Here is a 241,904-nt window from a genome sequence, read left to right on the forward strand (position 1 = left end):
CAGAAATCACTAGATGTTTTTTGGGGTTTGCTTGAAAGTACATACTAAATTAATTCTGAAAGCTTTTTCTCTTGTCTCTAATTCCCTCTAAACCTTCTATTCTCTTTGGTTCATTTTTTTTAAATGATTGATTGAACCTCCTTTCTTTAGCTCTTATTTTTGCATCACTGTTGATGACCCTCCTTCTTACCTCAATAAAAAAATGCCTACTCATAAATTTTGTCACATGTTATTTGTGATAGTCAGTCTAAAAAGGTGTGTCTCATTCCAAATACCCTTCTGTCAAGAGGTGAAAAACATGCTTCATCTTCATTCCTTTGGGGTTATGGTTGAACAGTACAGTGATCAGAGTGTTTACATCTCTGGAGTTGTTTTTCTTTGCTATGTTGTGGTCTTTGTGTCAGTGTTTTTCTGCTCCCTTTAGTCCAAATTAGTTCAGTCAAATTTCCACAGGGGTTTTTCCAAACTGATCTCTTTCATCATTTCTTATGGTACAATAATATAGCATTATGTTAATATAATATAGTAGGTTCAGGTGTTCCCCAACTTATGGGAGTCCACTTCATTTCTAGGTTTTTGCTGCAACAAAATGTGTTCCTTTGAAAATGTTTGTACATATCATCCACTTTCTTTGATCTTTCTGGGGTACAGCCTAGTAGGAATATTTCTGACTAAAGGCTATGCAAAATCTTGTATATTGGTATATAGTTCTAATTGCTTTCCATTATGGCTGGACCACTTCTCAGGTTCAAGAAAAGTACACAGGTGTGCCTGTTTCCTCATAGCCCCTTTGACAATGATCATTTTTTCTTCTTTATCATCTGTTCTGATGGACATGAGAAAAAATCTCAGAAGTGTTTTAATTTGCACTTTTCTTATTATTTGTGATTTGATAGATTTTTCCATATAGTTGTTATTTGCCTTTTCTTCTTTTAGAATTCATATTCATATTCTTTGAGAATTACCAGTTCATAACTATTGAGGAATAGCTCCTATTCCTGTAGAATTTTACATTGATTCTGTATATGTCTTGGATAGCAGACCTTTATTAGACAAATGGAAAAATCTATTCAGTTAGGATTTTTAAAAAAATTTAGCTGTATTGATTTTTGTTTGTGAAAACTTTATCAGTCTTATGTATTCAAAATTACTTATGCTATCTCTAATGAACCTTTCTGTCCCTTGTTTGATCAAGTATTTTTCCTCTATCCATAGTTGTGAAATGTATTTCTTTCCATTTCCCTCCAATTTTCTTATGATATGACCTCATATATCTAGGAAAGAAGAAAGTAAGGAAGAAAACAAGGAGGAAAGGAAGGGAAGGGAAAGAGGGAAGGAATACTGGGAGAACGATCATTTATCAGGCACCTACTATATGCCAGGCACTCTGTTAAGCATTTTGTCTTCACAACATAGGGATTTGCCCTGGATCACATAGCTAGTGAGTGTTTGAGGAAGGATTTGGACTCAGGTCTTCCTGACTCTAGGCTTCCATCTATTGTCCCACTTGGCTGCCTCTAGGTCATGTATCCACTTGGAACTTCTTGTAGCATAATGTCTGAGATAATGATTTTTTTTTTAAATTAAACCCTTACCTTCCGTCTTGGAGTCAATACTGTGTATTGGCTCCAAGGCAGAAGAGTGGTAAGGGCTAGGCAATGGGGTCAAGTGACTTGCCCAGGGTCACACAGCTAGGAAGTGGCTGAGGCCAGATTTTAACCTAGGACCTCCCGTCTCTAGGCCTGGTTCACCATCCACTGAGCTACCCAGCTGCCCCCTGGAAGAGACATTAAGGCAGCCTGCTACCTAAGGGCAGCTAGATATCTCTAGAAATTCCTGGAGGTTGTTCTAGTACACATGGAATTCCTCCAGTTCATTATTCCTTTGAGCACAATAGTATTCCATCACCAGCATATACCACAATTTGTTCAGTCATTCCCCAATTGGAGGGCATCCCCCCTTTTCCAATTTTTTGACACCACAAAGAGTGCGGCTATAAATATTTTTTACAAGTCTTTTTCCTTATGATCTTTGTCTCTTCCCCTTTTTAGAAAGAAGAAAAATGGTAATGAAGCTATAGAAGTATGATCATCATTAATAATCCACAACTGAAACAATATTTCCACTCAGCTACCTTTCCTCCCTTCTTGTGTGCAGATCCAGACTCAGATCTGTGGTTCATAAAATTCTTTTTTTTTCTGATGCCCTCATTACAACCTGAAGTTAAAGTTTGTTTTACCTTTAGGCTATTCTTATCTTTTAAACCTCCTCATTCCTGCCTGTTAACTGTTGAATTAAATGTATAAATGTACTAATTTCTTTGTGTGCATGTGTTCCACCCTACTTAGTACAGTTTAGGTAAGAGTTAGCTTCATGTGATACCATTTTCTCCACTCCTTTCTCCATGTTCTTGTAGACATTATATCTTATAGACATAATTATGAGACACAGTAAGTTCTACCTTCTTCCTCATGTCTTCCCTTACCTTCTGTCTTAGAATCAATACTGTATGCTGATTACAAGGCAGAAAAGTCATAAGGCAATGGGGGTTAAGTGACTTGCTCAGGGTCACACAGCTAGGAAGTATCTGAGTCTAGATTTGAACCCAGAACCTTCCATCTCCATGCCTGGTTTTCAATCCACCATGCCCCCCCCCCTCCCCAGATGCCCCTAGGATAAATTATTTTTGATTGAACACCTTAATCTTCTGCTTTTGGGAATATTGTATTACAGTATAGTGGTATAGCCGAGTCTTAGGTGATCCTGGACATATTTCCTTGTTACTTAAATTCAATCTTTCTGGCTGCTTGCAGTATCTTTCTTTGACCTTGAAATTCTAGATTTTGGCTGTGACATTCTTAAGATTTTTCACTCTGGCTTTTCTTACAAGAAGTGACAGATGAATTTTTTCTATTTTTACTTTGCCCTCTAATGCCCTCCAATAAACTGGGGCATTTTCATTTATTACTTATTAGAATAGAATATCAAAACTCATTTTTTAAAAATCATAGGTTTCAAGGAGTCTGATAATTCTGAAACTGTCTTGAATTTTTTTTCAGGTCAGTTGTTTTGGATAGTAGATATCTTCTGTTTTCTTCTTCTTTTTTTAATTTTTGACTTTGTTCTAAAATTTCTTGTTGGCTGGCATGCCAGCATGCCTCAAAGAGGCATTGACTGCTGTTTGGTCTATTCTAATTTATGGTATGTTCATGACTTGAGAAAAGTTTTTCATCTTCTAAGGTATTTATTCTTCCTCCAGAAATCTTATTTCACTTTTCCCCTCTAGTTTAATTTCATCTAGGTATTCTTATGGTCCTTTTAAGTAAGGTTTTTTGTTGTTTTTTTTTCTGCTTCTATTTGTTGTGGATTTACTTTCTTCTTCATAAAGTTTTCTTTTGGAATGTTTTTGATTACTATTTTTTCAAAGTTTTTATTATTTTATTCTCTTTACCCTCTCTTTGATTCTTGATTTTCAATCTTATTCGATCAATCTGCCCTGTCCCATACTCTTTGATGTGGTAGTCAGCTCCAGTTTCCTTCTGATCTCAATTTCCTGGTCTCCTGCTGTTTTGCCTACCATTTATCTGGATTCAGAATACAAGTAGGCCAGAGCTCTGAGGCTGGTTATCTCCAATCAGGGTACTGCCATTCCACTTGGACCTCCCTTCTTGGGATTTTTGCTGCAGTCTTTCTGCCTATTCACCTGAACTTGTGTTGAATTTCCTGGTGGAATCCCTTCCAGTGCTGTGGATTTGAATTACATTTTTGTGCAGCCTTGGTCTAAGAAAAGGAGCTTACTAATCTTTCTCTTTGGATTTCTTCCCATTGTTCAAATTGGTGCTATTTTTAGATTATTGATGGAGTATATGGTAGACATTTTGACTCTTTCTGAGTCTTTCATGCCACTATCTTAAATGGAATTCCCTTCTTTGTATTTTTATAAATAAAACATTATGTCACTTGAAAAAGGGTCCATGTTGGTATTCTATTTACCAATGCTTATACAATACTTTTCTTTCCCTCTTCTGAACATAGCTAGCATTTCTAGAACTATTGAAATAGTGGGGAGAGAGCTTCATCACTATATTTACTGAGAAAGGTTCCAGTGTTTCTCTACTACAAATAATACTAGTTCTTTTAAAAATAATGGTTGACATTGGTAGAGAACAGGGGTCATATTATAACAGTTTAAATGAATGGTTGGGAGTTTTTATGATTTATGATTATTATACATAAAGTGCAAGATCATGAGCTTTTGTCTTAAAGCCATTCCCAATAGGGAACAGTGAGCAGAGAATGACTTAGTATTAAAAATTTTCATTCCCTGGTGCCTTAATCCCTGAGCTCAAAGTACTTTATAAATCAGTTTCTATAAAATGGAGATAACAGTATTCATTTTTTAGGGGATAGTGAGATAGTTTAGTGTATTGAGAGCCAGGCCTACAGATGGGAGGTTCTAGGTTTAAATATGACCTAAGAAACTCTCTCAATATAGGATTCTGGGCAAGTCACTTAACTTTCATTGCCTAGCTCTTACTACTCTTCTGCCTTGGAACCAAAACACTATTTATTCTAAGATGGAAGGTCAAAGTTGTTGTTTTTGTTTTTTAATAATAAATCATGGTTCCAGTGACTTCCTATTGCCTATGAATAAAGTCAAAATTATTTTACCTAATATTTAAGGACTTCTACAACATGGCACCCCAACTTTTCAATCTGATTTCATACTAATTTGTGTCTTCCAAAGTGGAGAGCCATTATGTCCTACATATTTCCTGTGCTTTTTCTGTCTTTTTCTGTTTGACCATAGCATTCCTTATTCCCACAATGCCATCCTTCTCCAGTCTGCTCTCCATGTGAAATCTTACCCATGCTTCAAGGCTCAATTCAGAGGCTGACTTTTCTATGAAACATCCCTTGATATCCCAGTAGGAAATTACTTTTTCTTCTTCCAATCTCTCATTACCATTATTGCTAGAATTTATATGGTTCTTTAAGGTTTGCAAAGTACTTTACAAATATTATCTCATTTTTATCTTCATAGCAAGCTTGGAACATACATTTTTATTATTAGCCTTAGTTAAGAGACAAAGAAACTATGGTAGATAGAGGTTAAGTGATCTACCCAGGGTCACAAAACCAGTGTCTGAAGTCAAATTTGAATTCAAGTCTTCCTGACTCCAGAACCACAGTACTATTCACTATACTACCTGTCTATTGTATCAATTTTTATATTATTTGTACCTCTCAGTTTTTTATTCCATCCAATTCTGCACTACAAATTACCTTATATTATTATAAACATAATATATCAGTATATACTTATTACATATTCTCTTTTAGTAGTATGTTCATATAACATATCCCCCTTGGTAGACTTTAAGTTCCATGATAACAGGGGAAGTTTTGTAATACTTTGTATTTCTTCAAGCTTCTGTCACATACACCCACATAAGTCTTTCTTTGTGTGTTTTATGATTTTCCCCTATATTTTACCTTGCTTTTAAAAATGATTGCTTGACAGTTATTTGCAAGTAAAAGCAAAAGCAAAACATTCTCTTCTAATCCTGAATTAATCTTCCCATAGATTTGTTACAGCTGTCCTAAAAGTCCTCTGGGATAAAAAGTGCTACATAACAGTAATAATGCCCTGTGTTTTTCCTAAGTATATCAAAAACATTAAATAATTAATATGAATAGCCCTTGAGATATGTGATTTGCAAAGCACTTTGGGGTCCTATGGTAAAGGTACTACAGAATGAGAAGTGTTAATACTAAGGAATCTTCTGCTCCCCGATTCCCCACCAGGAACCACTAAAACAACCCATGGGAAGATCAGGACTGTTGGGACAGTATATGCTTGTCTCACACTCCCATCTTTCCTTCTCTCTACTGAAGTTACTGATTTAATGGCTGCTGTGGTTTGGCACTCTGGTTGTCCCCAATGGTTTACTTATGAAAATTCTGAGAATTCGTTGAGCGTGGGGAAAGCCATTAGAACGTCTGGAAACTGCGAGGAAAAGAATACTTTGAATCCCAGTTAGGAAATTATAGGTCAAGGAAAATGCTGCACTTTTCATGGAAAGTATCATTCTGAGCTGTCCTGGAATTTAAACAATTGGCCAGGTAGAGAAATATGTAGAGAAGATTCCAAAGCTTCTTCTCAGGGAGGGAAAATACAGTAAAAAGGGAAAGGTCTTCCCACCTTCTTCACTGCAAAAAATTCTGCCTGACACATATTCCTACCAGTTTCCTGAAGTTACTGGAACCACTTCTCTTGCCATGGAAACCCTGTCACAACATAAGGTCTACTGGTCCAGGCCCCCTTCTCCATTTATCGACTCTTCTTTCCCACATTCATCCTCTTCAGTCTCTCCATCTTTGCCCCCTCTTCCCGCATCTGCCCCCTTCGTTCACTCCCACTCTTGTCTCTTGGTCGCCCTTTTTCTATCCCCGCCCTTCTTAAATTAGACACCCTCCTGGCTCAGGACTTGAGCATCTCTGTCCCTCCGCCCACCTGCTCAATCCTCCTGCCTGCTCTTGCTCCCCGTCCCCTTTCCTTAACTTCCTTCCCTCCCTCCCTCCTTCCCTCTCTCCCTTCCTCCGCACGTGTCCCCGAGGACCTCCCAGGCCTTCCCCTTCCTCCCCCACCAGTCTTAGGGTGGGGGTGGGGGTGGGGGGACCAGGGACCAAGACTCCCTGCCTGGTGGCACGCGCCGCCGGCTGCCCTGCTGCATCCACTTTCCCATTGGCTGTCGGGGTCGGGGCGCTCCCTCCCCAGCTCTCCATTGGCTGGAGCCGCCGCGGTCCTCTCCGCGCAAGCAGCCGCTGACATCACGCCGAACCTGGCCGTGGCGGCGGCGGCAGCGGCGCCCCCTTCCTTCCCGCAGCCCCTTGGGCTCGGCCGAGGCCCCTCCGCGGTGCCGGGCGGAGGATGGTGCGAGGCGCCCTGAGGGCCCCCAGCCTCCAGCGCCGCAGCTCCCCGGTACAGCCCGCGACGGGCAGCCACTCCTGCAGCACCGGGCTCCGTCTGAGGGGCCGAGGCTGAGGTTGGGCGGGCAGCGCGGGCGCCGGGGGTAAAGGGGGACCGGGGCCCGGACCCGAGTGGAGGCGCCCGCGGCCATGGGGGCCCTGACCAGCAGGCAGCACGCGGGCGTGGAGGAGGTGGACATCCCGTCCAATTCCGTGTACCGCTACCCGCCCAAGTCCGGTGAGAGCATAGGGGACCCGGGGGCCGGGCAAGGGCCGGGACCGAGCTGGGTGTGACCTCTGCAGGCAGCCGGGGGGCAAGGAGGGGGCGCGGGATGGAGGCGGGAATTCTAGGAGGGTAGGAGAAAACGAGGGACTGGACTTTAGGAGTGCTGAACACCCCCACGCCAGGCTTTTCCCAAGATGGGGTGATCAAGATGCGGGGAGTGGGGGTGAGATCTTCCAGCGGGGTTCAGGATGGTGGGTCCCCCAGGGTCGAGGTGGAGGACAGGTCAGGGTTGTCTTCTACTTGTCAGTGCCATTAAACGGTGATGATTTGCAGAAACTGGAGCCGGGTTCGTGCAGTTGATTTTAGTGAATGAAGAATCAGTTGCGTCGAGGTTATCACCCTGCATTGAATGGGACGCTAAGCCAATGCCTTCCAATCCCCTATTTCCCCCCTACTTCAGGCCCCTCATCATCCCCTCCTTTCCTTCTCTCTTATGATGGGTTTAAGGTGATGCATTCCTCAGTAGAGACGGCGGCTACCTAGTGCAGTGCAAGTCAGTATCTCTACATGTAGGCTCTCTAGAGATTATTGAAGTGGCACAGGTTTGGGCTAGTTTTATTCTGAAAAATCTCCTTACCGGCTGAAGGAGAGAGCTAAGACAATTCGCAAGCCAAAGCATTTTCAAGAGACTGTTTGTTAGGAGAAGCAAGCAAAAAAAACAAAACAAAAACAACTTAGTTTCCTAAAAATATTTGTGTTATCCATGAACATCAAAACCACTCTGAGTTGGCTTTACACAGTGTGGTCACCTTAGTAATAATGAAGAGGGAGTGGCCAAAAGGCATGCAAATTGTACAAATTCAAGTACAGTATTATATTTGTTCCAAAAGGCAATTGATCAATTAACATTATTTTAAGTTAGAGACCTGAAGATCATAGAAATATCCTTGATTCTTTGAAGAATAGGTGGGGAAGAGCCATACTTTATGAGCTCAGGGTCCCCATAATCTTGCCTTAAAAGGACCAGAATTGCTACCACTTTTCTTTTGGCTGAGGACTAGCTGGGACTCTTGGTGCTAGTCATGGTCCAAGATGTTCTCTTTTTCGGTTGAATAGAGACATATTGAATTAAAGATATGGAAGAGCCAGTTTCTCAGCAATATGTCCAGTTTCTGCTTGGTGAAGGCAGGGACCAGACAATGAACCTGCATCCCTGTGGAGTGTTTTGGCAAAGCTCTAATCCCCTCTGCCTTTGTGCCAGAGAATCCTTGCAGAGATGAATATTGTTAGCAGAGAGCTGTTTTAGTCAAGGTGCAATTGTAGGTCAATGATATGCTAACAAACTTCTGGCTAATTACCTCTTTTCATAAAAAAGTATACCTCTTACATTTAAAGGCATGTATTTTTTTTCTTTAGATAGAACATCTGGATTTTGTGTGTTGAAACACCTGTGATTTTTTTTTTTCAATTCACTTCTATTGCTAGAAATGATTTGCTGAACTTTGAGTTGATGCCTCAGGGGAATCACTAAGTTGTACATGGGAGACTTAAATGATATTTATATATATATATATATATGCACATATATATATATATATGTAAGACCTTGAAAGCAGAACATACATTCTCTTATTATTTGAGAGCTAAAATAGTTTCTGAGTAAATATTCCATGAATAATATACATATTAATTTTGGGGTGGTAACATGAAAAAAGGGTACTTTAACTGTTATGAGCCTTGATTTAGGACAGTCCAGGGTTCAGGTTCAGGAATGGAATAAAGGGTGGCACTCAGAGACATGCTAACATTTAACAGCAGGAAATTACTTAGCTATAGTATGGAAAAGATACTTAGCAATTATACAGCATCAGTTTATTTGGGTGCAATGTCCCTGACTTTTTGTTGGCCATGCAAATACACTGGTTAGAAATGTGTGGCAAGCCTGAGGGAAGAGCTTATGACTTCTTTGGCTTTTGTACTTAATCCACTAGGAAGCTATGTCAGTGAGTAGAACCTTAGGCCAATTAAGCACAGGAAGACAGTTTTATTACTTTTAAGGGGAAACTAACTTAGCTTATGTGATGGAGATCTTAGATTTTTACTCCTACCACATCTCACCCCTTGGTGGCAAGATCCTAAAAGTATTCCAGGAGATTTTCCACTACTCAAATGACCTAACATCAGGATTGCAAAGCCTAGGAGAGACAGCACTTAATGAGGAAAAAAAAAACAACAACAACAAAAGATAGAAAGATAACCAGCAATGAATATAATGGCCTCTTGAAAGTGTGAAATAGTATGGAAGATAATGAAAATCAGAATCCCAATTTCACCTCCCCTTTTCAGAAAGACAGAGCCCTGGATCTGGTCCATGTGTGGTAGGTGATATTAAATCTTTATAGCTCACAGTAGGGCTTTTTTTTTTTAAGCCTTACCTTTTGCCTTGAAACCAATACTGCAGAAAAGTGTTAAGGGCGAGGCAATGGGGGTTAAGTGACTTGCCCAGGGTCACACATCCAGGCAGTGTCTGAGGTCATATTTGAACCTAGGACCTCCCATTTCTAGACCTGGCTCTCAATCCATTGAACTACCCAGCTGTCTCCACAGTAGAGCTTTTGATGTGATAATGGCAAGAGAAGCACCAAGAAGATCAAGGCCATAACACATACTTTTGGCATAGTCACCAATCCATATTATGGGTCAGGATAATTTGTAATAAGGTAACCACAAGGCCACACTATACCCTTGCAGGTAGCCTATATTACAGTGCCCGAGACAATACCAAAACTTGCTTTTATTCTGCCTCAGGCTTAAAGGAGGCTAACTACAATGATTCAGGCTCAGGATCGAAATATAGTGTTAGATTTGTGGACCATAAAATTCAATAAGAGTGATTTTACAAATAACAAAAGATATTTCCTAAGGTTAAAAAGATGGTAATTCAGATAAAATGGCTGTTTCTTCTCTTCTCACCCCCACTAAACACACCATGCATTTTTATTCTCCATAATAATGGCCACTGTGGGTCTGAAAGGTATTCTTGCAGTACAGAGGATATTCAGTTAAAACCCTTGACACCAACTACCCATTGGCTGAGCCTTACCTCAGGGTGGGGTGGGGGGGGGGGGGCAAGTAAGCCAAATGACCTCCTGCCCTCTTAAAAGAGCATTGCAATCTACCTAACCAAGTGCCATTCCAACAAACCTTATCCTCCACCCAAAATCTCCCAGCCCACTACACAGAACCTCTACCTCCCTGGTAATTTAGAGGGGAAAGATACCAAATCTTTGTTCTTTTAGAGCAGGAATCAATAAATTAGGGCCCACAGACCAAATGTGACCTAAAGGCTCTAGTTTGCTGACCTCTACTTTAGAGGACTCTGCTATACAGTTTCATCTTTTTCCCCACTATTGTCAGGAAGAAATGCACCATGATGCCCTAGCAGTGTGACCCTGGATAGGTCATTCAAGTCCCAGTGCATAGCTCTTACTGTTCTTCTGTCTTGGATCCAATATATGGTATTAATTCTAAGTCTGAAGGTAAGGGTTTTAGAAAGAAGTGCACCTTGCAACAACTTTACCCCTTGGTCTTCAAAGCCCTTCCTTGAGAAGAAGTTGTTCATTCACCACTGGGTCCTATATTATCAGCAATATGGAAGAGTCTTATTAATTTCAGATTAGAGTAAACAAAGGGGTTCAGTGGACCTGCCTATTCTGGGGACCTCTCCATTGCCCACCCTGCTTTTACTAACACTGCTTATCTATTCTGGGACCTAAGAACGCTGTGGCAACTGCCTCTCTGTGTTAGGTTGTGAGAACTATGCCATTGTGCCGAGACCTGAATGCTACTGTGGTAACTGCCACAATTCTCCGGGGCAGGGGCCTGGAAATATCTTGTGCCAGGCTTTGCATGCTGCAGTAGTCTTTATTTCCCTTCCCTAAGTGTCTTGTCCTCATACTGAGACTTTACTATTTGCTCCCAGTGCCATGATCTGAATGTTACTGCTTCTGGGCTATCTACCACATTGGTAAGATTAGGAATAGTTACTCCACCAGATGGTTCAGGCCATTACCAATAATTCTAGCCAGCCAGACCAGAGCTCCTTTTTCTGTCAGTGGTCATTCTTTCTGGCCACAGAAGGAATAAATGAAGGAAGGAAGGACCAAATAAATCTTTTTTTCATTAGCCAGGTCTTATTACAGACCATAGGAGCTATTGATGTCTTAATTAACAATGCTTCTACCAAGACTAGGAATTTCCATCTCAGGATTGTTCACCTGTGCTCAGAGAAAGAGAAAAAAAAATCAAAGAAGACGGTCAGGAACTCCTCAAGGGCAGCACAGGTGCTCCAGGCGCTAGCAGTTGCCATGTTTATAAGAGTGGGAAAAAGGTATCCAGGGCTTGCATTGGGGCTCACTGAGCCAAGGGGTCCCTTACTCATTCTTCACTTGGCTTCCCAAGGAGAAAGGGAGTTACATTTCACAATAACTAGAGCAAAGCTGTGTCTCTTTTTATTTATTATTAAAAAAAAAACAACAACAAAAAACCCTTACCTTCCATCTTGGAATCAATACTGTGTGCTGGTTCCAAGGCAGAAGATTGGTAAGGGCTAGGGATTGGGGGATAAGTGACTTGCCCAGGGTCACACAGCTAGGAAGTATCTGAATCCAGATTTGAACCCAGGATCTTCCATCTCTGGGTCTGGCTTTCAATCCAAGCAGCCACCCAGCTGCCCCGTCTCTCTTTTTAAACTGATAAAGCCACCCCCAGTCTTCAGTTAACCAGGATTAAGCACTATTCTTTTAAGTGTCTCTTCCAGTGCCTAGCACCATATAATTCCAACAGGGAGTGCACGTGGCACAATTCCTAGTGGCTTCCCAATTACTATACAAAAATTCCCCAAAGCCACTCATTCAGCACAGTTCTTAGACAATTCCCAAACTCCAGTCTTTAGGGAGAACCAAACAGCATTTGGGCCTGGATATCACTTGCCATTCCCAAATACAAAAAATGTGCAAATTCAACTAACAGCACTTAACAAAATTTATCATTTTTTAGGACATAGTTCTTAAAGATGTAGATCTCATTTCTATTTGTCTTTAGGATGCTTATAGACAGTTTGCTTTCTCATTCCCACAGGTCATTATGGGGGTGCCTCATGGAATGTGGCTGGTACAACTAGAAGCAGTACTTGAACCATGGAAGCCACAGGGTACAGGGGTTTTGAATCACCTTTAATCACCCATGGCTCCCCATTCCTCTGAGTCATTCTTTTTCCACTATTGGCAAATGGGGTGGTGTCTGACTCAGGCCAGTCTGATGGTTCAGGGTCAGATACAGAATGAAATGAGACACTCAAGGACTATCTAGCAGTTTACAAAAGGAAATTTATTCAGCCACACAGCATGAAAGAATAGTTAAAAGACATCTGGGGCAGCTAGGTAGCACAGTGGATAGAGAGAGCCAGACCTGGAATCGGGAGGACATGGATTCAAATCTGGCCTCAGATACTTCCAAGCTGTGTGACCCTGGGCAGGTCACTTAACCCTGTTTGTCTAGCCCTCGTCCTTATGTCTTAGAATTGTTACTAATATAGAAGTCAAGGGTTAAAGAAAATACAGCATCAACTTATTTGGGCACAGCATCCCTGCCTCTGTGTTGGCCATGCTGGACATACTGACCCAAACTGTGTCAGGCATTGAGAAACACTTGATTTTTCCTTTGGCATTTTGTACTTGGATCACTAGTCATCTGTGTCAAGGCCCAGGAGCTTACTTAGTTCTCTGTGTCAATGAAGCCTCAAGAATAGTTTCAGTATTTTCTAGGGGACAAGTAGTTTAGCTTATATACCAGGGACCTTATTGTATGTTACTTCTACCATACTTGTTTGGTTCTGCCTCTAACTGTCAGCTCTTTGGGGTTTATTTAATTGCAGGAGTCATTTGAGGGAAAGGCTATATAATTAGACAAGTGGGTATAATTATGTACAGAAGTAGACTATAAAGCTGAATTTCTTATGGCAAGTAGGCAAAAGTCCTGTGTACTTAGAAGAAAAAAAATGTGTGTATACATTCATATCTATTTTAGGCCTGGCAATTAAACTCACTACTTATTAGTATGACTTCACCTTTTTGCCTTCAGCATGACTTTTGACCTGTCTTTACAAAAGTTTCTTCAGTTGAACTTCTTCATCACAGTCCATTGCTTATAGTTGGATGAGGCAGATGTTTGTTGAATGAAGGAAATGAAATGAATGAATCATGTAGGACTTGGGAAAGGGTACAGACTGTGGCTGAACTCAGCCAAATTCCCTTGTTGAAGAGTCCGACCTGTAGTACTAATGATATCTTCACATTTTGGACCTGATAATAGAATGGGTGAATTTTTCTTAAGTTCAATGGCATTTCAGGATTCCCAAAGACAAAAGGTGGCATAACATTGCAGGTCTGGGGGATAGTTAGTGCAAAGGCACCAGGGAGATGGGAAATGGAATATCCTGTGTGAGATGATAACAAGACGACCAGTATGACTAGGTTGTAAAAGGATGTAATGTATAAGAATATTGCCAAAGTAGGAAGTATCCAAGTTGTGAAGAGTTTTAAATTCCAGAGAGAAGAATTTATATTTGATCATACAAGTAATAAGGAGCCACTGGAATTTACTTTGGAGACAGATGACATGATTAGATATTCACTTCAGGAAAATAACTTTGGAAGCTATGTAGAGAATAGGTTGGAGAAGGGAGAAGCCTAGTCAAGGAGGCAATTGCAGGGGCCTAGGTAACAGGTGATGAGGATCTGAACTGGCTGGTGGCTTGTATGAATGAAGAAGAGACAGATGCAGGAGAGGCAGAGAGAAACAAGATTGACAATTAATTGGACCTCTGGAGTGAGTGAGAGTGAGGTATCAAAATCAACCCGGAGGTTACAAACTTGGGTGACTGGAAGAGTGTTGTTATCTTCAACAGTAAAAGGAGAAGGGCAGTTAAGTCTCACTGGATAGAAAGCCAGACCTGTAGATGGGAGATCCTGGGTTCAAATGTGACCTGAGATACTTCATAGCGTTGGGACCTGGGCAAGGCACTCCACTCCAGTTGCCTAGCCCCTACCTCTCTTCTGCCTTGGAACCAATACTTAAGTTTTGATTCTAAGACAGAAGGTAAAAGTTTAAAAAGAAACACAATAAAAGGAGAGAGGTGGGCTTTGTGGGAGGGGATTTGGTTTTGAGGTGGCTACAGAACTTCCAGTTGGAAAAGTATAATACATAGTTGGTGAGGCAGAATTTGATCTCAAGAAAAAGACGAAGTCTGGATGCATAGATCTGGGAATTTTAATCATAAAAATGTAAAAGGAAGCTTGTAGTAGGGAGAATTTGGCTGTGAAGTCATTTAAATTAAATATATTTAAATAGATATATTAACTTACATACATTTTATATCTTTGTTGAGAATTCCATGAAAATATGCCTAAAATAATTATTGAAGAAGCAAATGGGATGGTGAGAGTTAGTTTCTTCAGCATTTCTAAGATAATTCAGAAAGCAGATTTTAGCATTATTCTATTTGACTGTGGCTCTCTTTATTTTTGACCACAAAGCCTATTGATATCATTATAGCTAGCTAACTTTGCTTTGTTTTATTGTTTGAGTACATTTTACAGGCACTCTGTTGCTAAGAGCTTATATATACTTTAACAAAGTCATAGCTTTGCTGACTTATTCAGGCATGTCCAACTTTGATAAGAGAATCTAGATGATGACATGTTATCAGGTCATGTTATGTCTACCTAAGAAGAATTGAAGAATAGACTACAAGGATAATTAAAATAAATTTTAATTTTCAATTTAGAAAAAGGTAGTGTTTTTCTCTACATATCCTTGAGACTCCTCACCTTTTGTTTTTGTTTTTTGGAAAAGATAAGGTACTAATATTATATAAGATTTAAGTGTGTAAGACTACAACCTAGTTTGCTGAAGTACAAACATGGGATAGGAACTTGTGCTTGCCTAGGGGAATGATATTAAAATAACAAGGGTGATTGTCCTAGTGTCCTAGATAATCATTCCTTGGTACATGGGAACAAATGCTCATCTGGCATCTTTGACTTCTAAATGAGATCATTGTCTTCTTCTTCTTTCCTGAGCAAAAGTCAGCCTGAATTACAGGTATGTATCTCCTGTCTTGTTAAAAGGATCAAAACTTCTTCACAGATCTCTGTTCTACCTACCACTGTCATTATTCACATCAGACAAAGCTTTGGTGGCTGGCTGACTTTCCTTGTTTTTAATCAAATGCAAGAACATGTATAAAAGAGTGTGTGTGTCTGTGTTTGTATCAGTCTCTGTCTGTCTTTCTGTTTCTGTGGGAAACCATAAACAGCACAAAGGAACAGGAGATACTTTGGTTGTAGCTAAAGTTAGACCACTGTCAGTACTTCTGTTTCCTTACCTTTTTTTCCTCCAACTGAGCCAGTTTAGTGCCAAGTAGCAAGCATGGAATTCCATCAGTTTTGAGGACCACCATCTTGCTTTTACATCCTGCTAGAACACTCTTGGAGGAGTGGGGCTGGGGAAAGAACATATAGAAATCAGACATGACTGCCTCACTCAGTGGTACTTCCTTTTGCAAGGGACAAGATGAAGAATGAATTTCTCTTACTTTTTCTTTCTTTCCTGAAGTCTCTAAAGCCAAGTTCATAGAAATGTCACCAAACTGATGAATTTTGGAAAAGCATCTGCTTGAACCTCCTGTCTCCATAGCAACTCTAACTGGGCAGGGATCCCCAAAAGCTAGAATTACATTCCTCCCTCTGGTTAGGAATTTTGAAGTCCTTTGTTAAAAAAGTGAGTATGGGTATATTTGAAATTTATAATTATACAACATAAGCAAAAAAGTAAATATCAGCACTTTAAAATAACAAGGATAATTGTCCCAATGTCCCAGATAATTATTCCATGGTTAATGGAACAAATGCAGTAGATGTACATTAACAATACATGCAACAAACCCTTTGACCCAGCAATACTGTTACTAAGTCAGTACCCCAAAAGAATTAAAAGAAAAAGGACCCATATGTACAAAAATATTTATAGTACTTTTTATGATGGCAAAGAATTGGAGGATGGTTCCGGAAAAAAACTGGGAAAACTTATATGAGCAGCTACAAAAAGAAGTGAGCAAAACTGGATGAACAATGTACACAGCAATATTGTAATGATAATTAACTATGAAAGACAGCTACTGTGATTAGTACAAATGATCCTTAACAATTCCAAAGGACACACAACTCATAAATGTTTGAGATTAGATTTGAATTCAGAAGATGAGTCTTTCTGATTCTAAGCCTGGCACTCTATCTGTGCCACCCAGTTACCCATGATTTATATACCCCATATATATGTATGATGGATATTGTATTTCTTGCTTTCTCAGTGGGTCAGGGAGGGCTGGAAGGAGGGAGATTTGGAATTTAAAATAAAAATTAAAAACCCCACACTATACAGGCATTAAACATAGCACAACAAAAAAGTATTGCATGACAGGCTTCTTCAGTGACCAAATATCTAAGTTACATGCAGGACATATCTCATTTGTATCCTAAAAGTACATGAGTAGCTATAAGATTTAAGCAAATAATTTGTTTAAAATGGGAGCTGAACAAAAACATGGTGGGTCCTAGCATTGGACCCAAGGGCTGAAATTTGTCTATCCATCTTCTACATACCTAAAGTTTTAAGCAAAAAAGGAATTGCCTTTGGGTTCAGTCATCTTATTCTTTCTGAACTGGGAGTCTCTTCAGTACCAGATGAGGTTTTTGAGTAAGTGTACAAGATGTCTCTTTTGTTGTAAGCATCACATTCAGAGCCAGTACACATTTCAGGTGGTCTCCTTTCCCTAGTCTGCTGAGCTAAGAGTGTGTTTTCTCTTAACTGCTCATTAGAAAATACTAACTTTCCTTTGCAGTAAGTATTTGTAAGGAGTTGTCTTTTATAGAGCCTCCTACACTTTCTGAGACTATTCTGTAAACAGGTCATGCAGTTTCACAACAACTTTGTATGGGCTGGTTGTCACTGATTTTATAATCTCCATATCCCTTAAATACCATATTTTCTTAATATAACTCTTTGTTGGAGGTCTTGACAGACCAACAGACTTGAGCATGAAACTGGTATTTGTTTTCTGTTAGAGCTATTTTGATCTGAAGTTGTGGCTAGTTGATAAGCTTCTTTCACCTTCTCTCTAAGCTGAGAGATGTACTTTTTTGGTATATTTGTAACATCTTCATTCTTAGAAACTCTAGAAAGTATAAATCATTAGGTAAGTGTGACTTTCACCCAAGCATCAGCATGTATGGTGAAAAGTCTGTGGAATGATTCCTGGTGGATTTGAATGCATGTAGTAGAAATGCCATGTATTGACTCCACTGAGATTTTCATTCTGATTTTAGAACTCTTTATGTGTTTGTCAATGTGTGGTTGAAATACTCAGACTGCGTGTCTTCCTGTGGTTGGTAAGGTATAGTTCTAGACTTATTGATATCTGCCAAAGGTAACATTTGCTTGGGTAGCTTGCTTTTAAAATCTTTTATGTTGGTCAGAATGGATCCTAGCAAGAAATTTGTATGCTGAGAAATGCTTCTCCCACAATATTTTAGCAACTTTGGAAGCTTTCTGGTTCTTGGTTGGGCATATTTTTACATACCTGGTGAAATGGTCATTCAAGACTAAGATAGCACTGATGTTAACTATATCCTCTAAAGATAAAAAGCCAGTGCAGACAGATTCCCAGGATTTGCCAGTGCTTTTCATTTGCTAAATATGGAGCACAACTTGGCAGTGCTTTTCTATGTACACACTGGGCACAAGTTTCATACTTCTCAGTGACATCTGTTGCCATCTTGAGCAAGTAAAATCTGTTTCTTATTTGCTACAGAATCCTTGACCCACATGTATGAAGTCATCATGCAGTGCTTTTATGGCTATAGAGGGTTATACTTTGTGTGGCAGCAACTGCTTTCCTATACCATGCATTAGATCAGTCACAGTTCAATATAACATGCCATTGCAGAGCTCCAGTTTCTACTATTGTCTCAAAATTAAGTTGCTCTCCAGTGACCAGAACTAGCGGGCTCTGGCCTCACTTCTTTGATCCTTGCCTTGTACAATTTTTGTTAGTCTTATCATCATCCATCCGTATTTACTTCCAGTCATTCATAGACAACTGGGGTGAAAAAAGTTGCTTCATGGAAACAAGGTTCACCTATGCTGCTGCCATGCTATCATGTGGAAGATCCAACCTCTTCATTACACATCCTCTTCTTTTTAGCCCTGCTTCCCAAATATTACAGAAAGATTTTATATCTGCTTTTAATGTTACTATAATTTTGTTGTCATATGACCTTTGGAACAGAACATCTACATCCCCATTAGTCTTCCCTGGCCTATGGTATATGCTGGATTCGTGGCTGGATAGTACTGCTACCTATATCTGACATGTAGCATTCAATTGATCACTGGGCTGAATATTAATGAGTAGGTTGTTGTCAAACACTTGGGGTTTTGTTCTGTACACAGTTCTTGACCTTTTCAAATACAGTCTACTCTAAAGAGCTAGCATGGTCAAACTAAATTAATTTCATTTCCTTTTTTTGATAGAATTACTAAACTAGTAGATAAGAGAATACTATGTGTGTAGCATTTTTTTTTTTTGCTAAAGCATCACATGCTATTTTTGTGGAAAAGATGGGAGAGATATGGACTAGACAATAATACAGTCAGATGGATTTAGAACTGGTTGGATGGCTGAATTCAAAGAGTAGTTGTTAATGGTTCAGTGTCAACATGGCAATGTCTTCCATTGTTCAGTACAGCTCCTTATTCCTGGAGGTTAGCCCATAGATTGACTACCTCATATCTTCTATTATCATTACTTCATGAGTATTTTAATGTTTCAGATAATTCACAGAGCAATTTCCCCTCATCTAGCTTTATACCACTATAAATTTAGTTGATCTGCAATCCTCCAAGTCTTTTACATATCAATATTTTAATAGTATCTTTAGTCTTATGATCTGCAGTTTCTAATGCTAGAAGGCCTCTATGACTTTCAATACCCACAAATGTAATCACACATTTTAACCCTTTCAGTACCCATCTCTTTAAGAGATCACTCCATGTTTAAGATGATCCACAAAGTCAGCAAACATGCAGAGGTGTGTTATAGTAGCACAAGAAAGGCTATATGCAGTGAAAGCAAATTAATATCACTACAGCAAAAATAAACTCAAGATCATGAAAAACATGATGAATAAAGAGCAAATAGCCAAATAGCATGCAGGAAATCAAAACACTTTCATGATCATAGCTATATAGATATAATGCCTCATCAAAATAGTATAATGATTAATTGTATCAGTAGAATATTTCGCATTACATTATTTTCATGTTTGCACTGAATAAGTTATAGGAGTTAAGAAATGTTCCCCAAATGAGGACAAATACCCAACAAAATTGAATTAAATTGGGGGGCAGCTGGGTAGCTCAGTGGATTGAGAGCCAGGCCTAGAGATGGGAGGTCCTAGGTTCAAATCTGGCCTCAGACACTTCCCAGCTGTGTGACCCTGGGCAAGACACTTGATCCCCATTGCCTAGCCCTTACCACTCTTCTGCCTTGGAACCAGTACACAGTATTGATTCCAAGATGGAAGGTAAGGGTTTAAAAAAATTGAATTAAATTGGAAAGAAAAGTGGGACTTTTCTGGCATAAAACTATAAAAATTATAGTATCAGAAAGTGTAGAAAATGTACACTTCAAAAAAAAGGTAAACAAAACTGAAAAATACATTTAAAAGAAGTTGGATTAGCGATCGCCTGCTCACAGTAGTAAAAATAAGACAAAATAAAATAAATTCCCAGAGTTGAGAAGTGAAAATCTCAATAGAGGTAAAACAAAAGGAATAAAACAAAAATTAAAAGAGTATTTAGCATGTCACACTAGAAAAAGGTTAATGAAATAAGCACAAAGATGTTAAAAATTAAACAGCTGAGACATAAAATGACAATAAAAGTGAATGAAACTGTTTCTTCTGACCAGTGTTAAGAATAATGCTTGGAACTCAAAATCATCACTATAGATCTCAATATCAGGAGAAAAAGAATAAGAAAGAAGAAAAATAATCTTTCAAAAATTGATTCCCAGTAGTGAAATCTCTATTTCTGAACTTAAAGGAGTGAGATGGGCCAGGTGTAGTGAAACCTGCTTATAAACCTTGCACCTGAAGGAGACTGGAGCTAGTAGAAATCTTGAGTTTAGAAGTTCTGAGCTGCAGGAGGGATAAAGTTGATTGAGTGTCCCCACTACCAGCAAACAGTGATGGCAAACCTTTTAGAGATGGAGTGCCAGACCTTGTCCCCACCCAACCCCCTAGACCATGTGCTGTGCCCCTTCCCCCATCAAGTGCCAGGCACTCCCTGCCCCCCTCTGTCCTACAATATAGGGAGACCTCATCTCAAAAAGAAAAAAGTTAAGAGAGTATAGCCACATGCAGTGAAGGGCAGGGTGCTGAACTTATAAAAGGCTTGTAGAGTACAATCGAAAATCTCCTGTAGAAATCATTTCTGTCCAGCATCAGTTCATGTTTTCTTTAAGGAAATATTTCTGTGGGAGAGTGGAGGGCTGTAGAGCTTTAGGTTGCTCATTTATTTCCAGCTCCAAGGAGGTGCTGATATTTAGGGTGTTTGGAGTGTTCCTAGAAGCCTGGCACGCCACTCTGGGTAAGAGCTTCAGGGTTGTTCACCCACCTTTGCTGTCTGCTTCTCAACTAACTCTCACCTGTGGATCCAAGAAGCTGTAGCATGTACCTTGGTCCCATCCCAGTAAAAACTGCCTGGACAAACAGGCTAGACCAGGTTACAGGTAACTGATAGGTCTTGAACCCCTCCATGAGTAAGGGGAATGTCTGTCCTTAGCATGGGGAAACTTCCCCTTGTGGAATAGTTGGATGTGAGCATTTTGTTCCAGGGACCAGGAAGGTGACTGAAGTAGGCACTGTGGAGTGCTTAGAATTTGGTCAGACAAGACACGCAAGCCATCTACTGCATCCCAGGCCAGCACCAGCTATCCTGACTTTGGTCTAGTCACAGGAAGAAAGAATGAGGCTGACAACTTTGTGCAATTCTGCCTTACTCACATCCAATTTACTTTCAAGTCTATACATCATTTGTCCTTTTTGAAAATGAAGGACAAACAATAACATCTGTGTTAGTCCTAGGAGATCTATGTATATGTCTAGATCATCTATATCAATATAAATGCATATATTAATATATTTACATACATATGCATATTACATACATACATATATAGACTTTATATGTATATTTGTACACACACACATCAGTTGTTTCAGCTATGTTTGACTCATTGTCACCCCAAGGATTTCCTTGGTACAGAGGTACTGAAAGTGGTTTGGTATTCCCTTCTCTAGCTCATTTTTACAGTTGAGGACACTGAGGCCAACAGATTAAGTGACTTGCCCAGGGTTACACAACTAGTGTCTGAGGCTGTATTTGAACTAAGGTCTTCCTGACTGACACTCTCCATTGAACTACATAGTGCATGCGTGTGTGTGTGTGTGTGTGTGTGTGTGTGTGTGTGTGTGTGTGTGTGTGTGTGTGTAAAAGACAGAGAAAGCTCACAGATTTACAAAGACAAACTTTGCAAATGGAATAAACATAGGTTACATAGGTTCAGAGTTGACCATCCCTTGGAGGTCACCCCTTTGCTTGCTTCTTTATTCATACCAATTTTTCATTTAATAAACTGGAGGAAACTCCATTTCTCTATACATCAAAACCACTAATCTGGTATTAAATATTAAAGTTCATGAGTATGCAGTTTATTAACAATGAAATCAATAATAACATAATCAACAATAATTATTTACAGTTTTAGTTCTGAGAAAGATCAGAGCCAGTCACTTCAAACCATTATTTTGTAAGACAGAAGAGACAGAGGTCAAACCCCCTTATTAATTTTGTTTACTTTCTAATCAGATCTCCTCCCACATGCATACATTGTCACATCCCATTCAGTTAATTCAAGATCACAAAATCTCTTCATAAGTTAGGTTACAACAGTTTCATAAAAACAGTTCTCTCTTCTTTTTCTTTTCCAGCTTATCTGCAGCCATGACAGGACAACAATTTCTTTAGCTTCTCTTAAGCCATAGCTCTTAATAGTCTCCAGTTTTACTCTTCATAAATTTCTTAGTGTTTCTTCATAAAATAACAGGTAATACACTTCTTCCAAGAAAGAAATTTTTTCTCATTCTTTCTCTTTTTTTGATACTTTGTTTCAAACAATCTCTATTAACTCTCTTCTCTCTTTTCCTTAAAAGCTGCCAAAACTAAATATTCTATTTGGTTATCAAAGCTCTATAAACTGTAACTATTTGCAGGAGATGATTTTTGAACAGGTGCTATATATGCAATTTTATATTTGTAATAGGCCCTACTCTTTGGGAGGGAGGAGAACTTATCCTTGCCTTGAATGGTATTATTAATGCATCTCTCTTGCATATAGAATTTCCAAATGGAATCAGAGTATACTACTCATCCTGAGCGTCTCAGCCCCAAATGATGCAGGGATGTTTTTCCAGTTTCTCTAAAAGGATCAAAACCACTTCCTAAATCTCTTCTTGCTGCCGTCATTAATCACACAAGCCCAGGATTTGGCAGCTGCCAGCTTTTCTCTACTTATAAATGAATACAGGACATGGATGAGAGAGAGAGAGAGAGAGAGAGAGAGAGAGAGAGAGAGAGAGAGAGAGAGAGAGAGAGAGAGAGAGAGAGAGAGAGAGAGAGACAGAGGCAGAGAGAGAGACAGAGACAGAGAGAGACAGAGAGAGACAGAGAGACAGAGACAGAGAGAGACAGAGAGAGTATCCTTCCATTTCTTCTTTCTCTAGCTGAACAGGGATCAGGGTAGGGCCAAAAGCAAGTATCCCATAAGTTCCATGTGCCACCATTCTGCCAGAATCCTGAAAGAGGAGAAGGAAAAGGCAAGGAGACCCAGCAGCTAGAAATGAGATACAGCTCTACCCTGCAAGTGACCTTTTCTCTCCCATTACTCTTCTGGCTTCCTCTTCCCAGAAATGTTCAAATCTAGATTCAAAGAGACATCACTGAACTAATTAAATCTGCTTTTGTTTCCCACACATAGCAAAACTGTCCAGGTCAGTAGCCTGGCAAGCTAGTGTTACACTTTTAAAAAATTAAATTTCTTGGGATCTCTTTATCTTTATGTGATAGGCTTAGCAGTAATACTTGTTTATATAAAAAAGTAAAGCTTGGATATGGTCTGTTATTTAGACAATTATAAAAATCTGACTTTATCTTTCCAATAGAATAAAATAAATGTTTATATTGGAGTAGGCATTTGATTATTTTTCTAGCTATTAGAATGTCATCACATTATAGAACTTCATAAGACTGGTCCAATTAGTCATAAAAAGTAAAGACAGTAGGGGTTGTGTAGTAGTAGTAGTAGAGTAGTGGTATTGTGGCTAAAATGGATTCTGGAATTCATAATAAATATATACTTGCTATTTTAAAAATTGGCATCAAATGGAGCAATGTCTATTTTTGACAATGGTTCTTTAAAAGAGTATCAACGTAAGAAAAAATATTAATACTAAAACCTCTGCACTTACAAAAGCTTCAGAGAATTTCCTTCATTTGTTTTTATTTGTATTATATTGCTTGGTGGATGAAACCAGACTAATAAATTTTGTTTCTTTTATATGATGTTTTATTTTCCCAATTTCTTTCATTTTTTATATTTATATCATATTTATTGTCATAGGTGGCAACTGGATGGCTCTGTGGATAGTGTTAGATATGGACTATATATATATGTATATATATATATATATATATATATATGTAAATATTCATCCATATCACCTAGATTGCCAGATTTATTGCCATATAATTGGACAAAATAGTTTTTAATGATTGCCTTAATTTCCTCTTCATTAGAGGCGAGGTCTCCCTTTTCATCCTTGATACTGTTAATTTGGTTTTCTTTCCTTTTTTATTAGATTAAACAGTATTTTGTCTATTTTATTTGTTTTTTCAAAGTACCAACTTCTTGTCTTATTTATTAATTCAATAGTTCTTTCACTTTCAACTTTATTAATTTCTACTTTAATTTTTAGAATCTCTAATTTAGTTTTCATCTGGGGATTTTTAATTAGTTCACTTTTTAGTTTTTTAATTTGCATGACCAATTCATAGCTCTCTGCCCTCCATAATTTATTAATATATACACTCAAGGATATAAATTTCTCCCAGAGCACTGCTTTGGCTGCATCCCACAGATTTTGATAGGATATCTGCCTCTCCATGTACCCTTACTAATTATTATTTTTATTGCATTATAATCTGAAAAGGTTGCATTTATTATTTCTGCTCTTTTGCACTTGTTTGCCATGTTTTTATGACCTAGTACATGGCCAGCCTTTGTGAATGTACCATGTGCTGCTGAAAAGAAAGTGTATTCCTTTTTGTCCCTATTTATTTTTCTCCACATATCTATTAACTCTAATTTTCCCAAGATTTCATTCATATTTCTTAGCTCCTTCTTATTTATATTTTGGTTTGATTTATCCAGATCTGATAGAGTAAGGCTCAGGTCTCCTACAAGTATAGTTTTACTATCTATTTCCTCCTTAAGCTCCAATAGTTTCTTCTTTAGAAATTTGGATGCTATACCATTTGGTGCATACATGTTGAACACTGATATTTCCTCATTGTCTATACTGCCTTTTTTGAGAGTTATAAATAACATCTTTCCATATAGGAATATAAACAATTTGACCTTATTGAAGCCCTTAAAGAAAAAGCTTTAAAATTTTTTTCTTTCCCCTTTCTTATTTACCTTTTAATGTTTCTCTTGATTTTTGTGTTTGGATATCAAACTTTCTATTTAGTTCTGGTCTTTTCTTTACAAATACCTGGAAATCTTCTATTTTGTTGAATGTCCACATTTTCCCCTGAAAGTATATTGTCAATTTTGATGGGTAGGTGATCCTTGGTTGTAGACCCAATTCTCTTACCTTTCTGAATATCATATTCCAAGCTTTGTATTGTAAAGGGTGAATATTATGGTTGAGACTGAAAAAAATCTAAATTTAAATGGTCGCCAAGGGAAATCCCAAATAATAAAATATCCAAGTCAGCTGCCAAATTTTTATGATGATTTAATTACAATAGGAGGAAGAAAATATTAGAGGGAGAGAGAAAGAGAAAGAGAGAGGGAGAGAAGGAAAGGAATTTAACTCAGAACCACTCTGGCTCAGGCTGAGCCAAAGCGAGCGTTAAGGCCTTGGAAAGCCAAGGCAAAGAAAGAGGTCAGTCCTTATCACTCACGTGACCGGTCTGAAGGAAAGCTGTCTGCGGGGCTCCTCCAAGCTCAAGCTCCAGGATCGAACTGAACTCTAGCCCTCTCCACAGGAAGTCATGAGAACTCCAGAGGCTGTTCTCTACTTCACTTCCTGCATCTCACATGTGCCAATGGTGGCTCAAACTTGACTTAGGACTGCCCAGAGGTCTGTCCTTTTTTTGCACATGTCTGTTGAAGGCCATCTCCTCAGCTAATTAAATTTTGCATTTAATGCAGACCTTCCTAATCTTGTTAAACTAAGAAGGAAGGAGAAATGTCGTTTCTAAGACCTGATTCTGTTATTCCAAGTATCTCTATTGTTATTGATCAGGAAATAGCTAAATCAGATCTTCTAAAGAATGGTCTGATTAGGGTGGAATAGTTTTGAAATTCACAGTAGTCCTTTAGTATGGAGGCTGCCAGATCCTGTGTAATCCTGATTGGTGATCCTTGATATCTGAATTGTCTCTTTCTGGTTTCTTGTAATATTTTCTCCTTAGCCTGGAAGCTCTTGAAGTTGGCAATTATATTCCTGGGGGTTTTCTTTTGGGGATTTAATGTAGAGGGTGATCTATGGATTCTTTCAGTGTCTTTTTTGCCCTCCTATTGAAGAACATCAGGGCAGTTTTCTTGGATAATTTCTTGTAGTATGATGTCAGGGTTTCTATTTATTTCTGGGTTTTTCAGGTAGGCCAATGATGCTCAAACTCTTCTAGTTCCTGGTCTGTCATTTTTTTCAGTGAGATATTTCATATATCCTTCTATTTTGCCATTCTTTTGACTTTGCTTTAATAATTCTTGCTGTCTTGTGAGATTCTACTTGCCCAATTCTGGTCTTTAAAGACTGGTTTTCAGCTATGATCTTTTGATTTTCCTTTTCAGTTTGGTCTATCCTACTTTTCATGGCTTCCAGCTGTTTAATTCTGGTCTCTAATTTGCTTATCATTTCATTTGATTTCTGGGCTTCTTTCTCCAAGTGAGAGTTTCTGTCTTTTAAACTGCTATTTTCTTTTTGAACTATTTCCCACTTTTCTTGTCAAGTTTCTTCTATCTTCCTCATTTGATTCATCATCTCAAATTTAAGTTTCTCAAGAGATTATGACAAATTTCCATTTTTGGGGAACATTTGGATGTGTTTACTTGTTTGTTATCCTCTGCTGTCTCCTCTGTTGCCTGGATTTTTTTATCCATAAAAATGATCCAGGGCCAATTCCTTTTTCTTGTTCTTTTTGGTAATTGAAGATTGCACTGCTAACCATTCTTATGTTGGTTTTTCCTTCCCTTCCCAGCCAGAAGTCTAAGTGAGGAGGGCAAGCTCTCTATGTATGTATTGAGCTATGGAATGGTTTTTGCCTGAGGCTATTTTTGAGTCTCTGAGGCTTCTGCTGTGTGCTGCCCCTCTCTGCTCTATGTGTTGGATATGGAGTCAGGAAGACCTGAGTTTGGATATAGACTCAGACACTTACCATTTCTGTGACCCTGGGCAAGTCACTTAACCTCTGTCATCCTCAGTTAACTTATCCACAAAATGGGGACAACCTCAGTGGTTGTTGTGAGACCCAAATGAAATAATATATAAAGCATTTTACAAACTCTGAAGTGTAATATAAATGATAGATATCATTGTCATCATTTGTTACTTTTAATAAAATTGATAATCAATCAGGATGTCTTAGAAGACAACCAAAACACTGTTGCCAAGTTGAGGGATCAAACGGTAACAGAAACAATACAGTTTTAAATATAATTTTTCTAATTTACATTGGGGGTTTCCAAGACAGATTTTAGTTGGTAAAAAAAGTCATTGAGGAATGGCGTACTGAAGGGTAATTAATAAACTTACTCAGGAGAACTTGTTCCAGGCCTGTACATTGGGGGAATTTTGAGTGCAGATTTGTTAGAAGTTATGTGCATAAGCAGAAGTTAACCCATCATAGTCTTTAGGTTTGATTTTGTAAGTATGATCTTTTGGGGATATTCTGTGGGGATTAAAGTGGGACATATGTATTAATCCTGCAAGTATTTTGCTCTCATGTTATTTTTCCTGAAGCTAGGGAGAGAACAATAATCATAGCAATTCTAATAGTAAGGGATGTTAGTGAGAGAAGTCACACAGAGGGAGGCTGAGTGGATGTCTCCATCCTTCCTGGGAGTTGCTTCCCAACCTCCAGTTTCTGTGAGTGACTGTGTCAAAACATGGTGGCTTGACGGCCCCCAGAAATTTTCAATTAATCAATTCAGTAAACATTTATTAATTGCCTATTATATGCCAGAATTTATGCTAAGTATTAGGGAATACAAATAAGAAAAAGAGAATCTGTGCCCTCTAGGACCTTTTCTTTTTCTTTTTTTGTTTGTTTTAAATTTTATTTAATTAGATGATTTAGAATAATTTCCCATGGTTACAAGACTCATGTTCCTTCCCTCTACTCCCTCCACCCCTCACATATATGATGCACAATTCCACTGGGTTTAACATGTGCCATTGATCAAGACCCATTTCCTTATTATTAGTCTTTGCAGTAGGATGATCTTTTAGATTCCACTTTCCCAGTCATAGCCCCACTGACCCATGTGATCAAGTGGTTGTTTTTCTTCTGTGTTTCTTTTCCCATAGTTCTTCCTCTGTATGTGGATAGCGTTCTTTCTCATATGCCCCTCCAAATAGTTCTGGATCATTGCATTGCTACTAGTAGAGAAGTCCATTACATTTGAATTTACCACAGTGCATCAGTCTCTGTGTACAATGTTCTCCTGGTTCTGCAAAGGAGCTTTTCTTTTTAGTGGGAGAAGACAGCACACAAAAAGAAGGGAAGAGGTGCTGTGGAGTCTAGCTAAGCAGAATAGCCAATGGGAAAAAAGGATTTCCCCAGAAGTGGCTACTAGGTGCCAGGAACTGTGTTCCACTATGGTAATACAGATACAATCAAGCCAAAAGACAGTCCCAGCCCTCAAGGAGCTTATATTCCAATGAGGGAAGAGCCACACAAAAAGGAGCTGATAGAGGTATCTGGGGCTCAAGTCTAAAAGCCAGGATCAAGGCAGGTGGTAAAGCAATAAACACTAATAGGAGATAAAAAGAGGGACTGAATATTAAGGACTGCCATGGTCAGAAAAGGTTTCTTTTCTTTCTTTCTTTTTTCTTTTTTTAAAACTCTTACTTTCTGTCTTTGTATCAGTTCTAAGACAGAAGGGCTAGTCAGGGAGATAAATGACTCACCCAGGGTCACACAGCTGAGATGTGTCTGCGGGGAAGGTTTCTTGAAGGAGTTGGGTTTTGTGGGGTTTGGACTAAAGAGATAGCTGAGGTTCCTTCCAGTCTTAAAAATTTTCATGAATCTTTGTCTTTATCATGTGGATGGTAGGGACCCTTTGGAAGCTTTTCAGAATGTGTATGGTCTGGGAGAGGGTGAGGGAAGAGAGGATCATAGTGAGTTTAGAAATATTAGTGTGGTAGAACTGGGTAGAAGAAATTAAATGAGACAGGGAGAACAATAAGTACCCTTGGAGGAAGGAAATAAATTTCATTTTGAACAGGCATAAATATGAGGTTGAGAGCAGGACATCCAAAATGGAGATGTCTGCCTAGTAGGCCATTGGACAGGTGGAACTAAGGTCAGAAAAGAAGTCAGTGCTGCAGATGTGAATTCTGGAGAAGACTTAGTCCTTAAAGAAGATGAATAAGATCCAAGGTAGCAAGAAAAGCAGAGAAATAAGGATTTTTGAGTTCAGGGGTTCTCATAGTGGCAAGAGCAGGAAGAGAATAGAGGGAAGAAATGATTGGAGTGGTTCTTAGTAGTTTGGAGGAATTTTGTTGTTTGGTCATTTTCTTGCATGTTTGACTCTTTGTGATCTCATTTGGAGTTTTCTTGCAAAGATGCTGGAATGCTTTGCCATTTCCTTTTCCAGTTCAGTTTCTAGGCAAACAGGGTTAAGTAATTTGCCCATTGTCATATGGGGAGTTTTCTGAGGTCACATTTGAACTCTGATCTTCTCGACTCTAGGCCCAGTGCTCTATCCACTTCTCCACCTAGTGATGTAAAAGACAAGAGAAGAGAAAATTTCAAAGGTGGGGGAGAGGAGAGGGATAGGGGGATAAACTATGTTCAGTGATGCACAGATACCAAGGAAAATTAGAATTGAGAAAAGGACATTGTAATTTCATGGTTAGGAGGTCATTTGTGACCTTAGAAAAGATCATTTAAATATTGGCAAGAGCAGAAACTATATTATAGAAGGTTACAGGGTGAATACAAATAAGGAAATAGGAATAAGGAAAGGGAGTTTGGAGGTTTTTAAAGAGAATAGGGGAGGCCCAGTATACAAAGGCCAGGGAGCATCAATAGAGATAAGGAAATTGAAATATTGAGGGAGAACAGGTAGATTGATAGGGCAAGATTCCAGATATACTGAGAAAGGGGATGGGATCCAGAGAGAGTTTTCCTTGAGGTGAAGGAAGTGCTGCTTTGAAAGAAGGGAGAAATTCTGAGGAGTGGAGGAGTATAGAGGTATATATTTTTTAAAAATATGGATAATAGAGAAAATTGCTTTATTCCTAACAAAGATCCTACTTCTGTTTTTTTTTTTTAAAGAAGTACTTTCCCCATTAATTGCTCATGGATAGGCTGAGTCAATATAATAAAAATGACAATTCTACCAAAATTAATCTACCTATTCAGTGCCATACTAATCGAACTATCCCAAGATTATTTCATAGAGCTAAAAAAAAAATATCAAATTCATCTAGAACAACAAAAGGCCAAGACTATCTAGAGAATTAATTTAAAAAATGGACAGTGGCTTAGCTGTGCTAGACCTCAAACTGTATTATAAAGCAGCAACCATCAAAATAGTCTGGTACTAAAATTTTAGGCACTCAGTATTGAGTAGTAAATGAGTATATCACTACCGATTAGAGAAATGCAAATTAAAACAACTCTGAGATACCACCTCATACCTACCTGATTGGCTAACATGACCAAAAAGGAAAGTGATAAATATTAGTGAGGATGTGGGAAAATTGGGACACTAATATACTATTGGTGGAACCGTGGAGTGATACAACCATTCTGGAGAGTAATATGGAACTGGGCTCAATGGGCTATAAAACTGTATACCCTTTGGCTCAGCATTACTGCTCCTGGGTCTGTATCCCAAAGAGATCAGAGATAAAGGAAAAGGACCTATCTATGCAAAAACATTTTTAGCAACTCTTTTTGTAGTGGCCAAGAATTAGAAACTGAATTGTCTATCACTTGGGGAATGGGTGAACAAGTTGTGATATATGGAATGATGAACAGGATGAGTTCAGAAAAACCTGAAAAGACTCATATGCAAGGTGAAATGAGCAGAACCAGGAGAACAATGTATACAGGAACAGAAATATTATATGATGATCAATTGTGAAACACTAAATCATTAATTATCAGCAAAGCAAGTCTCCAAGATAACCACAAGGGACTTATTATGAAAATGCTCACCACAGGCAAAGAAGGAATTTTTGGAGTCTGATTATAGATCAAAGCATGCCATCTTCCACTATATTTATACTTTCATGAGATTTTTATTGTATGTGTCTTCCATCATGACATGAGCAATATGGAAATAATATTACATAAAAGTATGGTTATAATCTATTTAAACTATTTATTACCTCAGATGAGAGTAAAGGTTTTCTACATGTAATCAAAAAAATTTTTTTAATTGGGGAAAAAATCTGGTACTGGCTAAGAAATACACTTAGTAGTTAGTGGCCATAATAACCTAGTATTCGATAAATCCCCAAATCCAAGCTATTGGGGGAAGAACTCAGTATTTGACAAAAAGTGCTGGGAAAACTAGAAAATAATATGGCAGAAACTAGGAATTTCACACAATCAACATTTCACACTAATGCACCAAAATAAAGTCAAATGGATATTTGATATAGAAATAAAAGGTGATACAACAAATAAGTTGGGGAAACATGTAAAAGTATACCTTTCAGGTTTGTGGATAAGGAAAGAGTTTATGACCAATGATACGTAGAGACTGTTATGAAAAATGAAATGAATAATTTTGATTACATCAAATATAAGAATGTAAAGCATTCCTCAATTGACAAATAGTCCAAAGATATGGCAGGTAGTTCTCAGATGACGGAATTAAAACTATCTATAGTCATATGAAAAAATGCTTTAAATCACCATTGATTATAGAAATGCAAAATAAAGTGATTCACACCTATCAGACTGGCTAATATGACCAAAAAGGAAAATGACAAATGTTGGAAGGGATGTGGGAAAATTGGGGCATGACACATCTTGGATGGACCTGTGAACTGATAACAATCACTCTGGAGAACAATATGGAACAATGCCTAAAGGGCCATAAAACTATGCATACCCTTGACCCAGGAATGTGTGTGCTTTCATGTGTTGAATATGAAAATATATATCATATTATAACACATATACAATCTATATCATATTACCTGCTGTCTTAGGGAAGGGGCAGGGGTGAAAGGAAGAGAACATGGATTGCAAAATGTCAGAAAATTATTTTTTTTAATTGTATTGCTAATGGGGATAATTTAGAAGCCTTTCCAGTAATATCAGGAGTGAAACAAGGATGCCCATTATCACCAAAAATTGTTTAAATTGTATTAGAAATGTCATCAACTAGCAATAAGGGAAGAAAAAGAAATTGAAGGAATCAGAATGGGCAAAGAGATAAAAACTAATTCTTTTTGTAGGCAATATGATGCATTGTGGAAAATCCTAGAGATTCAACTAAGAAGTTAGTTGACACTATCAGTAATTTTAGTAAAGAAGGAGGATATGAAATTGACCCAAATAAATCAGCATTTTTATATATTATTAACAAAGACCTGTAAGAAGAGAAAGAAAGAGATACTTCCTTTAAAATATTCACAGACAGAATAAAACACCTGGGAATATATGTACCAAAAAGAATCCCAGGAACTATAATTTTAAAACACTTTTTCTACAAATAAATTTAGATCTAAAAAATTGGAGAAATATTAATTGTTAATGGATGGGCAGAGCCAATATAATTAAAATTACCAGTCTCACCTAAAATGATCCACTTATTCAATGTTATCCCAATCAAACTACCAAAAAATTATCTTATTGAGCAAAAAAACAAACAAACAAAAAAACCCAAAACAACAGAATTCATTTAAAAGAAGAAAAGTTCAAGAATATCAAAAGAATTAATGAAAAATGTAATGGAAGGAGATCTAGCAGTACCAGATTTTAAACTGTTATTATAAATAAATAATTATTAAAACCCTCTGGTACTAGCTAAAAAATAGAAAGGCAGATCAGTGGAACAGAACAGATATACAATAAAAAGTAAAAGTATAGTAACCTTGTATTTGAATAAAAATACCACATACTATGTGGTAAAAACTGCTGGGACAACTGGAAAGTAGTTTTGTGGAAAAATCTTACACCATTCACTATAAGATCAAAATGGATATGTTATTTAGACATATAAAAAGCATATTACCTATCACATTTATGAATAGGAGAGGAATTTATGAGTCAACAAGAGATGGGAGAGCATTGTGAGAAATAAAATGGATAATTTTGAGTGCATTAAGTTGAAAACTCTTTGTACAAATAAAACAAATATAGCCCACATTAGAAGAAAAGCAAAATGGTAGTAGAAACACAGAAGAAAAACATTTCTTTGATCACATAGTTCAATGGGGATATGATCAGGGATGTAAACTCTAAATGATCACTCTATTGCTAATATTAATAATATGGAAATAGATCTTGATCAATGATACATGTAAAATCCAGTTGAATTGCTCATTGGCTACAGGAGGGGAAAGGGAGGAAGGGAAGGAAAGAATATGAATCCTGGAACCGTGGAAAAATATTCTAAAATAATTCATTAAATAAATAAATTTAAGAAAAAACAAAACAAAAAAAGAACAAAGTTGCAACTTAGGTATGAAAAGAAACAAAGGATGACTTTTTAGGGAGTTAGGATTAGAGAGATTTTTTTATCCCAAATCACTCATTTTATATCAACACAAGTAGCTTTCTTTGCTTATGCTAATTTCAGTCCCAATATTTCTCAGTTTTGACTATATACTCTGTGATCCCATGTGTATAGATTTAAAAAATTGAATTTATTCTCTAATCTTTTTTTATATTTTTATGTAATAATTATAAACATAAAATTTGCAAAAAATTATATTAAAAAGACAACATGAATTAATTTCCATCCATGAAATTTTATTTTAAAAATAAAAATCAATTACTTCTGCTAAAAAAAAGGAAAGCAAAATATGGGAGAAACATTTTCATAGACATTCTCTTGGATAGCTGTAGGTCTTACTTATGTCTAAAATAGAGAATTTTGTCCAATTCATAAGTACCATCACCCAAATGATAAGTGGGCTAAAGATATGAACAGATAGTTTTCAAATGAAGAAATCGAAGCCATTTATAGATATATGAAAAGTGCTCTAAATCATTATCAATAAGAGAAAGGCAAGCCAAAACAGTTCTGAGATATCATCTTCTACCCATCAGATTGATTAAAATGACAAAAGGGCAAAATGAAAAATTTTGGAGGGGCGATGGAAAAATGGAGACACTAATACACTGTTGGTAGAATTGTGAACCAATACAGCCATTTTGGAGAGCAATTTGGAATTATGCCCAGAGAGTTATAAAAATGTATATACTCTGAGCCCTAGCAATAGCACTGCTAGATCTATTTCCCAAGAGGGTCAGGAAAAAAGGAAAGGAAACTCCATGTTCCAAAATATTTATAGCAGCTCTCTTTTTGGTGGCAACAAATTGGAAGTTGAAGAATGCCCATCAGTTAGGGAATGAGTATAGAAATATATTCATGTTATAATTATGATGGACTACTTCTGTGCCCATAAAAAAATGATGAGCAGGTTAGTTTTTTAAAACTTGGAAAGAACTATATGAGATAGAGGTAGAGTCAAAATGGTGGCTTAGAAGCAGTTCAGACCTCTGAAAACCCTTCCTTACCGATCACAAACTGAATGCTCCTAGGGGACTGAAAATCAAACCTAACAACAGGACAGAGCCAAGGAACCCTCCTGCTGGACTCAATGTAAAAGGTACACCTCCCCCAAAAGCCAGAATCTGAGAATACTCGGGTTTAAGGGGAAGGCAGAAGGAAGGTCCCAGGACACCCCCCCCCCCACAGAGTGCTAAGCCTCCAGCGGCAGTGGGAACCTCTAGGTGGGCAAAGACACTGGTCTAGAGCTTGCAGGCAGAGCTGTGCCAGGCTCAGAGTGTTGAACCCAGGCAGTGGGGAAGGAGCTGGAGAGGGAGCGAAGAGCAGGCAGCCTGGTCACAGCAGCTGAGACCTTCCATTTTGCTCCAGCCTTCCAGGAGGTTTTGGCTTCAGGGCACATCCAGCCCAACCCAGCCGAACTTAATCCCATCAAAATTCTTCAGAGGTCAGGGAAGCCCAAACTCCAACACCCCTCCCTCACAGATTGCTGGACTTTAATCCAATCAAAAGCCTCCAGAAGACAGGGAAGCTCAAACTCCAACACTAATCCCCCAAAGACTGCAGGGGACTGTCAAAGCTCCAAGAGGGGACACTGACAGAAGCCCCCAAAACCAAAAAAAATGAGAAAAGCAAGAGCACAGACAAACATGGGGAACAAAGAAGGGGTAAATATGAGCAAACAACAGAAAAAGAAGAAAGAAATTACAATGGATAGCTTCTGTACAGGCAACAAGCAAAGAGCAAATGGAGCAGAGGAGGAGGGATCAGCAAATGATAAATCAGAAATCCCAGCAAATTGGATACAGGCTTTTGAAGAATTCAAAATGCAATTCAAAACACAATTAAGAGAGGCTGAAGACAATTGGGAAAAGAACCTAAAAGCTAAGATAAGTCATCTGGAAATAGAAAATAGTGCCTTGAAAGCCAAAATCAACCAGCTTGAAAATGAGGCAAAGGAGATGAAAGATGAGGCAAAGGAGATGAGAGATGAAGCAAAGAGGATGAAAGATGACCTCCAAAGAAAATCAGACCAGAAGGATAAGGATGACCAAAAAGCCAGGGATGAAATCCAGTCTTTAAGAACCAGAATACAACAACTAGAATTAAGTGATCTCACAAGGCAGCAGGACACTATAAAACAAAAACAAAAGAATGAAAAAATTGAGGAAAATATGAAGCATCTCATTCATAAAACAGAAGATTTAGAAAATCATTTGAGGAGAGACAATTTAAGAATCATTGGTCTACCAGAAGACCATGACAAAAGAAAAAGCCTGGACATAATACTACAGGAAAATTATTCAAGAAAACTGCCCCGATATTCTAGAACAAGAGGGAAAAGTGGAGATTGAAAGAATCCACAGATCACCTCCTGTTCTTAATCCCCAACTGACAACATCCAGGAATGTTATATAACCAAATTCAAGAACTATCAGACCAAAGCAAAAATATTACAAGCTGCCAAGAAAAAATTATTCAGATACCATGGAACCACAGTGAGGATAACACAGGATCTGGCTGCATCTACACTGAAGTACCAAAAGGCATGAAATATGATATTCCAGAAAACAAGGGAACTAGATCTACAACCAAGAATCAACTACCCAGCAAAACTTACTATATTCTTACAGGGGAAAGTATGGTCATTCAACAAAATAGAAGAATTCCAAGAATTTGTAAAGAAAAAACCAGACCTGAACAGAAAATTCGATGTCCAAGCACAGAACTCAAGGGAACCATCAAAAGGTAATTAAAAAAGAGGGGGAAAAGAAAAACAAAACAAAACAAAACAAAAAGCTTTTTTTAAAAAAGAGATTCAATAAGTTAAAATGATATATATCCCTATAAGAAAAGAGGTCATTGGTAACTCTTAAAAACTGTTGTTATCATCTGGGCAGCTAGAAGAATTACACTTAGAGGGAACAGTGACAAACTGTATAGGATGAAATAACAAGACATAAATAGGTATATAGATATATGTATGCATAAATACATATACGTGTGTGTGTGTGTATATATATATACACACACACACACAAATAGAGCTAAAAAAGAGGTTAATACTAGAAGAAATGGGAAAAGAAACAAAAGGGGGTAAATTTATATGTCACAAAGAAGCTCATGGCAGGAGGGGGGAGAACATCAATACACTGGAAGGGTAAAGAGGTTGGAGACAGGAAATACTCAACTCTTACATGCATTGAAATTGACCCAAAGAGGGAAGAACAATCCAATCCATTGGGGCAGAAAATAGATTCACACCCTATAGGGGAGTAGAAGGGTAACAAATGTACTGGTGGGGAGAGCAGCAGTATAAGGCAGGGAGAGGGTGGAGGAGTAGTTTTTTAAAGTCTGCAAAGAAAATAAGGGGGGAATTAAAAGGGAGGGGGGTAGAAAGGGAAGTAAAATAAGGGTAGGAACTAAGGGGACTGATTAAAAACAAATATTGGTGTAGAAGGAAATAGTGAAAGAAGAAAAGGCAGGACTAGGAGTAGAAATCAAAATGCTGGTAAATAGACACCTGGTAATCATAACTCTGAATGTAAATGGAATGAACTTACCCATAAAATGCAAGTGAATAGCAGAGATTATTAGAATCCAAAACCCTACCATATGCTGTCCACAAGAAACACACATGAGGAAGGTAGATACGCATAGGGTGAAAGTAAGAGCCAAATCTATTGGGCATCAACTGATAAAAAAAAAAAAGGCAGGAGTCGCAATCATGATATCTGACAAAGCCAAAGTAAAAATAAATCTAGTTAAAAGAGATAGGGAAGGTAATTACATCCTGATAAAAGGCAGTATAGACAATGAGGAAATATCAGTACTCAACATGCACCAAATGGCATAGCATCCAGATTTCTAAAGGAGAAACTAGTGGAGCTCAAGGATGAAGTAGAAAGAAAAACTATACTAGTGGGAGACCTGAACCTTCCTCTATCTGAACTAGATAAATCAAACCAAAAAATAAATAAGAAAGAGGCAAGAGAAGTGAATGAAATCTTGGAAAAATTAGAGTAAGTAGATATGTGGAGAAAAATAAATAGGGACAAAAAGGAATATACCTTCTTTTCTGCAGCACATGGTACATTCACAAAAATTGACCATGTATCAGGGCATAAAAACATTGCAAACAAGTGCAAAAGAGCAGAAATAATAAATGCAACCTTCTCAGATCACAATGCAATGAAAATAATAATTAGTAAGGGTACATGGAGAGGTAAATAAAAAATTAATTGGAAATTAAACAATACAATTCTCCAAAACTGGTTAGTCAAAGAACAAATCATAGAAACAATTAATAATTTCATTGAAGAAAATTACGAGACATCCTTTCAAAACCTATAGGATGCAGCCAAAGCAGTAATCAGGGAAATTTATATCCTTGAGTTCATATATTAACAAATCAGGGAGAGCAGAGGTCAAGAATTGGGCATGCAAATTAAAAAACTAGAAAGTGAACAAATTAAAAATTCTCAGATGAAGACTAAATTAGAGATCCTAAAAATGAAAGGAGAAATTAATAAAATTGAAAGTCAAAGAACTATTGATTTAATAAATAAGGCTAGAAGCTGGTACTTTGAAAAAACAAATAAAATAGACAAAGTACTGGTCAGTCTAATTAAAAAAAGGAAAGGAGAAACCAAATTGAGAGTATCCAAGATGAAAAGGGAAGCCTTATCTCTAATGAAGAGGAAATTAAGGCAATCATTAAAAACTATTATGCCCAATTATATGGCAAAAAATATGGCAATCTAGGTGATATGGATGATTACTTACAAAAATATAAATTGCCTAGACTAACAGAGGAAGAAATAGATTACCTAAACAACCCCATATCAGAAAAAGAAATTGAACAAGCCATCAAAGAACTCCCTAAGAAAAAATTCCCAGGTCCAGATGGATTCACAAATGAATTCTATCAAACATTCAAAGAACAACTAATCCCAATATTATACAAACTATTTGACAGAATAAGCAAAGAAGGAGTTCTACCAAATTCATTCTATGACACAAATATGGTACTGATCCCAAAACCAGGCAGGTCAAAAATAAAGAAAAAAAACTATAGACCAATCTCCTTAATGAATATAGATGCAAAAATCTTAAATAGGATACTAGCAAAAAGACTCCAGCAAGTCATCACAAGGGTCATCCACTATGACCAGACAGGATTCATAACAGGAATGCAAGGATGGTTCAATATTAGGAGAACCATCCACATAATTGACCATATTAACAAGCAAACTGACAAAAATCACATGATTATCTCAATAGATGCAGAAAAAGCCTTTGATAAAATACAACACCTATTCCTATTGAAAACACTAGAAAGTATAGGAATAGAAGGGCCTTTCCTACAAATAATAAACAGTATATATCTAAAACCATCAGCAAACATCATCTGTAATGGGGATAAACTAGAAGCCTTCCCAATAATATCAGGAGTGAAACAAGGATGCCCATTATCACCTCTATTATTTAACATTATAGTAGAAACACTAGCAGTAGAAATTAGAGAAGAAAAAGAAATTGAAGGTATTAAAATTAGCAATGAGGAGACCAAGCTACCACTCTTTGCAGATGATATGATGGTCTACTTAAAGAATCCTAGAGAATCAACCAAAAAGCTAGTTGAAATAATCAACAAACAAATTCGCATTATACAAAATAAACTAGCATAAGTCATCAGCATTTCTATATATCTCCAACTCATTTCAGCAGCAAGAATTAGAAAGAGAAATTCCATTTAAAATCACCTTAGACAATATAAAATGCTTAGGAATCTATCTGCCGAGACAAACACAGGAACTATATGAACACAACTACAAAACACATTCCACACAATTAAAACTAGATCTAAACGATTGGAAAAACATCTACTGCACATGGATAGGATGAGCTAACATAATAAAACTGACAATCCTACCCAAATTAATTTACTTATTTAGTGCCATACCCATTGAACTACCGAAAAACTTTTTTACTAAATTAGAAAAAAACCATAACAAAGTTCATTTGGAAGAACAAAAGATCAAGGATATCTAGAGAAATCATGAAAAAAAAAATGCAAAGGAAGGAGGATTTGCAATCCCAGATCTCATACTATATTATCAAGCAGTGGTCATCAAAGCAATTTGGTACTGGCTAAGAGACAAAGAAGAGGATCAGTGGAATAGACTAGGGGTAAATGACCTCAGTAAGACAGTCTATGATAAGCCCAAAGATCCCAGTTTTGGGGACCAAAACCTACTATTTGATAAAAACTGCTGGGAAAATTGGAAGACAGTATGGAAGAAATTAGGTTTGGATTAACATCTCACACTCTACACCAAGATAAACTCCAAATGGGTGAATGACCTGAATATAAAGAAGGAAACTATAAGCACATTAGGCAAACACAGAATAGTATATTTGTCAGATCTTTCTGAAAGGAAAGACTTTAAAACCAAGCAAGAGCTAGAAAAAAAATCACAAAATATAAAATCAATAATTTTGATTACATCAAATTAAAAAGTTTTTGTACAAACAAAGCCAATGCATCCAAAATTAGAAGGGAAGCAACAAATTGGGAAACAATCTTTACAAAAACCTCTGAGAAAGGTCTAATTACTCAAATTTATAAAGAACTAAATCAATTGTACAAAAAAAATCAAACCATTGTCCAATTGATAAATGGGCAATGGACATGAATAGGCAATTTTCAGATAAAGAAATCAAAACTATTAATAAGCACATGAAAAAGTGTTCTAAATCTCTTATAATCAGAGAGATGCAAATCAAATAAACTCTGAGGTATCACCTTACACCTAGCAGATTGGCTAACCTGACAGCAATGGAAAGTAATGAATGCTGGAGGGGATGAGGCAAAGTTGGGACATTATGACATTGCTGGTGGAGTTGTGAATTGATCCAACCATTCTGGAGGGCAATTTGGAACTATGCCCAAAGGGTGCTAAAAGACTGTCTGCGCTTTGATCCAGCCATAGCACTGCTGGGTTTGTATCCCAAAGAGATAATAAGGAAAAAGACTTGTACAAAAATATTCATAGCTGCGCTCTTTGTGGTGGCAAAAAATTGGAAAATGAGGGGATGCCCTTCAATTGGGGAATGGCTGAACAAATTGTGGTATATGTTGGTGATGAAATACTATTGTGCTAAAAGGAATAATAAAGTGGAGGAATTCCATGGGGCCTGGAACAACCTTCAGGAAGTAATGCAGAGTAAGAGGATCTGAACCAGGAAAACATTGTACACAATGCCTGATACACTGTGGTACAATCAAATGTAATGAACTTCTCCTTTGCAGTGAACCATCCATGACCTCATGGCAATAGAGTTCCTCTTCCCAGGTGTTTGTGACATACTATTCCTGCGGAGTACGCCAAAACATAGAAATCTCAGTTCAAGGCTGCATAAACAGTTCCAAGAAATCCTATGAACGGGTTAACTCCCCTGTTCACATTCCGGGCAGGATTGGGGAGGATAGATTGTTTCTCTTGAGAAGAGCTTTAAATCTTGTGTGCTGCTTACAATAAACGTTCATTATCCCTGCTTTGATAATGTTCCAGTCTTTCTTTCTTGTGACTCCTTAGAAGTCCTCTATTTCAACTCCGTAGATGTCCCCGATACTCCATTAGTGGCAATGAAGAGATCCTGAACAACTTGGAGGAATCTATGAGAAAAACCACTATCCACATTCAGAGGAAACACTGTGGGAGTAAAAACACAGAAGAAAAACAACTGCTTGAATACATGGGTCGAAAGGATATGGTTCGGGATGCAGACTCTAAATGAACATCCTAGTGCAAACAACATCATTGAAATAGTTTCTGATCAAGGACACAATACCCAATGAAATTGCGCGTCGGCTGCAGGAAGGGTGGATGGAGGGGAGGGAGGGGAATAAAGTGAGTATTGTAACTAAAAAAATTAAATTTAATTTAAATTTTAAAAAAGCACTACATGAGATAAAGAAGAAACAAGTAGAACCAAGAGAACATTATATATAGCTATAGACTTAAAATGTTTTCTATTATATACTTAGTAACCACTATAACCACTAAAAATGTATAAATAAACAAATGCACAAAAAATTAGGTGCAAAACCACAAAGTCCACATTGTTTACAATTTGTTTAAAAATATGTAAATTATACGTGTACTAATATAAACCTCTGCTTCTTTTGAGTTCTCTTTGGTTTTGTTTTACTTTGATACTTTTTTCTCTTGATTTTGTGGTCTTTAATTTTTTTTAATATAACTATAGTATGTATTCTATTTATTCTCTTTTCATCTCCATTTATTTCTCTCTTTCTTCATATTTCTAATATTTGACATTACTAATAGCATAATAAAATGCATTGCATTAAAATGTCACAATCTATTCAGCCATTTCTGCTAGTTATTACATGTGTGTTATTTCCGGTTATTTTGTCATTACAAAGCTTCCATCAATGTTTTTATATATACATAGCTTTTTACCCTCTCAATAATGCTCTTATGGCCCAATTCTAGTAATGGGCTCCCTAGATCAATGAGCATGAACAGTTTTATAGCTCTTACTTTATATTTCCATCTTGTTTTTTAAGAAAAACAATTCACAACTGCTCTAGCAATGTAATATTAGGCCTGTTTTTCCATGTTCCTATCAGCATTTAATGTGATCGACTTAACCCATCTGGTTCTCAGTATATCACCAGGGAACTAGATTTGTCCTTAGTTAGGCAACAATCTGTTGCCAGGGCCATACTCTTTCCAAAATCAAGACTTTCCAGCTTGGCCATACCTACAGGATTACTTCCATAGTATGATGAATGTTAAAGTTAGATTTTTGCAAAATATTTATGCTTAGTCTTAGATCTACTACAGTCCTCATACAGTTAGTTGCATGGGGGCTCTCCAGATATCTATCACATTTAGCTATAGACTTAATATTTGAAGAATAACTTCTAGAGGATGAACTGAAAAATGAAAGCACAAAAGACATAATGTATAGGTACACATCTGTTTGCCAAGTGATGTTTTCTAAGGTGTAGTGAGGGGAGGGATGGGTTGAGATACCTTGGAAATAAATTCTATTAATAAAAAAAGAAAATTGGGGAAAAAAAAATTTTAAACTTCAGAAAAAAAGTCCTTTGTTGTACTAAATAACCTTGTACATATAACTGGTACATTAAGAGACATCTTCCCTTCCTTCCTTTCCTCTTCATTTCCTGGAGGGAAAACACTATATATGGAACACAGAAAGTAGACATATGATTGTAGCAAAAATATAAGCATCACATTGAATTTAAGCATAAGAAATTTGTGAGATATTAAGGAAAATTTGTGACTTAAGTCTCTACAAAATTAATTCTAGAGATGATTGAGATTTTTCAGTCTTGTTTTTTTTTGAGTTGTTTGTTATGTGTTCATGTTCTACTTCAGTGTTACTTTTTGGGCCAGTAAACTGTGTCCTCTTAATAACTTGACAACCCCATCTGCAGGTTTCAAAAATTTCATAATGCCTACTTTCTCCATCCTTTTATGTCTCCTTAATGTTTTAACTAGTTTTCCCCATGCACCAACTAAATTTACCCTTCAACCTGTCAAGTTTATCTTTTCTTATCTTGTTTTGCCAACTGCCTTTTCCATCTCCTTTTCCTTCAGTCCTTCCTGAGTCATTCTTTGCAAGTCTTTCATCTTTAGGCATTTGTGATCCTGTTTCTACAGCTTATTTCCCACAGAAGCTAGAAGCAGGACCTGGACTTGAAGATCTTGTTCTTCACATTTATTTAATTGGTTCCTGCCCAAATTCAAACTTCCACCTCCTTCACAAGATCCAGATGTCTTCAGATCACCTGCATCATTTCCTTCCCTACTTTATTCAGATCGCCTTTTTTTTTGCTTCTCCTTTACCTTTTTTATAGCTTTTATCTTGCAAGTTGGAAGAATAATTTTTGAGAGAATTTCCACATTCTGCATATGATTATGATTGTACATTTTATGTGATATCTGAATACAGCATATTACTTGTAGTGTCTTAGTGTTTTCTAAAACATAATCCATCCTGACACCCTTTGACATAGTTCTCTTTAGAACAGATGATGCTTGTGGCAATGATTTCCTTTTGCATGGAAATGTAATAGGTTGAGAGAAGTAGGAATACTTATTAGGAGAACCAAGATGGACATTGTGGGAGACTAGGAGTGTTGCTATAGTCTAAATTTTTTCTTCTTGGAAAATGAAGAAATTAGTGCACAAAAATTTTGAAAGGTGACTAATAGAATTGAGTCAGAAGTTTATGGAGGACTTCAATCAGTCAAACAGCATTTATTAAGCTCTTATTGCATACCAAGTGGCATGTCAAGAGCTGAGAATAAAAATGCAAGTAGAAAGAAAGATAGTCCCTGCCCTCATGGAGTTCACATTCTAAAAGGAAAGATACTACATAAAAAGAGGAGGGAGGTACCTGATGTGGGGCATAGTAGAGAAGGTCTGAAGTGTAATCTATAAAGGAATGACTGGCCTGTGTGTACTCCTTAAATAGAGGTTCTAGAAGTTCATTGCTTGTTTTATACATTTAAGACTGTGTAGTATCAGTTGAAAAGTAATGAAGAGGGGGCAGCTGGGTAGCTCAGTGGATTGAGAGCCAGGCCTAGAGATGGGAGGTCCTAGGTTCAAATCTGGCCTCAGACACTTCCCAGCTGTGTGACCCCCATTGCCTAGGCCTTACCACTCTGCTGCCTTGGAACCAATACATAGTATTGATTCTAAGACAGAAGGGAAGGGTTTAAAAAAAAGAAAAGAAAAGTAATGAAGAGTAGTGTTGGCTATTGTCTCATGAATGTACATGGTCCAGACATCCAGTCTGGATGATGGGGAACACAGCAGTTTTTTCACTTTCACTGTATTTTTAACACAGTGTTTCTCTTACACCTATATCCAATCAGTTTCCAAGTCCTATTGTTTCTACCTTCTAATATAGACCCCTTTCTGTGATCTGACACTGCCACCGTCCTCCTGCATGATCTCATCACCTCTTCCTTGTACTGTTGCAGCAGCCTGCTAGTCTTCCTTCCACAAGTTTCTCTACACTGTAGTCTGCCCTCCATTCACCTGCCAAATTGATCTTCTGAAGCACTGATCTGACCATGTTTCCCCATCTTCCCCCCTTTTTAACCCCTACTTTCAGACCCAGTAATAACTCTGAGCTAGAAGGGAAAAGGCTAGGCAAATGGAGTTAATTGTCTGGGGTCAGATTTGAATCCAGGACCTCCCATCTCCAGACTTGGATCTCTCTCCACTGAACCACTTAACTGCCCATATCCTCTTCTTTCAGTTGATTCCAGTGACACTGGCATCCCTGATTTTCTTTGCACATCACACCATTTCCCAACTATAAATTGTTCCACTGAATGTCTCCCATGCTTGGAACTCTCTCCTTCCTTATTTCTGACTCCTGGATTCCCATGTATTTGTTTTCGCATGTAATATTTATAGGGAAAAATGGGGGATTGAAAAAACAGGTGATATTGAAAGTTTGTAGCAGGGAATGGAGGGGTTGAAGGGTGAAAGGGAATATGGCTGCTGGTGAGGCAAAGGAGAGAGATGACCCCTGCTGAGAGGCTATATTTTGAACAAAATGTGGTGTCCAAGAAATGAGCCGCTTATAATAGCCTGCGAGGATGTCTTCTCGCTGGATTGCTTCCGAAGTTTCCCCAGAGCAGGTAAACACGGACCCTCCTGAGGGACAAGCCTTTCCCCAGAATTTGGTCAGAATCTGGAATCAAGGATGCTGGATTCAATGGTTGGCAACGTTTTAAAGTGATGTTTTTGAGTAACACTATTTCATATTGAGAAAGTCTTTGCTGTGTGACAAGCTTGTAAATGACATTTCTTCAATATGGATTCTAGTTGGTGTGAAGAGTAGACATTAAGTTTTGATCCTGTAATAAAATGGATGATCTGTGTGGAACTATTTCTGGTTGTAATAACTGGAATATTCTCTGGTTGCCAGAAAGCTCTACTACTAGGGGACACCTGAGGCTGCCTAGTTATAATGGAGATAGATGAGAGATAATGCTAGAGAGACAGATAATGCTAGAGGGGATTACTCTGGAGCTGCCTAAAGATCACTAATTGCTAATAAGTAAAGATATTTCCTACCCTTCTCCTCCCTTCACCTCCCAATTTCCACCCACACTTCCCTTTCCCCTCCCCCAGTCTTAGTCAGCCACCTTCTAAGTAACTCAGGGGAACTATGAGATTTCAAAGAAATATTCTTCACTCTTCCTTTCTCAAGTAAAGGGGTTTATTGGGAACAAACAGGATGGGGATTGAGGTGAAAGGGATAGGGGTGTCCCTAGTCTACAAGAAGAATTATGAAGGTTTTAGGAAATGTCAGTCTAGTCACAATTGTGACACAGAGACAGCCAGAGAGATGGAGGACAACTGTTAAATCTTCTTCCTTCCTTCTTCAGTCAGATAATCTCTGCTTGAGTAATTCAAGTCCAGACTCTGTCAAAAACCCACAAAAGTCTCTCTCTCTGCCTAGATCAGAAAAAGCCAGTCTCTTTTGATCAGGAACCCAGAGAAGAGGTTTCTCTCTTGGTCAGTCACCCCGAGACAGAGAGAATCAGTTCCTCCCCCTGGCCAGCTTCAACTGCCTCTTCTGGGAACATTCCGTTTGGAATCTTCACCTTGATTGACAGACAGATCAGTCACCTTGGTCTGCATGCCTGACTTGTCCTGCAAATCCTCCCTTTCTTCTTGCCTCTTCCACAATCCTAATACCAAATCAGATGACTTTTGAATCATGGTTGCTGTGGCTGCGATTGCTCTTAAGGAATCATTCCTTTCTCACTTATGTCCAGCTGTGTACTATAATATGCCATTGGCCTAAAATTGGGTCCTAAAGTTTGTACTAACACTCCAGAAGCTATGCCTCTTGCTTCATGTACAAAGAGATGGAATTCTTTGTTGTAGTCTGGAATACCTAAGGTTGGAACTGTTATGATTGCTTCTTTGAGCTGTGCCAAGGCTTGGAGATGCTCTTTTGTTATTTTCAAAGGTTCTGTGACTGTGTTTTTGGTTAAGTCCATAAAGCATTTTGTTATTTGGCTATAGACTGGGATCCATTGTCTACAGAAATCTGTCACTCCTAAAAAAGCTCTCAGTTGTTTCATAGTTTTTGGAATGGTGAGCTTCTGTATGTCCTCTACTCTTTTCTTGGAAATCTTTCTTGTCCCCTTTTCCAAGATAAATCCTAGGTATTCCACTTTAGGCATGACCCATTGTAGCTTTGATTTGGAAACTTTGTGGACTTTCTTATATAGCTCTAGGAGTTTTTTACTGTCCTGGTAACAAACTTTAGCAGATGGGGATGCAAGAAGAATGTCATCCACATAGTGCACGATTTTGCTTTCTTTGAATTGGATGTTCTTTAAATCTTGTTGCAAGATTTGGCAAAATGCTATTGGGCATTACCCATTGGTAATCTTCCCCATGTCATCTGAGTCCCATTCCAAGTGAAAGCAAAGACCTTTTTGGCTTTCCTTTGCAATTGGAATGCTAAAATAAGCACTACACAGATCAACAACAGTATAATAGCTCGAATTACTTGGAATTTCTGAAATTGTTTTAGATGGGCTTGGAAGGACTGCATGGGACTTTTTTACAAAGTTATTTACTGCTCTTAAATCTTGGACCAGTCTCCATTGAACTTTTCCTTCAGAGTCACATTTCATTTTCTTTATGGGTATTATTGGTGTATTATATTCTGAAATTGTTGGGATTAAAATTTACTGATCCAACAAGCTTTGGATAATTGGGTTGATTCCATCTATGGCTTCTTAATGTGTATTGTGATATCTTTGGTGGTGTCCCTTCTTTAACGTCTACATTTACTGGTGTTACTGACTTTAGAATCCCTATATCTGTAGAATGTGTAGCCCAAAGTCCTTCTGATATATCACTTGGTATGTCAAATATTGTACCTTCATTCTGAACTTGTTCATCATCCACTTGCCCCATGAATAGCAATGGATAATGTTTTAAAGAGTCTTTGCGTAGATGTAGAAAAATTTTCCCCGATTTATCACATTGAATGGTTGCTCCAATTTTACACAAAAAATATCTTCCAAGAAGGTTGATTGGGCATTCTGGGATTAACGAGAATGTGTGTTCTGTTCTTAGGGGTCCTAGAGTTACCATTTTTTATTTTAGTTTTGGTACTCTCTGTTTTTTCCCTGTAGCCCCCATTATTTGTACTTATATTTGTTTCCTTTCCACACTCATCTTTATGAAAACTTAAATTAAAAAAAATTATTGCTCTATTTTGTTTTGACACAATAAGTACAAACCCCCTCCACAAACTCCACAACAGTTTGTTATTTATTAACAAAAGGAAGGCTACGTCTTCTAACTTTAATAGTGTAATATAGTAGTAATCAGTCTGTAAGGAAGCATTTATTAATTACCTACTTACTGTGCCCTAGACTTTAAGTGCTGGGGTTACTCACCTTGACCATTGTATTTAGCCAGGATCTTAATGTCTTTCATTTACTTTTTTTTTACATTAAGTGTTATAAGTTATTGTGTATATATTTTAATTTTTTTCTAGATTTCATGTCAATTCAGTTTCTAATAATTGTTTTCTGACATTTTGTGATTCATGTTCTCTCCTTTCTCACCTTTCCACCTTCCCCAAGATGGTAGGTAATATGATCTAGGTTTTACATGTATTATCATATAATACATATTTCTGTGTTCATCATATGAAAATGATATACATCTCACTTACATTAGAGAAAATTTTATGGAAGAAATAAAGTGAAGAATGGTAGCATCTGTCTGCATTTAGACTGTCAGTCCTTTCTATGATGGTGAATAGCCTTTTTTGCTGTGAGTCCTTTGGAATTGTCCTGGTTCCTTGAATATTGAATAACGTTGATAATATTGAAGTCATTCACAGTCGATCATCATATATTCTTGTGTACAATGTTCTCCAGGTTCTTCTCACTTTGCTTTGCATCTCTTCATACAAGTCTTTCTAGGTTTTTTTTTTAGTTGCCATATATTGCTCTGTTAGTTCTACCTTCTTCATTTTGCTTTATAAAATCTTTGTGAAAATGATCTACAAGTGTACCAAGGTTATCCTTGATGAAAATATGAAAAGAGAATAGTCAAACTTCATAAGAAATTTTCTGTAGGAGACCACTTTTTTTTTTTTTAATTTAAAAATTTCCCCATTTCTTTTAAAAAAATTTTTATTTAGTCAATGTAGAATATTTTTCCTTGGTTACAAGAATCATGTTCTTTCCCTCCCCTCCACCACCCCCTCCCATAGACAATGTGCAATTCCACTAGGTTTTACATATGTCCTTGATCAAAACCTATTTTCATATTGTTGATGTTTGCACTAGGGTGATCATTTAGAGTCTACATCTCCAGTCATATCCCCATCGACCCATGTGATCAAGCAGTTGTTTTTCTTCTCTGTTTCTGTTCCCACAGTTTTTCCTCTGAATGTGAATAGTGTTCTTTCTCATAAATCCCTCTGAATTGTTCTGGATCATTGCATTGCTGCTAGTAGAGAAGACCATTTCATTCGATTGTACCACAATGTATCTGTCTCTGTGTCCAATGTTCTCCTGGTTCTGCTCCTTTCACTCTGCATCAATTCCTGGAAGTCATTCCAGTTCACATGGAATTCCTCCAGTTTATTATTCCTTTGAGCACAATAGTATTCCATCACCAGCATATACCACAATTTGTTTAGCCATTCCCTAATCGGAGGGCATCCCCTCATTTTCCAATTTTTTGCCACCACAAAGAGCACAGCTATCAATATATATATATATGTGTATGTATATATATATACCCTTACCTTCCTTCTTGGAGTCAATACTGTATTGTGTATTGGCTCCAAGGCAGAAGAGTGGTAAGGGCTAGGCAATGGGGATCAAGTGACAAGGGTCACACAGCTGGGAAGTGTCTGAGGCCAAATTTCAACCCAGGACCTCCCATCTCTAGGCCTGGCTCTCAATCCACTGAGCAACCCAGCTGCCCCCAGCTATGAATATTTTTGTACAAGTCTTTTTCCTTATTATCTCTTTGGAGTATAAACCCAGCAGTGCTATGGATGGATCAACAATGGGCAGACAGACTTTTGTCGCCCTTTGGGCATAGTTCCAAATTGCCCTCCAGAATGGCTGGATCAATTCACAACTCTACCAGCAAGGCATTAATTTCCCAATTTTGCCACATCCCCTCCAGCATTCATTACTTTCCTTTGTTATCATGTTAGTCAATCTGCTGGGTGTGAGGTAGTACCTAAGAGTTGTTTTGATTTGCATTTCTCTGATTATAAGAGATGTAGAGCACTTTTTCATGTGCTTATTAATAGTTTTGATTTCTTTATCTGAAAATTGCCTATTCATGTCCCTTGCCGATTTATCAATTGGGGAATGGCATGATTTTTTTTTTACAATTGATTTAGCTCTTTATAAATTTGAATAATTAGACCCTTGTCAGATGTTTTTATTATAATTTTTCCCCAATTTGTTGCTTCCCTTCTTATTTTGGTTGCATGGATTTTGTTTGTGCAAAACCTTTTTAATTTAATGTAATCAACATTATTTATTTTACATTTTGTAATTTTTTCCAACTCTTGCTTTGTCTTAAAACCTTTCCTTTCCCAAAGATCTGACAAGTATACTATTCTGTGTTCACCTAATTTACTTATAGTTTCCTTCTTTATATTCAAGTCATTCACCTATTCTGAATTTATCTTGGTGTAGGATGTGAGATGTTGATTCAAACCCAATCTCTCCCATTGTCTTCCAATTTTCCCAGCAGTTTTTGTCAAATAGTGGATTTTTGTCCCTAAAGCTTTAGGTTTATCATAGACAATCTTACTGAGGTCACTTACCCCAAGTCTATTCCACTGATCCTCCTTTCCCTCCCTTAGTCAGTACCATATTGTTTTGATGACCACTGCTTTATAGTATAGTTTGAGATCTGGTACTGCTAGGCCACCTTCCTTCGCAATTTTTTTTTTCATGATTTCCCTGGATATCCTTGATCTTTTGTTCTTCCAAATGAACTTTGTTATGGTTTTTTCTAATTCAGTAAAAAAGTTTCTTGGTAGTTTGATGGGTATGGCACTAAATAAGTAAATAAGTTTCAGTAGGATTGTCATTTTTATTATGTTAGCTCATCCTACCCATGAGCAATTAATGTTTTTTCCAGTTATTTAGATCTAGTTTTAATTGTGTGGAAAGTGTTTTGTAGTTGTGTTCATATAGTTCCCGTGTTTGTCTTGGAAGATAGATTCCTAAGTATTTTATGTTGTCTAGGGTGATTTTAATTTTCTCTTCCACTTCTCCCCACCCTCATTGGGATGCAGAGAAAAAAACAAAGTCCTAAAATTAATATGCATAGTCAAACAAAACAAATTCTCACATTGGCCATGTCCAAAACTGCAAAGAGACAGTTATACAGTTGACTGAAAAGGTACAGAGAATACAAGCTATCTTTGTATTTATTGTTCAATTACAAAATGCTCCTTTGGCAGAGCAAAAGTGTTGCCTTGAAGGCTCTTTTCCTGAAGGGAGTCTCCCATGTATATGTAAAGATTGTATAAGAGATAAGGTTCTCAGCAGAAAGAGTAGGGAAGGTTTGAAGAGAAAAGAAAATGTTTGGAAAAGCAACTATGGTGAGTGAGATGGAGAATCAGTTAGAGAGGATTCAAAGGATTACCTTGCTACAGTTCAGTTTAGATAGCCCCAGCAAAAGGACAAGGGAAAAAGAGATTGGAACGCAGAAAACAGTGTAGAGTAGAACTGGTTAATTATGGAGTTCAGATTGAGGAGAATGTAGACAGAGAAGGAATAATGATCTGGGAAAGTACTGAAGGGTAGAGGAACTGGAGGTTGTGGGAAGGACAAAATATAAAACTTTAGGAAAGTAGTAAAGCATAAGGAGAGATGAAACCTTAGGAGGTTAAGGTCAGATGAAAGAATTTCAAAGTTCTTGGATGTGGAAGTAGAACACTTGCCGATGCTAAGAGCAAAGATTTGACTATCCTTGTGTGGTCAAGATAGAATAAATATGTGTAGAGTTGAGAAGATGAGGATTGAGAGGTTAAGTTCTTTGAGGGAACACCAACCATATATGTTGAAGTCTTAGGTTAGAAAGGGAGATTTTAGCTAAGCACTGAATTCACTGAGAAAGTCTTAGAGCCTGGTAGATAATAGCTACCAGGATCGGGCTTGGATATAAAATTTTAATACAGTGAAGTTCAAGAAGTTAGGTTGCTAAGTGATAGTGGCAGGAGAATCTGGAGGAGGAAGTGGAAAGTGAGAAATATTTGGACTTCTCATCCAGGAGGTATGAGAGGTGTAACTAGTGACAGAAAAGATGGTTAAGGATGCAATATGATGGAAGGTGGAGGGTAAAAGAGAGAGTAGAGGAATAGTCTCTGTGAGTGCCAGAAGGAACATGAGAAGAGGTTTAAAAATAAGGGAAATTTATTGATTATGGAACAGGGGCAAGTGGAAGGGGCGGACATATCTGGAATTGGGCATTGAGACATAGCCAGAGGTGGATAGAGATAAAAGAATGAGATGTGGATGTTGGAGATTCAGCATCACTGAAAATGGCAGAATATGAGGACTTGGAAGTTTGCTGACCATTGGGGAATGACTCTAACCCAAGACATGGTTTCATCTCATTCTTTTGGCCACGTTGCAATCTTGGCAAAGAGCCGAGATTCGAACATGGTTCTTCTGATACTAAATGTATTGCTTTTTCCAGCACCAAACCAAGCTGCTTCTTTTTCTTTCTGATTCTGCTTTGAATTATTATACAGTTATTGTATGTGTGCATATTTAAGGAATTGCATATTTAAAATTTTTTACATGAGTCCAGAGGCAGCTTGGCTTTGGTTACACTTTTAGAATTTGAAAAATAAATAAAATAGGACAATGTGTTCCAAATGCTGTTTTGAATGATTTTTTAAACCCATGTGTTTTGTGCAAACTTCATAGAGACTACAAGATTCTGAATGTGAATTTATTTAATATTCTGAATGTGAATACTAAATGTGTACAATTAATTAACCAATAATAAGACCCCTGCTGTTTTTGCCAGTACCAAAAAAAAACACATTTTTTTCAGATTCTGTCCCTGTTCCTCCTCCCTCTTTTTTTTTCTTCTCTCTATTATTCTCTATTTCTCTCCGTCTTTCTTCTTCCCTCCTCCCCCTCTCTTCAATGTAGTTAATGCCATGGAGATAAATAATGGGAGCATTATATAAATATTTAAGTATATAAATAGGCAATTGAGGCATCTGTTATATAAATAATTAAAGTTTATGGTGTCAGATGCTATTGATATGGGGTAAGAGTACCACATAACTTACTTTGATCTTGTTGATGGCATTTATTTCATCCTTCTTACAGGAGGGCACCCTAAAATTGGCAGTGAGTTTTATCTAAGTTGGAAACAAGTGATTTTATTTTTCTCTCTTGCTCAATTTTTAAGTCTTTAGAGGTCAAGCCACTGACTTTCCATAGGAAAAATAAAGTTCTAGACATTTTAAACTTATTTGTCTCAATAACTGACGGAGTAATAGCCCTTTGTTTTAATTCATAAAGTTTTCTACTTTTAATGATTTCTACTTTAAGAGCCCTTTAAAGTGAATAGTGGCCTAGAATTAACCTGAATGATTGAATAGATATTCAAGCTAACTTAATTAGAAACTAAGACACCTTTATCAATGACTTGTGAAATGTTGAGAAAAACTAAAGCCAATTGACAGTGATCATATATGGCATCATAGTTATTTTTGGTCTGGGCTTGTGATTTCATTGATACAGGAAATTCCCTATGGCATTGTAAGTAAACAACTACTTTGCAATTTTAAATTTAAGAGAATTTCCTGAAGTGCTGAGAAGTTGTGTTTCCCAGAGTCACATAACCCAGTATGTGATAGAAGCAGGATTTGAACCAAGTCTTCTTGATGTCAAAGCCAGGTATGCATGTATCCACTATGCCAAGCTGCCTTAGAATTGGAAGGAACCCTAGAGATCATTTGGTCTAATTCTCTTATTTTACATGTGAACAATCTGGGATTAGTTGTAAACAAATAACATTGAGATAATATGTAAAGGGTATTTATAATAAGCAGTATTTTATACAATTATCATCTGTCAGTAGCTTTGGAGAGAAAAGTTCAGTAGAGTGTTGAAGTTGGAAAGCAGGTTTCAAAGGGTTAAACAATGAGAAGAAGCAATAGCAACATGAGTAGGCAGGCTGATCAGGAAGAATGTATATAGGGATATTTTATTATATTGATATCTGTTATTCATATGCAGCCATTGCTCTGGTAGTATTGTCCTGTTCACTGAGGCTTTTTGTGCTGGACAGCTCAGAGCTACCAGGTCAGACTTATTTCCAGTGTAGGATCTTCTGGACCAGTGATGGTGAACCTATGGCACATGTGACAAAAAAGGGCATGCAGAGCTCTCTGTGGGCATGCCTGCAGGTGCACACTAGAGTTTGTTACTGGAAAGGCAGAGGAACTTGGAGCAGAGCTGCTTCCCTCCCCCTCTTCACGCTCCTAAGGACATTCCTCACTTCCCCTGCCCCTCTGCCTAGAGGCCCAATGGAAGTGCTTCCTACCTCCCCTTCCTGGGGCAAGGGAGGACTGGGGGGTAAGATGGGGGGGTGGCACTCAGGCTCTGGAGAGGGCAGGCACAGCATTTGATCTGGGATGGGGTAGGGGCAGGGCCCAGCACTCCATCTCTGAAAGGTTCACCATCACTGGCTAGGCCTTTACTCTCATTCTGTTGGGGATGAGAAATCTTTCTCATCTATCTAAGATCTATGTCTAAAGTTTTCACTATCATTTTGGGACATTTTTCTCAGTGATTGTTTGCTAATGTCTCAGGGAGCTCACTTGAATATTTTATACATCAGAGATAGGTAAATACCTCTTTTATATTCCTAATTCTTGGCTTTGAATGATTGATTTATTGCTAAAAATTTCATGTATAAATTGAATATTGGTGATTTACATTCTGTATTAAATATTTGTATGTAAGTACTTTGCTATTTAAAAGAATTGTAACTTCCTGTCTGTGCTGCTTCCCTAACTTTCACTCACACTTAAAGAGATTTTGCTACCAATACTGTGATCCAAAAATCCTCAAAGACTCAAAGGAAAATGACATTCACCTCCAGAGAAAGAGTTGATGGAGTCTGAAGGCAGGCCAAGACATATTATATTTTACTTTTTTATTTTTCTTTTGTTTGTTCATTCTCTTTCATAAAATTACTACTATGGAAAGATGTGTTATACTATTACACATGTAATATCTTTATCAGATTGTTTTACTCTCTCAGGGAGGAGGGAGGGCAAGAATTTGGCTCAAATGTTAAAAAAGAAGGTTAAAATTGTTTTTTAATGTAATTAAGGAGAAAATAAAATATTAAAAAAGAAAAGACAATGGTTGCTCCCTTGGGTTCTTTGGCTCCTGATGAGTCCATATCTCTTGTCCCCTATTGTTATGCTTCTCATTAACAATCAGCCAATAGACACATTCAGCTCTTAGTAAAGGTATGTACTAAGAGGGCATAAAAGACACACATATATATTACATATGTGGCAATATCATTTCACAACTCCTGGATCTTGAAGAACTTTCTCTCTGCAGATTCTTACCGCAATTCTTTGCCGCAATATGTCTGCTGGGTGTTGCTTACCAGGGTTCCCAGGGTCTCTTCTTTTAAATAGCTTAACTCTCAGTTGCCTTGATTACTCTGTTCAGTTCAAAGCCAGTTCTCTTCTCTGCTGCCATCTGTCACATTTCTTGAAGTTGCTTCCTTTCTGGGGTTATTGCCTGTCTGTATCCCTGTTGGTCTGGAGATTATTTCTACTCTTTTTGGTTGTGCCTTGAACTTTTTCAAACTGACAGACTCTTGAACTTCTGATTAGGGTATCTCCCACTGGCAAATCACTACTAGACATCATGGTCAGTGTGAATTTGGGGAGGAGAGAGAAATCTCTTCCACCCTTTGCAGGTGGGAGAGGGGCTCATCTTCTCTTGCTGAACCTGCATTCCCTTGAATACTGGGATTCATCCAGGATTTAGATGAAGTCTTACAAAGGCATGTCCAATTTTTTTCCCCCCAATGAGGTTGCTCTCTTTAATTCTGTCTGTGAAAAGGATTCATGCTTGATCTTGGTGGGCTGTACCTGAATTTTACAGTTAGTTTAACACCATGTTAGCATTAAAACCTTGTCATCTGTGACTAATCCTATGACTTCATCAACTGAGTGGCAAAGGGGGATTGGGAAAATTAAATACCCTCCCATACAGAGGTTTATTGTGAAACCTATTATAAAGCTAGGAGTCAAACAAAGAATCATCTCCTGATTTAATTTTTGTGTAAATTTGTCTTTTGTTATATTTGATTTGTCATAAGCAAGGCAAACATTTATATTGAGTCAGAGAATCAGCACATTAAGACTAGAAGAAACCTTAGAGATGATCTAGTCCAAATCTTTCATAAAAAAATTTGTTAAATTGAAATTGAAAAATTCCAAATATTTTTCATAAATAAAGAACAGAAAAAGGACTGTATATGAAGATACCAACCTTTATGATATAAACCTTTTTAAAAAAAAAAAAGGCTAAATTCAGTGTGCTAGTTCCAAAGCTCTCTCACTTGTCTGTTTCCCACTTAACTTTCTTCTATTCTTTTCTGTGCATTTTAAAATAATGTCCTTTTAAAAAAAATCAACATTACTAGCCTACCTCTCCTTTCCAATTTTACTCCTCCTACCACCTTCCAAAATTAAAAAAAAAAAAACAACCAGCCCTCTTTTCTAACAAGTTAGTATAGTCAAGCAAAACTGACTATATCTGAAAGTGTGTCTTTTTTTGCATCTCTTTGTCAAGAGGTTGGAAGCATGCTTTGTTATTGATCCTATGATGGCAGGTTTGATCAGAGTTCTTTCAACAGACATTCAAAGTTGCTTTCCTTTATAGTTTCATAGTCATTGTATAATTTGTTCTCCTAGTTCTTCTCATTTCTTTCAATGTCAGTTCATATATGAGTCTCCCCAACTTTTTCTGAATTTGTCCCTCTTATGATTTCTTATTATGCAATAATATTCCATTACATTCATATACTGTAATCTGTCCAGCCATTTCCCAGCTGATGGACACCTTCTTGTTTTCTAGTTCTTTGTGACAATAAAAGGTGCTTCTATGAACATTTTTGTACACAGAGATCCCTGCAACTCCTTTAGTTCTCTTTGGAGTATATCCCTTGAAGATGTATTGCTAGGTCAAAATATATGCACATTTTAATGATTTTTGGAGTATAATTTTAAATTGCTTTCTAGAATGGCTTTACCATTTCATGGCTCCATCAACAGAAGATCAATGTGCCTATCTTTCCACAATGTTATTCCAATTTTCATTTTTCTTTTTTTTTTGCCATATTTGCCAATATGATGGATGTGACATAGAACCTCAGAGTTGTTTTGATTTGTATTTCCAGTGTTAGTTGAAATATTTTTTTCATATGGTTAATAACAGCCTATATTTCTTCTTTTGAGAAATGCTTCACCATAGCCTTTGTTTATTCTGGAATGATTTTTGTTCTTATGTATTTGAATCAACTCTTTAAATATGTTTAATATCGGATCTTTATCAGATAAGTTTTCTACAAAGATTTTTTCTCAGTTAGCTGTCTTTACTTTTAATTTTAACCATGATGGTTAAGCCAGAGAATTAAAGCACATTAAGACTGGAAGAAACCTTAGAAATGATTTTGTCAAAATCTCTCATTTTAAAAAAATGTTACATTGGAATTGACAAATGCCAAAAAAATGAACAGAGAACAGAAAAAGAGAACTATATATGAAAATAACAATTTTTAAGAGGCAGTAAGAGGATCGTGGCTATGGAACTGGTCTTAGAATCAGGATGTACTGAGTTCTAGTGCTGCCTCTGACAAATATGGTCTGTGTGATATTTGACAAATCATTTGACCTCTCAGTGCTGTCTTCAGCTTTTCATGACTCTTAGTCATAGAGGAGGTACCAGTCTCTGGTAATAGTTAAGAGTTTCTTGGGCTGAGAGTTTCCTATACTTATGAAATCATGTCTCTAATTCTTAACCCTAATTTTGCAGGTTTGAAAATTTTATATTTTATCTAATTAAAATTGCCCACTTTTTACTTATTGTGATCCTCTATATCCCTTGTTTAGTTAAGAATTCTTCTAATTTTCATAGTTGTGGAAGATATCACTTTCCCATCTCTTCTAATTTGCTTATGACATGACCTTTTATTATCTGACATTTTGTGATATCTCAGTTGTATGTCTATTTTGATTGAGATTTAAAAAGATACTCAAAACTACTTTTCTTTTTTTCTGTTCTAAATTTGTGAGTTAGTGGAAATATTTGTAAGGGAAGAATTTTCCAAATAGGCATATCCACAGGGATACTAAGGCTATAACCAGAATGAGAATCTTGCCATTTTCCCTGGAGTTGCATGAATGTTCTCCTCTATTCTTTCTGCCTCCCCTTTCTATTTTTAATTTTAAAATATTTCAGTTACATGTAGAAACTATTTTTGACAATTGTATTTTGACATTTCAGAATTCAAGTTTTCTCTCCCTGAGTCAATGAATAGTATGACATTGGTTATAATCATACTTTCATGTGAAGTCAATGTCACACATACAATAGAAATCTTATGAAGGAAATATAGTATAAGATGACATACTTTAATCTGCACTCCAACTCTATCAATTACTTCTTTGGCTGTGGTTATTTTCATCATAAGTCCCTTTTCTTGAGACTTGCTTTGCTGATATTTGTAAAGTGCTTTGCAAACCTTAAAGCACTTACATACATGCTAGCTATTAATACAAAAATAAAAATTATACACACATATATGCACACACTATGTATCATATTCTCTATTTATATTTATATAATAGGCACAGGCCAAGAATGTTATGGATTGATGCTAGATAATCTTCTTTGCCTAGCTTCAGCACAGAGCCATTATACTAGTCTTCAGCATCCCTTCTTAGAACTATCTAGCATTATGATAATGGGTTGGAGTTTACAGTTGATTAAAACCATGTATTGTTCTTTTAGGGAGATCACTTTCTGTTAGGATTGCTCCCCTTTTCTGAATTTCTTGTGCACTTATATTCCATATGTCTTTTATTTGACCTTAAATTGTTTTCTAATTATTTCATGTCTTAATTTTTCTCTCCCCAGTCAGAATGCAGTGTGAAAGTAGAGAAGGAAATATGCTACACACATAGCATATAGCAAGGGGCTATTGTAATGTACATAACCCCTAATAAATGTTTAATAAATAACAGTTGATTGACTTAGTAGCTATGAATTAGATGTAGGTCATTTGAATTTGTGATTTTTATCCATGTAGTTGCAAAAATTTTGTTAATTAAAACATAGTATTTAACTCTTGATTTGTTTTTAGTGCAACAGAAAATCACAATTGTCAATCATAAATAATAAAAATAATGCAATATAACACAATCATTGTCTACCCCAAAAGTCAGTCCATATATCAAAGTAAAACTTGTAAATGGTTTTATTTTTTCTCCACTTTTAATATATACAGTGAATTATTTTTACTGAAGTCTGTTGGTAGCTCACTGCTATTCTTTGAAAGAGCTGCTTTCACTCAAGGCATCTAGACAGAACTATCTTTTCTATAAATTATGCACATGGAAAATGGGACTGCTAAAGTGATGGTCATTCATGATTAATAACTGAGACTTTGGAGATGATGAATTTGTATTTTTGTATCACTGCAGATGATGTTCATTATGTTTACAGGTTGTGATGTAAACGGGATTTTGTGGGTGAGCCCTTTGGTTTTGTCAGATGAGATAGCATTTATTAAGTTTACAATATGCTAGACATGGTACTAAGCACTGAAAATACAAAAGCAAAAAGAAAGGGTTCCTGCCCTTAAGAAGCATACATTCTAAGGAAGGAAGATAATAAATAAAAAGGAGCTAGAAAATGGAAGAAGGGCAACCTGCCCTGTCCTAAGTAGAGAAAAATTATCTGGAGCATGGGTGATGGGTGCAGTGTATTATAAATAAAAATGGACAATGTGGGTTCTTCCTCAAATGGAGGTTCTAGGAAGGAACTGTTGGCCAAAATTATTATCAAGTATTTGGCTTTTAGCAATATTTAAAAAGAAGAGAATTTGCATTTTAAGGACTATACTTGTACTTTTTGTACAAGATAATAGTTCCTTTTTGTTAAACTCTCCAACTAGGATAGCTAAGTGGTTCAATAGATAGAATGCCAGGGCCTGAAATCAGGAAAACTCGTCTTCTTGATTTCAAATCTGTCCTTAGACACTTAATAAGCTGTGTGACCCTGGACAAGTCACTTGGCCGCTGTTTGTCTCAGTCTCTCATCTGTAAAATGAGCTGGAGAAGGAAACAGCAAACCATTCTAATATCTTTGCCAAGAAAACCCCAAATGGGGTCACAAAGAGTTGTAAATGACTGAAGTGCTTAACAACCACATCTCTCCAATCTAGCATGCCTTCTCTTTTAACAAAGATTTAAAATATTTAAAAAGAAAGAGGGAGAGGGAGAAGTTCAGCAAAACCAACCGGTATATTAACCGTGTTTGAAAGTACATACAATATTTTTCATTCATAGTAAGCAAAGAGGGGAAGTAAGTACATTTCTTACCCTTTTTCCCAGACCGAGTTTGGTTAATATAATAAATTTTCAGTTTCCTTTTTTCATTTTTCTTTGTGTTTTCTTTATTTTATTATTTTTCAGATAGATATTGATTCATTTTTTCTTTATTATTTCATATAAATCTTTCCAAAGTTCTCTGCTTCTTCATATTTATCGTTTCTCATGGTACAATAATGTTCCATTACATTCATATGTCATAATTTGTTTAGCCATTTCTTAATTGTTGAGCTATTTTGTTTCCAGTTCTTTGCTACCATACTAAGTGCTGCTATGAATATTCTGGTACAAATAGATCTTTCTTTGACCTTCTTGGGGTTTATGCTTAGTAATGGGATGCTTGGATCAAAGAATATGAACATTTTAATAAATTTTTTCAGCATAATTCCAAAATGCTATCCAAAAGTATTAGACCAGTTCATAACCAATTGCGCACATATTAAGGTTCCTGCTCTGAACTCTTCCAAAAATGATTACTCCCATTTTTTTATCTTTGCTAATTTTTTTATTATGAATTGAATCCTCAAAACTGTTTTGATTTGCATTTCTGTTGTTATTAATAATTTGCGGCAATCTTTCATATAGTTCTTAAGCATTTGCAGTTCTTTTGACCATTTGGTTCATATCCTTTGACCAGTTATCCAGTAGGGAGTGACTTTTTGTCTTATGTATTTGTGTGAATTTCCTGTATGTTTTGGTTATCAAATATAAGTGTCACAAATATTTTCCTTAAGCAATGCTTCCAGGAACTAGGTACAGTGATTTTATTAATGAAAAAGTTTTTCAATTTCATGTAATAAAAATTATTTATTTTATCTTTTCTCATGACACTATCCTATGTTTGGTTAAGAATTCTCCCTCTAGCCTTTTCAATGAAACTTGTCTGATCTCAATTTTTTTAATGGTATGGTCTTTTATATTCAGGTGATTAAAATGTTTTAAACTTATTGTCTAACAAAATTGTAGTTGGTCTAACCTAATTTTTGCCAAACTGCTTTCTGGATTTCCAAGGTATTCTTGTACAATAGGGAATTTTTCCTCTAAGTAATATATTTCCCCAGGTTTATCAAATGCTGCTTTATTGAATTAGATAGTTTCTATTTCTTATCTACCCTGTTCCACCAATCTACTTCTCTATTTTTAGTACCAAGTAGTTTTTAATGTATATTTTATCACTACATTTTACTTCTCAAGTAAGAAGCATTTTAAAAGAGAAAAAAGAAAAGCAAAATTCTTTTTTAACAAATGTGTATAGTCAAGCAAAGCAAATTTCCATATTGTCAGTGTCCAAAAATGTATGTACTTATTCTGAAACTTGACTTCTTGGTAAGGAGAAGTAATTCCAGTAGTCCTAAATCAAGATTCAGGTAAGAAGTTGAAGTAGCATAGTTCCTGATCTGTCTTCTGGGATCATGGTTTGTTCTTGAATTGTTGAGCATTCTCAAGTCTCTCAAAATTGTTTTCCTTAACAATATTATAGTCATCATCATATAAATTGTTCTATTGCTTCTAATTCACTTTACTTTGCATTAATTAATACATCTTCCCAAGTTTATGGCACCTTCTTAGTTTGCACAACAAAAAGACATGTTATAAGTATTCTTGTATATATAGCTTCTTTTCTTCTTTCTTTGATCTCTTTAGAAGTATAGTGCCAGTAGTGGTATCTTTGGGTCAAAAGACATGTAATATTTTGTGCCCTTGGGGCACTTTCCAGAAAATTTTTAGAAATTTGCTTTCCATAATGCCTGTGCCAGAGTTAGAACCAATATAGTAGAGTAAAAGAAACAGTCTAGCTGAGTCTTACCAAAATTCCCCTCTAAACAAATTTAAAATAACACTTCAAATTGAGTTCTAAAGCAGCATAACCAATAAAAAGTTCAGGGTGAAACATTTTTCCTGTTTAGGACAACTTAGGAGGTCAGAAGGAGAGATCAGACACTGGAATGGGGCTCTTGGAGGTAGCAGCTATGGCAGCAGCAGCAATGGGAGCATTCACCACCAAGAAATGGTAAGGGGTTTGAATATGTGCTCAGAAAGAGATTACAATGAAGTCCTGTGCACAGGACTTGGTCCCATTTGGTTACTCCATTACCTATTACACAGTTTGGGGTCATAGTTTCAGGGTGGAGAGGCATGCTTGTGGTCGCAAGGGATCAGGGTCCTATCTGGGTATGTCACCATTCCAAAGAGGAGAGGAAACACAATCCAAATGGTCACTAAAGAGCAGGGGTTCTACTTGGGTAAGGACCAAAATGTAGACCAGAAAAGGAATTGCCAAAACCTTTCCACAGATCACACCATCTTAGAAGCATCAAAAACTTATAGGCACCCATCCTTCCCAACTGTCTGTGAAAACAGCTGGGCAAAAAATGCCTGAAGCTTGGGCAGTGTGACATACACAGATTGCTACCCCAGGTGAGTACAGCCTAACTCTAATATAAAGTCCAAAGATAAAAAAAATGGGCTGGGAAATGAGGAAACAACAATAACAACAAAATAATTTGATTATTAAAATCTATTGGGATGATAGGGAAGCTTAAGACACAAACTTAGAAGAAGAAAACAACATGAAAATGTCTATAAGCAAAGCCTCAAAGAAAAATGCGGATTGGATATAAGCCCAACAAGAATACCTAAAAGGGCTAAAGAGATTTTCTTTTAAAGAGAAAAAAAAATTGTTTTTTCAAACAGAGTGATAGAGGACAAAATAGGAAAAGAAATCAGAACAAGCAAGAAAATTATGAAAAAAGTTCATAGCTTGTCAAAAGAGGCACCAAAAAATACATAAGAAAATAACTTCTTAAAAATAGAATTGGATAAATGGTAAAAGATATGCAGAGTCTCACTGAAGAAAATACTTTCATAAAAATTAGAACTGATTAATTAGAAGTTAATGATGTCAGGAAATATCAAGGCACAATAAAACAAAGTCAAAAGAAATGTAAACAATTTCATCAAATTTAAGAATTATTGGATTACCTGAAAGCCATGATCAAAAAAGAACCTATACAGCATATTTCAAGAAATTATAAAGAATACTTACCATAGAATCAGAGGGGGAAATAGAAATTGAAAGAATCCACTGATCACCTCCTGAAAGAGATCCCAAAATGAAAATGTCCAGGAATATTATAGCCAAATTCCAAAACTCCCAGGTCAAGGAGAAAATATTAGTAGCAACAGAAAGAAACTATTAAAATACCACAGAGGCATAGTCAGGATCCATAAGATTTAGCATCTGCCACAATAAGGAAGGCTTGAAATATGATATTCTAGAAGACAAAAGAGTTAAAATTATAATCAAGAACAACCTGTCCAGCAAAACTGAGTATAATCCTGTGGGGGTAGGGAGAGATATTTTGGGAGTAAGATGGAATCTAGTTAGAAGGCATAAGTGTGAGTCTACTATGTTGGGATAATGTCAAAAGAAAAACTGAAAAGTGAGAAAGAAGGAAGTAATGAGGGAAAGGAGAAGAAGAATGGAGGGAATTACCTTAAATATAATAAGAGGTTTTCAACGAAGAGTTTTTATAATGCAAAGGAAGATTAGAGAAGGAGTCGGCAATGCTTGAACCACATTTTCATCTGAACTGTTTTCAAGCTTGAGGAGAAACAGGGTTGGCGGCGGGGGGGGAGAAAGAAGTATAAACAAGATAACAGGATGAAGGGAAATGCACAATTAGCATTCATAACTGTGATTGAGAATGGGAAGAAATCACCCTTAAAACCAGAGCTAAATGGATTAGAACCCAGAATCCAACAACATGTTGTTTATAGGAAGCATACTTGAAATAAAAAGACACACAGTTAAAGAGCAGAATCTATTATTCTTCATATGCTAAAAGGTACCAGAGACAATGAGGTAATGTCAATATAATACTAAATATATATGCACCAAATAGAATAGCATCCAAATTCTAAAAAGAAAAGTTAAATGAATTAAAGGAAGAAATAGTAAACTGTATTAGTGGGGACCTCAATTTACTACTCTTAGATAAATTATTATGATGAATTTCTTGAGAAAATCAAATGGGAATAGAAGGAAGTATGTATTTTTCTCAACTGAACATGGTACAGCAATTCCTCACCTATTATGGGAGTTATGTTCCAGAAACCCCAGTGATAGGTGAAAATCCGCAAAGTAGAGGTGTTATATATTTATTTTATTATTTATATATATTTTAAATCTTTATAAACCCTTCTCACTCTCCTATAAACCTTTTCTACACTCTCATTAACCTTTCCCACACTCTTATAAACATTTCATATGCTCTTAAGCATTTTCTGAACGTATGGGCACAGTGCAGGGGAGCAAACAGACCAATGCTATAGTCACTGAGCCTATCAGCACCCAGGATATAGAACATAGTGCTGTGGTTAGTCCCCTTTCATTCCATCAGCCTCATATTGGCAAACTTGCACAAATAGTAATGGTGTGCTGTATTTCTATTGTGTACAGCAGGGGACCCCAAACTAAGGCCCAAAGGCCACAACAGCCCCCTGAGGCCATGTATCCAGCCCCCACTGCACTTCCAGAAGGGGCACCTCTTTCATTGGTGGTCAGTGAGAAGAGCACTGTATGTGGCGGCACAAAGCGAGGTGTCGCTCAGATACCGTATTACTTCCAGTGACATAATCCTTTGCATAGCACCTTAGAATGAGGCGCTGCACAATGGAAGACTTCAGCATGGTGAGCAACGATCTGGGGGAGGGAATTCTGCACTGTGTATACTGCTGCCCAGTTAGGGTTAGGGTTAGGTTTTTATAGTCCGGCCCTCCGACGGTCTGAGGGACAGTGAACTGGCCCCTGTGTAAAAAGTTTGGGGATCCCTGGTGTACAGTATGGTATTCATCCGCAAAATCCCACACTATAGCGAAAACTCAGCTATACAGAATTAGATTTTTTTTTTAAACCTGTGATACAGTGAAGCCTCAATAAGTGAACTGCAATATAGCAAGGGATGACTGTACTTCCACAAAAATTGACTGTGTATTAGGACATCAAACCTCACAAACAAATGCAGAAAAGTATAAAAATTAAATGCACCTTTTTTTTTAAGCCTGTACCTTCCATCTTAGAATCAATACTGTGTATTGGTTCCAACACAGAAGAATGGTAAGGGCTAAGCAATGGGGGTTAAGGGACTTGCCCAGGGTCACACATCTAGGTAGTGTCTGATCCAGATTTGAACCCAGGACCTCTCATGTCTGGGCCTGACTCGCAATCCACTCAGCTACCTAGCTTCCCCCAAATGCACCCCTTTTAAACCACAGTACAATAAAATTATATTCAGTAAAAGGCATTTAAAGCATATATTTAACATTAATTGGAAGCTAATTAATTAAAGGATCAATGAACAAATCATAATAACAGTCAATAATTTTATTAAAGATAATGACAACAATGAGACAGTATAGCAAAATAAGAGAAAGAGTAGATAGTAAGTTGGGCATGCAACTTAAAAAGAACAAATTTTAAATCTCCAATTAAAAATCAAAATAGAAATTCTGGAAATCAAAGATTTTAATTTTAATCAAAGAGATTAATAAAATGGAAAGTAAAACAAAACTCAACTAATAAAACCAGAATGGAGAGCCACTTCAACATGCCAGAAACAGTGCAATAATGTGCCTATTCAAAGAGTTATTTACACTTTATTTTCACAAATATGTCATAAAATAGGTAGTATATGTATTATTATTATCATTTATAGATGAGGAAAACAGCCCCTGAGGGTTGTAACATAGACAAAGTCACCTTGATTGTGAGCTGGTACGAGAAACCAGGCCTCCTGGCTTGCTGATTTCCATGGGAGAGAGGATTGCTGAGTTTCAGTTCTTATCAAGCACAGAAGTGTAACGTATATCTCAGGGATCCCTGTTCCACAAACAGGCTCCAGCACTTGAGTTTTTCTGGAGATATCTGACCCCAAAGGGGGCATTCACACTTCTTTTTTTTCTGACTTAATACCCCAATCTTAGAGTAAAACTCCAGTGAAATTTATAAAACAAGTCTTATGTATGAATCATGCCTACAATAGAAAAGAAGGAAGGAAACATATTTATTAAGTATCTGTCATGTGCCAGGCACTGTGCTAGAGCTTTACAGATATCTCATTTGTTCCTCACAATTCTGGGAGGTAGCCGTTATTATTAGCAAGTGTCTGAGGTAGGATTTGAACTCAGATCTTCCCAACTCCAACTCCAGTGCTTTATATAATGTGAGACTTAACTGCAAAAAACATTTAATCTCCTTAAAATATGGTTAATGTGTGTGGTGAATGTAAAAATAAATGTGGCTAATAGGGTTTCTTCTATAAAGGTATGCATTACAGATAAGATCTGAGTGTGCTTATCCCAACCTACACTCACAGAGGAATTTCTATTCCTCAAATCATGGCTAACCATAATTTCCTCTCAGTCTTTTCTCTGACTGGTCAGGGGTGATACTCTAATACCATTGGCTTGAGCCCCCACTGATGTGCTTTTCCCCATCCCAGGATTATCAGTAGAGAATAAATTTAGTCAGCTAGCTGTAAGTGGTTTAAAAGGGGGATATTTACTAAGAGTACTATGCACCTACAGTCAAAAGACATGTTCTCCCACAAGTACACAGAGTTCAGAGGAAAATTGCTTGACATTTAATGTTGTTTATTCTTTGAGCATAAGTGGCAAAGTAGTCACCCACAGCCCTTAGTTGCTGGAAGTCCTTTTCTCTCATTCATTAGGTGCTCTCATTGTTCTCATTAGGCATAATGAATTTGTGTCTCTGTCCCTGGTTTCTTGTGCAGAGTGTCACCAACTAATCTGGGGCAACTTTTAGGACACCAGTAGGAAGATAGGAAGTTAAATATCCTCCAGATCCTTTGAAAGTGGAAGGCTCTCTTCTGTGTAATGAAAGGGATAAGGTAATGAGAAGAGACCTGGCATGCTGAAGCTAGAAACAGTGGTTTGTTTCCTCTATCTTAGAAGCTGCTTAAACACAAGAAGCATAAAACATCTTGAATAGTCATCATGCGTTCTTCTAAAGAGAAGACTCTTAGTGGAACTGCTGAACTGATATCATGTTCATTAAGCATGTCAAGTGGTGTAGTGGGGAGAGCACTGGGATTGGAGACAGGAAAACTCTTCACGAGTTCAAATTTCGCCTCAGACACTTACAATCTGGGAGACCCTGCGCAAGTCACTCAACCCTGTTTGCCTTGGTTACGTCATCTATAAAATGAGTTAGAGAAGGAGATGGCAAACTCTCCAGCATCTTTGCCAAGAAAAATCCAAAAGGAGTCATGGAGAGTCAGACACAACTAAAAAATGACTGAACAAAAGCATCTCAGAAGGTCTGGCTCTCCTGGCCAAGCCAGCCAGCCTTGGATATCTTGACTTCTTTATTTGTAGGTTCTTTATGGCAGTGGTGATATTCTTCTCCAAGAAGCATGCTCTTATGGAAATCAGTTTGCATTGAATAGCCAGTATCCATCTTTGGAATTCTTGAACTCACGATATTACTTTTAGTAACTCTCAGAACCAGGAACATCTGTTTCTCAAGATGATTGGTTGATCTCCTTTGTTCAGACCAGGAAGTACAAAAGTACAAGAATGACAGAGCCAGGGCTGAGTGCTTCTACCCAAATCATTATTATCTTTATTATTGAGGTTGCTCTCAATCTCCTAGTTCTCTTCCTTTCAGCCTGATCACTCCTAAGGCTCCTCCTATTCCTTAAGTGGGAATATCCTACAGACTTCTATCTTGGACCCCACTTCTCTCCATTTTCTCCCTTTAGGATCTACTCTCATAGGTTCCTGTGGATTCACTTATGTCTGTTCAGGTGAATCCCAGATTTCTTGCTTCAGGCTCTCTCTTGAACTCTAGTCCCACATATCCAGTTGTTTATTGGACATCCCAAACTCAGGATGTCTCTTTTCTCTAGGTTTTCAGAACACTACTCTTTCCTGGTTCTCTTCTTATCCATTACATCACTCCTTCTCAGACTCCTTTGTTGGATTCTCATCCAGATCACACCATCTCACCATTTGTGTCTGTCTTGGTTTCTCTTTTCTTCTCTTATGCTACTTCACTTTGTGATCTCATTTGCTCTCATGAATTTAATTACATCATCTCTATGCTATTGATTCTCAAATACACCTTTCCTAACCTAAATCTCTACTGACTTCCAGTTTCCTAACTCCAAGTGCTATTAGAGACCTGCATGTCCATGTGTCCAAAGTGGAACTCATTATCTTTCCCCCTAATCCTTTGTCCCCTTCTATTTTCTCTATTACTGTAAAGGGCAAAACCACCCTCCCAGCCCCCCAGGCTCACAATAGAGGGGTCATCTTGAATTCTTTACTATCTCTCATACCCCCTTAATCCAATTTTGTTGCCAAAGATTTCCACCTTTGTGATATCTTTTTTTTAAATATAATTTTTATTTATTCTTTTAAAATATTTTTCTATGCTTACATGCTTTATGTTCTTTTCCTCCCCTCTTCCCTCCCCACTCATGGAGGTGAGAGGCAATTCCACTGGGTTATACATGTATTATCACTCAAAACCTATTTCCATATTACTCATTTCATAATAGAGTAATCTTTTAAATTCAAAATCTCAACTCCTATACCCATATAACCAAGTGATAAAGCATATGTTTTTCTTCTGCATTTCTACTCCCACAGTTCTTTATCTTCATGTGTATAGCATTCTTTCTCATAAGTGCCTCAGGATTGTCCTGGATCATTGCATTGCTTTTTAAAAATATATAATTTTTATTTTTAAAGTGTAATGTCTTTTTTTTTTTTAACCCTTACCTTCCGTCTTGGAATCAATACTGTGTATTGGTTCCAAGGCAGAAGAGTGGTAAGGTCTAGGCAATGGAGGTTAAGTGACTTGCCCAGGGTCACCCAGCTAGGAAGTGGCTGAGGCCAGATTTGAACCTAGGACCTCCTGTCTCTAGGCCTGACTTTCAATCCACTGAGATACCCAGCTGCCCCCTGTAATGTCTCTTGAATGTGTCTCCTTCTCTCCTCTGACACTGACACATCAGTCCACATTTAGATTATTCCAATAGCTGGTTGATGGATCTGCCTTCCTCAAGTCTCTCCTCACTCCGATTCATTCTCCATTCAACTCCAAAAGTGATTTTTCTGAAGTGTAATTCTCTATGAAAAAGAATGATATCCACTTCCGGGCGGGGGGGGGGGGAACTGTTGTAGTAGAAATACAGATGAAAACATAATTTGGGGTTTTGGTTTTATAAGATTTTTCACTTACAAAAATGAATAATGTGGGGAAATGTTTTATGTGATAATGCATATATATAACCCAGAAAAAATAAATTAAAAAAAATAAAGTACAAGTCCCATCAGATTAACATCCTCTTTGCCCCAGGGTTCAGTGGTTCACCAGACCTGGAGATGGAAGATCCTGATTTCAAATGTGGCCTGAGATACTTTCTAGCCATTTGGCCCTAGGCAAGTCATTTAATTTCTTTTTTTTCCCCCTTAAATTTTTTTATTTAATTAATTAATTTAGAGTATTTTTCCACTCTTCATGCTCTTTCTCTCCCCTTCTCCCACTCCCCCTCCCATAACCAATGAGCAATTCCACTGGGTTTTACATGTGTCATTGATCAAGACCTATTTCCATGTTATTGATATTTGCACTAGGTTGATCATTTAGAGTCTACATCCCCAATCATATCCCCATCCACCCATGTGATCAAGCAGTTGTTTTTCTTCTGTGTTTCTACTCCCACAGTTCTTTCTCTGGATGTGGATAGCATTTTTTCTCTTAAGTCCCTCAATTATCCTGTATCATTGCATTGCTACTTGTAGAGAAGTCCATTACGTTTGATTGTGCCACAGTGTATCCGTCTCTGTGTATATTGTTCTCCTAGTTCTATGTCATTTGATTTTAATTGCTTTACCTGTACTGCTTGTGATCATTTATTTTTCATTTTCTGTATTAATTCAGGGAGAATTTTTGTGGCTTCCTGTGTCTTGAATCTGGGTCAGAGATTCAGTCTGCTGCTTTTTGCATTTTCTTTGTCCTTAGGAATCCCAAGGAGTGCCTTTCTTTTTAACATAATGTGGTTAATAAATGAAGGGGACAAGGGCTCTTTTCCTGTGTATATGTTCCCTGTCACATGGAATGGTGGGGAAGGGCTGAGAGTTTGATGGTCCTTCTCTTGATTAACTATCACCAATTAAAGATGATTTGGAATGTTTAAGGGAGGAGCTGAATAATGAGCTCCTAAAAATCTATTTATTAAATGGTCTGACCTAGCTCAGGTTGTCCCTAATCCCAAGAAAGCCATGGAGACCTTTATCACTTTATCAGTTATGATTTATCGGTTATGATGCAGGTCTAACCAATAAACTTGATATAAGCAATAAATTTATATTCTTACCCTAAAATCAATCTCTCAAGGTAATTTTAATTATGACATGCTCTTCTGCCAAGGTTTTAAAAAAAAAACAACCTACCACCTGCCACCCTCCCACTCAGTAGACTTTATTGGCTCCCTGTTACCTTCAGGATCTAATTTAAAAAAAAAAAAACAATTTGGCATTCAAAGGCCTTCATAATCCGCCTCCCACCTTTCCTGTCTCATACCTTACTCCCCACCCTATATTCTTTAATCCAGTGTCACTGGTCCACTCTTGATTCCGGACATTTTCATTGACTGTCTTCCATACCTAAACTCTCATTTCTCCCTCATTGCTTGCCTTGGTTTCCTTTATGGTCCAACTAAAATCCTATCTTCTCCAAGAAGCCTTTCCCAGTCCCTCTTTATCCCAATGCCTTCTCTCTTGTAACAGTTTCTAACTTTCTTATATATAATTTGTTTGTACAATTCGTTTTCTTGTTGTCTCTCCCATTAGCTCATGAGCTCCTTGAGGGCAAGGACTCTTTTGCCTCTTTTGATATCCTCTGGACTTAGCAGAGTACTGTACAGTAGGAGTTAAATAAATGTTTGTTTACTGACTTTATATTCCCTTTATCTCCTCTCACAGCCACTATTTAATTCAAGTCCCCATTACTTCTTTTAAAAAAATAATCAATTAATTTATTTTATTTTTACATATTTTCCATGTTTATATGATTCATTTTCTTTCCCTCCTTCCCTTGTTTCCTCTCTCCTCCCAGAGCTGACAAGCAGTTCCAATGGGTCATACAAATGTTATCACTTGATACCTATTTCCATATCCTCATTAGCTCTTTATTGAATTATTCCAGTAGTCTTTTGATCAGTCTCTATCTCTAATGTCTCCCTTTTCCAATCTATCATCTGCACAAAGGAATTTTTTATCAAAGGGATATTCCTAAAGCACAGGTCTACCTTCCCCTTCCATTGCCCCCTCTGGAACTCCTACTTCATCTTTAATAAACTTCCTTTCATTTTAGACCTCTTATTCACACTTCTTCCATCTTTTGGTACTTACTGAAATCTGGTTCCCTGCAGATGACAATGCATTTCATGTCATCCTTTCTAGTGCTGATTGTACCTTCTCTCATACCCACCTATGGAAGGAAAATATTGTAATCTGTATTTTAGCCAAAGTCTTACAGAGACAATTTACTTTTTTTATTCTTTTTTTTTAAACCCTTACCTTCTGTTTTGGAATCAATACTGTGTATTGGTTCCAAGGCAGAAGAATGATAAGGGCTAGGCAATGAGGGTTAAGTGACTTGTCCAAGGTCACACAGCTGGGAAGTGTCTGTGGCCAGATTTGAACTTGGGACCTCCCATCTCTAGGCCTGGCTCTCAATCCACTGAGCTACCCAGTTGCCCCTGAGACAATTTATTAATGTATGAACATTCCTACTTGAAGTGAATTTCCTCAGATTGGAAAAGTTCTCTCAGTTACTGCAATTTTCTCTGATCAGACTTTGTCCACTGGTATTTTACAGTAACCATGAATTTAAAAAGCAAAATTCCAGAGCTAAAGAAAAACAAAAGATGGAGTTTAAATTTAGGGTTTTGAATTTACTTAAACAAAATAGACATGGTAATCCTGGTTGACCTTAGGAAAAAATATCTTCCTGAAACTGATTATTCCCTCTTTAACCTCTCATTGGTATTTAAAGCCCTCTACAGCGTATTATGATTGGAGTCTTCTTGCACATTAGTTATCCACCAATTCTATGATTAACCTGCCCTTGCCTGTTTTATTGGGACAAGATGCTTAGTTTTCCCTCTTGGTGCCTTTGTATAGGCGTCTCCTTTTGAGGAAATGCTTTCTCTCCTCATCTTTGCCTCTTAGAACTTATGGTTTTCTTCAAGACTTATCTCAAAATCCACTAGCAGATAACCTTTTCTAGTTTCAACAGCAACTAACTCCTTTTCCTTTAAGGTAAGTAGATATATCTTTGTATTTTGTATATACCTATTTGTGTATATATCAACCCTTTCTTATTAGAATAAAAAAGTTTGAAAGTTGGCCATCTAGTCTAGTCTATACACAAAGAGATTTCCTGCTATAACATATTGGGCAAGTGTTGTATAGCGTCTTTCAGTATAAGGAAGGGGGTACCTACCACCTCTTGAAGTGGATCTTTTGGACAGTCCTGGGGATTAGGAAGTTTTTCCTGACTTAAGGCCTAAATTTGTTTTTCTCTTGCAACTTTAACTCTTTCTGCTCTCTTAAGGGTAAAAAACACAAGTCCAGTCTTTCCTCTCCATGACAGTCCTTCAGATACTTTATGCAACTATATTGTCAACCAAATCTTCTTTCCTCCCAGCTAAGCATACCTAGTTCCTTCAACCATTCCTCATGTTATAAAGGCAAGACCCTTTCCTACCCTGGTTGTCCTTCTAGACACCCTCTTGCAATTTATCAATTCCCTTTTAAAACTCTGGTCCCCAGAACTAAACATAATGCTCCAAATGACATCTGATGAGGGCAGAGTACAGTGGGACTCTATTCCTGGAAACTGTGCTCCTTTTAATGCAGCTCAAGATAGCATCAGTTTTTTTGGCTGCCATATCTCATTGCTGACTCATATTAAACTAAAACCCTCCAATCTTTTTTAGAACAAATATTGTCTATCCATGCCTCTCCCATCTTGTAAAGTTGATTATTTTGTACCAGGTGCAAAACTTTTACATTTATTCATACTGAATTTTATCTTATTAGATTTAATCTAATGCTCTAACCCACTTAAGGTACTATTGTAACCCAATTCTTTTCTGTTATATTAATTATATCTCCTAATTTTGTTGCACATATGATCTATGCCTTTATCCAAGTATTTGATAAAAATGAGAAAAAGCCCAGTGCCTTGCACAGTTATCTTGAGTATCACATTACAGACCCCTTGCTATATTGATTGTGACCCATCAACAACTGCTCCTCAAGTCTGAACCAGTTCTGAATCCTTAGGAAGAGGTTGGCATCAAATCCATGACTCTTTCCATTTTCTCTTCAAGAATAATATGAGATTCTTTATCCGAAACTTGCTAAAATCTAGATAAACTATATCCATAGCATATCCCTCATTTATTAGTTTAATTTTGTAAAAAATAATATTATTAATCAGTTTTAAAAAAAAGGAAAAGAGGTTAATCATATATGACCTGCTCAATTGATGAAATAGTGTAATCATTTCAAGATGTTTGCCAACCATCTCTTTAATTATCCTTTCCATTTTTCCAAGATTAAAGTTACACTTGCTGGCATCTAGTTTCCGGACTGTTCTTTAACATTTTTTTAAATCAAGACAATATTTGCCCTTCTCTAACCTTGTGGTACCTCTCCTATCTTTCCATTATCTTTGAGATATCACTGACAGTGGCTCAGCAGCTATACCCGGGCCAAGTAACTTGAATTCATCTAGGCCAGGTAGATGATCTCTTGCTCTCTCCTTACTTACCTTGGGTATAAACTCTCTTTTGGGTATAAACTCTCTTTTGGACATTTTCTCCTGTCATTCCCTATTTAAAGGCTCCTCTTTTTGCAGAGAAAACAAAAACAAAGCAAGAATTGGGCAGCTTTCTTGTCAGTTATCATTGTTCCATCTGTTCCTAGTCAAGATTCTACCTCTTCTTGGTTCTTCCTTCCAGTATATCTTAATTAAAATAAGAACCCAGAAAACTAACAAACCCTTCTTATTATATTTCATTTTCTCTCCTTAGATTCAGCTTATTTAGAGCTTTAATATTCTAGAAACTTTTTTATAAGATTATACCATTCATTTATATTCATTTTCTGTTATATTAGATTTGTCTCCATTTTCTGTGTATTTCCTTTTAAAAATCTAAAATAGTACATGAGTTCCTTACTCATCCACATATCTCTTTAGATATATCCATTTTTCTTTTTTTTCTGCTCAAAATTATTTTCTTTTGAGTCTTCAGAATTTTATTCTTGAATATTCCCTTCTCTCCTAGGCAGATTTCCCTTGAACCATTTCAATCCAGGGGATCCTGCCTACCTTTCCTCTAAACTCTTTGAAATCTCCTTTCCTAAAATGTAGGATACATGTCAGACCATGCCCAGATGTCCTCTACTTCTTTATAATAAATTCTATATAGAGTAGCCACTTCCCTTAAAGCTTCTCATCATTTCTATTTTACCAGTTGGTTCCAGTCAGTGAAAATCAGATCCAAAATAGAATTTCCTCTTGTAGGTTTGTCTACCTTTTGAAGGATGACTCAAATCAAGTTCGTAGCCACTCTTTTGGTAGAGAGGGAGACCTCTAACAGATAGCTAGATCATTCAAATTCTCCATCACTATTATATCATACCTCTGTGCCTGGCCTATCCTTTTTATCCCAAAATCTTCATCTATTTCCTCTGTCAGGTAATCTGTTGTTTTCTTTAGTGACAAAATCACTTCTATGTCACCATCCTTTGATCCCCTCTTAAATATTTTTCATAATCCTTCCTTTGGTTCCTGGATTTCCTCACATACCCTGATTTTTTTTTAATGTGGAATATTACCCTAATACCAACCTTTTTTACCTATTCTGTTTCTTTTTTTTCTTTTTTTTTAGGTATTAAATTTTATTTTATTTTTTCCCCAATTAAATGTAAAGAAATTTTCCAGCATTTCCCAAAGAATATTGAGTCTCAGAATCTCCCCCTCCTTCCCCATTAACCTCCCACCCTCTTGAAATAGTAAGCAATCTCATCTAGATTTTATATGTGAAATTATGTGAAACATTTTTCCATGGTAATCCGTTTATGGAAGAAAACTTAAAGAGGGAAAAAAATTAAGAAAGTGAAAAAAGTTTGCTTTGGTCTAGATTCAGACAGTTCTTTTTCTCTGGAATAGATGGTATTTTTTATCATGAATCCTTTGGGATTGTTTTGGATCATTGTATTGCTAAGACTAGCTAAGTTATTCACAGTTGTTCATTTCATTGTATGGTATTCTTGTCACTGTACTATGTTCTCCAGGTTCTTCTTTTTTCACTCTGCTTCAGTTTGGGTAAGTCTTTCCAGGTTTTTCTGAGCTCCTCCTGATTATCATTTCTTAATAGCACAATTGTCCTGTTTCTTTTGAAGAAAGTATATGCATATAGAGTCATATTCCAATAACCAATTCCATCCCACCAAGTCTCAGTGACACCAGTGAAGTCAAATATGTCCCCTTGAATTAAAATATATCATTCTTCTTGTTTATTGCCTAAACTTTTGGCATTTGTATATAGACATTTGAGGGCTTGAATTTTACTACCAGCCCCTTTCTTAACTTTTGTCTTCTGTAAATTTCTGGGAATCTCAGCTGCTATTCTTTCTTTATGGCTACTCTCTATAGATCTAAGATCACATATTATCTCTTCTCTCTGGCATTTAAAAGGCTTCACAGTTGAGAACCTTCCTACCTCTACAGTCTTTTCATATATAACTTCTCTCCATTTACTTCATGGTCCTTCTATACTAGGTCTTTCTGTTTGCTTTCTTTCTTTCTTTTTTTTCTTCAATCAGTAGTCATTTGTGGAGGGAATACTAAGTTACTAGATCAATGCTAAGCCCTATGATTTTCCTTTCTATTCCCAGCAGCCTCATTGGGAAAGGCAAATGCATATTCAATATCCCTTCCCATTCAGATTAACAATGATTTCTTCCTTCTCTATTTGCAACTCATAGAAAATAGGAAAATACATAATAGATGTATACAATATAAGTTTCAAGTACACAACAAAGGAAATAAGAAGGAAGAGGTTATAGAATAACATGAGAGTTGGAGGACAACTTTCTACATTTCTGTGATTGTTTCTCTAATTAAAGTTCCTATGATTGGAGTCATCAAACATGACCTTTACAAAGAGGAGGACCTCTTTTCTCCAAAATTATTAATTAATAGCTTTTAATTAAAAATCCTTTAATTCTTTATATACATTGAAATCTCTTAATACTCCTGACATGACATGAAATGTTATATAGAGGCACCTATAAGCCAAGTATTCTTTGATTTTTCCTTCAAAATAAGAAAGAATGAGTATATTTAGGTACCTTCTGGAATAGAAGAGGGAAAAGCAGAAAATATGTTGTATTGCCTTCTTTCTCTTTCTTACATATGATGCTCCATTTCTGATCTCACTTGTGCCTTGGCATCTATATCTGGAATACTCTTCCTCCTCACTTTTCATCCCTTAGAATCTCTTCAAGATTCATCTCAAGTGCTACCTTCTACTTTAAAGCCTTTTCTAAAAAAAAAGGGGGAGGGACAGCTAGGTTGCCCAGTGGATAGAGAGCCAAGCCTGGAGATGGGAGATCTTGGGTCCAAATCAGGCCTCATACACTTCCCAGCTGTTTAATCATGGGCAAGTCACTTATAACTGCAAATTGCCTAGCCCTTACTGCTCTTCTGTCTTGGGACACATATTTGGTATTGGTTCTAAGATGGAAGGTAAAAGTCTAGTATTTTCCTTCCAATAAACACTTTGTATACTATTTATAGGAGTGATAAATGAACTTATATGTATACATGCTGTGTTTCCCTTTAGAATATAAACTCCTTAAGGGGAAAGACTGGTTTTACACTTAAAGGAATAATAAATTAACCTAAGGTAGTTGTTCTCTGGTCCACAGATCTTTGGAGGTGGGGAATAGAGTGGGGAGGAGAATAAGCTTTATATAGGGCCTGCCATATGCCATATGCCAAGCATTGTGCTAAGAGTTTTACATGTTTTATTTTTATCCTCACAATAACCCTGCTTGGTAGATGATGTTATTGACCCCATTCTGAGTATTTCCCTGGGCTCTGTGCCACCTAGCTGTCTCTGGTTTCCAAGACCATTTCAGGGAGTCTATAAGGTTGAAACTATTTTCATAACAATTCAGAGATGCTATTTGCCTATTAAAATGCTCTTTTCTAACTATGTGACTTCTTGAGCCTGAATTTTCTTCAGCCAAAATAACATATCACAACAGATTGAATTTAGAGATCAGAATCCAAATGTCTTTCATTAAGCCAGCCATTAAGGAGAATGGTAGATATATATAAAACAATGCCATTCCTCACTAAAATTTTTTTTGGATAATTTATTCTTCATTAAAAATGTTATGTTAACATGTAATGAGTATTTTATTATTTTGATATGAATAATTATTTTAGCATTTTTTCAGTTTTTATTTTCAATATGGCAAATACTGACAAATATAATCCACATAAAGGAAAACTCTTTGGAGCCCTCAGTACTTTAAGACTATGAAGGGGTCCTTAGACCAAAGATTTTAAGAACTTTTGTCCTAGTGTAAGATCGTATTTTCCCCACTAGGATATTTAATGCTTATTACATCTATCCTCTCTTTTCAACCTTCTTCTGTATTCTCTTCCATGAACGATTTAGCTTCTATAGATACCCTTGCCATTCTTCACAAGAGCTCTTTACCTCATCCAAACTTTGCCGCATCCAAACCTTAGCACCAGCTGCCCCCTATGCCCCTAATGTGCCCCAAGCTGGCCTTTCTTTGCCTCTTGGGATCCCTGATTTTCTTTAAGACTCAATTGATCTGAATGAGGCCTTTCCTGATTCCATCAGCTGCTAGCACCTTCTTCTCCAAGATTGTCTTGTATCTGCTTTGTGTATGTCGTGTGTGTGTGTGTGTGTGTGTGTGTGTGTGTGTGTGTGTGTGTGTGTGTGTGTGTGTGTGTGTGACACAGATATTATCTTCCTCATTAGAATCTAAGCTCCTTGAGGGCAAGAATTGTTTCATTTTTGTGTCATCTACACCTAACCCAGAGCTTGCTATATGGAAGGCACTTAATAAGTATTTGTTGATTGATCGTTTGCCACATCATAGGCAGTCAAGGCATTTTAGTGAATTGCAAAATGCCTTTCATAACACTTGGATCACTTGGACACACCCCAACTTCCCCCACCCCCAAATCATTTATATTTTCTTTGTTAGTTTGATGTTTGGGAAATATGACTGACTGAAGAGTGGTAATGGTAAGGATATTTGAGTGGGAACTATGTATTTCCTGGGTTAGCTGTTCATAGAAACTTAGTGGTAATAAGCATTCAGCTTTTTCAGCTAAAAGGAATAATACCCTGAAATTCTCAGTTGTTTCCTCAGTGTCCTTTTGTGACTTTGAAGTATCTTTATCTTTTCTGAGGCACAACAGTCTAGCAATGTTTCCCATTTTATCTGAACAGTGTGCCTGACAATTCTGAGCTCTGTTTTCATTCTTATGATTATTGTAGTGTCTGGTGGAAATAACCTGATCTTCAGGCGTGTTAGGGCATGAATGGGGCAGGAGAGGCCCTTTCATTTACTGATTTCCCCCATTTTGTTCTGTTTTGCTAAAAGGAATAGGAAAAGGTTTCTCTAACTGGAATTTGCTCTGATTTTTTTTTTAACCATTATCTTCTGTCTGGCTCCAAGGCAGAAGAGTGATAAGGGGTAGGCAATAGGGGTCAGGTGACTTGCCCAGGGTCACACAGCTAGGAAGTATCTGAGGTCAGATTTGAACCTAGGACCTCCCTTCTCTAGGCCTGGCTCTCAATCCACTGAACCACCCAGTTGCCCCCTGCTCTGATTTTTAAAAGGATTTTTTAAAAATTCGTTGTTCTGTTTGCCTTGGCTTGACTTTTTCCTTTTAAATTTTGTTTGTTTTCTATTTAGGAAGCTATTTTGCTAGCCACTTCATCATGGGAGGGGAAAAGTTTGACTCAACTCACCCTGAAGGATATTTGTTTGGAGAGAACAGCGATTTGAACTTCCTGGGGAACAGACCAGTAGCGGTATGTTACCTAGATTTAATTCACTTTTGTTGGGGGTTTCACTGATCAGTATAGTTAATTATATTACTGAGATTGAAAAGATCAGTCTGCTTTTTTAATAGTTTGACACAAAGCTGAGCTATATGGACATATTAGCTGTGTATCTAAACCTTTTTTGGTTGTGACTTTCATTCGCTGATGAGTATGTTGGGATAAAAGCAAATACCACAAATCAAGGCTTTTTTTCTAGGTCATATGAGAATCTTTGATAGTCCTGTAGTCTTTTCCCCTTTTGGATTTATGATTTCCAGCTTTCATTTATTTATTCACTATTGATTGCTGATTATATACTACCTAGTAATATTACTGTGCTAAGCTTTGCCAGAGTTATTGATGATGTTTATCTCATAGCTCTCTGCCCTCAAGAAACCTATAGTTCAGCAGGAGAAACAAAACAAACATATGTAACATTTTAAAAATAGTAACAGTAGATATTGTTTACATTATAGACATATCCTGATGCCTTATCTTGGTGTAAAGGGTACCCTGGCTTTTTGAAAGTGCTCTGTAGAGAATAAACTCCGGAAGGTACTACCCCATATGATCTGCAGTGGAGTCAGCCTACTAAAGTATAGAGGGTCTCATCATCAGAAGTCTGGTGGCCACGAGGTGGTTTTTTTTTTTTAATTCATTTCATTAAATGGCCTACTTAAAGCATGAAAGAGATGTGACCTGCCTTTATGGAAGGAGCATCCATATATCTATGACCCTTGAACTTGTATGTTTGTGTGTGTGTGTTTAATTAACCCTTACTTTGTCTTAGAAATGATAATAAATATGGGTTCCAATGCAGAAGAATGGTAAAGGCTAGGCAGTTGATGTTAAGTGACTTGCCAGGATCATACAGCCAGGAAGTGTTGGGGGCCAGATTTGAGTCCAAGGCCTCCCATCTCCAACCCTGGCTCTGCTTCCACTGAGCCATCTAGCTGCCCTGACCCTTGAAATTTTAGAGTAGAAGATAGCAGATGATCAAATAATATATAAGTACAGGGGACAGAGAGATTAAGGAGCTGCTACAGTGGTTAGGGGAGACTTTATAAATAAAATGGGACTTGAAGGACAACTTCCTAAAGAAGATGACATGAAGGAGTAGCTAGTGGCTCAGTGGATTGAGAGTCAGTAGAGGATATCGAAGCCTCCTGATTCAGATCTGGCCTCAGGCACTTCTTAGTTGTGTGACCCCAGATAAGTCACTTAACCCACTTTGCTTAGCTTTACCACTCTTCTGCCTTGGAACCATTACACAGTATTGATTCTAAGACAGAAGGTGAGAGTTAAAAAGAAATAACTGACCTAGGAAAGAGGCCAAGGAGAGATATTTTAAGAATCCATGGATACTCTGAAAACCATGACCAAACAAAAAATCCAAATACTATATTTTAACAAATCATCTAAAAATTTCTTAAGATCTATTAGAAGCAGAGGATAAAGTAAAACTAGAAAAATTTTTATTAGCCACTTCCTGAGAGAAATTCTGAATTTAAAATATCCAGGAACATCATAGCCAAAACCCCCAGCTTTAATGCAAGAAAAGAAATACTGCAGATAGCCTAAAGAAATAGAATTGAAGTACCAAGGAAATATATTCAGACTTACTCTGTTGTTGTGGTAACAGTGAAGTGAAGGAAATCTTGGAAGAGAATGCCAAAAGGAAAAAAGAAAAGACAAGTAAAGGCTTACAACAAAAAATAACTTATCCTACAAAAGTGAACATGATCCTGTAGGGAGGATAATTAACTTTTAATATACTAGAAGATTTTCAGGCATTCCTAGTCAAAAATTTAAAACTGAGTAGAATTTTTGAATTGAAAACACAAGAGACAAAAGAAACCTAAAAGTTTAAATATATTTGAGCAATTTGACGTGGCTAAACTATGAGTAAATGCTTGCATTCTAATAAGAAGGAAAGAGTTATATTTTTTCATAACTGCATTGTCCTTAGAAATCACAGAAGGAGTAAAAAAAGGTAAATGCCACACCCGAGTGTGGTTTTGTTCTTTTTGTTTAAGAAAAGAAAGAGAGAAAGAGGAAAGGATATGCTAGAAAAGAAATGAAAAGGAAGAACTTATTCTTTCTAACATTTGTGTTATTCCAGAAGAATACACAAATACAGAGAGAAGAACAACTCTTGAACTTCATTCTTGTCTGAACCAGGTAAAGGAGCATTTAACACACATACTTGAAAACATATACAATATAGAGAATTTGATATAGAAATACTTAACTTCATTAGAAAAGCATACAGGAACTGGAAGCTAAGATAGTAGCATTTAAGAGGGAGGATAGAGCTGGGAAGGAATAGTCATAAGCAAAAGAACTTCCAACTATGGAAGATAGATCATAACGGGATAATTAATATAAAGGGTAAGAATCTGTGATTGGCTTTGGTCTGGATGAAGAGTAGAGATTCAGAAGAACAGTATCACATCACTTCAATTATGGATTAATAAGATCAGTTCTTTTCTGCCTTTCCCCACTTTTTTTCTTTTAAAGTAGGACTGGGGAGCAAAGAAAGGGAAAAAAAGTAACAAGATAATATTATAAAGGGAATAAGACATCTAACAATCATTACTATGAATGTGAATGAGATTTAACTCACCAATAAAAGGAGAAGAAGAGATACTGGAATAGAAACCAGAATCTAACATATTGTTGATTAGAAACACATTTTAGACACAAAAGTATCACATAGCGATAAAGCAAAGTGTAAATCCTAAAACGCAAGAGTAATAATTGTTATCTTAGGTAAAACACCAGCAAAAATTATAATAGTTAAAAGAAATATACAGAGAAAGTGTACATTAAACATGCTATCAATAATGAAATAATATTAATATTTAACATATGTACACTGAATGGCACAGCCTCTAACTACTTCAAGAAAAAACTAAACAAACTATAGGGAAGAAATATATCACAAAATTCTTAGTAGTTGAAGACCTCATTGTTCCCTTTTTAGAACTAGAAAAATATAAGAAAAAGATGAACAAGAAAGTAATTAAAGACTTGAGTAGAATACAAGAAAAGATTTTTTTTAATTAAGAAATGATAGATTTCTGGAAATCTTTGAATGGGAATAGGAAGGAATATACATATTTTTAGGCATTCACTGACACTTGTACAAAAATCAGTCTTGTGTTAGAGGAGATAAAATCTTAAAAACAGATTAGAAAAAAGCAGTGCAATATCACAGTGCAATAAATGTTTTAATCGATGAAAGGCTTCTAAAGAAAGAGTTTAAGTTAATTGGACACTAAGTAATTTAATACTCCAGAATTGCTATGTCAAAAAAAACCCAGATAATTTTTATTAAGAAATCAATGAGATAACATACCAAAGCCTTTTGGGATACAGCCAAAGCCATAATTGATAGTAAATTTTGTATCTCCAAACAAATTTAAATACAGAGAGTGAAAGAGAACAAATTAATGAATTTGTAATAGGTTTTTTTTAATTCCTAGAAAAGCAATAAATCAAACAATTAAAACCAAGCACCCCCAAAAATGTTTTTAATTAAAGGCATTGGAATCAACATACCAATACTTAATATGATAAATAGCATTTATCCCAGACAACAGCCTACATTATCTATAATAGAGGAATGCTAGGGGCATACCAATATGATCAAAGTTAAGGAGAAAACCAGGGTGTTCATTGTCATAAGAATTATTTGATATTATTCTGTAAATACTAGCTATATCAATAAGAAAAGAAAAAGAAATTTAGTAAATTAGCATAGACAAAGAGGAGACAAAATGGTCATTTTTTATAGATGACATGATGATTTATCTAGAAAACCTTAGAATCAACTAAAAGATTAGTTCAAACAATAACTTCTAAAAAGTAGCTCATTATAGGTTATATAAGCCTACAAAATTCATTTTTTTGCATTTATATTATGAATAAAACCCAGCAAAAAGAGAGAAATTCTATTTAAAATGACTACAGAACATTTATAAAAATTAGAAGTCTAGGGGTAGCTAGGTGGCTCAGTGGATAGAGAGCCAAGCCTAGAGACTCAAATCTGGTCTGCAACACTTCCTAGCTATGTGACCCTGGGCAAGTCATTTAACCCTCTGTTGCCTAGCCCTTGCTGCTCTTTTGCCTTAGATCCAATGCATAGTGTTGATTCTAAGATGAAAGGTAAGGACTTAAAAAAATAATCTAAAAGGCATATGGGAATTATAGGAATACATCTACAAAATACTCTTTACCTCAAATTATGGCAAACTTAAATAATAGGGAAAATATTAATCATTATTGGGATAGCCTAAACTAATAAAAATGTCATAAAATAGTTTCTAGATTCAGTGCCATACCAATCAAACTTCTAAAGGACTACTTTATAAAATTAGAAAAAAATTAACAAAGTTCATTTAGAAGAACAAAAGTTCTGTGGCACTAGGGTAAAGGTTGGCTGGTAGTACAGTAGGGTGGAAGTGACTCCAGCTCTGGGCTTTAGAAGAGGGGAAAGCAATAGCAGTAGTACCAGGAGAGAGCTCAGTGTCCCAAGAGGGTAAGAGGATTGATTCCTGGTCAGGAAGAGATTACAGAGGACCCTGTGTGCTAGGAGTGGGCATAGGCCATTTGGCAACTCCATTGCCTGTTACCCAGATGAGAGAGAGGAATTGTGGCCATGAAGGAGAAAGGGCCCTATTTGGTAAGGACCAAAGTGAGTACCAAGGGGAAGACAATAACCACATACTTCCTAAGATCATGCCTCCTTGGAAACATCAAAAAACTTATAGACCCTAAAACCTAGCAATGAAAACAGCAGAATATAAAAGCCTGAAGCTTGGGACAGTCACATCCCTCCTGATATCCCCCTCTTTTCCTCCCAGAGAAACAGAGGCCAACTCTAAAATGAAGTATAGAGTAAGTTAAAAATAACCTGGGGGGCAGCTGGGTAGCTCAATGGATTGAGAGCCAAGCCTAGAGACAGGAGGTCCTAGGTTCAAATTCGGCCTCAGACACTTCCCAGTTGTGTGACCCTGGGCAAGTCACTTGACCCCCATTGCCTAGCCCTTACCACTCTTCTGCCTTCTGCCATGGAGCCAATATGTAGACAGAAGGTAAGGGTTTAAAAAAAAGAACCTGAAAAAATGAGCAAAAAAAAAAAGAGCCTGACCATAGAAAGTACTATAATGACAGGGAAGCTCAAGACACAAACTCAGAAAACAATGTTCGGAAAATACAAGCAAAACCCAAAAGAAGAAAATGCAGATTGGACACAAGCCCAACAAGAATTCCTAGAAGAGCCAAAGAAAAAAAGCCTTTTTTTCTAAAAAGAGCAAAAAATTATTTTTAAAATCATGTAAGAGTGGTAGAAGAAAAATTGGGAAAAGAAATGAGAACAATGTAAGAAAATTATGAGAAGAGAGTTAATAGCTTAGTTAAAAAGAATTGGCCAAACAGTAAAAACTGGTATAATAACTCCTTAAAAATCAGAATTGGCCAAGTGGAAACTGATTCCATGAGGCATCAAGAAATAATAAAACAAAATCAAAAGAATAAAAAAAATGAGACTATGTGAAAAACAGTAAAATTTACTGACCTAAAAAATAGATGGAGAAGAGATAATTTAAGAATTATTGAACTCCCCAACAGCCATGATAAAAAAGAGAGAGGGAGAGAGAAAAGAGTAAGAAGTCAGAAATAGCCTTGGGGTTGCAAACCTAGATGACTAGAAGAATAGTGGTACCTTCAACAGAAATTCAGATGTTTAGAAGAGAGTTCAGTTTTGGGAAAAAGTTAACAGATTGAAATGTTGATTTTGAGATCTCACTGGGACATCCCATTTTGAAATGTCCTATAGGCAATTGGGAATGCAGGATTAAATTTCAGAGAGACTGGATCAGGATACATAATAATGTATAATGATGATGGAGTGGTGAGAGAATAATAAGGGACCTAGGACAGAGTCATGATTTGGGTGATGAGCCAGCAGAGAAGATGAGAAAGAGCGCTTAGCAGATGGCAGGAGGAGAAAATAGTTTCATGAGAACCCAGAGGGGATTGAGTAATAAGGAGATGAGAATGGTCAACAGTGTCAAATATGGCAGATAGATCAGTAAGGATGAGAACTAAAAAAAGATCATCAGATTTAATAATTAAGAGATCATTGGAAATTTTAGAAAGTGGCTTCAGTCAGATAATGAGGTTGGAAGCTAAATGGCAAATGTTTGAGGAATGAGTGAGAAGAAGGAAAAAAAGTCAGGGAATGTAGACTGAAACAATTTTTTCCAAAATTTGGCAGAGAAAGAGAGGATTAGTGCTAGGTGATTATCTTCAGAGAATGATAGGGTCTGGTGAAGGTTTTTTTAAGAATGGGGAAAGATAGGTCCATTTTAAGGCAATAGAGATAGAACCCATAGATAGGGAAAAGCTGAAGGGTCAAAAAGTGGGGATTAGGGGGAAAGTAATGATTTGAGTTTGTAATCAGCTGGAGAAGGCAGGAAGTGATAGGATTAAGACCACTTGTAGAGGAATTGACCTAGGCAAGGAGAAGTCCACTTCATATTCAGAAGCTAGGGAAAAGAAGGAGAAAGTGAGAAAGGATTTTGATTTTGAGATGAAGAGAAGGGGATAAGAAGAACCTTATGTCAAATAGCCTCCACTTTTTTAATAAAGAAGATCCTCCAATAAGACTGAAGAGGTAGGGGGAAATTGTGGAAGTTTGACAAAACAAGAAGTTTAGAAACACTTTACTGGAATGATATTAGGAATAATTGGTGAAGATTAGAAGTATTGCCTTGCTGTAGTGAGGGTCCACTCTAAATTGCATAACATAAATCCAAATTTCAGATACTTACTTTATCTCTGAGAAGGTTATTTAACCTCTATTTCCCTCAGTTTCCTTTACTGTAAAATGTGAATTATAAGAGCACCTTTCCTTGCAGAATTGTTGTGAGGCTGAAATGAGATAATGTTTGTAAAGCATTTGGCACAGTGTCTGGCATACAGTTGATGCTATATAAATATTTTTCATTCCCTCCTGCTCCTCATGGTTGCTGACTTCCTTCAGCTCAGTGAAGGAAACATGAATAAGAACAAAGGAAATGGATAATAGAGATGAGGAACAGGAAAAGGAATCAAATGATTAGAAAATAGAACACCATGTAGAGTTGAATTAGCTAACCATAGAAGCATAATTCCAAAGGGAAGGAAGTGAATGAAGCCTGAACAGAGGCTGCAGAAATACTATAGAATAAAGGAATTAGAACTCTTGAATGGGTTTAGGAAGAGCAAAATGTAGGGAGAGATAGCATGATAAGAATTTATGGTTAGAATCTCAGTGGTTTTTATTGGAGAAGTAGAAAGAACACTTAAGATCAAAGGTGTAACTGACTATGTGTGTGTGAAGTAGAGTAAAGAAGTAAATTATAGGATTTTTTTAAGCTGAGGAATTAGGGAAGGTAAAGAGTTTGAGGGAGCATCATCATTGGTGTTGAGATATCCCAATATGAAGGCAGGAAATGGGGAAAAGAAGACACTGATCCAAGTGTTGTACTCCTTGAGAAAAGAGGGAGAATGATTGGAAGGCCAGCAATAAAGCAGACACCCTAATCTGGATTTGGGTAAATTATATTGGGGATAGATTGATTATTTTGCAGAAATAAGGTAGGTAGTGATGAAAATAAGTTATTTATACCCAAAATCCCAAATGCTTTTCTGCTGAACTAATTTAGACTGTTGAATAATTAGAATACTAGTGAGGGTTATCTTTTACTACCCTTCTCTTTTCCAAATGAGTCAGGAATATTCTTGGAGTTTATAGAAACCAGTTGAACAAGATACTGCTTCACACATTTAGTGCCATTTGCCCTCTAAAGAAGTGATTTGTGATAAACTAATCACTTTGCCCAGGGAAGAAAGAAATAGGACATGAATGACATTAGAGACATATACATTAAAGAATATTCTTGGCAGCCAGTAGTAGTTTTATTTTTTTTAGTGAATTTATTTAGTCAATTTAGAACATTATTACTTGGTTACAAGAATCAGATTATTTCCCTGCCTCCCCTCCTCCTACCCTTCCCACAGCCAACATGCAATTTCATTGGATATTACATATGCCCTTGATCAGAACCTAGTTCCATGTTGTTGGTGTTTGCATTAGGATGTTTCTTTAGAGTCTACATCCCCAACCATATCCCCCTCAACCCATGTGTTCAAGCAGTTGTTTTTCTTTGGTGTTTTTACTCCCACAGTTTTTCCTCTGAATGTGGATAATGTTTTTTTCTCGTAGATTCCTCCGTGTTGTTCAGGATCACTGCATTGCCACTAATGGAGAAGTCCATTACATTCAATTGTACCATACTATATCTGTTTCTGTGTACAATGTTTTCCTGATTCTGCTCCTTTCACTCTGCATCAGTTCATGGAGGTCATTCCACTTCCTATGGAATTCCTCCAGGTCATTATTCCTTTGAGCACAATAGTATTCCATCACCAATAAATACCACAATTTGTTCAGCCATTCCCCAATTGAAGGGCATCCCCTCATTTTCCAATTTTTGGCCACCACAAAGAATGCAGCTATGAATATTCTTGTACAGCTCTTTTTCCTTATCATCTCTTTGGGGTACAGACCCAGCAGTGCTATGGCTGGATCAAAGGGCGGACAGTCTTTTAGCACACTTTGGGCATAGTTCCAAATTGCCCTCCAGAATAGTTGGATCAATTCACAACTCCACCAGCAATGAATTAGTGTCCCTACTTTGCCACATCCCCTCCAGCATTCATTACTTTCCATAGCTGTCATGTTAGCCAATCTGCTAGGTGTGAGGTGATACCTCAGAGTTGTTTTGATTTGCATCTCTCTGATTATAAGAGATGTAGAGCACTTTTTCATGTGCTTATTAATAGTTTTGATTTCTTTGGCTGAGAACTGCCTGTTCATGTCCCTTGCTCATTTGTCAATTGGAGAATGGCTTGATTTTTTGTACAATTGATTTAGTTCTTTATAAATTTGAGTAATTAGACCTTTCTCAGAGGTTTTTATTAAGAAGATTGTCTCCCAATTTGTTGCTTCCCTTCTAATTTTGGTTGCATTAGTTTTGTTTGTACAAAATCTTTTTAATTTGATGTAATCAAAATTATTGATTTTATATTTTGTGATTTTTTTTCTATCTCTTGCTTGGTTTTAAAGTCTTTCCTTTCCTAAAGATCTGACATGTATACTATTCTGTGTTCAACTAATTTGCTTATAGTTTCCTTCTTTATATTCAAGTCATTCACCCATTCTGAGTGAATGTGGGTGTAAGGTGTGAGATGTTGATTCAAACCTAATCTCTCCCATACTGTCTTCCACAGTAGAAGTTTTATGAAAGGTGATGCTCCACAGATCTTCATCTTAAATTGAATCTCCACTGGCCATCTGAAACTACAAAGGTTTATGGTCCACAGAGATTGAGATGGAAGAATTTAGTGGAAATAAGGTAGATAGTAACTCCCTGGGGACTCAGAGGGTTTCAGACCAGGATTGGTCATCTAACAGTTATCTAAGTAATACAGAGACCTGTTGCCTCAGATTATCATGAGGGGAGAGGGGGAAGAGGAAGGAGGGAGGAAGAGAGAAACAGGGACAGACAGAGAGAAAGTGAGAACAAACATGAGTGTGTTTTGGCAGTAACTGGGTGGGTGGGTGGGTTAGTTAGGAAATAACAAAAAAACTCCTTCCAATATGGCTTTCTGGTTTTCCCTTTATATCCAAAAAGGGTCCCTCTTCTGATATATTAGAAATATTACAATTTTTCTAGTTCCCAGAGATTCTAGGACAGTGATTGACAGAATGGATCAAGGGCTCATCTGTCTTCTCTCTGCTTAGGATGGAAAATCTTTTATCCACAAGAACTAGGATGTTACAAAGAAACTTGAGCTAAGCTGAGTATTATCACAATTTCAAAAACAGAGAGTGATCTTCCCATTAATTTAAAGATACAAAGTAAATAAAGTAGATAAGTTGCGTAGGTGAAAAGATAATGGTCACAATATCCTAAAGAGCTTTTCCTTCATAACTAGTTTGACTAATGCCAGGCAGAAAGGACTTAGCTTCCTTTTCTACTTTTCTACTTTTCTTTTCCTTTTCTAATAATCTCTGAATTAAGGCAGGGGTTCCTGAATTAAGGTGTACTAAGGAAGTATAAGAAGCTTGTGTGTGTGTGGGGGGGGGGGTGTTATGGGAATATATGATAAGTAACTATTAATTGATATTAAATTCTCATTTTATTTCTTATGTGCATATTATTGGTAAACTCTGGAATTTATTTTCTTTTCTATTGAATCAAGATATGAGAAAGTTTATTAAAAACCAAGAACTGTGGAGACTGAAAAGGTTGAAAACCTTTGCTTTAAGGAATTGTATCTTCCCCTTAGATTCTATATATAAATAATGACCTGGATAGAAGATGAGGGGAAACTTTCATGAGTTATAAGGATAAGGATATTAAGGATATAAGGATATTAAGAAGAAAAGGCTTCCCCCTAGCAGTGTAGCTGGTATACTGCCTCCTGCCACATATAGCAAGCTGTTATCACTTCATTTTTGTTTCTGGAAGAAAGTTGGCACTTGCAATTAGAGAAATCTTGAAGAGCAAATGTATCCTTAATTGCATCATTAATAGGAATATCAGATTAGACCTTATGGAAAGCATTGCAGCAGTTAAAAAAATCATGTTAGCTCTGGCGCAGACTGCCTTTTGGGGAAGACCTTTCACTGCATCCTACCCTCTCCCCATGTTCTTCTTCTGCCAGTAAGGATATGTATAGTCAGGCAGTCCTCACCCATCCCAACCAAGGATCAGTTGGTGTATGTCCTCAAATGCAGAGTATATTTACAGGAGTAAATACACTCAAATGAGGAGAAGCAGCAAGGATATAACATCTTGGAGTATCTCTTCAGCAAATTAATCTTGGCTGTGTAATTCCATTCGATTGAACTAGCCCCCAGGTCATACCCTTAATTGACCTTGCACTTATTTGGTGGAAGAAGCTACAATTAAAGGTGAACATGCTGCTCAATCTCTGAAGAACTGTCTCTGGTGTCAGTCAGGGACTGTCATGCTGCAGGGAAGGCGATGATGACAGGTTTCATTTGGTATCAGGAGAAGAATGGCATCTCTTCCCAGGGAAACCTGACCCAGTAAACACTTGGAGTAGGTTTAGTAACAAATTTGCCTTCTTAAAACAGAAGAGCAGTAGGCCTCTTGGCTCCTGGCTCTTATATCAGTTACTATTGAGTGGTGGGGCCAAGAAAAGGTCATGGACTGAGATGTCATTTGGCTTTTAGTTTTTCATGAGTAGTATTGAAACCAGATAAATTCATTCCCTTACCATAAAAACTAGCAGGATGTATAGAATGAGGTAGTTAGGTGTTCAGGGCCAAGACTAGGAGTTTTATGCTTACTAAAAAGTGTATGTAACCTTGGACACTTGTTCTGCGTCTCAAATTGCCTATTTGTAAAGTGGGGCTAGTGCTGGCTTTATAGGAATGTAAGGCTTAATTCTTGGAAAGTGCCTTGAGATTGTTGGCTGAAAGAAACATAGCAATGTTGACTGCTAACCATTAATATTTCAAGTTGGTCATTCGTGCAGCTGCTGGCAGCTTGGAGCAGGTCATACACCTGTTTGCAACTTAAGCTCTTCCCAGTTGCCATATAAATGGACCAAGTTTTCATTGCCAGTAAAGTCTCTCCTAATTTAAGTAGCATCAAAGTTATCTCAGATGTTTCCCTTCCCTGTAATTTTGGAGTACTTTTGTCATTCCTTCAGGATCCTCAGTCTGCAAAAGGGCTTCAGAAGGTCTATGCTCCTGGGTGTCCTCAATTTTTTTATTTCTGAAGCTCTAGGTTTTATGAGGAGGAATTAAGAATAGGATCCTTTAAGAATAGGATCAGTTAATCTGAACATCATTAACAACTTTAAATATATGCCTTGCCCTTCTATCCAGGTGGCCCAGGATCTGCTGCTGCCTTTTGCTTTTATTTGGATTCTTTGTTTTGTTGAGGTAAATTAATACGAGGTTTTTGGTTTCTTTAGGTTTAGTGGGCTGAAGACTGACAGCGCCAGCTGCTTCCTTGGCCACATGCCTTTCATGGTTAGGCATTCCTCCCCTCCCTCTGGTCACAAAGGGAAAGTTTGTTGAACTTGATCCTAGAGTCCATTGGCTTACATTAGCAATTAGTGGCTTTCTTCTAAAACCCAGGCCTCATTAACAAGTTGTCCATTTTTCTCAGACCCCTGAGAAGGGTTAGTATAGTAGGTGATGCTACTGGTCCCAATTAAGATGAATAAGGGAATGTCTTTCTTTCTGGATAAAAGTGTTCTTGAAAAATTGGGTAAATTGTTGTTTGTTTGTTTGTTTGTTTTTTAAAGAGAGCTATTGTGGTCATGTGTGAGTTGGGACAATTGTTATTTAAAAGAGGCTCTAAGTGAATCCATTTGTGAATAGAGGTAAAGAGTTATGTTAACCAAAAGGCATCTTGGTCTTTTATGGTCTCAGCTTTAAGTATTTCCTTTTTATTAAGTTCAGTGACTAATTTGGCCTTTTTTTTTTAACCCAGTATGAAAAAATTCAGACTTGTAAAGCAGATAAAATAGGAGACAAGTGCTTAAACTTAAGAAGAATGTTGTGCTTTACAGAAGATTCCACTGGAAAACTAGCTCTTTTTAGATACTAGCCCTCCTATTAAATTACAGTATCATTTGGATTACACATATATTTGTAGACAACTTTTTACAAAACACAACTGTATGTAGATGTATTGTGTTGTGTGACAAGGAAATCACTTTAAAAGACTGATATATATTAATTTAAGGTTGCCAAGGAATTCAGCTATGTAATTCCTAAATGAAAACTCAAGTCAGCAGTCAACCTTTTATGGAGTTTTTAATTACAAACAGGAGGAAGAAAGGTATTAGAGAGAGAGAGAGAGAGAGAGAGAGAGAGAGAGAGAGAGAGAGAGAGAGAGAGAGAGAGAGAGGGAGAGGGAGAGAGAGAGAGAGGGGAGAGAAGGGAATAGGGCTTAAATACCCCCTCTGTTTAGGCTGGGCCAAAAGGCCCAAGCCCTTAGATAGCTGAGGCAAAGAAAAGAGATCAGTCCCCATCACTCACGTGACCAAAATGGAGAAACAGTCTCAGGGGCCTCCACCTCCAGACTCCTTCAGAGCAAAACTTCTCAGAGCACCACCTCTCAAAGCAAAACCTCTCGAACTTTTTCAGTCCTCAGACCCCACTATCTTTAAGGAAACCATCTCAGTTCCCTCCCCTCAGTTCTCACATCTACCAATCACTGTCCATGTCTTCCCTGTGCCAATGGTGGCTCTAGCTTAACCCAGGACCACCCAGAGGTCTGCCCCTTTGCACATGTCTGTTGAAGGTCATATTTTCAAATAATTAAATCTTGATCCTTGCTGCAGCCCTTCCTAAATCCTTTTACTCTGAGTAGGGTGGAGATTGTAGTTTCAAGACCTGGTTCTGTCATTCCAAGTATCTCTATTGTATCAATTCTAAAATCAATCATGACTCAAAGAACTTCCTGTACTATGCTTAAGCATAGGTCAAAGCCCTTTCCATTGTTTAGCAAAAGGTTTCTGTCCTAAAGTAGTCTTAGGTAGGGAGGAGAAGGATCCTCCCATGCCCAGGGGTTTCAGATTCCAATAGAGTTCTTACTATCAGTAGGAAATTTTTTCCAGTATGAGATTTCCCAATGGTGAAATTTCCAACATTCATAAGTCTAAGAAATTTTAAGGTTTACAGTTGTTGTCCAGGATAAAGGGTTGATCTTAGAATCAGGAAGACTTGAGTTCAAACCCTACTTTTGATACATCCTGACTTTGTGATCCTGGGCATGGTGCTTAACCTATCACTTCCTAGACAAATTTTTTTTTTAATTTTTAAACATTATTTTATTTGGTCATTTCCATACATTATTCATTGGAAACAAAGATCATTTTCTTTTCTTCCCCTCCCCCCCACCTTTCCCTCTCCCATAGCCGATGCATGATTCCACTGGTTATCACATGTGTTCTTGACTCGAACCCATTTCCCTGTTGTTGGAATTTGCATTATAGTGTTCATTTAGAGTCTCTCCTCAGTCTTATCCCCTCCAACCCTGTAGTCAAGCAGTTGCTTTTCATCAGTGTTTTTACTCCCACAGTTTATCCTCTGCTTGTGGGTAGTATTTTTTAGATCCCTGCAGATTGTTCAGGGACATTGCATTGATACTAATGGAGAAGTCCATCACCTTCGATTGTACCACAGTGTATCAGTCTCTGTGCACAATGTTTTTTTGGTTCTGCTCCTTTCGCTCTGCATCACTTCCTGGAGGTTGTTCCAGTCTCCATGGAATTCCTCTACTTTATTATTCCTTTTAGCACAATAGTATTCCATCACCAACATATACCACAATTTGTTCAGCCATTCCCCAATTGATGGGCATCCCCTCGTTTTCCAATTTTTGGCCACCACAAAGAGTGCAGCTATGAATATTCTTGTACAAGTCTTTTTCCTTATTATCTCTTTGGGGTACAAACCCAGCAGTGCTATGGCTGGATCAAAGGGCAGACAGTCTTTAAATCACCCTTTGGGCATAGTTCCAAATTGCCCTCCAGAATGGTTAGATCAATTCACAACTCCACCAGCAATGAATTAATGTCCCCACTTTGCCACATCCCCTCCAGCATTCATTACTTTCCATAGCTGTCATGTTAGCCAATCTGCTAGGTGTGAGGTGATACCTCAGAGTTGTTTTGATTTGCATCTCTCTGATTATAAGAGATGTAGAGCACTTTTTCATGTGCTTATTAATAGTTTTGATTTCTTTGGCTGAGAACTGCCTGTTCATGTCCCTTGCCCATTTGTCAATTGGAGAATGGCTTGATTTTTTGTACAATTGATTTAGTTCTTTATAAATTTGAGTAATTAAACCTTTGTCAGAGGTTTTTATGAAGATTGTTTCCCAATTTGTTGCTACCCTTCTGATTTTGGTTACATTGATTTTGTTTGTACAAAACCTTTTTAATTTGATGTAATCCAGATTATTTATTTTGCATTTTGTAACTCTTTCTAATTCTTGCTTGGTTTTGAAGTCTTTCCCTTCCCAAAGGTCTGACATGTATACTATTCTGTGTTTGCCTAATTTTCTTATAGTTTCCTTCTTTATGTTCAAGTCATTCACCCATTTTGAATTTATCTTGGTGTAGGGTGTGAGGTGTTGATCTAAACCTAATCTTTCCCACACTGTCCTCCAATTTTCCCAGCAGTTTTTATGAAATAGTGGATTTTTGTCCCAAAAGCTGGGATCTTTGGGTTTGTCATATACTGTCTTGCTGAGGTTGCTTGCCCCCAGTCTGTCTCTTAGCCAGTACCAAATTGTTTTGATGACTGCTGCTTTATAATATAGTCTGAGATCTGGGACTGCAAGACCCCCTTCCTTTGTATTTTTTTTTCATTACTTCCCTGGATATCCTTGATCTTTTGTTCTTCCAAATGAACTTTGTTATGGTTTTTTCTAAATCAGTAAAAAAAATTTTTGGAAGTTCCATGGGTATGGCACTAAATAGATAGATGAGTTTGGGTAGGATGGCCATTTTTATTATATTGGCTCGTCCTACCCATGAGCAGTTAATGTTCTTCCAATTGTTCAAGTCTAGTTTTAGTTGTGTGGAAAGTGTTTTGTAGTTCTGTTCATATAGATCCTGTGTTTGTCTCGGGAGATAGATTCCTAGGTATTTTATTTTGTCTAGGGTAATTTTGAATGGGATTTCTCTTTCTAGTTCTTGCTGCTGAGCTGTGTTGGAAATATATAGAAATGCTGATGACTTATGTGGGTTTATTTTGTATCCTGCAACTTTGCTAAAGTTGTTGATTATTTCAATTAGCTTTTTGGTTGAATCTCTAGGATTCTTTAAGTAAACCATCATGTCATTTGCAAAGAGCGATAATTTGGTCTCCTCCTTGCCTATTTTAATGCCTTCAATTTCTTTTTCTTCTCTAATTGCTACTGCTAGTGTTTCTAATACAATGTCAAATAATAGAGGTGATAATGGGCATCCTTGTTTCACTCCTGATCTTAATGGGAATGGATTTAGTTTATCCCCATTGCAGATGATATTAGTTGATGGTTTTAGATATATTCTGTTTATTATTTTTAGGAATGACCTTTCTATTCCTATGCTTTCTAGTGTTTTTAGTAGGAATGGGTGTTGTATTTTATCAAAGGCTTTTTCTGCATCTATTGAGATAATCATGTGGTTCTTGTTGGTTTGCTTGTTGATGTGGTCAATTATGTGAATAGTTTTCCTAATGACAAATTTCTAATATGATGCTTTAATGGGGAAAGCAGGTAGCAGTCTACACAGGTAGAGCAAGGTCTTCACTGGGAGCTTTCTACCCTGATAAACAGCATTAAGTCCAATCTAAAATAAAAGTCTGTTTCCTGTCATTATCTGTGTTTAGGGCACAGGATGAAAGAAACGGTTTAGTTAGGTTTTTATAGCATGCAAATGACATTTTTTTGGTCTTCATATTTGAAATTTAACTTCTTTCTTTTTTGGCTGTGCTTTTTTGAACATACAGAAAAACCAGATTGGAGATATGTGTTCTATTCTGCTTATCTTATGTCCTTTCCAAAGAAGAGGAAATAATTTTTAAATGACTTTCTCCTCAGGAAAGTAATTTCCTGACTCTTAGCTACCAGAAATATGTGAATAAATCTCAAATATATAAACAGAAGCTTTCTCAATATCCAGCTAGCAGCAGAGTTACATCATAAAGTCTATAAATAGAAACAACTATGTGACCAAAGTGCAGGCTCTGACCCTACAAGTTAACATTGTTTTTGATCCCTGAAATAGCATTGAAAACGTGTTGACATATTTTTAGAAAATTGAGTCTTCTTATTTCACCCAAATTGAGAGTGCAATCCTACATCCTAGGTCCAATCCTACAACTGATAGGGATTGGGGGTGGGAGGCAGAGGGAGAGAGCTTTGATTTGTTCTTTTTCTAACCTGATCAGACATGCATTTTCCAAATCAGCCTAGTCTCTCCCCACCTCCTAACCCCATCCCTGAGGGCTAGCCTCACAGATCAGCTTCACTTATTGCACCTCAGAACTTCAGAGCTCATCTTTTTTAGTAGATGGGATTACAGGTGTGTGCCACCTCACCTGGCAACTTATCCACATTTTACAAGAATTATAGAATTTATTTCTTTTAGGATATGAGACTATCCAGAACTTAATGCTTTCTAGTTGACATAAAGTTCAGTGCACCTTTGGAATATGAGTAACAAAAATAAAATGTTAGTTGTAACCTTGTGAGCAAAAATGTGGATGGGTGGAAGAAGAAATAGCAAGGTTTTAATATTTGACATTTAGCCTTAATAGAGATTTTTGAAATTATTTATTATATATTGAATATTACTAATAATATTTTCTTGGTAAGTATTGACATTTAACCAATTTCATTGCATAAAATTAATAATTTTTCAGTCACTCCTTCCAGTTCTCCATTGGGATTCTTTTTTTAGTTCATCATTCATTTTTCCTCTTATGATTTTAATTAGTATATATTCTATTCTTCTAGTTTTGTTTCATTTTCTTTTTTGCTTTTTCTCATAAAGGTCTTTCCAAAATTATAATGATGAAGTTTAGCCTTAGCTAAGAGAGAAAATACACCTCCTCCTGTTCTTTTCAGAGGTCAGGGTGTGGAACATTGTCAACAATGTCAAGTTTCATTGATTGGTTTTTTTAGACTGCTTTTTAACCCCTTCTAAGTTTTTTATTTTTATCTGAGAAGAAAAATGTTAATGTATAGTTATTTTTGTAATTTTTTTCATACTTTGTTAAATTGCTCATCAAAAAAAAAACGCACAAATTTGCATTACAAAGCAATGGATGAGTCCTGTCAACATTAAGTTTTTAATTGTTTTTTTTTCTTTCCAATTCAGCGTATAAGATAGTACTTTAAAATTAGACTTTTCGAAAACTTTTATTTAGTGCTAGGGAATTCCCCACAAGAGACATTTATTTGGGCTTGGATCTATGTATTAGGAAGGTATTTTCAAATGAATATACTTTCCTTTGAGAATGGTGTCACTTGGTGGGTGTATTCAGACAAACTGATTAGATCTCTTAAAATTATACATCCCTCATTTAAAATATTTCTTTTCACTTATATTGATGGGGAGAGTGATTGATATGAATTGTTTTCTCAGGGGTTTTTTTGCTTACAAACAAAAGAAACTCCCAGAAATACAGCTTTTAAAAAAAATTATTCTTGGGGACAGTTGGGTAGCTCAGTGAACTGAGAGCTAGGCCTAGAGACAGGAGGTCCTAGGTTCAAATCTGCCTTAGACACTTCCCAGCTGTGGGACCCTAGGCAAGTCACTTAACCCCCATTGCCTAGCCCTTACCATTCTTCTGCCTTAGAACCAGTACACAGTATTGATTCCAAGATGGAAAGTAAAAGTTTTTAAAAAATTTTTTTAATTATTCTTTATATTGTGCTTCTAATACTGTAAAGATTTATTTATTAAAAAATAAATTATCAACATGTTATCCTCTCCAATTGGCAGAAAAGTGTAGCCTAATTAAAAGTTAAGTGCCTGGAACATTGATTAAGATAGTGACATAAAAAAGTCAGATTAGAGCCTAGTTCCTCCACATATATTCTTTAAAAAAATTTTTTTTCACACTTCCTATCTTTGTGACCCTGAGCAAATCACTTAATCCCCATTATATGGCCCTTATCACTCTTCTGCCTTAACCAGTACACAATTTTGATTCTAAAATGGAAGGTAAGGACTTATTGATAAAGATTATATTAGTGCTTTCATGCAATGCATATTTCCATATTGCTCATGTGTTGTGGTTGAAGACATATCACATAATAACAATCTCAGGTGTAAAGATTAAAATTAGGAATATTGGGGAGTCTTAGGCAGGGTAGAAATTAGTTTCTCTCTGCAAGGAGTATTATATTTTTTAGAGGTTTATTGAAGATTAAGGATTAAAGAAAATACAGGATAAGAGACACGTGTCCAGGCCATAGAGAGGCCTAGACACAACCTCACCTACATTATGAAAAAAAGCCAGGCCTGCCCCAAAACGGAAGTCCAAGCGCCAGAGAGAGAGTGCTCAAAAGCCTTTGAATCAGCTTAAATACCTTCTCGATCTGGGCCCAGGTGAGATTACAAGGCATTCTGGGGAAGTGGAGCAAAGGCTCGTGGGGATTGTAGTCCTGTATTCGAGTCTATTTTTTACACAGGAAAGAAAGAGAAGGGTGACATGCTTTGAACTGCCTTAGACTCTAACACTTTCTTCTTTGGCTGTTCCACATATATTCTAAAGATATTAAAGGGCACCAGATTGAACAATGATCAAAAATTCCAAAGGGAAATCACAATAAGCTATGTCATCTGCCCCAGGACTGCACAAAAAAGAAAGCCAGAAACTGGCTAGGCTTATAATGGGGGTAGGATGGAGAGGAAAGAAAGGGACAACTAGAGAAGCCATTGAGAGCTCAGGTAAACAGCCCTGAAACTAACCAGCACTCTGACCAGAGGCACCCTTTAGGTCCTGGAGCCTGTACCGCAACTGACATATTTTAGCAGTACTATCAAACTGAGTGTGAACACATCATGGCCAGGCCATCACACTCAGTGTCAATACACTGAGCTGAGTGCAGGCATCCCAGAAGAGGTGGAAGCCAATGACAAGAGAATGGGAAATAGGGGACAGAACCAACGTGGTCTCCCTACACCATCTGAAAGTGCAAGAGGAAGTAGAGCCTGGAACTAGCACAAAGACTCAAACCAAGAAGCTAGAAAAGAGCCAAGATGCTAGAGAAATGAATAGGCAGAAGGAAACAACTGACAATGAAGAACATTGTGGGTTAAGAAGTACCCACAAGGAAAATCCAGAAGAACATATAGGAGTATAAATTATTCTAGCTCTGATATCTTACCAGGTGAAAACACCTCTTTTGACTTAGCCATTCAAAGGATTTAAACTAATCTATACTCTAGTCACATCCTATAAATTTTAATAATAGTAACTGTATATGTGTGTGTGTGTGTGTGTGTGTGTGTAGATAGATAGATAGATAGTGTTATAATTAAAGTAGTGTTTGCCATAAACTGTTACAGTTAAAAGAGTGGGGGGTCTTAAACTGTGACCGCGGAAATATGGTTTCAAGACATTGTCTTGAGTTAAATCAAATATAAAGTGGTTACCAGGGAAAAATTCCCAAATATGAAATATTTGGTTTTTATGGAGATTTTAATTAATACAAATAAGGAATTAATGAGAGAGAGAGAAAAAAAAAGAGGAAACAATGAGAAAAGGTCTAGGCCAGCCCAGGCCAGCCTAGGCCCAAACCCAAAGAGAGAGATCAGTCAGACTTTAATCCACTCACCACAAGAATTGTCCCAAGCAAGATTCTAGTGTTCAGAAAGACCCACCAGTTCAGCTCCTGAGCTCCACTTCAGCTTCCAAGGCTGAATCTCCTTTTCAGAGGCCTTCTGATTCTCCTTTTAAAGAGAATTTTCTCCTATGTCACCTCCCCTAAGTTTTCACATCTACCAATCACAGTAGATGTTTTCCAAAGGACAGACCATTCTTAATTCACACCTGAGTAGACTAAAACCTCACACCTCTTTTGTTAAGGCTTGTCCCTTACAAGTTTGCAAGTTGCCTGATCTTCATAGGTACTTAGCACCTTCCTAAAAGTAGACTTAGCTTAAGGCTTTTGCTTCACTATAAGTATGAGTTAAGTACTTTTTCATTGTTCAGTAAAGAGTTTACAACTTTATCTTCCCCTAAAGTATGCTTAAGTATGGGTGGAGTAGAGTTCTCCCATTCCTGATCAAGTACCTTCATTGTTTAAAATGGGGAATGGTCTTAACCAAATCTTATGAAGTAGGGGTTGAGAATTTTTAAGATTTAAGATTCACAATAGTATAAAATAATATTATATATAATAAAATAATAAAATACTTGGAACTGGGGCATTCAAGTATCCGACAGTTTAGAGTTCCAACCAAGTCCCTGGCAGGGACAGAATCACCAGGAGAAGGAGGGATGGCTGTGCGAGTATCAGAGCCTGTACATTTTTCATCAAGGTCCTAATAGTGCCTGCATCAGGAATCAAGGTTAACCTAGACACACTGAGAAAAGGCAACTCATAATTCTACATGGAGTCTAGCAGAAAGTGACACCAAACCTAGAAGAACGAAGATGCCAGCAAAAGGACTTCCAGGAGCAGTTACATACTTGACCATATCATGTGCTCTACATTCAAGCTCACATTCCTCTGGACTTTGTGTGTACTTTTTTTTTTTTAACCCTTACCTTCCACTTAGAATCAATACTGGTTCCAAGGCAGAAAAGTGGTCAGGGCTAGGCAATAGGGGTTGTTACTTGCCCAGGGTCACACAGCTAGGAAGTGTCTGAGGCCAGATTTAAACCCAGGACCTCCTGTCTCTAGGCCTTGCTCTCAATCTACTGAGCCACCCAGATGCCCCCCTTATATGTACTTTGTGGAAGTGTTCCCCTTGTTCTAGGGATGATGTTTTGTGCCAATGTCTCTACTATGGCTTTTAAGTAAGTTTTTGTTATTGTTCAGTCATGCCAGACTCTTCATGACCCTGTTGGGATTTTTTTTTGGCAAAGATACTAAGTGGTTTGCAATTTCCTTCTCCAACTCATTTTACAGATGAGGAACTGAAACTAACAAGGATAAGAGACATGCCCAGGGTCACACAGTTAATAAGCATCTGAGGCTAGATAGAAACTCAGGAAGATGAGTCTTTTTAACTTCAGGCCCAGCACTATCTATTATGTATGTACTTAGCTGCCCTACCTTAATAAAGAACCTCTTTCCTGGTCTGGCTGTCTAATTGACAAAAACTAATAATCAGTGGAGAAGTTTTACAGATTTCACATGTATAATTGACATCACATTTCTTGCCTTCCCTATGGTCAGAGAGATTTGGGAGAGAAAGAATTCAGAACTCAAAAAAAATTTTTTAAAGATATTTTAGGGGCAGCTGGATAGCTTAGTAGATTGAGAGCCAGGCCTAGAACCAGGAGGTCCTAGGTTCGAATTTGACTTCCTAGTTGTGTGACCCTGGCACTTAACCCCATTGCCTAGCCCTTAGCACTCTTCTCCCTTGGAACCAATACACAGTATTGATTCTAAGATGGAAGGTAAGGGTTTAAAAAAAAAAAAAGATATTTTAGTTTCTCAATTACATATAATCACATACATTTTTGAAATTATGAGATCCAAATTGTCTCTCTCCCTCCCTTCATTACCCCCTCCCAGAGGTGGTGTAAGATTTAAATTTAGATTTTTATGCTAAATATGAGAGTTATAAAGTAATATTATGGTTGCCAATTTTAAAATATTATAGCTTAAGTCAAAATTACTTTTAGCAGCTTTTATTTACAAAGAGGTGGAAAGAGTGAAAGTGTAAATGTAGATAAAGAGACAGATTGCTAACAAGTCCATCAGCCTTTCTCTGGTGAATTCTGGCTCAGCCCTGGCTGGAGATTCCCCAACTATGATCTCCATGTGGTTTTCCCGGTAATCCTCAGCCAGAAGTCCCAGTGGTGTCTTCAGCCTGAGTTCCACCAGTGCAGCCTTCTCCAAAAGCCACAGCAGGAATCTCAGCCACTCACCCAGCAAGCAGACCCAGGATCCAAGGGAAAAGTCTTCCTCTAAGCCCAAGCATGGATCTCAGCCACTCACTACAAGCACCAGGAAGGAATGATCCTTAGATAGTGCTGGTCCCTTGTTTTCTTTTTCGGGTCACTTCCTGTCACTCCCCCTTCTTCACAGAAACCAATGGCAGTCTTTCAATTTGCCTAGCATTGCCTGGGGTGGGGGGGGGGGGGTGTAGGCAGTGGCCTTTGGAGGTGTGAGTTAACTCTAGTTGTGAACTTTCCTACTTAATGGTAAACAGGGATACTTTAAGTTCTAGATTTAATTAGCTAAAAATAGGCAAGGGGAGAGTTAATCCTATTTTCACAGTAGTAAGAAATTTGGTCTGGGTTTTATGTGTATTATCATGTAAAACATTTTCATATTGGACATTGTTATAAGAAAATGTCATATAAAATCAAAACATAAATATGCTAATGTGAAAAATTGTATGCTTTGATCTACATTTTGACTCCAACAAGAACTCAAAATTAAAAAAAATTTTAATGTTAAAAATAAGTAAATAGTAATTTTAAAATAAAAAAAACAATCAATGGGAAGCATTCCAGTGGACATTTTGAGGTTTAAAAAAATGAAGTGCCCAAAGATAGACCTTTTTCAAAATGGAGAAGGAAAAGGGAGAAATTTTCCTCACTGAGAAAATAAAGAAAAACATAACATAAAGCCAGCATCATTGTGCCTTATTTTAAAAGTCTCTTTTTAGCATTTCCTTTGAAAAGCCCATTTTGATTAGATGGTCTGCTTCCTGTGGGGACTTGAACTAGCTTAACCCCTTTCCTGCTGGGTTAAGTTTATCCATTTACTGAGTTGTTTCTTATCCTGAATGTAGTAAACCAATCTGCTTAACCTGTCTGGATTACCCTGCGGAAATGTCCTTAGATAGTTCTATTAAGGCTGTATGTGATTGTTAGGGACTCTGCAGTTCCAGCAAACTAGGGAGGAATTAATTGTTAGCCACGTTTGAAAGTAACCTATTATGTAATACTATATATGTAATATAACTTGTCTAATTCCAGGTACACTGTACCCATTTAATGTGAATTCAGATCAAACATTTATTAAGCCTACCTTGTGTACAGTTATTATTTGATCCTTGGAAGAGTTACTGCTACAGCAGTATATCTCTAATATCCCTCAGATATTAGTGGAGGGGGATGAAATAATTATAATTATATATATATATAAGTTATTATATGCTGTAAACTTATAAAAGAAGTGCAAACAGTGCTTGCAATGTAAGGGTCTGGGGTAGAAAGGTCCTTCCTGAAAAGCTCAGATAATTCTCCTTGGAAAGTAATGTCATTTTGAGTTAGAGGGAGGGGTGAACTGACATTGTAGCCAATAGGAAAATGCACTGTGAGGGATTTTCAGGAGACAGTGAATAGTCCAATTTAGCTGAATAATAGTGTGTGTGGAGAGCTAGTTAGGTGAGAGAGAGGCTGTTAATAAGTTTAGTCTTTTGAAGTCATGATTCATTATTACATTAATCAGTATCTTCTTAAGTCTAGATGACTAGCAATTAAAATTTGTATTTCTGAATTGACCTTAAACAGGCACTTAATTTTTCTACTTTTCTATTTTCCTACTTTAAGTGTAGAAATGATAAAACTTTTTTCCTTTCCTTTAGATTTTCCAAGTCCTCAGATTGTCAGTACTTAAGAAGATAGAAAGTGCTCGATAACAGTAGCTGAATTGAATTAACTTGAAATCAATTATTGTCATTTAATGTGATCAATAAAACTATGTATGCGTCTCTAGAATCATTGAATGTTGAGCTGGAAGGTTAGAAAACAACTCTCCTTCAGCAATTTCAGAATGGAGAATTGAATCTTTTTAAATAATTGGAAGAAATTTGGATCAATTATAAAAGAATTGGAATCCTGCTTAGTTTTCATACTTCCAGTCAAGATTTGGTAAATTATATCACTAGCAGCATGGAAGATAAGTCTAGATTTAATTTGGGGATTTAATACTTATTTTTAGGAAGTATTAAGGTTTTACAGAATCAAAATATTTTGCATGACTATATTTTTAAGCTGTATCAAATTACTTGCCTTCTCAAGAAGTGAGGAGGGAAGGGAAGAAGGAAGGGAGAGAATTTGGAACTCAAAACTTTAAAAAGTATTAAAATTTTTTGCTTACATGTAATTGAGAAGAAATAATAAAATTAAATTTAAATTTAAAAAGCACATTAGAAATTCAATGCTTTTGCCAATAGTAAAAAATTTTAGAGCTTAATAAAATGTTCCTAAATTCTTTTCCTTTTGCTATCTCCATGATTTATTTCTTTTATCTCTTTCCTCTTTGTATAGCTTGTTGGCACATGATTGTCTGAGAATTCATGCTCCCAGAGCTTAATTGGAGAGAGAGTGTTAAACAGAGATCTGAAAGAGATTAAAGATCCACACAAATTTATTAAATTCTGTGTGCTAGGTACTGTGGGGATAGGTATTCTTGTTTGCTCTTTCTTCTGGGTCTCACACAAATTGAGAGCGAGAATAACCAGGAAAATATGAGTTATCCCAAGCTTTTCTACTTATTGCTCTCCTGCTGAATTTTAGCAAAATTGTTCAGCTAGGTTATTTTCCTCAAGCACATGTTGTGGGCAATCTACTAGAGAAGATGGGATGAATCAGGATCATTTCTGTATGTAGAGGACTTAGCTTCCTGAATGAGAAGGATCAACTCTTCTTGTGAGGCAAGGATGAAGGGCATGTGGTAGGAGGTATCTGAGTGATGAAAGATGAGGAGGGGAAAAGAGAAGCTCTTTATCTATGGTCTTTTTTTTTTTTTTTGGCCAGAGGCTATGAGACAAGGTTGGCCACTGAGAAATGGGAAAGGGGGGAAGCCCAGTGAGGTGTGAAGGGGATGACAGTGTTTGAAAAGCTTCTTTGGTGAGTGGCATAGTAAGTCAATTAGTGAGTGTGTAGAAGGATTGCCTTGCTTAATAAACACCCAGTGGAGATTATGCAGCATAAGTTTTTAGTCAGCATAGTTTTATGTTGTTGTTGTTGTTGTTTTCCCCAGCTTTGTTCAGCATTAAGTAAAAGTGAAACAGCAGATGGTGGGGATGGCCCAGGGCTGAGGTTTGAAAGAGTAAGAAAAGTGATAGGATGAGGGAGTTGAACTTGTCCTCCCAGGGATCAAGATGGGGAAGGGAGGAGAGTATACATACAACCAGTGTGGTAGTGAGCCTCTGGGAAAGAACTGAGGAGGAATAAAGGGATCACTGGTTACATTGTGGACTGAGAGAAAGGTTTAGGGGTTGCAAGGCAAAGGGAGAGATAGAATAACAACAGATTCTGACCAGATAAAGGAATTTCAGAGTTCAGTAACATGGAAGTGGTGCTTTGGTAGGTAACAGGGCAAGATCAAGGATATGACCCTTTGTGTTTATAGCAGAAGCAAGGTGGAGAAATAGGTCATGGAAAATGAATAAGTTCTGAAGTTAGGGGGTTAATGCATTTGAAGGAATAGCAATACATTTGTTGATGTCCATCCAGGATGAGTGAAGGAATTGGAAAGGAAAGACTAATGCAGACACTGAAGTCATTGAGGAAAGAAGGAGAACATCCTAGAGTTCAGTAGATGGAAACCTCCAGAATCTTGATTCTGTTAAAAATAGAGCCTGAATGACTCTTAAAGGAAAGGTTATTTAGTGAGTGTGGTAGAGGGAGAGCCTGGAAATTGCATTGAGGAGCAAGGAAGATTCCAACTGCCTTCCCAGGAGTCAGGGAGAGTAATTGAAAATGTAACAGTGCTAGCAGTGCACAATTAGCATCCCACACAAAAGGGTTGCCAGGGGACCTATGTCATCAGAATTCCAGGTCTCAGCAAGTATAAGAAATTAGAGAGATTGAGAAAAGAAAGGGTTTCAGATGAAAAGTAGTTCATTTCCTATGGAGCAAGTATTTCAGCAAGCAGAGCAGACGTGGTGGGTAGTTGTGGAGTAGGACCTTACTGGAATTGGGTTGGGGGAGACAGGAAAAAGGGAGCTTTCATTGCAAATCAGAGAATAGTGTTGAAACAATTGCAGCTGGGAATTCAGAATCACTGGGATGGGGAGGGAATTCTGGAATGGGAGTATGATAACAAACAGTGAAAAAATTTAAACATCTCAATAATCTGTCAAAGAAGAAAAAGATCACAGATAACCTTTTACTATCAACAGCAACTGTTGGCTTCTCAATTCTGGAAACACAGACCCACCATTCAGCTCTTTTAGGATGGCTGTCAAAGCCCCTTAATAATTCCTTTTAGGCTATCTTTTCCACAGCATAAAAATTAAACCCAGTTCTCTTAGGAAATATTTCTTTACCCTTTCTCAAAAATGATAATTACTTCCCTTAGTCTCTCAGGAAAAAGTCCTCTTTGTTCTTTCTCCATGTACTTCAGGCAGTTTTTCTCCAGGCTTGACACTTTATCATCTCCAGAATAACATTAAACATATACTGTCTCAAAATTATCTTCCCTCTTAAAGATATATTAACAGTTTCCATAGACTTTTTGGGAAGGTCTCTTGAGACTGGGTTATGTTGTTTCTCCTGATAAAATGTAAGGTCCTCTGGGACAGGAACTATTTGTTTGTTTGTTTGACTTTTATCTATGTATCTCTAATACTTAGCACAGTGCTGATACTAAGTACTCAAATGCCTTTTGTTAGTTATAATGATGATGATTGATAGTGATGGAAAAGTATCTCCATGGTAAGGATATTAAGTATGAATTCTTTCTCTTTGGGTTTAGGCAATAGCTTAACTTTTATTGAATTTATAAAGTTATTAATTTGGGTACTTGAGTTCTTTTATCTTGAATCAATTTTACTTAAGCTTAATTATTGTTAATAGTTTATAACACTATAGAGCTATTCCCTCCCCCCAAAACTTATTGCCTCTGCTAGGACATTACACAGAAAGCCCTGTGTAGTCCTAAGAGATGAAAAAGGATTTTGTTGCAGCTAAACTCCCTGGATTTCATAGAATTTGAATCAACAAGCCCTGTTTGTATTATAAATGGTAGGAGCCCAGGGTTCTTTTAGTCAAGCATTGTTTGAAAAAAAAAAGAGGGAGTCTTGGGAACCAAAAGGTAGGATTAATGGAAACACCACTGCTTTCTTCAAGGGCTCATTTCTTTTTCTTTTTATTGATATTTTTAAATTTTACATTGCTTGTATTTCCCCCATAATCCTTTTCTCCCCTCTCCCAGAGATCCAAGTCTATTAAAAAAAAATACTAAAGAGGGGAAAATAATTAAATTTACCAATACATTGCAAATAATTTACCAAATTATATAGCTGGCATTTCATCCATAGAGAGTGGTGGGTGAAAGAGATGCCTTCTCATACTTCTTATATGTAAAAAAAGATATACCGTATAAATGTAAAGCTTATAAATACAAATATCTACAAAGTCGTTCTAGACAAGGTAGTTTGGAAAGGAGGGCAGCAGTGATTGGGAGAATCAGGAAAAGCTTCATACAGAAGATGGTTATTGAGTTGCATCCTAAGGGACAAAAGGGTCTCTTTGAAGCAGAGACTTGGAGAGAATGTTTTCCAAGTATGTGACACAACCAGTATGAAGGCATGGAGAAAGGATATGGAGTATACAGTGTGAGGAACAGAGAGAAGGCCAGTTTAACTGAATCACAAAGTTTGAGAGGGTAGTAGTAGCCAGTGAGGCTGAAAAGATAGGTTGACACCAGTTAGAATTTAAAAGCTTAACAGGGTTGAAACTTAATTTTAGAGTCAAGGGGAAGCCACTGTAGTTTATTGAGTAGTATGGGAATGACATGGCGAGATATTTATTTAAGGAAAATTACTTTAGCAGTATTCTAGAGAATGGACTAGAGAGACTTGTGGCAGGTATTCCAATTAGAAGACGGTTATAATAATCTTGGTGAAATATGATGAGAGCCTGACCTAAGATGGCAGTTCTGTGAGGAGAAGATATTGGAAATAAGAGATGACATAAAGGTAACAATGATCAGATTTGTCAATTAATTGGATATATAGGAAAATACAGGATAATACTGAGTTTATAAACCTATGAAATTGGAAGGAAAGTGGTGCCTTTAACAGGTATAGGGAAATTTGGAAGTGGGAAGTGGGGTGGATTTGGGAGAAAAAGAATGCATTTGGGATGTTTCAGGAACATTCAGTTTGAAATGTCCAGTAGGCATTTGATGATGTGTGACTAAAGCTAAGGGGAGACTATTAGTTTAGATAGATAGATAGATAGATAGATAGATGATAGATAGGTAGATAGGTAGATAGATCTAGGGGTCATCAACATAGAGATAAATAAGTCCAGGGAGCTGATGACACAAAAGGAGAGAGTGTGAAGAGAAGAGAGGATGGTCTGTAGTAGAACCTTGGGAAACAACTACAATTATGGTTGTAATATGTGTAATATGGATGAGTCAACAAAAGAGACTGAGAAAGAATAGTCAACTAGGAGGAGAATCAGAGAATAGTACCACAAAAGACCAGAAAGGAAAGATATTCAGGTAAACAATACCAAATGTGAAATGTCAATAAAGATTAGTACTGAGAAAAGATCACCATGGTAATTAAGAAATCATTGGTAGTACATAACCCAGAGAAGTCATTGACAAAAAGAAAGGCTACATATATACCCTTTTTGTGGGAATAAAGAAATGGAAACAAAGTTAATGCCCATTGAACAGAGAATGGATAAATAAATTGTGCTATATAGATGTGATAGAATATTATTGTGCTATAAGAAATTATGAACATGATGAATATAGAGAATCATGGAAAGATTTACATGAACTGATGCAAAGTGAAGTAAGCAGAAACAAAAAAATCAATAACTATAACAATAAAAATAGCCCCAAATTAAAAAAAAAAAACAACCTTGGCCCAAAAGAAGAAATATGAAAATATATAGCCTTTTTCCTTTGCAGAGGAGAGGGGTGCCTATAGATGTCAGACTTTTCCCCATATATTGATTGACTTTGCTGCTATTTTACTTTTTTACATTTTTCTTTCTTAAAATTATGTTATAAGGAATAGCCCTTTGGGAGAAGGTAGCTGGTGGGGGGTGGAATTTGGAAAATACACACACATACATACACACACATACATGTAGAGAGATAATAGTCTATATATATTGTTTAATTGTTATAAAAACCAAAATATTTACATCTTTAAAAAGATCATTAAGGGGGCAGCTGGGTGGCTCAGTGGATTGAGAGCCAGACCTAGAGATGATGGGAGGTCCTGGGTTCAAATATGGCCCCAGACTCTATCCAGCTGTGTGACCCTGGGCAAGTCACTTAACCCCCATTGCCTAGCCCTTACCACTCTTCTGCCAATACACAGTATTGACTCCAAGAAAAAAAAAAGATCATTGGCATTTTTGGAGGAAAAAAAAGTTCATCAGAATTAATCAAAATATTTTTAAAATTTTACATATCTGGTGTTCCATAGTCCCCCATTTCTGCAAAGAAACCAGGGGATGTGCCTTCTTTGGAACCAAGCTTGGTCATTACCACAAAAAGTGCTTCAACAAATAGTTAATATATATCTTTTTTTTTTTAAATCACTGATCTCCTTGGAGTATATGCCAGAAATTAGAATACTGAGTTTAAAGGGCTTAGACATTTTAATCAATTTCTTTGCATAATTTCAGTTTATTTTCCAGAATAGTTGAACCAGTTCAGATATTGTCTTTTTTACTGCTCTATATCCTCTCCAATATTAGCTATTTCTATCTTTTGTCATATTTACCAAATTGCTGGGTTTGATAAAGCCTTAAGGTTGTTTCAAATTTCATTTCACTTATTAGTAAATGTGTTTTATAATTTTCCCATAGGGTTAATACTTTGCAATTATTTTGAGAATTGTTTTTTCATATCTTTTGTCTACTTATTTATTGGGGAATGACTTTTGGTCTTGTTTATTTCTGTTCATGGCCTACATATCTAGGATAGCAGGTACATTTTAGAGATATACAATAAAAAGGGTTTTTTTCTCCAAATCAACCCCTCCCCCTTTGTTTGCAAAAGCTTTTCAAATTCATGTAATTGAGATCTTCATTATATCTTTAGTTATCACTTCTATCCCTTGTTTAATGAAGAATTCACCCTTCTGGGGCTGTCAAGTAACAGAGTGGATAGAGCATCAGATCTGGGGTTGGGAGGACCTGAATTCAAATGTGGCCTTAAACACTTCCTCACTTTGTGACCCTGGGCCAGTCACATAATCCTGTTTGCCTAGCACTTGCCCTTCTGTTTAGAGTTGTTATTAAGACAGAAAGTAAGGGAGTTTGAGTTTGTTTTTTTTTTAAAGAAGGTGGAAAAAAAAAGATTGATCCTTCTGTAGCCATAGCTATAATGTGAATAGTACCTGACATAGTTCTCTTCTAATTTGTTTTACTGATATGACATTTGATATTCAGCTCATTTATCTATTATGAATTTATTGTATTTGGTGTAAGCTTCATTTCTATCAAACTGCTTTCTAATTTTCCTAGCAATATCTGTCTATTATTTCCTCCTTAGATATTGTTATTGCTATATAGAAACACTCTTGGTTTTTGTGAGTTTATTTTTGTGTCCTGCTACTTTACTGAAGTCTCAATAAGAAAACTGATTTCTATCACTTACTGTGAGAGATGATAGAAATGTCACCCAGATGTTGCTCAGCCTCCATTGTGGATGTGGCAGTGAGAAAAGTTTCCAGGTCTGCATTGTTCATGCAACCATCAGCACCCATCTCTGTTCTCTGGCTACAGTTTAGTCTCATACAGTCTAAATTAACTCAGTAGGAAACTGATCACATTGGACTTGTGAACTTAGCCAGTGGCCTGTGTGGTACAGATTTATAATCTGATTAGCAAGATCATAGGCCATTAATACCTATTAGTTCATAAGATCTAGAACTGCCAGAGGTTTAAGAGATCATCTAATCCATTGTAATATTCACTTTCATGTTTTATTAATATTCTTTGGGCTTTTATGTCTTTATCACTTCCCAATAACCATCCCTCCCCTTCAGAGAACCCTGCCATGTAATAAAGAGAAGCAATTAAGCAAAACCAAAAGACATATTGACCACATCTGATAGTATATGCAGCATTCTATACATATAGAATTGAAATCTCATTATCTTCCCTCAGGAATTGGGCATTACATTAATCTAAACTCTTATATCTCTTCTTATTGGTTTTCTTTATAATATTGTGTTTATTGTGCATATTGCTGTCTTATTTTTATTTCCCCTGCAATGATTCATATGAGTTGATGTAATAATATTCCATTATATTCCTCTACCAAAATTTTTCCACTTCTTTTTTATCACTGAGTACCCACTGTTTTCATTATCATACTTTCACAGAGAGTTCTATGATTAATATTTTGGCATGAGTGTTATCAAGGAAGCCTTTTTACACAAAGAGAAACTGAGACCCAAAGAGGGGGAAGTTACTTGCCCAAAATCACACAGATTAGAAGTAGAAAAGCCAAAATTTGAACCTCTGAATCTCATACTCTTTTTATTACCAGGGTCTAGGATCTATGACCTCTTTTTTTTTAAATGTTTAATTTTTCATATTAATACTGGCATTTCAATATGTTTCTTTTCCTTTATAATCAGATTTTTAAAAATTTTGCTTTGAAAAACATTAATTTACCAGAATGCCCCCAAATGAATCTATGACAAAAAATGTTTAAGAACTCCTATACTATATTCTTCTGCCCTCCTATCCTCTTAGAGACATGTTTGTGTTTATATTAGACTACTAGGGTCACAACAGAGAAAAGGAAAACTTGCTTAGCTATATATTAAACTAGACCAGTGATGGCAAATCTAAGGCATAGGTGCCAAAGATGGCACACAGAGTGTTCTCTGTGGGCACTTGACCACCCTCCCCCCAAACCCCACCCCCAGTTTGTTACTAGAAAGGCAAGAATTCGGGTGGAGTTCCTCCCCTCCTCCTCTCCACTGTGCCTAATGGTATTTTTTTCACATACCCTCACCCCTTCACCCAGCAGCCCAGTGGGAGAGTTTTCTTCCCTCCCCTGTGTGGGATAAAGGGAGGCAGGGCACACCTGGTACTTCATGGGGAGGAGGGGCAGGAATGCCATGGGGGTTGGGGAGGGGTATGGCACTCAGTCTGGGGGTGAGTGGGATTGGGGCAGGGCCTGACACTCCATCTCTAAAAGGTTCACCATCACTGGCCTAGGCCTTTACTTCTCTAAACATAAAGTGAGAGTCTTAGACTACGTTCTCAGTCACCATAAAAGGAATATAAGCTGCCATGTAAAGTTTATAATTTAGAGAAGCTAAATTCCAAATGAATCTGTAGTAAATTTACAATAATATATTATATGACTCAACAAATTGAGACCTATTCCAGTTGTTGTTATTACTGTCAAGTACTTTGAAATTTTTCAGATAACATCCACTAAAAAAATGCTAAAATTTCACTTGTAGGGTTTTCTTTCTAGTATTCTAAGGAGTTACAGACGACCTCCAAGTGATTCAGGAAAAGGTACCAGAACAAAAAGTTTACATTTTCCTTCCTTCCTTTCCTCCTTCCCTTCTCTTTCTTCTTTCCCTTCCTTTCTTCTTTTCTCTTTCCCTTCCTTCTTCCCTTCTTACCCTCATAATTTTGCTCAATCTGGCCCAGGTTCTACCTAGTTTGGTGGCAACACCCAATCAACCTAGCCCTCTACAACTCAGAATTCCTAAGCTCAAGCAATCCACTAACCTCAACCTCCCCAGAAGTAAGAATTAAAGGTGTGTGTCATTATGTTCTATCTTAAATTTTCTTGTGCAAATAGTTCATTGGTTTGTTCAGGGATTCTTAGCCCCCTAACAATTAAAAGAACATTTATTAAGAATCTACTGGGTGCAGAATACTGTACTAGGCCAGGAACTTTAGAAAGTTTAGATAGATAGGATCCCTATCTCCTTATGGATAGTAGTACCATTATACTTTAAGGAATTATTTTACCTGTACTTAAGTGACTTGACTAGAATTAAGTCCAGGTGGCAAAAAGGAGAATCACCTGTAAGTCTTTTGAGCCTAAAACCAGATGTTTCCCATTATACCTCAGTAGCTTTTAATAATCTTTGTCACATACACTTTCACCCTCTCCCATTAAAGGAATATATTTTGAGGGTTTGGGTTATTATTCCAGGTTGATTATGCAACATTTCAGCCAAACTGTCCTATTGGTTATTCCTCAGACATTGTTCTATTTCCTGTGTCTGTAGGATTTCACTATTATCCCATCACATCTCTACCTTCATGCTATGTCCTACAATAGCCCTTTCCATGTTCTTCCAGTTGTTGGTGCCTTTCTCAAAATTGTTTTGTGCCTGTATGTTAATATCCCCCTATTAAAATGTAAGCTCCTTAAGGGTAGAGGCACTCTCACTTTTGTACTTCTCAACCAAGCATCCAAAAGAACAGCAGGTACCTAAGTGCTTATTGGTTGATTTAGTGACCAATTTGCCCAACTACTAACCAAACCTAATGTGGAAGAGTAATTCACCAGCCAAAAAGTCACCATCCATATATTCTGGGCTCTCCTAAAGTGGTAGTTTGTTGTTTGGTTTTTTTCTGGAAAGTATTACTGTTATACTCACAAGTTACAAAATTGAATATACTATGTCAAGTCAGAAATTTGATGCTTTATATTTTTTTGTTTGTGGTTGAGTGGAAAGTTTATCTGGATCAATGATTTCAATTATAAAAAACTCTTGGTGAGGAAACCCCTTTCATTAGGGCAGATGTTCTTTAACTTGTAGCTCTAGAGACTTTCCTAGGGCCCTCAGAGGTGAAGTTGCAACAAGTCACACAGCAAGTATATATCAGAGACCGGATCTGAATCTAGTTAGTTCTTTTTTTTAAAACCCTTACCTTCTGTCTTGGAATCAATACTGTGCTAGGCAATGGAGGTTAAATGACTTGTATAAAAATTAAAATTAGTCTCAATAAATAAAATGTTATATTTTAGGAGATTTATTAATGATCATTAGAAATCAAAGAATAAAGAGGATATAAAATAAAGACCACATGCCCATGGCTGATTAGCCATTTCAAAATCCCCACAGTTAGCTTACCACCACCACCACGCTAGCTTCATGCCCAAGAAAGAGGCCCAAGAGGACCGCCCATTCCCTAATATCCTCTGTCTACAGGAAGTATGTAATGACAGGAAGTCAGTGGGCTCCCAGGAAATGTAGTTGTTTTTTTTAGGGTAACAGATTTTCAATTATACACTTGCCCAGGGTCACACAGCTGGGAAGTGCTTGAGGCCAGATTTGAACCTAGGACCTCTCATCTCTAGGCCTGGCTTTCAATCCTCTGAGCTACCCAGCTGCCCCCTCTAGTTAGGTCTTCTTGATGAAAAGCCTGGCCCTATTCCCCACTTAGTCACAATGTTGCCTGCTTTATAATATGTCAAACAGGTTCTTGTGGTGTATGTGAATCATTTTAAAAACTTATATGGCTTGCTAAAAATGTTCATATATTTATTATATGCATTTTTTTAGTAGCATTATATCCTGGATATATTTCTAAATCAGCCAAAGAACCCCTATACTGTATGAATTTCCTAGAAAATTCTCTGAAATGTATTGAAACCAAAGGTTCACACATTCAACCCTGTTGTTTCCTGTTGTCATTGTACACCCTGGGCTTACGGGAAGAATGTATTTATTAGCAGCACATTTCAAAAGGAAATTTGGTTAACTTTCACAGCCTTCAAAGTGATATACAGTGGCCCAGTTCTGTTGAAAATATTTCTGCAAAAACTATAAAAAGGTTAGAAATTTGTCAAATATTTTAATTCTTGTCCACATGCAAATTGTATTCTCAAACTTCTCACATTTGTTTCATTTTCTAAAATTGTTTTACCGGAGTCAGTTAGGGGAAATTTTGAAGAGGAATTAGGACTGCATGGGGAAGATATACTAGTCTTTGTGAAGAAGGGTAGAAAATCCATTAAGCCATGGTATTAAGACTCACTGTCTCTCTTTTTCAGATATTAGTGCATCATTAAAAATTATATCATCAAAAAGTAAATTTTATTGTTTAAAAAAAACTCCCACAACTTCAGATTATAGTGCAACTATTAGCTATCTCTTCTGACAATGAAAAGTTCTAAAATGTTGATAGCTACAAAAATATTGATTTTAAAATATAAATGATAAATCCAATAATTTGCTAATCCAGATCACACAATATATAATTTTTAAAAGGGACATTAGTTAAAGCACATTCTGTTTCCTCCCTGATCTTGATTTCCCATCGAATTCCTTACTATTTTACTGTTTTGTCCCTTTTTTCAACCCATATCTCCCATTTTAGAATCAATACTTTTTATTAGTTCTATGGCAGAAGAGTGGTAAGGGCTAGACAATGGGGATTAAGTGATTTGATTGGGGTCACAGAGATAGAAAGTGTCTGAGGTCACTTCTGAACCCAGGACCTCCCATCTCTGGGCCTGGCTCTTAGGCCACTGAGCCACCTAGCTACTCCTCCCCATTTTTCTATTGATTTATTCATGATAGTTCAAAGTATTTGCCTGCCAAAATAGCCAATGATAATAAACCAATTTGAATGTGCCTTGCTTCAGAATAAATTTAAATTAAAATATGCAACAAAATATAACATATAACCTGCAGAAAATAATATTGGGGTTACTTACTGAGTATGTTTGCGTGAGGAAATGGTCCCAATATTGTTTTCTGCAGGATATATATATATATTTGGTTTATATAACATTGGCTCCCCTTTGCTGCTGTATGGTGACTCAGGAATAGACCAGCTCTCCAAGTGTCTTTGGAAGCTAAGCAATGCAGAGCGGAACAGATGTCCAATTGCCTTATTAAATTAACTTCAGAATAGCTTCCCGTCCCAACCCCCCATCAGAGTTCTCAAAGATCTTAATATTAATAGCCTGGAAATTGGAAATGCCAGTCACATGCCACAGGATTTTGCTGTATACTATTTTATTCTAAGTAAAATGAATAGCTGGGCAGAGTTTCAATTTATTTCTCATGATTCATTTAAAAGAACAAAATCCCCATATAGTTAATGATTTATTAAACTGTTTCTTCTTAAGGGCTAAGTGTATCTGCAAACTGTTTTTTTTTTTTTAATGTGACCTTTTTCACATTTGATTACTTCATAAACTCAGTGCCCTGGAGTCTAACTGTAGCAGTTTTCTCACACCAGAGGTGAGAGTTATAGTTCAGCAGAAAGCTGGAATTCAGAGCCTTTTTTTGGTCTGGTTTTGCTAGCAGGGATGTGAGATGAACTCCTCTGAGAGATGTCATAATTTAAAATTTACTATAAACTAGAAAATCAACAATCAGGAGCATTTATTTCCGTGTTCAAAAAACACCAGCAAAAGAATATATGTGAGACCATGAATCTGTCATAGTTAGTTTTTAAAATGTGTATATATGTGTGTATGTATATGCATGTATATATGTATATAAAAACTACCAACATTGCCTTGCTTGTCTGTGGTCCCACTGAACTGCCTTGTGCTCTCTGCTATATATTTCTAAATGTTTCATTATTGAAGCTTTTCTTTCTTCTCTCCTTTTTTTGCATCACTATCTCCCACCCACCCATCCCCCACTTTCCAAAAGCTCTTCCTTGTTGAAAGTAAACATATTATCAAAACAAACTTGTATAGTATTGATCAGGGCTGAAAATGTGTATCTAAGCACTTACAATCCATCATTTCTTTCCTAAGAGGTGGGCAGGCACATATGCTTCATCATCACTTTTCTGGAGTTGTTAATCAGCATTCATAAGTTTTTCAAAGTTGTTTTCCTTTGATAAGTAGTTATCCTGGTTCTTCTGCTCACTTCACTATGCATTGTTCATGCAAGTCTTCTCAGGTTTCTCTGAAACTCTCCCTTCTCATCATTTCTTATAGCACAGTAATATTCCATTATATTTTTATACCATTATTTGTTTAGCCATTCCTCAGTTGATGGGCATCTCCTTAATTTCAAGTTCTTTTCTGCTACAAAAAAAGGGCTGCAATAAGTATCTTTGTACATTTGGGCCTTCTCCCTCTATCTCTGATCTTTGGAGCTTATGATTAAATAAGGCTACTTCTGAGTCAAATGGTATGCACAATTTAGGGAATTAAAAAAAAATTATAGTTCCAAATTGCTTTCCATTCTGGTTGGACCAATTCACAGTTGCATTCATATGCCTGTCCTCTCACAGTCTTTCCAACAATTGTCATTTTCCTTTTTTCTCATCTTTACCACTCTGTTGGGTGAGTGATGGAACATTAGAATGGTTTTAATTTGCATTTTTCTTGTTAGTGAATTGAAGCATATATTTAAAATATGATTGTTGATAGCTTTGATTTCTTCCCCCATAGATCCTACTAGAGCAGTGGTTCTCAACCTTTCTAATGCCGTGACCCCGCAATACAGTTCCTCATAGTGCAGGGACCCCAAATCAAAAAATTATTTTGGTGGCTTCTTCAAAACTGTAATTTTGCTACAGTTATGATTCGGAATGTAAATACCTGATATGCATTATGTATTCTCATTGCTACAAATTGAGAGGTTGAGAACCGCTGTATTAGAGAGAATGACTTATTCTTATATCTTTACATCAGTTCCTTATATGTGTATGTATTCATTCATGTTTTCATAGTATATACATATATACACATGTGTGTTTAATTATGTATATGGGGGAAATATCAGACCTTTATCACAGAAATTTATTGCAAAGATATTTTTTCAAGTTAACGGCTTCTAACTGCATTTCTTTTGTGCAAAATTGATTTAATTTTAGGATAGGACAGCAACCAGATAGGACATTCTGGTGAGGAACTTTCTCTAGCAATTCAGAACTGTATCTTCTCTGAAACTTACTTGGAATCTCCAATGTCTAGAATATTGAGTCTTACCCAGGATCTTAGAGCCAGTGTATCTTAGAAGTAGAACTTAACTACTTAAAGAATCCTAGAGATTCAACCAAAAAGCTAATCGAAATAATCAACAACTTTAGCAAAGTTGCAGGATACAAAATAAACCCACATAAGTCATCAGCATTTCTATATAATTCCAGCACAGCTCAGCAGCAAGAACTAGAAAGAGAAATCCCATTCAAAATTACCCTAGACAAAATAAAATACTTAGGAATCTATCTCCCGAGACAAACACAGGATCTATATGAACAGAACTACAAAACACTTTCCACACAACTAAAACTAGACTTGAACAATTGGAAGAACATTAACTGCTCATGGGTAGGACGAGCCAATATAATAAAAATGGCCATCCTACCCAAACTCATCTATCTATTTAGTGCCATACCCATGGAACTTCCAAAAATTTTTTTTACTGATTTAGAAAAAACCATAACAAAGTTCATTTGGAAGAACAAAAGATCAAGGATATCCAGGGAAATAATGAAAAAAAAATACAAAGGAAGGGGGTCTTGCAGTCCCAGATCTCAGACTATATTACAAAGCAGCGGTCATCAAAACAATTTGGTACTGGCTAAGAGACAGAAAGGAGGATCAGTGGAATAGACTGGGGGCAAGCAACCTCAGCAAGACAGTATATGACAAACCCAAAGATCCCAGCTTTTGGGACAAAAATCCACTATTTCATAAAAACTGCTGGGAAAATTGGAGGACAGTGTGGGAAAGATTAGGTTTAGATCAACACCTCACACCCTCCACCAAGATAAATTCAAAATGGGTGAATGACTTGAACATAAAGAAGGAAACTATAAGAAAATTAGGCGAACACAGAATAGTATACATGTCAGACCTTTGGGAAGGGAAAGACTTCAAAACCAAGCAAGAATTAGAAAGAGTTACAAAATGCAAAATAAATAATCTGGATTACATCAAATTAAAAAGGTTTTGTACAAACAAAACCAATGTAACCAAAATCAGAAGGGTAGCAACAAATTGGGAAACAATCTTCATAAAAACCTCTGACAAAGGTTTAATTACTCAAATTTATAAAGAACTAAATCAATTGTACAAAAAATCAAGCCATTCTCCAATTGACAAATGAGCAAGGGACATGAACAGGCAGTTCTCAGCCAAAGAAATCAAAACTATTAATAAGCACATGAAAAAGTGTTCTAAATCTCTTATAATCAGAGAGATGCAAATCAAAACAACTCTGAGGTATCACCTCACACCTAGCAGATTGGCTAACATGACAGCTATGGAAAGTAATGAATGCTGGAGGGGATGTGGCAAAGTGGGGACATTAATTCATTGCTGGTGGAGTTGTGAATTGATCCAACTATTCTGGAGGGCAATTTGGAACTATGCCCAAAGGGCGATAAAAGACTATCTGCCCTTTGATCCAGCCATAGCACTGCTGGGCTTGTACCCCAAAGAGATAATGGACAAAAAGACTTGTACAAAAATATTCATAGCTGCGCTCTTTGTGGTGGCCAAAAATTGGAAAATGAGGGGATGCCCTTCAATTGGAGAATGGCTGAACAAATTGTGGTATATGTTGGTGATGGAATACTATTGTGCTAAAAGGAATAATAAAGTGGAGGAATTCCATGGAGACTGGAACAACCTCCAGGAAGTGATGCAGAGCGAAAGGAGCAGAACCAGGAAAACATTATACACAGAGACTGATACATTGTGGTACAATCGAAGGTGATGGACTTCTCCATTAGTATCAATGCAATGTCCCTGAACAATCTGCAGGGATCTAAAAAAAATACTACCCACAAGCAGAGGATAAACTGTGGGAGTAAAAACACCGATGAAAAGCAACTGCTTGGCTACAGGGTTGGAGGAGATAAGACTGAGGAGAGACTCTAAATGAACACTATATAATGCAAATTTCAACAACGGGGAAATGGGTTCGAAGCAAGGACACATGTGATAACCAGTGGAATCATGCGTCGGCTATGGGAGAGGGAAAGGTGGGGGGGGGGGAGAAAATGATCTTTGTTTCCAGTGAATAATGTATGAAAACGACCAAATAAAATAATGTTAAAAAAAAAAAAAGAAGTAGAACTTAAATCTCAGGTCATCCTGGTTCTGAGGCCAGCTCTTTATTCACTATACTATGCTATCTCGTTTTCAATTTTATCCCATCAGAAGAGTTCATTTTATCTTTATTTAGAAATAGTGAGGTGGATAGAAAGCTGAATTTGAAGGGAAGAAGACCTGAATTCAAATCTTTCACCTCTATGAGGATGGCTCCTCCCAGAATCTCCATTTAAGGAGGGGTCCCAGGCTAGCTATCTCTATTTATCCTGACTCTCAGATTTCTCCATCATTCCTGGGGCAGGATATGTTCCAGCCTTCCTCATTTTAGGGTATTGTCTTTTCCCATTAGAATGTAAGAATGTAAGATCCTTAAGTAAACAAATAAGCTATCTTTGTTTTTGTTTATATTTGTATTCCCAGCACTTAGCACAATGCCTGGCACATTGTAAACACTTACTACATGCTTGTTAGGGGCAGCTAAGGGGCTCAGTGGGTACCTAGAGATGAGAGGACCTGGTTTCAAATCTAGCCTCAGACATAGCTTAGCTGGGGACCCTGGGCAATTCACTTAACCCCAATTGCCTAACCCTGTTGCTCTTCTTTAAGACAGAAGGTAAGGGTTTTAAAAAATAGATGCTTGTTGATTGACACTAGCTCTGTTACTCTGGGCAAATCATTTAACTTTTTCTGCCTCAGTTTCTTTATCTGCAAAATGAGGAGGTTAGACTCTGGACTCTAAAACCTCTTCTGGCTCTAAATCTATGGTACTATGATTCTCATTTGTCTCTTGTTTGGTCAAGAACTCTTCCCTAAACCATAGGAAACCACTCATAATTAATACTGAAGCTTGTCCATCTGGATAGTTTTAGAAATAAATTTGACCACCAAGATTCCAGATGATGGATGATGAGGCATCCCTTCCTCCTCCTGAAAGAAGGATGATGGATTCAAGATGCAGAGTGAGATGTGCGTTTTGGGGCACAGACAATGTGGGAATTTGTTTTGTTCAACTGTATTTTTTTTAGAGTTTTGTTTTTCTTCTCTGATGGGTAGGGAGTGGGAGAGGAGGGTGAGGGAGGTGGATAGAGTAGCAGAAAAAAAGGAGAAAGAAGAGGGTCATTAAGGCATAGATATACATCAATAGAAATAGATATGTTTATTTGTGTCTATATATGTGTGTGTGTGTGTGTGCGCGCGCATACGTGTATGTTTTTAATGGAGAGAAATGAGTGGAAGACAGGCCAGAAAGAAGCTCACACAAGCAGAAGACCTTTGAAATGTACAGGTTGAACACCTTCTGTATTTCAAAAGAAAAGCAAGCTACACATAGTAGAGCTCTACAGTGTCATATACAGTGTCCTGCTGTTCTATGTATCTGCAGATGACAGTTTTGTTTGGTGGTCAGTAGATGCAAAAATTTTTTTAAAGAACTTTAAAAATGTGAAAAGGGAAAGTTGGCATGTTCCAATGGAATATAGAAAGATCACTTACAGTTTTGGGAGTCTTAATTTGATGTGTGTTCTTAAATTTTGAGGCAAATTGAGTGGGGAAGACTGTTTTGTTTCTTGAACTCTAGACCTCCTTGTTGCCTCCTTGTCATTCTATGGCTCCTGCTGAAATCATCTCCTACTTAAGATAACAAACCTTCTCAGTGGCATCAGCACATATAAAATACTTCCTTGGAAAAAAGGATATATTGGATGCTAATGGTACATATCTAACATGATAATTGGTATTTGCATTCACATACAGCCAGCAGGAATCCCAAAATAGCACAAAAGTAGAGCCTTGTTTCTAGACACACAGTCTCATGACCAGATGAAGTCAGGAAGCCTAAATTCTAGAATGTGGAGTTAGTCTGAAAGGGAGCAATTTTTGTAACCTTGGATTTACTCACTTGCTGGGAAAAAAGGATTACTATTTTTCCTTTACCAAAAAGCACTATTATTAATTTTCTTTTCTTTAGCAGTATCTGATTTTGGATAAGACCCTCTGTGATCTTAGAGTCACTTTTATTTTAGGAAACACAGATTTGGAAAATATAGTATCTTCTATGCTGACAGTTCTCAAATCTGCCTATCCTGCTCCAGTCTCTCCGCTGACCTACAGTCTCACATCTCTGAGAGCCTTTCAGACATCTGGAACTGGATGTAGAGCAGATACCTTAAACTCAACATGTCCAAAACAGAATTTATGATCTTTCTCCCTAAATCCCACCATCCTCTCAGGTCTGAAACCTGGGAGTTATCCTGGACTCTCACTATCTCTTACTCCCCCACATCCACTCTGTTGCCAGGGCTTGTTGATTTTACTTTTGTAACTTCTCTCTCTCAATTATGCCCTCATCTGTCCTCTGACACTGCCACCCTCTATTGCATTCCTGAAGTCTCTCCAGGCTGTCTTCCATTCAGCCCCCAGCCTGATTTCCTGTCCCATCCAGCTCTCTGTTGCCCCCAGGAGCAAATACAAAATACTCTTTAGTGACCCAGTCCCTTCCTACCTTTTCACTCTCTTACTTCCCTTACTCTCTGACTCATATCCTACAGTTCAACAGTGCCAACCTCCTGCTCGTCCATGAACAACACATCATCTCAGCAACTGACATGTCCCCATGCCCAGAACTCTTGCCCTCTTCTGCTTGACCGCTGGCCTCCTCTTAGTCCCAAGGGAAATGCCACCTACTGCAGGACACTTTCCCCTGCCCCCCTTACTGCCAGGGCCTCCCCTCTGTCAGCGCCTTCGAACTCTGTTAGGGCCGGGGCCGACCTGTCTTGTGCCTCTTCTTGTTTCCACAGGGCCTGACAAGTTATTGTTCCTCTGTTGCCTCAGTCGCATCTAACTCTTCTTAGCAAAGGTGCTGGAGTGCCTGGAAGATAATAGGTGCATGTTTCTGGATCAATGGATTTGATCCTTGTGGGGGTAGGGAATAACTGTTAATATAGATTGAGTACTCTTGAATCGAAGGCTTAAAGCAAGCAGATTCTGTGGGAAGTCTGGGCAATCCGGAACTACTATTTGTGTTGTTCAATCACATCCGGTTCTTTGTGACCCCATCTTTAGGTTTTCTTGGCAACAATACTGGCTTGGCTAGCCATTTCCTTCTCTGGCTCCTTTAGATGACGAAATGGAGGCAAACAAGATTAAGTGGCTTATCCAAGGTCACCACCTAGCCAGAAAGCATCCAAGGCCAGATTTGAACATGTGAAAATGCTCAGTGCTCTATCCATTCCACCACCTACCTGCCCATGGCGCTACTATTGAAAATTATGTTGAGGGAAGTTAGGTGGCTCATTGGATAAAGAGCCAGTCCTGGAGATGGGAGGGCTTGAGTTCAAATGTGGCCTCACATACTTCCTAGCTGAGTAACCCTGGGCAAGTCACTTAACCCCAAAATTTAGGGCTTGCCCAGCCTTTACCCCTCTCTGCCTTAGAGGGATACTTTGTATGGATTCTAAGACAGAAAGTAAGGGTTTAAAAAAAATAAACAAGAAAGTTCTGTTGATTCATTGACCCATTGTTCCCAGTCAAGCTGGTCAGTTAGTGTGGCATGGAGGAATCACTCAGTTTGTCCTGTAGTCAAGTCAACCCCAGCCTGTCATGGAGGAAAGTCACATGCCCACCCGGACCAACCTCTTTTCCTGAAGCTGTGTGAATAGAATGTTTGAGGGACTCCCAATATGGCTCATAGACTGTCTTAATTTGCCAGCATGGACCAGGGGAAGTGTGATTAGGTGCCTGGACTTCTGAACACGGGCCTCAGACTGTCCAATCGAAAGCAGAGGCAAGACAGAAGTACCAGGAGAAGCTGGAAGGTGCTTGGGACATTTGAGGGGCTTGTGAAAGGAGCTCTCTTCCAGCCGTCCTGGGCACTTACTATCCATGTAAGGGGGGGGGGTACACTGGCCCATTTCTTCTCTTGGGCTCCCGTCCCTTCCTGAACTCAAGCTCATGCCTTGGCTGGCCTTAATGTATCTGGCCAGATGTGGTTAGCTGGCCCACGGGGAATCTAGGACCTGATGAAATGGAAGTAACATCACTGGGGACTTTGAGTTAGTTAGACTGGGAGTATTTTCTTCTTTCTCTGTTTATTTCTCTTTTCTAGCAAATACTTATAAATTTAGTATAACGTCCCGAAGATTAATTTTTGTTTATAACAAAGTGAATATATCAGGATTGTCTTTATCTCATTATGAAAGTGGCATTATGAGAAGCTGGCCCACTTTGAATCCATGCTAATCCCTAGTAATGAGTCCATCAAGGTATTGCTACCTTGACTTGCTTTTGGTGGGGGGGGGGTAACTGTTTTTATTTTGTTATTGTGGCTATCAGTACAATTTTTAATATTTGTTTTCTGACATTTTGCAAATCTCAGGTGATAGGTTATAGGTTGTAGATGTATTACCATATAACACATATTTCTATATTCCTCACATTGTGAAACAAGACATATATTGCTTACACTAGAAAAAAGTTTCATGGAGAAAATCATGTAAGGAATGGTATGCTTCCATCTGAATTCAGACTTGTCTGTTCTCTCTGTGGCATTGGATAGCCTTTTTTTGACATTGTCCTGGTTCCTTTCATTGCCCATAATAGTGAAATAATTCACAGTTCATCATCCTACACTATTGTTGTTATTGTGTACAACATTCTCCAGTTTCTGCTCATTTTACTTTGCATCACTTCATGTAAATCTTTCAGGTTTTTAATGATCATCCTGTTTGTCATTTCTTATGGAATAATAGAATTCCATTGCAAGCATATTCCACAACTTGTTTAGCTATTCCCCAACTGATGGACAAGACTTCAATTTCCAGTTCTTTGCCACCACAAAAAGAGCTCCTGTAAATATTTTTGTACAGTTAGGTCCTTTGCCCCTATTTCTAATCACTTTGGGAAACAGACTTAGTAGTGGCATTGCTGGTTAAAGGGTATGCACAATTTTATGGCCTTTTGAAAATGGTTTTATATTGCTTTCCGTAAAGGTTGTATCAGTTCACAGCCCATCCAACAACACATTAGTGTCCTAGTTTTTCCACCTCTCCTCCAATATTTATCATTTTCCTTTTTTAACATATTAGCCAATCTGATAGGTGTCAGGTGCTACCTCAGAGTTGTTTTAGTGTGCATTTCTCTAATTAATAGTAATTGGGAGCATTTTTTCACATGACTAAAGATACTTTTAATTTTTTCATCTGAGAATTGCCTGTTTATATCCTTTTAGCATTTGTTAATTGGGGAATGCTTTGTATTTTTTTTAATTTGACTCAAGGGGGAAGCTGGGTAGCTCAATGAATTGAGAGCCAGGCCTAGAGATGGGAGGTCCTAGGTTCAACTCTGGCCTCAGATGCTTCCCAGCTGTGTGATCCTGGGCAAGTCACTTGACCCCCATTGCCTAGCCCTTACCATTCGTCTGCCTTGGAACCAATACACAGTATTGACTCCAAGATGGAAGGTAAGGGTTTAAAAAAAATTTTTTTTTTTACTCAATTCTCTATATATTGAGTAATGGGGCTTTTGTCAAAGACAATTGCTATAAAGATTTTTCCCCAGTTTGTTGCATGCCTTTTAATCTTGGTTGCATTGATTTTGTTTGTGCAAAAAAAAAAAAGCTTTAACTTAATGTAGTTTAAAGTTATTTGTTTTATATCTCATAATGCTCTATTTCTTATTTGGACATAAATTCTCTCTTTCTCCATATGCCTAATGGGCAAACTATTTTGTGCTCCCCTAATTTGTTTATGGTATCATCCTTTATTTCTAAATCATGTATCCATTTTGACTCTACCTGGGTATATGTCATAAGGTGTTGGCCTATGCCTAGTTTCTGCCATACTGTTTTCCAGTTTTCTCAGCAGTTTTTGACAAATAATAATTTCTTCCAAAAGCTTGGATCTTTGGGTTTGTCAAACATTGTCTTACTTTTAATTTTAATTACTTTTAATTTTACTCCTTTTAGTTTTCCTTGGCCTGTGTTTTGTCTTTTTTAATAAGGATAAAAGCCCCCAAAGAAAGAATCTTCAATAAACACTACTCCATGGGTGGAAAATGTTGTTCTTGGGGGCAGCTGGGTGGCTCAGTGGATTGAGAACTAGGCCTGGAGATGGGAGGTTCTGGGTTCAAATTTGACCTCAGACACTTCCTAGCTATATGACCCTGGGCAAGTCACTTGACCCCCTGTTGCCTAGCCCTTACCACTCTTCTGCCTTAGAACCAATACACAGTATTGATTCTAAGACGGAAGGTAACAAGGAAGGAAAGAAATGTTTGTCTTTAATCAGTCATTAAGTTTTTGTTAAGTACCTATTATAAACCAGATACTCTGGATAGAGGCAGAAATAAAGGAGTCCATACCCTCAAGAAGCCTGCATTCTATCAGGTGGACATCATGTGCATGTATGTTTATAAAATAAATAAAAGGTAATGGAGGGGAAGCAAATAATAACCCTGGGAGGTAGGTGATATTATCCCATTTTATAGTTTTTGGAAATAGCAGTTTAAGTGACTTGCCTAGGATTACACAGTAAGTGACCGAGGCTATATTTGAATTCTAGTCTTCCTTACTTCAGTCTCCAAAAGAAGCAAAAACACATCTTTACATAATGCCAGTATTACGTGAGAGAGAATTCAGTAACAATAATAGCCAGTATCTACAGAGTACTTTAAGGTTGACAAAACCTAGGATTATGTCATTTGAACCTCACAACAGAGTACTATCCCTATTTTACACATGAGGAAAATGAGACCCAGAAAATAAAGTGACTCCCTCAAGGTCACCCAGTCAGCAATTAAGTTCTGAGTTGGGGTTCACACTCCACCCAGGATAGCCATTTCCTTACTATGTGTATGATGTGCCTTTCACTAGTGATCAAAGTTAGCTCAGTCACCTTGACACTCACTGGTTAGTGTACCAAGATTTATATCCTGCTTTTTTCAAAAATAGAGATATTATAGGCACTCTGATTCTTGCAGAAGAGGCAGTTTGATAGAAGAAATAGAATGATGGTTTTGCAATCAGGAGGACTGGCTTCCAGGTCCTGCTTCTGACATTTACTAGCTGCATGAGGATAATGAGCAAATTTATTAACCTTTCTACATACGTAACCACTGAGTGGTTACAACTCTGACCTTGGTCAGCTGCTGAGTATGCATTGGTGAATAGAGTTTCCACACTGGGCTTTCCCTACCCTGAATGACTTGCAGGTTTTTGTTTTTCAGTCTCTTATAAAGGTTAGATTTCAGGTTTCAACCTGAAAACAGAGTACATTTGTTTTCAAGGTCATCTCAAGACACCATCTCAATGCATCCTCTCAGCTTTGATTACAGGTGAAAAGAGAATGTCATGTAACTTGTCAGCCTTTTGGATTGACAGTCTCTCCTGTTTCCTTTAGTTGTTTGAATCATCCCTAACTCCTTTACTCACCCATGGAGAGGATTGGATGGGAAATCAATGGGAAGGAGCTTTAGTATTGTTCCATGGAGATTATGGAGGTTCTAGTATACAATAAACATAATCCAGGCTATCTAAGGACTGCAGCTAGTTAAATAGGCAAATTTGTATTCATTCCATAGCAGCTAGGCAGAGAATAGCTCTTCTCCCCATACTGATCTGAGAAAATGTTTTGAAGCGTCAACAGTCTAAAAATATCCACTATTAGGCCCCTGGTCGCATTGCACTTCTGAGAATGGAAAAAGAGAAATGGAAAAAGAGAAAAAAAAAGAAATCTGGGGTTTTATCCAGGCATCAAAAATGAACCAGAAATTAAATGAAAAAAATTTTTAATTTAGGTAGTACTATAAATGCTGGTCTTTGCATAACCCTAAATATTGGTTTCCACAGCAACAATGAATTGGTTCCTTGGTGCAAATACTATACATCTGTGAAAATAATAAAATTAGCTCATTTCTGTTTTAGTTATGTGTGCCTTACCAAAAGGCTTCATGTCTTATTGGCAACAGAACTTTTTTGGACTTTTTGTGAGTAAAATAGCACAAATGTGTTTTACAGTAGTTTTTCTTCTTCTACCTTCTCCTTTCCTTCCTCCTTCATAAATGATCATTCCATATCCAGAGGAATGGATTTGTGTGAATTTATATGTGTTAATGAGCAATGTATAAATGCAGTGTGAGGTACCTGTTTAGGACTTACATTCAGGTTTCCTGTGGTTTCACTTGTGTGATCATGAACTAACAGAGACTTTGCTTCTTAGTGCCCCATCTTTCTGCTCTTCATCATGTACAGCCTTATCAAAATCCTAGAACCAGATTAACAATGCTAAACTTAGATGCTAACTGTAGTATTTTTCAAAGTCCTTCACAAAAAAAGGCATGTGAAAGAGCTACCAAGGAAAATATTATGTTTCCTTGAGGTACTGAGTTTTAAATATGTGTATATGGTTAGATCTGATGCTGTTGATGGTAAAGCAAGAATACAGTCCTCACCTTTTTAGAATGAGAGATGGCCCTTTTTAAGCCACTGGTTTATTAACAAACGTTATTGTAATGAAAGATGTTCTGCTATCCTATATGATGATGATGATGCTTATCTAATGACCCTGATTCAGTCAATAAACACTTGTCAAGGGTTTACCTCATTCTACTAAACTAAGTAATCGACAGGATACATACTAAAGCGTCATTTTTCTGATGGAGGAATAAGTTTATGTAAAGCCAACTGTATAGTTCTTGTCACCTGCCCACTCCCATTCAGTAAACAGCAGTAGTTCCCTGTTATCTCTAGTATCAAATCCAGAACCCTCTTTTGGACATTCAAAGCTCTTTGAAACCTGGCTCCTCACCACCACCACCACCACCACCACCTTTCCTTGCTTGTCATTAGATGATAGAATCCTTGAGGGCAGGAATTATTTTTCTCTCTGCAGATGATTCTCAAATATTTTTGTCTAGCTCTAACTTCTCTCCTGACCTCCAGTTTCAGATCTCCAACTAGCCTTTGGATGTTTTGAACTGGATTGCTTACAGATATCTTAAACCCAGCATAAATAGCAAACTAATCATACAAGGATAGCCTCTGCTTTTAAGAGATATCATCAAGGACAAGTATGACTGAAAAGGGACATGGGCCAGTTTGGTAGTAAGAGAGGGATGACAAATAAACAGACTTGAGTATCTCAGCCTTAATATTCATAAAATATTAAGAGATTTAAAGGTAAGCTTCTAGTGTATCAGGTAGCTCTTCTGTGAAGGATTTATAGAAGGACATAGACAGATATTCCAAAGGCTGAGAAAGCATGGATGAATAGTTTGTGATAGACATTGGTGGTGGGAGTACACATATCTGTAAGATCCCTAAAAAACAATTCCTTGTAGTTATTTTTATTTTATTGAAACTCTTACTTTCCATCTTAGATTCAATACTGTATATTGATTCCAAGCTGTAGAATGGTAAGGGCTAAGCAGTGGGGATTAAGTTACTTGCCCAGGATCACACAAATTTGAATCCAAGACCTCCCATCTCTGGGCCACTGAGCTTCCTGTAGTTATATTTGCTTAGTGCTTAATGTTTAGAATGCAGTAGGCACTTAATAAATGCTTGTTGACTTGACTTTGGAAATTTTAAATCACTATATAAATGTAAATTGCTATTATGATGATGATGAGGAGGATGAAGAATAGGCCTGCCTTTATACTTTTGGGCACCAGATGGCTCTCACGAGTCACTCAAAACGCTTCCTTGAGCTCAGTAACATACTGGCTTGGGCCTACCTGAATGCAGCTGTCCCTGAGATCTAGGCTGGACTTTTTGCCAGTATAGACACTGCAGTATAGCCCCAGGAGAGTGCTGTACTGAAACATGCTATTGACCAGATGCCAGGTTCTCTGCTATGACCCTGGCATCCCTTTTCAAGAACTAAGAGATCCCACTTGTACTCTGAAAATGAAGTAGAGGGGATAACCTGGGAGGCCTAGAAACAGCTATCCAAAAAACAGATTTGAACATCCTTGGCAGGGTTTGAACTACAAGTAGTAACACAGCAGCCCTCTTTGCCACAGCTAGCAATTGTTCTCTTGATATATTGTGCCCCCCCAAAGACTAGAAGTCTGTACATTTCTTCTCTATAGTTGTTTGTTAGTAGACTTCAGTGGTTAAGTACAGAGAAAATCAGGTGGATTTGTTAGTTGACTAAAGCAATTATTCGATAGTCCTTGGTTCTTCCTGGTTGGACACTGTCCTTTGAGGCTTTCTGTTTTGAAGGTTTGGGTCTTCATAGATAGGTACTGGCAGGCCTTAGGTTCACAGTGACCATATTTCACTGAGCCAATAGGGCTACCTTTGATACTTTCCCCTGCCCCAGGTCTATAAAATGGGACTGATTAGACTGACCTGTCTCTCTCCAAAAGGAAGGCACTGACCTGAAGGACTCAGTCCAAAGGTCACTGAGCAGACCTGATTTCATCCTTTATGTTTAGTAGTCTTTAAATAACGCATGCCCTTGTTATGAAAAATTAGGTCATCACTGAAGGTGTACATAGTTTGTTCTTTGCCACATTCTTATAGTTTATTCACTTCCAGCCTGATGCCTAGGAAGCAGGGAGGAGGCACCTATAAACCTGAGTTTATGAGCTATATGTGAGATTTGGGCTGACCTTCTAGAAAGTTTGTTCTTCTCCTTTCCTGAGTTTTTTTTTTTAACTCATCTATGGGCATAATGGAATATTTTGTGAAGGAGTAAGAGAAGAAGAATGCTACCTAGTAACCTAGGTTTCTTAAGACATCTATGTTAACACCAGAAAGAGAATTTATATCTGCTTTAATTCATAACCACCTATCCCTTACTCCATATACCTAGGACTGGTGAAATCACAGTGTCTAACTTATAAGAATGAAAGCAGAAAAATCTACGAACGTGGATTGAGGAAAGACATTTATTCAATGTTGACTTTAGTGAGGGAATGACTCTATATAGCATTCTCTCTGGGCTACCTCCCCAGACAGGGACTGCTACCACGACAGTTCTTTGGGGAGCTGAAGTGGCTACTCCTATGGCTATAGTCCATAACCCCTGACCAGTGTATTTTCAATGAACAGAGCAGCCATTAGAGATTCACTGTGAGAAACATTTCACTCACTGTCTCCTCTGCCACCAAAAGGAAGGAGCATCTTCCAGGAACAGGATATCTGGGAGCAGAGGAGAGAGCTGGCCCTGGCTATCTAGAAGTGAACTTGAGAGAGGAGTCTATCCTGAGAGTCCCTTGGAGCACCCTGCTGAGCAGAGATGCTACATCCTGGGTGGGCTGGGGAAGGACTTATTGAAGAGAGAAGAGCCATTGGGGCTGCATTGCCACAGTTTTGAGCTGGGTTGACTGTGGGTATTACTGTGTTTTTGCCTTACTGCCACTTTACTCCTTTTGTATCTACTACTCCTACAGATGCTTTGTTTGGTTGTGGAAAGTACACTCCAGGATTATGGAGAAAATACTTTGTAGCTGCTGTTCTAAACTATGCCATCTTGGTAAATGCCTTTGTGAAGAGCTCTCTCTTGAGTCTGCAGATGACTCCATTCTCTCCTGCCGTTGTCCTGCTTCTGGAAGCTGCTTTCTCCTTCTAGCAGACAGTAATTTAAGAAATTGGGGTTTTGATTCATTTTTTAGCCCTGGATAGTTCCATCTCTAGACTAAAGATCTTTGTTAAGGAGAAAGTTTGAAAAAAAGTGGACAGGTTCAATGAGAAGCAGTGAGACATTCAAGTAAATGGTAATACACTCAACTGGATTTTATTTTACATTGATTCATTTAGGCAAGATACCTGCTTTGTCCAGTGTGTTGTGCTACCCTGGGGAGAAGATATAAGAATATATAAAATGGGATCCCTGCTGTTAGAGGTTTATATCTATATCTATATCTAGTAGTCTCCTTTAGGGTCAGTCACATAAGGAAACAACAATCTTGCTCCTTCCCTTCCCCCACTCTCATCCCAGTGGCAGACAGGATTGGGGAATTTTGAGTAGATTCTTAACTGAGAACCTATTTCTATTTTGTTTTGAGGCCTAGAATGGAAGATCACCTCTCTAAAAGTGTATTTAAATTTTACAGAATTCTTCTAGTAGAAATTATCTGTCATGTTTATGTCCCTTGTGAGGAGCTAAGTACCTGATCTTATCCTCAAAACAAAAACAGAAGAGAGGGTTTTTTTAGACCTTTATTCTTATTTTAAAACTCAGGTAGCAATTGTACTTGCATATTTCTTTTACAGCATACTCCCTTTTGTTAAAAAAAAAAAAAGCTTTGTTAAAATGGAGAGGTAAAATGTGGATGTCAATCCAAAAAGGATTATCAAAAGTTACTCCTGTGACTTCAATGTTGAATGTTTTTAGCATGGTATTATGTTTTAACTGCTTAGTCATGTTTTCCCTTAAGCTAGTATTACCATTGGTTTGAATTCTCTGAGCATATCATCATCATCATTATTATTATTAAAACATTGGGAAATTAGGAGAAATATCTCTTCTCAGTGCATTGCTGGGAATTTAGATTTAGGATTAAAAGATTGCCATCTAGCCCACAAAGTCCAAAATCCAAGATAATCGAGAGTTGATTATCAGGGGTATCCATTAGGATTTTCTTTCAGGCAATTCATGAAACTTAATAGATGCCATAATTTTTGCATAATATTATTAGATTTAAATATTCTATAGTTCCTACTTCCTCCTAAAATAAGTCAAAGATGAATATAAAACATGATCCTTAATACCAGTGTTATAGAGGGAACCTGGTCTGTTAAACTTAGGAAAGCTTCCTAACACAAGCACAGCTATGAATACTGACATCACTTTTTGTTCAATTCTAAATAAATTTAGCATTTTTGCTTTACTTTTCCCTCTTGTTTTCTCACTACTGTCACTAATCCAGATCTCTAATATCAGAAGAAGAGGCCAGCAGAAGACAGTTAAGGGAATAGTGAAGGGAGATGGTAAAAGATCATCACAAATCTTTACCTTCTCCCAAAATAGCTACTGCCCCACATTTTGGAAGAACACAGCTTTTTAATGGTTAACTGAGGCCAAAATCTTCACTTTGCTGTTTAAAACCTTTGCTTTTGTACATACAATACAGTAACTTTTATTTGCGGTCCTTAAATCCCTAAGGCACCATGCAGCATCTCTGAAGGAAAAGACATGCATGTCTGGCCTTGCTGACATCTAAGGTTGAATTGAAAAGCCTTTCATGATTAACCTAGCCACAGTGTTTCTCCAAGGCATTGGGAACTTTAGGAGACCAATTTGATGAACTCTCCAACTTTTGAACTAATGCACACTGACCCAGATAAGCTTTGTAACCAAACTTTTCTCTCTTGTTTTGTCTTCAATTTAGTTTCCTTATGCAGCCCCACCTCCCCAAGAGCCTGTGAAGACCCTGAGAAGTCTGATCAACATCCGCAAAGATACTCTAAGGCTAGTAAAGTAAGTTCTGAACAACTATGATAGGGCAGGAGGCCTGAGTCATGTTAGGGGAACCAGTGGTTCATACAGAAAATTTAGCAAAACTTGACGTCTCTCTTCATAAATATGTTCTGTTCCCCATATAGACACAGCAGCCATTTAGTATGGTGATGTGTTATCCATGTAGCTAAGGTTTTCAGGATTTTATTTTTATGAAGAACTTCACAAGGGTTTATCATAAATGAATATACCCTTCTATACTCATGGGAAGAAAAAACAGTCACTCTTATCCCGTTTTACTGGTGAGGAAACTGAATTGGGTGAATTGTTCAGGGCTCCTGCTGGGAGAGTTGGAAATGAGAGCTTAAAGCCCTAAGTCTTTAGTCTATATCTTAATGTAAACATCTGAGATTTTTAAAAATTACATGTCTTCTTCCTCTGAGAAAATTAATCTTCTGTATAGGCTATTTAAATCATCATCATCATCATTAATATTATTATTTAATTGCTTTCACTATGATGTCCATGAGAGTATAATTTCTAAAGTAAAACTGCCCCCAGTGTATCATATATGCTGTGGCTGTGCCACTGCAGGTCCAGCCCTGCCTCCCTTGTTCTTTGGGGATTCTCATCTGATGACAGCAAATACAACATTATCAGAACTGACCAGTGAGCAAGGACTGCATGACTCCAATTGTGGGATCTGAGTATTGGTCATTCTCATTACTATGAGGTAGATGTATTCCCTTTTATCTTTTTAAGGAAAATATTTCACTCAAGCATATCATCTGTCAGCTACTTCTCTATCTTTAGATCTTTCTCAATCCCATCCCTAGGGTCAGCTCCAGGGATGAAGGAGCCAGGGCTATGCTTCAGAACAAATTGCAGCTGGGCTTCCAACATACACAGGGGAGTTAGTTGCAGGAACAGGCCGAGCTGAGGTATATAATAAGGCCTCAGGAGCCTACCAACTACCAGCTACTCAGTTTAAGGAATGATAGAAATCTCTGAGTTGGAAAGGGCCTCACTGGTCATCCAGCCCAGGCCATTCCTGGACATGCAGGATATTACCATTATAGCATTTCTGACAAGTAGTCATCTAGCTTCCAAGTGAAACTCTTCAGTGGTGGAGAACTCTACTTGCTCAGACTCTCCCTTCCCCTTTTGGGATAGCTCTCATTTGGAAGTTTTTCTAGTCTGATATCCCTACCTAATTAATATGCTAGCCCTTTAAAGTACTCTCAATAAACCATCCTGATCCCTAGCTAAGTCTTCTTTTCTCTAGACCACTTTCTTAGTAACAGCTCTTGAGGCAAAAGAGTAAGAGCTAGGTAAACTGAGTTAAATTACTTGCCCAGGATCACACAGCTAGAAAGTGTCTGAGGCTAGTTTTGAATCCAGGACTAGTGCTCTATCTACTGTGCCTCTTCGCTGTCTCTAATATCCCTAATTCTTTCAACTATAACATGGTTTGGAGTGCTCATCATCATCTTGGTTGTTCTTCTTTGTGCTTTTCAATGCTCTTCCCCAAATGTGACACCCACAAAATATCATAAAGAAGAAGAAAGGACCTTTCTGGACTAAATTGTTCAGAGTTGCACTATTGGTAATAAGAAAACATTGGAAGCAACCTGTATCTTTAGTAATTGGAGAGTGACTGAATACTTCATGATATATTTTGTTATTGTTATTATGAACTTGGCAAACATCAAAAAACATGAAAATTTCTGTATAAAATGAAGAACAGAAAAAAGTAGAATATATGCAATACCATGAAATGATATATGTTAAATTTAACTTGATATTTCCCACACTGCTCTGATTGTCTCAATCTCCTTCTACTCTTTATTCTGTATTTTTAATGCTTTGCAGTTTCCTTTTTCTTTTTTAATCACTATCATTACATCCCAAATGACTCTTCTCCCTTCTCCCACTGAGTCCTCCCTTTTAACTAATAAGTACAGTCAAGCAAAATGGCCATATCTGAAAAAATATAACTCATTTAGCCTCTCTAGTCCAGTAACTGTTCTCTGCCTAGACACAGGAAGTGTGATTCATCATCAGTCATCTGGAGTTATATGTGGTCATTGCAATGATTGTTGTTCTAACATCTTTCACAGAAGTTTTAATTTATGATATTAAATCATATAATGTGTTCTGGTTTTGCCCACTTCAGCTGGCATCAATTCATATGTCTTCCTGGGTTACTCAGAAACTGTCCCTTTTATCATTTCTTAAGATTCAATAATATTTCTTCACATTAATATACCATGATTTGTCCAGCTTTTCCTTAATTGATTAGTATTTACTCTACTTCCAGTTCTTTGCTTCAATAAAAAAATTACTATAAATATTTTTGTCCTTGCGTTCTTTCTCCTTTGGTCTTTTGGGGTATATATCCAGTAGCAATACTGCTAGTTCAAAGGTAAGGTCTTGCAAAATTTAGTTTCTTTGGAGAAATAATTCCATACTGCTTTCCAGAATGGTAAGATTAAGTCTTAGCTCCACCAACAAAATATTAACAAAATATGCCCCTGACCTCCAATATTTTCTCCAACAAATGTTGTTTCCTTTTCCCCCTCATCTTTGCCAAATTGTTGAATTTCAGGTGGAACTTTTGAGTTGTTTTAATTTTCATGTTGTTAATGATTTAGAGCATTTTTTCATGTGGTCTTTGATAGCTTTGATAGTTTTGACAGTCTTTTGAGAACTGCCTTTGACCATTTATCTGTTTGGGAATGCTTCTTATTCTAATACATTTGCATCAGTTCTTTATACATCTTGGATAGGGATAGGGATTGAACTTGTGATTTCATTGGTATAGGGATCTCTCTCTACCAATACAGGTCTACACCTTCTCTGTATGTAGTCTTAGGATTGTCTAATATCTTAATAGCTTAGATATCAGAACTTTATCAGAAAAATTTACTGTTAAGATTTTTTGCTGTTTACTGTATCCCTTCCAGTTATTACAGCACTGATTTTATTTGCACACTTAAAATTTTTAGTAAAAATTTTCCATTTAATCTTCTGTGATATTCTTTATTCATTGTTTGACCTAACTTTAACTTTCCCTATTAGCAGTTAATGAAGGTGTCTCTTTCTCTACTCTTATATTTTGCTTATTATATGGCCTTTTATATGTATGTAAAGTATCAATTTGGAGTTTATTGTGTTATATGGTATGAAATGTTGATCTAAGCCTAATTTCTATCAGATTGCTTTCTAGTTTTCCCAGCAGTTTTTATTAAATACTGAGTACTTATCTCAGTAGTTTTAGCCCTGGGATTTAAAAAAGTAATTAGCTGAATTGCTTCTGTCTTAAACTAATCTGTCCAGTATTTAGCTTTGCTATTTATCTTTGTTTTTTAAACCTCTACCTTCTGACTTAGAATTGATAGTAAGTATTGGTTCCAAGGCAGAAAAGTGGTAAGGGCTAGGCAATGAGGGTTAAATGATTTGCCTAGCTAGGAACTGTCTGAGGCCAGACTTGAACTCAGGACTTCCCATCTCTAGGCCATCTTTTCTCTTTGTTTTAACCAATGCCATTATTGTTTTGATGATTGCTGCTTTGTAATAAAGTTAAAGATTTGATAAAGCTGTGCCCCTTCCAACATTTTCCAATTACTCCCTTGAGATTCTTGAACTTTTTTCTTCCAGACAAATTTCATTATTATTTTTTCCTACTTCTCTAAAGTAGTCTAATTAGTATGGCACTAAATCTGTAAATTAATTTAGGTAGTACTATAATTTTTATTATATTTGCACAGCCTAAACATGAATAATTAATATCCTTTCAATTATTTACATCTTTATTTCTGGAAAGTTGTGGTTGTATTCATATAGTTCCTACATGTACTGGTTGGGGGATGTCCGGATATTTTACACACTCTATAATTATTTTGTAAGGAAAAATTCCCACCTCTTCCTGCTGAGTTTTGTTGGTAAAATACAGAAAGGCTAATAATTTCTGCATGTTCATGTAAATATAACTTGTTACTTTATTGAAGTTATTGATTCATTTAATTTTAGTTGAGTGTTTAAAATTCTCTGTGTAAGTCATATCATCTGCAAAAGTAATCATTTTATTTCCTCTCTGCTTATTCTTATTTCCTCAGTTTCTTTATCTTATTACTATAACTAGTATTACTTCATATACAATCATCTTTATAGTTTCTTTGTTGAAATGCTTGTTTGATGATGATTTCCTTATTCATAATAATTGTTTTAAGATCCAGCCTTTTACTTAATATTTTATTCATTATTTTTGCATTCATTAAAGAAAAGGTTCTATTATTTTTTCCCTGCTTTATCTCTTCCTGGGTTGGGTTTCAGGATTATATTTGTCTTATAAAAGAATTTTGGTAGAATCTCTTCTCTATTTTTGCACACAATTTTCAAATTTTGGAATTAATTATTCTTCCTATTTGACTGAAAATTTCAAGATTTTGGCTGTGACATTCCTGGATGTTTTCAATTTGAATTTTCTTTCAGGAGGTTATCATTGTATTCTTTCTTTTTTACAATAGATCTGGGCAGTTGTCTTTTATGAATTTCTTGAAATTTTTTGTTTCTTTTTGTTTTTCAGGAATCCATAGATTCTGAAGTGTTTCTCCTTGACTTGTTTTCTAGATCAGTTGTTTTTGGTAGTAGATAACTTATATTTTTTTCTACCTTTTCAATCTTTTTACTATTTTTAAAATTAATTTTACTAATATTTTTACTATTCTAATGTTTCTTATTGTATCATGAATCATTGAGTTTTGATTGCACCATTCTCTTTTTCAAGTTATACTTGGATAAGGTTTTCTTCCTTCTGTTTTAAGTAGTTCTCTTTATAACTTTTTCCCCCAGAGCTCTTATTTCAATTCCAATTTAATTTTATATATTATTTCATATTTCTTGTCATTTTTTTTCTTTTACCCCCTCTGTGACACTAGTTGTACTTCTTGTAGAATTATTGCCTTCTTCGACTTGCTTTTTAGACTTCTTTTAGCCCATCATACTTGTTAAATGTATTTGATGTTTTCCTCTGTTTACTCATATACTCTCTAGTGGGTATAGCCTCTTTCCTAGCAGTTGTAGTCTTCAGCTTCATTTACTAGATTTGGGACTGACCTTCCTGGTATAACTTCTCCCTCTAGTTGCTGTTGGTTTTTAGTTGTCTTTTTATAAAATTTTGAATTGTTTGGAGGGACTGACTTGTGTCTCTCTTTGGTTTCCTTAATTGATGGTTTTTAAACATTTAAACATAGAGTGTCTAGGAGAGAATTAAGTTCTTCTCTGTTTATATTATCATCTCAACAAGAAGTATGAGATAAATTACTTTGGTGTTGGAAACAACAACCACGAATCTGGACTTTTGCCACCAGCTACTCTTCTAGGAGGAAGGGGTAGAAGACTGGGTTTGCAACCAAAAAAAAAAAAAAGCTTCTTCTGGAACTTTGCCATCCTGGGGTTAGGGAGGTGATAGAGGGCTCTTACAGCCCCTCAGGGATGTTCTCCTTTTAAGAGGTCAAGGAAGAGACACAGAAGAGGATATCTGCAGACTTGAATTGTATCTCCCACCCAGACAGGGTAGTGGTAGAGGGTGTGGAGGCCAAAAGAAGGCACTTTTTCTCCTCCTGAGGCAGTCTCCTTACCAGGCCCTAAATCATGGTATATGAATATAGTGGAATATTTTCATGCCATTAAAAATAATAAAAATTAGTTCTATGAGGAAATATGCATATAGTTCTTTCATATGAGGTGATATAGTGTGAAATAAGCAAGACCAGAGCTATATACAAATTTTCTACAACAATAAAAAAAGAAAAGAAAAGAAGGAAGACCAGGTGTAAAGATGAATTTAGAGTTGTGACTTTGAATCTAGATTTAAATGGTTGCCAAATAAAATTCCCAAGTCAGTCTGGAAATTTATGGTAATTTAATTAATATAATGGGAAGGAATTTAAGGAGAAGAGAGAGGGAGAGGAAAAAGTTAATTTAAACTGCTCTGTCTCAGGCTGAGCTAGGCAGGAGTTAAAGGCCTTGGCCAAAGGGGCCTCCCTGAGCCCAAGGGAAAAGGAAGTCAGTCTTATCACTCACCATGAGACCATCTCAAGGAAGCTGTCTGAGTGAGCTCCCCCAGGCTGAGTTCCGGGATCAAACTGGCGCCCAGGCTACTCACAGGAAGTGATCAGCCAGATCCAACTTTCCAGGGAAAGAGTTTTAGAGAGATGAAAAAATCCCAAATATATAGACCTTTCACCCTTGTGTCTCCACCTCTAAATTTCACATCTAGCGATCACATCAAAGGCTTTCTCCAGGACTGCCCATACTTTTAGTTCTCATCTTCTTTGATTAGTTTATATCTTTTGAGCTACTTCACACAGGCCAAAAGTGGCAGGATTTCAGGCAGGCCTGGAACACAGAACAAAAGCATATTATGTGCTTGATGGTTGATTATTCATTCTTTTGAGTCTTCCTCACTAAAGCTGGGACTGTGAGGGAGGAAAATGTAAATTTTTGCCCTTGTTTTGTATGTGTATTTATTTGTTTCCATGGATGGTTATTTTTATAATTAAAGAAGTTTTCAATAAAATGATGTTCTCACATCCAAACACAGTACTCCAGATGTAGCCTAACCTGGCCAGAGTACATCAGGATTGTCAGTTTCCTTATGCCGGGCATTGGTCTTATGTCAATGCAGGCTAAGATCTATTTACCCTTTCTGCTGTCACAGCCCACTATTAACTCCTTAAAGTATGGTATAATCAAGTTATATTTTTATATATAATTGTTTAACTTTCCCTCCCTCAACCCTGTACTTGTGAAGTTGAGTTTTGGAACTTCTGTGTTGGCTTTACATTTACTTTAGCATTTCATTCAAATTCCTCATTGTTGTAGGTGGATAATTCTTCGTTTTTAAAGATTATGCCAACAGACTGAGCTCTCCACAACTTCTGCCATCCTGGAAAGACATTCAATATGGACATAACAGTATACTCTATGCCTTTTGTCAAAAGATTAGTTTCTCTAAGTTCGGGAAGGCTTGTTACCAAGTCAGCTTCAAAGCAATGAGTTTTTTAGCCTCAACAACAACTCTAGTGACTTGTATCAAGGGCTAGTCATGATTTTCTAAGTCCATAGCAAATCAAGGATCCTTGAAATAGGACTTTATGTTTATCCTTGTTGAATTTAATTTTAGACAGTTTTGGTTGTTTTTCTAGTTGCATATGACTCATTAACTAAATGGATGCAGAAAGAATAAAAGTTTCCAGATGTTCTCTGAGTCCTGGCCTATAAAATTTAGGAAGCATTCAGCATAGGGTTCATTCCTGGGGTCTGGGGAACACAGCAAATTCTCATTCTCTGAGGTCTTCCAGGTGCACTGAAGAAGTGAAAACCCCTGGAGAAGAGGTCAGCAAAGCCAAAGTCCACTACAATGTAGAGTTCACGTTTGACACTGATGCCCGAGTGGCGATCACCATCTATTATCAGGCCACTGAAGAGTTCCAGAATGGCATAGCCAGGTAAAAAAGGGATGATGACTAGATGAGCCCCTTCCTCTAAAGATAAGTTAGATATAGTCCAAGTCTTATGCTATTTCCATTTTCTTTTGTGGCCAGGCTCTACTTCCTGAGCTGGCATATATATTCTTTAGTTTTTTGCCTTTTTCACATCATCTTGGTTCAATGCAAGGTAGCAGTATGGCTCTTGTCATTTAAATAATTTTATTGATTTTATTATTCCTTCTGAGGATGGCATATAGGTTGGGTAGAGGAATTCTAATGACGTAGCCAGCCGAAGGCAAAGTAAATCTGTGCAATAAAGCAGGTTTTCCCTTTTATTTTCCATGTTTGGGAGTAAACATCATTGAGAACCAGAATGAAAGAGAGGGAAATGTCAAATATTTAATTAAGATGCTGACTTTGACCCTCTCCTTTGATCTGTAGCTACATCCCAAAAGACAACAACCTTCAATCAGAGACTGTGCACTACAAGCGAGGAGTGTGTCAGCAGTTCTGCCTGCCCTCCCATACTGTTGACCCATCTGAATGGGCAGAAGAGGAGGTAAGCTGTCTCTTACCCAAGCATCTTGGGGATATGAGCAATGAGGGAAAATGTATAGCTAGCATTTCCTAAAGGACACTCATGAGCATCTAAGAGCCAATGAGCATTGGCTTCTACAAGTAACATAAGAAAAGTGTCACACGTTTCAGCTTCATCCTTCATGCCCTTATGTGTTTGATTCTGTCATACAATTTACATATCCAAAAACATATATCACATCCTATCATTCCAACTCTCCCTATGCCTTTTCTTTTAAAAAATAAAATAAAAATTTTTATTTTACTTTTTACATAACCAAAATTTCCCCCGTGTTCCTTCCTCTCACCTTCCCAAAGAGCTTTCCTATGTCTTTCTTACCTCTTTTCTGTCTAGTCTTCAACTTTGCAACCTTCAGACTCAATACTCCCTCAATACTTTTCCAGGCCATCATCCATACTCTAACCTCACTTTCTTCTTTCTTTATTTCAACCATGTAGTTAACCAGTTCAACTCTAGCCTTTCTTTTGTTCTCAGACCCTTTGTCCTCTCACCACTCCTGCTTTGCCAGATCCCAGCCCAACTCTAGAGAACACAAACCATTTACCTGCCCTCACTTCTATTCACGTGGAATTGGGGAAAATGAGGCAGCCAAACCAACTGGATCTGCTGCAAATTTAAGTGATATAGTATCAGTTGGGACCTCACCATAGCAAGATAACCCTTTCATTCCTCCCTGATTAATTCTCTATCCAAACATAGCCATGCCTCCTCCAATCCTAGAAAATCTCTCACTAGACTCTATCTTCTCAAGTCATCAATTTATATCTCTCCTCCATTTCTTAGCCAAACTTCTAGAAAAGTCTGTCCTCTACACTTGTCATCTCAGATTCCTCTCCTTTCATTCATTTTGCAATCTAGCTTCCAACCTCACCATTCCACTGAAATAAATTTCTCCAGAATTACCAATAACCTCTTAATTGCCAACTGTTATGGCCTTTCCTCAATTCCCTTCTTTCATCACATTTGATATTCTCTCCCTTCTAGATACTGTCTAGGTCTTCATGGCACGGGTCTCTCTTGATTCTTCTCCTATCTGTCTGATCATGTTTTCTGTCTCTCTTGCTGACTGTCATCCATATCACACCACCTAATTCTGGCTATAGTCTCACAACTTGCCATAGTTTAATTATCTTGTCTATGCCAGTGATTTCCATATCCCTACACAACCCACAACCCTGATTGCCTAAGCCCTGGTATGTATCTCCCACTACATGATGGATATTTCATATTGACTTTCCCAGAAGCAACTCAGACTCAGCATGTCCAGAACTGAATTAATTTACCTTTCCCCCAAAACCCATTCCCCTTTCAAAGTTCACTGCTTCTAGAAACTCCCTGTCTAGAGCAGTCACCAAGGTTTGCAATCCCAGGTGCTATCCCTGACTCCTCACATTCTTAACTCCACATATCCAGTCAGTTGCTAAATATCATCATTTCTATTTCTGTAATATATTTCACATGTACTTCCTTGCTTCTCTCTATATCACCTTAGCTCAGGCCCTCATCACTTCTTTATTTTATTTTATTTTAAACCTTTACCTTCTGTCTTAGAATTGATACTAAGTATCAATTCCAAAGTAAAAGAATAGTAAGGGCTAGGCAGTTGGAGTTGTGATTTGTCCAAGGTCACACAGCTAGGAAGGTTCTGAGATTTGAACCCAGGTTTTCCCAATCCAGGCCTGGCTCTCTGTCCACTTTGCTTCCTAGCTGCCCCAGGATGATCTTTTTGATCAGTATGTTTTTTTTTTAATTTGGAAATTGTTAAATTTAATTAATTTAATTTAGAATATTTTTCCATGGTTACAAGATTCATGTTCTTTCCCTCTCCACCATAGCCAATGCACAATTCCACTGGGTTTTACATGTGTCATTGTTGATCAGTATGTTTTAAGACAGCAGTGTCCTAAGGTAGACAGGGTAGGATAGGGAAAGAGCTAGAAGTTCCAATGGGCTTAAGTCAGAAAGACATTTTATATGGAACTCTCAAATAACTAAATTGACTTGTACAATTAAGAGTATATTGATAGAGAACCAGACCTGGAGACTGGGGCAGGGGGTGGAGTGTCCTGGGTTCTAATGTTGCTTAGCTGTATTGATTATAAGATAAGGAGATATGGGTTAAAACAAAAGAGAATATTGAGGCCCTAGAACAGGAACTTGTTCTTTTCTGAATGATGAAGCTTAAAGACTTCTTCTAAACAGGAAATCCGTTTTATGGGTATTTGGCCACATGCCATGCAAGCGTCTCGACTCTTCACCCTATGCTTTCCTCTGCTCTGCTTGCTCTGCAGCTGAGTTTTGACCTGGACCGAGAAGTCTACCCACTGGTTGTCCATGCTGTAGTGGATGAAGGCGATGGTACGATGGGACCTGGACTCTCTTTCTATGTATAGTGAGTGATCCCTTGTGGTGGGTGCTGTCCACCACAGCTGTTGCTGCCACAAGGTAGCATGTCTTTTTTTTAAATCATGCGATCGAACAGGGTTTTTTTCCTGTTACTATCAGAATGTGACTTGTGTTGTGGTGCATTAGCCTCCCTCCAGCCCCCACCCCACCACCCTACAATCACTTAGCAAAATCTGGGTTGGGAGCATCATTAGTGAGATAGGGACCTCAAGGTGCAGAATGTGCCTTTTCTTCCAGAACCTTATACTTTTGTGTCTTGCAGAGCATTTTGGACACTGCCATGTACTTTTGGCTACATTTGAAAAGGTAAGTAAACCAGCAAGTCCTCTCCTCTTCTTGGATTAAGCTAAGTTTTAAACCCATTTCTCTGCCCCTCCACAAAGAAGACCAGGTCCAGGCTACCTGAGTAGATTCACCTCCAGGGCTGGTTTTGTTTTCTGTGCTGGGTTGACTTTCATTTTTGTTCTTATATAACACCTGAGCCAGTGCCAGGTACGGAGTAGGTTCTTAAATATTGGGGCTTTTAATCCCACTTTACTGATAGTTTATACATCATTTTCATTTCTGAATATATACCTCCTCTCTCCCACCTCTCTTCCCACCCTTAGCTTTTGTTATCCTTGTAACAAAAATTGTAAAAGAAAGGAGGGCAAAAGTTCAGCAAAAGCAATCACCATATTGGGTCTGAAAACATATACCATCTTCCCCATACAAGGCGCCTCTGCAAAGGGGAGAGGGAATACATTTTCTTAGCTATTCTTCAGGACCCAACTTGCATTCAGTTTAGGGTTTTTTATTCTTTCCATTTATCTTGTCATACATATAACTAGTCATATTGTTCTGCTCATTCCATTTACTTCATTCTGTAGCAGTTTATTTAGGTCTTTGCCTGTTTCTCTGAATTATTTACATTCTTACATTCTTATGGTGAAGTAATATTCCATTATATTTGTGGACCAGAATTTGTTTAGCCTTCACAAATATGTATTGAATTTAATATGTAGGATTATTAAAACATAAAGAAACATCCACTAATATTACTATACCCCACCAAAAAAACCTACTTTGTGTTTATAAATTCCATTGTGTTTGTTTTGCATTTATTCTGTATATATTTAATCTATATAAGTGTTGTAATGAATAAAAAGCTGGTCTTGATGCCAGGAAGACATGAATTCAAGTCCTGCCTTTAACACAGACTGACTGTGTGACCCCCAAGCAAGTCATTTAATTTCTTAGTGCTTGAAGTAATTCTTTCAGACTCTTAAGTCTTAGAGAATGTGCTGTTCTTCAGTGGTAAAGGGAATCTCCTTCCCTTTGAGTTACCTGAACCAAAGAAATCACAGGACTAGTCTCTGTCCCTATATTTATTCTTTCTTTCTTTTTTTAATTCTTAACTCTTTTTAAAAATCCTTTAAACATTTAGCTTCTGTTTTTGTATCAGTTCTAAGACAGAAGAGTGCACAGGCTAGGCAATCAAAGTTAAGTGATTGCCCACAGTTACACAGTTAGGAAGTGTCAGAGATCAGATTTGAACCCAGGTCTTCTGAACTCCAGGTCTGGCACTCTATCTGTGTACCCAATTTATTCTTGATATACTTACATATGAATACATTGTCCCATTCTACTAGAACATAAACCTCTCAAGAGTCAGGGTGATTTCAGTCTTTGTGTCCCCAACACCTCTCACAGTGCCTGATGCTTAATAGGTCCTTATTTAAATGCTAGATTGATTGACGACTTCTTGATTTCCTTCCTGGTCATGATCATAATCTTTTCCTTTCAGCACACAGATGGCACTTTCTGTGTAAAGCCCCTGAAACAGAAGCAGGTGGTAAGTGAAGACTTCACCAAAGGGGAACAGAAAAGGGGAGTGGAGGGGGCAGGGGTTCAGATTCTTAGATGTTAGGGCTAGCCTAAAGGAGAATCTGATTTTATTTATCGGGTCTAAGAGAAAGAATTCCAAGAATAGAAGGATTGGAAGAGCTTCCTGCTTTAGGCTTTTGGCAGCAAGGGGATGAGTATGGGAAGGGAGGGAGATACAAACCCTCAAACCATCCTTCATTTCAGAGACTGGAGGGCGCTTTCAACAAATGAGAAAAATTCCTCTGTAGAACAGGGACCAGGAACTGTCAACTTGAGAGTTTTTTCTCCAGCGTAATACAAGTGCTCAAAAATGAAATGTTTATTGTGTGCCAGGATCCCTTGCCATTAAGTTCAACAGATGCAACTCTGCCTCTGAAAAAGAAAGAAGCCCCAACCTCCGACCCTCCTGTAGTCTGATACTGGTATAACTGAAACAAAATCCTCAGGGACATTCATTTCTTTAAGTTAAGCATTTTCCCTGGGTAAAAATTGCAAATACTGCTGGGAATGAAATACCTCAAGGCCTAGTTTAAAATATTTTAGTGTGACTTAGTTCAAGATTCTTTCTAAGAGAAAAACTAAGACCAGGTTTTCAAAGAGAATTTTAATTTATTCATTCATTTATTTATTTTTAAATTTGAAATTTTTATTTAATTAATTAATTTAGAATATTTTCCCATGGTTACAAGAGTCATGTTCTTTCCCTACCCTCCCCCCAACTCCTGTAGCTGACTCGCAATTCCACTGGGTTTTACATGTGTTATTGATCAAGATCTATTTCCATATTATTGATATTTGCACTAGGGTTATCATTTAAAGTTCAAAATCAATCTGAATTAAATACAGTGGGCATGACCAGCTTGGCTATGGCTGTGGTTATGTGGGACAGTCATATGAAATGTGTTGGGAACAGTGAGTAGAAGCCAAATCACAGAGAATCTTGAATGCTAATGCTAATACTTGTGAAAGATTCCGATCAGATGATGTTATCTCATTTTACACATGAGGAAACTGAAACTCAGAGAGGGGAGACTTGCCTTATATCCTTTGTAAGTAGTGGCTCAGAGATTATTATCAATATCTCCCACCTATTAGTCTAATAATCTTCTTAGGATACTGTGAATCTGGTTCATAGTTTGTCCTAAGGCCAGCCAAAGTGGAAATAAATATTGGCCAGCTGGGGAATGAAAATGTGTCAGACCAGCCAATGGGGTTAGATATTGTATGAGGCAGGCAAAAGACTGGGTAATAGGGAATTGGACTGAGGTTTTATGAAAGGACCTTGTAAAGGAGGATTTCAGATGGGAAGAAGCATCATTCCAGTTAAGTCTATGGGGATCAGAACCTTCAGAGATATTTTGAATTTACTCAGTTACTATTTAACTACTCAACCATCACTACATCACAATAATTTCAATTGTAAGTTTCTTTCTGAATAGATAATAGTAATAATACATGATAAATAACCTAAACTTAAAATCTATATAAAGTCAATATCTGTCTATAACATAAAAAGGTTAAGAGTAATATTTACAGTGAGTGATCTTGTAAAAGGAAAACAGTCCAAGATTTCTGACTTCTTCAGCCTCTGCTGATGTTTTTTTCTTTCTACTTGTCTTCTCCATTTCTGTTTCTCTCTTTTCATCTAGGCAAGTCTGCTTTAGTTGACTATAATATAAGACTACAGTCTATCAATTTTTCTTTTCATTTTCCCTGTTGAACATAGAGGATCGAGAAATCCTCCAAAGAAAAAGCTTTGCTGATCCATTTGTAGAATCACTGGATTTTTTTCCCCTGTGAATCAAATGATCTTTGATAGAAAAAAAGGCTTTTCCAAACCCTGCTATAGTAGAGCCTTTTTAGTAGAGCCAAAATATCTTATCTTTTTTTTATCTTTTTTCTTATGGTTTCCAGGTGGATGGGGTCAGTTACCTCCTTCAAGAAATCTATGGGATTGAAAACAAGTACAACACACAGGATTCTAAGGTAAAACTTAATGTCTAAGAGTACTAAGAAGATATATTTCCTAGATAGAAAGGGTACGAGCTTACCATGACAAGCTAAGAACTTGGGCCTGGGAGTCAGCATTTTATCCTTTTACATCTTAGATGTTTGTCTTTATGCCAACTTAAGATTTGCTTATATGACTTCAGTTTTATCTTCCCCAGAAAATGATATTGAAAGAGATGGGGTATTTTGTACTTTTCTCTCCCTACTGTCTGTGGCAAATTCTCTTCCAGCCACAAAATCTAATGTCTTTCCCTATTTTACATGCTTAATTCTTTGCAATAGTGCTGGCTTTGCTCACTTCTGTCCTTTTCAGTCTCCTAAACTCAGATTGCCATTCAAGGCCAAGTAAGAGCATAATATATCAATGTATGTCTGTTCTTAGATAAACTTAATAAACTTTCTCTCCTTTAATGTTTAGCAAAAGGTTTCATGAAGTAATAAGTCTCAGTCCTTTTGCTTAATCACCTTGTAATACTCCCTCTGGGGCTACTCTTCCAAACTTTAGCTCATATGCAAAGGTTCAGTCTCCAGAGGAGTGACTGCTACCTCAGATTCTACAAATAACCCAGCTAGGCTATCTTTCTAACATTGTTCCTCAAGAGCCCCCACTAGTAATTCTCCCCATTCACAAGCAACTAGCAAAGTTCATTAGCTTTTAGCAAAGACATCTTACTAACTTGGTTGAGTAAAAACAGCTGATATAAAATATTCCCCCCCAAAAAAAACCTGGAGCTTACTCTCCTACATATATACAACATTCATGAAAAGATTGGGCTTTAAACTTAATATATAATGGTAGTGAGAGACATATACACCATAAATGTCTATTTACAGTTCCTGGCACTGTGTCAGCTGGTCCTTTCTTTAGTCAGTTGCTGGACTTGTCTAGTGCATTACATCACACTTTTTTGAAGCTGCTTCTTCTCTTGGGTAACTCTTTTTATATCAGGATCCATGTTTATCCTTGATCTATTTCCTCTCTCACAGCTGGATACATTTTCTCTTACTGGTTCTCTATCTCTCATAACATGAAAGTGGTGGTGTGGTAGGAGGGGAATGGGGAAAATAAGGCAAAATCCTAAAGTCTCCTCATCCTTTGGAGAGCAATTCCCTCTCAGAAGACTGTTCTTTCCTCCACTTCTGATTCAAACTCTAAATTGCATCTCTTCCGATGCTGGACTAGCCAGATACTGAGATTCTTCTAAAGTCCTCAGATGCATGGTTAGCTTTTTTGTCTAGCTAGGCATGCAACAAAGAGGTCTGTATCTTTTTAAGTTATCATAAGCTCCTCTTGCTTACATATTTAAATTTTTCTCATGCTGTAATTACATTAGTTTGGGGAAGAGTGGTGGTGGTGGTATAATCACACACATTCTCTCTCTCTCTCTCTCTCTCTCTCTCTCTCTCTCTCCCTCTCTCTCTCTATCTCTCTCTCACATACACACACACACACACACACACACACACACACACACACACACACACACACACACACACACTCCCCCCCTCTCCCTTCCAGCTTTATCAGTGAGATATGTGAGATCATGGTTCTTGTGCTATCAGCTCAGTGGTTCTATTCTCCTTGTCCAGGTGGCTGAGGATGAAGTAAATGATAACAGTGCTGAGTGTGTGGTATGTCTCTCAGATGTCCGGGATACCTTGATTTTACCCTGCCGCCACCTCTGCCTCTGTAACACCTGTGCAGACACCCTTCGCTACCAAGCCAACAACTGTCCTATCTGCCGACTGCGTAAGTCCTGAGGATGGAGGGAAAGGCACCATCAGTAGGTCAGGGCAAGGAAGTTGATATATAAAGCACCAAAGCCCTTGTTGCATCTGGGATCTGGCAAATACATGGAGCCTCTGGGAAAAGGAAGAAGGGAATGCTTGTCATCCTCTCCCTCCCACGTGCTTTCTACCCTGTATCAAGGTATCTTAACTGGACATCTTTCCTTTTCACAGCATTTCGGGCTCTGCTTCAGATCCGGGCCATGAGGAAGAAACTGGGCCCCTTGTCCCCAACCAACTTTAACCCCATCATCTCTTCCCAAACATCTGACTCTGAAGAACACTCAGTAAGTTGGGTCATGGTCTAGAATAGGAGCCCTTTCCCATGTTCTAGGACTAGGGAACAGGTGCTCTAGAGGATCCCTTCTGACTTCTTATCTTCTTTGTCCTTTTCTTTACCACCCTGACATTATAAGCAGTGAAATTGCACTCTGATATGTGCCTTATGTATCTTTTTAATAAACCCACCAAAATTAAGTTGTTTTGAAGCTGGTTAAAACCGTCTCTTGAGTACCATAGTAAACAGAACTACTTTTCTTCCTGGACATCCATTTTCTAATTTTTTTTATGTCAAATACCACTTCAGAGAACCATAACTCTGTAAATAATCATTAAGAGGGAGCAGACAAATGACTGTTCTGTAATTCAATAATATTTACTTATCAATTCTCTAAAAGGTATTTATCTTTCTCCCACTTTATAGCTGAGTATAATAACAAGGTCCAGAAAGACAAATTAATCTAATGGTTTCATAGTGGAAGACACAGGGTTAGGGACAGTATCCCAACTTTTCAGCTCTTTCCTTTTTACTTGGACATTATCTCTCTTAAGAGTAACCCACTGACAGGCTCCAGGTAGAATTATTTACATCAATGCTGTCCTCCCTTCCTGATGCTTTTCTTTTCCCTCGATAGTGTTGTTCTGAAAAGAATCTTTCATACATTTCATTTCATACACTCATGAAACTAAGATATATTTTAAAACAAGGATGCTTATTCAATGCTATAGACACTTGCTATTTTTAGAGTTTAACAACTTGTCTCTGGTTCTCCTAGTCCTCAGAGAACATCCCCTTGGGTTACGAAGTGGTATCTCTGCTGGAAGCCCTAAATGGGCCCCTCACTCCATCCCCAGCTGCTCCTCCACTTCACGTGCTTGGAGACACCCACCTGTCAGGGATGTTGCCTTCTTATGGCAGTGATGGACATCTCCCCCCACTAAGAACTGTCTCTCCTCTTGACCGCCTCTCTGACTGCAGCAGCCAAGAACTCAAGCTTAAGAATAGTCTTTCCAAGTGAGTACCCAGTGGTTTGACAGTCATGTCTCTAGGATTCTTTTGTGGGATGAGTTTGAATGTTTCCAGCACTCTTTCCTTTTTATAAAAAAACTTTAGTGCTTTATCAATACTTTTTAAAAAACACCATTATCATTTCTTAATACCCATTATAATCATGATCATAGTCAGAATAATAATGGCATTTTGGAGGCATTTTGAGAATTTCAAAGCACTTATCTCAATTAATACTCACAAATAACCTGGAAAGTAGGTGCTATTATTATCTCCATTTTATAGGTGAGGAAATTGAGGCAAACTGGTGTTAAATCACACAGCTAGTAAGTGCCCCAAGCAGGAGTTTACTCTTCCTTAATAACAAAGAAGTCCAGTTAAACCACACAGATTGCCACAGAGCACCATGTCTGATAGCATAGGTCTCATTCCACCATCTTTCTGCTGAAGAGAGGGGTTAATACATTTTTTCCTGTCAGGCCTCTGGAACCAGGATTAATCATCACATTGATCCAAGCTGCTCCAATGCTTTCCTCACCTGCCCAGTGACAGTGGTAGCTTTTATCTTGCCTCCTTAAGGAGAAACTGATTCTCTGAGACTTTTCTAGACTTCAACCACCAAACACTTGGGGTGCCTTCAGAACATTAAGGAAAGGACTGCACTATCTATCATTGATTATATGACATTCAAACACAGCAGCATAAGGTAGTAGTAGTAGAGTTTAGAAATTTAAAATGTATGCTGGAGGGCTTTCTGCACTCTTCAGAAAACATGCTGATGCTTCTAGGCCTAAGAAAGAGGTGGTATTGATGCTCCAAGGGACTATAGATCAGAATAATAATGACTTTCTTTAATTTTGTGACAATTTTTAAAAAAAACTGAACTAGTCATTAGTATATGCAAACCGTTTGTGATAGAGTAGGGAGAGGGGCATTTTTGATGTCCCTAATGGAGCCTCCAGAGAGAGAGAGAGAATATATTTATATAGAAGCAAGTACAACAGATCTTTGATGGAGCCAAAGCAAGAGTGTTACATGATATAGCCCTTAGGCCACAACCTTTCTTCTTGCCCAAGAATCACCCAAACCCTTGGGTGTCCCCCTTGATGTTTCTCACTCACTCACTCCTCCCAAGTATAGAATTTGATTGATTTGAGTACAACAGAATTCGCTTCTTCAGATGTCTGTCTGTTTGGGTCATAAGTATTTGCTTTAAACTTACCCAGGTCCATCTCCCAGAATTCATCCATGTTACACGAAGAAGAGGATGATGAACAGTCCTGTAGCGAGTCTGAAATGCACCTCTCCCCCAGGCAGTCTCCTCATCAGCTTGAAGAGGTGACAGCCACTCTGCTCCCTTTCCTCTCCTGGGATACATGACCCTTCTTCTAAGTATCCACTGCCCTCCTACCCTGTCCTGCACAGCCCCTCTCTGGAAAACACACCCTCCCTTCGGTTCCCTCCCTCTTCAGGGCTCACGGCAGACATGTTTATTGGGAGCTGAGCTGCCTATTCTGTATTCATTGTGAGGCCTTAGACTCTCATCTTCAGAATGGAAGAACTTGCCCATAATTACCAGGGCCAAGGGTTTTCCCAAGGAACAGCTGCTAGGTGACCTATGTCACCTGAGCCCTAGCTGCGTACAATTCCAGCAGATGCTGTGCCCTAGGCAGGCTGGGATGACTGTAGTTTTCCCTCCTCCCTTGGGAGGGACTTGTCATTCCAGGCTAAAATTGAAGAGAAGTGATGACAAAAGAAACACCAATACTAATGTTACCTGTTCCCTTCCTTTTCTGAGGACAGTCAGTGTCAGCCTCCTAGCTGCTGGTTTCCTTTTTACACACACACACACACACACACACACACACACACACATACACACAAATGCAAATGCACACGTGTATGCACATATACACATTGCCACCAACCATATCTGCTTTGAGTTCACTCTGCCTTCCCTTTGTTGCTTTTCCAGGACTGCGGTGCCACTCCAGAGAGTGAGAATCTCACTTTATCTTCATCAGGAGCCATTGGCCAGTCATCTTGCACAGGGACCCCTCTCTCTTCCACAATTTCTTCCCCCGAAGGTACTTAAGGGAGCAGGACTCAGAGTTGCTATGGCCCTTTTCTTCTGCTCGGGTCACAAGGACTCAAATTGGATGTCATCAGTTAACACCCAAGTGTGGTAAATGGAGCTCCCTGGTTGAAGGATGGACAGGACACCTCTTCCACTGAGTTACTTAGTGGTGGCAGCTTCATTGACCCCTGGGCTGGGGACCCAATTTCCATTAGCCTCTTCTGATTTCCATCTCTGAGAGAACAAGGAGAGTTTCTGGTTTTTGTTTTTTAACCTTAATATTGGTTTCAGTCCTCCTGGTCTCGGGAGAATATCTCTCTCACTCTTTTTATTTTGAAACAATACTAGTTTAGAGACTCAGACATAAATTTAGAGCTGGAAGAGACACTAGAGACCATCCATCCAAACCTTTCATTTTATAAATGAGGAAACTGAACCACAGAAATATGGGACTTCCCCAGGGTCACACAAGTAGTAAGCATCTAAGATAGGGTTTGAACTCAGAACTTCCCAACTCCAGGTCCAGTGCTTTAACCAGCATTCCATGAACTGATTTAACAGTGTGGCAACCGCCCTTTCTTCTTGTCTTCTGTCTCTAGTCCCAAAGACTAAATTCTGAGCGCTATCCCTTAAATAAGGCAAAACCTCAATAAATTTCAGTTCTAGTACCTTTTTAGTTTAGCATAGGAAAAGGTTCCTGAGGTGTTTGTTGCCTAGGGGATAGAGAAGATTTCCTCTTTTTTTTAAGCTGTCGAGATCTATTTCTTTCCTCTCTTGCCTTCAGTGTAACTAAGGTGGCTGAGCTTCTCTCATCTGTTCTCTCCATAGACCCTGTCAGCAGCAGCCTGGCACAATCTGTCATGTCCATAGCCTCTTCCCAAAGCCAGAACTCCCAGATCAGCACTGACACGGTCTCTTCTATGTCTGGTTCCTATATTGCCCCTGGCACAGAAGAAGAGGGAGATGCTCTCCCTTCCCCACTTGCTGCCAGTGGAGCTCCATCGGAAGAAGGCGAGGTAGGGAGAAAGCTGCTGGCATCGTCATTGCCCCTCAAACTAAACACACCTGGAAAAGCAGCTTGAGATCAGTGGGGCTTCTGTTCACTCCAAGAATAGATTCAACAACAGTTCAGTAAGCATCTCTTAAATTCCTATTAAGTCCATGGGCACCGGTGACAAAAAGACAACAATAAAATACTCCCTACCCTTTAGGAATTTACATTCTATGAGGGGAATTCCACATATGTAAAATAAATACAAAGTCATTTTGGTGGGGGATGCAGGGGATACAATAGCTTAGGATGCCTGGGAAAGCCTCATGTGGGAATTGAGACTTTGTTAGACCTTAAAGGGACCTGGGAAATCTGGTACCATGATTTGGGCCAGTCGAGAGATAAAGACGAGACAAGGGCTGGGAGAGGACTCCACAGAACTCCATCAGTACCATGGAGGAGCAAAGCTAGTAGTTTCATTCAAAGGCCTCCTCATTTGCTCTTTCTATAACTTCTCCGGCCTTTGTCTTATGTCTCCTACTTTGTAACTAAAGCACACTTGGATCTTGAGTCTTCCACAGTCCTAGGAACAGAGCAAATTGAGGTTAGTGAACTTGTCACTTACCTGTTTTTGTCATTTTGCAGTTGATGCCCATTGAGTCTCCAGATGCTGATTTTGTTGGGGTCCCAGCAGAAGAGCAGGATGCAGAGGTAACAGGCTAAACAGCAGTGCCCCCTTTCCTGTAGTTGGTAAAGATGCTTGAGCTGAAAAACCAATAATCTCGAGACTTTAAGGATAGACATCAGTCCAGTGTGGGGAGCTACTACTGCAAGGCAACACTGCTACATTCAGACTCAGTATAGAGGCAAGATGTGGTGAGGATATTATTCAGGAAATTGCTCATTTTTGGACCCTCCTACAACTGTTTGTTGGCATAATATTTTGGATGGAGATTCCAAAGAGGAGACTTTGTTGCAGAATCCCAAGTTTTGATCACATTAGTTGATTACTCATTACATAGGAAGGATCACTATATACCTTTCCATTGAGCCAGGTCTAGGTAGAATATAAAACTTCCGGATTCCTGAGCCAGAGATTTGTATTGACTTGCCATTGGTCTTATGTCTCATTTAGTGCTCTCTCTTGTGATTTTAATCCAAAGAAGCAAAAAACTAATCAAGGGCATTCCCCCCAACTCAAAAAAAAACCCTCTCCATAGGGACAAATCAGTGTAAAATTGATCAGACCCAGACCCCTATAGATGAACTGCACCTCACTAAGCAGAATCTTCCCCCAGTCAACACAACAGGGAGAATGGGACATGATGGGGTACAAAGCCAGAAAGGAGGTGCAGGAGGAGCCTTGAGCAGAGTGAGAAAAATTCCTGAAGAATATGCCCACTGTCAAGAGGCTACAAGAAACAGATATATAAAATGGAAGGGAGTCTGTTGTTATTGATTCTTCTACAAGGGTTAGTAGATGATTGGACATTTAGAGATTCTATCTAGTGAGAACAGAAAACGATGTTTAGATCAGCTTCTATATGGTAATAAATAAATATTGAGCGTGGAATTGGAGACTAAGTGTATATCACAACCCAGACACGCCCGTAATGTGGGAGCTACTTGGGTTTTTTTCTACTTGTATCTTCTTTATGATAAGGGCAGGTTTTGTAGGAGTTTATATTGGTCTGGGATGTCCTGCCTTGTTCTTTCAATATTCATAGCCTCCCTGCTGTGTTCTAGGGGAACGATGTATTGGAAGAAGAAGATGGATCTCCTACACGGGAAGATGGTAACGGACTGGCCTTTTGCCTGCTTTTATTTTCATTTTCTTTCTAAGGTGGTGATGTCAAGGCAAAGAAAAGAGGATCATTTGACTTGGTGGCATTATTTAGTTGTATGACTGATAAAGAGAAAGTTATCTTGTCTGCAATGTATGAAAGTCAGCAGGGTAACAGGAGGATCCTAGTGTATCTTCCTGACTTTCTGGGAGGAAAAAGGGGAGGAAGGAAAGGTAGAAAGGAAGGTAAGGGGAAGAGAAAGGAAAGATGGAAAGATTTATTTCATTCCTATATGTGCTAGGCACTGTGCTAATAAGTGCTGGGGTGTTAGGGTAAGGACTCTCCTTAAGTCAGATTATGTTTTCATATGGTGGTGTGACCTTCAGAGGATCCTGGACAGTTGCCTGCTCACTTTCTTTCTCCCTGAGTGGCTCTTCAGCCAAGTGACACAGGACCATTCAGACTGCCCTTCTATGGTAGAAGCAGCAACAGTGCCTTACAGTAATTTCTTTACTTCAGGGAAAGGACCTTAATTTGATTCCCTTTCATTCAGAAGATTGCTCTCCTTCCCCCAAAAGAAAGACCTTGAGGAATCGTAGCTAATGTAGTAAGAAAATTGTTGAGAAAGTAGAGGCATGAATTTTCCTTAAAGGTACCATCTAGGCAAGTCGTTCCAGTGTCCATTCATTGACAACATCTGAGACGTTAATGGTCTCTTCTTAAAATGGAAAGGGTATTCTTCCCTCCTCCCTTCCCTCTCCTCACTGAAAATTAGCTCAGCATTTAGTAAAAGGATGATCCAGACAGGAAGGATCTAGGGCAAAAATCGACGCCAAGTGTCCCGGGGTTGAGAATCTATTCTCTCCATGAAATTTGTCATGTCAAAGGGGATAGATCAAAGCACGTGCCAGGCCTAAGCCAGCCTCCACCCCCAACCTGGCTGTAGACCTCTCAGCCGTCCTCCTGGTTGCTTTTGCTTGAGTGCTGGCCACTGCTTGGAAAATTTCACAGGGTGTGCATGCACACAGCCAGCCCAGCCCAAGAGCCTCCCAGGCAGACTAGTGACCACTGCTTAAAGCTGTGCCTCCTATCACCCCTTGCACACCAGCCAGAGGCAAACCATGAACTCAAACCATGTTGGTAGGATCACAGGCCACCCAAGTGATTGCTTGCTCATTCCAAAATAAAAACAGACTTGCTTAAAATCGTAGCTTTTAGTGAATTTATCTTATTTTTTTCTAAAATGCAGGTTGCCAGACTTCTGGTTGTTCCTTTAAAGTGCAGGGTTATGTTTCTTCCTGATGTCCTGTAGGCCATTTGGCAAACTCATGATTTCCTTTTTCCTTTTCACCAAGGAATAGAGGAGGGCTTTAAAGAATGACTTCTGTAACTCCCCTTGCCCCCTTACATGTCTGTAGGTTTCTGGTCAGTCATTTAAAAGACATTCCAAACGACAAAACAAACTATTCATCTTAATTTTGTTAATGTGGCACTTTGGATTTGACATGCAAAATAATGGAACCTGGAATCTTTAATTTTTGCTTTTATTATTTACTCATTTTGCAGAACCCACTCCCCCATGGTCATAAACGCACCTGACACGGACCAGAGACAGACACAAGCATGAGCAGGGGGTAACTTTCCCAGTTGCTTTCTTTAGCTTTTCCCAGCTACTCTCTTGTCTGCCTTTTACCTGCATATTTACTGCACTTTCTAGTTGTTCTCTTCAAAATCCTTGTGTATTCCTTTGCCCTCCTCCTCAGTGATCTGAAAAGTTATGGAACAAGAAGTGAGAAGCAGCCGGTCGGGAAGACAGGGCAGGATAGCTTTGAGAACAGAGACACTCACACCCCTACACAATGTGACTCCTTTATTGTCCACTCTTTACCCACTTAGTTATTATTGTCTTTTTTTAATATATAATTTGATTTTTTTTGTCTCCATCTTTAAGATTTTCATTTTAAAAGACAGTAAAGCAAAGAAAATCAAAGCGCCTCTCTAACTGCATTAACTCCATTACAGGCCAGAGGACTTGCGCATTCCTAGGTATGGAGTGTGACAATAACAATGACATTGACATCGCAGTCGTGAAAACACTCGACAATAAGCTGTGCTCTGAGGTCTGCTTACCCGGTGAGTGGCAGTCTGCTGAACATGAACTTGGGAGGAAAACCCCCCTGCTCTCCACCCCTGCTCTCACCCCTTTACACTGCCATTTCCTATCCTGCAGTTTCCTGGAAAAGAAGGCATGGGGTGTGCCCTAAGATGCAGGGAACAGGCAAGGCAGGGCAAGGCCCAGGAGAGGCCTTCAACCTTTAACAAAGAGCAACCTCTCTTTTAAGTGAAAGGTACCCATCCCTAGGGTAGAAGATAGAATTTCTCTGTACCTTAAAATAATGTGGCCCCTTCTTTTAGGATTTCATAAGTACTCTGTCAGAGACTCATAGGATTTTAATCCAGCAGTATCAAGAAACTTGAAGCATTGACTCATCTTAGCTGGGTCCCTAAAAGCCAAACCAGGCCCTTTAAAAAATCAACCTGTAGATCTTTAAAACGGAAATATGAAAAGTACTTATAAAAGTACTTTTAAAATCAGTGATTCAGGGCAGTTAGGTAGCTTAGTGAGGAGAGAGCCAGGCCTGGAGATGGGAGGTCCTAGGTTCAAATATGGACTCAGACATTTCCTAGCTGTGTGACCCTGGGCAAGTCACTTAACCCCAATTGTTCAGCCCTTACCACTCTTCTGGCTTGGAATGGACACTTAATATCAATTCTAATATAGACGGTAATGGTTTAAAAACAAATTCATGATTCGCTTTACAATGCAGCAAACTCTGAGCTATCAGCTTCATTGTTACCTGCTGGTTGAATCATAGAGGAATGAGAAGGGAAAGTTAGAGTGCTTCTCTCTTAAATCCTGCTGGACTCTGACTTTATAGCCTTTGCAACAAAGGTTGGCTGAATCCCCTGTGACCCTAACTTGGAATCCCAGAAATCTGGTCAATTTGTTGTACCTTCCTTCTGGAGATAATTAACCAAAAATAAAATAACCCTTTAGATAGGAGCCTCCTAAATCATATTTTCAGCCTAGACCTCTGCCTACCCTGCAAAGCCATTTAAATGTTCTTTGAACCATTTTCTCAGAGCTAGGGATTGCCCAAGTAGTCTTGACCAGTACTTCCCCTCCCTAGATGGTCTGTGTGCTCTCACCTGTTGGCCGTTACCCAGTAGTTGCCCCTTCCATTGCACTGTTGTTTGTGACCTATGAGATCTCCTGCTAGGCTATAGATTTTTTTCAAGCCACAGAGCCCTAGAATATACTTATCTCCCTAAGCCACTTGGACATCCTCATGGCCCCAGTGCTTCACTTATTATATGAAGCAACTGGAATAATAGAAAAGGGAACATCTCTGATGGCATGCCCCTCTCCCTCAAAACCCTGGAGAAAAAAATGGTTTAAAAGTCCCAGGCAGCCATGAATACAGAGGAGAAAAGATCTCCCAGCAGAAACATTCACCAGGCTTTCAGAAAAGCTTTTAAGTCATTTCCTGTTGAGTTTAATCCATTTAGTCCACAAAGGCTTCTTAATGTACAGCGAGGCCAGTTGAGATGTCACTTCATCTGCTTTTCCTGCACTAGACTTGGGAAGCATCTGCTGAAAGAAAGACATTGTGGAGGAACATTGAATTAAGTGGCCGATCCCTCAATTAATTTGGAATTGGTGCTTCGAGGGGCCCAAGATACACCTCCTGCCTTTCCACTTATTAACTTGCTTCTGTCTGTCCATTTGTTTTTGTGTCTTTTTGCCAAGTTCTGATCTGTCTGTCTGGTTTGTTTGTTTTTTTTTTAAATTTTAAAATTCATTTATTTTACCTGGATTCAGTCGGTATGAAGTTCATGTTCACTCTGTGCCAACACTGTCCTTTTTGGCTATGCTCAGTCCCTTACACCAGGGTTGCTGGATATGCATTTGTTGGTGCTCCCTTACTATACAAAGCTATACAAGGGGCTTTAATATTTGATTGCATTTGAGGCCATCTCTCTCTACCCCCAAGAAAAAAATCTGGGGTCAGATAACTCTACTATTATTAATCCAAAAAAAAAAAGAAATTTAATAGAAAAAAAAGAATCCGTTTCTGAAAATTCCATACGATAGAGAAGCTTGTTCTCTATCGCAGTTTTTGGTCAGTCAGTTTGTAAAGCAAGCACTGACCACCCTGCCTGGCTTTCCACTGAGGTCTTTGGCAACTCCATACTTGATGGGTATCAGTGTCAAGCTGGAGTTCCCTGCTTCCCTTTAAGGGATGTGATTTAACTTTCCATTTTTGAAAGAGAGTTTCTTAGCCAACAACTCTGGTGCAAATTGAGCTTTTCCCAGGGCTTCCTCCTCACCTCCCAACCCTTTCCCAGCCAACCTGCACTTGTCGACATTTATTCCACTTGTGGGATTAGTGGAGGTGGTCAGACACAAAGCTTCTCAGAAAGAAGCCTTTTGTTCCCAAAGCCCCTTCTGATGAGGGCTATAACCAGAAGATACACTTTAGGATTAAACTAGTTTCATAGTTCAAGGACATAAAGTCAAATCATATAAAGTCAACCAGTAGGAAGGGGTTGGACTAGATGGCTTAAAAGATTACCTGCTCTGTACTTGGATCCCAGTACTGTTGGGTCCCAACCAAAGAAAGACCCCTCCCCCAAACCATTATGGGAGAAGTGGAGGAGAGGAGGACCAGCCCTTCTCCAGTTATTCTGCCCAGAAGTGCCAGGCCCATGTCTGGATTGCTGTGTATGCCTTGTTGGCTGGATTGATGACTGGAGAAGCTACCCTTAGGGGGAATCAGTGTGGAATAAATTGAACCTACTAATGACCAGCTATAAGATAAGACCTCCTTCTTATGGCTGGGACATACAGATGTGTGATGGCTTGGCTCTTGCAAGCCCAATGACAGACAGGGCATCCCCTCCATCAGAGCAACACCTGCTCCCTGGATATTCCATTGTCGTCTAAGTCCATTCCCCTACCTTAAAGCAGATGTTACTTTTTTCATGAAGGGCAGATAGAAGAGTAAGACCTTCTGACAGAGCCCGAAATGCTCTGACCAATCACCCTTTCCCAAGCAAAGGTACTCTAGGTCAGTGGTGTCAAATTCAAATAGAAAGGAATCCCTGTGGGCCACATATTAACTTGGAAAAAAACAATTAATGTTATGTTGTAATTTATTTATTTTAACTATTTCCTTGTTACATTTTCATCTGGTTCAGTTTGTGGCATGGGGAATTTTGAGGGGGCTATGAGTTTGACACTTTGTACTAGGTAGAGATGAACTCATGAAAAAAATGTGTCCTTGTTCCAATATGAGTCACCTCTTCTGTAATTTCTTAGATAGCTTTTCAGTAGTCTTCATCCATTGCAAGCCCACTCTTGGCAGAAGCCAGTTAACCTCACTCTTGGATGCTGGCTTCCTCACTGAGAGTGGTCCTTCAGGGCTTTGGGCACTATGTTCTGAAGTGTTGTCTGAAAGTAGTCCCTGGGCAAAAATCTAAATGGAAAAGGCATGAATGGTAAAAGGATTAGGACAGTAAGATTATACTAGCTAGATGTAGTGCTGAGGGATTTGATAGATAATTAAATAGACAGCAGGTTAGAGGTCAGGTGACAGCTGACTATCTAGACTTCAAGGCAGTGTCTTTATAGAGGCAAATTTGAGTCTGTTTGTGGAAATGCAAACCTATTTTCAATAAAAAGTATTGTGCCATAGTTCTCGGATAACAGCAAAAAAGAATTTAAATAAACCCTTTTTAATCAATAAACAAGCATTTAGTAAATGCTTACTGGGTGCCAGCCACTTCTTGGGCTTTCCATCACTGGAGACAGCAATCATATCAGTTTTTCTATCTCATGGATATCAAAAGGAAATCTTTGATGTTTTGTTTTTCTTTGGGGAGAAATTATACAAAAAGAATCATGTATGTTCTGGAGTTCAAGCCCTACATCCACATATACTTAATTAAATTGGTAGATTTGTAGAGGCCACATTTTGAGAGAGTGAAGAGTGTGTACGTGTGTAAAAGGAACCTATTGAGTTTACTTCCTTAAATGTGCTCCCCAAGTCCACCCCTAGAGGTCACTTTGTCCTCCTACTTCTAATTCAGAAAACAAAAATTGGATGGTAAGTGGCCTTGGTTACCTTTTCCCCCCATGGGCACTTTATACTATTGAGCTTCCTAATCTATGGGGGACTAAAGAATATGTCAGACAGATAAAACAGGCCACTCCCTTTAAGGAAGTTCTAGCCACCTTCCAGATTTAATTTCTTTAGGTATCTCTCCATCTAAATAAGTTTAAGGAAAAAGCCAGTGGAGAAATTAATGGTGGGCTCTGCAGAAATCTTTTCAGGAATCTAGGTACTTCACTGGTCCCAATAAGTCTTTCTCATTATAGTATGGTATTATAAGGACTGGGGAAAAGAGACATCATAATCTTCAACCCCAATGCTTTAATACCACTACAAAAAAAAATCTTATTTTCCCCCCTTCCATTCTCCCTTCCCCAGGAAAACCACAGGTATGGTTTTTCAAAAGGTGAAATTTGTCACTAAGGCTCATGAAGTTGTTCAATCACAACTAGGTGGTCTCTTGCTGGATAGCCTTTGAGCCCAAGCTCTCATGGTATGGTGGTGGTGTTACTGCTGGTATTTTTATTTTGTGCATGCTTGTGTGTCTTCTCTCTTGTTTACCATTTGCTTTTGGTCTTTCCTACTGAACAGCCGAGGTTCCGGAATCCTGCCCCATAAACATTGAGGAATAGGTATGAAATCCACCAAGTCATATATCTGAACAAGCATAACTAATAACTAACTCATTGTTGGGCGTCTAAGTTTCTCAAAAGGCAGTATGGTCCTGTTCTTGTCTAGCCACCTAGCTAGGGACACACCCGTACCCACAGACAGACACATCCTTGATTCCCTTGGCTTTAGTCCCCCAAGGAACAAAGATCCCCAAATCCAGCTGTGAAGAGTACTTAAGGATTTCCTTTGCTTCCTACTGCTCTTCCCATGGGATCCACCAGCCTAAGCCATCAAATGCTTTGGAATCAACAAGGATCCAGGGAATTTTGTAGGAAATGGGACAAGATATGTGATTTCATTGATCTAGGGAACTCCTGGATGAAGAAACTCTATAAGGCCAGCTCTTCTGAAACTTCATTTCTTGGAGCATTGCCTAGAGACCTGAAAAGTTGTGACTTTGCCCAGGATCACAAAGCCATTGTGGATCAGAGGCAAGATTTGAATTTGGACTTTCTGGGCTCTGAGGCCAATTCAGTGTCCATTATGTTACACTGCTTTTGTAGGAAATGAACAAAATCATTTTCCTCTTGGATTCAAGTGGATCACAGCTGCTCCAAAAGGGCTATAGCTCAGACTTGATTTTCTCTGGCTAGGAAAACTTCCCCTTTTAGAGTTTACCTGAATTTTTTTTGTCATCATCCCCAAAAGTCAGACCTAGCAGGCCCTTTTTAGACTTCAGCTCCAGGGACAGTAGTTGATATTTTCAAAGCCTTTTCACAAAAGTAATCTTATTTTATCTTCACAACCCTGTGACATAGATATTTTCCTTACCTCTCCTTTTACAGATAAGTAAATTGAGGCAGATTCAGCCGGCCAATAATAAGCCTTTCTTTAGTACTTATTATGTGTCAGATAACTGTGTTAAGAGATACAAAGGGGGGAAAGCCCCTGCCTTCAAGGAGCTTAAATTCTAATGGGGGCAATAACATATAATTATATACATGCTAAATATACAACATAGATGAAACATTATGGTGGGGAGGAGAGAAGCAAGAAGGAAAAGCATCCTGGCATGATAGCTAAAGACCTGGCCCTAGAGTCAGAAAAACTGATGAAGCTCTGCCTTTGGCACATTCTGTCTCTGTGATCCCAAACCAGTCACAACCTTTCTATGCCTTGGCTCCTGCCCTCTTGCCTCCAACTCCATAAAAAGATGGGGGTGGGGGTTGAAAGCAGATGTGGGTTTGCATTGGTAGAGGGAGTTCCCTCTTTGAGAAGAGTGAAATCCTGTTCCGTGCAAACAAAGTCCCAGAGGCCCAGAGGGATTAAGGACTTTGCCTTTGCTCCTACTGCTAATGTCAGAGCCAGACTTTAAACCTAGGGCATCTTCCTAAACCTAGTGTTCTTTCCCTGTCAGGCTTTCTGCATTCACACTAAGCCCTAAACCAGCGTCCCTCTCTTTAGACTCAGCTAGGTTTGGTGGGCCGGGGTGCCCAGAGCTGCTTCAGGGGAGAGCTGCGGAGCACACCATGCGGTGAACAGCAGGCCCTGCTCTGCTCTCAGCATGGTGTGAAGCGAAGCCATGTCAGTAGGAGCCCTGGAAGCTATTAAGCTATCTTCCTGCAAGAACTTGCTGACACCATCCTGTCTCTGACACCCTCCATTGCTACTTATCACTTCCTCCCCCACCTGTGTCCTCTTTGCAAACAGTAGCACCTCAGGCCCAAATTAACATACATGTCTCACTCTCCTCTCATCCTTCCTGCCTTGAAAGTAAATCTCAGCTCCCAGAGTCTCATCCCCCTGGCCCACAAGAAGTAGACATCTTTCAGAAATCATGTTATTGTTATTACAGGGGATCTGGGGTTATGTGTATCAAGCCTATAGGTTTTTCTGTATCCCTGCCAGCTTATTCCTCAGTGAAAATAGCAGGGACCATTCCCACAAGGGGCAAGCCCTACACCTGTCTTCTTACCCCCGATTTTCCCTGACTCTCTCCCCATCACTGTTGGCTAGTTAATTGGAAGGGGTACACCTCCACTGTTCCAGTCACTGGAGGTTCAGGTAATACCTGCTTTCACCCCCTCCCCTCAGTGCCACACTCCTGTGCTGCCACCCATGTTGGAGAAGCCCTCTGGACCTAGCCAAAGACTCAGCTCCAATAACCTTCCTTTTCTCTTCCCCAGGCACCTGGCAGGTGGACAACAATGCTATCAGTTGCAGGAACAGCCAGTGCTGGCACTTGTCATCAAGCAGCCTAGAGGACCCTGAGAACGAGCCTTGTGTAAAGGGCTCCATGGCTGTCTGAAGAGTCCAAGCCCCTGTCACAGGGCTCTTTTTTCCATCCTCACATTCCAATGTGCCCCCACTGGACTGCTGACCTCCTGGGTATTCCCACTGAGACCTGTGCTGAATTTTTTATATTTGTGTGTAAAACTGGATATCAAGGGCATTCTGTACCTCCACCCAGCCTCTCTTCCTCCCTGGATTTCACCTGGAACAGATTGGAAGTCCTTCGACCTGGAGCTCAAGTCATGTTGATGAACTGGAGTCCATCGTTGCCTTTTCACAGACTTCTACCCATCTCCCCTCTCAGGTGGAATGGCGGCCTTTATGCTTGCTGTCTGGTCTCCTTTTTTCTCCCTAAGGTTATAGCAGGAAGGCTAAGAAACCTGGCTGCTTCACTCTCCTTTCCCCACGTTGTGTTATCCAGCCTCCAGCACAATTAAACTACCTTGGCAAACTCTTCTTTTGGGTTAGCCTTCATCCATGGCAGAGCAAAGCAGGCACTCTGTATTAAACAATCTTAAAGCAGTGCTTCCATCCATTCTGAAAGGTGGCATCCAGTGGGATGTTTGAATCTTTCCTATCGTAGAAGTCTGGCTTTTGCCTCATGTGCTGCCCTACAGACAGGCCCACTCCCTCTTCAACTGTTTGTGCCCTGGACAATATGCATGGATGAAGCTCTGCCTTTCTCCTTCCAGATGTGAGGAATAGGTACCGGTGTTTCTCACATCGGTGACCCACGAGGGTCAGAAGTAGAGCCCCAAAAGACTGCAGAGGTTGGAAAGGGAGGCATGTGGCATCAGTGAACTAACTAGACTCTATAAAGGGAGAGAGCAGGCCTCCTCCACCTCCAGGGCTTCCCCTTATATTCCTTCCTGCTCAACCTCAATGATTTGCTGATACTAAGAGGAACTGTGGAGGAGCAGCTCTGTTACAGATTGAGATCAGGTCAAATTAGGTGCTTCAGAACCTAAGTACATACAATAAGATCCTGAGCCCAAAGATTAGCCTCCAATTCAGGTATCATTCCTATCTCCCTGCTAGGGTTATTGAAGGAGGGGAGATCATAGGCTTTTGGGGTAAGGGGAAAGTTCCCAGGAAAGGTAGACCAGTGAAGCTTCTGGGGTGTGGTTTCCATTTGGGGAGCTCTTGTAATCCTTTGCTAGAAAGCCTTTGCAAGCCCATGCTCAAAAGACCTGGAACCTTGAGAAGAGCATCAGCTATCCCCTACCTTTCCCCATGACTTCCTGCCCTAGGAGAGGCCTGTTTAGAACCTAATGGGCTAAACTGTACATTCCTTGAGATGTTAGAAGCTTGTCCAGGTGTAGATGCAAACCAGTTTTGTTTTGTTTTGTTTTTTTCCTCCAGGAGTACTGGTTAAGGCTTGACAACTCAAACTAAGGCAGTGTTTTGAATAAGTAATTCTCATAAATATCTCCCTAAAGGCCCCTGCAGAAGTGGATTGGCTGGTTTGTTGGTCCCTTACCTGTCCAACAATCACACTCCTTCCTAAAGCAAAAATGAAAACAAGCCTAGTTAAGCAATAATCCCCTTTCTCGGGCCTGTAAGATCTGGGTGGTTACATCAGTCAGCATGCAGATCTACCTCTAGCAGTCACTGGGTAGTGTTAAACAGGATGCTTGGGGGGAGGAGAGGACTGAATGGAAACAACAGTTAAACAGTAGCTAAGCCAGCCAGGCACCTTAAACCAAAATAAATAGTCTCATTCCCTTTGCTGATTCCTTGTGTCCTTTGATGCTGGAGTGTCAGAACCTGCAGCTCACCCTCTGCCTCAAGGTAGCCAGCAAGAGACTTGAGGCCATGTCCCTAGAGGGGAGCAGTAGTGATCCTTTCCTTGTTTCTGAACTGCCTCTCCACCCCCACAGGCAGAGATGTAAATGTGGTAGAAACAGCCCCATAGCCCCTACTTCCTTAGATAGCACCTCTCTTCCCTCCCCCTCTCCTGCCTTTTTCCTCCTCCACTATTTAGATACTTGGCAGGTAGTTATCTGGTTCAGGAGGACCTGTCTGACAACAAAACCCATGGCCTGGCTTTGGAATGACCACCCCGCCCCCAAACAACAATACCAACCAAGGTCCACTTGGACCCTATCAGACTGAAGAAGCACATCAGGGATAAAGCTGCAATATTTCTAAGAAGGAGAGTCAAAAAGGCAGGTCAAGAAGCACCAGCAGAGGAAGGAGACCTCCATCTTCTGGATGGATCCATCGAGCAAAGAAGGGAGGTCTGATGGGAGCCACAAGCCAAGGGGATGACCTGAATAAGATGAGCTAGAATTGCAAATCACACCCTTGCTACACCTCACTGTTCCCATCCTATTCTTTCCAGGGATAGGGTGGTTTTGATTTGCTCACCAAGACTTACTCCTCCTCCTCCTGTTCCCCAGCCCAGCTCTTCCACCTGGATTCCACACCATGCTGGGAGCTCTCTCCTGAGCCTAAACTAGTGCATGTCTGAGCACTTTCATAATGAAGCAAGTATCTTATTTCGATGGGATGCTGGGGCTGGTGCAACAGTGGCATGTTTTCTGGAGACTCTGCACACTCTGTGTGTGTGTGTGTTTGTGTGTTTACTGTTAGTGACAATGTGTGCATCCCCTGCTACCTTCAGGGTGCACGAATGGCTATGCTGCAGGTGCCACATCCACAATGCAATGTTTCTGGATTGCTGCATGGTTCTCAAAAGTGAATAAAACTGTTTACAAGAGGAAGGGGCAGCTGGTGACTGAGAACTTGGCCTGCTTGTGAGAGATTTTGTCCTGCTTTTCCCCAAACGTCCTACAATTACTAAAGAGGTTCCCTGGAGGTGGGAGATGTGAAAGAGTAAGAGGTCAAGGTGAAGGGGGGAGAGAATACTTGGTGGGAGTTGACATGCCTTTCCCAGAGCTTCCACACCAACCTCCTGGGCAACAGCTCCCCTTTCCCTCCCCCCAGATGACCCCAGTTCTTGTACAGGCCTGTGTGATGAACTCCCCTCCCCAACCTTGATTCTGCTAAGGCAAACTGGAGAGCTTCTAAGCACACTGAGGCCTTCAATAATTAAACAGCAGGAACATTGGTGACTAGAGGGAGGCCAGAGGAATGGAGGTGAGGGGGGAAGGAGACTCCTGTTTGCTAAAAGTTAAGACACTTCAGGTGCCTTGGAGTTTCTGACCTCCACTGAGTTTGGTGTCTTGTGGCCCTTTCCCACTAATATATTGGGTATAGGAGTGTGTGGAGAGAAGGTATGGTGGTATTCGGTGAAAACTGGCATTCCCCATGTGGCTGGCCAGGGCAAAGGAAGGGCCATGCTCCCCACTCCGATCTGTTCCCTCATTTGCTTGGTTCCTGGGTGGTGGCATCGGAAAGTGGGAGAGACTTGCCAGCGATCTTGGACGATCCTGGAGATCAGGGGCTCGGGAAGGGGGGCGGAGCAATGAGAGTGCCAGAGGAGCAGCAAAGGCTGCAGAAGCCCGACCAAGGGACCCCGCACAGCTTAGAAGAGGAGGCCCCCTGAGCCTGCGCCCGGAGCTCAATCCCAGGAAGCTTCACGCAGTTTTGAGTTCTTCAACCTCCAGTCAAGCAGGGTGGGGAGAGGGGGCAACCGGCGAAATAGTAAAGCCGCCTCCCGGGGATCCAGGCGGGGAGCTGGGAGCTGCGCGGGTCTCCAGCTCTCAGCGCGGGGCCCACAGAGCTGGGCGCGGGAATGCGGGGAGCGAGGGGGGGCGGGGTGAGGATGGAGAAGTACGGAGTTCGAAGCGAGTTAGTGGGGTTGAGAGTGGCAAGTGCCCGCGGTCTCCATGGAGACGCGCTGGCCAATGACCGCAGCAGAAGCTGTTTATGGGGGTGGGGCGTCGCCATGGCAGCGAGAGAAGCCTTCCCGAGCAGCTACTTAATGCCGGTCCCAGGGCCGCCAGTGCTCAGAGAAGCGCAGTCGGGAGAGGGGGGGGTGGGACGAGGGGCGCTGGCGGGGCCACGAGCGGGGGGCGGGGTGGGGGTTCCCTTTCCTTCCAGAACCTTCCTCGGGCTGGGGCCGCGCTCTGAGCCAGGTAAGGGGCGGGAGCGGGGAGGGAAAAATAAAAAGGGAAGAAGGCGGGAGGGAGGACGGGGGGGCTGGGGCTGGAGGGGGCAGCCGGTCCCGAGCGGGCTTCCTCGTCCCAGGGGCCGACGCCCCCACGGGTTTGGGTGGCCAAGTCTTCCCGCCTGCCTCTGCTTCAGTCCCCAGCTGTCCCTGTGGCTTCTCCCGTCTTGACTTCTCATTTTCCACCCTCCCTCCCTGTCGAGCTGGTTTCCTGCGCCCTTCTCTACCATTTCTGCTGGGGTTTGGGGGCAAACCCACTGGATGCCTCTTTCTTTTAAGAAAGCGGGAAAGCTCGGGGAGTCCGGACCTCTTGCCCCCGAACATTTTGGGCTAGGAGTCCACTCTGGCACGTTTCTAGTCCATAGTCTGGGTAGGAAAGAGAAAGCGAGAAAAATGGGGTGGGTTTTCTGAAGTTGGGGACGGATTCATCCTAGACCCGACGTGTCTCCCCTTCTCAATCCCAGCTCGAGACGCAGGGGAAAACCTCCTTTCCCTCCCTGTTCCTCACCTCCCGCCCGCGTCCCACCCTGGCAGGGCGATTTAGCAAAACCCCACGCCTCCCGCGGCTTGGTTTCTGCCTCCCCTGGGGTGAGGGGCGCGTTCGGCCTTAGCTCTGTCCCCTCCACCCACCCGCTCCCCAGGCTTGATTGGCCCGACGTGTTTCCTGGAGGCAGCCTCGGAATGGAGCTAGGCACCGTCACTGCCACCCGGGAAAGCCTGTAAGCAGAGACGCGGTCACTGGACCAGAGAACGCCAGAGGACCGTCCCCGCACTCGGCACTTGGATGTTGATCCCACCCACGGGGAGGCCCCCCAGACATGGCAGAGAATTGGCTGCGTCTCTCTGGAACCGGGGCGATGGAGGAGGGCGGTCTGGAGGAACCCAGTGGCCTGGATGACAGCCTGACTAGCCTGCAATGGCTGCAGGAATTCTCCATCCTCAACGCCAAGGCCCCCTCCCTGCCCCCTGGGGGGACTGACCCCCATGGCTACCACCAGGTGCCAGGGTCAGTAGCCCCCGGCTCACCCCTGGCTGCAGATCCTGCCTGCCTGGGACAGCCACACACTCCAGGCAAGCCCACCTCCTCTTGCACTTCTCGAAGCGCTCCTAATGGGCTGCAGGCCCCACCCCCCGACGACGTGGACTATGCCACCAACCCCCACGTGAAGCCACCCTACTCTTACGCCACACTCATTTGCATGGCCATGCAGGCCAGCAAGGCAACCAAGATCACCCTTTCGGCCATCTACAAGTGGATCACTGATAACTTCTGCTACTTCCGCCATGCTGACCCCACATGGCAGGTAGGGGAGGACACATAGGCAAGGACCATTCCCCTCCCCCCTCCCCCCAAGTACCAGAAGTAATCCCAGCCCATTTGTGGTTAACATCCATCCTTCATCCTACTCTGCTCTCTCCCTCTCTCCTCTTCCCAAATCCAGAGTGGGCAGAAGCGTTGCCACCAGGCATTTTTCTTCCTCCTAGTTAGGACAGGGGAAGTGTGTGGTCTTTCTAACAACAGATTTGAGTTGGGTTTGGATCTTGGTTCCAAGTGTTTGGAAGAGTGGGTTGCCCAGATTCTGATGTGGAAATTGGATCAGAAATGGGACAATATGATTTCTGGCAAACGATTTTAGTGGTAGGGAAATTGGACCAGAAGAAACTTACTCCAAAACTTTTTAGAGAATTTGGAAGTGTGAACATTGCCATAGTTTAGCTTCTCCGAGTCACTTGGCAAGCCTGGGAGAGTGGGGGGTGGGGGGTGGAATTATTTCAAAGGATGGACAGAAGTTTTGTCCAAGACCCTAGAATCTTGCTTCAAGGTCACATGGGTTACTGAGGGTTCCAAGAACTTAAACCCTGAGGCTTAAGAATCCCCATACCTAACCAACACTTTTTTTTTTTACCACTGCTTTCCTCAAGGTCCATGTCAAAATTGACTAGCTGAAATTTGGGGGTGTTTGTTCTGGGGAGAGAGGAAACAGTGGGATGTGACAAGCCACTTTGACTCCCTTCTGGGATGTGTGTGTGTATGCACCCTTCCTGGCTGTGTGAATGTGTGCCTTTCCTGTAGCTTGTGGACCCCCCTAGAGGCCTCTCCCCAGTTTCCTGACTTAACTCCTCCCCTTTCTCTCTTCCTTCTCTCCCTGGGGGGGCAATTACCTGGGCCAGATGCTCCTCACAGGGGATCTTTCTATGGCTCTTATTAACTGTTCCAAGGCTCTGGAACTTGACATAGCACAGCCAAGGGGCCAAGGCCACCATGTAAACAGCCTTGCCAGGGAAGCCCTGCTCACCACCCACAGTTGGAAAGTGGAATGGGCTGGCTGAAAGAGTAGTGAGTTCCCTGTCAGTGGAGATGTTCACATGTAAACTAGAAGACTTCCACTGTTTTTCTAGGATGTTATAGAGGAGCTTTGTGTCTCATGTTGAAATAGATGACTTCTGATTTCCCTGACACCTCTGAAGTTCTCTTTTCCACCTCCAACCGAGGCAGGCATGGGGGGTTTAGCTTCCCTAGGTACCACACCATGGTTTGGGGCTGCACCTGAGCTCTAGGGAGGGGGATCCAATGGAAGGCTGATAGAGCAGGGGCCATGTCAGACTCTAAGCTGAAGGACCAGGGCCTTGGGTTCCCTATTCCCCACTTACGCTGCTCCCCCCTGCAAAGGTTAGTGGGGTTCTCTTCCCAGCAGTCTCCATTAGGGCTTCTGAATCTCCTTTTCCCAAAAGCCATGTTCACACTCCTTCCTGTGTCTGGGAGAGAGAGTGGATGGTAGAGGTAAGGAGAGAAGGGATGGGGGTGTACATTGGGTGGGAAGTGGGGGGGCAGAGCCAGGCCATTCACACTTGGCTAAAGTTTGAACCCTGACTTCCAGGCAATTGCTATCTAAAGAACCGAAGCTTTGGCAAAGTGGAGGAGGTGGCAGGGAGTGTGTGAGACAGAGCCCCCACACCCTATTGCACGGAGAGGCCCAGGCACCAGGAATGAGAGCTATGTTTCTAGCTGGATAATGATCAACTGGTGGGGTGGGAGGAAGGGGGCTCTGGAGGCTAAAGAGCAGCCTCAGGCTTAGCAAATAGTGAAAGCTCCTGGGTCCCCCTCCCCACGCAGTCACACACACACTGTTGGGCAGCTATGTCCTCATTCTCCCAGCCTCCAAGCTCCATAAACAGCCAGGCCCTGCCAGTCGGAGGCCGAGGGTGACAGCAGGTCCAGGCCCTGGGGGAGCTGAGGGTTTTGGCCAAGGGCCGGAGCGCCAGGAGAAGGGAGGGAGTGGGATTGGAGGCGGGTGGCACTCAGAGCCACCCTGTGGCTCGGAGCTCAGATGGCTGAGCAGGCAGATATCCCAGCAACAGGAAACAAAAGCCCCCGACAATGTCCCAGCTCCCAGTGTCCCACAGCTGGGGTCTGGGATCGGGGAGCCAGTGAGTCAGGCCAGAGGGCTTCCGTCCGTCCTCCCAGGAGCTAGATCTCCAGCCTTAAGGAGACCGTAGCCCAGAGGAAGGCAGGCACTTGTTACCCAGCTTTCTTTTTCTGTGCCCAAACTGGTCTGGCTCCTTTCGCCTTCCCCCGCTGACCCTTGACCCTTCTCTCTCTGCCCAGAATTCCATCCGCCACAACCTGTCCCTGAACAAGTGCTTCATCAAAGTGCCTCGGGAGAAGGATGAGCCAGGCAAGGGTGGCTTCTGGCGCATCGACCCCCAGTACGCGGAGCGGCTGCTGAGCGGCGCCTTCAAGAAGCGGCGGCTGCCCCCCGTCCACATCCACCCGGCCTTTGCCCGCCAAACCCCACAAGAGCCCGAGACGGGCACCTGGGCCGCACCCCTGGCTGTAAACCCCGAGGCCCAACAGCTGTTGAGAGAATTTGAGGAGGCCACAGGCGGTGAGACGGGCTGGGGAGCGGGTGAGGTACGGCCCGGGCACAAGCGCAAGCAGCCCCTGCCCAAGCGAGTGGCCAAGGCGCCGAGGCCCACCAGCACCACTCTGCTGAGCCAGGAGGAGCAGGGGGAGCTGGAGCCTCTCAAGGGAGACTTCGACTGGGAGGCCATTTTTGATGCAGGCACGCTGGGGGGGGAGCTGGGCGCCCTGGAGGCCTTGGATCTGAGCCCGCCCCTGAGCCCAGCCACCCGCAGCAACGTCGACCTGACGGTACATGGTCATCACATCGACTGCCCTGCCACCTGGGGCCCCTCCACTGAGCCAGCCACGGACGGACTGGACTTTGATGAGACCTTCCTGGCCACGTCCTTCCTGCAACATCCCTGGGATGAGAGCCACGGGAGCTGCCTGCCCCCAGAGCCCCTCTTTGAGGCTGGCGATGCCACCCTGGCTGTCGACCTAAACGACTGGGCCAGCGTGGGTGCCTTCTTGTAAAAAGGCTGGGACCCCCCCTCCCCACACCTCTGGACATAAGCCTCAGAATCAGGGCCCAGAACTCCCCCAAGACAGGAGCCTCGAGGACGTGCCTGCTCCGGGGCAGGGGCTGAGACAGGTCTTCTGAGGACGGGACACCTTTCAGGCTCATGCTGCCCCTGGGCGAGGTTGCCCCTGGGACCCCAGCCCACCTGAGGAATCCCCTTCCACACAGTGTTGCAGCCCCCAGGCTCCTCCCTCCCCCGCTACCTCCAGCAAGCAGGCCCTGAGGTCTGCCAGGACCCAGTTCTGTCTCCTCTCTTTCTCAGTGTGCATCTCTGTCTCTGTCTCTTTCTCTTCCCCAGGTCTCTATCCAGGGAAAGTTCCCAGGTACAACAGATGCTAATTAGGTGAAAGCAAATTAAATCCCAGGAGGCTTGGCCCAGCAAGGCCTCCCTGGGGGGTGGGGACCTGGCCCAGGACCGGGAGGACGGGAGGAAGGCTAGTATGCAAAGAGGGGGCGGGAAACTGGAGCCAGAAGGAAGGGAAGGGGTCCGGGGCGAGGGGGCAGGAGATCTCCTCTCCAGAAGCGGCCTCCTTTTAGTTGGGCCCCGAGCCCTTGAGGCAGGACTGAGGGTGCAGATTGTCGGGCTCGAGCCTAGGTCCAGGAGGCATTGTGGGATTCCCAGGCAGGCGCCCCTTCCTGGGGGGTGGGGGCAGCTGAGCTGTAGGGCTGGGGAGCAGACTAATGTAGTGAGTGTAGCTGTAGCTAAGAGAGAGTAGGTTGATTTAACTGGGGATGGGACCCCCTGACTCAAGGGAGTCGCTGGAACTGGAGCTCAGAGGGCTGGGGGATAGGAATTGGGTGTGGGGGAGGGTTGGGGTCCCTGCAGCTCCCCAAAGATGGGCTGTTGCAGGGGCCCTGTCCCAGCCTGGGGTCCCAGCGGACTGCAGCCCCACACCCACCCATGGGGACAATTTAACCTTTTTCATGGAAAGTTATTTACAATAAAAGAACTGAAAACACATATTGCCTTCTCCTTTCTTTAGGGGTAGTAAAGGCGGGGAGGGGGCCTGGGTTTGGTTGGAGAAGTGGCTTCCCACATCTTGTTCCTACCCACAATCCTGCGATGGGGGCTGGGGGGCCTTTTCCAGGGCCTTGGGGAGCAGGGGACCTCCTCCACACAGGCACACACATAGATTCACCTTTTCGGAGGGCAGCTAGGCGGTACCAAGGCTCATTGTCTTCCTGGGTTCAACTCTGGCCTCAGACCCTTCCTAGCTGTGTGACCCTGGGCAAGTCACTGAACCCCAATTATCTAGCCAATACTTAGGATTGTTTCTAAGACAGAAGGTAAAGACCCGAGTTCAAATCCTGCTTCAGACACTTCACCCTATTTGCCTCAGTTTTCCCATCTGTAAAATGAGCTGGAGAAGGAAATGGCAAAACACTCCAGGATCTCTGCCAAGAAAACCCCAAATGGGGTCCTGAAGAGTCCGACATGACTGAAAACTGAACATCTTTTCCTATGGGGGAAAGGCTGAGTTTGAAGGATGGAGAGCTTCCCCTCCTCCTCCTCCTAAGCCTCTTTGCAGGACCTGAGCTCAGGGATTTATGCAGAACTGCTGCAAGGCCCAGTGAACCCATGAACTCAGCTCCAGGAAATAAAGGGAGCCCAAAGTCCCTTCCCTGGAGCCCCAGGCAGGCGCTGCGGCCCCTGTCAGTGCCCAGGGAGCAGCCCATAGAGAAGGCAGCCCAGAAAGGGCCCTCGGGAAGGAGGAGGAGAGAGGAGCTCCCCTGCCTCGCCTCCCCTCCCCTCCCACTGGTGTACAAAGGCTCGGTGTGTGCCCAGGTCAGAGCCAGAACCCCCACTCTCCCGCTGAGCCGGCCTGCCTGGGCTTGCCCAGCCGAGTCATTCAGGCCCTGGGCTTGGTCCTTCAGGGCTAGGCCTGCCTCTTGTCCCCCTCCTCCAGCCTTTGGAGAAAAGCTCAAGACTCTGGGTCCTCCCCCCACCCCTCTCCATTCACCCCTCAGGGCCTCCCTCCCTGTTTTAGGTATCAGAGAAGCCCAACGGATGCTAGAGGAGACCCCCTCTCAAGAGTCATCACCAGGGAGCAGCTGGGTGGCTCAGTGGGTAGAGCCAGGCCTAGAGGTTCAAATGTGGCCTCAGACACTTCCTAGCTAGGTGACCCTGGACAAGTCACTTAACCCCTGTGGCCTAGCCCTTACCCCTCTTCTGCCTTGGAACCAATATCTAGTATCTATTCTAAGACAAAAAGTAAGGGTTTAGGGGGCAGCTGGGTGGCTCAGTGGATGGAGAGCCAGGCCTGGAGAAGGGAGGTCCTGGGTTCAAATTTGACCTCAGACACATCCTAGCTGTGTGACCCTGAGCAAGTCACTTAATTCCTAGCCCTTACTGTCTTCTGCTTAGGAACCAATACACAGTATTGATTCCCTTTTTTTCCCTTCTCTATTTTATCTTTATTTTATTCCAATTACAATTTTGCACATAGGTTTTCCGGAGTAACGTGATTCGTGTTGTCTTCCTTCTCCCTCCCAGAGGTCACAAGCAATTGCACACAGTGTTGATTCTAAGAAGGAAGGTCAAGGTTTAAAAAAAAAGTCATTGCCAGAACCTGCTGACCCCCCCCCCACCTCCTTTAATATCCTTCCAAGGAAACTGAGGCAAGGGAAGAGAGCCCCATCCACCTTTCCCATCATCCATTCCCTTTCTCACTGATACGTGCTGGCCCCCTACGCAGAGGCACCAGAGAGAGTCCGAGGGAGGCCGGGGCCCTGACACTGATACCCCGGGGCATCCAGGCACACAGTGATCCTTGTGCACGCACCCCCCTTCCTGCGCCCACAAACAGATCTTTCTCTGCACTCCACCCTGGCAGGAGACCAGCTTGGCAAGCTACCACACTCCCTTGCTGCAGCTCACTGGCTAATCATTCCAAACCGGCATGGAGGGGGGCTCCCAGCGGGCTCAGGCCTCATCACCCCGGAAGCCGGCCCCTGTCCCTGTCCACTCCGTCCACCTCAAGGAATAGGTCGAGGGATGTAATGGACCCCTTCCACGGTCTGAGGGCACAGCCAGATGGCGCCTGGATTCCGGAAGAGCTGAGTTCAGATCCAGCCTCAGAGGCTCTGAGTCACCCTGGACGAGTCACTTCGCCTCTGTCTGCCTGTTTCCTCCTCTATAAAATGGGGATAATATCTGCTGGGATTGTCGGGAGGATCAAATGAGATAATAACTGTAGAGGGCTTAGCACAGTGTCTGGCGCATCCTAAGCGCTAGATACGTGTTAACGGTTCCTATCTCCTGAAGAACTCGAGGAACCACCAAGTCGGAGGCCACTTAGTACAGGAATCGGCTCTAGCCCATGTTCTCTCTGGGATGTGCCGACCCCCACACTAAGACAGAAGGTCAGGATTTTTTAAGGCCCCCGATTCCCTGGGCCAGGATCCCCGAAGACTCCCCGCCTCCCCCCACTTGCCTTCTCCTGTAGAAAGGGCCAAAGCCCTCCCTCGGCCCTGTGGGTCCCCTCCAGACCCAACTCAGAATTAAGAGGAATTAGGAGGAAAAAGTCGCCGGTCCCCAACTCCAAAGCTTACAACATAGCTTACCATTTGGGAAATAATAGTATAACAAATACAATATAATAATAAATATAATACTACAATATACTATGCCATAACATAACATAATGTAATTAATATGGCATTACATCATGCAATATCATAGAACATCACAGAACATCACATAATCTATGATATAATACAATATAACAACATAACATCATATAGAACATCACATAATAATGTAACAACATAACATAATATAGTTAAAACAATATGATAAAATGTAACATAATCAACAAACTTTATGCTGGGCACTGTACTAAGCCCTGGGGCTACAAGGGGAAAAAAGGCAAAAACAGTCTCTTCCTGAAAGAAGCTTCTATTTTAATGGGGGGGGGGATGTGCCTATGCAAATATAATATCCATCATATGATACAAGAAGCATACAAATTAAAAGGCAATCCTAGGGACAGCTAGATTGCACAGGCCTGGAGTAGGGAGGACTTGGGTTCAAATATGGCCTCAGACATTTTCTAGCTGTATGACCCTGGGCAAGTCACTTAATTCTGTTGGCCTCAGTTTCCTCATCTGTAAAATGAGCTGAAGAAGGAAAATGGCCAACCACTCCAGTATCTATGCCAAGAAAAATCTCAAATAGGGTCATGAGGAGTCAGAGATAACTAAAAGATGGAACAAAGGGAACAGGAAGCCATGGGAGTTTATTGGGGTGAGGTGGGGGGTTGGGAGAGACCTAGCCAGACCTGCCCTTGAAAACATCACTTCAGGGACCGTACAGAAGATGGGTTGGAATTGGGAGAGAGCTGAGTGGGGGAGATGGGTTAGAAAGAGCCGCCATTGTTCAGGGGAGAGAAGATACAGGTGTGAACTAGAGGGAATGTCTGTGAGCAGGTAGAGAAGGGGATGGCTGTAGGAGATTTGGAGATGGAAATCAGATTTCCCAAGAGGGGAATATATGTAGGGGAATGAGAGTCAAGAGAAAAAGATGGCAGGAGTTGTAAATCTGGACAAAGGGGAGGCCCTGTGCAGCAATTGGGGAGGTCAGAAGACGGGTGAGTCTGGGAGAAAGAGAATGAGTTCTGTGTTGGATATATTAGCTAAATTTGATATGTGCCTAAAGGAGGTACAGAGTCCAGTAAAAAAATAAAATGTCCAATAAAGGGGCAGCTAGTCAGTGGCCTAGAGACGGGAGGTCCTAGGTTAAAATGTGGCCTCAGACACCTCCCAGCTGTGTGACCCTGGGCAAGTCACTTTGCCCCCATGACCTAGCCCTTACCACTCTTCTGCCTTGGTGCCAATACACAGTATTGAATCTAAGAAGGAAGGTAAGAGTTTATGAAGTGACTCAGTGGATTGAGAGCCAGGCTTAGAGATGGGAGGTCCTGGGTTCAAATCTGTCCTTAGACATTTCCTAGCTGTGTGACCCTGGACAAGTCACTTCACCCTCATTGCCTAGCCTTCACCACCCTGGAACAGGCACTTAATAATAATTCCAAGACAGAAAAAGAAAGTTGTTGGGTTTTTTAATGTCCGGTAAGCTGTTCATGGTGTCAGACTCTAGATCAGGAAAAAAGCTAGATCTGGACTCCTAGATCTGGGGGTCAGCAGCAAAGGGTTAGTTAAACCTTTCAGAGCTGATGAGGTCACCAGATTTGTGACCCAGAGGCTGGGGAGAAGACTGAAGGGGGCAGGGACAGAGCCAGGCTGATCCTCCCTAGGCCCCCACCCTCTCCCATACTCATGCCCGGAGAGCACCTGTCCCTTCATTGAAAACAGGAAGGTAAACAGGTGTGTGGGGCCTCCATAGCAATGGGGGTGAGACTGACCCCATGGGGCAAGCCCGGGCCTGACGGAGATGGTGGGGGGGGAGGCAGGAGAGGCAGGGGGTGGATGAGAAGGTAAGTCTTCATTAACAATGGGAGGAGGAGGCATTGACTGATGCATTGAGCCATTCTTGCTGGAGTAGCAGGAAGAATGAAGATGGCGGCAGGTTGGGGATGGGGATGGGGGATGGGGTGGGAGAAGGATGGGCAGAAAGTAGACTCTGGGGCAGTGGAGAGAGACAGGCAGGCTAATCCCCTTACCTGAAGCACTGGCCTCCTAGGTGGCCATGCTTGAAAAATAAACCAGTGAGCTCCCTAGCGTGGGTGGCCCTCTTGGAATTCTGCCTCCTCCCTTCCCCAGTCACAGGGCCCCCTGAGCTGGTCAGGTACCAGGAATGCTGGGAACTGAACTTTCCGTGGGGAAGTGAGTGTATTATGGGAGGGAGAGAGAGAGGACAGGTAGAGAGATGTGTTAAATAAATACACATTTTGCAAGGTAATACCGCCAACGCTGGGTCGAAGGGAGGGTCAGGGGTGGGAGAATATGATGGATACATATTAACTCAGAAGAATGTGATTTAGTCTGAAGGTCATGTCTATGCAGGGCAGCAAACAGGCCTCCTCCCCCCCCCCTTTTGACCTAACTCCTTGGCCCCCCAATACTCTCATACTCAGATAGAGGCAGGGGGTGGGCAGGGAACTACTATCTCCTGGTCCTCTCCTTTTAGTCTTTCTTCTTTTTTTTTTGTTTGTTTTACTTTCCATCTTACTATCAATTTTTGTTCTTTTTTCTTTTTTTCAGATCCTCACCATCTGTCTTAGTATCAATTCTAAAGCAGAAGATCGGCATGAGCTTGGCAATCAGGATTAAGTGACTTGTCCAGGTTCACACAGCTAGTAAATGTTGGAGGCCAAATTTGAACCTAGGTCCTCTCAACCTGGTGCTGTAGCCACTGTGCTACCTAGCTGCCCCTCACATTAATTTTGAAACTCCTGGGAGAAGAGAGGGTAAGGCTGTTCCTCCCAGACAATGACACACTTCGAGGAAGAGCCACAGTTATATCCTCCAGGAAGACAAGAACTCAATGAAGAAAGAATTGAAGGGGATGTTGGGGGAGAGTCATATAATTCTCACTGACTTTACTTTACCTCCCCCCCCAAACTTTCCAAATCTCAAGGCCCTTTGAAGATACCTGAAACTTCCAGTATTGGGCTGGGCTGGGCAGACTTCCAGGGCTGCTGTTTGTCCAAAGAATTATGTTGAAACTGAGAAAAGGGCTCGACAATTTACTTCCTGTATCCTACCTGCCTAGCTAGTCCTCACTGCCCCCTCCCACCCGCTGAAGGTCTCTCCTCAGAAACCCTCTCTCCCCTTTTTGTTTCATTCTTGGATCTTGGGAAATCACTTCTCCCTTTTCCCACCTGGAATTCTGTTTCTTCCCCAATGTCAGGGGACTGAGGAGGGTCAGATACCAGGAATGCTGAGACCTGAATTTTCCTTGAGTCAATGTCCAGACACAGAAACATCCTAATGAGTGCTTATAGCTCCCTATTACACATACATAAAATTTTATAATCCTTAAGACCCTACATAAAGTTAATTATTATTTTTATATTCTTACCTTCCATCTTGGAATCAATACTATATGTTGGTTCCAAGGCAGAAGGCAACCCCGGGCAATAGAAGTTAAGTGACTTGTCTAGGGTCACACTACTAGAAAGTGTCTGAATTCAGATTTGAACCCAGGACCTACTGTTTCCAGCCTGGCTCTCAATCAACTTAGCCACCCAGCTACCCCCAAAGTTAATTATAATAATACTTATTATTATTACTAGTTTTTTAAACCCTTACCTTCCATCCTAGAATTAATACTTTATATTGGTTCAAAGGCAAAAGAATATCTTCTGCCCAGGGTCACACAGTTAGGAAATGTCTGAGGTCAAATCTGAACCCAGGACCTCCTGTTTATATTAGTTATTATTTTTATATAACAAATATTGGTGGGGTGTCTGGCCAATGAAAGCCCAATTCTCAAGAGGATGAGCTCTGCCTGCTGACTACCCACGTGGAGCCTCTGGGGAATGTACTTTGGGAAATCTGTGATAATGTATACTAGAAGGACTCTCCACTTTAGAGCAAATAAAGGTATTATCTGGCCATTTCCTGTTTGATTCTTTCTTTGTTTCTTTCTTCCTTCCTTCCTTCTTTTCTTTTCTTTTTTTTAAACCCTTAACTTCTGCCTTAGAATCAGTACTAAGTATTGATTCCAAGGCAAAAGATCAGTAAGCATTAGGCAATGATGGGTAAAGTGACTTGCCTGGGCAGCTAGGAAACGTCTCTAGGTCTGGATCTCAGTCCACTGATCTACCCAGTTGCCTCCTCTGGTTTGATTCTTGTTGAATGTTTGCATGCTGTCTCCACCCATTAGACTGTGGATGAGCTCTTGGATATCAAGGATTTCTTTTTGTTTTTTTGTTTTGGGCCTTTTTCTGTATTCTCAGTGCTTAGCATCCCTCCTGATACATAGTAGATGATAAGTAAATGTTCATTGATGGGTTGGCTGCTGAGTTACAAACTGAGAATGAATTGAGAAAGTCCCAGTGGAAAATGGCAATAATTCAGACTAAATATAAATGTCTTATGCATACATTTTCCCCAATTATTAAAATGAACATACCCTGCAATTTTCTAATAAAAGGATAAAACAATAGGACAATGAACTTGATGTTAATTCCTGAGGAAATTCTGGAAAAGATCATTAAAAAGATGTTTGAAGAATATCTAGGGGCACGTGGGTGGCTGAGTGGATGGGGAGCCAGACCTGGAGAAGAGAGAAACTGGTTTCAAATATGACCCCAGACATTTTCTAGATGCGTGACCCTTGGCAAGTCTCTTAACCCAACTGCATAGCCAAGTGATGGTGAACCTATGGCACAGGTGCCAACGATGGCATATAGAGTTTTCTCTGTGGGCACTCAGCTACCCTCCCAGAGTCAGTTACCAGAAAGGCAAAGGGCCTCGAGCAGAGCTACCTACCCCTCTCCACTGTGTCTGACAACATTTTTTCATATGACCCACCTCTCTGCCCAGCTGCCCAATGGGAGCACATATTCCCTTCCCCCTCTACACTCGGGCTGAGGACATTTTTTTCACATGACCCATTCCTCTACCCAATAGTCCAATGGGGATGCTTTCTCCCTCCCCTGTGTGGGGTAAGGGGTGTGTGTGGCACCCCTGGCAATTGGTGGGAGGGTGGGGTTGGGGCATGGAATGCAGTCTCTAAAAGGTTCGCCATCACTGGCCCAGCCTTTACTACTCTTTGGCCTTGGAACCAATACTTAGTATAGAATCTAAGAAAGAAGGTAAAGGGGTTTGGGGGTTGTTATTTTTAAAGACTCAATTAGCTCAGAGGACTAAAGTTTGGGACAGCTAGGAAGTAAGATGGATAGAGTGCCAGACTTGAGAGTCAGAAAGAATTCTTCCTAAATTCAAATCTGGCCTCAGACACTTCCTAGCTTGGTGACCCTGGGCAAGTCACCTAACCCCCATTGCCTAGTCCTTACCACTCTTCTGCCTTGGAACTGACACATAATATTAATTTTAAGTCAGAAGATAAATGTCTGAGGTCCAATTTGAATCCAGGACCACCCATCTCTCGACCCGGCTCTCAATTTACTGAGCCACCTCACTGCCCCCAATTTTGGATGATTTTGAAGATCTCTTCTGACCCTAAAACTCTCAGATTATAATCTGCTGAGACAGACAGGTCCAGAGGAAGAATCCAAGCTTTATGAAGGATCCCATAGCAGCTAACAGTGTGCAGAAGCTGGTTGGTCTAGGAACATCAGACCAAGTTTGAAGCACTTTGGGAAAAGGGATTTGTGAACAAGCTGCAAAATCTCGGCTCCCAATATTTGGCTAAAGATTAAACAGAGCCTGCAAGGAAGAGGGGGATAAAGGACTGTCTGTGTTCTCTGAGCCTGGTACGAAGGGGCTGGGGGCTGGGCATGGTTCCCACACAGTCTGGTATTGTCAAGGACCCCTGAGGTCAAGTCTTCTGATGGAGGGAGGGGGTGACCAGGCACACTCACCGGGGATGCTCCTTGATGGAGGTTGTAAGGGTGCTTGGTGCTGGGAATCCTATGCTAATCTAGCCCACTTGGAGAATTTAAGAACCCAAGTCCAGCTGTCACTGACTCATAGATGCATAGATTTAGAGTTGAAAGGGAGGACATGAGAAGTCAAATAGTTCAACTCTCTCATTTTACAGATAGGGAAACTGAGGTCTAGAGAGTGTTTAGATAACTTGCCCAAGTCACAGAGGTAGTAAGCGGCAGAACTAGAATTGTAACCCAGGTCCTCTGACTTAAAGACAAGCAGAATATTTTCAAATAGGAAGCTACCTTGGCCAGCGATCAGCAGCCAGCTCTCAGCTTCTGTAGGGAATCTAGCAATCCTGCTGAGTGATGGGATACCCAGGGCTAGACCCATCTCCTGCAGAAAGTACCACTGAGCATCCCCCTCTTCCAGGGACATACTTTGTTGGCCTTTCCCCTGAAACTTTTGTAAGAATGAATGGGTGGTGGGGGCAGCTAAGTAGCTCAGTGGATTGAGAGTCACCTAACCCCCATTGCCTAGCCTGTCCTGCTCTTCTGCCTTGGATCCAATACACAGTATTAATTTTAACACAGAAGGTAAGTGTTTAAAAAAATAATAATAAATGGGTGGCAGTGGAATTTCTTGCCAACTCTGGGAAGGACGATGGAATAGGGGAGGGAGACAACATGAATCAAGTAACTTTGGAAAACTCATGTGTAAAATTTTTATTGGAATTAAATAAAGACAAATTTTAAATAAAAATAAAATGAGGATTACTAGACCTAACTGGGGAAAAAAGAATAAATGGGTGGAGGGGCACAGTGGATAGAGAGCCAGGTCTGGAGATGAGAGGACCTGGGCACAAATCTGGCCTCAGACACTTCCTAGCCAGCTGTGTGATCCTGGGCAAGTCAAACCCCCACTGCCTAGCCCTTACCACTCCTGCCTTATAGTTGTTTCCAACATAGAAAGTGAGTTTCAAAAGAAAAAAAAAGAATAAAGTGAAGAATAAATGGGTGAAGAAAGGGGGGAAAGAAAGAATGACAGAAGCATGTTAAAGTGATACTTTTGGTTTAACATCTAATCCTTGAATCACAGAACCAGAGAATGTTAACATTGTGTTTTTCTGTTAGGCAAGTTCCATTCAACTGGTGGCTGGGCACAGTCCTCACTAAGTGGGATCTTTAAGATCACTAGAACAATTTAGAAAATAATGATGATGAGGGGAAGCTAGGTAGCTCAGTGGATAGAGAGCCAGACCTGGAGACTGGAGGATCTGGGTTCAAATGTGACCTCAGATATTTCCTAACTGTGTGATTCTGGGCAAGTTACTTAACGAGCCCTTGATACTCTTCTCTCTTAGAATTAATACTAAGACAGAAAGTAAGGGTTTTGGTTCTAAAGCAGAAAAACAGTAAAGGCTAGGCATACAGGGCTAAGTGACTTGCCTAGGGTCACATAGTTATGAAGTGTCTGAGGCCAGATTTGAACCTAGTATCTCATGTCTTCAGAACTGGCTCTCTGTCCACAGAGCCATATAGCTGCCTCCCCTGCCCTGGATGTAAGGGGAAGAAGGAGGAGAAGAAGGAGGAGAAGAAGGAGAAGAAGAAGAAGGAGGAGGAGGAGAAGGAGAAGGAGAAGAAGAAGAAGAAGAAGAAGAAGAAGAAGAAGAAGAAGAAGAAGAAGAAGAAGAAGAAGAAGAAGAAGAAGAAGAAGAAGAAGAAGAAGAAGAAGAAGAAGAAGAAGAAGAAGAAGAAGAAGAAGAAGAAGAAGAAGAAGAAGAAGAAGAAGAAGAAGAAGAAGAAGAAGAAGAAGAAGAAGAAGAAGAAGGAGGAGGAGGAGGAGAAAAGTTATGAGAGAGACAGAGAGAGAGAGAGGGTTCCAGAGAGTCAGACATGACTGAAATGATTCAACAACAAAGCTGAGCTGTGGAATAACCAAACCCTGAAGATAGACTCACTCCCTTTCTGCTCATCCCCTCTCCCTGAGACTGCAAGCAATCTGATAGAGTTTTATATGTGTAATCATGTAAAACATTTTTCCGCATTAGCATTTAGCAATTAGAGAATGTCTGAACAAGCTGTAGCCTATGATTGTGACAGAATACTACTGTATTATAAAATGTGACAAGCAGGTCGATTTTAGAAAAATCTGGAAAGACTTACATGAAATAATTCAGAGTGAAACAAGCAGAACCAAGAGAACACTATATATAGCAACAGCAATATTGTTCAAAGAGTAACTAACTGTAAACGACAAAGTTACTCTGAGTAATATGAATATTCAAATCAATTCTGAAGGACTTATGAAGGAAAATACTATCCATCTCAGGAGAAAATATGTATTATATGGTCCCCTTAGATATGTCCATAACAAATAGTGGCCTCTAATGAATAATTGGGAGAGAAAGAGGGAGAAAACTCAGAACTCAAAATGTACCAAAAAGAAGTAAAATAGATGTTTTGTTTTGTTTTTAAAGAATGAAGTTTATGAATACCTCTACTTCCTTTCTTTTCTTCTTAACTCTATATAGGAAATGGCCTCAGACATTCCCTAGCCGTGTGACCCTGGGCAAGTCACTTAACCTCAATTGCCTAGCCCATACTATTCTTCTGCCTTGCAACCAATACACAGCACTGATTCTAAGGTGGGCAGTAAGGGTTTTTTAAAAGTAGGGAAGTTTAGAGTACAAGGTAGGTTGTGGGAGGGAGAGGGAGTTGATTATACGTTTTGAAGTATACTGGGTTTGAGATAGGTGGCTAGTTGGCACAGTGGACAGAACAACCTTCAGTAGTGGCAATCATTCTTTTCTCTTTCATACTCTCTTCTTTAGGTTTTTGTAACACTGTTCTCACCTGGATTCTCTTACCTGTCTGATTATTTCTTCTCAGTCTCCTTTGCAGGATTTTCATCAAGATCAGACCCAGTAACCATGAGTGTCCCCCTCTGTCCTTGGGCCCTCTTGTCTTCTCCCTCTATACCATTTCCTTTTATAATTTAATGAGACTAGAATTCAACTATCATTTTTATGCATATAATTTTTCAGATCTATTTATCTAGCCCTAACCTCTCTCCTGACTTCCAATCTCATGTTTCAAATTTCTATTAGACCCATTCCTCAACTGATAAATGACTAAAAGACATGAGTAGGAAGTATTCTGAAGAAAAAACCAAAGTTATCTTTAGTCTTATGAAAAAATGCTTTAAATCATTATTGATCAGAGAGATGCAAATTAAAACAACTTTGAGATATCATCTCAGAAATGATATAGGCTAGAGGGGATGAGGAAAACTAGGTACACTAATGAACTGCTGGTCAAGTTGGGAAATTGGTCCAACCATACTGGAGAACAATTTTGAACTATGCCCAAAGGGCCATAAAATGGTGCACACCTTTTGACCCAGCAATACTGCTGTTAGGTCTGTACTCCAAAGAGATAAGAAAAAATGAAAAAAGACCTGTATGTACAAATAATATTGATAGCAGCCATTTTGTGGTGACTAGGAACTGGAAATCAAGGAGATGTTCAAAAATTGGGAAATGGTTGAACAACTTGTGGCATATGATTATCATGGAATACTATTATTCTATAAGAAATGGCAAGGAGATCGTTTCAGAAAAAAAAACATGGCAAGAACTATATGAACTGAAGCAAAGCAAAGTGAGAAGAACCAGATCATTGTGCACAGGAAGAACAACATTGTAATGATAAGCAACTGTGAAGGACTAGCTACTCTGATCAATCAAATGATCCAAGACAATTCCAAAGGACTCATGCTGACAAAATGTTATTTTGAGAGAGAGAGAGAGAGAGAGAGAGAAAGAGTGAGAGGGAGGGAGAGGGAGGGAGAGAACTGTTGAATACTGAGTGCAGACAAGTATAATTTTCTCGCTTTCTTTCTTTTTCTTGTTTTATTTTCAAAAGTATGGCTAATATGGAAATACATTTTGCCTGATTTTACATGTATAATTGATATCTTATTACTTGTCTTCTCAGAGAGTGAGGGGAGTGGTGGGAAAGAACAGAATGTGTAACTCAAAATTTTAAAAGAATGCTAAAAAGAAATAATAAGGTTTTTTTTTTTTTTACAATTTCTATTGGACACCTTAAATTGGACATGTACAAACTGAACTCATCATCTTCATCACACACAAACCCTCCCCAGCCCCAACCCTCCCTTCTTCCTCATTTTCCTATTACTGTCCATGGTTCAACCATCTTCCCAATCACCCCAGGCTCACAACCTAGGTGTCATCCTCAATTCCTCACTTTCTCTCACCCATCATATCCAGTCAGCTGCCAATTCTTGTAGTTTCTAATGTCACAACATTTCTCCTATTAGCTTTCTTTTCTCCTCCAACACTGCCACTACTCTGATGTTGGAAGTTTCTCTTTCTAATCCATCCTCTACTCTTCTGTTAAACTGCTCTTCCTAAAGTGCAGTTCTGACCATCTCACTCCCATATTCAATAAACTCCTATTACTTTCAGGCTCAAATATAAAATCTTGTTTGGCATTCATAACCTTCATAACCTGGACCCTTCCTACCTTGCCAACCATTTCATACTTAGTCCTCTTCACATACTCTTTTTTTTTTTAACCCTTACCTTCTTTCACAGAATCAATACTATGTGTTGGTTCCAAGGCAGAAGAGTGGTAAGAACTAGGCAATGGGGGTTAAGTGACTTGCCCAGGGTCACACAGCTAGGAAGTGTCTGAGACTAGATTTGAACCTAATGATTCTAGGCTTGGCTTTATCCACTGAGCCACCCAGATGCCCCTCCATATACTCTTGAATCCAGTGACACTGGTCTCCTCACACACACTATCATCTCCTCACTAGGCATTTTCACTGGATGTCCCCCATGCCTGGAATTCTCTCTCTCTTCACCACCATCTCCTGGCTTTTCCAGCTTTCTTCACATCCCAACTAAAATCTCACTTTCTACAAGTAGTCTTTTCTGATACGTCTTAAAACTCTAGTATCTTCCCTATGAAATAATCTCCAATTTATTATGTACATATATGTTCACATATATTATAAATGTAGTTTAAACATGTTTTATATTGTCTTGTTAATTCAGGTTTGGTAAAGTCCATAGTTGGACCCCACCTTTTCCAAGGTTATTTCACATTATTCCCTTTCACCTGTTTTATGTATATTTTCCTCTGGGAGTTTTCTCCACAGCTTGATTCTCAATTGCCAAGACAATTTTTCTAAGTTTCATGGTTGACTCTCTGCTCTGCTTTCAGGGTTCATACGCTTTGAAGCTGGTATCTCCCCTGACTGACTCTCTTCTCTGCTTCCAGGGTTCAACGTGTGTCTACAAAGTAGGTCTCTCTGCTCAGTTCCTGGCTGCAGCATCTCCTATGAGGTGAGACACTACCACTAGATGCCATGATAGATATTGGTAGAGGAGAAAAGCTCCCCTCCTCTCTGCCCCTTCTGCTCTCTGGTATAGACACAAAGTTTTTCTGAACCTATACTTGCCATAACTCTCAAAATGTATATGGGTCAAATGACCACAGGTTTGGCAGGCTTGGTCATTTAAAGGTCTCCAGGGGTCTGGCCAGTTCTCAGCCAGCTAATCTCAAACTTGCCTTCCAATTCACTGTGAAACATTTTCACATTTCTTAAGGGGATATACTTAGTTTAATATATTATTATTATTATTATTCCTTCATTTTGAAGAGGACCAGTGACATCATAGGGTAATATCTTGACATGAGAGTGAATTGGATTTCAAAGAGACTGAGATATAATTATATAATAATAATATAATAAATAAATATATTTGCTACATGTTTCAGTCAATTGTTGGATGGTGGTAAATATACAGTCTGCTGTGGAATACAGCTTGTGAAAATCTGTCCTAATAAGGATATATTTAATGTGGGTATAAAGGATTCCCATAAAAATTTGATATTTATGGGAAAGCAGACACAGAGATTGGTAATTTTTGATGTTATCTCAGTCACCTTAATAAGGTCAAAAGATTTTTTTCTGACCTTTGGACATCTTCCCTTTTTTTTTTCAAATAACTTGCAAATCAGTCACTTGATATCTTCACAATTTTGTTGCCTCCAAGCACAAATATCCTCTGTCATTTATTCTCAGATGATTATTTTTTTCTCTTTCCTAATGCCATTTCTGTTCCTTTAAATCACATACTGGACTGAGATGTGAGTGTCCAAGCATGGAGACTCTTTTGTCCTTGAGTGTAAAAATAGTTTGTCATCAAAATCTGAGTCAATCTTTTTTTCTTGTTTGTTTCCCTCCTTCTGTTTTTATTCTTAAACATTCTCAGGATGACTTTGCTTGGTCAACTTCTCTCCAAACTTTCTGTAACCTGTTTTTCTGTCCTCCACTGCTTCTCTCTGCTTTATGAAGCTACAGTCCTCAGAATCTTTGAAGTATTTACAAACAAGTTTGTATTCTAAACCTTACCTTTGGCTACCATCCCTCTCCACCTGAAAAGTAAAACAAATGTTTGCCCACTGAGGAAGATTTTAGGCTCCTCTGGACCCTTTATGTTATCTGGCTTGCTTGAACTTGGACAGAGCTTGACAGTCAGTATCAATGTCCTGTCTTATGTTTATCTATTTTTCTCCTATTACCCATTTTTCATTAGCAGTAACTTGTTTCAACAGTTCAGGTTGAGTTGTTTTGATTATATGCCATGTCTTCTCTTTTTTTATTCTTTATCTTAAGTTTGTATTAATTTTGATCACCACTTTAACAAGTCAATATTCCAATCATTTACAGGGAAGTGGTTCAAAAATGTCTCTCATATTAGTAACAAATTGTTTCCTATCTTTTAAAATATAACCAGTCATCAACTTTTATTTTATTTTACTTTCTGTTATTTTATTCAGTGTTTTCCATATCTGCAATTTACCAACTCTTTCCTTGAAGGAATTATTCCTGATGTGGAAGCATGGGGCATCTGTGTAGTCTACACATCTTTGGCCTCTCTTCTTTTTAATTCCTGACACATTTTCCATTTCTCACTCTCTTCATCCATTTCCATCTTTGTATTGAAGGTATAAATTATGAGGGATATGCTTAATTTGGAAAGTCTTGCTGAGTTCATAGGATTTTTGAACCTCTTCCTTCATCTTCATCATTGTCACCTCGACTTCCAGAATTACAAGTTTCTCTGTCCCCAATTTGGTTCCCTTTAATTTGTTTAGCAAGTATTTACTAAGTGCTTCTTACACTATCAATCAGGAAAAAAATAATTAAACACCTCCTATGTCCCTAAGGGGCAGCTAGATGGCATAGTAGATAGAGTAGTGGGCCTGGGGTCAGGAAGATTCAAATCTGACCTCACATACTTACTAGCTATGTGATCCTGGGCAAGTCATTTTAATTGTGATTGCCTCAGTTTTTTTCAACTGTAAAATGAGCTGGAGAAGGAAATGACAAACCACCCTAGTATCCTTGCTAAGAAAACCCTAAATAAGTGGAACACAACTGAAGTGACAAGAATCATTGAATGCAAGGAAGCTGTTAAGGTTGCCAGGAGAGAAAATGTAGAGAAGAGAATAGGACTGAGGATAGAACTTTGGGGAACATCTATAATTAGGGGGCATTTTATATGGTTGAGTAAGAAGAGAAGTCTGAAAAGGAATTGTTAGACAGTTAGGAAAAGAATCTGGAGAAACTAATTTCCCAAAAACCCAGAGAGAAGTGAGTATCCAGAAGAAAAGTCTGGTCAACAGCTTCAAATGCAACAGATTGGTCAAAAAAGATAAGGACTGAGAAGAGCTGACAAATAAGAGACCTTGGTAACTTTGGGAAAAAGCAGTTTTGATTGAATGATGTGAGTGGAAGTCGGTTTACAAGGGTTGGAAGGGTTGAAAAGTAAGAAGAGAGGAAGTGAAGGCAATGAGCATTTTCTAGGAGTTGGATCAGAAAGGGAGGGGGGATATAGGCATTGAAATTTCCTCTCGGGAATAGCTGAGCAAGCAGTGATGTATAGTTGTAATGGAAAATTACTGCACCATAAGAAATGGACAGGATGAATTCAGAAAAACCTGAAACCTGAAAAAGACTTATATGAACTGAACCAAAGTGAAGTGAGCAGAACCAGAGGGACAGCATTTACAGTAACAGAAATATACTATGATCAACTGTGAAGAATTAAACTATTATCAGCAAAACAAGGTTCCAAGATAATCCTAAGGGATTCGTGGTTTTAAAAAATGTTATCCATAGCCAAAAGAAGGAACTGTTGGAATTCGGTCACCATCTTTCACTTTATTTCCTTCATGAATTTTATTGTATATGTGATATGTGCCTTCAGTCACAACATGGAGAATATGGAAATGTGTGCTGTACAAAAGCACTGATATAACCTATATCAGACTATTTATACCTCAGTCAAGTGGAAGGGAAGGATGATGAGAATCTGAATCAAAAAATATCAGAAAACAACTGTCAAAAATTGTTTCTATGTGTAATTGAAAAAAATTAAAAGAATGGTGAGAATCTAAAAGCTAAGGAAGAGATACCCCAAATCCTGGAGGGGTGCCTCTAGAACCATACCAGGATAATATAACCTTCCTGGTGCTAGGAGAGTGAATCCAAAGAACTCCCTGAAGAAGGAAACAAGAGCTTCTAAGGCATTCCAAGTTTGGGAGACAGCTAGTACAGAGGAATGGGCACAGGAAATAAAGGGAGTACAATAGATCCTCATTTTTTACTCAATCCTTCATGTAAGTTGAAAATTGTGCATGATAATGATTTAGTAAATATTTCTTATACATATATATGGAGGCACTTTAGGACTTTACTGGGGCTTATCAGAGTGACCAGCATCACTACTCTTGTACTCTGGGGCCATTGTTAATAACTAAATAACATTAACAAAACAAAGAGAAGGCATGGTCACACTTCATTATTGAGAACCCCAGACAAAAACTGATGTGGAAGCTAAAATTTGATGTGAAACTATGCAATGACTTACTCTAATGCTTCCTAAAGTAAGAATGAGCATGATTGGATGAACTGCTTCAAGACTTTAGATTGCTCCAGGAAATGGAGCAGATTTGGGCATCATTAAAATGTTTAATTTTACATATTTTTCTGCTTTTATTTTTTTTTCTATTGCAAATCGTGCATACCTGAATCCTTGTGTACTGAGTCTGTGAAAAAGAAATTCTACTGTAGAGTGTTTGAGTAACAACAAAAAGAGCAATGGGGCTGGACCAGAGTAAGAGAAAGGGACTTGGGGCCAAGTTGGGAGAGATTTCAAAGGCCAAGCAGAGATGTTTATATCCTAGAGGAAACATGGAGCTATTGGAGCTTATTGAGCAGGAGAAAAACATAGTCAGACTTTTAAGAAAATTACTTTGTCAGCTCTGTGGAATATGGATTGAAGAGTGACAAGACATAAAGCAGAGAAACATTTAGAATACTTTTCCAATCATCCAGGTGAAAGGTGATAAGGGGTTGACATAGGGTTCTACTTATATAGGTACAAAGAAGAGGCCAAATGTGTTAACCCTTCTTCCTGTTTGTATTCCCATTCTATCCCATCTTTTCCAACAGATTGACCCTTCAGTCATCCCCACTCTTTCATTTTTTTTTAAACCTTTACCTTTTTTCTTAGAATTAATACTGTAGGGAGCAGCTGGGTGGCTCAGTGGATTGAGAGCATCCAGGCCTAGAGATGGGAGGTCCTGGGTTCAAATGTGGCCTCAGACACTAGATAGCTGTGTGGCCCCATTGCCTAGTCTTTATTGTTCTTCTGCCTTAGAACCAATACATAGTATAGATCCTAAAACAGAAGGTTAAGGTTTAAAAAAAAAAAAAAGAACTAATACTATGTATTGATTCCAAGATAGAAAAATAGAAAGGACTAGGCAATGGGTGTTAAATGACTTGCCTGGGGTCACACAGCTAGAAAGTATCTGAGGCCACATTTGAACCCAGGACCTCCCACCTCCAAACCTGGCTTTCAATCCACTGAGCCATCTAGCTGCCTCTTCTTTCACTTATTTTCAATTTCTCCTTCTATACAGGCTCACTTCTTACTGCTACAAACATGCCCATGTCTCCCTCCTGAAAAAACTCTCACTTGATCTTTCCATACCTGCCTCAGGAGAAACAAGGTTTGGCAATGGATTGACTATGTTGCTGAGAAAGGAATTTAAAAAGAAAAGAAAAAGAAAACATACAAAAGGTTTAAATTTCATTTCAGAGATCCCTTTGATCTCCAAGCCTGAGCTCCTATAAGTTGTTTTTGTATCAGCTTTCCCAGAAGGCTTCTCCCTCTCCTTTCTCACTCTCACCTACCCTCTTTGCACTTACATATGTGCACATAAACGAAGATGGAGAAAGTCATGCAGCTGTTCTGAATGGGTCCACTACAAATTTCTGTTATGTAACCTCAATTAGACCCCCACTGCAGCTGAGCAATACTGCTCTTCTACCCCTCTTATCCATTCACCATCCTAGCCTGCACAGCTGCTCTGCCAAACCTTCTCATCCATCCTCAAACTTCCCAAAGCTCCCTCTTCCTTCACTCTCTCAGCTGAGGACTTTGCCTCATATTTCATAGAAAATAAATTGAGGCCATTCATCTTTGAACTCCTTTCCTCCTCATTTCCTCTCGCTCAGATGCCTTCTGACATCCTCTCTTCCTTCCTCCCTATCTCACATGATGAAGTACCCAACTCCTTACCAAAGCTAACCAAGCTACTTGTTCAAACAACTCCATTCCATCCCATCCTCCCTACTCTTTAACACCTTTTCTCTTCTTTTTTTTTTAACCCTACTTTCTGTTTCAATAGTAATTATTGAATCTAAAGCAAAAAAGCAGGAAGGGCTAGGCAATAGAGGTGAAATGACTTGCCCAGGTTTACACAGCTAGGAAGTGTCTGAATCCACATTTGAACCCAGGACCTCCTTCCTCCAGGCCTAGCTCTCTATAGTCACCTAGCTGCCCATCTTTCACTCATTTTCTTTCTTTTTTTTTCCATTGAAAAATTTTATGTAATTAATTAATTTCGAATATTTTCCCATGGTTAAAAGATTCATGTTCTTTCCCTCCCCTCGCCCTCCCATAACTGATTCGAAATTCCACTGGGTTTTACATGTGTCATTGATCAAGACCTATTTCCATATTATTGATATTTGCACTAGAGTGATGGTTTAGAGTCCACATCCCCAATCATATCCCCATTGACATATGTGCAGTTGTTTTTCTTCCGTTTTTCTACTCCCACAGTTCTTTCTCTGGATGTGGATAGTGTTCTCTCTCATAAATCCCTCAGAATTGTCCAGGATCATTGCATTGCCACTAATGGAGAAGTCCATTACATTTTATTATTTCACTTATCTTCAATTTTTCCTTCTCTACTGCCTTATTTCCTAGTGCGTTCAAACAAACTCATGTTTCTGAAGAAAAAACCCTGATGATCCTTTCATCCCTGCTAATATCCTATTTCTTATGGTCTTTGTGACTAAACCTTTTGAAAAGTCCATCTATAATAGGTCCTCCACTTTCTTCTCAGGATCTGGCTACTGACTTCATCATTCTGTCCAAACTTCCCCCTCTCAAGTTAACAATGATCTTTTTGGTTTTTTTTTTTTTTGGTCAATTTCAAACATTATTCCTTGGTTACAAAAATCATACTCCATTCCTCCCTGCCCTCCCCCCACCCCTCCCATAGACAGCACCCAATTCCACTGGATATCACATGTGACCTTGACCAGAACCTATCTCCATGTTGTTGATGTTTGGACCAGGATATTCATTTAGAGTCTACATCCCCAATTGTATCTCCCTCGAACCATGTGATCAAGCAGTTGTTTTTCTTCTGTGTTTCTACTCTCACAGTTTTTCCTCTGAATGTGGATAGTGCTCTTTCTCGTAGATCCCTCTAAGTTGTTCAGGATCATTGCATTGCCACTAATGGAGAAGTCCATTACATTCAATTGTACCACAGTGTCATCTGTCTCTGTGTACAATGTTCTCCTGGTTCTGCTCCTCTCACTCTGCATCAATTCCTGGAGGTCATTCCAGTTCACATGGAATTCCTCCACTTTATTATTCCTTTGAGCACAGTAGTATTCCATCACTATCAGATACCACAATTTGTTCAGCCATTCCCCAGTTGAAGGGCATCCCCTCATTTTCTAATTTTTGGCCACCACAAAGAGTGCAGCTATGAATATTCTTGTACAAGTCTTTTTCCTTATGATCTCTTTGGGGTACAAACCCAGCAGTGCTATGGCTGGATCAAAGGGCAGACAATCTTTTAGCACCCTTTGGGCTAGTTCCAAATTGCCCTCCAGAATGGTTGGATCAATTCACAACTACACCAGCAATACATTAATGTCCCAATTTTGTCACATCCCCTCCAACATTTATTACTTTCCTTTGCTGTCATGTTAGCCAATCTGCTAAGTGTGCGGTGGTACCTCAGAGTTGTTTTGATTTGTATTTCTCTGATTATAAGAGAGTTAGAACATTTTTTCATGTTTCTATTGATTTCTTTATCTGAAAATTGCCTATGCATGTCTCTTGCCCATTTATCAATTGATGGCTTGCATTTTTGTACAATTGATTTAGCTCTTTATAAATTTGAGTAATTAGACCTTTGACAGAGGTTTTTGTTATGAAGATTTGTTACTTCCCTTCTAAATTTGGTTACATTGGTTTTGTTTGTACAAAAACTTTTTAATTTGATGTAATCAAAATTATTGATTTTACATTTTGTGACTTTCTAAGTCTTGCTTGGTTTTAAAATCTTTCCTTTCCCAAAGGTCTGACATGCATACTATTTTGTGTTCACCTAATTTACTTATAGTTTCCTTCTTTATATTCAGGTCATTCATCCATTCTGAGTTTATCTTGGTGTAGGGTGTGAGGTGTTGATCCAAACCTAATCTCTCCCACACTGTCTTCCAATTATCCCAGAAGTTTTTATCAAATAGTGGATTTTTGTCCCAAAAGCTGGGATCTTTGGGCTTGTCATAGACTGTCTTGCTGAGGTCACTTACCCCAAGTCTATTCCACTGATCCTCCTTTCTGTCTCTTAGCCAGTACCAAATTGTTGTGATGACCACTGCTTTATAGTATAGTTTGAGATCTGAGACTGCAAGGCCCCCTTCCTTTGCATTTTTTTCATGATTTCCCTAGATATCCTTGATCTTTTGTTCTCTTTTTTTTCTAATTCAGTAAAAAAATTATTTGGTAGTTCAATGGGTATGGCACTAAATGAGTAAATCAGTTTGGGTAGGATGGTCATTTTTATTATGTTTGCTCATTCTACCCATGAGCAGTTAATGTTTTTCCAATTGTTTAGATCTAGTTTTAATTGTGTGGAATTTGTTTTGTAGTTGTTTTCATATATTTCCTATGTTTGTCTTAGCAGATAGATTCCTAAATATTTCATATTGTTTAGGGTGATTTTAAATGGAATTTCTCTTTCTAATTCTTGCTGTTGAGATGTGTTGGAGATATATAGAAATGCTGATGACTTATGTGGGTTTATTTTGTGTCCTGCAACTTTGCTAAAGTTGTTGATTATTTCCACTAGCTTTTTGGTTGATTCTCTAGGATTCTTTAAGTAGACCATCATGTCATCCTCAAAGAGTGATAGCTTGGTCTCCTCATTGCCAAATTTAATACCTTCAATTTCTTTTTCTTCTCTAATTGTTACTGCTAGCATTTCTAGAACAATGTCAAATAATAGAGATGATAATGGGCATCCTTGTTTCACTCCTGATCTTATTGGGAATACATCTAGTTTATCCCCATTGCAGATGATGTTTGTTGATGGTTTTAGATATATACTGCTTATTATTTTTAGGAAAGGCCCTTCTATTCCTATGCTTTCTAGTGTTTTCAATAGGAATGGGTGTTGTATTTTATCAAAAGCTTTTTCTGCATCTATTGAGATAATCATGTGATTTTTGTTGCTTTGCTTGTTGATATGGTCAATTATGTGGATGGCTTTCCTAATATTGAACCATCCTTGCATTCCTGGTATAAATCCCACCCGATCATAGTGAATAACCCTTGTGATGACTTGCAACAATGATCTTTTTTAAAAATCCTTATTTTCTATATTAATAACAACTCTAAATCAGAAGAGCAAGGGTAGGCAAATGGGGTTAAGTGATTTGTCCAGAGTCACACAGCTAGGGAGTTTCTGGGGCTGTATACGAACCCGGGACCTTCCCATCTCTAGGCCTGGCTCTCTATCCACTGAACCACCCAGCTGCCCCTCAAAGATCTCTTAATCCTCAAATTCAATGATTTTTCTCAACCTTTTCTTTTGGATGTTTCTGCAGCCTTTGACACTGTGAATCATTCTTTTCTCCTCAATTCTCTTGTTTCTCCAGGTTTTTCAGGACATCACTCTTTCCTGGTACTCCTCCTACGTCTCAAACTGTTCCTTCTCTGTCCTCTCTGCTGGATCCCCATCCAAATCATCCTCTCTAACCACAGTGTCCTGCAAGATTTTGACCTGGACCTTCTTCTCTTTTCCCTCCAAATGCTTTGGTAGTAGTGAGAATCAAAAGTCTCCTGTCCTGAGGAGGCATTACCCAAGGGTAAAGCTGGAGTTACCACCTGGACAAATGGACCTTCTCCAGGGGCTTGGCTAAGGCAAATCCAGATTGATGGGGATGTCCTGAAGAGGGAAATGCCAGTCTGTTTGGGACTAGAGCAAGGTGTTCTGAGGAATCATGGCAGTGGAGCCTTATTATTTCTTCTTTTGAAATGCCTTATGAATTAGCCCCCTTCTTTTCCCTCCCACTCATCTATTTGGGCCCTTAGTATCTGAATTTTAAAAAATGATTCTCAAGGGTCAGCTGGGTATCTCAGTGGATTGAGAGCCAGGCCCAGAGATGAGAGGTCCTGGGTTCAAATCAGACCTCAGACACTTCCTCACTGTGTGATCCTGGGAAAGTCACTTAACCCCATTGCCTAGCCCTTACTGCTATTCAGCCTTAGAACCAATGCACAGTAGTGATTTTAAGATGGAAGGTAAGGGTTTAAAAAAATGATCTTCATTCTTTAAAACCCAGCCTAGTAGTTGCTGAGACACAGTCTCATCTGACAATGATACCCTATTTGTTCCTGAATTCGGGAGAATCTGTTCTTAGTCTAAGCCCGCTCTCCACAGAGACCAAAGTGCTATAAAGAGAAGTGTGACCTCCATATTAGCTAAGTAGGTGGTTTGGGGAATCTTCTAAGTCATTCCTTGGGTGAAATTCCTCTGAAAGTTTTTTTTAATTAATTGAATCTGAGCTAAGGTCATTGGTGGACTAGAGTATGCAGTGAGGGATGAAGGCACAGGGATAGAGGAGAGGATAGGTGATAGATTCAGGACACCAAGATTTGGTAGCAGCAGCTGTTTTGGGGCCGTAGGCCAGCTATTATAGAGCAGCTAGCTTTTGGCCCAGTTCCATAGAACCTGAGATAATTGACTTTCATTTACAGGCATACCTCAGAAATATTGCAGGTTTGGGCCCAAACTATAGCATTAAAATGAATAGAGCAATAAAGTGAGTCACAAGAATTTTTTGGTCTCTCAGTGCATATAAAAGTTATGTTTACACTACACTGTAGTCTATTAAGCATGCAATAGTATTACATCTAAAAAATTAAATATCTTTTTAAAAAATACTTTATTACTAAAAATTACTAATCATGGTCTGAGCCTTCAGCTTTTTTGTTGGAGAAGGGTCTTGCCTCCATGTTGATGGCTGATGACTGATCATGGTGGTAGCTGCTGATGGTTGTGAGAGAACGGTGAATTTAGTATTAGCACAGGTAAAAAAGGCCATGCTGATGGGGGCCAGGATTAATAGCCTGAATTTAGGAAGTATGGCCCCTGAACCAGAGGCCTACATGGAGCCTGGGATGAATCCTTTGATATTAGGTTTTTATTAGGAAAAAGATTGGGAGCAGGAGTGAAAATGAGAACTGGGAACCTTCACTAATGGTAATAAAGCTTTGGTGTACCCTATTACTACCCCCCTGTGGGGTAATTTCTTCCCCAGGGGGGTTGGTGGGGAGGAGGGCTTTAACCCCCAAGGAATTTGGAAGGCTCTAAGAGTTTAAATAGCAATCTAATTAGCCATTAGAACAATGGTTGCTGAGAGTGTGGTCTAATGGGACCAGTGAAGAGCTTCTCCCAACTCAAGAGTTTTGTGGGTTTGGAAAATTGACAAAAGATTTTCCTTTGAAAAACCAGTTAAATCAGTTAAAACTCCAGAAGAGAGCTCATTATCTCTTTTTTTTGTTGGATACCCTAGGGATTTCTGTATCCCTAACCCCATAAATCTGAATTCTTTTTGTAGCCACTTCCCTAATGGTTGTAAAGATTAAAATTTAGGGGAGATGGGGAGACTGAGGCAGGTAGAAATTAGTTTCTCTCTGCAAGGAGTATTATATTTTTTAGAGGTTTATTAAAGGTTAAAGATTAAAGAATATACAAGTAAGAAACATGTGCCTAGGCCAGAGGCCTAGACAAAATAACCTCACATCATGCAAGAGACCCCCTGCTCCAAAACGGAAGTCCAAAAAGAGCCAAGAGAGAGAGAGCCAGTCAAAAGCCTTTGAATCAGCTTAAATACCTTCTCGATCTCGGCCCAGGTGAGATCACAAGGCATTCTGGGGAAGTGGAGCAAAGGCTCGTGGGGATTGTAGTCCTATATTCGAGTCTATTTTTTACATGGTGGTCAGCAAAGGAAAGGATGAAATTCCTAAGAGATATAGATTTGGACCTATGTTTTCTTCCCACTCCCCACCCTGCCAAAAGAGTGCCAATCTTCCCTATGACCAGCCTGTGTCAGAAACAGTTGGATCCTCCTTCCGTATTGGGTAAAGTCTCATTTTAGCTGCCTCAAGTTTTAGCTATGGGTCTCCATCACCTCCGTACCTTATAGGTCTGGATGACCAAGAAATCTGAGCAGGACACTAGGACATCCCCAACGCCTGTCTGAACAATAGGGCTGCCCACACAAACAGGCACCAGGGGACTATGGGAAGAGGCATAGTGTACGCTCTCTATTAAAGAACTTTGGATGTGACTCTAGAGTTGTTACTAAGACAGAAAGTAAGGGTTTAAAAAAGAAAGGAAAAGAAATTCAATAAGGATAAATATAAACTCTTTTACTTGGGTAGAAAATATCAACTTCACAGGTATGAGATGGGAGAGGCATGAATAAATAGCAGTTCTGAAAAAGATCCAGGGATTTCAATGGGCTGCAGGCTTGATATGAATCACCAGTGTGATGAGGCAGCCAAAAAGCTTATGCAATCTAGGGGCATAACTTCCAGAAATAGAGATGGTGAATCTATTGTATTCTGTTCTTGTAGTACCTCATTTGGAGTATTGCGTAAAGTCCTGGGCAACGCAATATAAGCAGAAAGATACTGATAAGGTGGGAAGTATTCAAAGGAAGATAACCAAGATGGAAAAGGACCTTTAATTTATGAAATATGAGGATAAAATGAAGGAATTGGGTGAGTTTAGTCTGGAGAAGACTCATGAATGAAGAGAGACAAAAGCTGTCTCTAAATATTTGATATTTGTTACATAGAGGAAGGGTCGGACTTGTTCAATTTGGATTTTTTTAAATTAATTAATTTTTTATTAATGGAATTAATTTCCAAGTGTCTCAGACCTCCCTCATCTCCCCACATCATAGAATGCATCATATGGGAGACAAATATGTATATATAAATCATGCCTTTCATTTTTCCATTTTCCTGTTCATTCTCTGGAGGTGACATTCATAAGTTATTCTTCAAGTATTCATTCCGTAGCTAGGTATACTGTTCCCTTGGTTCTGCTCATTTTGCTGTTCATTATCCCATGTAGTTTCTTTATAAGTTTTTTTTAATTAACCTGTTCATCATTTCTTGTAGTGCAGTAGTACTCCATCATAATCATATACCATAATTTAGTTAGCCATTCCCCAATTGATGGGTGTCTCTTCTATTTCCAGTTCTTTGCCACCACAGAGAGAGTTGCTCTAAACTCTCTTTGTTTTGGAACATATAGTTTCTTTTTCTTTTCCCCTGATCTTGGGAAACAGATATACACAGTTTTATAACTCTCTGGATGTAATTCCAAATTGCTCTCCAAAATGGTTGGATCAGTTGACAACTCCACTAATCGCATATTACTGTTCCCATTTTTCTGTATCCTTTCTAACATTTGTTATTTAGCCAATCTGTGGGTGATACCACAGGATTGCTTTGGTTTGCATTTCTTGAATTAGTAGTGAGTTCGAGTATTTTTTTCCATATACATTTATCAACTTGGCCCCTTATCTATTTGGTCCCTGTTTGGCTAGACCAGATGGCATGGGTGGAAATTGCAGAGATACAAATTTGGGCTCTCTGCACAAAGAAAACTTCCTTTAGAACTGTCTAGAAGTAGAACAGGCTGCCCTGAAGGTAGTAGATTCTCCCTCTTTGGAGGCCTTCAAGTAGAAGCTGGATGATCACTTGTTAGGTATGATATGATGAAGGTTCTTTTTCCATGGTTTGGACTAGATGAGGTCCCTTCCAACTCTCAAATTGTGAATCAATGAATGGATATCATGAGTTCTTAGAACTCTATGCCTATACAGGCACTTATAGCAACTTCTATACCCATTGGAAACCCTTGAATTGAACCGTCTTATGTCATTAACATTAAGCAATATTGGGTCCCTGAGGGTGGCAGAATGAAAAATATCACCTCATTAGTGAACAGAGCATTTTTTCATGTTACTTTTGATAGCTTTGATTTCTTCTTCTGAAAACTACTTGTTCCATATCCCTTTATTAATTGAGGAATGACTTTTATTTTTATAAATTGAACTCAGTTCCCTATTTAATTGAGAAATAAGGTCTTTTTCAGAGAAACTAGCTGTATACCCATCATCACCACCAGTTTCTTGCTTTCCTTCTAATTTTGACTACATTGGTTTTGTTTGTGCAAAACCTTTTAATTTCATGTAATCAGAATTATTGATTTTACTTCCTATGATCCTCTCTATCTCTTGTTTGATTACAAGGTATCACAATTTTTTTAGCCATTCTCTAGTCCCTGGGCATCTACTCTGTTTCCAGTTCTTCATTGCCATTAAAAAAATTGCTACACCAATGATATAATGCTAACCTGCCAAGAAGAGCCCATGGTGTTGGAGGACCTATATTGCATGTTGGTTCATGTGAATGAAAAGGGGTGGGAGATCAATCCTAAAAATTTTGAGGTATCAGTCTGCTGAGTTAAAATGTGAGGAATTCACCAAATGGGAAAACCCAGATGATTCTAGATATAGTCTATGATAGACTACTAACCTATCCCAAAGTCTAAAAAGGAAGACAAGGGGCTTATTGGACTTTTTAGGGTCTATATTCTCCACCTGAGTATTTTTGGTGGTCCTTCACTTAGGGAGTCAACCTCAAACAAATGAGTTCCAGAATGACTACTAGTCTTAGAAGACCTAAAGCAGGCCATTCAGCAATTTCTCCTCCTGGATCTTTATAGTCCTGTGGGGCTTAGGTTTGGGGAGATATCTTTTCATAAAGACATGCTGAGTAGAGCCATCAGCAGGTGCCAAGGGGTGACTAGATTAAATTATTTAATTTTGTTAGGCTGCAAAGGGACCACTTATCAAATCACTTCTGTAAGACAAACTGCTTCACCATATCTTGTCCTAACCACAGGATCATACCATCGCTTTATGAGTTGGTTGATCCAAGATGATCTCCAACCAATGGGTAGGGTAGGAGGCTGCCATTGTTAAATGGCATTTTCAAGATTGTGCTGTTACCTAGCCCCACCTCCAGGGTGATATTGTCCTTCATAAATAGTTGTAGGGGCAGCTGTTTAGCTCAGTGGATTGAGAGCTAGACCTAGAGATGAAGAGGCCCTAGGTTCAAATCTGGCCTTAGACATTCCCAGCTGTGTGTCCCAGGGCAAGTCACTTGACCCCCATTGCCTAGCCCTTACCACTCTTCTGCCTTGAAATCAATATTGATTCCAAGATGGAAGGTAAAGGTTTTTATTTTTAAAAATAAATAAATAAACAAACAAATAAATGAATAAATAAATAAATAAATAAATAAATAAATGGTTGTGACTTTGTTAGGGGCTGAAACCTCCAGACCTAACCACAATGCTTCCACTTCTCTGCTCATCAATCTTTGAGCTAGGAATACTGTGAAGGATAGTTTTCTTTTTTAAATAATATTTTCAATTATTGGCAGAAATCATTTTTAACATCTTTTCTTTTTGAGTCACAAATTCTCTCCCTCTCAGGGACAGTTTTCTTAGCAAGTCCTCCGTACGGACCAAGCTACAAGCCACATGACTAATGTGTGAGAGAACCCTGAAGGACAAGGCAGAGAAGAGTTTTATTTATACTGAATTCTGAGTGACTAATGGTGGGTCTGTCTGAGCAGCTTGAGGCCTGGATGAACAGGGACTGGACAATCAAAGGCGCTCCCATCTGGGGTCAGGACCGATGGAGGAGTTCTTCCAGTGCCCCCCACCATAAGCAGCTGTTTGTGGAATAACCAGTGAGGGCCACCACCTGGCTAGCTGTGGTGCTACATTATGGCGGCCATGGGGCCAAATGATACCCTTTACCCAGGACAAAGCAGCTACTTCTATTCAGTGGTGCTCATTGTGCCAATCAAATCAGAACATCTGCCTCTGAAAGACCAGGATTGTGTGATCCCAACTGATGCTTGGCTTGCCTTGGATTGGCAAATTGACTATATTGGCCCTCTTCCCCTGTCTTAGGGCAAATGGTTTGCCCTCCCTACAGCTGATAGCTATTCAGCTTACAGCATTACCATGCCAGTCAAGTCCATTGCCATGGCACCCACCACCAAAGCTCTTACAGAACATAGTCCTCTTCCTCGTGGGCCTCCCTGTATCATTGTCTCTGATAAGGGCACCCATTTTATTGTGAAGGAAACCTAAGATTGTCACCCTCACATTCTTTGGTTTTCCATTTCCATTTCTCAGGCAGCTGCCATTGTTGAGTGCTGGAATGGGCTGTTGAAACAACAGCTTAGATTTCATAACCCTATTTATTGGGATTTGGTGTCCCATCTCCCAGAAGCTGTCTGTGACAAATCAGCACTGTCCAAGGAAAGGGGGAGGGGAGGATACTCCAGTCCAATTATTTTGTGTGTTTGTTTCTGGATCCATCCTCCAGAAAACTAACCTGATTAGAATGGGTTACTTTTAGGCATGGGCAATTGGGTGGTGCCGTGGAGAAGCACCTGGACTAGGAGGAAGGAAGACCCACAGTTCAAATCTGGCCTCAGACACTAGCTATGTGACCCGGGCTAAGTCATTTTACTCTGTTTACCTCCGTTTCCTCATTTGTAAAATGAGCTAGAGAAAGGAAATGGCAAACAATTCCAGTATCTTTGCTGGGTCCAATGGAACAAAACAACAAACACAACACTGTTAGACACATTCCCAGTTGCCACCCCACCCCCACCCCAGCCCTTCCTTATTCCATCACCCAGATCTTGAGAATGACTGACTCCTCAGACTGTTCTATACCTGAGAGAAAAAGTTAAGGGTTCCCTTATTTGGCAAGTGCCCTTTCCCTTGATAGTTCAGACAGCTCCTTCCTAGAAAGAGCTTTTGGAAGACCAGGATATCATTCTATTATTGAGAGGTATTTTGCTTTACTTTAAATATTTTTTTAATGTCTTATTGATATATTTTTACATCATCATAGTTTCCCTCATTATCCTTCCCCAAGCCCCTCCCAGAAAACTGTCCCATATAATGCACTATTTTAAAGACAAAAGAAAAATGAAAGATGTAAAAAACCAGCATTTTGTAAAAAACCTTTACCTCCTGCCTTAGAATCAATACTATGTATTGGTTCCAAGGCAGAAGAGTGGTCAGGGCTAGGCAATGGGGGTTAAGTGCCTTGCCCAGAGTCACACAGCTGGGAAGTGTCCAAGGCCAGATTTGAACCCAGGACCTCCCATTTCTGGGCCTGACTCTCAATCCACTGAACTCCCCAGCTGCCCCTTGAACTTTTTTTTCCAATCTTTACAGGATATCTTAGAATCATTTCCAAGGCAGAAGAGCAGTGAGGGCTAGGCAATGGGGGTTAAGTGACGTGCCCAAGGTCACATAGCTAGGAAGTATCTGAGGTTGGATTTGAACCCAAGATCTCCTTTCTCCAGACCTGGCTCTCAATCTACTGAACCACCTAGTTGCCCCCAGTACTTTACTTTCTAATAATATGGGGGAGCCATGGGAGGTTTAAAGACAGATAATGGGGTTTGGAGAATTGCTGTGGTGAGTAGGATAATGAATTGTTTGGGAAGATATAAAACGATTGTCTTGCTAAAATGAAGACTCAGTGGAGATCAATGTAGATCATTGTATCATGGATGCAATCAACCCAGTTTAGTGTTTTTTCTACAGTTCTGTTTACCTCATGAATAGAAGTGAAGGTAGCAGATGGTGAGAATAATCCTACCAGGTTACCCCCTCCCCTCTATAAACCCTAGGGGCTCCCTATTACCTCCAGGATCAAATATAAAATCCTCTATTTAGAATATTATGTTTTGCATGATAATACATGTACAAACCAGACTGAATTGATCATCAATTCCAGGAGTAGGAGAGGAAAGAGGGGAGGGAGACAACATGAATCCTATAACTTTGGAAAATTTATGTGGAAATTTGTTACTAAGAGAAAATAAAGATTTGAAAAAGAAAATAAATGAAAATCCTCTATTTAGCTGTTAAATCTCTTCAAAACTTGGACCCTTCCTACATTTCCAGTCTTCTTACACTTTACTCTCTTTCACATGCTCTAAGACCCAGCAACATTGGACTCCTTATAAGGTAATTTCCTATTTATCCTATTAGACAGCTCATTTGTACTTAATTATTTGCTTGTTGTCTCCCCCATTAGATTGTTCCTTGAGGACAGGGACTTTTTCCCTCTTTTTGTATCTCCAGCCTTTAGCACTCTGCCTAGAACATAGTAGGTATTTAATAAATGTTCATTGGCTGCCTGAATTATAATAATACTTTGTTGTTATAATAGCTAGAATTTATTTAGAACTTTGAAGTTTATAAAATTTTTATTTTATTCTCATAAAACCCTGAGCAGTAGATGTCATTATTATCCCCATTTTTATAGTTGAGGAAATGAGGCAAAGAAAGGTCAAGTGATCTACCAATGATTAAAGAGCTTTATAAAGTATCTGAATCTGGATTTGAACTCAGGACTTCCTGACTCCAGGTCCAGGGCTCTATGGCATTATGGCACCATCTACCTGCCATTCCCTTCCTCTTTTTGTTGTTTAGTGTTTTCATGTCAGACTCTTCATGACCCCATTTGGCATTTTCTTGGCAAAGATACTGGAGTGGTTTGCCATTTCCTTTTCCAGCTCATTTGACAGATGAGGAAACTGAGGCAAACAGGGTTAAGTGACCTGCTCAGGGTCACCCAGAGAGTAAGTGTCTGAGGTCAAATTTGAACTCAGGAGGATGAGTCTTCCTGACTGCAGGTCCAGGAATTCATCCCCTGCTCCACCTTGCTGCTCTGAGACTACCTCCAATTTCTCCTGAATATCTTTTTTGATATCCAGCTGTTTGCCTGTCTTCTCCTGCTTAGATCATTCTTGAGAGCAGATACTGGTTTTGCTTTTCTTTACATTCCCAGGGTTTGCCTAATGCATGTCACATAGTAAGCATTTAATAAATGTTAGGAATTTCTCAGTGGATTGAGAGCCAAGCCTAGAGACGGGAGCTCCTGGTCCAAATCTGGCCTCAGACACTTCCTAGCTGTGTGACCTTGGGCAAGTCACTTGACCCCCATTACCTAGTCCTTACTGCTCTTCTGTCTTAGAACTGTGAGAAGGGAATTTGTATTTTGATTTGATCAATCAGGGATTTAGACTTCCCTTCCTTTTGTTTTGAATTTGGGTCAATTAGCAACCAGGGAATTGATCCCACAGGCACGGCCCCTCTAGTTGGTGCCAGGCTAATTGAGGCATTGTGATTGGTTCCTGGAGTGATGTAAGAGAGCTAGTGGGTGTAGTAAGGATTTATAAGATGAGACCAAGCAGGAAGCTGGGGAGGTGGTTATTTTTTTTTTTTTGAGATTCAGAGACAGACACTGAATTGTTACACTCTGGATTATTAGGCCAGGAAATTTTTACCTCCTTTCTATATTTCTCTCTTATTTTCTTTTTTCTTATTCATAAATCTAGCTATTAACAGTCTTGTGACTTAAGAGTTAATTTCAATTTTTGGCAACCACCCATTCTTACCATTACAGAATCAATACCTAGAATTGATTCTAAAGCAGAAGGTAAGGATTTTTAAAAGAAATGTTTATTGATTTACATCAATAAAACATTTTTTAAAAAATCAAACATAAAAATGAGGTTAAGTCTTTTGTAAACTATAGAGCAGTTTTTGAATAGTAAAGTGTTGGAACATGTCAGTCAACAAGCACTTTTTAAGCACTGATTATGAACAGTGTAATTGTTCTACAAAGAAGTAAATATTGCACAAGAAGTTAAAAACAAAACAAGCAAACAAACAAACAGATGTCCTTCCAGCTGTCAGGAGAAACCTGGCTTTATCTCAACACTCATTGGCCGTGTGATCCAGGCCCTGAACTTCCCTGGGACTCAACTTTACAATCTATAAAATGGGGCCATAGTGCATATACTACCTGCCTATAGTGTTCCGTGATAAATACTCAGTAAATCCTAAACACTAGAAAAATGTGACCTATTCCGAAGCTGGCTAGTGGCCTGGCAAAAGTACCCTGCCTGCTTCTGGGGAAGGTCTTCCCTCCCCTGCAGGAGATCAAGGAAAGTTTGTTGTGGGTTACATTGAATGAACTGGGAGCCCCCTTCCAGGGGGAAAGGTGATTAAACCTTCACCCCCATTGCTGTTACCATTCATAAAGCCTTTATTAAAGGTAATAAAAAGGTAATAAACATAATTTTATACAAATATTATATTATACAAATTATATATTTGTATATTTATAATTATATTTGTATAAAATTATTTTATTGCCTTTAATAATTATTATATGATATATGATATATAATTAATTTTAAAAATTATTTTATTTTAAATATATAACATATTTATATATAATATATAACATAATATAGTATATGATATAATGTAATATAATATAATATAATTAAAAAATAAAAGACTAATCCAGAACTGCTAGGTAACATAGTAGATCTTCCTAGCTGGGGCAAACCACTTGACCCCCATTGCCTAGTCCTTACCTCTCTTCTGCCTTGGAACCGATACACAGAATTGATTCCAAGATGGAAGGTAAAGGTTTAGGAAAAAAGAAATAGCTTAAGGCCTCATTTCTCAAATATAAAAGTATATATACTATAAAAAAGGTAGAAAACCCCTCTCCAGGGAGGGAGTAATAGGCAAGAGGAGGGTTAGGGCACAGACAAGCCTGAAGGTATAGACAAGATGGAAAAAGGAGTGGTTGGTAAAAAAGCAGAGATCTTTCCAGACCACATGCCGTTATTCTGTCTCCTGGGGACCCTCCTGGGCACCCTCCCTGCCTGCTCTCAGTGCTACTGTAGGAATTTTTTCTGCTCTCTTTTCCAGCCCCTCACCTTCATCCTACCCTCCAGGAGTCACCGGGCATCCCTCTGCAAAGAGCCCCACAAGTCCCACCGGCAAGATATGTTCCAGGAAAATGCTGGTTTATTGTTCTGGGGCCTGGAGGCTCCCCATAGCCAGGCATCCCTGTGGCTTCCCTCACTTCAGGGTTTAGCCAAGGGAGTAGAAGGACCTGAGGAAGAAAGGAGAGGAAGGGGAAAAGATGCTGCCCACTGGTCCAGCCTCCTTCTCTAGCTGCATGGGGACTCTGCCATCTCCTGCTTCTTCCAGCCACAGGACCAGGAATCTCCAGTCCTACATACGCCTGATCCTGAGCCTTGGATTCTATGTTGGGAATAGCTCTTTCTTTTCTTTCTGCCCTGTCCTGCCCAGCGTCTCACCACCCACTACCCGCCTCTCCAGGGCCCAAGTGCCCTCTCTCGGAGCAGCCGGGCCAGAGAAGAACGCAGGATTGAATCTGGCTAAGCTGGCTCTCTGCTCAGCATTTTACAAACAACAGCTAGCAAAGCCAGGGCCTGATGACCAAGTAAGCGCTGACCAGACATTGTCCTCTGAAAAGGGCAGCTCCCTGCTGGAAGCAGCATTCTTGGTTGCTAGGAGACCCAGAACCAAAAAATGTGGCTGGTGCCAGCAGCATGACATCATTGCGGGTCTGTCCTAACCACCTCCTTTGACTGGCACTCTGTGCCCAGCACCCCCAATCCCATCCTTCCTGAGTAATGAAGGGTAGGAGCACAGAGAGAATCAAGTGTTAATTTCCAGGATCATTTCAGGGAAATGAGGCTGAGGAGGGTTTGAGAAGGGAAGGTGGTATGAGAGTTACAAGAAGAGGAACTCAGAAATAGAATAAATACTTGGAGATAAACAAGCATCTTTAAATTGGTCCAAAGCAAAGATGCTGTGCCCCATCTCATTTTTTCTCTCTTATCTCTTCTCCAATAATTCCCTCTACCTTTTGTCTCCTCATTATTTGTCTTACTCCCTATACCTTCCCTCTTACCCTCATCCCTTTTCTGTTTACCCCTCACTCCTTTCTTTTCCCTCTTCTCTCCCTCCTTTCTCCTTTCACTCTTTAAATTTTTTTTTATTTTATTAATTTTATTCTGTCCACATTGTTCATTTTTTGTAATTGAGTAATCTTACAAATCAAAACCCCCAAATAAAAACCCAAATAAACTAAAATGAAAAATTATGTTTCTTCTGCATTCTGACTCTAACAATTCTTTTTCTGGAGGTGAACGGCATTCTTTGATCAAAGTCCCTCAGAATTGTCCTGGATCTTTGTATTACTGATAGTAGCCAAGTCTATCACACCTACTGTCTCTCTTTCTCCTCTATTTGACTTTTACCTTTTTTCTCTCCTCTCCTTCCTAACTTCCCTCTCTTTTACTTCTTATCTCTTCTCTCTCTCCTTTCTTTTTTGCCCTCTTCTCTCTGTGTCTCTCTATGTCTCTTTCTCTGCCTCTCTGTCTCTGTCTGTCTCTGTCCCTTCTCTCTCTCTCTCTCTCTCTCTCTCTCTCTCTGTCTCTCTCTCTCTCTCTCTCTCCTGTTCACATGCTTTTTTTCTCTATCCCACCACCCCTCTCTCCCACCTTTTTTCTCTTTCTGTCTTCCCTTCCCTTCTTTCCTTTTCTCATCTTCCTCTTCCTCCTCTTCCCACCCCTTTTTTCCCTTTCATCTGTAAAATGAAAGGGTTGGGCTATGTGATTTCTAAGGCTCCTTTGGCCACTTAAATTCTATTACTATCTCTCCTCTCCCTAACCAGTTCTACTATTTTTCTTTAGGTTTTTTTCCCTTCCCTTTCCCTCTCACTTTTTCTTTCACTAATTCAGCTGTGTCATTTTGTCTGTCTCTATTCTGAGTCATCCCTGAGGTCTAAGAAACTCTATTAAGGCCTTAACTCTTTGGATTCCATTTGAAAGCTGTGGGTTGGTGCCCAAGGCCCCCTTGTGGCTCCATGGGGTTTGCATACACAGAACTCCCCTGATGTCTTTCTGGTCTTAACTCTGGAACTGAAAATAAGGTCTACCTATCCCCCCAACCTGGAAAAAAAATAGCTACATGGCCCAGTGCCAGGCCCCAGAGCCAGGAATATCTGATCTAGCCCCAGATATTTACTATCTATGTGACCCTGGGCAACTCACTTCATCCAGTTTGCCTCAGTTTCCTCATCTTAAAATGGGCTGGAGAAGAAAATGACAAACCACTCTAGTAGCTTTGTCAAAATAGGAAATAAGTTATCACTCTTTGCAGATGATATGATGGTGTACCTAGAGAACCAACCAAAAAGTATCTGAAACAATTAATAACATTAACAAAGTTGCAGGATAAAAAATAAATCCATATAGTTTGTCAGCATTTCTCTATGCTACTAATAAAGCCCAACAGCAAGAAATAGGAAGAGAAATTCCATTTAAAATAATTGTAGGCATGTAATACCCAGTGAAATTGCGCATCAGCTACAGGAAGGGTGGGGTAGGGGAGGGAGGAAAAAAATATGATTCTTGTAACCAAGAAATAGTTTTATAAATTGACTAAATAAATTAATTTAAATAAAATAATTGTAGACAATATAAAATCCCTGGGAGTCTATCTGCCACGAAAAATCCAGAAACTATATGATCACAACTATAAAACACTTTTCATACAAATAAGGTTAGATCTAAACAATTAGAAAAACATTAATTGCTCATGGATAGGTCAAGCCAATATGATAAAAATGACAATTCTGTCTAAATTAATTTGCCTATTCAGTGCCACACTAATCAAACTACCCAAAAATTATTTCATAAAGCCAAAAAATATTTTTTTAGTTTTTAAAAATTATTTTATTTGGTCATTTTCATACATTATTCATTGGAAACAGAGATCATTTTCTTTTCCTCCCTCCCCTCCCGCCACCCCTCCCCTAGCCGACACACAATTCCACTGGGTATCACATGTGTCTTCAATCTGAACTCATTTCCATGTTATTGGTTTTTGCATTAGGGTTTTCATTTAGAGTCTCTCCTCAATCATATCCCCTCCACCCCTGTAGTCAAGCAGTTGCCTTTCCTCAGTGTATTTACTCCCACAGTTTGTTCTCTGCTTGAGGATAGTCTCCTAGATCCCTGCAAATTGTTCAGAATCACTGCATTGACACTAATGGAGAAGTCCATTACGGTCGATTATACCACAATGTATCAGTCTCTGTGTACAATGTTTTCCCGGTTCTGCTCCTCTCGCTCTGCATCACTTCCTGGAGGTTGTTCCAGTCTCCATGGAACTTCTCCACTTTATTATTCCTTTTAGCACGATAGTATTCCATCACCAACATTTACCACAATTTGTTCAGCCAAAAAATAATTTTAAAAATTCATCTGGAAGAACAAAAGACCTAGAATATCAAGGGAATGAATGAAAAAAATCAAAGGAAAAGGGCTTAGCTATATCCGATCTCAAACTATATTATAAAGCAGCAACCATCAAAACAATTTTGTACTGGCTAAGAAATAGAGTGTAGGACCAAAGGAAAAGATTAGGGACTCAATGGGTAAATGACCATAGTAAAATAGTATTTGAAAAACCCAAAGATCCAAGCTTTTGGAAAATGAACTCACTATTTGACAAAAACTACTGGGAAAACTGGGAAACAGTATGGCAGAAATTAGACATAGACCAACACAACACCTCCTGCCATATGCCAAGGTAAAGACAAAATGGATACATGATTTAGAAATAAAGGGTAGGGGGCAGCTGGGTAGCTCAGTAGATTGAGAACCAGGCCTAGAGACAGGAGGTCCTAGGTTCAAATCTGGCCTCAGACACTTCCCAGCTGTGTGACCCTGGGCAAGTCACTTGACCTTTGCCTAACCCGTACCACTCTTCTGCCTTGGAACCAATACACAGTACTGATTTCAAGATGGAAGGTAAGGGTTTAAAAAAAGAAATAAAGGGTAATACCATAAACAAAGAGGGGAGCACAAAATAATTTTCCTGTCGGATTTATAAGGGAAGAATTTAGGTCAATACAAGACATAGAGAACATTATGAGTTATAAAATTTATGATTACATCAAATTAAAAGGTTTCTCTACAAACAAAATCAAGGCAACCAAGATTAAAAGGCAAAAAAGGAACTGGGGAAAAATAGCAAGTCTCTAATAAAAGCTATAATTTCTTAAATATATAGAGAAGTCAAATTTATGAGAATACAAAGATTCTACAACTGAAAAATGGTCAAAGGATATGAACAGGCAATTCTCAGATGAAGAAATTAAAACTATATTTAGTCATGTGAAAAAATGCTCCAAATTATTAATTAGATAAATGCACGTTAAAACAACTCTGAGTATCACCTCATGCCCATCAGACTGGCTAACAAGGAAAAAAATAGGAAAATGATAAATGTTGGAGGAGATATGGGAAAATTGGGATGCTAATACATTGTGGGTGGAGCTGTGAATTGATACAACCATTCTGGAAAGCAGTATGGAACCATGCCCAAAAGGCCATAAAACTGTGCATACCCTTTGAACCAACAATGCCACTACAAGGTCTGTATCCCAAAGAGATTAAAGATAGGGGAAATGAATCTATGTGTACAAAAATATTTAGAACTGTTCTTTTTGTGGTGGCAAAGACCTGGAAACTGAAGAGATGTCCATCAATTGGGGAATGGCTGAATAAGTTGTGGTAAACCATTGTTGTCATAAGAAATAACAAAAACAAGATGATCACACACACACACACACACACACACACACACACAAAACCCTAGAAAGACATATGAAGTGATGCAAAGGGAAGTGAGCAGATCCAGTAGAATTTTATATACAGTAACAACCATAGTGTATGATGGGCAACTATGAATGATTTAACTTTTATCAACAGGGCAAGGATCCAGAACAACCTGAAAGGATTCATGACAAAAAAAGGATATCCATCACCATGGAAGAACACATAAAGTCTGGATACAGATTGAAACATACCATTCTTCACTTTATTTTTCCTCCATGATTTTTTCTCTAGTATAAGCAATATGTATCTTGATTCACACATGATGAATATGGAAATATGTATTTTATGATAATCTATGTACAACCTTTATTCTTTTACCTGCCTTCTTGGGGTGGGGTGAGGGAGTGGAGGCAGGTAGACAACATAGATTACAAAATTTACAGAATATAATCTGGGGGAAGGAAGGAAGGAAGGAAGGAAGGAAGGAAGGAAGGAAGGAAGGAAGGAAGGAAGGAAGGAAGGAAGGAAGGAAGGAAGGAAGGAAAGAAGGAAGGAAGGAAGGAAGGAAGGAAGGAAGGAAGGAAGAAAGAAAGAAAGAAAGAAAGAAAGAAAGAAAGAAAGAAAGAAAGAAAGAAAGAAAGAAAGAAAGAAAGAAAGAAAGAAAGAAAGAAAGAAAGAAAGAAAGAAAGAAAGAAAGAAAGAAAGAAAGAAAGAAAGAAAGAAAGAAAGAAAGAAAGAAAGAAAGAAAGAAAGAAAGAAAGAAAGAAAGAGAAAGAAAGAGAAAAGGAGGGAAGAAGGGAGAGAGGAAGGAAGGAAGGAACCCCCAAATGGGGTCATGAAGAGTCAGACACAACCAAAATGACTGAAAACAAGAGTATTCTATAAGGCCACTTGAAGAGAACCAATATATCCCTTCCTCCCCACTCCCCAACCAAATTCTCTACCTTACAGCCATTTTTTTGGACTAATTAATTCTCTACTGTTTGCTTTTTATTTTTTAAATTTTTGAATGCCAACACAGAAAATGTAGCACATTGGAAAGAAATGGACCTGAAGTCAACTAGCCAGCGCTTTGTATATAGACTCCAACTCTTACAAATCGTGCAACTATGGGGAAATCTGTGCATTGGTGCTCTCATCTGTAAAATAAGGATAATATATACATACTACCTACTTCATAAAGGGCTTATAAAGAAAATTCTTTGTAAACCATACAGTACTGAGGAGCAGTTTGCAGTAGTCTAAAGAGCAATGGGTCAATTTTTAGGGAAGACCTTGATTCAGTTCCCACAGCTGGTACCTACCTGATCATCGACAAAGTCCCATTGCTTTGAGCCTTGGTTTTTGCACCTGTATTACTTTTTATAGGAGTGTTGTAGGGATAAGATAAGATAATATACGTGCAATGCTTGTTCTTCACAATATATCACGCTGAGGAGGAACATGGAATCCTTTGGTTCCTCCACATGGCTAATTTGGGTCGCAGGTGGGCAGTATCAACTGAAGCAGGTCGGAGCCGCAGGGGTAGAACTGTTATAGCTGTGCAAACCACCAGGTGGCAATCAAAGCTTGAGCTATGTAAGCTCCCTTTGAACTGGACCTGGTCAACTGGACACTTAAACCTTCCTAGCCTTACTTAGTGCCCCAGGTTCTGTGTTCAGAGCCTAAATATCTCTGAAAAAGAACTCATAACTCCCTTGGCTCAGGCCTCCACCTACTTGAATCAATCTTTTTTTTTTTTGTTCCTTCAAATTCTTACTGTCTGTCTTAGTACAGAAGCCAGAAGAGCAAGCAGCAAGGGCTAGGCAAATGGGGTTAAGTGACCCTACAGCTACAGTTAAGAAGTGTCTGAGGGCAGATTTAAACCCAAGTCCTCCTGACTCCTGGCCTGGCACTGGGCTACCTAGGTGCCCCTGAATTAATCATTCATTCCACTTTTGGCTAAATGCATTTCCCATAGTGAAAAATGAAAATAAAATGCAACAATAAACTCTGAGGCAGTAGAATTAGGTCTTCCTAATCAAATGTATCTTCAATGATTTTTACCCTACTCTGGGTTTTACCATGGAAATAAGCGTGCCCCAAAGAGCATTTGTAGAAATATGCTATCAAGGGGTCTCAGATTCACCATTTTCCAGATAGCAGACACTCCTTGTGTTTCTGGAGTGGCTGACTGGTTCTTGGGAACCTGAAAGGCAAATATGACTATTAGATACTTCTACAGGCTAGTTCTGGGTAAGCTACCCTTGAGGTGCTCGTCCAGCATGGTCTAGATCTGTGGCGGTGAACCAATGGCATGGGTGCCAAAAAGGGCACACAGAGCTTTTTCTGTGGGCACGCTTGCAGTCATCCACCAGAGTTTGGTACTAGAAAGCCAGAGAGACTTGGGGTAGAGCTGCTCCCTCCCCCTTTCTGTGAACCTAAGGACATTACTCACTTCCCTGCCCCTCTGCCCAGTAGCCAATGGAAGCACTTCCTCCCTCTCCTGTCTGGGGCAAAGGGGGGATGGGGGCATGGGATGGGCATGGCACTGGGTCTTGGGGATGGATGGGCCATAGCAGTTGGTCTCTGGGTGGGGCAGGCATCATCTTTGGGGGGAGGGGGGCATAATGGGGGGGGAGACCTAGCACTCCATCTCTACAAGATTCATTATCACTGGTCTAGGTATAATTTCTTTCCCATTCCTTCTCAGAGATAAATTGGCACACTCCCCTAGAGAGAAAGCAAATTCTTCAAAGTCCCATGTCTTCTCTTTCAAAAGACTCAGCAAATAGCATGACTAGCATGGCAGGCAAACAAAGTATGAGAAGGCTTTATTGCACATGTAAGGTACTTTGCAAATCTTAGGACACTGTCTTAAAGAACTATGTGTACCTTGGGTTTCTCTGGGTATACTTGGTTCTAATATGGCCCCTTGAGCATGCCCAGTTTGCTTAACACAGAGACCTCTGTGTCTGTCCTCTACCACATGAAGAGAGGTAGCATCCTTTGGTTTCCTGAACCTTTTTTTATTTTATTAATTAATTTAGAATATTTTTTTCCATGATTACAAGATTCATGTTCTTTCCCTCCTCTCCTCCCACCCCCCCTTCCGTAGCCAATGCACATTTCCCCTGGGTTTTACATGTGTCTTTGGTCAAGATCTATTTCTATATTATTGATATTTGCACTAGGGTGATCATTTAGAGTCTACATCCCCAATCATATCCCCATTAACCCATGTGATCAAGCAGTTGTTTTTCTTCTGTGTTTCTGCTCCCACAGTTCTTTCTCTGAATGTGGATAGCATTCTTTCTCATAAGTCCCTCAGAAATGTCCTGGATCATTGCATTGCTGCTAGTAGAGAAGTCATTACATTCAATTGTGCCACAGTGTATCAGTCTCTGTGTACAATGTTCTCCTGGTTCTGCTCCTCTCACTCTGCATCACTTCCTGGAGGTTGTTCCAGTTCACATGGAATTCCTCCAGTTCATTATTCCTTTCAGCACAATAGTATTCAATCACCAACATATACCACAATTTATTCAACCATTTCCCAATTGAAGGGCATCCCCTCATTTTCCAATTTTTTGCCACCACAAACAGCACAGCTGTAAATATTTTTGTACAGGTCTTTTTCCTTATGATCTCTTTGGGGTATAATCCAGCAGTGCTATGGCTGGATCAAAGGGCAGACAATCTTTTAGCACCCTTTGGGCATAGTTCCAAATTGCCCTCCAGAATGGTTGGATCAATTCACAACTCCACCAGCAAAGCATTAATGTCCCAATTTTACCACATCCCCTCCAGCATTCATTACTTTCCTTTGCTGTCATGTTGGCTTCCTGAACCTTTAAATCTAACAAGACTGAACTGATCAATCCTTTCTTTTCTGCCACCCTTTTTCTGCTACTCTTTTCATCAACTGTTATCTGCTGAGCCCAGAGTAGACTGCAGAAATTGAACTGGTGAGAAGGGAAGGACTCTCTTCACGCTGCTTCATCTTTTTTAACCTGACTCCAAGAAATGGGCTATATAGTATTTGTTTCTGTTCTAGGATGTTTGGCCTTAGTTTCAGGGTCTAGAGATGCTGGAGTTTGAACCAATATGACCTCTGAGCTAAGATTGCAGGTGAAGTGGAACAATGTGCCAGCCTCTCAGAGGAGCCCTGATTTTCATCTCATATCAGAAAATGAATACAGTTCAAACTCCACCCCCTTCCAAAAATAATCTATTTCCAAAAATTTTTTCTTCATTTAGATATCACAAGATTATTCCCTGTCTACTAGAAACTGTAGAAGGGAATGGAATAATATATACTGAAAAGTCAAGGAGCTCAAACTATACCCCAAAATGGCATATTCTGCAAATCTCAGTCTAATGAACAAAAAAATTATACTTGTTCAACATAAGAGATGTTGAAGCTATTCTGTCTCTCAAAAAATACAGTAGAGTCAATTTGCAAACACCATTAACAATTAAAATACAAGAAAAGTAAATAGTTACAATCACCTAGGAAATAATAAATAATAAAATAAATTAATTCATGTTTAAAAATTCTTTTAAAAAGAGAGGAAGAGAATACAGTCCTTTTAGGTACAATAAACAACAATAAAAGATTGTCAAGAGATTTTTTTAAAAGCACAGGGGGCAGCTCAGAGTTTTGAGAATGCTTCCTAGCTGTGTGACCCTGGGCAAGTCACTCAACCCCAGTTGCCTAGCTTTTATAACTCTTCTGCCTTGGAACCAATACATAGTACTGATTCTAAGATGGAAGAGAAGGTTTGGATTTTTTTTAAGCCCAGAGGGAGATAAAAATATAGGAGGAATTTAAAGAAATAAACATAAAAGGCAAAGAACAGAATTGAAGCTGGCTAGGCTGGCTCTCTGCTCAGAACTTTAGGAACAACAGCTTTGTTTCCACAATCACCTTTCAAGTGATTCAAGGTATTTTGTCAAACACATTTGTAGAATGGGAGAATGCCTAGATGGAGAAAGCAGAGGTTTCAAACATCCAGGAATTTTTTCTATATCCTTATCAAGTCCATGGATAGAGAAATAAGAGATAATGGCTCCTTTCGAGTGTCAACAAGAAAAGAGGCTATCAAATCTGGCCTAAGACACTTTCTAGCTGAGCAACTCTGGGCAAGTCACTCAACCTCATTGCCTAGCCCTTGCCATTCTTCTCTCTTAGAACTGATGCTGTGACAGAAAATAAAGGAAAGAAGACAACAATGATGATGATGGAGAAGGAAGAGTTGGAAGAGGAGGAGGAAGAAGAAAAAGAAGAAGAAGAAGAAGAAGAAGAAGAAGAAGAAGAAGAAGAAGAAGAAGAAGAAGAAGAAGAAGAAGAAGAAGAAGAAGAAGAAGAAGAAGAAGAAGAAGAAGAAGAAGAAGAAGAAGAAGAAGAAGAAGAAGAAGAAGAAGAAGAAGAAGAAAGAAGAAAGAAGAAAGAAGAAGAAGAGGAAGAAGAAGAAGAAGAAGAAGAAGAAGAAGAAGAAGAAGAAGAAGAAGAAGAAGAAGAAGAAGAAGAAGAAGAAGAAGAAGAAGAAGAAGAAGAAAGAAGAAAGAAGAAAGAAGAAGAAGAGGAAGAAGAAGAAGAAGAAGAAGAAGAAGAAGAAGAAGAAGAAGAAGAAGAAGAAGAAGAAGAAGAAGAAGAAGAAGAAGAAGAAGAAGAAGAAGAAGAAGAGAAGAAGAAGAAGAAGAAGAAGAAGAAGAAGAAGAAGAAGAAGAAGAAGAAGAAGAAGAAGAAGAAGAAGAAGAAGAAGAAGAAGAAGAAGAAGAAGAAGAAGAAGAAGAAGAAGAAGAAGAAGAAGGAAGAAGAAGAAGGAAGAAGAAGAAGAAGGAAGAAGAAGAAGGAAGAAGAAGAAAGCAAGGATTGAAATTGGGGAAAGAAAAGGGAGGTGGAGGAGAATCCAATGAAGAGCATCTGAGAGAAAAAGTTTATAATGCTATGGGAGATAGAGGCCTTATAATGCATGTATAATACAGTGGGAGATATGGATCTAATAATGAATTTAATCAGGGCAGAATTAACTCATCGAGATACCACTTTCTTTTTTTCTATTTTATTCTATTTTCCCATTAATAAGCATTTTTTTCTTTCTCTCTCAACCCTAGCTCTAAAGAAATAAGGGGAAATAAAACCCTAACAATAAATTTGCATGGTCAAGCAAAACTAATGGAGATTATTGTACTTACATAGATAACATCTTGCCCCAAGAGAAGGAAAAAGAACTAACTTCTAGGTGCAGCTGACAACCAGAAGAATGAGGAAACCATGTACTCAGGGGACAGATGGCACAGCCAATGGAAAAGAGAATGATCAGATGGAGGACTAGGGGTAGAATTGGATCCCTTGACAAGGAACTATCAAAGGAAGGGGGAAAAAACCTTATCCAGATAGACTTAACAGAATTCTATCAAACATTTTTAAAAATGAGTGCTGAGGCTTTATAAGTTATTCTCAAAAATCAAGAAGCTAATTCTGTAAAAAAAAAAATTGGTGGTTTGATGGGTATGGCACCAAATAAGTAAATTAGTTTAGGTAGGATTGTCATTTTTATTATGTTAGCTCATCCTACCCATGAGCAATTAATGTTTTTTTCCAATTATTTAGATCTAGTTTTAATTGTGTGGAGAGCGTTTTGTAGTTGTGTTCATATAATTCCTGTGTTTGTCTGGGCAGATAGATTCCTAAGTATTTTATATTGTCTATGGTGATTTTAAAGGGAATTTCTCTTTCTAACTCTTGCTGCTGGGATGAGTTGGAAGTATATAGAAATGCTGATGACTTATGTGGGTTTATTTTGTATCCTGCAACTTTACTAAAGTTTTTAATTATTTCCACTAGCTTTTTTGTTGATTCTCTAGGATTCTTTAGGTAGACCATCATATCATCTGCAAAGAGTGATAGCTTGGTCTCCTCATTTCCTATTTTAATACCTTTAATTTCTTTTTCTTCTCTAATTTATACTGCTAGTGTTTCTAGTACAATGTTAAATAATAAAGGTTATAATGGGCATCCTTGTTTCACTCCTGATCTTATTGAGAATGTTGTTAATTTATCCTCATTGCAAATGATGCTTGTTGATGGTTTTAAATACATACTGTTTATTGTTTTTAGAAAAGACCCATCTATTCCTAACTTTCTAGTGTTTTCAATAGGAATGAGTGTTGTATTTTGTTAAAGGCTTTTTCTGCATCTATTGAGATAATCATGTGATTTTTGTTGGTTTTCTTGTTGACAATTATATGAATAGTTTTGAACTGTCCTTGCATTCCTGGTATAAATCCTACCTGATCATAATGAATAACCCTTGTGATCACTTGCTGGAGTCTTTTTGCCAGTATTCTATTTAAGATTTTTGCATCTATGTTCATTAAGGAGATTGGTCTATAGTTTTCTTTCTCTGTTTTTGATCTACTTGGATTTGGAATCAGTACCATATTTGTGTCATAAAAGGAATTTGGTAGAACTCCTTCTTTGCTTATTCTGTCAAATAGTTTGTATAGTATTGGGATTAGTTGTTCTTTGAATGTTTGATAGAATTTACTTGTGAATCCATCAGGCCCTGGGAATTTTTTTCTTAGGGAGTTCTTTGATGGCTTGTTCAATTTTTTTTCCAATATAGGGTTATTTAAGTATTCTATTTCTTCTTCTGTTAATCTAAGTAATTTATATTTTTGTAAATATTCATCCATATCACCTAGATTGCCATGTTTATTGCCATATAATTGGGCAAAGTAGTTTTTAATGATTGCCTTAATTTCCTCTTCATTAGAGGTGAGGTCTCCCTTTTTATTTTGGATACTGTCAATTTGGTTTTCTTCTTTCCTTTTTTTTTATTAAATTGACCAGTACTTTGTCTACTTTGTTTTTTTTTTCAAAGTACCAGCTTCTAGTTTTGTTTATTAACTCAATAGTTCTTTTACTTTCAATTTCATTAATTTCTCCTTTAATTTTTAGGATCTCTAATTTCATTTTCATCTGAGGATTTTTAATTTGTTCACTTTCTTTTTAATTTATATGCCCAATTAATTGACCTCTGCCCTCTCTAATTTGTTACTATATGAACTGAAGGATATAAATTTCCCCTTAAATACTGCTTTGGCTGCATCCTATAGGTTTTGAAAGGATGTCTCATCATTGTCATTTTCTTCAATGAAATTATTCATTATTTCTATGATTTGTTCTTTAACCAATTTTGGAGAATCATATTATTTAATTTCCAATTAATTTTTGATTTGCCTCTCCATGTACCCTTACTAATTATTATTTTTATTGCATTGTGATCTAAAAAGGTTGCATTTATTATTTCTGCTCTTTTGCACTTGTTTTCAATGTTTTTATGCCCTAGTACATGGTCAATCTTTGTGAATGTACCATGTGCTGCTGAAAAAAGACATATTCATTTTTGTCCCTATTTATTTTTCTCCACATGTCTACTAACTCTAATTTTTCTAAGATTTCATTCACTTCTCTTAACTCTTTCTTATTTATTTTTTTGTTTGATTTATCTAGTTCTGATAGAGGAAGGTTCAGGTCTCCCACTAGTATAGTTTTTTCATCCTTAAGTTCCACTAGTTTCTCCTTTAGAAATTTGGATGCTATGCCATTTGGTGCATACATGTTGAGTACTGATATTTCCTCATTGTCTATACTGCCTTTTATCAGGATGTAATTACCTTCCCTATCTCTTTTAACTAGATCTATTTTTACTTTGGCTTTGTCAGATATCATGATTATGACTGCTTCCTTCTTTTTCTCAGTTGATGCCCAATAAATTTTGCTCCATCTGCTTACCTTTACCCTATGCATGGGCAGCTAGGTGGTATAGGCATAGAGTTAAGAAAACTTATCTCTCTGAATTCAAATCTAGCCTCAGATATTTACTAGCTATGTGACCCTAGGAAAGTCATTTTACCCTATTTGTCTCAGTTTTCTCCTCTATAAAATGAGTTGGAGAAAGAAATAACAAATTGCTCCACTCTCTCCAAATGGGGTCACTAAGAATCAGACACAACTGAACAAAAATGAAAGAATAAATAGTGAGCAAAGAATGCAGGCCTACCCACATGTTTGCTTTTGTGGCAAGAGGGTTCAAAGTCTTTTTACAAAGTCTCCCCTCTTGAGGGGAGCTAAGTTGCTCAGTGGATAGAGAGCCAGGTATAGAGACAGGAGGTCCTGGGTTCAAATCTGATCTCAGACACTTTCTATGTGAACCTGGGAAAGTTACTTAACCTCCATTGCCTGGTCCAGTACACAGTAGTAATTCTAAAATGAAAGGTAAGGGTTTAAAAAATTATCTCTTACTAAATCATTATGTTATCACTGAAATCAGTGAAAGAATCAAACCAAGAAACCAAGAAAGAGAACTGAGGAGGATAGCCAAGTTCTAACTTGCTCGTAATTTGGAAGGCACCTCTAGTTCCAGCAAGGCAGTCAAAGGGACAGTCATTTACCATGTGGCTGGTAGATTGGTTCTGGTTGCATAATGTCTGTGCATGTTCCAATGTCTCTCCAAGATATTTCCATTTCATATCAATTTAATTCTCCCAGAAACAGGCTTCCCAACTTCTTCCCTCATGGGAAAATTGCATCAGATGAGCATGTTGATAAATTCTATGCATGTTCTTGCCCCCTTAGTCAAACAATATAATTAAAATTAATTTACAAATTAGTGCAATACCAATCAATCTACCAACAGAAGACTGTATAGAGCTAGACAAAAGATTTTGTCTAATTCATTTGTAGAAGTAAAAATTAGAATATCAAGGCAAATAATGAAAAAAATGAGAATGAAGAAGGAATTGTATTTCTACATCTCAAACTATATTATAAAGTAGTACTCATCAAAATCATTTGGTACTGGTTGAAAGTTAGAAGGATATATAATAATGAAAATAAATATAATGTGTAATAATTAAAATGCTACATGTAATATTTAGAAATTGTTTTTGTTAAATATTCGTAAAAAAATTGTTGTGGTTGCTGTTTACAAAATTAACTCTTAAGGGGGGCAGCTGAGTATCTCAGTGGATTGAGAGCCAGGCCTAGAGACAGAAGGTCCTAGGTTCAAATCTAGCCTCAGACACTTCCTAGCTGTGTGACCCTGAGCAAGTCACTTGACTCCCATTGCCTAGCCCTTACCACTCTTCTGCCTTGGAGCCAATACACAGTACTGATTTCAAGATGGAAGGTAAGGGTTTAAAAAAAATTTAACTCTTAAGTCATGAGGATAATAGTAGCTTTTAACAATTTAATTTAATGTAACCATAGTATAAGAAAGAAAGAAGGAAGGAAGTAGAAAATTTATTTCCTAGCCTACCACTCTAAAGTCTGGTCTGTAGAATTTCAGCTCACTCCCTGACAAAGTTTTGACTTCCATGGGGAAGTCTGGTAGTCTCTTCAGAGCAATAGTCTTACCAGCCTATGAGGGTGTCTTCTGCCCAAGCCACCAAAGATGAATGGAGTAGAAAAATCAGTCCCAGAAATCTTGTGCCAAAGACCTGATCTCCTCTATGGTCTCATCTTTTATAGCCGTTTTCTCCACATCTTTTCCTGTCTCTCTGAGCTGGTCTAGCACATCTCAGAAACCAAAATCTCTCTGACCTGGATCCATAACCATTAGTTCTAGATCATGTTCCTAGGGCTCTTAACCAGCCACACTAATGGGATGGGTCAGAGGAGAAGAAAGTTCACAATCCTGGTTTAGGAAGGGGTTCCCTTTTTACAGGTAACTAGGTGGCACAATGGATAAAGCACTGGACCTGAAGTCAGAAAGACTCATCTTCCTAACTTCAAATCTGGCCTCAGACACTCATTAGCTATATGATCCTAGGCAAGTTATTTAGCACTGTTTGCCTTAGTTTCCTCACCTGCAAAATGAGCCAGAGAAGGGAATGGCAAACTATTATAGTCTCTTTGCCAAGGAAACCTCCAGTGAGGTCCTAGTCAGACAACTGAAAGAATTCAGCTAAAACAACAGAAAGGGAAAAGGAAAAACAGAGGAACAGCCTAGACAAGGAAGAATCAAAAGCAACTAAAACCAATAACCCAGTGTTCAGGAACTCTGAAAACACAAATTACATAGGAAAGAACTCCCTATTTGAAAAAGAAAAAAACTTCTTGGAAAACTGGAAATTGGTGTGAGAAAAATTAGGTATGGACCAGCATCTTATACCATATTGCATAATATATTCAAAATGGAAACAGCTTGAATATTAAAGAATTAGTTGTCATAAAACTTATTTAAAGAGAAGCCAATAATTTGCCTTTCACATTCACATCTACATTTATCATTCTTTTTTTTTTAATTTTTAAACATTATTTTATTTGGTCATTTTCAAAAATTATTCCTTGGAAACAAAGATCATTTTCTTTTCCTCCCCCCTCCCACCACCCCTCCCATAGCCGACACACAATTCCACTGGGTATCACATGTGTTCTTGATTCGAACCCATTGTCATGTTGTTAGTATTTGCATTAGAGTGTTCGTTTAGAGTCTCTCTTCTGTCATGTCCCCTCAACCACTGTAGTCAGGCAGTTGTTTTAACTTGGTGTTTCCACTCCCACAGTTTGTCCTCTACTTATGAATAGTATTTTATCTCCTAGATCCCTGCAGATTGTTCAGGGACATTACACCACTACTAATGGAGAAGTCCATTACGTTCGATTATACCACAGTGTATTAGTCTCTGTGTACAATGTTCTCCTGGTTCTGCTCCTCTCACTCTGCATCACTTCCTGGAGGTTGTTCCAGTCTCCATGGAATTCCTCCACTTTATTATTCCTTTTTGCACAATAGTATTCCATCACCAACATATACCACATTTTGTTCAGCCATTCCCCAATTGAAGGGCATCCCCTCATTTTCCAATTTTTGGCCACCACAAAGAGCACCACTATGAGTATTCTTGTACATGTCTTTTTCCTTATTATCTCTTTGGGGTACAAACCCAGCAGTGCTATGGCTGGATCAAAGGGCAGACAGTCTTTTAGAGCCTTTTGGGCATAGTTCCAAATTGCCCTCCAGAATGGTTGAATCAATTCACAACTCCACCAGCAATGAATTAATGTCCGGACTTTGCCACATCCCATCCAGCATTCATTACTTTCCTTTGCTGTTATGTTAGCCAATCTGCTAGGTGTGAGGTGATACCTCAGAGTTCTTTTGATTTGCATCTCTGATTATAAGAGATTTAGAGAACTTTTTCATGTGCTTATTAATAGTATTGATTTCTTTGGCTGAAAACTGCCTGTTCATGTCCCTTGTCCATTTATCAATTGGAGAATGGCTTGATTTTTTGTACAATTGATTTAGCTCTTTATAAATTTGAGTAATTAGACCTTTGACAGAGGTTTTTGTTATGAAGATTTGTTTCCCAATTTATTGCTTCCCTTCTCATTTTGGTTACATTGGTTTTGTTTGTACAAAACCTTTTTAATTTGATGTAATCAAAATTATTTATTTTACATTTTGTGACTCTTTCTAAGTCTTGCTTGGTTTTAAAGTCTTTCCCTTCCCACAGGTCTGACATGTATACTATTCTGTGTTCACCTAATTTACTTATAGTTTCCTTCTTTATGTTCAAGTCATTCACCCATTCTGAGTTTATCTTGGTGTAAGGTGTGAGGTGTTGATCCAAACATAATCTCTCCCACACTGTCTTCCAGTTTTCCCAGCAGTTTTGTCAAATAGTGGGTTTTTGTCCCAGAAGCTGGGGTCTTTGGGTTTGTCATATACTGTCTTGCTGAGGTCACTTACCCCAAGTCTATTCCACTGATCCTCCTTTCTGTCTCTTAGCCAGTACCAAATTGTTTTGATGACCATTGCTTTATAATAGAGTTTGAGATCTGGTACTGCAAGGCCACCTTCCTTTGTATTTTTTTTTCATTATTTCCCTGGATATCCTTGATCCTTTGTTCTTCCAAATGAACTTTGTTATGGTTTTTCCTAAATCAGTAAAAAAAATTTTTTGGAAGTTCAATCAGTATAGCACTAAATAGATGAATAAGTTTGGGTAGGATGGTCATTTTTATTATATTGGCTCGTCCTATCCATGAGCAGTTAATGTTTTTCCAATTGCTCAAGTCTAGTTTTAGTTGTATGGAGAGTGTTTTGTACTTGTATTCATATAGTTCCTATGTTTGTCTTGGCAGATAGATTCCTAAGTATTTAATTTTGTCTAAGGTGATTTTGAATGGGTTTTCTCTTTCTAATTCTTGCTGCTGAGCTATGTTGGAAATATATAGAAATGCTGATGACTTATGCGCATTTATTTTGTATTCTGCAACTTTGCTAAAATTGTTGATTAGTTCGACTAGCTTTTTGGTTGATTCTCTAGGATTCTTTAAGTAGACCATCATATCATACACAAAGAGCAATAACTTGGTCTCCTCCTTGCCTATTTTAATGCCTTCAATTTCTTTTTCTTCTCTAATTGCTACTGCTAGTGTTTCTAGTACAATGTTAAATAGTAGAGGTGATAATGGGCATCCTTGCCCATCCTTGCACTCCTGATCTTATTGGAAATGCATCTAGTTTATCCCCATTGCAGATGATGTTAGCTGATGGTTTTAGATATATGCTGTTTATTATTTTTAGGAACGACCCTTCTATTCCTATGCTTTCTAGTGTTTTTAATAGGAATGGGTGTTGTATTTTATCAAAGGCTTTTTCTGCATCTATTGAGATAATCATGTGATTTTTGTTGTTTTGCTTGTTGATATGGTCAACTATGTGGATGGTTTTCCTAATATTGAACCAACCCTGCATTCCTGGTATAAATCCTACTTAATCATAGTGAATGACCCTCTTGATCACTTGCTGGAGTCTTTTTGCTAACATTCTATTTAAGATTTTTGCATCTATGTTCATTAAGGAGATTGGTCTGTAGTTTTCTTTCTCTGTTTTTGATCTACTTGGATTTGGAATCAGTACCATGTTTGTGTCATAAAAGGAATTTGGTAGAACTCCCTCTTTGCTTATTATGTCAAATAGTTTGTATAGTATTGGGATTAGCTGTTCTTTGAATGTTTGATAGAATTCACTTGTGAATCCATCAGGCCCTGGGGATTTTTTCTTAGGGAGTTCTTTGATGGCCTGTTGGATTTCTTTTTCTGATATGAGATTATTTAAGAATTCTATTTCTTCTTCTGTTAGTCTAGGAAATTTATATTTTTGTAAATATTCATCCATATTGCCTAGATTGGTATATTTGTTGCCATATAATTGGGCAAAGTAGTTTTTAATGGTCGCCTTAATTTCCTCCTCATTGGAGGTGATGTCCCCCTTTTCATCTTTGATGCTGTTAATTTGCTTTTCTTCTTTCCTTTGTCTTTGTTTGTTTTTTCAAAGTACCAGCTTCTAGGCTTACTTATTAGTTCAATAATTCTATCGCTTTCAATTTTATTAATTTCTCCCTTAATTTTTAGGATCTCTAGTTTGGTTTTCTTCTGGGGGTTTTTTTAGGATCTCTAGTTTGGTTTTCTTCTGGGGGGTTTTAATTTGTTTGCTTTCAAGTTTTTTTATTTGCATTTCCAATTCATTGAGTTCTGTTCTCCCTAATTTGTTTATATATGCACTCAGGGATATGAATTTTCCTCTGAGTACTGCTTTGGCTGCATCCCATAAAGTTTGGAAGGATGTCTCACCATTGTCATTTTCCACAATGAAATTATTAATTGTTTCTATGATTTGCTCTCTAACTAACTGATTTTGGAATATCATATTATTTAATTTCCATTTAATTTTTGATTTGGCTCTCCCTATATCCTTACTGATCATTATTTTTATTGCCTTATGATCTGAAAAGGTTGTATTTATTATTTCTGCTTTTCTGCATTTGTATGCCATGTTTCTGTGACCTAGTATATGATCAATCTTTGTGAATGTGCCATGTGGTGCTGAGAAGAAGGTGTATTCCTTTTTGTCCCTATTTATTTTTCTCCATATGTCTACTAACTCTAATTTTTCTAAGATTTCATTCACATCTTTTACCTCTTTCTTATTTATTTATTTATTTGATTTATCTAAATTTGATAGTGGTTGGTTCAGGTCTCCCACTAATATGGTCTTACTGTCTATTTCCTCCTTCAATTCTCCTACTTTCTCCATTAGAAATTTGGGTGCTATACCATTTGGTGCATACATGCTGATTAGTGATATTTCCTCATTGTCTATACTCCCTTTTAACAGAATATATTTACCTTCCCTATCCCTTTTAATCAGGTCTTTTTTTGCTTTGGCTTTGTGAGATATCATGATTGCAACTCCTGCCTTCTTTCTATCAGTTGAGGCCCAAAAGGTCTTATTCCATCCTTTAATTCTGACCTTGTGAGTATCAACCCACCTCATGTGTTACATTTATCATTCTTAACCGAATCTAGGATATTGCTGTTGTTCAGTCATTTCTCTGTACAACTCTGCCTCACTGAAATCCAAATTATACTCAAGTCAAAAGATATCACCCAAATTTTCATCTAGGTTATCTGTGTCTGAATTGTGATAGAGCCTTCCAAGCTCATATTAGTCTGATCAGTTACTGTCAGACACATTGTATATTGACTCCAACATAGTGATGTCAGTATGGTCCTCTTCAAATATAAAGGACAACTACCAACCATCCTAGGCAGTCTTTAGATATAATTTGATATACAATTATACAACATACAATTAGATATACAAATATGCAATACAATTAGATATAAAAGTATATTTTAGATACCATTTTATTTTTTCTAATTACATATAAAAACAATTTTAACATTCGTTTTTTAAATTTTGAATCTCAAATTCTCTCCTTTCTTACCCTCCCTCCCTCTCACCCCTCACTCCTCCCTGAGACAGTGAGCAATCATACAGATTTTACATGTGTAATTATGTAAAACATTTTCCCTTGTTGGTCATTTTGTGGAAGAGATGGAGATAAGTGTCTTCTAGAAGACAGAAATTCTTCACTGCCTATGGATTCCTGGTGGCTGTGAGGCTATGATCTCTTGAGAAGATAGCATTCTCCCAATTCTGTGGGAAAGAATAAAACTGAAATCTCAGGAAAACAGAAATAAGAAAGCATGTTGTATGGAAGTCAGGGGCACAGGTGGTCATGGGATAAGGGAAATGCTATGGAAGCTGACCATACCAGGAAGTTTCCCTATCATTGCTGCCACCAATATCAGTGCCACACCATTGCTATCCAAACTGAGAATAAGATACCAGAAATAAAGACTTTAACTAAACAAGTACAGAGACAGCTGTCACTGTCCCTGCTGCCAAGAATGAAATTGCTTACACTCTTATTTCCCTGTGCCTCCTATGGCTTTAGACCTGACACAAAGCCTATATACTCAGTCATTATTTTTTTAAGAGTTTGTTTGCTTCCTACGTTTGCCATATGATTCTTAAAAAGAAACTCGTTTCTCTAAAATATCATTCATTGTTTGTGTCCCTGAGGAATTAACAGCAGATGACTGGGAGGCTATTGTTGGCCAGGTAAACAGAGGAAGAAAGAGAAATAAATTCTCTGTCTGATCACTAGAGCTATCAGCTGGGAGCTTGAGCTGAACAAAAGAGACCTTATTGATATATGTTATTATAGCATGACAAAAGCATAAAAGATTAAGTAAATCCAGACTGTCCTAGAAATAAAATGAGCCAGCAATTTTCTCAGGGAGATTTGATGTGTGAGCAGTAGTCAGCCCAATATGAGGTAGTACATTGTCTCTCCCAAGCCAGGTTTAAAAGGACATCATCTCTCCTGAGGGACAAAATGATATCTAGGGACATTGTGGACCAGGACAATATGTTTCTTAATAGCTTCAGAGTCCTCCTTTTAAAATAAAATTTAAAAAAAGCTTGCCTTCCACCTTAGAATCAATATTATATATTGGTTCCTAAGCATAAGTGTAGTAAGGGCTAGGCAATAAGGGTCAAGTAACTTGCCCAGGGTCACACAGCTAGGAAGTATCTGAATTTGAACCTAGTACTTCTCATCTCCAGGCCTGGCTTTTAATCCATTGAGCCACCTAGCTGCCCTCTCCAGAGTCCTATCTTTATTCATATATCCAAAGACATCATGTGTTATTCTCATGGGCCATAGAGATATGCTTTGAGGATCATTAATTGTTTCTTGACACTTACATGGGATGGTTCACAGGGCCAGCATAGATCAAGTGAGTTCAAGTCAAAAAACATTTATCAAATATCTACCATATGCCAGGCACCATGCTAAATGCTGGAAATACAAGGACTAAAACAGTCCCTTTTCTCAAGGAACTCATAGTCTAATGGTTATTTCATTCAACTGAACTTTCCAGTTCTTTCTGAAATCATCCTGTCCATTATTCCTTATTGCACAATAGTATTCCATCACCATCATATACCACAATTTGTTCAGCCATTCTCCAACTGAAGGATATCCCTTTAGTTTCCAATTCTTTGCCACCACAAAAAGTGCAGCTATTAAATATTTTTGTACAAAAAAGTCCTTTCCCATTTTTTTTTATCTCTTTGGGATACAGACTTAGTAGTGGTATGGCTGGATCAAAAGGCAGACAGTCTTTTAGTGCCCTTTGGGCATAATTCCAAATTGCCTTCCAGTATGGTTGGATCAATTCACAACTTCACCAGCAATACATTAGTGTCCCAATTTTGCCACATTCCCTCCAACATTTAGCATTTTCCTTTACTGTCACATTGGTCAATCTGCTATATGTGAGGTGATACCTCAGAATTGTTTTAATTTGCATTTCTTTAATCAAGAGGAATTTAGAACATTTTAATATTATTATTAATAGCTTTGATTTCTTCATCTGAAAACTGCCTATTCACATCCTGTAACTATTGTCAGTTGGGAAATGACTTGTATTCTTATAAATTTGACTTAGTTTTTTTATATATTTGAGAAATGAGACCTTTATCAGAGAATTTGGTTATAAAATTTTTTTCTCAGTTTGTTGCTTCCCTTATAATCTTGGTTGCATTGGGTTTTTTTGTGCAAAACCTTTTTAATTTAATATAATAAAAATTATTCATTTTATATCTTGTAATGTTCCCTATCTTTTGTTGGGTCTTAAATTCTTCCCTTCTCCATAGATCTGACAGGTTAACTGTTCTATTCTCACCTAATTTACTTATAATATCACTCCTTATGCTTAAATTATATATCCATTTTGATCGTATCTTGGTATAGAGTGTGAAATATTGATTTAAATCTAATTTTTGTTATACTATTTTCCAATTTTCCCAGCAGTTTTTGTCAAATAGTGAATTCTTATCCCCAAAGCTGGGATCTTTGGGTTTATCAAACATTAGATTGCTGAGATTATTTATCCCTAGTCTATTCCATTGGTCCACCCTTCTATTTCTTAGCCAGTACCAAATTGTATTGATAATTACTGCTTTATGTAGATCTGATACTGCTAGGCCATGATTAATCACATTTTTTTTCATGAATTCCCTTGATATTCTTGACATTTTTTAATGAACTCACAGTCTAATGGGAGAGGCAATGTGAAAACAGCTATGTACAAATAAAATATGTACAGAATAAATTAAAATAAATCAACAAAGGGAAGATACTAGAATTAAGAAAGGCTTCCTGAAGAAGGTAGAGATTTTGACTGAGATTTGAAGGAAGTGAGGAGGCAGAGATGAGCAAAGAGAGCATTCCAGACACAGGGAACAGCCAGGGGAAAAACATAGTCAGGAGATTCATTGTTTTGTGAAAGGAACAGCAAGGAGGCCAGACTCACTGCCCTGTAGAGTACATGGAAAGGAGTAAGATTAGTTCATTGGTTGTTGTCCTTAATACTTGAAGAGAACCAAAATGACATCACTGGTGATGCCTTTTGACTAGTGCATGAATTGGATTGAAGTGAGGCAGAGTTGCATAAAGTCATTAGCCTCATTCTCTTTTTCAGTCATCCAAAGTGCAGTGGCAAGACAAAAATCGGGACAATTGGTAGTAGCCAGGGGTATAGTACCTGGCTCAGGAGAGGTTAGTACTGATGATGTAAGAGCTTGCCAAGATTTTTTGGGGACTGCTTTCTTCCTTTGGTGTCCAACTGCCACCCAGCCCTTACTTGGGGCTTCAAGAAATTGTAATACATCCAACAGTCACATCCCAGTAAACGGCTGTTGCAGGCAGACTAGATCAGGCTGGAGGTAGTCACCAAATCTCAAACTCTTCAGTGAGTTAGGAGGGTGCCTACCCCTAGCATATGCAGAGTTCCCCTAGCCAAAGGGTCAGATGAGAACAATTTGTTCCAACAACCATGATGGTAGCAGAAGCTAGCGCTGTGGAGCCCTAAGAGAGTTTGGAATAAGAAAATTCAAAAGGTAGGAAGGGGCCAGATTATGAAGGACGTTATATTCCAGAGGAATTTCTACTTGATCTTGATATTAATTTAAAAAAAGGCGAGGCGTGAGGGACACCCGGGTGACTCAATAGCTAGAGAACCAGATCTGGAGATGAAGGCAAGTCATTTAACCCCCTTGCTTAGCCCTTATCACTCTTCTGCTTTGGAACCAAAGCACAGTATTGATTCTTAGATGGAGAATATGAGTTTTAAAAACAAAAAAAAATAAGAAATAGACAGTTATACCTATGCTTTAGGAAGATAATTTTGAATCAAAAGTCTTTTATCTTAGATTTTGCTGTTCAGTTATGTCTGACTCTTCATGATACCATTTGGGGTTTTCTTGGCAAATATCCTAGAGTGGTTTTCCATTTCCTTCACCAGTTCATTTGAAAGATGGGGAAACAGAGACAAATGGAATTAAGTGACTTGCTCAGACTCACACAACTAGTCTGAGGCCAGATTTGAACTCAGGAAGATGAGTTGCTGTGTTGTGTTGTGTTGTTGTTGTTGTTGTTGCTTTTAATTATTTCAGGCCCAGTGCTCTATCCACTGTAGCACCCAGTTGGCCCAGGAAAATCATTTTGATGGTTAAGTGGAAGATGGCCTAGGGTTGGGAGAATGTTGAAGCAAGGAGACCAACCAGCAATAGTATAGACATGAAATGATAAGGGCCTGACCAAAAGGTGGCAGTGTCAGAGGAGAGAAAGGGACACAAAGAAGATGCTATGAAAGTACAAAATCTGGCTGCAGACTAGAGGTTGATTAGGGTGGTCAAAGAAAGTAAGTAGTTGAAGATGATACCAAGATTGCAAACCTGGATGACTGGGAGAATGGTGGTACCCTGAGCCATCATAGGAAAGTCAGAAAGAAGGGAGGACTTGGGAGAAAAGATAATGAGCTCAGTTTGGGACATGTTGAGTTTAAGATGTCTATGAAATGTCCAATTTGAGATATCCAATAGGCAACTGGAGATGTGATACTAAAGGACAAAAGAGAAGTTAGCATTAGGTAAACTGAGCTGGAATTCATCTGCATAGAGATAATTAAATCTATGATGGTACAGCTCCAACTTCTGCCATCATCCCAATGGCGTGATGCTTTCAAGCAACTAGAACTTAAGTCCTATAGCATCATTCCCTTGCTTTTTAGTTTGAGTTACTGTTCTTACTCCTTCATCAGCTGTCTGTGCTCACTGCCACTCACTTAAAGATAACCAAGACAAAGAAGATTGGTTAATTGAAACAAGATTCATATGCACTTTAGCCTGCCACTGGTGTTAATACTAAATTCTTTGTGATAATTCATTTGATTAGAAGCCAAATTCTTGGGTATGACATATAACTTTCACATCATTTTTCATTATTACTGTAAGTTCATTGTCACATGGCCTTTGGGATACATCAACTGAATCCACATTAGAGTTCCTTGGCCTATATGTTAAATTTATAGCTGGATAATAATACTACGAAATTTAGCACTAGTGAGAATGTCAGTAAACTGTTGTCAAAAATACTTGGAATTTTGATTTTTTATGTAGCCTTTGAACTTTTCCGTTATAGTCTGCTTTAAGGCTAAGAATTATAGCTTTCAAATGGGATATCAATTACTGCTGTCAGTCAGACCTCTCCAGGGTTAGATCTCTCCAGGTAAAGTGAACAGAGTGCCAGGCCTGTAGTCAAGAAGACTCATCTTCCTGAGTTCAAATTGGTCTCAGACATTAGCTAGCTATGTGACCCTGGGCAAGTGGCTTAACCCTATTTGCCTCAGTTTCCTCATCTCTCAAAGGAACTAGAGAAGGAAATAGTAATACTCCAGGCTCTTTGCTAAGATAATCCCAAATGGGATCCTGAAGAGTTGGATGTAATTGAAAAATAACTGAACTAGAACAAATCTCTCTTGTTTGGAAAGACTTAAACAAACCGATGCAAAGTAAAGTGAGCAGAAACAGGACACTGTATACAATAACAGAAATATTGTACAAAAATCAACTGTGAAGTATCATCGACAATGTAAGGTTCCAAGATAACCCTAAGGGAGTCATCATAAAAAATGCTATCCACAATCATAAAATGAACTGTCAAATTCTGAATGCAGAGAGAAGCATATCATTTTTCATTGTTTTCCTTCATAAGTATTTTCTCATATGTGTGAGATAATGTCTTCCACAGCATGAGGAATATGAAAATATATATTGCACAATAGCACTGGTATAACCTGTATCAGACTATCATCTCAGAGAGGGGATAAGGGAAGGAGGAAAGGAGAGAATCTAATTAGCAAAATGTCAGATAGCAATTGTTAAAGATTGTTTCTATGTGAAATTTTTAAAAAATTAAGATTAAAATTGGAAAAAAACCTCTCCTAGTGAATGCAAATGCTTTTTAGTGATTATCAATGTCTTACTGTCCCTAAGCTCTCCAGGTTGGCTTCTGTGTGTAAGACAAAAGATTTGCTTGGATTTCCATAAGTTTATACCAGGTGCATGTATAAAGCAGATGATTAGGCTTTTTTAATCATATTTTTTCCAATCACCTATAAAAATAATCATTAATATTTATTAAAAGTTTTGAGTTTTCTTCTTTCTTCCCTCCCTTCCCCTCTCTCTTAGATGGCAAGTAATTTGACATACATTATACACATACAGTCATGCAAAACATATTTCCATGTTAGTTATGTTGTAAAAGAAAATACAACCCAAAAAATAAATAAATAATAGTAGCTTTGATCTGCATTTAGAATGTGACAATTCTTTCTCTGAAGGTAGATAACATTTTACATCATGAGGCCTTGGGAACTGCAAATGATTAAGTCTTTGAAAGCTTACTCACAATTATCTCTAAATGTCTTTGTAGGTCTTGGGACAATTTGACTTTTTTTTCCCCTTCTGCTCCTGAGTCTCATCAGTTTGGATAAATTAAGTTAAGTGGCAACAGTTTGATCCTGAACACTTTCATAAATAATAATTCATCAAATAATAGAGTAGTCCTTAAATCTCAAAGGTTCTGTAGATAGGTTGAATTTTTTGCTCTGGCTCACTCATTGTTAGTACCAAATGGCCCATATACTTAACAAAAGCTCTGACTCATTTCAATTGACAATATTACATCAGTTTTCCCAAAGTCACACAACACTTTTATTCTCTCTCCCCATGTTCTTCCACTGTCTTTTCAAAACTAATATAGTCATCTAAGGCCATCAACAACTTCCACGTAATTCACATTTATCTTCTTCATCAGTTGTCAGAAAGTGGTAGATAACCTTGAGATACTGTGGGTTATATGCTCAAATCTTAGTTGAGCATATAAAAGTGGTTTTCTTTTTGTTTTTCCCAGGCAGAAGAAGGAGGAGGAGGAGGAGGAGGAGGAGGAGAGAAGAAGAAGAAGAAGAAGAAGAAGAAGAAGAAGAAGAAGAAGAAGAAGAAGAAGAAGAAGAAGAAGAAGAAGAAGAAGAAGAAGAAGAAGAAGAAGAAGAAGAAGAAGAAGAAGAAGAAGAAGAAGAAGAAGAAGAAGAAGAAGAAGAAGAAGAAGAAGAAGAAGAAGAAGAAGAAGAAGAAGAAGAAGAAGAAGAAGAAGAAGGAAGAAAAAAAGAACAACAAGAAGAAATTGATTCAAAACAAAGGAAAGCAGAAGGGCAAAAGGAACATGTCTTATCAGGCTAAGAAGAAAGAGTAGTCCAGGGAGTGCAATTTCTGTGAGAATGAGAAGGACTCAAACCAGCCTGACATATTGCCATGCAGCCAGAGGCAAGCCACCTGTGAGGCACAAAGGCAGCCAGGCCTACCCCAAATACCAAAGAGTGCTCCCTCTACCCCAGAAACAGAAAGAAACCTCAACATATAACTAGAAAAATGAGCAAAAAACATGACCTTAGAAAGTTATTTTAGTGATAGGGAAGATCAAAATATTAACTCAGAAGAGGTCAACAATGACAAAAAGAAAACACGAGAAACCTCAAAGGAAAGTGTAAAAGCATGTCAGGCCCCAAAAGAACCCCTGGAAGAACTTGAAAAGAAATTTAAAAATCAAACAATGAGAGAATTGACAGAAAGACTCAACAGTTATGGGGGGGAGGGGAGTTCACTGAAGAAATCAATTCCCTAAAGATTTGAATGGACCAAATGTAAATGGAGACAAAAAATTGAAGAAAACAGCTTCTTAAAAAGTAGGATTGACCAAATGGGAAAGGAAACACAAAAACTCAACCCTAAAAATTATAATTGGGCAAATAGAAGATAATGAATCCATAAGACATCAGGAAACAAGAGAAAAACAAAAGAATGAAAAAATAGGGAAAAAAATCTGAATTACCTCACTGGAAAAAAAAACATCTAATCTGGAAAATAGATCCAGGAGAAATAATCTAAGAAGCATCAGAATACCTAAAAGCCATGATCAGAAAAAGGGCCTCTATACCATATTTCAAGAAATCATTAGGGAAAATTGCCCTGATATCCTCAAACAAGAGCCAAAAATAGAAATTGAAAGAATACACAGATTGCCTCCAAAAAAAAAAGACCACAAAATAAAATACTCCAGAACTATTATAGAAAAATTCCAGAACTTCTGAGCCAAGGGGAAAGCACTACAGGCAACCGGAAGGAAATAACTGAAATAATTGAGTCATAATTAGGATTACACAGGACCTAGAAGTTTCTACATTAAAAGACCAGAAGGCGTGGAGTATGATATTGTGAAAAGCAGAGCCTAAGACTGCAACCAAAAATTACATACCCAATAAAACTGATCATAATCCTCTGGGGTTAAACAATGATGTTTAATGAATGGAGGAATTCTAAACTTTCCTGGCCAAAAAAAAAAAGCTGAAAAGAAAATTTGAAGATCAAATTAGATACTGAAGAGAAGCATAAAAAGTTAAAGTGAAAACTTAAGGGTTTCATTAACTAGAGTACATTCATATCTGGAAAGATAGTAATTGAGATACTTAAGATACTTAAGTTATTTAAAGTATTCAAGATACCTAAAGTACTTAAGATAATTAAGAACTTTATCGATAATAGGACAATGAGAAGGAATATTCATAGAAAGAAGTAAAAGTAAGGAACTGGAGCAGAATCTACTATGCCTCAGTTAAAATTTAAAAAAAGGGACAACAATCATGATCTCAGACAAAGCAATAGTAAAAATTGATCTACTCAAAATAGATAAGGAAGGAAATTACATCTTGATAAAAGGCACCAAAGACAAATTCAATCCTATCAATACTAAACATATATGCATCAAAATGATATATCATCCAAACTCCTAAAGGAGAAGTTAAACAAATTAAAGGAAGAAATGGATAGTAAAGTATTACTAATGGAAGGTCCTCAATCTTCCCTTCTCAGAAGTAGATAAATCCAACCAAAAAATAAACAGGAAAGAAGTTAAAGACATAAATAGAACTTCAGAAAATTTTATTATGATAGACCTCTGGAGAAAACATGGGTAAGTGAAAAGGCTGACTCCTTTTCCCAGTTTTCTAGAGGGACTAGCCTCCTGAGAGACCCCATCTTGGAAGAGGCTTTGTGGCTGGAGCCCTTGCTTTATTCATCACTGGGTCCTCTGGCTGAGGACTAATTAGCCCTGCCTGGGTTGAGCCAGGGGCTTGAGCAAAATACTTAGTGTGTTAGTTTAGATATCTTACTTTATCCTCTTTCACTCTCCTCTCCTTTTATAAATAAACTATCATTAAAAGTCATTCTGATTTGAGTAATTAATTTTGGCAACCACATTTCTCATAAATTTAGTCCAACCTTTAATTTTTAACCCTTACACTCCTTTACCCTTTGGAATATCATATACCAGGCCCACTGATCTTTTAATATAGAAGTTGTTCAATCTTGTGTTGTCCTGACTTTGACTCCACAATATTTTAATTATTTCTTTTTGGTTACTTGCAATGTTTTTTCCTTGACCTCGGAGTTTTGGAATTTGGCTATAATATTCCTGGGCGTTATCCTTTTGGGAACTTCTTTTAGGAGGTGATTGATGAATTCTTTCCATTTCTATTTTACCCTCTGGTTTTAGAATATAAGGGCAGTTTTCCTTCTTAAAATGTGATATCTAAGCTCTTTTTTTTTAATCACGGCCTTGGGGTAATCTAATAATTTTTAGATTATTTTTCCTGGATTTATTTTCCATGTTGGTTGTTTTTCCATTGTGATATTTCACTTTTTATTTTAACTTTCTTTTTCTATTTTTTCATTCTGTTCCAGAATTTGTTTTGAGGCATTATGTAATAGTTTTTTACAGGGTAATTTGGTAGAGATGAGGTGGGTCTATGTATTTTCTCCGCCATCTTGGCTCTTACATTTATTTTCAATGTTTTTATAATACCATCAGATTTTCTTTTTTTTTTTAACCCTTACTTTCCCCCTTAAAATCAATACTATGTATTAGCTCCAAGGCAGAAGAGTAATAAGGGCTAGGTGAGGGAGGTTAAGTGACTAGCCCAGGGTCACACAGCTAGGAAGTGTCTATACCACCAAATTTTAAATGTGTCTACTCCCAATATCAGGAAACTTTCATGTATTTCAACACCTATAATAGTACATTGCTTTTCAACCAGGTTATCACCTTTGGGTTGTTTTTTTTTTAAAAGAAAGTGCTCCAAGTTTAAGATATTCAGCAAAATCAGTAATGGTAACTTAAGCAATAAACATGCAAAGCTATTATATAATGAATATACAGCACATAAGCAAAACCAATATACAAATTTATATGAACGAAACAAATAGACTTACAATCATGAGAAATACTATCATTACTTTTCCCAGGTACCAACGTATAACAAATTATAATGCAAATAGCATACAGTGAATCACACTCGCCAATAGCCTGGAACCTCAGCATAGTATCAATAAAACAAGTAGACAGATTATAGGAGAAAGGCTTGTCCCTATCAAGCTTGACAGCATTTTGCAACATGGAAAATACAATTGAAGAGCATAAGCCTTTCCTAAAAAAACAACTATAAATTACAGTAGATAGTCAAAAAGTATAGCAAGATCCATGCATCCAAAAAAATGAAAACAGAAAGAGAAAACATATTTAAAAGGATTTAGAATAATAGCCAGCTTACAATAAAGAAAAGAAAACACAAAATAAAATGAAATTTCTAGAATGGAGGTGGGAGGGTGAGAATTCTTTTGAAGGTAAAATAAAATAATACAAAATATGAATCAAGGAAAGACAAAAATAAGATTTGAAATGTCAAGCTGAAAAGAAATTAAATTAATAGGTACAAATACATTTAAAATTAAACAAATGAACCATAAAAATACAAAAAAGGGGGTGGGGTATAAAACAATAATATTTCTATATTTGATTCAATTAGGTTGGACAGTAGATATAGAGCCAGGTCTGGAGATGGAAGGTCCTGGATTCAAATTTGATCTTAGATACTTCTTAGCTATCTGACCCTGGGCAAGTCACTCAACTTCAGTTACCTAACCCTTACTGCTTTTCTGCCTTGGAATTGATACTTTGTATGAATTCTAAGTTAGAAGGTATGAGTTTTATACATAAAAGCATTTCTACATTATACATTTATATATTTATATGTATATATAAATATATATTTTATTTATATATGTATATATATAAATATATATTTATATATTATAAATTTAAAACAATCAAATTAGATGAATTAATTAAAAGGAACCAATAGAGCATTAGTTAACCTGATTTCTAATTGGATGAAAGATTAGGGACTTTCCAAGTTGGAAGGGGGAGAATGAACAGGTGCAATTTCCTGAATTCAAGAAAAGAGGTATCCCACTCCTCCCAAATTATGATATACAGTCAGAAAAACATGGAAACAATAACTGGTTGATCAATGTGGGGCCAGCTTTCAGAAAAGACATATAGGTTGCTTGAGATATACAATTATGAGAAAACTTCTTATATCAGTTTTAGGATCTCACTACATTTCTAGTCAAACCTAGATCCTTGGTTAAGGGTTTCTAACAGCAGATACAGTTCCCTAGCCATGAAGACCTGGTTCAAACAATGCAATAAGGTTTTCATCCCAATTCCCACAACTGAATAAACTTTTCTCACAGAAAAGAATTCAAACTAAGACCATAACTGAATAGAAAGAGAACTAAGCTAGTTCCTTAAATGAATCACAAGATGGAATCAGTGGTTCCTGCAAGCCCCACAATTAACTATTTGTTGTCCTAATCCCCTCAATTCTTTCATGATTTCTTCACACAGATAGTGTCAACTGAGTTTTGAACTCAGGAAAATGAGTCTTCCCTACTCCAGGCCCAGTACTCTTATTTACTAATGCCACCCAACTTTCCCTTCTCAAACATATACAGTCCCTGCAAGTCAGTTCAAAAAACATCAGCAGTTGGTGAATTCTTGGGTAACATTTACTTGAGTCTTTCTTATCTCCATAGCAGTGATAACTGGGGTAGGAGCCCAGGAACTTGACTCTATATTCAATACTACAAAAAGTGTGGCTATAAATATTTTGGCATATATGGTATCCTTCTTTCTATCTCTGACCTCCTTGAAGTATATACCTAGCAAAGATCTCTAGGTTAAGGAGTATGCTCAATGCCATCACTTTTTTAATATTATCAATCAATGAATCAACCAACAAGTATTTTTAAGTGAACTTACTAAGTACCAGACATTCTAAGGGCTAAGGAAACAAAGACAAAAGCAAAACAGTTTCTGCCCTCAAAGGGCTTCCATTATAATTTTTTTTTTTTCTGAACAAACAATGTTTGGATCAGTTCACAACACCAAATGCATTAGTATACCTATCTTTCCAAAATCCCTCCATTTCAGTGTTCCATAGAGACAGAATTACCTTTCCAACTTGTGAAGAATGGAGAGGAGCTTCCACTGATTTAAATTAGGCAGGGTTATGCTGACCTGAAAATAACTTAACAACAGTTTGGGACTGCTAGGTCGACCAGTGGGTAAAGGACCAGGTCTGGAGTCAGGAAGACTTATCTTTCTGAGTTAAAATCTAGTTTCAGACACTTACTAGCTATGTGGCCCCATGACAAATCACTTAACCATATTTGCC

At 38.8% G+C, this 241,904-nt stretch overlaps 2 protein-coding genes and 1 long non-coding RNA gene across 8 annotated transcripts; 2 read left to right on the plus strand and 1 right to left on the minus strand.

Annotated features, from left to right (window-relative positions):
- The first annotated feature begins 6,812 nt into the window (after window positions 1-6,812).
- On the plus strand, window positions 6,813-167,933 carry RNF157 (ring finger protein 157). Of its 5 annotated transcripts, none has more exons than XM_016430634.2 (20): window positions 6,814-7,210; window positions 62,339-62,442; window positions 79,515-79,633; window positions 133,735-133,823; window positions 141,170-141,316; window positions 141,740-141,857; window positions 144,188-144,254; window positions 144,565-144,608; window positions 146,089-146,136; window positions 148,083-148,154; window positions 149,769-149,928; window positions 150,141-150,253; window positions 151,022-151,260; window positions 152,481-152,592; window positions 153,230-153,341; window positions 154,160-154,347; window positions 154,968-155,033; window positions 156,069-156,117; window positions 158,129-158,239; window positions 165,081-167,933. In XM_016430634.2, exons 3-20 carry the CDS (start codon window positions 79,541-79,543, stop codon window positions 165,200-165,202), a joined length of 1,950 nt encoding a protein of 649 aa, XP_016286120.1. In that variant the 5' UTR covers window positions 6,814-7,210; window positions 62,339-62,442; window positions 79,515-79,540; the 3' UTR covers window positions 165,203-167,933. The 5 variants fall into 5 exon arrangements, with proteins under 5 accessions (XP_056673077.1, XP_016286120.1, XP_007482660.1 ...); XM_007482598.3 differs by lacking the exon at window positions 62,339-62,442 and adding an exon at window positions 162,874-162,914 and having other exon boundaries at window positions 165,081-165,187; XM_056817099.1 differs by lacking the exon at window positions 62,339-62,442 and having other exon boundaries at window positions 6,813-7,210; window positions 146,089-146,133.
- On the minus strand, window positions 161,312-170,371 carry LOC103099591 (uncharacterized). Its single transcript, XR_462187.3, has 3 exons — window positions 170,288-170,371; window positions 169,520-169,627; window positions 161,312-161,646 (listed from the first exon to the last, which is right to left on the minus strand). It is a non-coding gene; the product is annotated as an uncharacterized LOC103099591 (long non-coding RNA).
- FOXJ1 (forkhead box J1) lies at window positions 169,095-174,646 on the plus strand. Of its 2 annotated transcripts, none has more exons than XM_016430636.2 (3): window positions 169,095-169,229; window positions 169,903-170,565; window positions 172,869-174,646. In XM_016430636.2, exons 2-3 carry the CDS (start codon window positions 170,080-170,082, stop codon window positions 173,637-173,639), a joined length of 1,257 nt encoding a protein of 418 aa, XP_016286122.1. In that variant the 5' UTR covers window positions 169,095-169,229; window positions 169,903-170,079; the 3' UTR covers window positions 173,640-174,646. The 2 variants fall into 2 exon arrangements, with proteins under 2 accessions (XP_016286122.1, XP_001369080.1); XM_001369043.4 differs by having other exon boundaries at window positions 169,936-170,565.
- Window positions 174,647-241,904: the final 67,258 nt, after the last annotated feature.

The sequence above is a fragment of the Monodelphis domestica genome, chromosome 2 (assembly GCF_027887165.1).
Source record: "Monodelphis domestica isolate mMonDom1 chromosome 2, mMonDom1.pri, whole genome shotgun sequence".
Taxonomy (NCBI): Eukaryota; Metazoa; Chordata; class Mammalia; order Didelphimorphia; family Didelphidae; genus Monodelphis; species Monodelphis domestica.

What these genes read in the sequence shown, in the direction of transcription:
- FOXJ1 (XM_016430636.2), top strand. Translation starts at nt 170,080, where the DNA reads ATGGCAGAGAATTGGCTGCGTCTCTCTGGAACCGGGGCGATGGAGGAG. An exon ending in ATGCTGACCCCACATGGCAG is followed by an intron (nt 170,566 to 172,868) that starts GTAGGGGAGGAC and finishes CTCTCTGCCCAG; the next exon opens with AATTCCATCCGCCACAACCT.
- RNF157 (XM_001369013.5), top strand. Translation starts at nt 7,123, where the DNA reads ATGGGGGCCCTGACCAGCAGGCAGCACGCGGGCGTGGAGGAGGTGGAC. An exon ending in CACAATTTCTTCCCCCGAAG is followed by an intron (nt 153,342 to 154,159) that starts GTACTTAAGGGA and finishes TTCTCTCCATAG; the next exon opens with ACCCTGTCAGCAGCAGCCTG. An exon ending in CTCCATCGGAAGAAGGCGAG is followed by an intron (nt 154,348 to 154,967) that starts GTAGGGAGAAAG and finishes GTCATTTTGCAG; the next exon opens with TTGATGCCCATTGAGTCTCC.